This window comes from Thunnus maccoyii, chromosome 9 (genome assembly GCF_910596095.1).
Source record: "Thunnus maccoyii chromosome 9, fThuMac1.1, whole genome shotgun sequence".
Taxonomy (NCBI): Eukaryota; Metazoa; Chordata; class Actinopteri; order Scombriformes; family Scombridae; genus Thunnus; species Thunnus maccoyii.
Genome location: NC_056541.1, coordinates 34,016,227 through 34,304,584, shown reverse-complemented (window position 1 = coordinate 34,304,584; position 288,358 = coordinate 34,016,227). Strand labels below are relative to the sequence as shown.

Sequence of the window (288,358 nt, the reverse complement as noted above, 5' to 3'; positions counted from 1 at the left end):
CACTTCCAAGGTTTTCTGGCAATAGATAAGTTCCACCTGCTTTTCAAGTTAGCCTCTGCTCCAGTTGCCTGTGCTTTCACCGGTATTTAAAACATGATACTGGAGTCCAGAGATATGCAGGTGAGGTGAACTGGTGACTTTGGATATGCATGTAAATGGTTTTCTATCTGTAACAGACTGGTGACCTGTCCAGTTGTCTGTCCATATCCTATTACATTCATATAGTTCTGGACAGTAATATGTAAACACCACATTATTTGTTAGCATGTATTAACTGTAGCTTACCTATGGCTAAGCCTCAAACCCACCACCTGGTATGTTTTCCAACATAAACACATGAAAGTATCTGTGTACACACTTTGGACTGGTGAGAATCAGACTCCTGAAGGTCTAAATACACTGGAACGGAACTAGACATACTACGTTTGTCCGACCACATCTGAGGCTGCTTTCAGACTGAAAACAGGCCTGCATTAAAACATTGGTGGTACCCATGAGACAATGAAATACAATCAAGGAAATCCAGTTGGAGCTACGGTTTAATGCGTTTAAGGCTTATCAGACACTAAAATACTGCACAGCAGTTTGTAATACTCAAAGACAGGATTTTAGAACTCTGGAAAGTTATCATGGTGGCGACAATTAGGGTAAGGGCTCAGTAACCCTAACCCTAACCCACCATTCAAATGAATTAGAGGTTGAACGCTGCCTAAAGACAAAATGTTAATACCTGTTCTGAAAGGCCACACCTGAAGGTGGAGCACACTTTTGACACTCTGTCCTCAAATGTGTTCATAGTGTTTGATTTGGTTGTATAGTGAAAAAGTGATGGAATTAGTTACGTGAAGAGCTTGAGAGAGAAGTTGTGTGAAGTAGGCAGGATTGTTGGTTTGACAAGTACTTCATTTAAACCATACTGAAGCTGTAAGGCCCTCAATTGAGGCTCATTTTTAATTGTCCCTCTCTCAGAACAGAAACGCTTTAATTTGTTGTCGTCTGTCTGCAGCATTTCTGTACGTGCTGGTAATACAGCTCTAAAACATCTGAACATTTCTTTGTGTTTTCTGTAAACATGGTAGATTCTCAATACAAAGGCTTGTCATTCATAGACATTATGTATCTGCAGGACAGCGTCTGAGGGCAGTCGAGGGAAATAAAGCGAGGCAGGTAGAGAGAGAGATATAACTGAAACTACAAATGCACAGCCTGAATATAATGTGAATGAACAGTCGTGTAGGTCAGTCCTGTACTAGTTACATTCACATACATGCTGCAGTAAAGATTGGGTTCATACAGCAATAGATGATCAGATTATGTTTGCTATTGATACAGTTTCATTTGTTAAAAATATTAAAATTTACCTTTACGACTAATGTATCATCTTTTATCAACGTTCTGCATCAAATTTTCCCTCTTGTCCTTTGATTTTATGATGATGGAAATGAGAGGTTTTGAAGACCAAGCGATCGTCCAAATATGAGAGCGTCATTGATTTGAAATGAGACATTTTCTGGGAAATGTTGAAAATATTATCTGCCTCATTTACCCGTATCATTAGGAGCATTCCAGAGCACTTGTTTACTATCCCACAACGCAGTTTTCATTTAAATGGTAAAACCTTAAGAGACAGCACAGTTTGATCGTCAGCCACAGATGGCTTTTATATGTCTGCAGATCTTTTACCGTGGCAGGCGCCTCATGTTTTTTGCCTCAAGAGCACATCTCATCCCATAAATTGTTTCACTCTCCGCTACAGTAAATCCCTTCTTTTCCTCTTGTGTGCAGAATAAGACGGGAAGGTCATTTTCATGGTGTCATCCTAGGATGTGCTAGGCCATATCATACTGAAAACTACTTTGCTTAGGCTCTGGACAGAATCCAGTCTGCACTGTAGCGTAGACACTACCATCAGGCCGAGTAAGACATACCCCATTAATATTTTACCTATGAGGAATGTTGTGTTTGGCAGCATTATTGAGACCATAGATCCCTGTGGATGGATAAACCATTGCCCTCCTACTGAACAGACACATACAGGGATTAATCTTCTGGTTTGAAACTCCTGCTGAGCGCCTCGGCACATATACATGTCCTGATGAGGAATGTAAACCTGGAGCTTTTATAAGTAGCTGTTGAGAGAGAAGCGCGTTGGAGTTTCGCCATGGTCAGAAACAGGGTAAACCACCGCCAGCGAGCAGACGGAGCACACATACAGTCCATCCATCCTTCACAGTGTTTAAGCAGCTTCATCCTGCCAGTGCCTTCTCCTCTGCCTCCTCCAGGCTTAGATTGATACCTCAGTGTATCAGAACAACATCAGCCGTTTACTGATGTTTGCCTCCCTTGTGACGGAGTTTTCTCTTTTCTCACTTCAACATCTTCATGGGTGGCATATTGCAAATGCAATGAAACCTGTCTTTATAGCCACACTAGCTGTGAGCTCTAAGGATTGCAACGTTGCTCAGTCGGTCGGTCAAGACTGAAATATCCGTGGAATGCCCTGGAATATGTTATACACATTTATGTCCCCTTCATGATTAATTGAATGACTTTGGTGGTACCTTAAATCTTCTATAGCCTACCTGCAAAAATTCCCATCAGCCACAGCTGTACTTATATATATTAGCATGCTATAATGCTAATAGCTAATTAGCTCAAAGTGCCTATTTACAGCCTCATGGCATGGCTGTTGACTCGTGGTGTTTATTAGCATTATTAGCATTGATTTGGAGTTTCTGTCACTTGATAGATGTAAGTAAAATATTAACTCTCCTTTCAGACCAGAAAATAAAAACAATGAGCTAAAATAGAAAACTCCACAGAGCTGATGGGAACTGAAGAGATGGGTGATCATTTTATAAGTCTTATAAGTCTTTGATCCATTGTTAAAATAAAAAATATTGATTGGTGCACCTTTAAGTTTTTCATGGCATGAAGAATAAAAATGGACTAAATACTTCAATCTTAGAATTACAGATATTTTTCTTATCTTGAAAATGAAAAAACAAAAATATTGCTGCTCAGTATTGGCCCCCTGCAATACAAAAAAATTCTGTCTCATCATGGATCTCTTACCTCCTTCCACAGTATGGCTGAGGGCCTGGCTGGCTTAAAGCAGGATTTTTTGTTTGGCAGAGAGTCTCGTAGGTGCAGGGCTGCACAGTGTGATGGATCAGCCTGAAGTGGGATTACTCCAGACTGCACTGTATGAGAACCAGACTTGGCCCGCACCGCTCCTGACTGCTGAGCATTCATTCAGAGGCAGATGGCGCCAAGTCGGTGTCCTGGCATTTTGTCCAAAAAACATTCTGCTCCTGATAAGGTGTCGTTTGGCTCCACGTACAAACCCGCTGCCCGGCCACAGCACGCCAACAAACCTGTAAATTAGACTGCACTCATGAGAATATCTAGTGTCAGTGGGGAGAATGTATAATCCTTTCATTGTTTGAAATTAGTTTTTCCTCACCTGCCAAGAATATATTTTAATGGCAAAAACAATACACTTACTACCAGGTAGAGTACAAAATGATATACTGTGTAAACTGACTGACAGATGACAAAAGTTCCTGGTTAGCGTGCCAGTGAATGTTGATTGATGTGCTGTATCTGCCAAAGACAAACATTCCCTGTATTTGATGCGTGTTTCAACACAACACACATCAAATACAGTGTTTTTCAGGGTATTTGTGATTGAGATGGCGTAGTTTAAATAGTTGTTCTCTCCCTGTAGTGAGCCAGCAAACAATCCTCAATAACTATCACTGTCAGTTAATGGTCAATGCAAACACTAAGTACACCAAATAAAAAGGTTCCTAGAGATGAAGATGGAGATAAGGTAGTATATTACATTCATGTTATGGAGTGTCTACTCCTATTACTGCTTGTCCTTGTCTTGTCCTTCTCCTAGTTCCTGAATTTGGCAGCACATTCATACACATAAAGTTCTTTATTACAGCAAATGTTTCAACTTATAACTAGGAAAGACAAACACTTTCTGAAGAAAATATAGTTGTGCTTGCTTCCAAGGAAAAAGTGCACTGGAAATATTTGAAACTTAAAAAAAGTGTCAGTTCAGAAACCCTGTAAATCTTTGAAGTGTGAAGAGTTTTCTCCAAAAGAACAAGTTCATACAGCGCAATGAGCAATAATCAGTGCCTTCACATGCACTTAAGTAACCAGGTAACTTAGAGAAGCCAGGTTATGTGGGTAATCTAGAACACATTTACATGTTCTGCAGATCGGTTACCAGATTTCTCTCCCACCGCCAACCTTATCTTGAAAGTGTGGCTCACTGATTTTAACTGTATCTATGATAGAAGATGCTGCTTCCTGACTGTTCAGTGCTGGAAACTGCTTTCTCTAATCCCCTACCCCGATTACAGAAACCAGGTTTCTTGTTTACATGACAGTTAAGACATCAGGTTTCTAGAGAAAGTGGACAGGTAACAGCGAGAATAGACCGGGCACAGATGCAGCACGACACGTCCGTCGCAGCACGTCCGTTATAATCAACTGAAGCTGCTGCACTGACCACAGAAGCTGCACGTCATCATCTCTATGTTTGCGTTGCTCCACAGCCCCCCAACAAGTAAAAACTACATAGAACTGTGTAAAAAACAAGTACAAACTGTTTAAAAATGATTGAAATAAATACCTTATTGTGCTAGAGGCAATGTGATGCAGCAGTGCAACCTTGTGGGTTGTTTTTTTTTACATTGTACATTAAAATAAATCAATGTTTCTCCATGATGCTGTAGTTAAAACGATCTAGTTAATGAATTCAGTACCAGTTAATATAGCCTGCGCTTCCAGACCCTGCAGAACCAAGTGCATTACAACTGCAAAACTCAATATGCATGCAGAGACGGAGACGGAGTTGGTGTAGCAGGTAGAAAACCCCGCTCCGCCCTGCCTGGTGTATTTCAGACAGTCTCTCCTGGAAGACAATCATAATGTCACAGTTGGTCGTTCATATCAGAAGTGACAGAAAGAGCACACCTCCGTTTGCCTGTTGATCTGACTGTCTTGTCTGTTTTGGAAAGTTACAGAAATTGTTGGATGCAGTCCTGACAATTGTGGAGTTGAAAAGGTGTGGAGGGAGGGAGGGAGGGAGGGAGGGAGGGAGGGAGGAGGTGTCATACTGACACCTAAAGTACAGAAAGGGCTTTAAGTGTCAGTTGAAGTGCTTAACAGTTTGATGATTAATCAGCGCAACGAGCTGAAGCTTAAGCTAGCTGTCAGCTGAATTGTCATCACTAAAACCAGTCAAATGACAGAATAAACAGCTGTCAACTGAACAGCAGTTGATGCTTCAGTTGACATGTAAGCACTGAAAACACCTGAACTGTCAGATCATGTGTAAGTCTGTTTGTTTAATTTTGCAGTGCAAACATCAGACTTTCTGACATGTCATAGAAGTTACCAGTAATCATTATCCTCCGACAGTGATGAGTCAAAGGACTGTTTATCTCTGATGTAACTGATGTGTGTTTCTGTAGGAGTTGCTTTGCTGAGCGGAGCTTCAGGGTCTTCAGCAGCCCAGCACCAGTGCCCACCTCCCTGAGGACCACCCAGACCTGCACCCTTAATACTGCGTCTCTACAATCTATTGCTTCCCACTAGCGTACGCACGTCCCCTTCAGAGTAACTCTTACCACCGAGTTTCTTCCTCGACATTCAGATATGATTTTACTAGTGACACCCTTGTCCCTGCTCACCAGTTGGGGTGTTAAGTTTGTTTTAGTTTAGCGATGAATTTGAAAAGGTTTCGTTGGTCATGTAGAGAGCTGGAGTTGCAGTGCTCCTTCAGACAAGAAGAGAAAACTAACTCAGTCACACAAATTATTGTCACTCACAAATCTCTTCAGGCCACCAGTAAGTTGTTCTTTGTTTGTCTTGGACTAGAAAAGCTTTTTGATTAATAGTATTTGTGGAATTAAGAACTTTTGTATATTTCTTTCTCTCTCTCTTGGGACACTCCTTTTTGAATAATGAAGTCAAGACACAGGGTATCTTATTTTTATGAATGATTATGGAGCTCACCCACCCAAGTGATTGTCTTGGATGAACTGAGAATATAATTTCATCCAGAAACAAGAGAACTCTGATTATCAGTCTGATTAAGTGCATGTGTTGAACCACAGTTTCTTCTTATTGATGTTTTTTTTGTTGTTTTTTTTTGCAAGGGTGCTCTGTAGTTTATCACTTCCCCCGCATGTTTCCTTTGTAGGGTTTGACCTTCTAATGAAATGACGACACTGAACTTTGTCAGACTCCAAACATTCCAGTCAAACCGTCACAGATTCTAATCTTAATCTACATATTTCCTTTGTATGCATTGATTTAAGATTATATTCCTTCTGAAAACCCAGATCTTGTGCTTGCTCTGTATTGTGCATGTAATATTGTTAATGCTATTCCTCAAGTCATGGTTACTTTTCTTTGTAAACTGTGCTATGCATAGTGTTTGGTGACTACTGTTGATTTTTGACTCATGTCTAATAAGCATAATATACATATATTGTGAGAATGCCTTTGACCGAAGTATTAAAAGTGCTCTTGTTAGTTGACAGTGCCTGTAATGGCTTTGAATGTTGCCTTTCTGTGAGTCTAACAGTGAGATCACACAGATCTTATTGCTAACAAGCTTCTAAAACCCAAGATTATGATCCTGGACTGACTGTAAGTGTAGCAGCAGAACCTCAGTTTATGTTAATGACCCTTAACGAAGGTTGAAGATACTGTAGTATGTGTGGCTGATAATGTTCAAGCGTCTCAGACATCTTGTGAATGTGGTCTGACAGAAACTCATTTGAAGCATCTTTAATATGAATTAACACTAGAAATATGTACAAGTGTAATTTTTTGGAATGCCATAGCTAAAAGATCAACAACTGTCTTGATTTTTTTTAAAATTATGTAAATACATTTTCATGAATAATTTTGGATTGAACTCATCCTTTATTTATCAGGAGTTTGGTTAATTGAACTTTTGTATGTTCATTTTTTTTCAGTTGAAATCCAAATGTTTTACCAATCAAACAGTTGTATGCTAATAAATAAAATGTGTACATATTTTACACCCTGCTGGCTTCTGGTGTTTTGTTAATGTACATTTCAGATTTTACAAACATGCCTGCACAGCTGAGAAGACGCAAAGTTCCCGATGCTTTTTATGATTTACAGAGAAAAAGTGTAGAACCAAGAAGTGCTGGGCTTCTTTTCAACTTGGTTTGCTTTCAAGGGCAGTATTTCGTGTTGTTATATAGCAGGACACCTCGCCTGAGTCCACCAGAGCAGAACTATTTCCCACGGCGGAGGTGAACCCAGACCAGATGACGATGCAGTGAGAAGGTTGTTTGAACCTGAAACTGAGCTGCTGGCTCTGCAAACGTGAAGCCTGCAGAAGACATTTCATCTCCACCGCTCCTCAGTGGCTTCGCCTTCTGACCTCTGACCTCTGCAGAGGGAAAGTCAGATACAAAATAATTTAACATGGTTCAGTAAAGTTTCATGACATAATGTAGTTTATACATTATGTCCATATAGGGGTGGACTTATATGAGCGAAAGCCTCATGAACAAGTGAGATGCCAAATAATAATTTAATAATTTAATAGTAATGAAATGATTAAAGGGGACATTATGCACATTTCCAGGTCTATATTTTTAATCTGGTGCTATACTGGAAATATATTTGCATGGTTTACAGTTCAAAAAACACTTGACCTACACCTGTGACCTATACCTGTACTTCACCTTTATGCAGCCCCTCAGCCTGTCTGAAACAGCCCCCCCCCCCCCCCGATGAGCCCACTCTGTTCTGATTGGTCAGCTCTTAGAAGCTGGCCCTAGGGAGACTTCCACCAGCTCCGGTGACCACATAAATAAATCATGAAACAAACTATAGTAGCAGGATTTCACTACTTCTCAGATACACCTGTAGATGTTGGAGCCAAAACCTGATCTGAAATATGAGAGTGGACAACGAGAGCAACACATGAAAACACCTTAGCAACAACCTTAGCAACAAAGGCCACGGAGCAGATGGCCATTTATGGGCATGCTGACATCAGCTTATTGGCAATGTAGAAAAAAACGTTGCAAACAAAGTGTTCAGAGCAGGTCGATGTCCTGGCTTTTGACTTGCAAAGATATCCATCATCATAGCAGTACATAAATAACAGAAAACCTCAAAAAGCAGAATATTTCACCCTTTAAGTGCCATAACTTTGACACTGATTATAGTTATGTGAAATTAAAACAAGATTCCTTTGTATAATACTGTTATTATCTGTGACAGTTCTGTAGAACTACATTTTAATATCTGTTGCAAAATAGAGAAGAAAAAAAACAGGTTGGAGTATCATTCAATCTACCTTTCATTCCTCCCACAATGAGTCACTTTGCCTGAAACTGGTCGTTTATCATATCAACATCCTCTCTTCACTGAACTCTTGTGTTAAAGGTTACTGACGGCAGAAAAAAGGCTGAATTTCCAACCACAGCATTTTTTCTTGCTTTCTGTGCACGGTGAAGAAATACAGACACAAAACTGAAAAAAACATTACTTTTCCATTTTTGAAACCCACAAAATCCTGAAAAATTAAATACTTTTGTATTCCAGATAGAATGAAATGATTGAATGAAACATGCACCCTTCTCAAAATCCAGTCTTAATACCTGTAATAACATGACATGATGCATATCCTTTAAGAAACTGCAGTATAATTATTACAAACCAAGTGAAAAACAGCAAACCTGGTGTCGGTTAGTATTGTGGTTTAGTAATACCAGTTGTTGTGCAGGGTACATCCTCCTGCTTGCCCAATGCATGCTGGGATACGCTCCAGCCTTCACAGCCCTGTAGAGACCAGTAGATGCTACCAGTCTTTTTTTTACCAAGAACATGGGATTTATTTATCAAAATCTCACAGGCAGCTACTTCATAATTACTACATTCTTCTTGATCTTGGCATTAGTGCGTTCTCTTTCATGGGACTTTTATTGTCACATATTGATTTGTGAGTGTGTTTCACATCATTACTGCCTTTGCTTTTTATTTGACTTACCAACTCATAAAATCTCCTTCCAACCTAAACCTGGAACTGAGGATCACACTGTTTCTCTGCAGAAGTTACATTAGGCGTTAATGTCCCGCTGAAGGATAAAAAACAAGTATTCATGTATAAATGCAATAATAATACTCAATGCAACTAGTATAAAAATATATAGAAGAGAGAAAAAAGTGCCCTTATTGATTTTCAGGAATGTCATGGAATTCTGGGAATATGATAAATGATTCCCATTATATGGTTATACTGTATCTCAAAGTTATTGCCTCACATTCACTGCAATAAATTGTGGTTTTCAGCTGTTTATCTCCACATAAAGCTGCAGCCTGAAATGAGTGGTCCTTTGTTACTTCTCTAAGATGAAAAATCGAACCAGGAAGCAACAGGACTTTTAGGATATGGAAAAGCACACTATACTATACTATAAAAAGTCATAAAAAGCCAGAGAAGGTTTACATCAGGGCTGCGGTGGGACCCCCTGCCCTCTGTTTTCTGCCAACCACACACATATAAAACATGATCACAGCTCTCAGTGGCCTTACAGAACATATGACATTTCTCAAAACATGTCTGTCAACCCGACGTCTGTTATTGGAAGCAGCCGGCAGGTCTGAAGAGGAACACTTTGTAGTCCTCTGGTTCACTTTATAATCTCACTGTTATTCCATCACACAGAAAAAAAGACTGAAAACTAAAAGAGGCTCTATCAAAAAAAAACTAGTTTTACTAATTATCTGTTATGATAAAACTTTCTCTTTTTTTACATTTTATAATTATCATAAAAATCTATTTCATATTTTGCTCCAGACTGGTGACCAGTTCCTCCCATGACTCTCCTCACCAGACTACCAAAATGTTTTTCTGTGTTTGTCTTTGTTGAAACCAACAGATCCTGAAAAACCAACAAGGAAAAAATAGATCAAATCTGTTCATGTGCAGAATTCCAAAAACATAAGAAAGCAAGATGGATATTTACAAATGGAAGCTTTTACTAAATGTAGGCAACACACAAACATCAGCTTCACTGGTATTTGTTGGGCGGGCGTCTTGCTCCATCTTACAGCAGCTGAGTGTGTCCAGAAGGTCTGCGTATAATTAACTTTATTTATATAACCCTTTTCTTAATAAAGTGCTTCACGGAAAAAGAAGAAAAAATAAAATAAAAAGAGCAAATAAAACAAACACAGAAATCATAAAACACCATGGACAAAATTAAAGTGAATTAAAAATATAAAATGGAAAGAATGGGATAATAAAAACCCAGAAATATATTATATATTCATAAACACTTTCCTACAAAATAATGTTTTAAGAAGAGATTTGAAGCTAAATGTGTCTGATCCTCCACAGTCTGGAGGCTCTAAAAGCAAAGGCCGGTTCCCCTGAGACCTGGGAATAACACGCAGAGCCCCGTCCACCGATCGAAGGGAACGCCCAGCCACACAGGGAATCAATAAGTCCTTGATATAACTTAGCGAGGCCGGCTAATGCTTTAAAAGCGATCAGTAGAATCTTAAACTCAACACAGATCTTAACAGGCAGCCTGTGTAAGTCGGCCAGTAAAGAAGTGATGTGTTCATTCTCTTGGTGCCAGGCGAAATCTGGGCAGCAGCGATGTGCACCAGCTGGAGTCAGTGAACAGAGCTCTGACTGATACCAGGCAGGAAATATACATGTATGACTTTATGTAAATCAGTAGGAGACGAGAACGACCTGCAGTGGAGCTCAGTGATGAACAGATACTTTACCTCCTGATTGATAGCAGACACAGTCATGATGTGATAATTCTGTAGCTGCTGAGCCATTAACCTTATAAACAGTGCTTGTATAGACCTAGTTTTGTACTGAATGTAACAGACTGATCTTACTACTAAACTGAAGACAGCTGTGTTATGAGCAGTTCTGACTGATGTGCAAATTTAAATGCATGTGAGTGGTAATGTGATTGATTAGCTTTGAAAGTAAACACAGTAATGATTATACACTTTTTAAAGCGAGTAAGTTAACTGCTGTTAAGTTGCTCTTGAAGACCGTGTGCGTACGTAACGTTCTCACATAGAAAGCGGTTTGGAAACTGCTGGACGGCACAAAATGAGACAATCAGCCTCATGAAAATGTCTCGCAGCAGATGACGTCATATCGTTTCTGCATATGTTGCTTTAAGGTTTTAAAACACTTGTCTTTACAGGTCTGCTCTTCTTGCCAATATGCTGTAGCCAACATGGACACAAGGGAAGGTCTCAGCAGATGAACATGTAAGGTTTTGTCTGATGCCACCAGGCTATGTAATTACTTACTACATAATTATCATTCAAGCAGCCCTCTAGGTTTGTGCTGCATGCATGATTGGGCCTAAATACTGCACGCATTTAGTTTCTCCATATTTAAGAGCCATGAAGAAATTATGTATGACACACTGTTAGTTAAACATCAGATCTTCCCCTCCTGAGTCAATTCTGATATAGAAGGAGACACTGTGCATTTGTCTAAACCTGACAGGCTCCACAGCTCCCCCCTACTGTGTGATTCATCTCAGTTTACACTGCAGCACAACAGATTGCCCAAACAGAGAATGCCTGGCTCCGCTCCAACATCCACAGCTAGTGTTCTCCTACAGAGAAAGCAGCCATAATTTAAAGACCACATAAAGATTTGGGGCAGCTTACTGCCTCAACTCTAAATGACTGTACTTATGACAACTGTAATTCATCAGCTTCATGGTTTATTGGATGTACTCTGGCATAAAGAGTATAATTGGACTTTACTGTAAACATCCCTCCCTTCTGCCGATGGGCTTTGAAATGAGATCTGTCTGTGGCAGATGGGGAAACAGAAGATTGTTTGGTATGCAGATGTACCACAGCTATTGTTTTGGTGAAGCAGCTTTGACTCACAATATTTTCTCTCTGTGTTTGAGTGGGTTTACTCCTACAGTGCAGATACATGCAGGTTAGGTGAGTCAGAAACTCAGGAGGAGTGATTGTGAGTGTGGATTTTAGCCTTGATATTCTGGTGACCCGTACAAGGCCTTAACCACCTCTCAATCAATGCATGCACCCAACTACCCTGCACACAATGAGCACTCCAGAGAACGGATGGATTCCTGTTGAATCACTTCTGCAGCTTCTCCTACAGAGAAGAAAGTGTAATGTTTGTGTTTAGCCACAGGAGGTCAGTGTTGTACCAGTTTAGGCTCCTCGTAGTGCTGCTGCCACTGTATATTTGTGCCTGAGCCCCTCCATAGTCCGGCTGCCCTCCAGTCCCCTGTACACCGCCTGTATTTCTTGTTTTCTTTACTTTAACATGAAACAAAAAGGCATTTACAGCATGAGTTCACAGTTTTTACAGTTTGGTTCAGTTCATCAGTGCAGTAACTGATGAATCGTCTCCCTTTCTCAAAACAATTACATTCAACAGGCAGTTGACCAATCATCAGACAGCAATCAGCTTTAGTTCATCTCCTCCTGAAGCTGCCCCTCCATACTGAGCAGCTTTATATTACTATAAAAACATACTAATTTAGAAGAATGGTTCTTTTAATTGATAAACAGTATCAATACACTTGAGTATTGTGATATAATGTTTAGTGACACACTGTATTGATTTTTAATTAACCCTCAGAGGGCAGGGGCATCTTAAATGGTTTTGAAAGGTGAAAATACTGGTATCATGTGAAACTAGACAACCTAAAGCATCCACTGGTATCAACCATGTGATGCTAGCTTGTCGGGAGGGGGGGGGGGGTAAATAACACTCCAAAGTTAGGCTAAATTTTGGCAAGGGAAGAACTGGAATGGCCATTTTTAAAGGGGTCCCTTGGTCACCTCAAGATATCTGAATGGAAACCCATGGTTCTCCCCTTTACAGACATGTCCACTTTATGCTAATCCCATGCAGTTTCTGGCAAAAAACATGCAATTGTTTGCATGCAGTATAAATGTGTTATTTTCACGTCTTCTAAAAACGGTGCATTTGAATATTTCTGCATACTGGCGTCCCTAAACTGTCTTGGAATTGCATAAATTGGGTCTGACTGGAAAGCTGAGACTCTTGTGGATGATGTTAGTCCCCATAGTAGGCATTTCATTGTACTGAGACCATTTTTTGAAACTTGTCCATACCTGTATAAAATGACCTATTGTGACCTGCAGGATAATCACAGCCTCATGAAAACAACTACGATATACACTCGCTTACAGTATCACAATACCCCTGTATCATGATACGTATCATATCGCCAGACTGTTGCCAGTACACAGCCCTAAAACAGTCTGCAGTCTGTTAACAGTCACACCAGTGTTGTCCTTTAACTGATGACCAAGGATCTATGACATCATGGATAATGCCTCAGACCAAAATGCTTTGACAGCAGGACATATGATGAAATAGGTCTGGCGTAAGGTAAAACCTACATAAAATAAGTTGTATAAAGGGCAGAAAATGTTGTTTGTAACTGGAAAACTTTAAAGGGGATGTTGAAAGAGCAGGTTGTTAGGCAGGAGTATTTGTTAGGCAAAAAAGGTGGCATTTATTAACAAAAATATGAATAAAACAGGAAAAAATGAACCTTCAACAAAACTAACTAAACTAATCAAATCTGCAGTCTCACAGCGAGCTGTAACCGACCCTTGAACTCCTCTTACTACTGACTGCTGACTGGTATTTTACCCTCAGACTCACCTAACTGTGACGCACCATCAGCTCACCACAGGTTAGAAAGATACAGAATAACAGAATCAACATAAATATAACATGTTTTATCCTTCCTCCCTCAACTTAACAGTACTTAGTCACTCAGTGCTCAGAGTGCCAAATTATGCACACCTGTTTTCACTATCACTGACTAAGCAGATGATCTGCGTTGACATCACAAAACAAACACACACACACACACACACACACACAAAACCCCACAAATAAACCCACATCACAACTGGGAGCTGAGAAAGCAAACATGCTTTTTGTAATAAGCTCCAGGCCTGACGCCCTTCAAAACATGTTTTGTGTAACATGACTGATACATTAACAGAGTAACTGAAGAATCACACTGAAATTTATGATTTAATCCCATATAAATGCTGTTAATGTTGGGGAACAGGGCCTTTTAAATCATGCTACAGCAAACATTGAATAATTACACATGGTCTGTTTTTAAAGTATCGTACCTCTATACTTGCACCTTCGGTTTGGAATCATTTAAAAGATAATGAATACTTAAAAAGCTCTTTTTCATACTGTATTTATTGCTCTACATGTCGGTGTTGTCATGTAATTGTGTGTGTTTTCATGCAACTTATGTTTGAACTACTCTACGCTGCAGTTTTTTATGCTCTTGTGTCTCCAGAGACTAAACTCTTGTTAAGTTGGTGAAGTTGAGTTGGAGCTCTTCCATTTTCACTGTTTGGCAATGAAATCTAAAAAGTGCATTTTGGGTAGAATGTTTATTTACAACCAGTACTTTATAGTAAATATATAAAACTTGGCTTCACAGATCAGATCAGACTTGGAGGATGTGCAGAGAATCTGATATCTCCAAGAAATCAGACATAGAAAGGGTTAAAAAAAAAAAATTACATCTGCTGCAGTGTAAATGCTGCCAAAGATGACTGATTGTTCCTCCGACCCAGGGTAAACATATCTGAAAAAGAAGCAAAGACTCTTGGGAAATCCAGTGCGAGAAGAAAGAGAATATTTCAGCAGCCAGACAGTGTGGTGAGCTGAGTCACTGTGAACCTGAATGATTTATTCTCTACTGAACTGAAGATGTGTGTGTTTATCAGTGTCCTACGATTGTCTACATGCAGTTTTTGAAGCTTTTCTATACATTTGTCATAGAATAAATCTATTGTAAATGAATTATAGTTCTTGTGTTCTTATCTTAATAATAATGAAGAAAAAATAAATATAAATCACACAGAACAGCAAAGATGTTAGTTGCTCTGTAACTCAGACCTTTATTATAGTTTAACACACAAAGCACATAGTTTTGTACGCTCAGTTCAAGTATACTGTTAGTATACATAATGTAGCTGTTCAACATGTACTGTACCCTCAGAAAACAGAGAGCCAGTTTGATAGCACCATTATAAAAAGTACAATAAAATACGATTCACACACATTATTGTACAAAAGTAATTTTTTTAAACATGGAATAAAACTGAACTTGACTAAACTGACTGGTAGTTTAGTGACTGATAAAACCTTACTTTCAGTGACAGGAAGTTACTAATGTTTGGTTTTTTTTGTTGTTTTTTTTTTACATTTTGAGAGTATAAAAGAACACATTTGTAATTGACTGTCTAAACAGGAAGAGATGGTGTTTGTGCTGTGCAGGATCTGTCTCCTTGTAAAGGCAACGTATGAGGCAGTGAGAGGAAACCAAGTGCAGGTTACTGCAGCGTCTGCAGCCCTGTGATGCTAACAATGAGCCCAGAGAGCACTGCTGGCTCTGGGACACTAAAACAAACACTTCAGGCACATTTAGATTGTCCTCGCTGATATTCTACTGCAGCTTTGCCGTTTGGTCACAGTCTGTTTCCTGCACAACACATTTCAACATTAGTGTAGTTACTCATGAGATTATCAGGCACATGTTTCTCTCCAAAGAAAGCAAAAAAAAAGCTGTGCTTATTACTTACAAATTTAATCTTTTACAGTTACATGGATATGAACGTGTAATATATGCTGTTGCTGTCACTCGGGTACGATGCACGACACCGTGCGCGACACCGTGCACGGCACCCGAAACCTTAAGAATATGTTGTCTCCCGACTTTAATTGCAGTCTGGCAGTCGGACAATAATAAATCTTTGGAAACTGAGTGTGAAAGTTCATTTTTGTGTGAAAGTTCATTTTTGACCTTAGGAAAATCTTAACAAAAAGGTCCACTTGCTCACCTTTTCAGTGGCTTTCAACCACACCCCACTGCCTTCCATCTGTTGTTAACATGACTGAACCAACGGAGCTATCACCATAACAACTGAGCAAACTCACTGCAGAAAGCTCCTGATAAAAAGCTAGTAAGTGGACTTTTTTTGGTTCAAATTCATTCCAAGTGTCTAACAGTCAGTGTGTACTGATGGGTGTGAAAGGTTTGTGGACATTTTGTAAAGGCACTGAACAAGGAGAAAAGACAGTTGAGGTCCTAATAGAAGCTTCAAAAGCAAAATGTTGCTGCTTATCATTAACAGGAAGAAGTTCTGATCACATGAAGACAACAAGGCAACACGTTGGAGCTGAAACTGATCCTCAGTTGTTCAGGCACCATGTGACCAAAGAAAAAAAGAGAGTAACCAAATTTATGTCAGTATTTTCTGCTTTTCACTGACTGAATATACTAACCGACTGTTTATACACTCGCTGCATACTGACCGCGTGCAATGAGTGGAAGGCTTTCTGCATATTATGCATCATGTTAATTAAGGGTCAACCTGTCACATAATTTTATTTCTGGACAAACTGAGATTGCTCCCAACAACAACTTCCCATCATGTGATGTTCAGACTACAGTCTTGTCCACAGAATGCTCCGAATATACTAAAAAAATGATGTTGGGGCACTTTAGCTTGTAATGTTTTAGCTTTGCAGATTGGTCTGTTTGCACTTTTTTTAAACACTTAGTTGATTTGCATAAACTTGCGCCTTCAGCTTATGAAACGCTCAGTTAGCCTGTGTAGCATAACCTCAGTGTATGTGGACTTCAGTGTGTAAAAGGCACTTTATGAAACTCTCGAAGTAAATGCAAGCGGAAAGAATGAAGCATTTATTTCCAAACACAGACCGGAGCCGCTGTTATCGACGATTCCTCGCCATCCTCAGGTGACCCGGCACAGACATCCAAACTCTCCGGGGTGAGCTTTGAACAAAAAAGCACTGCAGCCGGGCTCTGTTAGAGTGCTGCACTTCAAAGAATGCACATCTTGGATGACATTCCCCGACGCTGCACCTGGTGTTAAATACCTGCCCCTTCCCAGCAGGTTGATTTCATCACTCATTCAAAAGTCACAGGGCAGGCGGAGAGCTCCACTGCCCTCAGGGAGGATGGAAGTGTTGGTAAGGCTGTAGCTGCCTCTGTTTGGACAGGAGGAGGGGATCAAATATTCTTTCAGCTGGGGAGAAAAAAAAAAGGAGGATGGAGGGTCAAAGAAAGCTGCTGCCTTATGGATGAGGGGAACATAAAAGGATGATTTGACCAGGGCAAGGCTGGCAGGGGGAATCCACCACAGATGTGTAGTGGTTGGTGGGCTTCAGACAGTCTCCCTGTAGGAGGGGGAACAGCCGGTCGACTCCTCTCCTCTGCTTCTTCTTTACCTGTGGGTCACCTGGTTGTTCAGGAGGCCTGGGAATGTCTGCTCTGTTTCAGTGCTTAATGAGCCACCTGGCAGAGACACAGAGACACAGTTACCACCTACAGGATGCACTTTGTCCTCGTTTGACGCCTTCTACCGACAGTCTGAATCATCTCTATTGTATGATAAATGTAGGGGATTTCTGCCCTGCTAAGTGCTCAGACTTGTCTTCAATTATCATAATAAGTAATAATGAGTCAACTTAACACTGTCTCTCTGTGCTGTTACCATTAACATTGTAATAAATATAATATTAGAGTGTGAAAGTTCACTCTTGACCTTGCAGTAGTTCAGAAGTTCAGACAAAGCAACAAAGCAATCATTAACTCAAATGGATTTTTCCAGAGCTTTCGACTCTCAGACTCCACACAGAGACGGGATATGATCTCCTGTAAGCAACTTAGGTAACAACATTCACTGATGAAAGCAGTGAGATGCGGCTGAAAGTTCCAGCAGAAACCAGTAAGTGGCAATCGAACTGAGAAAATGTTTTAATTATTAAATTATTTTTAATCAAACAAAAGTATTTCCACTGTATTAATGTGACTGGAAAACTACAAGACAGACCAGACTGACTGCTGAGAGATGTGAGGTTGAGGACTGTAATGCTAATCTCATGGGAGGGGTTAGCTTTTAACTAGCTAGCGCTAACCAGAAGGATGGAGTCAAAGCAAGTCTGACGTTTAGACTAATCTCTCAGTTGTTGCTGACAAAGAAAAATGGAAATAAACTGGACTTTGTTGCAACAAATGTACAAAAGTATTGAGTTTTGCCCTACAATAGATGTACATATTGAACTAGAATAACTGTAATTATTGCACTAGTACGACTGTAATTATGCACTAGAACATAATGTTATTACTGACAGGTATGCATCTCTTATCAAAACTACACAGTCAAATAACATGTTTTCCCTGACACGTATGTAGCACTTACACTGAGAAGTGACCTGAAGTGCAACAGTAGAATAAGTTTCACCACCATAACAAATACAGCAGATGTTACAGATTATTGAGGTCTCACCATTATGGCAGCTGTACATCCACACACGATGACCATCATATCGACATCTGCATTTCATGATGTTATTGCTGTAGTCTGACTCGGGCACTTCATAGTTTGGATTAATTATAATCTGTAAAAGGACAAACATGGAGGATTCGTCAACAACATAAAGAGAGAAATGTGTGAAAGGAAATGAGGATATCTGACTATGAGGAGAAACAACAACAGAAGATGGAAAACATCACCTGGAAAATGTAATCTCCAGGTTTGACGTCAGTGATGTCCACCCACTGGCAGTCGATGTCGTGCCTGTAGGTATCCCAGCAGCCCACAGTGATGCCCTGATCTCCAAAATTAGCGCATTCATAAACCTTCTCAATACCTGCAGTAAGAAAAATTAGATAGTAATCAAACCCTCTGAGAATGATTTTTATATTTTAAAGCTACATTATTAATTTTTTGGCCAATCGGGGGCAGCAAATCAAGCTGTAAACACACAGAGCAAAATCAGCATTTATTTCCAGTCAGGTTTTGTAAACCCAGTTAATAGAAGACTACTGGTGCAGCTTTAAAAGCCCATTAATGATTATATGAAAGAAGGTTGTTTTGCCACATTTTTGAAAAGTTGAAAAGTTTTTTTCATATCTTGAAATTGGTTCTCACCTTCATCACACTCTGAATCTTCCAGGCAAAAACTGGCTTTGTGTCCTTCTGCCACTTTGGTTCCGTTGAGGCTGAACAGGTCATAGACAGTAAACACCTCCATGCTGTGATAATGTCTACACACACAAACAGAAAAGCAGTTTTACAAACCTTGTCAGGCTGAAAGCGCAGCACAAAAATGCATCAGAAAGTTTGATGTGGGCCTTCGTACGATGTGTCAAGTTCTTCCAGTCAAAGGTGCCAAAGGTTTGACGTGTGGGAAGCTGCAAATCATGTGAAGCTGCCAAGAGTAGAGTTCCTCCAGCCAACTAAGGAACCACAAGATGTGGGACTTTCTGTAGCGCTATGTGCAGCAGTTTTAAGCTCACGGCACACACGCCTTGCACTCTACGACACTGACCTATGACAGTCGTGCCACACCCAGGAGTGACGGCTGGCTTTGGGCCGGAAGTCGGACTGGCCGTTGTTGTGGATCTGGGAGGAGAAGCGCAGCAGGCGGCGGTAGGAGTTGGCCGGTGTGGCGCTGGAGGTGGAGGACAGACAGTTCTCCTCGTACGCACACTGCAGCATGAACATGGGTCGGTCCTCCATGTAGGTGGTCTGTTCCACCACCTGAGGGTTCAGCACCAGGTCTGGAGCCGCTGGTGGGCAGGAGGATGAAGGAGAAACCACAGAGAAGCAGACACAGACAAAACATATTTAGAAATACTTAAAAAGCTCTGGCACATGTGATGTAAATGAGTCTCAGTTTGAAGCTGTAGAGCCCTCTTGTGATTCAGGAGGGATTTTGGAGTTTCAGTTATATAAACATTTCTCCAAGGCAGAAAAAAATGAGTTTGTTGAATTAAAAGTCAATGTGCAGAACAAAAGAGTGAAAGCTTTTCAGTGTGACTGTTACCTCACTGCCAAACGAAGGGCAAAGGATGTAGTCAAAGTTAAATTAAGTCAATTACTTAATTCTTTATTCATTCATTCAGTCATGACCATACATTTAGGATCTTTAACAGGCAACCCTAACCCCCTAACATTACACCATTTCTCTCAAAAGTATTCACCATCAATAACATATGAGTTTAGGCGTCTTACTCTCAGAGCAGGAGACGCCAGCGGCATTGCGTCCGCCTCCTTTCGAGCAGGTGAGGTGGGCTCCGTGGTGCAGGCAGTGGGACAGAGACATCTCAGTACCAGAGCAGCGAACGCCACTCATCACCACAGCATCTGCATTAACCTCCCCCGGCCAATACCATGTCTCCTGTTGAGAAAAAACAGCCACAACAGGATTACATCCACATATCATCCACCGGAAGATGTATCTTTATCAGTTAATTATGAAGAGGGTTGTGTTTTTGGCCCTGGGCCGATCCCCGGCCAATCAGCTCCCTGTCTGTTCTCCTGTTTCATCACCTCACCCCCCTCACCTGAGCTTCTCCGCCCAACTCCCCACCTGCACCTCATCACCTCGTTAGTTCAGTTGTTGGATCCTTTGTTCGGTTCAGTTCTGTTCAGTTCTGCCTGCACTCAGTTTTTATTAAAGCTTTATTCTTCAGGTTATTGTTGCCTGCAGTCTCCTGCTCCACTCTTCATGACAGGCAGGATGCTACCAGAGCTCCTTTATGTAATCTGTCAAGTTGACCATTATGGAATTGACCATTTCATTATTAATATGCTAAAAGAAGCACATAATTCAAATTCTGGAGACAAATTGTGCAATTTTCAAGTACACATATTTAGATCATTTACTCTACTTAAAATAGCAACATCACTATCACAAGTAAAAGTCCTGATTTCATCATTTTACTCTATAAAAATCCTCCAAGGTATTATCAGTAGAACGTGCCCAAGAAACAAAAGTAAATGTACTCATTATGTAAAATACACCAAATACACCTTTTGGTAGTCTTTCTAATGATGTATTACTGGATTATCAATACTAATGCATGATCATGTTGTAGCTGGTCAAGATGAGGATAACATCAAACATATTATTGATGAAAACTTGAATCTGAAAAGTAACTACAGCTGGCAAATACATGTAGTTACAACATTTGCCTCTAAAATGTGGAAGTATTAAGTAGCATAAAATAGAAATACTCAAACAAAGAGCCTAAAAATTGTATTTAAGTAAAGTCCTTGAGGGCATGTGCCTGAAAAACGCTAAGTGAATATAGAGATGAATGATGGATGCTGTTCTAAAAAATATTGGGGAATAATAATAATAAAACTAGCACATGAGTGCTTGACTTCAAGACACTGAACAGTTGCAGAATTATAAAATATTAAAGCTGGTTGATGTCTAATTGCTTTGCAGTAATACTATATAACTATTTTACCAGTACTGATGATACTCAGCAACTATTTGGTACCTTTTTGATGGAGATCAATATTAATTGTCCAATGAAGGGTTAGGCAGGGTAACGTTCCAGACTGACCACTAGAGGGCACACATGATCCTTGTAACAGCATCATGGACGTGACACTTCATTGAATTGATGATGAGGTTTTTCTGTATTGTAACATTTATATCTTACATTAGCTGGTATATTTTTCTATTCACAACAACTAGGAAGTGAAACCTCTAAACTACCAACATAACAATCCAAAAAATATGAGCCAACACAACTATTCCCATGTTTAAAAAATACTGTATTGGAACCGAGCCTCCATATACAGAAAGGAGAAATGCTACAACATAGTAATAGGAAAAAGTTCCTTCATTTCATAAGTCCTGATACAATGGACAGCACTCCTCATACCTGCCTCGAGGTAAACCTCATCCTATAATCATACAGAAACCATCATTTTCTAGTTTCCACTCATAAAACTGCTCTTCACTCCACGACTCTGCAAACACTTTGAAAGGCTGTTACTATGAATCCCCCCTCATTTCCTGTTACTGTTATCATGCTGTACTGTAATCTTCCTCCCCGTTAAACAAGAAGAGCTCTTTATCTTAACATCCTACAGGTGTCAGCAGTTAACAGAGGTATCAATTCTCCACACCAGAGAGCCATTTGTTGTTCTTAGCAACAACAGACACACAGAAACACAGCGATCCTCCGTAGGACTCTATGGAAGTATGCGGCTGCCGATATTAAAAATAAATCATTTCATCAAATTGAAATGTCATTTCTCCATTTGAGTGAATGTCAAATAAAAATAAAAGTTTAAAATGCAAAAAAAAGTTCCACTGACAAATCACTTTCAGCCTGCTCCCAAGCATTTAAGCACCGTTATTAAGAATAAATTGAACATTAAAAAGACTTTTCAATTCAGCAGACAATGTGAAACCTAAACTTGAATACATCTGAAATTAATGGTGTCCTGACTGTAGCTTATTTCTGATGAAAATGAAAATCATCATAATGGCAGGATTCTACCAGTCCCCCTTTTGTGAAATGAGCGAGGCCATTTCCATTCCATTTTCATTATTAATATGCTAAAATAGGAGCATAATTCATATTCAAATGTCCACTGAGCAATATCATTCTTCTAGTTTAGGTTGCACATTATTAAGCCAGAGTTCTGTGGGAGCAAACTGAAAATGACACACACATTCATTTTATCAGTAATTTTATGAAAATGAAAACTGAATCTAAACATTTTGTCACCTGTGCACACAGACGGAAATTCAAATTTTACTTGATTAAATTATTTCATTTTGATTTTGGCAGCTGTATACTCCCATAGTCACAACTTGTCCTGTGTTATCTCGGTGCCACTGAGACTGATTCATGTACATTAATGTCCATCAAATGAACTGTAAGGATGTATAGATATAAAGAGACAAACTAATTCTGTAAGATTCCTCCTCAAAATAAACTGAAACTTTACATTCAGCCTCATAAATATTATATACAGAGCAAAATCAATGTTTCATTCATTACTTTTGCAGATAGAAACTAAAAAGCAGTCGGCTACAGTTTTTTCACATTAAACACTATTTCAACCTTGAAGGAAATTTTTTAGGATCTCACATGGCTTCCTGACGAGAAAACCTGAACTGCACAGGAAATGATTGCAAGCACCTTACTGTGTTTGGTCATTTGGAAAAAATGAAAAAGGGACTCGGGAGTACGCCTGTGACTCAGGACAACAGTACGTGACACTGGTGGTGAGTCAATAAAACCAGACCATAATCTACAGCAATGATTCCAGCTCACTGGCTGCTGATTAAAGCAGTGCTACCAACTGATGAACTGATCTGAAGTGAAGGAAGGGATGATTTTTACACCACTTTCATTTCTGTACCATATACAGTGTATTTGGAGACTTGGAGGAGTTCTGGTTTTTCTTGGCTTCCCGTGGGGCATTTCAGAGGGGCTGGCAGACAGCGGTGACCCTGCAGCAGAGTCAGGATATAGCTTTACTGGCTCCACACCGCCAGATCCAGTCCAGCCAGAACAGAAGGATACACTTGATTGTTTCTCTCTCTGTGCTTTTCATCTTTTTATCCCCAGCAGTCTTTGGTCATAAAAGTGTTATAAAGTCAACTTTGTTCTGACATCCACAGTTTGGCTGCGTGTCATTTTCGGTAACACTGGGATTCAGATTTACTCCGTGCTGCTGTCAGGAAAATAAACTGCTTCATGGACTGAAAACTACACTGATTAAACTGAATACTTTACATGGTCAGGTAGATTACTGCTGAGTCTGCGCAGCTCAGTAGATGCAGCTAGGTGCTTGCTCACAGGATAACACCTTTTTTAATGGTTTTATGGTATTTGTGACTGTAAATTCATTGGAAGGTTCCTGGAAAGGGCTCTGTAACACAATCTATTAATTGCTATTATTTGCTAGTGTGACCTACAGTAGAGTCAGCTGAACATGCAAAATCTGTCAACAGGCAAGCAAACAATTCATCTGCTACAGAGAATAATGTTTCTGAGTGAATAATGAGAGAATATTTTCTTTGGTTTAAATCAACTCAACAAAACTAACTGAACTCAAATAATCTTCCCTCTGTAGTTAGAACCAAATTACACACTTCTTTCCAGGATATTTCCTTATTAAGAAATGATAAACCTGTAAATGTAACTGTCCAGACACATTGCAGTTGATTGGGACTTTGGAGACCTACTGTAGATCTAGCAGTCAGGGCCAGAAAAGGGTTTTTCTGCTGGGAACTGTGGTTACAGTTGACTGGAAGGATATCATGTACACATTATGTACCACTTGTTAGTTTTGTTTTACTTTAAAAGCTGTAACATTTTAAGTGAAAGAAATAAAATGTGGTTTTATACAGAGCAAACCCCACCACATAGCTGCTGTGACTCGTACCTGGAAAGCGTTGCTGGCGAAACCCAGGCCCAGCTGTCTGCAGACCACCATGGCCTCCATGGTTCCCCAGCCTTCACTGCACACCGTCCCCCACACCAGAGAGCCGTTTCTCTCCACCAGCACTTCCACACGTCCCTCATAGGGGTTACGACCACCACTCAGACGCAGCTGTGTGCACAAAAGTTACAGTAACATGATGTTCAGTTAATTATTTTGTGACCAAGAAGAAATAAAAGCAGTTAAGAATTTAGTTTCTCTGCATATTTTTATGGATTTTCTTTAACTTTGACAATAAAGTTAAATCTAGAGAAAATGACTATACATGCAAAAGTCATTTAAAATGTACATAACCAATATAAACATATCATTATATAATATATCATATGACACCTATATGTTCACATTACCAGAAGCCTGCAGAAGCACATACTGCATATAAGCACAAATGTGTCATGAAGAGACAAAGCTAGTTTGTGGTTGTAGTTGGTACAAACTATTCAAATCTATGTAAAATGATCCAACTCCTGTCTGGAGGAAGAAAACAATTTCAACATTATACAAGTACAAAAGAAACAACCTCCTTACATGCCGTCCTTCTGCAGTCTTGAGAAGCATGTTTCAAACTGCAAAACTGATTTTTGGCCACTTGGGGGCAGTAGAAACAACTTGTGAACACAACATTGACATATCATCTCTATTTAAGTTGATATGTTGACGTTGTTAGGAAACAGCTGCTTATTTCCACATCCAGCAGTTACAGAGCAACATTATCATTCATGTGGAGTCGTGTTTCTGTCCAATATTCACTCTCTTTTAGCTGTTTCTGCTCTCTACTAACTCCCTAGCTGCTAAATGCTCCACTATGTTCACCAGCTAGTCTACAGCTAACTGTGTCTGTTTGCTGTTTGGTGCTGAGCAGGTAGTGTACAGCGGCTTTTTAGAGCTTTCTCTCTGAAAACAGCTGTGTGCTGCAGCTGAAATGAGATTAGAGTGCTGAGAGTGAACCAAAACAGTAAAGGTGCAAGCAGACAGCTAAACAATGAAGCTCCATAAAGCCGAGGGGAGCTGCAGAGTTGCTGATAATTCTCTGTAGGTTCATCACTACAAGCAATGGCTCTGACACACTGTCATTCGATACATTATTATAAAAATATTGATAATAGCCACTTTAAGTAGGCCGAACTGGGGCCCGCTCCATCAAATTTGTACCATGCAAGCTGCAGTTTGCAGAATGAGATAATCCCTCTGGTGTTTTATCTTGCATGAACATGTGAAACTCTTGTAGAATTGTATCTGAAATTTGCAAGCAACAGTCATTAGTGTAACTTGACGCTGATAGATAATCTATCTGTGCTGAGGCTCACCCTCTCCTGGAAGCCCATCGCAGGGACGTTACATCTGACGGCTGCGTCCTCCTCATGGCTGCAACCCAGAGCCTCCTTGTTGAAGAAGCACTCAGTGATGGACTTCTCAAACCCAGAGCACTCCACCTCGTTCATATGGACCGGGCCCATACCTGGAGAGCACAGACAAAATAACAACTATCTGAAAAGGAGGCTTTTTCTTTGTACAACTATCCACATTAAATAGTACAGCTCACTAGCAGCTCACACTTGATGAATACACTCACCATGTTTTATTTATAGTAACATAACTTTACTTATATATCATGTAGAGTCAAGCTGAGAAAACAGATTGAAGGTTCTGATGTGACATAAAACAATCAAACTGTAAATGATAAATATTTGCAGTTTCAATGAAAAAGGCACAAAAAACTGTTGAGATAAAATCACTTTACATGTAAATACATGTTCCTGTTGTATTTGTATGAATAGTGAAACAATATTTTTATACTGTTGCTCTATAATATAATATTTGAAGAGATTATCACGTTCAAGATTTATACACATTTCATAGGTTTCTGTGTCATTTTTTAAAAGAATTTACATCCCTGGTAGCTTTATACTTTGTTAAATTGACAAAATTATGAGCTAGACTTATAGCTGAGTTTAAAAAAAAAAAAGGATAGTTTAAAATGTGCTAAACAAAGACAAACATGAACCAGAATGAACCAGAATGAACCAGAATGAACCAGAATGAACCAGAATGAACCTGGACTTCTGAGGACACACTGAGACATACCAAAATGAGTCTTTCCCCAGTTCCTTCAAAATCTACAAAAGACAAAGTGTCAGTCTGTCTCTTGTGAAGTAACAGTGAATATTCCTTGTGCACTACAAGTCATGTTTAAGGTCCATCACCATGAAGAATCTTTAAAAGCAATGACAGAGTCTTCAGTCACTGGAGATGATTTCAAACAGCTCTAATTCATTTCTGTGAGCTTTGTCTCTGCTAATAAGACACGCCTTCATCTCCAATGATCCTCAGAACTTGTTTTCCCTCTCTCTTATGTTTTACTATTACCATCTACGTTTTTCATTATTTCCATCTGAGTTTTGTTTTTCTCTATGAGCTTTCAGAGAGCCACTGATGAGAAATCATGACGGAAAAATGACTTTCAAAAAGCAGTTTTCCATGCCTAATGTCAGTGGAATGTGGAGCAATGTACAGCACGTCCCTGTTTGTGAAAAAGGAAATATTTCCTGTTCAGAAATACCACACAGCTCAGGAGTCTTTCTGCTGTTCTGTGGTATAGGACACAGTTTTCCACAGTTATCCTGATGACAGGTGAGCTCAGGCTTTAAAATATGGTCTAACAGAGGAAAAGCAGGTCAGTAGCGCGTTATAGTTGGGTGGAGTACCAACTTCCAAACGTGCTTTACCTGCTGTAAAACTCCACGTGCAACCAGTGATATAACCGAGCTGCAGACTGGGAAGAAACTGCTCAGTGGAGACCATAAAGAGGCAGCGCTCACAGTGAAAGCCTCCATTACAAAATAACTAGACAATAAAAGCAGGCCCTCTATAACCTGCAGGCAACTTCTCCTCCAGCATAGAAGTTATATCACTTTTATTACAGTCTATTACAACTTACTTGTATAATTTTGGTCATGATTTCTGTCAGTTATGATAACGTTGTGCTCTGAGATCCAGGTGCAGAAGGTCAAAGTAGGTAAAAATGTCTTCATTGTCTCTAACACATACGTTTGGCTAAACTCTGGATTTATGTACAACGTACTCGTGTGTCTCGCCCCATCGGACTTTTTTGTTTTTAACTAATGTTTTCAAGCAGATAATCTGGTGGGTATTATTGAGAATAATGATTCAGCTGTTATAAACCTCAGTTATCCTTTAAAGTCTGAGACAGTCAGACACATAAACACACAGACAACAAAAAGTATGAAAAAAAAAAATCACTTTCAACAAAAACAAACAGTAGACGATGATTCTGCTGAAGAAACGAGACAAAAAATGTACTAATAATTAATATGTTATTTTGAAGTGAAAAACGTCAATGTTACTGAAATGATTATTAATTTTCATGATCAGACCAACATGTGATAAAAAGCAGCTCTCTCATTCATTTGAATGGTGGCAGTTCGTCGAGGCAACACGGTCGTCCTGCAAGTTGAACCAGGTTCAACTTCATCCAGCAAAGCGCTGTGTCGGCCAATCACATGCATACAAGCACACGTTCCTCTTGGATTACTAAAGAGACTAAAACTGAATCATGAACTTTAATAATTGCTGTCAGGAATCATTTTCAAACAAAACTAGACGATACAGGAAGAGTAAAGATTGAGAAATGATTTGTATCATAAACATATACAGATCAATTCAATCCAAAATCTGAACTCTGGGAGGTGCTATAGTATTTTATTCTTTTATTCCAAGTGCAATAAGCATTTTCAACTCAAAATACTGAACCACAAACCTTGTTTCAGTGTTTTGTGCTTTGTTTTAGATGTTTAGATTTGTTTATTTGTGTACTGTTGTGTAATCCAGAGATATCCAAGAATTATCCTTCCTCGTTAAAACCTGGCACCTACATGGTTCACATATGTTCTACTAGTAGCAGCTTTAACTCTCTAACTCCACACCCCCAGATTTCTGTAGTCTTCAGCCCCAGTGACGCTGAGTCAGCGCTGAGTCAGCGTCACTGAGTCAAGTGACTCAGCAGTGTTCACCAACACCTGGAAACAACCGTTTGTTTGTTTTTTAATCTCAGTGTTCTCTTTTTACCACATTTGTTATGTATCTCATTTGATTGATTACATGTTCTATTCTATTCTGGCATCTGAGCTTCCAGAGTGTCTGCTAACATTTCTGCATGGAAAGTAACGTGTCAAAGATTTGTTTCAGTCCAAACACTATTCTCCACAGGCTCTGTCCACAGTCCAGCTGGTTTTTTCCTCCTCTTGTAGTGTAACTTCCAGACTGAATATACAGGAATCTATAAATCCTTGCAGAGCAATCTCTGAGTTCATACCAGCTGAGGAATGGATTCCCTTCCTCACTGACCTCCACAGTGTCACTAATCCTGTTCCACCGAGCTAAATCGCTTTCACCATCAGGTCTTTGAGTTCATGATACTCTGCTCAGTGGCACAGAGGGGTGAAGAGGAAAGCCTTAAGGATAGAATTACTGCTCCAAATGTTTGGAATATGTGGTTTTGCTACACAGTCATTACCCTCTATTCCATAAATGCACGCAATGTACATGTACAGTTCCAAAAATAAAGACTCTTTCAGGTCTACTGTGTAGTTAGTTCAGTTTTTTTCAGGTTTTTTGTACATGATTATGATGTTCACATTTCATCTTTACGCTTTCCCTATTCATTCAAAAACCTTTGAAAATTCTTAAAATGTTCTTTTCCTCCCACATGTGAACATACAGCGAGGAGCGTCTGGAGAAAGACTCAGTTGACTTTGTACAAAACGCTGAGAATATAAAAGCAGCATACCTTGTCCCAGGCGACCTCCAGACAGGGCCTCCTTGGCGGTACCGAAGCCCAGCTCTCGACACACCACGGTAGCAGACAGCAGGTTCCAGTTGTCGTCACATATGGTGCCCCACTCTCCGTTTTTCAACACCTCCACTCGGCCCTCGCCTACGATGGCCCCGCCGCGCAGACGGACCAGCGGTTGCTGTGGAGGCAGAAAACAGACACTGTGAAAGACATCACTGTCAAAGCTAAGAAATCCACATTTCAAACGAGAAAGCCACATATTTAGGTTACTCTGGTTCTTTCAGAAAGTAAAAGACTCAGCTGAAAGTTTGCAACCTCAACTTTCCCCTCTGTGAGATGAGAAAGCTGAGGCAGCAGACTGGGTGGTTTCATGTTTATAGAACATGGCAGTATAACTGGTCTCCCATTAACTGTTTAGACAAACTGGAAGTGTTTCATTTTACAAGTAAACACATTAGTAGCACAGTTTAACCTGATTTACTGCTATTTGTATTCATAAAGTCTTAATGTGTGGGCTTCGTGGACACTTCCTCAAAACATATAAATTCATCATCCTGGAGAACAACACACTAAAAAAAGTGTATCCAGTACACAAGTTATCAAATAGAGCATGATTTAAGGCTAACTATTCTACATAATATGTATAATAATTAATATAATTAGTTCAGGAATATACTGTATACTGTAGTTATTATCAAAGAAATGCTTGATTATATTAAACTCATAATAGAAATGACTGAAATTCTTAAGACAAAAAAGGTTCATTCAATGATTTAGATCTGTAACATTTTCCACAAAGACAAAATAAAGGATGTCACCCTGGCCTCTGTTTTCTAAGAATAATTATATATATGGTTATATATATATGGTTTCCAGGGAAACATGTTGAGTGTACTCTGCTGCTTTCCCATATTACCCTCCAGAATCCTTCCAATTACTTTTAAGGCCTTACACAACTCGACTGCACCGCATCTGTCATGTATATCAGTGAGTTGCTGATCCCATTGAGGTCCTCTGGGCCTCTTACGTCATCAGAGTAAGAGCTGCTGGTTGTGTTGTGTGCTGTATGTGGTGACTGAGCAGTGTCACGTCTCACAAAGCGTAGATACATTTGCAAGTCCTGCAAGGCATTAATGCATTGATGTTTGCTTTGATTGGTGAAATAATCAAAGAAGCAACAGGTAGATTAACAGGTAATGAAAATAATAATTAGTTGCAGCCCTACATGAATAAACTTAATAGTAAAACAGGGCAGTGCATATGAAATATGAGGAATATTCAGCTACAGTATATGCATTAGAGTATGCAACAAGTGACACGGAAGATTATTCGCACAAGCTGATAAACCAATATCTATAAGATCTGATGGGTATACATGTATAAGATGAAAGTCAAATATCAGTATTAGTTCTATATGTTTTTGTTCTAAATGGTAAATATGTGGTTTCAGGTTAAAACTCCTCGGAGACAGACTGGCTGAGAGTGTTGAGAGGATTTGGGTTGTCGGGCATGCCACTTCCAGCCCGCCGCTCAGCTGTGAAGCGTGACAGAGAGCAGGCGAGCCCGAATCTCATGTCATAACATGGATGGAGTCACACAGACATAAATTCATGTCAGCTTAGTGCTCCTGTCACTGAAAACAACGGCTGAGAGTTTGTCCTGGCCTGATTCTAAAGTTGGTGTGGTTGTTTACAGACTGACTGAGTTTCATGACCCCTGGAGTCTTAAGACCTATGAAATGCCTTTTTAATCTTCTGTGTCTGTCAGTGGGGAAAAAAATCACTTTTTTACCCACAGTGGAAGTCAAAAGTCAGAATCAGGAAGAGAATAACAACTGTGGACCTGATCGGGATTAAAGCAAGGACTGACTAAAGGTTTGTGCAAAGAAAAAGGCATTCCACTTCATTCCAGAGGTGTTGGACAGGGTTGAGGTCAGAGCACACCAAACTCAGAAAATCATTTCTTTATGGAGCTGGCTTTGTGCACGGGGGCATTGTCATGTTGAAACAGGAAGCTACCTACTCTTTCTTTCCAACATCCCCAGACCAGAAGAACATCAAAATATGTCCATAGTATCCACGTACGTAGTAAGACTTTACTGACACGACACAGAATCCTGAGATGACTGCAGCACATTTCAGATCATTTAAAATGTGATGTTAAGAATTGACATGAAGGGTTTGTTTGTATATTCAGCTGTCACTGCTGCACAACCAAGGCATCGTGTCAGAAAGAAGAGATTTTGAGCAGAGTGTGAACCGAGCCTAAGAAAAGCAGCGATCAGCCTCTCGGGATTGGTATTATAACTTAAGAACACAATCCGAGCCACTAGCTAGCTCTGTTGGAAGGCTTGTTTGCACCATATCCTACGTTTCCTGAATTTGTTAGTGGAAAAAAAAACAAAAAACAAACAGTGAGTGCACTTTCTCTCAAGCACGTGAGGTGTACGCTCGAGGACACACGAGAAGAGTAAAAGTGAGCTGACTTTCCTTCCACTGTCCCAAGAATTTTACTACTTTATTCATGTTAAAATCTCAAGATGACAATGATTCATTTTTTATGAGAAGCATCCAAAGCATCTACAGCTGCTGCTCTCAAAGTGACACTGAGTACCGAAAGTCAGATTTGGCTTCACCAAAACATTTCATCACATTCATATACTGGCTTTGCTCACCATCACCACAGATTCACTAACTAACACCAGTGTAAATGCCCTGTGAGATATTCATGTAAAGGTGTGCAGAGTGACTTTACCTCTTGTCTGAAGGCCTTCCTGAACCCAGACAAGGGGGTGGGGGAAAAGGCTCTGCCAGGAACGCAGCTCACCACCACAGGCAACCCTCCAGCACAGGTCTCGTTGGACTTCAGTGATGTCGCCTGACCCAGTTTACAGCTGGACAAATGGGCTTCGTTGCCGGTGCAGTTGACAGAGTAGTCCCAGTACGTTGGCTTTCTCCTGCGAGCAAACATCCTGGGCAGATGGTGGACAAGGAGAGGAGATGAATGAAGTCTTTGGGGGATGAACAGAGCAGCATAGCATACCCACCACGCTATCACAAAGGCTACAAGTTAAAGCTGCACTAATATATATTTCTATATTAACAACGTGTCAAATGTCGATGTTAAAATGATCGCCAACTGTGCAGTTTACCTCACCTCTGCAGAGCGCGTTAGCTTCTTTAAGATCATTGTTTTGGGTTTAATGTTGGGTTCACTGTCATTTGTTTCATCCTCGTTTGCAACAGTGAGCAGCTGTTTTTGGCAGAAAAGCTCAGCTAAACCCGATTCACGCTGCCTGCTCAGCACCAAACAGCAGACAAACAAAGTTAGCGACTTGTCAGTTCTGATTTGTCAGTTCACCAGATTCCAAAGACTTCAAATGAAAGCTCTGTGTCTACTAGAGGTGTAAACAGGCGAGTTGTGATGCTTGTTAGGGAGTTCTACATTTACAACAAAATGACTAAGCTGCATCAAGCACATAATTACATCTGTATTCATTTCTCAATTCATTTTAACACAATTTTTCATTTCAGGTTTGTAGCCTGAAATTTGTGAGCGGTGGAGAAAGTCGGACTTCAGTGACTTCATCGAGGGACTAAACCTGCTATTAAATTCATCAAGACATGATTAAACTGATCAGAATGCTTTACCATGACACCATAAACCTAGACAAGGACAACAACGTTAGCATATTGCATAATTAATTCCAGAAGTGAAAGGTTGGTCAACAGCTGGAGAGTTCACTGTCTTCCAGATGAACTTAAACAAACCGGGGTTAATGACACTCTTTCGGGCATGCTGGGATGTTAATCTCCTCCTCTCCATTTATTAGTGAACCCATGTTATGTATTTAATGAGCCTCATTTGCAGAACAGCATGTCCTATCCTTGTGTCTCCTATCTGAAGTGTACATGAAAAACTGGATTAAAATGGGACAGGCAGCATTTGTTTTTCATTTGGGAGCTGATGGGCTGCAGACTGGAAACCATCCAGGGCTAATGTTCTCCGCCGCAGCCAGAAGACTGGCTCTAGTGTCTCCTCAGCCGGGATGCGTATCAGACTGTTCACACGGAACAATGATTGAATTTCTGGTGGTCCTGAGGCTGTGAAAGTTGACTTGTCACCAAAATGTCTTAACCTAGCTGAAATGATGATTACACACTTGCACTGAAGTTGCATTTTTTAGCAGTTTTGTTAAAATTGAGTTCGTCTACAACACTTGAAATGAATGATAACGAGGGAGAACTCCACCAAATTCAAATGTCAGAGTCATTTTGAGTTGGCTACAAATTTTTAACAGAAAGCCTGTGATGCAAACTGAGGGTTTGGAGTTTGAAAGACAGGAATATTTATGAGACAGGAAGGTTTTAACAAAAGATGCTACTGAGTTACATCATAGGAAATGTAGGATCCAGCCTTTTTAGAGCCTGAACCCAGAGATTTATTTGTGTTGAAAGGGGGGAAAGGGAGTCCTGCAGTAGACACCTACATAGGAAGCTTTTGATTTGTAGTTCAGATTTTATCCATTGAAGGAACCCGTGCATGCAATCAGGACATATAAAGCTACTGTGCAATCACTGCTCTGACAGAGAAAAACGATCACAGTGAGCAGGTTTGCATGATATTTGGTTTCCAATAGCAAGTAATACCTGGGCCAGAATCACTAATATGGATTCTGATACTTTTTTAAATTAAAAGTGGATAATATACTACTATGTTTAATGCATTAAATGTCATCATAAATCACAATCTTTTTACCGTTCTCTGTTAATCACATTTTTCCAAGTCTACAACACTCACAAGTTCATACACATTGAAACAACTTTGGTCACTTCAGTTTCATCCCTCTGTCTGTAAAAAGATCCCTTCTTAAGGCAATTTCAGTGTAAAGGATCCTGAGTCCTCTTCTAAAGTCCAGTTGAAGTTAAATGAAGCGTCAGTAGTCTGAGTTCGTTAAACTTAGTCTTTTTAGTGCAAAATTCACTCTGTGTGCTTCAACGAACAGCGTTTGCTTGCTGAGCCGCAGCAGAGAGACAGTAGCACAGATGAGAGGGGGAACATATGAGGGACTTTTGTACAACAAAGACTAACTTTGGAAGATACCAACTTGATTAATCTAACTCAGCCTCATATTAGCTTTTGCAAACCTTTGGAAGAGCAAGGACTGAAGATTTTGCCCTTCATCACTTACATTGAGAATCCTTTTTGAGGGAATCTCTTGGCATGCGTTCATTAGAGTGTTCTTGTGCCCAGAACGTGATTTAACTCGACACAGATCCCTTTTTGTTCTGTATCGATCCTCCTGAAGCCAGTATCACTACTCAAGACAAGACTGAGTATCAGTATCGATTCTTTTGGTGTCATCAAAGTGCACTTTAGCTATGGCGTTGCTAGGGCTTAACTTCACTTTCATGAGAACATTTTAATTTAGATCTGGTGCTCCTGAAGTGATTGTGGACAAAGCTAAACTAGAGGCTGCACAGAAGCATCAGCATAGAGTCAAACTGAGGATTATGAAAAAGCAGGGGCCGCTCTTGGCTGTGTGTCATCGCCGTTTCAAACGACAGCCTGTAAAAACACACTGCATGTTTCAAGGGGCTAAAGTGAGAGGAGGCTGACACGTAGATGGAAAGTTGAGGAGCCACCATGCTCTACTGTGGTTATCTAAAGCAGGATAAACTTGCAGCCCAGCAGACAGTAAATTCAAGGTTAACTTGAGTGCTGGAAGTTTTATGGCACACCGTCATTAACCTGCGGCTGCTTGGCTGCAAGCTTCTTCCTGTAAGCAATATTTAGATCACTCAGCATTCGCTCACACATTACGACAGCTTTGTGGAATGCACTGATGTTTGACTTTCAATGTATAACAGCTTGTGATATCAAGCATGCAATCTACACATTGGAAGGTGCACAAGTCAGGGTTATTTCTGTGTATTTGAACCCTTTAACACCTCCAGTACTTTTGTAATAGTCTGTCTTAAAGTTTTCAAAGGGTTATTAAACTGTTGGGCTACTAGACTGCTCCAGAGCAGAATCTAAAACCTAAAATCATATTTTAGTTGTAAACTCTGCTATCTACTATAAACATATATTTATATATCTCCAAAATTGTTGTTTTTCAGATATACTAAATAATTAAATCTTCCTTTATGGGTTCAGCTAAATAAACCAATTAAAAACCTCTGGAATATCAAAAAATACATCGTTACTGTCTCATGAAAACTTTTTGAAGATACATGGTGTTAACAGGACAGAGATGAAATATTCATGTAACTTTATACAGTACATACCATAATAATAAGCACATTTAGGTCAGGGCCCTGATGAGCTGACTATGAAGTTTCATATTTTCAATGTCAGCTTGAGGTTGGAACAGTAACCCACCACACAGTCGCACAACTACACTGACATCACTCAGTGCAGCTGACATATCAAGTGAGTCAGTTTCAGTCAATTGACACGAGGTCACGAAGAGAAGAGACAGCTGACCAAGTCTGGATCACCGACCAAGCCGACCACGTAGGTGACTGCCCCACGGCCCCAGACGTTCAGAGCACCGAGGCTCCTACAAGCCTTTCTAGTCAATCTTTCTGTAAGAACAACAGATCAAATGACTGTGAGTGCTGTGAGAGGACTCACTCGCTGTGATCATCTCACTCTGTAGTTCCCATCAGCTCTATAGAGCTTTTCACTGTCAACAATTGAAAAATCAGTAGTAAACCCACCGTATACTGCCTGGCCAGCAGCTAACAGCAGATAGAGTTAGCGACTAGCTAGTGAACCAATAGACTTTTTTCTCAGAAGTTCATGAAAAGCAAAACAGAGCTAGAAGGAGAGGAAATATTGGAGTATTTTTTGTTTTATTCATTCAGAAATACAACTCCAAAAGAATGCTAATCTTGTTCAGTGTCAGCTGGTTGCAAATGTTTATTTAACTAACGAGCCAATATATCCAACTTGACACTAATGAATACAAAAGTTCCTGAAAACCAAACAAACATGGATGCCTCATATCAGTCAAAAACTGACATTTAATGTAATAAACCCAAACTTAATAATAATGGTGTTATACTGTTAATGCACAGTGTTACTCTGTAATCACATACTTGCAAGTCATTAACATGGGAATCTTTTCCATGTTTATCATCCATCTAATATGATATGAACGGCAGCCATGTTGCCGACCTGCACTGACTAAATAGCAGCACTGAAGCACAGATTTGAAGCCAACACATAATGTGTAAGTGGATGTGTTGGGGTTTGACCAAGAACAGTTACATCAGTGTCTACCATACATTTTTAGACTGTTCACCTCACTTTGACTCATATTGTTGTAGTAATTGATGGCCGGGCGCTCGTTAGCTCTTCAAGAAATGGAAACGTAACCAAATCCAGACAATCTGGGTCTTTCATGTGTTTGCATCCAAGTGAGGCACAGAGGGCGACTGGTTAATATGTAATTTGTGGGTTTGGTAAAGAAAAGGGAAAAAAACAGGTCAGAGTTGACCATCTGCCAACTCCCCAGAGGCAAGATTTGCCATTATCCAACAACAAACCCATTCACTTGAGTCACAGCATCCAGTTGGTGGCCTCACTGTTCCAAAATACCTTATGACACCATGAATTGTAGAAGAAGTGGCCACTAGTGAATCAAACCCTGAATCGTCTGCTGTTGGAACTGCACAGGACCACACATAATGCAGAGAAATACTCACTTGTAGACTCTGGCATTGTACTTCCTCTCCCCGGGGAAGCCAAACATGCCACAGATGACTCTGCTGTTAAACTGGTTCCAGTCTGCATTACAGATCTGCTTCCATTTACCGCCATCCTTGACCTCCACATAGCCCTCTGTCACCGGGATACGCTTACGGTAGGATGACAGGATGGCTCGAATGCGCACGTCCTCCACTTGGATATCAAGGCTCTGTGGAGAAGAAACATAGATCAGGAACCGTAGAGTACATGGCAAAGATAAAATGTATGCCTGTTTATCTTACTGACATGTAATTTGTCATAGAAACTGTGTATATGTGTTTTTGAGTAATTCATTTTGAAACATATATTCAAATAATGTTTTGGTCCATTTCTGTATAATTAACATATGTTCATTTTAAGTCTTTTTCTTTCATTTTCTGGCCAGATGGAACTGTTGAAACTGAAACTGATGTAAACATGTTATACATCATGTCTGTCTGACTGCGTTTCCTGTGTTACATAATGTGTAAATCAAACAACTTTACCCCCCCGCCACCCCCCCACCCCCCCACCCCCGTCCAGCCTGTAAGCACTGCTGCTCAGCTCTGCGTGTAATGCTTGTAAATCTTCTCCAGATTGCTCAAACATTTTTACAGTCAATCACCTTATTAATGCTAAACACCATGACGGCCTGGCTTTACAGCCAGGTATATAAGGTATCAAAGGGTTTCCACGCTAACCTAGGAAAAATGCACAAGCACAGCATTGTGAGTATATGTGCAGTAAGAGGTAATTAAGACACCAACAGTTCTTTCCAGACTGCTCAAACTTCTGAGAGAGAACAGCAGAAGTTTAGTGACGTGTCCTTATAGTTTTCACTTTAATAACACCAGAAACATTCGTTATGTTCCTTCTAGATTGTAAGCTTGCGTTCCATGTGGAAACATTTGTACACACTATGTTAAATGACAAATGCTGAGCTCCTTAGAGCCACGACTGGTAGAATTTTTATGTGATAATATTCCATTGCTGTCATCCACAGTGTCTTTGTGGACACTACCACTGGATGATGCCAAAAATATTCAAATTCTTCAAGTAAGAAGAACGGTCACTTAAGGTCAATTCATGCTTCCTGCATCTGCGTGGCTGCGAGGGTCCACGTGGATCCGCGTCACAGAAATTTTATCATCTGCCCAAGTCCGTTAGGTGAGGACTGTGCAATCACGCCAACTGCACATGAGCTAGAAAAGCAGACAGGAACGCTTGTCTCATACCTGCCAATATTTTCATATTTACAGTGGATCAAAATAATACTGTAATGTGAAAGGAGTTGCTCATAGTGATGAACCCGTGGAGAGTTATCACCCAGTTATACTGCATCTATTAGCTTCTTTAACTCATTTCAAACTTTACTGTTTTTGCTTCACTTTCATTACTGTCATCAACTACTTTCTTTTTGCTCTGTTAAACACACCGGATGCTACCTGTCCAGTACCAAAGAGCAGACAGACGAAGTTAGTGACCATACACAGTGGAGCATTCACCAGCTAAAGATCCAGGTATTTTAGACTTAGTGGAGCCCAAAACAGTGCTAAAAGGAGAGTTAATATCAGATGATTAGAAACACAATTCCAAATGAATGCTAATGTTGCTGTGTGCTGCTAGATGTGTGAACAGGCAACTCTTTTATAAGGTGATATTTCAGTGTTAACAACTTGTTTCACTGACCCCGAGTGGCTAAAAAATAAAATCAATTGATGCCACTTTAATTGTATTAAAACTCCACCTTCGCTACTTGCGAACAGCGTAGGAAGTCACCCCTGCAAACTGTAAACCTACATTAGTTACATTATATTCTGCATAATTACAAATCAACATTAGAAAGAGTCCAGAGTCGGCTACATGTGTATTACCGTTTCAGCTGCTACAAATTCTTATTCAGGGAAACAGTAGTGGCTTACAGTAAATTACAAGCATGTGCTGAAGTATTAGCATGGAGCCTTCTTTCACTCAACATAGTCAGTACTCCAGTAGGTCCCTGTCCAGTTCTGAGCATCCTCAGGGCATCCTCCTAAACCCAGCAGGGTGTCTTCTGTACATATGTATAAAATGTTAGCATCAGTATACTGGAGACACACGGATGATTTTGGTGTCTATTATCTGATTAGGTAGGCTGACTAATCCAACAATTCTGATAAACCAGTCAAGAATGTATGTATGGTTTATCAATGTAAGCATAAAGGAAAGTAGTCTGAGCATCTCAGCAAACTTCAGTCAGGAGGCTGTTAAATGCAGTTAGTGTGAGGCCGTCAAAATCAACTCAGAGCCTTTCCACTCTGACTTTTTTCAGGGATTAAATAAATATTTTCCTCTCCCATAGACCAAACCCACATTCTTGTGCTACGTGACAGCACGCACTGAGGAGAGGGAGCCCTGGATGGGAGAGAATATGTCGGCTTGCCAAACAGATGGGCTGGTAAAGATTCCTCTCATATACAGCCAAGGAGACCTAGACATCAAATAATGAGAAAGGAGGGTTTCCTTAATTGGCATTTGCCTCCAGGGCAGGTCAGATGCCACCAGAGTGAAAACTATAAATCACCAGTCTTTCTATCCTCTGCTATTTTCTCCCAGAGATAACCACATTAATCAGTCTGGTCCGATGCAACGAGCTCTGGACTGCAGAGGATGTAAGACTGTATAAGGGCTGAAATCATGGAACATGATAATGACTGGAAATGTGGCGATGGTGACCTTGTCTGGATTTACTGAATATACAGTACGTGACTCGGTGGCAGGCATGCAAAAAACAAGTTAGAGAGTCGGCAGTGCAAGGAAATCCAGACTGGCTAAAGTGGACACTACAATGATCACTTGGCCCCAAATCTTGGTGAGTTAAACAGCATCCCTGCCAGACCTCACTTTTCTCTACATATATGAGAGCTTATATAAGAATCTGAAAAAACTACGGCTATTTTTTTAGTTGGTTTTGAGGTCAGCACATGAGAGACTCAACTTGTTCTTGGCTCACGTGCCAGTTTCCCCTCATTCCTTTCCCATCCCATTTAATTTCTCTTAATTAATTTCCTGTTTAGAGTCCAGATCGTCCTCACGTGTCTGTTTGCAGACAAAAAAAAAGAGATTTCTAACATGTGTGTCTTGTTTCACCACACTCCGGGGAAGGGGGCCTTTCCTGAGTCTTCACTTGTCCAGGAAGAAAAGTGGCACAGATGGAAAAGCCATTAGTGGGATGAGTTGTACAGGAGAGGTGAAGGGGCCCCTGATATGTTGCAACTCAGCCCTTTTCACAGAGGTTAATCTGAGGTTGGTCTACACATATTCTACCTCAAAAGTTCCTTTATTGCTCCAAACTCCAGTTACTCTATTTCCTCTTGAGCTGCTACAGAATGTGTTCGACCTCCTTTACCAGCTAGTCACCAACTTTGCTGTTTGGTGCTGGGCAGGTAGAAACACAGTGTGTTATTAGAGCTTCTTCAGTGAGAACACCTGCCTGTTGCTTTTAGAAACAACAATACATTTGCTGGCTGTAAAACTAAAACAATCAGCTGAAAGATGCTAAAATGCTTCATAGAGCCAAGAGGAACTGCAAACTCCGTAGGTTTGTCTCTATAAGTGACCCATTTCATATAAAAACATTGATTAGTGCACCATTGCAGAAAAGACTGACATCAGTGAATACTAAATAACTACACAGAAGTGCTCGGAAGATGCTAGTGCCTGGAAGATGGAAGTGCTCGGAAGCCATTTATTATGAGAGCCAGATGAAGATACTTTGCATTGAATGTAATTCACTGGAATTACTCAGAAATGATCCTCAGCATCCAGACTTTGTTTAACCAAAACATGCTGCTATGATTTATGGCTGCAATAGGAAAGTACTGCCAGCTTGTTTAGGCACCATAGCACATAAATATACAGAAAACTTTCACTGGGGAACAAGCTATGAATCACATCACATTTTTTATGAAGAGTAAAAACAAATAAATGAATGACTCAAACAATGTTTTATTGACAAAGCTACACTATAATCAATCCCTTAGTCTGTTCCGGCAAATATAAACCATAATGCAAACCACCGTTTAGAGTTTTTTAATCGAAGCAGATCAATATTTGTTCAATATTACCATGATGGATGATGGAGGTGAATGTAGAAGAACTGTCCCATGGGCAGCTGGTGATTACAGACACGTCTCTGAATGAACACTACATGTTACATTATGGTGTGATTGGCCCAATGGTAAACGATTTGTAATGTAAGAACAGTAAGTTATTGGTGCCAGGGCTGCAATCTAAAGATGAGATATTAGTAGAATAAGTGTGTTAAAGTGAGTCTTGTAACTTCTTCTGAAACAACAACCTCCACCGTCTCCTGATGAGAGGAGCTGTGTGAGTTCACTTCCTGCTTTATTTTTGTAATAAAATCAATATGGTTATATACTAAAACACACTTGGAGAAGAGTCATACAGTCAGCAAACTGACAACTGATGAAGTAATATCTCTCAGGGGTTTGCTAACGTTGACTAACAGTAGCCGTATTAAGCTACCAAGTAAGACTGTAGCAGCAAAGGTCCTAACTGTACTGAATTCATTGATAGTGTGTTTTATTACTTATGACTTCAACTTTCCAAAGGTTACATAGTCTCACTTTAAAAAAGATAACTCTAAATAATCATAAATAATAGAATAATAATGTTTTAAAGGATAGGTTCAGATTTTTTAAGTCTGTCTTAATACAATACTTGAATACCCATATATACACTGAAAGACTTATTGGTCCCAGTAATCTTTTGTCTTGTTCATACTGGCAGTGAAGAATTACCTCAAGTCCACTATAAGAGATGGGGAACAAAATCCACAGTCCTCATTATGTGGAAAAATGCATTTTCCTATTGTATTCATAAATGTATTCTTAATTTCATACTAGCTAAAAGCCTCAAGTAACATGAGGCTTCCGGTTTTTGATTAAGACAAATTAAGTGGATATCTTTCAGAGTTACAGTCCTTTTAGTGTGAAATGAAGTAAAGAAATATCTTTTCCTGGTTTTTTGGAATGGAAAGATTCCTGTTGCCCTCAACTTCCTGTTAATCAGGAAAGTGGAACTGTTTAGTTGCAACAGTATCAAACAGAGCATTTAAGTTCTATTACTGCTTCCTCTCTAAGATGGAATGACAACATGCCATTACAAAGAGGCTAGTCTTAATATAGATTACTGCAGTCAATGAACTACCAAAGATAATCACGCTGTTCTCTGTTGGCGACACTGACCGAAAGGGTGATCTTTGAGAACTCTATGGCCTAATTTACACTTTTCATTTGAAGTGTTTCATATGCAGATAAAATACAGATGCTATTCAATACACTTTCACTCACACATTTTTTGTCTCTGTTGGCCAAATCACACATTTGAGCTGCATACATTTGAGAGTAAGCCCCCCCACCACTCCAGAAGGTGGTGGTAAAACACCAGCAGAAGAATAATGTGAACTTTAGGAGTTGAGTTGCAACAAAAACAGTTTAGCTAGCTAGCTAGTTGCTGACCTGCCATATTCAAACAGCCAGATCACTGAACGTATTGGTAGTTAATCAGGCATTGAGATCTCCTCAAACTGCTCGTCAAACGACAACCAGTCTGGCAGAAATTAAGCCAAATTCTAAAATAGTCAGGGGCCACCAATCTGGGTAAAATTACATGGCTGACCTGTATGGACGGACTATGAGTGAGACAAAAGTTTTATCATCTTCACAGGCTCTCATTCACACAGCTCTCTCATTACGTGGTTGCATTGATCAGGTGTCAGATAAACGGTACCACCATCTAGATGGATTATGTGTTGTAATCGTTGGAGACGATTTCTCCCTGTCTCTTAAATGACTAATCTCTTCAAGAGAGATATTTACAACTTTTCAACATGTAACTATAATGCATTATGCATTGATTACAATTTGTCTCTAATGCTTCTTAGATGAATTCACTCTTGGCTTTTTTAAAAGCTATCTGATCTGCCCAGAATGCATAAAATGGCTGAGTGTAAAAGGGGTCTTGTACTGTAAGATCACCTGTTTGTATACTGCTTATTTCACTTTGGATACAGCTGTATACAATATAAAATATAAAAACTCTCCTCAGTTATAAACTATTGTTTCTTGCCTGCAGTCATAATTGGCTACTAGAAAAAAGGCTGATCCACAATATGCTATATGATACAATACCATACGATAAGATAAGATATACTTCAATGTCCCTGTAATTTGTTCACAGAAGATAAAATACATACAGACTGCATAATAAAAGAAAAACATGTCAACATCTTAACAGCACATGGCTTCCATACACATACACAGTTTGCACATACACATATACACCTACTGACAATGGCGACATACTGCACAACCGTCATGGCCGACATCTACGTTACATACTAGTGTTGACATAGTCAGAAATAATGATTTAACGGTTCAGCCTGCTCTTATGAACCCTGAATCTTCCACCAGAAGGTAAGAGCTGGAACTCTGGGTGGAGAATGTGACTTGGATCAGACACTATTTTCTGTGCCTGTCTGATAATAGACTACTCATAAACTGTTTGGAGGGACGACTGTTTTTTAATGCCCATAATTTTCATAGCAGTCTGTACCAGATGAGAGATCTGTGATTTCAACTGTTCCGTCAAGTTACCATACCAGGCTGTAATACCATATCTCCTAATACTCTCTAATACTGCAGGGTAAAATAGTAACATGAACTCCTGCTCAACTCCATAGAGCCTAAGTCTCCATAAAAAATACATCCGCTGCAAGTCTACAGCAGAGACTTTCAACACGGACCCTCCAGCTGAGTCTATCATCCACATGAACCCCGAGCAGACCCGAGTGATGGATGACCAGCGGCCGAAGGTCACCCACTGCCTTTGGGTCAAACACAATCTCCTCAGTCTTCTTCACATTCAGCACAAGATGGTTGTCACACCACTGCACAAATCTTTCTGTTTCAGAGCGGTAAGCTGATGAACTTCTGTCTCTGTGCATTAGGATGGTTGTATCATCTGAGAATTTAATGACACAGTTCTCAGGGTGGATTCTTGTACACTGTATAGTTTTTCAGTAACTATGGTACATAACTCTTCCACAGTCCACAGTGGAGTAAAGACTCTATTTGCCAGCAAAAACAAAGTGCACAGAGCTTAGGAACATATGGTTCCAATAGAGGTCTTCAACAGCTCTCTCTGCCAGCAGAAATCATCTCACATTCAGAAGAAAATACCAAGACACTGAATGCTTTTCAGGTGCAAGCTTTCACAATGTTTTCTGAGAGGTTTCGTTTGCCTGTAGTCATGTCAAGGAAACATCTTTGTTGTAAACTGTTTTACAAGTCTCTATCTGGATCTTGGAAGATTTAAAAACATGTCTAATTAATTCCCAGTTTCATGGGAGCTGGTTATTCCTCCAGCTGCGACACAAATTGAGGATTTTGCGTTTTCAGACATGCGTTTACAGAATGCAGAGAATGTTGTGTCGCAGTGTGCAGTTCCTCCTTTAAAATCCATTAAAAGAGTCTTTGTCAACAAACTGGAAACAGATGTTTCACAAAGCCATGACAAACCCTGAACTGGGGTGTAAATTACAAAGACAACGATTGAATGGAAATTAACTGCTTCCACATGGCAGATGAAGCTGAAGTGACATTAAGACATGAAAAATAAAAACATACTTTGGAGTGATTTCAGGATGCGAGGACCTGGGTGGTGGTACTGCTTGTCTCATTCCAAAGTAAAACTCTTGAGCAATGTTGTCTGTTCATAACAGAGTAGCTGACGAGGTTCATATGACTCAACAGTAAAATACAAAACAGACTGTTGAGGTTTGATGTACAAATGTTCTAAAATGAATCATTGTGTTTTTCACAGTTTCTTCTCTATACTGTATCTGCAGCTGTGTCAGGTTAGATAGGTTAGATAAGCTGATCTATTATGCTCATTTCCAGCTCTATATTTTTATTCTGGGACTCCACTAGAGTAGCTTTGCATGATTCCCAGTTTAAAAAACTCTTTATTTATCTTACAGTGGCCCTTTATGCAGCCCCTCAGTTCAGCCTCTCTCTCTTAACAGGCAGTCTTGGCTCTTGTCTCTTTAAAGCCCTCCTCCTGGTGAGCCCGCTCTGTTCTGATTGGCCAGTTTTCCGGAAGCCTGCCAAGGGGCAGCCATATCAAAGTCATGTTAAGTTACCGCCGATGCAAACGCAACATTTCCTTTACTACTTCAAATTAAAAGCTCTTAAATGGCTAAATAACAGGAGACTTTTATTGTGAAGAATTTACAGGAAATTATATGTGTTCCTCACCAAATTAGACCTTCGTTAGCAGCACTAAAAACTGGGCAACACAACAACATCTGGGGATATCTGGAGCTGTTTGTTGAGCAGATCAGTTAGAAATAATGCAGGAAGTAATAGTACAAGCAGAAGAGCTGCAGAAGACCAGTACACCTCTAACAGGTAACCTACTTATTTTACTTTGGCCTGCTGTGTAATGGAAAAACACTCCAAAACAATGGAAAAATGCCATAATGTTAGCCTAGCTGAGCAGTGAAGCTGCACGCTGTGCATGGAGCAGACGACCGTATGAAGAAATCCATCATGAGCTGATGTCGGCTCAGGCTAAAAGTAGAAAAAAATCTTGGAAATCGAGTGTTCAGAACAGTGTGAACAGTGTGAACCACTGTTCACACTGTTCTGCACCAGAGCTTTTTGCTCAAAGGGATTACTTCTACAAATGTTTACCTCATTATTTGACACTTTGGACACATTTAATGTGAACATATAATTTGACTGAAAATAAGGAAAAGCATAATTGGTCCCCTTTAAAAGCTTTGTGTACACACAGGTACTAGACAACAAGGTACTATTTGCTAAAAAAAACCCTCACTGTACAACATAAAGAGCAGCTGTTTGTGTCACTGAGGTTTTATTCATCCTTTCACAAGAATGTGAGTAACACGCCATGTTTAGATAAGTAGATCTGATCACTTTTTAGGCATATCCACTTATTTTACTTTTTGAGATTGGGTTAAATAAGGTCTCAAATGTTCACAGACATTTGTAATATTTTTGACAAAGCAAGCTCTACTTATAATCTTTTTCGGGGGTCTCACAGCTTGATTCCACCGGGCACGCCAGAGCTGATCACGGCCACTCAAATCAGTTCTTGTGATCCCACCAGATGCACCGCAGCGCATTTCAGAAGCATCCCAGAGGTGGCTCTCCACTTCCACTTCACTCCGCTAAACATACGCATCTAGTCTATATTTGACGGAAGCCACGTCAAGCTGCACAGGGCAGGAATAGCATAGAGCATCCAGTCAATTTTCAAAAACACCCTGTGCAAACTCCTAATCACACATCACTACGTCATAACCGGTGGCACCAAGCCAGAAGTGGACTAGTCAGAGGATATTTGTCACCAGTGACAACGAGAGGTTCATATATGACACCACCGCTACCATGACTGCCCCGGTCCCTGACTTCCTCTCCAGGTAGAGCAAAATGCTCCGCTTCTGAAACCCTCCCGGTGTCGTATGATGCCGTGTGGAGGACAGAACAAAACCTTATTGCAGCCGAAACACGACGCAGCTGTGCCCAGTGGGATCGAGGCGTTGGGTCCCGATCATGCTCCATGCAAGTACACAAAAATGTGACACTGCCTGGCCCAGCTGGCACAAATGCAGGACCCGACTCAACATGCACTCATAGCCCTCAGTGGAGGTGATCAATCAGTCTTCAAGGAGATGATATAGGCTAGCAGTGGAGGAAGAAGTATTCAGATCTTTTAGTACCAATACAGCAAAGTAAAAGTACTCCATTACAAATAAAAGTCCTGCATGAAAAATCCTACTTATGTAGAAGTTTTAGCAGCAGAAAGTAAAAGTAGTGGTTTGGTCCCTCTGACTGATATATTATTATATATGACATCATTAGATTATTAATAGTGAAGCATCAGTGTTAGAGCAGCATGTTACTGTTGTAGCTGCTGGAGGTGGAGCTAGTTTACACTACTTTATATACAGTTAGCTAGTTTAGTCCAGTGGTTGCCAACCTAGGGGTCGGGCCCCTCCAAAGGGTCAGCAGATAAATCTGAGGGGTGGTGAGATGATTAATGGGAGAGGAAAGAAGTAAAAACAAAGTTCTGATACACAAATCTGTTTTCAGTTTTTTGGACTTTTTCTCTAATCTTTGATTTTTGCTGAAATATTGGATCATTTGAACATTTATTGAAATGAAAGCATGTGAGAAGTTTAGAGGGAAAAATCACTATTTGGTGGAGCTGTTTACAACTCATAGACATGTGAAATGTGACCCCGACTACACACTGCTTTTTGTAAGACGTCAAAAGCCAAAAAAAGGTTGGAAACCACTGGTTTCATCTTTAACAATGTGTTGTATTTTAAAAGCTTGTTATATTATCCATTGTGTCAAATCTTCAACTGAAAAGTAACTAAAGCTGTCAAATAAATGTAGTGGAGTAGAAAGTACAATATTTCCCTCTGAAATGTAGTGTTTGTAGTACAAGTACCTCAAAGTTGTACTTAAGTACAGTACTTGAGTAAATGTTATTAGTTACTTTGCATGAGGAGTGTTTCCATGAGGAACGTGTACCTATATGCTAACTGCACAGAGGAAAGAAAAAAGAAAACACAGAGGATGCGATGTGCAACCTTTGCTGCAACACTCAGACTACAGCTCACGCTTGCATTGCATTGATCATTTTTAGGTGACACATTCCAGAATGTAACAACACATGAAATCGATCTTGTGTTGCATTTGCATGCTTGTGCAGAGCATGTTGAGAATAGCGTGTGCTCCAGTTTGCTCTAGTCTTCATAAACTAGACTGATACAGGTGAAAGCTCTGGGAAAAGCTAGTAAGTGAACCTTGAGTTGGAATTGTTCTGTCAAACCACTATTTACAAGGTCAAGACTGAATTTTGATGCTTAACTTTTGAGCTAATATAAATGAGAAATCCTAAGAGTTTGCTACTTAGCTCACATATCAACATATCCGTCTCCATGACGACTGAGCAAACTCCATCCGTTGATGAAGACACAGTTGGGTGTGACACGGTTGACAGCTCTGGAAAAAGCTGGTGAATGGACCTAGAGTTGGGATTGTGTATGCTATTTCCGTGGCAAAGACTGAACTTTGATGCTTATTTTTAAATATGATTTAAACTGAACATCTGAACATGTAACAAAGTCTGACCTCGGCTCACATAACAAGAATACTTTATGCAACAGATGTTACACATTGTGACAAAGAAAAGAAAAACAGCTGGGGAGAAAACTAGCAGACAAATGAAGAGGTTGCATGCCTCTTCAACCACACAGTCTAATAATAAATGTGACAAATCTGTTCTGCACATGACCAAAAAAACCCCAAACAAACATAAAACTAATCAAAGGCCTGACTTACACTCGCTGTGTTTCCTTTAGATTTGCAAGAGAATTTTAAGCGAAAAAGAAATGCAAAAAGAAAATTAGGTGTGTTTCCATCGATTGGTTAGAAGCGGATAAACTACGCTATGCAATGCATGGTATCATCAGAAGATGTTGGTACAGGCTTCAATAATCCTCCAGTGAACAGAGGAAGAAGCAGAGAAACAAAACAAATAGTTATATCAGCTTAACGAGAGTGAAATGGAGAGAGGTCTTCAGGAATTAGTTTCATCTGAGCAAGTTGTCGTTGTTCTTTCATGTCAGCTAGTATTAGCTTCATGCTACCTGGAGATGGAGTTAAAGATTCATTACGTCATTATTTATTAAACCAATGCATTTCAATTATCCTTTATTTTATTCAACATTTCCAAAATCCACCTCAAGCAAGCGTAAAAACTTTTTTTTCAAAGTTTTTTCAAATTTTGGCATTTCCATTAAGCTTTTTTTAATGCAATACTTCAAAATAAAAACAGGTTAATGGACATTGATGCATGTTTGTCAGCCTTAAAGAGCAGTTTGGATTCTTTCTGTCTGAACACAGTAAAAACACGTAGAAATCCACTTTTCTTGCTGTAACATAAATTCATAGTTTCTGTGAAAGTAAACTCTCCGTATGAGACTCTTCACTCACACTGATGTTAGATGGAGCGCTTAATTTTAGAAAGTGAATCTCCAGAGGCTAAACATCCGCCTGCGTTGCACTGTGGGAATGTGATGCCTCGGGGGCGAGAACTTAGCTGCAGAAACATCTACCAGCTCTGTGAAAAACAATTCAAGAGTTAAAAATCAATTTAAGATTGCAACACAAGCGGCTGCTGCCATGTATTAAACCAAGTTCATAGTGTAAACGTGCTGAAGGGCTGACAAGGCGATTTATGGTGCCCTAGCACGGCGGTGGTTGGTGGTTTACAGGGAGGAAAGTGGAAGATTTGACCGTAAGGCCTCAGAGGGAAAAAATGACTAAAGAGAGGAAAATGGGAGTTGTAAACTCTGCTTGGGGTGACTTCATGGCTGCTTGTAATCTACTTATGAGAGCGAGACAGAAAGTGGCAGAGAAAGAAGAGAAAAGCTGCAGTAAAAGAAGGAAAGAAATAAAGATTCAAATGCAAATAGACTAAAAGACTATTAATCCCCACAGTCGGATTTCATCGCTACCTGTTCTAGCATGATGCCCACAGAGGATTTGTCAGAACAAGAGAGCAGTCGAACAGATGTTAACTGAGCAAACATCTGTTATCAGCAAGATCATCTTCCACGACCCAAAGTCTTCACCATGAGCTGTGATTACATGTTGTACTGATTGGCCTGAAGATTTATTTACCAATAAAATGACAAAATATGATAAAATTGGAGATGAAGATTACATATTTACATCTCTAACCATGAAATACACAAAGTAAAGCAAAATACAAAATGCGAGACTAAAATATAGTTTTAGTGTAGCGTAATAAAGTTGCACACTGTCAACTGTAAATCTAAATATTTTGAAAATTAAATCTACATTAATGGATTTTTTGGCCAGTTGGAGGCAGTGCAATACAACATTTGCATGTTATAACCATATAAAGTTGATCAAGCTAACCTGTTAGCAAACAATCGTTCTCTCTTTTTAGCTCTGTTTTTGTCTCCACCAGTTACGGAGGGAAATATCTGGTTCTTTAGCCTCTACATGCTCCACCATGTTCACCAGCTAGCGGCTAACTCAGTCTGCCTGGTGTTTAGTGTACAGTGGTTTTATGAGAGCTTTAAATCAAAACTATAAAGGTATGAACCAAAACTACAAGCTAAAAGGCATCAAAAAGCTCTCTAGAGGTGAGGTGAACTGCTGAGTTGGTGATAATTTTCTATGAGCGACAATTTTCAAATTAGAAAAATTGTTCATATAAAAATATTTATTGGTGCAGCTTTATTGTTTTTTATTTTAAAACATAGAGAGGAGGGTGTGTCAGAGGGCGGACCGCTGCTCACTAACCTTATAATATTAATTATAGTAGTATATAGTAACAGCTGAGGGTGACGTATATGAACATACAGTGCCAACATGTTTATCAACAACTCTAATAATTATTTTAATTATTGTGTAATTTGCTGATTATTTTCTTGATTCCAGGGTGATGTCATCAAATTGCCTGCTTTGTCCAATAAACACACCAGAACCTAAAGATATAAAGCAGACCACACTTGAGAGAACATTTTAAGAGTCCAACATTATGAGCCATTCTCCCATTTTCCCTCCCGTTTCAAAAGCTTTTGATTACTTATAATTGAAGACGCTTGCAGCAAAAAAGGCCACAATGATTACAATTCTCAGCCCTAATTACATCTCTGCAGACTTGCTACACCGCTGACAGACATCGCTATAATGCTGCTTTGTGTAGTCAGTCTCCACATAAGTTGACTTTTCCCCATAAAGAGAAGAAAGAAGAGTACAACAAATTGAGTCAAATGATTAAGAATATTCCTGTTGTTTCTGACCCGTCCAAAGTGAAGACTTGAATAAATCAGGTTGAAATCTGACTGCATCACTGTTCACATCATTTGGATAAATGAAGCAGCCTGTTGGGGCAGCATGGAAATAAGCACTGCCAAACATCACATTTCATAAACCCTGGAATTTCTTAATGTTGAAATTGGTTTGAAATGGAATGTAATGCATGCACGTGATCGCAGGTCAGACCTCGGAGATTTTCTGCAGCCATTTCTGCATTAACTGAAATGTTGAGGCCAGGCAGCAGACTTCCTCAAAGCTGGACAGAAATATAAATATACACTGGAGAGATGACACAGTAAACAACCCAGAACACTTGGTGTCAGTTTGTGTTGTTTACTATCCTGCTAAACTAAATATACAGCTGCTGGAATCCGTTCAATGATCTCTGACGACTACAGAAGGACAAACTCTAGAGCTCTCATGCAACGCTCAAGATGCAACACCTCTTCTTTTATTTCAACAATGTGAGAAGACCAAAGCGCTCACAGAGAGGAACCTGAGCACAGATGTTAAAGGTCGGCGACACTTGCATGCAAGGGTTCATGTTACGCCTCCCTCTTAGCTCACTCTCAGGGTATTTCCTCTGTGGTTGACCTGCTGGCCGTCGTGCTGAGGTTACCTCTACATGCAGGTTCCTTAGCACTCCAGGAGCCTTCTAATCACCCCGTACCACAAAACCCCCAGCGACATGTCGTCATGGCTGCCATTACACCCCAGAATATGCCTGGGTGAGTCACCAGATTACCACTTCCAGATGATAAGGCCAGGCCCATCTGTGTGGCAGCGGGGCCCGGCTGTGTTTTATATACTGGCAGCCCACGTGACCCCCCTTTTAGTGAATGGAAAAGCTGAGTGGGATTTTCAGCTACTATCCCGGCTTGACTCCAGACGTCTAGACCTCTCTGGAGAATCATAATCTTTACCTTTTGTCTCCGTAAACCTCTGCACAGGAAGTCAACTGGAGGCATCTGTTCCCACAATATGTAGATTCAAACTTTAACAAACTCTACAGTGAGAAGGAATTCATCCGACAAGCTCAGGGACTCAGTGGATAGTTTTTCAATTCGAGCCAACCATAACAACCCCCTAAAACCCTGCCAGTTGCTTTTGGAAAAGAAAAAGCTCTGCTGGGCTGTCCGCACATGTGTTTTGGGGGCATTTTTTGGAAAAAAATACTATATAAGTTTTTAAAACTCTCAGAGAAGCAGAGGAACGGGTTGCAGCGAGAGACAGAGGCAGAGAGTTAGCTCTGCTCTGCAGTTTGCTCATAACATTGGAATGTGGATTCATGAGGTCTGTGCAGCAAGCAGAAAGATAACATTCTGCTTTTGGTGGCAATTAGCTGCAAGCTTATTGGCCAGCCCAGAAAGCAATGCACAGCAGGGCCTTTAAACGTCCAGCCAGACGACTCTGACAGTTATAAGTGCAACACCTAACAATTACCAGTTTAACTTCACTTTCGCTGACACATTTGCACTGCAGGCTATTTAGAAAGGACTATTATTAAAAGAGAGAGTCGGGGTGGGTTATTGACTTTAAATGTCCAGAACTGTTTCCAGCCAGTAAAGATTTATCATTTAAAGGGAAACTCCACTGATTGTAAGTCTCAGTTTATTCATCAGGGGGAGTTTTACTCAGCCTGTGAAAACAGTTGTGCAGCGTAATGTTTTCTGTGGCTCTGGTGGAGCTTTGTCCAGTATTAGAAAATAACCCTGATTAGTCATCAGGGTTATTACAGCTTGACCTTGAAGACGTCACATTCCCAACGTTAACTCCTGTGTTACAGACTAGAGGCATGGAATTTGTAAAAAGGGACGGTCAAATGAAGAGATGCTATTAAACTGCATCAAGGGAAGTGGAAGATCTAAAGGCACTAAAAGTTATATCTTGTCCTCTGGTGCTTTGATTTTCTATCTATTCATGGAAGTGTAATGCTAAATTGAGTTTAAATCAACTATCAACTAATGACCTCACTACATTTTCTGATTAATGCATAACTTTTGCATGGGTCAAGATTTGAATAATGAATAATCATTAAATAATCATTTTAAAAAATGAATAACATGCTTATCTGTAACTGAGGAACTCAGTTGAATCAGACACTGTCATGTGATAAGAAACGTCTGCAGCAGCACAAGGTTCAATATGCACAGAGAGAGATTAAATGCACGACCACTGTTGTGTCATCTCTTATGCACAAAGAAGATAAAATCAGTTTAATAAACTATGAAACATTATGATGATGATTAAACAAACTGCATATTTAGTGGGTAGGCATGGTAGACCGGTGCATCGTGCTCATGGTTTACCTCCACATGGTTGGGCAGGGTGTTGATAAATTTAAATCCCGGGATCCTTTTGTCGCTGCACACCACGCCTACATCTTCACTGTGTTTGCAGTCTGAAACACCGATCCCATTGGAGGGACACAGCGCCAAGGTCTTCTCTTTGCCAGTGCAGTGGAGATTGTCAAACCAGATGGGTCCTGATGAAACAAAAGAGGTTCATCAGTGCTTCCGTGGAGATAAATTTTTCCATTTAGTGGTGGAAACAACAGAGGAAAAATAGATTTCTCTTCAAGGCTTAGATAGTTTCTCCAAAAAATGTTGGGACATTTATCATGAAGCAGTTTCCGATTGGTAACGGTACAAATAAGTAATGAAAGATCCAGAACCAGGGTTAAATCAAAATACACTGTGTGCCAGACACAGTCTTATCATCTATTTCTATTATGTGGAATGTGATGATGTTTGTCAGAGTACATATTTATTACACAAATTTATGAATGGAATGTTTAATATTTTCGCCATGACGAGGAAAAATATTGAGGAAACAGTGATTTACTTTACTCCAAAATCTGAGCAGCAGTCTCCATACTCCCTCAGTAGTGGACCCTCCATCATATCCACCTACCTTGTCCTTTCCCATACTTCGAGGACGGTGACCATGAGACGGCCTCCAGGTAGCCCAGCTCCCGGCACACCACCTTAGCAGCATGGATGGTGAAGTCGTCATCACAAACAGTCCCCCACTCGTTGTTGTAGAAAACCTCCACGCGGCCCTCATTGTGTTTCCTCTTGTCTCCCGCCAATCGGAGCTGAATCCTGGGTGTGTCCGGTGACAGCTGCGGGGCGGTGTAGTGTTCCTGCTCCGGCTCCGGGTAGCCTGGAGGGTAGCCCAGGTGCTCATACTGGGCAAGGACCAGCTCAAACAGCACTAATAGACTGAGCGTCCAGCAGGGCAGGTACTGCGTGGCCAGCATTTTGGTCACAACTGAAGAGGAGACAAAGAGAAGAGCGCTCATTAACATTCCTTGGCAACTGTCTCAGATGGTTTTTCACAATGATACTTGCTGTTTGTTCAGCAGAATCAGAGAAACAGCACAGCGTTTCACAGTTAAAGGAGCACTCCACTGGTTTTACCAACACATCCTCATAATTAAATGACAGTATAGGTCTAAAATTCAGCCGGCCTATAGTTACGTTTACACCATCTAGCGGCAGTAGTAACGCACTCCAGAACAACCTATAGGACGGTAATATGATGCTTTGCAAAACCATTATAAATCAATGTTAAAAAATAATAATGTTTTCTGGTGTGACAACGCTGTAGTTAAGGTCTTATTAGGTTGAGGGACAAAATTAAAATAATCACTTGAAACGTGATTTATATTTACTTAAAATTACAGAACTTTTGTCATCGTGGCAACAATAAACAATAAACACCACAACGTCACGGTTTTTATAAAAATAGTTGATTGCTAAAACATTCCCACAACTTAACAGCTTCTTTCACTGCCCCCAAGTGGCCAAAATCAATTAATGCAACTTTAAAGTAAGTTGTTCTTGATTTTTTTGTGATATATGTACTGTGTCTGTATATTTACTGTATATGTAGTACAATCAGTTTTTTTATACATTTTCAACACATTGCAGGTGGTATTTATTGGAGATGTATAAAGCATTAGTTCCTATGCAGCAGCCTCACAGGTCTTTAAAACAACAAATGAAAAAGATTTCATAACTGGTTATGGCTTTCATTTGCAATAGATGATTTGCACGTGTGTGAAGAGATGATCACAGAATACTTTTCACATAATGAGTCCATGAAATGCTGGACAGGAGAACACTGATATATGAGCAGGTCACTGCTCCTCTCTACCTCTAAAGGGAAAGAATAAATCACAACTCCGAGTCAAGCGCTGATATAACCAGCGAGAGTTCATGGCTAGACAAAACACATCTCAAAAATGTGCACAAGTGAAATCACCCACTAAGTCATCAACAGCTGTTTCCACAAACCAATCAAATGTTAAAAGATCTTCTGCTTTTGTGTCAAAAGATCTGGGAGAAGATGGATGATCTTCCATCTGCAGGGTTTCCACTTCTCCTCATTGTAACGTGGCAGTGGTTACACAAGCTAGAAACAACACGCGCATTACAGAATGAACAGATGGAATGAAGCCCACAGCCTCTGGGTCTGCTTAATGTGTGATGTTGTCCTTAGAAATACATGGTCAGCATGTACATAAAAACACAGGTTCAACTAAAGCATTACATACACAACTGAACTTTGTTTTACATAAAAAATGAATTTCATCATTTCTTGAGCGAAACAGTTAATATTAAGAAAGACCGACCAGTCACTGGGCAACATCTAATCAAACAGAGAAAAGTACCCAAGATGTTCTGGCTAAATGTCGAGAACTTCACTGAAGCAGAAACACTGAAATCCGAAACCTCTGATGCCGTTTGCCTCAGACACAATGACAGATGTTTCTGAACAAAAGAGACCACGCTCATTAGAAAAATTTAAAAATGAGAAGCACAACATGCAGCTGAACAGCTCTTTAAAAAACTCCATTATCTTAATGTCAGCGCCGTCGTGCTGTAAGAAAGGTCCTTTCTATACAAGTCTGACACGTGAGTCCCACCTGCTGCTGGAGGGGATCTATGCAGTGGTTGAAAAGGGCAAAATGTCAGTTTATAGAATGTCAACTGCTCTTCTCGTGCCCCTTTTCTAAAGCTCTTGAAGGAGAGCTTCACTGCCAGTAAGTATTGAGAAAAAGGCTCAGATTCCAATGCAGCAAAAAAAGGTTGATGCATCTTTTTTGTTACATTTTTGAATCATTAAAACCACTGCGAGGATCTCTCTTGAACTCTCTCTAGAATTTGAACGATTTGGAGATTTTTTCTTCCCCTGACTAATCCAATTTCATCAATAAAATGTCAGAAAATACTGAAAAAAGCCCACAAAGCCCAAGGTGACATATTCAGATTGAGCGTTTTGTCCAACTAACAGTTCAAAATCAAAAAATATTCCATTTATATATTGGGCTTAAAAGGAGAAAAACAGCAAATCCTCTGCAGATGATGGGCATTTCTGCTTGATAAATGACTAAAACAATGAATTGAATATCATAGTAGTTGACAATTAATCTTCTGAAAATCGGCTAAACCGTTCATTGAATAAGTGTTGGAACTATATATGTAGTGCTCTAATGTGATGCACAATGTTATACAGAACAGACATGTTGAACCTTCATCCTACTTGTCTGGTGTACCTGCAGACCGCAGAGCTTTACACAGGCGCTTTATTCTATTATTCCAATTTTTCATGACTTTGTCAATAAAGTTGTTCCTAATGACTTCATATCATTGTTTTCTGTTTCTGTTTTAATTAGCGCTTTTTAAAAAACAAAAACAATGTATTGGGGTCCTGGGGGACCCCAGTCAACAGCATGCAAATCCGCCTCTGCAGTTTTAACAGATGGAACATGGAGTTCATGTTTGAAAGTATCACTACCGGGGGGGTTAGGAGCGCTCTGTCAGTCATTTTGAAGGCTTTGTGGAAAGACTGTATTTATTTTTTGTTTTACACAATATGCAAATTAACTGTAACTTTCCAAACTAATGACATTAATTACATTAATTACATTACTAATACTGTTGAAGAAATAACTTCTTACAGCAGTTTATTCTTGGGGTCCCCGGGGACCCCAGTCAATAGTCCTTGTATGTTGAATATGTTGGTAGGACAAAAGGGTTAAATGCTGTAAAAACTGAAATAACAGGAGACTGTCTCAATAATACTGACTCACATTTCATCAATGTGCATATGTAATCAATTACAAGTCCTAAAAACTTCCCAATCCTTGAGAGGATCATAGAGGGATCAAGGCAAAGACTTTAAACCAGCCCCTAAAGGTCAAAACTTAAGACAATGAAAACTTGAAGAACATGATTGCTGACCACATACAGTAAGTCTCAATGAGAAAAGCTTCAGTTTTAATGTGAAATTCTTGAGATGCCTCTCGCATATTTGTCAGACTCTAGATGAACTTACTTTTCTTCTCGCCGCTGAGGACCGTTGTTCTCCTGCAGTATGCAGCTCAGTGCTTCCAGACCAAAGCCCAAAGTCAGCTGCTGCTTCTCCTTCTCTCCTCAACTTTCACTCCCTCATGCAAATCGCTGGCTTTGGACCGGAGCAGCAGTGGCCCCGCCCACTGACGCCCACCTTTAAGATGACCTCACCGGACATGGCCCGGGACACGTTTTTTTTTTCCACACCCGCATCCTGCGAAGACCCACCCCCACTCTGCCTCTGATTGGCTCCGACCCTGATATTCTTACCCTATAACTCAAAGCCGTTTTCTTTATACGGCTCTGCTAGGACCGAACCATCCCACTCCTCACGTCTAAACTTTACCAACCCAACCAACTAAGGCAACGAGTACCAGCCAATCAGAGGCCGACTAGGGATGGCCGTAGAAATAGCGGCTCCGACCTGAACGGAGCGCTCATCGTTACGTGAAGCGGCGGTGCTGCTTTCAATGACTGTTTGAGAAACTGTAAAAACGGCATGAAAAGTGGGGTAAATGGTAAACAACATATTTACCGAAAAAATCCCTGGTGTTGGAATGTGACTTCACAATATAGTATAAATAATAATATAAACGAGTTTAGTGGTGGAAGAAGTACTCAGATCTTTTACTGGAGCAAAAGTAGCAATACCACAATGAAAAATACTCATTTATTACAAATAAAAGTCCTGCATTCAAGTTTTTACTTAGGCCTAAATAAAAGTGCATAAGTATTGTCAGCAAAATGCACTTTTAAGTATCAAAAGTAAAAGTACTCATTATGCAATTTATATTCACCACAGTCAAACCTCTGGACACAGTTTCATTCAAGAAGACGTGTCCAAACTTTTGACTGGGACTCTATAGTATCTGAGGCTAAAACTGATTAATTGATGTGTTCATGTAAGCAGATAATTGTAACACCTCATACTGTTGAATAGTCTAATCTATAACAATGACTGATCATAGGTTTTATGTATAAGATTATATATATAAGACTGATTATAGAAATAAATGTAGTGGAGTAAAAAGTTTGATGTTTCCCTCTGAATTGTGGTGGAATAAAGTAGAACAAAATGGAAATACTAAAGTGACGTACAAGTACATTATGAGGAAATGTACTTAGTTACATTCCACCGGTTATCTGATTTTATATATGATTTTATATATGAATAAAAACTATATGAATATGATCTGACTGCAGTTTTGTTTGATTTCTCATTAACACTGAGTAAAGTACAAACTTTTTAAACAGCCAAATTAACTTCAAACAGCTATTAATATTTGTATATTACAATGGGCTGCCTGCTGTGCACTTTTTAGCACCTTTCAGCACATTGTTTTGGTTTTCCAGTCAACAGCTTTACTGTTTTAGTTTAGTCTCACTTAGTTTGTTCTGACAAACCCGCTGTACTACCTGACCAGCAAAAAGAGGCAGACTGACAGTTAGCAAATAGCTAACTAGCTAACTCACTATCTTTACAACTGGTGAATACAGTGAAAGCAACTAAACAGCCAGATGAAGTCAGAGAACGAGTCAGAGCTAAAAGGAGAGTAAATATTGGACTTACATTTGCCAGGCGGCTATTCCCCCAATAACTGTTAGCTACACACACGTAATATGTCAATATTCTGGTTCCAGCTTGCGTCCACTGCCCCCTGGTGGCCAAAATCAACTACTGCATGTTTAAATATTTACTCAGCTAATTTAGCTAGTTTACTGAGGTTAATTCCTTGCTAACTGTTTGTCTTTAATTAGAAAACATTGGCAATACAAGCAGATTTTGCTGAAATGTTAAGCGAACAAGCTAACAGCAGCTTATGTGTTTGTTTCCTGTCCTCTCATGGAAATATGATAATCTCTTAGTTTTTTAAAGATCGTATTTGTACTTTTATTCATTTTGACACGTAAATAAATAAAATATCAATAAAATCATATGGAAAAATATATGAGGGAAGATGACTGTGGGGCATTTTGCTGCAAACCACTAGGGGGCGTCAGATACAGCCTATTAGCCCAGATATGAATTTTTCACATTTTTTAAAATATCAGAAAAAAATCTAATTTACATTTTGTTCTAAGCAAGTAAATAATTCTGCACACTAATTTCATCTTTTTTTATATATACCTTTGTCAAAACACAGAGATCCTTAAAAACATGAAAATGGTCCTTTTTAACCTTGAAAAAATAACATATTTAATATTTTTTTCATTATCATTCTGTAATGGTGGATCCATGTACAGAAAACAAAGTTAGAATATGAATTTCTTTTTGCTCTCAACATTCTGCTGTGCTCCTTCTAAACTCATTATAAAGAAGACATTTTGAAAACGCTTTGTTGGATTTTCAAGTGTTTTTGCCTGCAAGATGATAATTAAGCTAATGCTTTCTTATTTTAGTTTCTGCTTCATTTCAGAAATAAGAGACACAGAACTGCACTGTATTTTAAAATGAAGAGGAGAAAATGTCAAGTAGTTATAAATGATATTTAAATTATTTTAGTATGAGAATTTATTGTCACTGGTTAATTATTATATGTGTGGCAATACATTAACAGATAGTCACAATTAAATAAAATAATCTCTACTATGAATTGTTGACAGTATCTCCTATTATGTCACATGTCTGCGGGTTATACAACACATTTTTTACCATAATTACCACACTTTCCAATCATCTATTTGCCCTCAACTACATTTCCGAATGTACATGTAAGGACCTTAGAACTGTCATAAATAGGAGGATTTTTGCCTGTCAACCCCTTCTTCACTGGGCGCTCTTTGGTGGCAAATTTGTACATGAAGTAGTATTATTCAACACTGATTACAAGAGAGCCACATAAGTAGCTTTAAGTGTTTCAACCCTTCACTGGACTGGACTCTGCTGCCACCTTGTGTAAGACAGGACAGGACATGCTTTCTTCCAGTAATCTGGTACACTTTGTGGCACACTTTGGCCAGGTGTCACACATTCAGCTTATGTTCCACTTCATCTATAAAGACATGTTCAGATGTGTTAGGTCACCATCTCCTACAGGATTTTCTCCTCACAGAGTAAAATAGATTAGTGACTTTGCTGCAGCTCGTGTGTGAAGTGCCTTGAAGCCATATCAAAGGTTTCAGAGAGAGATGAAAGACATGCAGGCTTATTACTATTTGTAGCTTTTGTTGAGGTGTTTGTGGGCATTTGATGGCGTCCTACCTCTTTCACTCTCAGCCATTGCAGCATCAGCGGAGACTGTTACTACACGGCAGCCAGACCTTTCATTGCTGAGAAAAAGATGTCGTATCAAGCAGTTACTGATCATGATCAGTGTCGCGTGAACTCTCTTCATCCTTCCCTTTTTCATTTTATGTTCAGCTGAGTTGTCACAGAGCCTGGGTTATAGCCTTGGCGGTCATAATTTTGATCAGGGTGCATGTGTCACGAGTCTTCATCACACCTTTGTCTTTAATGTTCACTGACCATTACATGACGATTATATTCAGAAGCTGTACTTGATTCCCTTCATGGGTCCTTTCTGTGTGTAGTGTGCTTATTATCAGTGTATTCCTGCATCTAAATGCATGGAAACCACCTGGGCTATAAACAGGACATCTACCGATTGTATCCTGTAATAGGCTCTTTGTCACCTTGAATAGTAGAGTAATTTGCCAGTTTGGGAAAACACTACTTTCTTACAGAGACTTAAATGAGAAGATTGATACCCCATCTATTTAAGTCTGTACATAAAATATGAAGTTATAGAGCCAGGAGACACTTAGCCTTTAGAGACTGGAAACAGAGGGAAACAGCTAGCCAAGATCTATCCAATGGTTAAAAAAAAGTATATCAGCACCTAATTAACATGTTACATCTCATTTGTATAAAACAGATGCAAAAACAAACGTCTAAAAAGAACAAGTTGTGGTTTTACGGAGGAGCCTCTGCTAGTTGCCTGACAAACCTCACCGTGATAAGACCAGTTGTTCCACCAGATATCTCAATAACTCATAAATAAATATCTCAACATCTGTTGGATGGATAGATGCTAAAGACATTCATGTCTGCCTCAGGATAAATTGTAATTACTTGGGTAATTCCTAATTTTTCATCTAGCACCATCATCAGGTCAAAATTTTAATTTGTCCAATACTTTGGTTTCTGACCAAATACCTATTGACATTTCCATCAGCCTCAGCTGTACTTTCTGTTGAGCACTAGTTAGCATTAGCATGCTAACATTCCAAACTAAGATGGTCAAAACGGAGAACATTACTTCAAGGGCAACATATTATGCTTTTTGTGGTTTTCTGTTATTTATATACTGTTTGATGTCTATGCTAAACATGGTCAAAGTTCCAGAACTTGAGGTTAGCGTATGTAGAAATGCTCCCTGCAAGTCAAAAGCCAGGGCTTCAGCCTGCCTTCAACACTTGGTTTGCAACGTTTTTTCCTGCAACAGAGTGGGTTCATCAGGATGGAGGCTTAAAGAGACAAGAGCTAAAACAGCCTGGTTCAGACTGAACTGAGGGGATGTGTAAAAATATATGTGTGTGTTAAATAAGGAGCATTTTGAACTGTAAATCATGCAAAGATATTCCAGTGGAACCCAAGATTAAAAATATAGAGCTGGAAATGTGCATTGTATGTTCCCTTTAACATCAGTATGCTGACAATTATCTCAAAGTACTGCTGTGGCTAAGAGCCTCACAGATTTTTTTACCTTTTGGTAGAACCGGGCTCGCTGTTGTTTCCAGTTTTCCTCGTTTACAGTGTTTATGCTAAGCTAAACTAATTGGCTGCCAGCTGTAGCTTCCTATTTACTGTACAGATATGAGAGTGGTATCAGTCTTCTAAGCTAACTCTCAGTGCAAAATAAGTACACTTCTTAAGGTGTCAAACTATTCTGAAATTTGCATATTTGCCCCATTATGACTCATCCTCAACTCCTGCCAGGTTACAAGCAACAACTAGACCTCCTCCGAGGGTTTCCAGGATGCTTTCCAATAGAAGGCGAGTTTTTCATCCTCGCCCAGTGGTGTCCTACTGTAACCTCTCACTGTCCGAGTCTGCCATGTAGCCTACTTCTCCTTGAGACATCTGATGTGTTTCAGTGGTTTAATTCACATTATTCTGTCGAGCCCTGTGGTGTACACATTCACTGCCTTCTTCCCACTGGGTTTTTCTCTACTTCTGTCTTCTGTGGCTTTGTCAAAGTACTTCAGCAATTATTTATTGTCAAGGCTGACAATAACAGTAAACTTTGGACAGTCTGTCTGTGGTGGACCAGGAAGTGTCATGGAAGACAATCAGCCTACTCCAAACTGTGGCTGCCTTTTGTGTTCATGTTCTGTCAAGTCATGTTTTGAGTATACAGCCAGAATGCATCTCATAGCTGAAGGAAACATTTCAAGAAGTCTGAAGAGGATAATTCAGCTGTGTTGTTTTGAGTCTCAATAGAAATCTGCATGGCAGAGTTGACTTAAAGTTCAGAGTTGAGAATCCTTCCATAGTGTGACGATGTAAAAAGCCTTTTCTGCTGAACTCACTCACAGCACTCTGTTAGAGAGACGGGAGCTGGCACAGAAACCCCGATTGTTTGCTTTCATTATAGTTTCCCTGAAAGTAATAAGGCTGGCTTCCAGCAGATTGCCCAAATCTGATGATTTATACAAAAAACTGCATTTATAACTTGATAGTTCTGGAAATCCACTGTCAAGAACATTTTCATAGCAAGAGCATATTTTTTTTGGCAGCTGTTCTCTCTACACAGGTTGATGTGTAGAATACAGATTCATGAGGGATAACACAATGTGGTTTCACATTATGGTGCATTTGCATACTCAAAAAGGCAAATAAGTCATTTACTACATTTTAATAGTGATTCATGATGCCACAAAAATAATCTAAAGGAGTGATTCCTCCACACTGTCTGCATTCATTTAATTGAAAAAGCAATGTTTCAGTCATATATCTTAGCCAGGCATTAAACCCATAATATGAAATGACAACATCTAGCTTGGAGATTTATTCTTTACCTTGGAAAGATTGAACTGTGCTAAAACATTCTACAATACAAGTTTCAAGCTGTATTTAGGTTTTTCTGGAGCTTTCAGTTGCCTTCTTCAGCAAATGGAACTTGCTCAGGTGTCACCATAAGACCTAAGCCGAAAACTTCACTAGCATGGGATAACATACAAGAGTTATCACATGACCAAAGAAGAAAGGCCATGGGACATGATTGAAAGCTCTGGGCACATCTAAGTAAAAGAATCCACATTAAACAGCACTTTTACCAGTCAAAAACTATTTGAACTTCACAAGTTGTATCATTCTGGAACTAATATTTAAATGAAGTGAAAGCAGAGTTTTGCCACATTAAAGTCTTATTCTCAGTTTTCAGAGAATAGAAATATTTTTCTGAGCAAACACTAAATGCAGTAGCAATGTCAAAATCTTTAATATAAAACCTTAATATTTGCCTCAGGTACAGTTTTAGTGCATTAAGTAAAAGCTCCAATGCATCATGGGAGAACTTCAGGTACACTGCTTTGATTAAACACATTTCTATTCTTATTCAGCAAAAGACCAATCTTAAATATAATCTCAAATAAATATTTACATTCCAAACGCACACAGATAGCTGCTTTTACATTCAGGGTAGAACATTTCAATCTTTAAGCCACTGGTGATCTGTGATGGTTGAACTGGTTTTTCATGGACGGGTTTGATGCAGTGAGCAGTTCTGAAATTTCCTTCATTCATTTTCTTCTTGAAACAAAGGCTGAGGAAGAGAGTAGATAAGGATTATTTTAGGGGGTTATTATGAAACACTTTAATTAAAATAAATCCTCTAATCTCTTTAATTACATATCAACTGCACTGATATTCTCACCGCGTAAGCCGTATCTTCAGGCCGAGAGTCCGGTCTCTGCCATTTATGGTTCGACAAAATCTTCAGGACAATCAAGCCAAAGGCTACAATCAAAACTCCTAATGAATTTGCTAACAAAGCCTCAGATGGAAGTTTAGCATACGGCTGAGTTCCACTGGCATTTCCTTTCCTATGGGAAAAACAAATCAGGATTTTATAGGGGGATTATGCATTTTTTAATTAAAGAATTCATAAAAGTAACACAGATGGTACTCACAGAACAAAGAAGAGCTTCTCGTTGATGCCAGAGATGCAGGCAGCGATGCTGAGTAACAGTATGCTGCCTCCCATCCACACATGGATGGGTTTCAGGAGTTTACGCAGTGATATAGGCGACCAAGGGAGGAGGAAGCCAGCCATTCCTACCACCCACTGGTTGGACAGTGAACACAAAGGCCCCAGAATAAATGCCATGAAGAAATGCATCGACAAATAAAATGATTGTGTTTCTGCATTTAAAGTTGTACCTGTATGGCGAAGAGAGCTGTAGTGGCGAGTCCGATCCAGCTGTGTAAGGAGTAGAGGTTGGGAGTGTTTTTGGCATTGTGGAAGTCAAACACAGCGCAAAGTCCCAGCACTGACAGTATGAAGGCGAGGAGCATCAGAGCAGCGTGCAGCAGCTTCCAGGGAAGTTTATTCTGACCCCAGGTCAGCGGGACGCGGTACAACACAGCTCCTGCAGGGAGACACACACAATACAAATTAATAAATGATGTATTGATATGGTGTGTATTTACAGATCACACATGCTGTCTATATCACTGCTGATGCATTAAAGCGTGACAATGTCATCTTTGTAAGTGGTATTATCAGGATAAAGCTACAATGTAATGTAACAGTAGCACAAGTAAAGAAGAGTCATGAAGTCACCGGTCCACTGAACAGTAGAGTTTAACCAGCCAGGAAACTTAATAACTCTACTCTGAAATCATCTTAGATGCATCTTGCGACCCCTTGTTGACCCCCAGGTGGGAAAGCACAATAAATACAAAGTCTAACTGAGTTCAACAAAACTCCAAAAGCTCTTATTATGATGTCATGGCATGTATGGAAAATGTTACGTGGGGTTTGTATTGGTTTCATGGTCTCATATATAAATACAATATGAGAATCCCAATGCTCTGACACCTGGAACTTAATGACATGTTGTTTGAGCGGTACGTGTTACACTGAGATACTTGATTATCACTGCAGCCTCAATCTCAACTTTTCACATATTTCTTAACTTTTTACACCATGTGTGTCACATTCACTGTGATACACTGCATTACACAAATAGGTCAAACATTAAGCTTGACCCATTTGTGTAAGCTTAAAATATTACTGGTGGAGTTTAGGGGAAGTGTTTAGTTCCTACAATCTATTGAATGACAGTGTTCGCATGAATGCATCCAATCACAGACAGACAGCAGACATTATTACAATATACTGTTGTAGGGACATTACACCTTCTTCATTTGATCACATTTTTTGTTTTAAATCCAAAAAACTGTGACTACAGTCATTGAGGTGTGGCACTTAAAGCAAAACAGTCACTCTGTACGTTACCTCACATTTATTCTACTGGAACGATGCATCAAATTATTCACTATGTCTCTACGAAATCTGTGATGTGTAATTACCTTAATATAGTCTGACTGTCAGACGGAAGAACAGAAATGAGAAACAGAAATGAAACTCTGTATGATCTAAATTTAAAGAGACGCTCACCGTAGCCGTACAGCACCACCAGACCTGTTACCATCAGGACGGGGTGCCAGTTGAACTGCTGGGCCGAGCCGTCCCAGGCGAAGCCGCCACGCCACTGGCTGTTCCACAAACATACACACACCACGCAGGCCAGGCCCAGGCCCAGGCACAGCACGTAGCATATGTAGAAGCTCACAATGGACCTCATCCTGGAGAGACCTGTAGACTGAGGGTTGACAGGGCATCATGCTGCTGGAAGGTCCCAGTAAGCACTGATCTGCTCATTTGCATGGTGTCTAATGTAAAGATTAACATACATATTGTTCCAGCTGTATTTCCATGGTCATTATTCAATGTGAGGCAGATCCTAACTAACAATGGCTAAATGTGAGCTTGATGTCTCAAAACGTTCACTTTTCAACCCAACTCAGCCCTGTTTTAACTTCCACATCAGTGTTTGCTGCTCTCTCTCTGTAAACTGTAATAAGAGCAGCAGCAAACAAATGAAACTAAACTAAATGAATACTAGAATCAAGCATATGAACATTAACTTACAAAAAATCCTAACTTGTTCAACAAAAAGATTTTAATCTTTCACTTCCACATTTACTTCCAGCATCACAACCAAGTCAACGTTTTGCTATAAACTGGATATTAGATTAGAAATGTGCTCCGGTGTGGCGTGCCTTACCTCTCCAACAGCTGCTGTTACACTGACAACACTTCCTATTCTACACAACTGAACTCCACATCATGCAGGTGTTTTATTGCCTGAACTCAGTCTACCCTGGTCAATCTTTGTCTGATGCTCATTGTGTTATTTTTCTCTCACTTCGTGTTTCTCTTGTTCTGCTGAAGTTTCACTTCCACATTCGGCCGTATTGAGGTGGCTGAGGAGGAAGCTGTCAGAGGTAGAGGAACAGCTGGAAGATGAAGGGCCAATAACCGGCTGCATCTGCTGCCTATAAATAAGATAGAAAGTAGGAGTGGAACACTTTAGTGCTTTCTGGTGTTGAGTAATTTGAGGCAACCAGCATCACTTTTTTGTCCTATGCAAACAACCATAAAAACATAATAATTTTGTACAGATTAAAGTGGAGGAAGAACTCACTTCTTGCTTTTCCAACATGTGATAAAATAAACCAGTTAATGCCACAGGAAGAATGTGGCAATGTCATTAATACATCAGTCAATAGGAAAGGTACACATTCAATTCGACACAACGTGAACGCAATAAACTATTTCAACTTAAACGACTACTTGGTAATTTACATTGAAATCATGTTAAATAGGCCGAATTAAAGAGTGTCAGTTATAGTTTCCTTAAATATCTTAATTTATCTTGCGGAAGGTGCGTCTCTTCTCTCCTAGCAAGTCAACTTTTCTTTTAATTTACATTTTTCGAACGAAGTCTTGTAAAAGTATCGAACATAAAAGCCTGAGTCTCAATATTTCACGCGTTTAACGAGGTCATTTACCTCATAACAAACACTCCGCATCTACTAATAGAGAGAAAATGATCAAACGTAGAGAACAAACGCTGCGTTTACAGGTAAAACACCTCTATTTCAGGAAGAGATATTTACCTAACCCATTTCCTTATTGACAGCGCGAGGCATTGTGGGAAATGTGGTTTTCTTTGTCGGCGTCTCCCGCAGCACCACATCGTGCATAATCAACACTATCTATGCATGATTCTATTATTCTACAATTTAATTGTATTATTCAATGTTATGAGCTATATAATTTGATGCTATAACTTACAGTTCTTCTGGAGCTCTGAACACTCCACGATAAAAACCAGATGATAAAACTTTATTGATCAACGTGGAGAAATACGCCGCACTCAAAAGACTGCACAGGGAAAATGAAAATAGAATCTAAGCAAGTGAAATATTAAAACAAACAATAAAACAAGAGAAATAATGAAATAATACAACAATAAAGCTATAAACTAGCTATTTAGCCAGTAAACAAGTCTGGGGTTGTATAAACATATGAATACTGATGGAGTGACTCAGAGAACTGCTTTGCCTCGCAGGCTGTATGATGACAGACTGTATATATGTAGGAAGGGAAGCGGCTGCAGCTGCAGGATAGCTGACCCGTACAGATCTGTTGTCTTTCAGCTCCACCTGGAGGCAGTATTAGTCACTATCTTATTTGCTCCACTGTATAGTAAGCAGTCTGTTCCATGCATCCGAGTGACCTCACATGCTGCTCTGTGACTTCTAAAAAGTTCAAGCCATAAACGCATATGTTGAAGAGTTTTTAGTCATAAACGGCAGCTTTTTAGAAAACACTCTAGGCTGTTACAAACATATTGTTTTTGGTGGATTTCTTTATTTCTTTTTTTTCTTTGGTCAAGTGAGAAAGAGTTGTACTGTAGCCTCAGAATGAAAAATAAAATACTAGTGTGTTTAGCAATGGATTAATACTATAATACTATCATTTACCGAACATTATTATATAATGCAAGTATTATAATGCAAAATAACTAACATCTAAAGAAAACATGAACATGCAAAGTCTTATCATTCAATAAGACTTTGCTCCCCTTTCCATTGTTTCTTGTCTGAAATAATTTACCAAATGCTGATTGGCTCAGATATGATATGAACTCAGCCAGGGCCAGATTAACCCTCTGAGGAGCACAACATGCTCAGGGCCCCTACTGACCCCCTGTTTCTCCTACTGTCTGTGCTTCGTGTCTGTTTTAGTCAGTAATACGTTTATGGCAATCTGATTAAGCTCAAATTTGTTTAGCAAAATGCTCCATGTAATAAATAATTAAGTTCTTAAAACTAGATTTTACTGTAACTCAGGGCCCCTCAACAAGAAGGGCCCTCAAGATTATGTAAAAATGCAACATGTAACATTAAGGCCCCCCATTATTTCAGTTAGTATTATGTTGTAGTAGTTGTGCATCATGTACTACCAAACAAATTTGCAATCAATCACAAATCTAATTGCCACCTGGAGCCTTCTGGCCCCCTGAAGGGCCAGTTGCCTGCTTCACACAGCTGGTCATCCAACTTTGAACTAAGGTCATGTCGATGTACAGAATTATTCACCATAATATTTTACAGAATATAACTGTTAATATTCACTTGGTGTATTTTAGAGGTTGATAATTACACTTTAGTGTGATTATTGGGAATATGAAAAACAGTATGGCACTTCTATTAAAACTTCTATTAAAACTTACCACTCCCAAATGGACCATTTATTCATTTTTAAAGGAATTATATTGTAAGTCGTGCATAAAAAATGTATTTGAAAAAATCTAATAACTAGGCTCATGGGCATCTTTCTGCTTGAGTAATATTAGAGATACACTTTAAAGTTTTTTAGTATCATTAGTTCTGCTCATGAAAAACATTCCAGCCAAAAGAAGTTTTCAGTCTTTGCATTTATCACCTCACAGAATATCATGGGACCACTTTGCATGCAGGGTAGATTCTGTTGTTTGCTGTTCAAGAGTGGACATTCACTAGTGTTCACACTACTTCACAGTCATACAAAATAATGCACACACACACCGTCGTCCCAGGTCTGTGCTGCACATATGCTTGTCTCAAATTGCTCTGTTGTCAGCTGTGTGTCATTTTACTCAGCAACTGCAGATGCAGCAGATGGTGTAAGCTTTCTTCAGCTTGCATTAGCTGAAGACAAAGTCCTGAGTAAGGGAAGTAAAGATGATGTATATTTTCCAAAAAAATAACCGGATTTCACTGCAAAGAAGTGTTTGAAACACAGATGCTTCACTGCTTTTATCAACCACAGTCTAGTTTCAACCACAAATACATAACCAGGTTGAATCATTCATTGTTTGTCGGGGATACTTACATTATTAAAAGCTTTCTCTGAATCATATGTCCTCTGCATTTGCTTGTGGCGAGGACTTCATCTGATGGAAGATACATCAGTAAATCTCCCCAACAGAGGGCATGAGCCCCTGTCCTCCAGCGCTGTTCTCTAAAACAGACAAGAATCAAGCTGTCAGTGGGTGCATGTCCCTGCCCTGTGTTATCAAAGTCTCTCAGATTCTCTGACAGACTCCTTAAAGTGATGTTTTCAGATGCTTCTCCCAGTCCGCCCTCAGTGTGAGCGGCCTCAGAGTGTTGAGGATGAGGATGCTTGGGTAGAGAGGGCAGAGTTGGCTGTGTGACACAGTGAGACAGCTCCAGGCTTTTGTTGAGGGACGTCTGAGTTTATGTGCTATATTTCCTTTGCTCCTTCTTGGACTTTGTGTCAAGAAGGACATGGTGGCTTCTCCCTTGGTGGTTTATGAAGCCAGAACTCGATTTGAGGTGATGTCAAGTCTTTGGACAGCTTTTCTAACAGCTCATAGAAGTTTTGAAAATCCAAAAAAACTAATAAAAAAAAAAGTGATGAAAATACTTTTAAACCTTACATATGTTTTGGATCAAATTAGACATATTCTGATATTTGAAATCAGGAAAAAGACCCTCAGTGACAGTCTTTCACCCTGGAATTTGATGACTTTTCCTAAAGTAACCCAAAATACGTAACAATTGAAACAATTTTAGATTTTCATACAGAAGCTGTTTTGGGTCAAATGACCTGCAGGCTATTTATTGAGAAGAATTTTAGGTTGTTATCAAGAATAATCTTTTTTTTCATGGAGACATGGGGGCAGAATTCAAGGAGGACCATGACACTGTCACTAGAACCCAGGCAGGCGGCTCTAGACCTTTGGGCTTTCAAGTAACAACAACAATGAAAGAGTAAAACTATGTATAGGCATCATCATAGAGAAAGATACAGAGATACTCAACAAAACCCAACAGCAAAACAAGCACAGTTAGCTGCAAGCTGGGAAATACATATGCATATGCATCTGTCATGTGTGCAAATAAAACTTATAGTGTGTGTGTATGTTATGTAGCATCTAGTGCTGCCAGCAGGTCCAAATTTTAGCTTTTGTTTTTGGAAAATATCTCAACAACCATTCATTAGCATGCGATGGTGTCCATGGTAAACATTAACAATGCAGCATGTTAGCATTGCCATTGTGAGCATGTTAGTACAGAGATGTTAGCATTTAGCTGAAAGCTGTTACAGCCTCTAGCATGCCGCTAGCATGGCTGTAGATTTCATAAACAAGTGGTGTAAAACCTGAAGGATACATTTTCCCTGCTCTCTAATTAAAGGATAGGTTCACAATTTTTCAAGTGTGTCTTAAAACAGCAGTCAGGTGTCCATATGAACAGTGAAAGAGGTTTTTCTCATTGTATCTCATTCCTCCTGTTCATACTGACTATTAAAAGATCCCCTTCAAATGTGTTTTCAATGGAAGTGATGGAGACCAAAATCCTCAGTGTGTCCACACAGTCATTTTATCTGAAGCTTCTATTCAGCTTCAGCAGTCTGAGTTAGTCATATCAAGTGGATATCTGACACATTTACAGTCTTTTTAGCATCAAATTCCCTCTTTGTGTTTCCTCAGACAGTGTTTCCCTGTTGAGCTGCAGGTGGAAGTATAGTAACAAAAAGAGGGACTTTGGCACTAAAAAGACTGTAACGTTGAAAGATATCTACTTGATTTGACTCATTTGGATGCTGAAGCTTCATATTAGCTTCAGATAAACATTTTAGCACAGAAGGAGGACTGTGGATTTTGTCCTCCATCACTTCCATTGTAAGGTCATTATGAAGGGATCTTCTAATGGTCAGTATGAACAGGAGGAATGATTACAGCAAGAAACACATGTTTCACTGTTTATTTGGTCTCCTGACTGTTGTTTAAGACTGACTTGAACAATTGTGAGCTCGTCCTTTAAGGGTTAATTAGCTATTTATTAATGACAAATAGGGTATTTATTTGCAGGTATGTAGACCACCTATGAGAGGATGCTTGGGCTTGGTCAAAAATGAGCCGCTCCATAGGCTATTGTGAAGAGACTGAAAGTGAACAGTATGTAAATGGAAACTGTCTTTAAGTTTTAATTCCTATATACATGAATGTTTAGTGCAGAGCTATTGCAAATAGGTGAATTCTGAAATTCTTCCATTTCCTGTTATGACTGAGCTTAGACGTGATGACTCATACTGAGATCTCTTTTTGTAATTTACATATGCAGTATGCACGCCAGCAGACCGATGGTAAGACTGTGCAGCGGGTCGGGTCGGGTCAGGTCACCGTCGTCACAGACTAAGTGCAGGAAACACGATCCCCACTGCGAATCCCACTGAAACTGACATTTGGGTTATTATGCAAAGGGATAAGTGGAATGAACGATTCTGTCCTGCAGCAAATGAAGAGTCAAGACTCAAATCTGTGATGTCATACTGATCTACAGCATGGAGCCTCTCTGTTGGCAGTGAATAGAAGGCTGACTTTGTGAATAAGAAATTACCCCCCGTATACTGAGAAAGTCATCCTGAATTCTGTCACAGTGACCTTTTCTACCTTTTACAATTTATTCTCCGCAGAGTTTTACATCAGTATCGCAAATTCAGATTAAGGGACAGGGCAAATCTCTAATTTCCAGCAAAGTAGGTGGTATATTTTATACTCTCCCCTGTAGCTTCATATTTCAGAGTTACATTTCACTTCTGCTGTCCTTTGAGTCCTATAGCTCTGCTAATGCTGCAGAGGGCCAAAAGAGTAAGATTGAATGCCTTTTTATTCCCTTCTCGACTCTGATTAACAGAGCTCTCGGTATGAAGATTGACAAACTGTTTTATCTTCTTCTTACTTGGCCTGAATGGAGTGATCATCATTGAAATCAGGCCCTATTCACTCGGAATTGCACATAAGAAGTACCCAGCATCCTTCGGAACAGTATTTACATGGATGTGAGGGGAATTGTGTAAGATAGGTTTTGGAGGAAATCTAATTTATTATTCTTGCATGAACATAGGTACAACGGTTAATTGAATGCTGCTGTATTATAGAAGCTGTGTTGTGGCAGTGGGAAACGAGGTCAAAGTGTTTCTTCAAAGGAAACCAATAGTAATATCACCACTGGATGTCAATGTGATCCCAGAGGCCTTTTGGTTCCCGATCACACCCACTAGAGGTTTTGGGTCTCTGCCTTCTGATCCATGAAGTCATTGGCAGCTGTAGAGAGCCAACGGAGCTGTTATCACAGAATGGGGATGAATTCTCTGGAGTGGCAGCTGGGCTTCTTGGGATCTTACCAATAATCACAGGAAACTGCAGTCAACTTGGTAAAATAGGGGGAAAAGATGCAAAAGAAGTGAAAAGGGTGCAGGCTGATACACAGAGTCAACGTCAGATTCATACTGAAATCAGATTTTAAAGCTGTTTCAGTTGATTTTTTCTTGGGCAGAGCATAACAACCTGTGAACATAACATATCATATTATCACCTTATATGTTGATATGGTGAAAGTTGCTTATTGCTAGTAACAAATCCAGCAGACACAGTGCAACGTTACCATTCATTTCAAGTTGTGTTTCTATCCACCTGATGAATTTTAAGTTCAATATTCACTCTGCTTTTAGTTCTGTTTCAGTCTCCTCCAACTCCTAAGAAAAATATCTTTTATGTGCTGACAGCACTAGAATGTTTGACATTAGACAAAAACAGCCTGTATGTAATATACTAACCTGTATGTGCTGTTTTTTTTCATACACCTCCAGGGACATGTTAAAAGGACAGCCTAAAATCTTATAGCCTATTGGGAACATCACTGATTGGTAGATACAGTTATACAATGTACAATGCATTATATTGAAAATTCCTCCTAATATTATGTCCACCCCATTAACTGGCCCCTTAATCACATTGGACTTATGGTTTAATTTCAAAGGACATTAAATCACTTTTAGAAGGCCAGTAAAACCTCCTTTGGGTCTTGTAGTGTATTCACTGGAACACACGGGTCCAAAAGGGAAGAAAATTAGTGAACCAGTGTCATCAAAACCTCTACTCACTGCTGCAATGTTACTGCAAAGCATGCAATTCAGCATTCCAGTGTTAAAAACTACAACTTTACACCAAATTATATTATAAATCTTTACCACATAAGCTGAAGCAAACAGTACAATTTGTATGAGTTAAAATGTGCAAAAATGTTGTCAGTTTTTATGAATGTGTCTCTTTGGGGTTGTATATAAAGAGCAACACGGATCATCTTGACTTCATGGTTGTTTTATTTCAAATATACAGTTCTGAAAGAACATATTACAAAATATATACTATAGATACTTAAAAGTTGGATACACAGCGGCGTCCAAAAGTCTGAGACCGTGTGTGAGAGTTAGTCAGGGATCCTTCTAAGAAATGGAATAAAACCAGCTAATACATCATGGCAGACAGGCTGGAAAGAAAGCTGCTAACGTTAGCTAGCCCGACTCACTCAAAACTCCACAGTTCTTAAAAACTTCATAAAAACTCAGATTTTAATCTTTGATTGTTAAGCTGTCACATGTCAGTCAAACTGTCAGCAATATTAAACCTCAACATTTTAGCAGGTCCTCTGGTCCACCCACCAGACTGATGTGCACCATTGACTGTGCTGATAAAATTAAAATGTGATTAAATAGGTTGCTCCATTTATTGGACTCTTTGTCTCTGGGCGTATATCACAGCAGAGGTCACTAGTAGAGGTCAGTGTTTGGTGTTAGAGCTGACTTTACCAATGAGGGAAGCTGATAGAGAGACACAGAAATGACATTTGTGTTATTCAGTTGCTTTTGCACATAATATTTTACACCACCATATTGCAGGCTCAGAAAGTAGTTATCCAGAGTGTAGAAGATTAAACTTTTGTTCTGTGTTGTTACAAGCAGTGATGACGACTTGATTATCAGGTTTTCAAATGGAGTGTTGTATAAAATGCAGTGATGAGGGTGTTTTTAGCCATGCTAGCGGCGTGGCATGCTAGCAGCGTGGCTTTGAGTCGTTCTGCCACCTCCAGAGTGAATATCTACAAATATTTGATTGCCACAATGAAACCTGGTGCAGACTTTCATGGTTCACAGATGTTGTAATCTAATAACTTTGCTGACTTTTCATTTCATGCCAACATTATGTTGACATTCTTGGTTTGGAGTGAAATGTCTGGACATGTCTTGCCATTAACTTTGGTGCAGATATTCATGTTCCCCACAGGAGGAATTTTAATCAGTTCACAACCAAATACCTGGAAAACTAATGATATTCCTGTAGGCATCAGAATTACTTTGTATTTAGTGCTTATTTGCGTTACAGCAAATATTAGCATGCAGACTAAAATGGTAACCTCTGAAACATTACCAAGATAAACTTGTCAGCATACCAGTGTTGGGTCTCACAGGCTGACCACGTTTCAACAAGAAACAAAGGGAGTCCTTAAGAAACTCAAGTTCCCAGAGTCCTTATTATGTTAATTATTAATCAGAGTTCCAAATTGATATCTTAGTGAATTTTATGAGACTGAATCAATAGATTGGCTATTTTTCCCCTGACTCCAGGGTGGTGCCCCCTTATTATTGATTCTCATTAATCATTTCAATTGATTTTAATAATTAATAATTATCTTTAATCCCCCATAGAACTGTGGCTATAGATGTTAAGTTTAGGCTTGCAGAGGAGCTTGTATGCTTGAGAATCTCAATGACTCTTTGTGCGGACCAACATGTCAAGCAAATTGTTTCAATTCCTGTTGGAAGGCTGGTCCCAAACGGAGACAAAAACAAATGCACAACATACAAGCACAAGAGAAACAGACACTGGAGCGTCTCCTAGCAACCTCTGTGCACATTCACCTGCAGCACATGCAGCCCGCAGAGGCATAATTCCAACTTAAGTGCAGGAATTTTGTTGAGCAACTTGGAATCATCATCATCCGCAGCTGCACTACATTCCAGTACCATGAGTCACACTGCAGTGGTTTTGAACCAATGTCAAGTAAAGGTATAAAGAATCTACTGTATGTTTTGAAATTGCATTTGGCTTTAATAGCATCTGTTTGAAATTTGAATGAAATGTTTGAAGAGTGCGATTTCTTAGATGTGGTTTGCTGGATGGTTTCCTTCTTGCTGTGTTTCAATTTTGATTTCGCAACCGCACAGTGTGAACAGAACTTGTAGAGTTGTGTGTTCTCCTTCACTGTGGTGATGGACTTTTTTTACTTTTCCCCTCCAGAAACGACAGAAAGACTGAATAATAATTTTGCGTCTGATGTGGTTTTTCCACAACCACAAAGTTCAACCACCTAGTTAAAAATTCTTAAAACTGCATCTCCTCCTTATCCCTTATTGTTCACTTCTCAGTGTTTGTGCTCTGTAGGCTTCAAGTGTCCACATCACACTTGTGTGAGTTGTGTGCTGGACCAACTGGCTTCCAGCTGTGATGTCGCAGGTAAACCATTGAAACTCAGATTTCAGGTGAGCACAGAGAAACTTTCCTCCTCCAGCAGCTGACTGTGAAAACAAACTCTGTACGTACATCATTCTGCACAGTGACGCTTAAACATCCAAGTAAAGGCAAAAGAAAAACACATTTTTGAGTGGAGGGGAACTTTAAGAAGTCATGCAGGGGAACTGTTTCAAACTTGCATTACCTACCATCCAATAACATTCATACTGGATGATGGTATGCACCGTATATCAATAGATTTTCTTTTGATACAGATTGACTTTCTACTTTATGTCACAGGCAGAGCTCTTACACAGCGCAGACTGATTTCAATTTTCAAAGTAAAACATGTTTGTATTTCAAGTGTACGGCCACTGAGCAGCCGAGCTGTCACATATTTAATAGATACGTTCCTTCAAATCACCTTTCCTGAGTGGTAATTTGGCTGGTACACTAGACGGCCGCGACAGAATGTTTAATATTGTTCTCAGCGAGCGTTCGTTTGATGCATGAGAGTCAGAAAGCTGATTTATTACAGCAGAGGTATCATTTAACCGAATGTTTTCTGTGACACCTCTATCAAATGCTCAGGCTCTGAGTCTACACACCGTAGGGCTAGTATCTGAACCGACAGACACGGTAATCCCATCAGCATTTCATAATCATGGTAATATAAGAAAAAGACACTTGTCATAAAAGTGAATGAACAGCCAGTGCAGCGTTCTGCTCAACCTGCTGAATGAGGAATGAAGGAAACTGCAGGAATGATTGGCACATGAGAGGAAATGACTCATTAATGTGTGTATATAAGAACCTATGTGTCAGTTCAACTACAACTACAGGAGCAATGAGAGATAAGAGACGTACGCTGTGTGAAACATTAAGATAAAATGACGTTAATGACCCCTCACAACACCTCTGGGATGAACTCAAACTCTCCAGAAAGAAGCATCCACCCATCAAGCTTAGTGAGCAACTAGAAGCGCTGATGTCTTTGAGCTCAGCAGGACGCTACATGTCCCCGGCTGAGTCACTGACACAACATGTAGCAGCTGCTGTCAGGGCCAAAGATGCACAGTACTTTTGTTCTGAGCACTGCCTGCGTTGCTCTGTAGTGATCTTATAGCCTACTGTACTACAGTCCTGCTGGTAAAGGGCACTGTGGTCACCGTGAGGCAAGTTGAGACTCACAGTGAAACTACAGCAATGAAAAACATGTCCTGTAAATGACATCATATCACATATAATTACCAGCAGATGATCATCTTCACAGGGTCGAGAGTGAACTCAACTTGTAAGTCTTTGTATTTGTACTCCTGTTTTGATTTATCACATTTGATTCCTGTTTGTCAGTTATATACCTGCTACCAAAAAGGTCACATTTTTTTGGTTTCATCATTACTCATCTTGCAAATTACCGTTATATTCTCAGTGGAAGTGAAGGCCGCTGATTTACAGGGTAACCACATGAGTAACCACATAAAATACATTGACAATAACTTTGATGTTATCCTGGTAGTGCAGCGCGTAGTGTAGTTCTTCTCCTACTTTGCACAGTTGCACTGAAGTGAGCACTACAAATGTTGTAGACCAACATCTGAAACAGCTGACAACATGGTGCAGCCCGTTATAAACACATTAAACACATTATAAAAGCTCCCGTCAGCGCCCAGCACCATCACTTCCCCACATTTCTGGATATTTCCTGACGTACCATGTGTGAGTAACTCAACAAAAAAAGGAAAGCAAAATAAGACAAAGGAGGAAATTTATTAATGTTCTTCTTTGACACATTCAAGTTCATTGAAATTTGCCATTTATCAGACAATCTTCACATTTCATGTTCCAGGACACTTTAGCTTTTAATCACACTTTGAAGATCATCTCCAGGTATGATTCAGGATATAAAAATATCTGCTTTGAATAATTTGTGTTTTTCAACTAAAAAGTCCAATTTAACTGACTGAAAACTCAAAATGACATCTTCCTATTCCCAAATATACAAATATTAAACAACTGGACACAAGATGAAAAGTCGGTTCTTCCTTCAGCAAATGAATGAAAACAGCCTTCTAGTGAAGCTCAAACATCTTAGTGAAGGAACAATAAGAAAACATATTTGTGAGTGGATTTAAAAATCCTTGAATAACTTATTAACGAATTAGTTCTGCTCTGCAGGTTCAAATAATTAAGAGGGAAAAAAAGAAAGACAGTGACAGATATACAACACAGAAAACTGTCAACAGAACATGAGAGCAGGTTCGACGTAACATGACAGTGAATCTATCTATGAGGCAGACAGACACTGACAGCCAAACACATCTGTATCTGACATAACCATCACGAGACGGAGGAGAGAGAGGACATGAATACACTCTTCCCCTCTGTCCAAGTTCAAATGGAATCTGATGAAATGTAACGCTGAAATGCATTAAACTGTATCTATTTTGTTTTTGTAAACCTCCAAAATGTTACTATGATCATGATTATGACAGAAGTGTAACAATGACCAGAAGCAAAACACAGACAGGAGACAAGAACAAATGATTCCATGTTGATCAGGTGCTTTGAGGTGCGAGCTCACCTGGAACATGCCCAAAACACTCTGAGAAGTTTACAATACAGTCAGGCAGAGAGCATGATGTATTTAAATACATTCACTTCCTGTACCTTTGAATTATCCCATTGACCTCTTGACATTTAGTTTCACATGTTGTGTTGCTCAGTCAGTGCAAGCATGAAGACATTCATTCCTGATGACAGAGTTTAAATAAATAAAACCAAGCACATCGTCTGATGAACATCACAGTTATTATGTGAAACAATCAGTCTGTCTCGAGCTCATTTAGGTGAATATAACATAGTCTCTGTCAACTACACAAGACAATGAATACTCTTTGTTTTTAATATTTCCCTCTCAACACTAAAAATAGAGCTGCAGGAAAATACATTTCTTTCAGTCAGATAACAGGATAAAAATTCAAGTTATCATTTTGCTGCGTGTCGTCTAGCTGCATGTAATGAAGCCAGATTTAACACAGCAGGATGCTGCATCTCCCCATCAGAGCTGCACAGTGCAGCAACATGCACTGATACAGCGGTGATACAGCGGTTTTTTTTTTTTTTTTCTGGGCTCGGTAGATTAACTACTCACGCCACAGCATCACTATGACTGGCAGGTTTGCTCAATGACACTCCAAGCAGTACTGGATGGCGTGTAAGCTTTCTGACACCATAAGTGATATTCATGAGACCAACATAGATCATGTGGCCTCTTTTACAAAAACTTGTTTTATTCCTCCAGCAGAACAGATTTACTATTATGCTAAAAGGCCACTATGAGCGGCAGCTTTGTCCGTTCTTACAGCAACTATTATTAGACGGTGCGTAAGCATTCTGAAACAAGTACCTGACAACATAAGTGGTATTCATGTGACTACACAATTCCTGAAAATGGTTCACAAAATTCATTCTCACATCTGTAATGACCATAATCAATAGCCTTCTGCTTGATATTCTCGGCTGTTCGCCTTTGATTGAAAACAAGCAAAGCTTTCAGCAGGTCATTCAAGCTGGCATCTCTGCCCATTTTTTCCACCCAAATATTCAGCACTTCATGCATCCTGTCTTCGAAGGAAAGGTGCTCTTTGCTTTTGATCACATTATCGACAATCCCGAGGTGACGGAAGAATCTCTTGTGGTAGTCGACGTCTAATTCTTCAAAATATTCAAAACATCTCCGCAGAGACTCTTCGCCTGCAAAACAAAGATAAAGACATTCATTCAAGCATCCTGACCTCACTCGAGAGTGTGTGTACCATCATGAAAAACTGAAGCTTTATCTACTGTTGTTTTTAACAAGAGGCTGTCACACTGATGCACGTGTGTCTACATGAGAGAAGGAATGAAAATGAAAATACTTTACCGTTCACAGGAACCAGCTCAGGAAACTGCTCATCATCCTAAATGACAAAAAGAGAGAAACAATCATTAATATCCAGAGGAGAAGTGTAACCCCTGGTGAGTACAACACACCTCTAATTCAATTACTTGGCATGTCCACAACCCACATGCTCCCCGCTGATCAGCCAGTCGCTCCAGGAAGATTTCTCAAAATGCAAAGATGTATTTCAGAAAAATGTGAGCAAAAGATAACAAGCAACATTCTCTATTGATGTTAATCTTTAACACCTGCAACAGTGAACATGTGACTCATTGACTTTGTTTCCCAACAACACAGTTACAGGAGCCTGCAAAACACAGATGTTTCACAATCTAGATTCTTTCATCTAATGTCCAGTGAGTAACACAACTCAGTGGGAGATTTCAGACTGTACAGACTGTGACGTCGCTGGTACAGTTCATCTTCAGTGAGTCACTGGCTTTGGTCAATAACTACAAACACTGATTTTGTGCAACAGGGCCGTGAAAAATTTTACTTTAGAAAGATGATATCACAACAGGTTTGAGTTAGACAGAAGCAGAGTTTAGTGTAGCGTGTGAATGATATCGCAGCTTTGTTGAACATAGATTCATTCACTTTGTCACATAAAGGTCCAAAGTGGGAAACTGGAGGAAGGTGACGGTCAGACCAGCGTAACCAGAGAGCAAAGGGTGTCTGCAGTTAACACAGCGAAGCATGCAGCAGAAGCATGCAGCAGAAGCCTGCAGCAGAAGCATGCAGCAGAAGCATGCAGCAGAAGCCTGCAGCAGAAGCATGCAGCAGAAGCCTGCAGCAGAAGCATGCAGCAGAAGCATGCAGCAGAAGCCTGCAGCAGAAGCATGCAGCAGAAGCCTGCAGCAGAAGCATGCAGCAGAAGCCTGCAGCAGAAGCATGCAGCAGAAGCATGCAGCAGAAGCATGCAGCAGAAGCATGCAGCAGAAGCCTGCAGCAGAAGCATGCAGCAGAAGCCTGCAGCAGAAGCATGCAGCAGAAGCATGCAGCAGAAGCATGCAGCAGAAGCAGAAGACAGAGAAGGAAAGAAGCATGGATGGAAGCGAGGAAGGAGGTGCGGGTGGAGATGAGCTGTTGCTCTCACCCTCTCGTTGGACTTCCAGGGGACCATGGGGCTGGCGCGGGGGGGTGATGCGGGGAAGGCAGAGGAGTGCTGGATGGTTATACTCTGCTGGGAGTTACTGGCAGAGCTGCTGAGGCTTTCAAACAACTCTTTACGCTCATCCTCAATAGAGGCTGAGGATTTGGATCTCACCGGTTGCCGGGGTGAGAGCAGATTGGGGAAGCTAAGCCTGCGGGTCTGTCCGTTCCTCCTCTCCTCAGAGTAATGCTGAAGACATTTTAAAAACACCTTTATTTTCACAATCTACATCAGGTATAGGCTGCTGTATTCATCCATAACATGTGAGGAAACTGGAATCAGCTTATTCTACTGCTCTGCACTTGTTTTAATTCATCTTACTGTAATACTAAAAATACTACAAGTAACGCGACTCACCTCTCCAGCTTTCAGCCCGTCAGGTCGGTTACTCTGAGAGTCTGAAGACAGGATATGAAGAGAGGATTACGCAACTTTAGAGAGTCCACAAGCAGCTATTTGACAGCACTCAAGTGTAACTTGAATTTACTTGAATGTGTAAATCCACACTGAATAACCAATAAAAGAGAAAACTGCTGCTGCACTGCTCTCTCTGGCCACAGAGTTCCAACAGCTGACCCACACGGTGCCAGTCTGTGCTGGATTGGGTGGAGTTTACCGACAGCACGGCTGAATCCAAACGGAAAGTTATTTTAACATGCTTTCCAAGGTTTGAACAGAATAATTATTACATACACGTGTACAGACATAGTTGAGTATGTAGGCCTGTAAGTGTTCACACATCATCTGCTGTGTGATCAACGTCACACCTGCCGTCTGCAGTCCAGTTCAGCAGGTTTCTCCAGCTGTACTGTGATATAAAAACATGCAGCATGTTGGCAAAGCTGTGTGGAGCGCAGCCTATTTATATCAAAGACAAAACTGTTCATCAGTTTTCATCCTGAACCATTAACATGTTTCCTATACACACCCTGTGACAGTCTTGCTGGTCTAATCACACATTCAGAAAGGGAAAGTCCCACCTGTCCATGGTTGTTTATTAGCTAAACCACGCTAGTCCTGTTAGCCAGTGTTTTGTAGCTGGTGTGTGTGCTTCTATCACTGAAGTGAAGCCTGTTGTAATGTTCCTCAACATGTGCATCGTTTTTAAAACTTAAGAGCTGAAACAACTAGTCGATTAATCAGCTGGTTGATTAAGTCTGTTTAAAATTGATTGTAATTTAAGTTAATTAATTAATTAATAAAAATGAATTTAAGAAAATATGCCAACTATTCCTTTGTTCCAGATTCTCAATAGTGACAATTTGCTGCTTTTCTTAGTTTAGTGTGATATGAATGTGATGGTTTGTAGGTGTTGGAGTGTCGTTGTACTGCTCGCTGTTCCCTCTAACTAACAGAGGTGAGTGACGTTTCCTGCCTGATGTAAATCCACTTTTATTTTACCTTCAGTTTCGTTTTACAGAGAACCAAACAAGATATTTATCATCTCTGACTAGCTTTAAAGTGACTACAACCAACTCTCATTTTAGAAGCAAGTGAAAGAAAGATGTTACTTATTTTTAATACTATTTTTCTTTTTTAAACAGCTGTTTGCAGGATACATAGTGATGAGTTCATATCTGTGGCTGTAAGATTAATAGTTGTAATATGACGATGGTGAGGCAAAGTATTTAAGTGATAAAGATGATATCACTATAGAGAACATAACATTTTATTTATCAGATTCATTCCTTTGTTCTTGCTACACCACCACTCACTCTCTTCATTCACTCTCTAGCTCACTCGACCACTGCTGCTCTCTCTCTGTTGCTCGCTCGTCTTTTTTAAAATGAGTAATAAGCCGACAGCAAGTCGAACTTTAATTTTAACGTTATGAAATGATTCTAGCAACGTCTTTGTTCTCCCTCATGCTACAAGGATACATGTAATGTGAACACAGACTCTTCTGGTCATTTAGAATAATTCTACAGAAACAGCCGATTTTCTCACTGATGATCTTGTTTGCTTATGTGGGTCATATAGAAGCAACATGAGACTGTTTCATTACCAGTTCATATTTACAGGAAGTGTTTGATTGTCTCCTGAGATTTACAGATGTACAGTTAGCCCAGTGTCTTTAGACTCTGCACTTGACAAGAATATCATTTGATTTAAAGGCCTCAAGATGACAGAAATACATTTCTTCATCTCCATGCTGCACCACGTTTTAGTTGTCAGAAATGAAAATGTGTGGTGTTTTATTGTGTGTTATAATTTCCTGACTGCACCTGTTGATGTTGGTTCAACAGTGTATCTGTTGATTGTGCCTGTGAGCAGAAGTTCAACTACAGCAACTGTTCTTAAAAGATACATGAATCTTAAAATGATGATTTTTAACCTAAAATGTTGAAAGGGAACAGCAGTTTCCCCTCATTCTTCAAGATGTGGATTTTAAATATATATATGTTTATGTGTGTGAAAAAAAACTTCACTCACCTGTTGGTCTGCGTCTCTTCCGATACCAAAATATTGCCACAATTAAGCAACAAAAAGCAACCAATAGGAACGTCCCGATCAATGCAGCATTTACTGATTGAAACAAAGAAACAATTGACAAGAATTAGCACCATATCACGGTAACTTCATATATCAGAATATGGTCATAATATGACCATTTGAACAAATATACAGTCTTACAGCTATGGAGCATGTTTACTATAAATTTCCTTTCTTTTGTTGCAGATTTGAATCATGTGGGTGTAAATGAGATGAATCAATTACACAACATCACTCTGAAGTTACAAATATCACAATATGTGACATAATAACTTTATATATACAGTTATAAAAATGCACAAAATGCTTTTCAGTAGCTAGCACAGAGCAGAACATATATGTTTAATTTGTTTATTGGTAATCATGTTTACAAAAACAATGATAAGAACAGATCCATATACTGTCATCATTAAGTTTTGTCTCTCTACTTTTCTTCCACTGATTGTGTACCGTACCTGAGGTAGAGGCAGACGGGGACTGGATCTTCTTGCACTCTGTGTTGGTGGTAGTGGTGCAGTTCCTCACTATCACTTCATCTTTTTTACATCTAGAGTGGAGGCAGATGAAAAGATGAATTGAAAGCATGAGGACTTAAAACGAGTGAAGTTTTCTTCTGAACAAACATCCAACTGAGAAACAGTTTTGATAAAAGCTTTATTCTCCCATCACTCACTTGAATGAAGCAAGCGTCAGGTGTGATCTCTGGTTTTCCTACACTCACCGTGAACACGTCTTGCACACCTCACACGCTTGGTCGGGGGCACAGAATCTCCCCGCTTTGCACTGACATTCAGTGTCCTGGGTGGAAGTACACGGCCTTACAACCTCCTGATCTGAGAAAGAAACATGAAAAAGACTCTGTTAAGTCAGAGTTTCTGCTCCGAGCACTTTGAAATGGTTGAATATCGACTTTTCTCCCAGTCCTTCCAGTTGATAGTGAAAAGCCATCAAGCAGAATTACCTGGGCGACACAGCGTGCACTTGAAACACCGCTCCAGTCCGCTGGAGTGCTCAATGTATGTCCCAAAGACGCATTCCTCACACTCCCCCATCTCCCCCGCTCTGGTGCACGGCGATTTCACATATTTACCTGAGAAAAAAAACCAAAATGTCTTTATGCACCGACTTAACTGAGCCTTCAACATTCACCTGAACCTGTAACGTCACCTATCAATAACCAATAATCACAGTGAAGCTCAATATGTTTCATATCTGTGTTGATGGATTTCTGATTCGCGCTGGTGACAGAACTTCAGTCTCTGAAGACTGACTCCAGTGTGGCTGCATGTGGCTCACCAGCTGGACAGTTTTTACAGCAGATGTTGTTGGACGGGTGCTCTACGTTGTCTCTGCAGGTTACATCTCGCCGTCTCCTGCTGCCTCCCAACTCGACACCAGACGGCGGAAACGCCCATGTGGGTGTGAAGAGCAAGAACGATACAACCAAAACCTTGGAAAAAAAAAAGAAATGACAGCAGTTGAGACGATAAAATCTAATTATTTAGTAATAGTTTGCTGACTTTTTTGTGGTAGAACCAGTTTTAATGATCATTTGTAGAGCTGAAATCATTAATTGATTAGTGGATTATCGGAAAATTCATTGAAAACTATTTTGATCAGAGCTGAAAGGAAAAATCGATTCATCCACAGAAAATTAATCAGGAACCATTTTAATAATCGGTGAAGAATTTTAGTAACTTTTTAAGCAAAAACGGCAAAAACGAACTGTTCCAACTGTAAAACTAGTAACTACTAACCCTAACCCTATCTGCTGATTGACTCAGACATTAATAAAATATTTGACATTTTACAGGCTAATCAAATGATAAATCGACTAAATGATAATAAAAATAATCATTAGCTGCAGCTTTTCTCTGTTACGTATATTTGGCTTCTGGATGTTGGACATTTTTCACCATTTTACAACATTTTATAGATTAAACAATCAATTAACTGAGAAAGTTATCAGAAGATTCATCAATAATGAAAATAATTATTAGTTGCAGCTCTAACAATTTATTTTTGTTTCCTTTTTGCTTTTTTTCAACATAAATAAATTATTTCCTCATAATTTGATTTAGTTAGTTGAGAAATGAGAAAGGCGACCAACACTATTTAAAATGATTATTTTTTACACATTATTATTCATGTAACAGGATGAATTTCCCTCCGACTGTCTTTCAATCATTTGATAGTTTAGCTCTTTGACGACAGTCAAAATTCCCCCTCACAGGAAATGACTTGTTTACATAGGAATACTTATCTAAAGGCTCCAATACTCCAAACATTCAAGAAAAATATGAGTCAACTTTTATGGGGAAATGATTAAGATGATGCAACACTTCATAAGACTGTGTCGACCAATAGAAGGCAGCTGAGATCAGGTGGATGAGACTGGAGAATGAGATCAGTACAGACATGCCTCAAACTTCCTCCACAGAGCAGCCTGATGGAGGAGACGTCCAGGACAACACTACCATGATGTGAGGAAGACTTTTTAAACATACAACAGACTTTAAATGGAAAGAAGAGCTACAGACTCATTCATATATACTGTATTTAAATACAGTCAGTACCTGGCCAGGTTGGATGACGGAATACCCAAATAAGGTTCGAGCAGATTTCATTTCCTGAGTTTATCCACCTCCTGCCCTACCTTCACAAGATCACATGCACAGGCATTTCCCTACAAGCGCGTGTGCATCATGCACACGCACGCACGCGCACGCACTCACACGAACACACAACTCACAAGCATTCCACTTCCTGTGCCTTCATCGTTACAATACAAAGTTATTAAACTGTTTAATAATAAATCTCGTGTGCTCAGTTTCTCACAAGTCACACATGAAAAACACTCAATGACGCATTAAAACAGAAGAAACTTCATCATACATAAAGACAGATTATAGTTCTTTAAGAGTCATGTTTCAAATCGGCAACAAAAATTAAAAAGATGAACTTCGATAAAATTCCAACTTTCCAAAGTGTTTGCGTCGCTTCCGCTGACCGATAATCAATGAACGGAAAAGTGATTGACAAGCTGTAAAAGCTGAAATATTCAGTCAATGAAGCAGTTTAGCAGAACATCTCTGAGCCGAATTCAAGAGAGATTAGTAATAGTTCATAAAGTATTTCCCTGGAGTTTAATGTACATGTGCTAACCTGTAAGAGCACCTTTAATTAACACATGTTTAATCGGAGGTTCCCGGTAACACAGCAGGAAGACACACGGTGTGAAGGCTGGATGACTACAAGGTTATTTTTCCTTTAATGTTCAACCACAGAAACAGTTTCACTGACTGTGACTTTTTGAAGCCCACGAGGAATTTCACACCTGAGCTGAGTGTGAGAGAAAGACTTTAACAAGTCAACGTGACATTCAGCGAGGAAACAAAGCAGTAAAGTCCAAACAGCCAATCATCCATATTCTGCTTTAAACTAGTTTAGAGAGGACACAGCGACTGACTGACAGATAACTATCTTCACAGCGACACATAACTATTTTAATAATGTAATTAGTTACCACCAACAGTGTGAGAGTGAAAGCAGCCGTTTAAAGAGAAATAAAAACAGACACTTACTTCATTAAAGATGATCATGTTTCAGTAAAGGTGTAAAGTTTCCACTCTTCATTCGGTTCATTCCAAAACTTATCCGGCTGAATGTTTTGACGAGCTTCTCCGTAGTCTAGTCCCAAAGTTAACCACAGGTGTGACGACGGCGCCTCGCGGGGATGACGTCGTATATCGGCTGGGCGGAGTCTAACTAGCAGCCAATCCGAGAGCCGCTTTATCACCAATCCCACAAGCACCGGATCACCCAATACTACACACTAATGATGGAAGGATTCAGCTCTGAGTGGAAGTTATAATAGAAGTATGTGGGATTACTACAGGACACTTTGAATATGAAAATCAACAAAATGTACTGAAACACACTTTGAATATGAAAATCAACAAAATGTACTGAAAGACGGCTACAGGAAGTACTTGTCATGCAGAAAAATGACCCTTGTAAGTCATATACTCAGCATTTCACACAGTTTTAAAGGACCACTTCACAAGTATTCAAGTGTGTCTTAAACCAACAGTCAGGAGCCCAAATGAACATTAAAGCTGTTTTTCTTGCTGTAATCATTCCTCCTGTTCATACTGACCATTAGAAGATCCCTTCATAATGACCTTACAAAATAAAATCCACAGTCCTCCTTCTGTGCTAAAATGTATTAAAAGTTTATCTGAAGCTAATATGAAGCTTCAGCGTCCAAATGAGTCAAATCAAGTAGATATCTTTCAACGTTACAGTCTTTTTAGTGCCAAAGTTCCTCTTTTTGTTACTATACTTCCACCTGCAGCTCAACAGGGAAACACTGTCCGAGGAAACACAAAGATGCTAAAAAGACTGTAAATGTGTCAGATATCCACTTGATTTTATCCTCCACCTGTTAAATAAATGAAACAATCTAAGATGTTTAGAGGGTATATAATATCTCTAGACACATTTCAAATGTGACAGTTGGCCTCATTCAGACACCGCTCTCGTTTCACAGGTCACAAGCCCAAAAGTTTGGGAACCACATGGTTTAATTTAAGCTCTTGAGTAAATGTACTTAGTTACTTTTCACCACAGCCTGACTACAAATGTAATAAAAATTAAGATACCCCAATAGTGGATATTTTTATGTTAACCTGAGTTCTTCTATATTTGGGGTGATTAATAAACTGTTGCATCACAGGGTTCATATTATGTAAATGTTGGCTAAACACTGTTGCTGCAGCACATTGAACTGAACAACCTCAAACCAGGTTAGAGGGGAAAAAACATACAGACCACAAGGGAGAAGATGTGATCCTGGAGAATGCATTAAACAATCAGTATGAGATAGTTAGAAAATATAAATTAGAAGGAGACAGTAAACCTTTAGTTTGACCTTCTCAAACATCCCAGTTTAGTCCCGGACAAACTGACCTCACATTCACATGGTGGAGAGATAAGGAGATTACAGCCGTTTGTGCACTCCTAGAGGGGAAACATTCACATCTTATGAAAAACTCTAAAGAGAATTTGATTTAGATAATGGTGACCTGTTTAGATACCGACAGCTGAGACATCTCTATGAGACAGAAATCAAAAGTTTCTGCTGAAGGAAACAAAGTGGTCAAATTATTTATTGATGCATATAAATGTACACCTGTAAAGATTGTCTCTAAGCTGTATAGAGGTCAGAGTGGTTCAGATACCGAGGGAGCCCCAGATATCATACCTGGGTCTGACCCCAGAAGGAATTATTCAAAACACTGACCTTGGCATGTAAAAAGGCCATAACAAGGAACTGGATGAAAAACCGTCCAAGCCCAGGAGAGTGGCTGAGTATTGTTGAGGAGATGTACTCAATGGAGAGACTGACTTATCTCCTAAGACTGACAGCAGGGACCAACAGTCGCACAAAAAAGAAGGTTAAATCCACAACAGATGTAAAGGACGGTGACAAAAGCTGCAACAGGAGCAGTGTGCTCCACTTCCACTTATTATTTTTATAGTTTTACTTTATTCTTCCTCTGTCTACCTCCCTCGCATTGTTGTGCAGCTGACCATGTGTATGTAAAGGGGGGGGGGGGCAAAATAAAGCACACGCGTGCCTGTACTAATAACGATAGATCATAATATTAGTCATATAGTGGACTGATTATAATCCTTTTGTTCAACATTCAGTTTGTACAACTTTCTCTTCATCATGTCTAATTGCTCTTTTACACCTGCAGCGATCGACTGACCCTGGCTGTCTTCATCTCTCAGCTGCTCTGCCCTGTATCACTGTATCATTTCTCCCATTTTCCCTTCAAGTCTTTGGGGAGTTTTTCTGCAGAGCTTGGGTTTGGTGTGGAACTGTTGCCTTCCGGGTCCAATAGTGCTGAGCGCCTACTACACTCTGCATACTGGATAAGTTGCCTCATTATTAAATAGGCCTACATAGACATTATTTCAATGTCACCTTTCTAAACTACACACATGCAGTTGTAGACCTCAGCACATCTATATCTTACATGTTACACTCGTGTGCTCTGTGATGCACCACTTGCACAGTAACTGTAGTCATGTGGTTTTGAAAAGTCACCGCTGTAATGTTATAACCTGAATAAACAATATATATGTTCATAGCTATTTTCATAGTGTCTGTAGCCCTGATGCTTTTCTAAGAGATAAGTTTGTGTACCAGCCAGAAATGGTCAAAATGCACTTTTTGGATGGTTTTATTGACCTTGTCAGAAATATGTTTATTATTGAGGAGGTAGTGGAAGGTGGTGGTGAACTGGAGTGCATTATATTGAAAAGTGTACGTAATATTTTTACAAGTTTTGTAAAAGTAGGATTTTTGGCAGAGCTGTTGTATTGGGTTGCATTAGGTTGCACATAGTGTTCAGTGAGTGTATTAAAACAATAAAGTAACATCATCTTTTAATATTATTATATGTAATATTACTGGAAAACTTTACATTTATATGCATGAATATAAAATTTTACACCAAAATCTCTTTTAAATTGAATCTCATCTCATTCCTGCACATCTTAAAATTTCATAGCAGTCAGTCAGATGAATCAAAAAGTTAATTTGCAGTTAATTTTCAAATGCAAAATATGTGAGTAAAAAGCTCCTCTGTGACTACGCACACACTGTCTGTCACCTTGTGCATATAAAAGTATAAGACATCATCACTATTGCTGCTGTAGTGCAAAGTGAATAACAGTAGTGAGTTCTTCCTCTTAACTTCCTGCCACTCAACAACTGTTCTGATGTCTTCCAGTCAGGATTTCAACCACCGCAGCACTGAGACTGCTCTTGTTAAGGTCTACAATGACATCCACTTTAAGACAGACAGTGGCAGAATTTCAGTCTTAGTATTACTGGATCTCAGTGCTGCAAAACATATTACTAGACTGACTGGAACACTGGGTGGGACTCTCTGGCACAGTACTAAACTGGTTTGAAACCTACTTAAAGGACAGGGACTACTTTGTGTCTATAGATAATTACACATCTGAGTGATCAAAAATGACCCGTGGAGTTCCCCAAGGCTCCATTCTGGGGCCTCTTCTGTTCAACATCTACATGGTAATGTTAAAAACCACAAACCAAGACAGGAATCTTGGTGTAGTCGTGGACTCAGACCTGAATTTCAACATCCACATTAAGACAATTACGCAGTCAGCCTACTGTCACTGTAAAAATATATCAAGGATTAAAGGAATTATGTCTCAGCAGGATTTGGAAAAACTTGTCCTGCATTTCTCTTCAGTAGACTCGATTACTGTAACGGTGTCTTCACAGGTCTCCCTAAAAAAACAATCAGGCAGCTGCAGCTGATTCAGACGCTGCTGCTCGAGTCACTAAGACCAAGACAGTGGATCATATCACTTCAGTTCTCAGATCTTTACACTTCATGTCTGTCAAAGAATTGATTTTAAAATACTGCTGTTGGTTTATGAAGCACTGGATGGTTTAGGACTAAAATCTATCTCTGATCTGCTGCTACGTTATGAACCATCCAGACCTCTCAGGTCTGCTTTCTGTCCCCAGAGTCAAACATAAACATGGAGAAGCAGCTTTCAGTTTTTATGCTCAACATATCTGAAGAAACTCCCAGAAAACTGCAGGTCTGCTGCAACTCTCACTTCTTTCAAATCAAGGCTGAAGACTTTTCTGTTTACGGCTGCCTTTGATTAAATCAAATAATTATTAATTTCTTACACTGCACCTTCATTTTTATTCTTGTATTTTATACCTGTCTCAATCTATTTTAGCTTGTTTTTGTTTTCTATTCTTTTGGCTTTTTTAATTGTATTTAAATGTCCTTTTATTGTGTTTTTTGCACTTTGTCTCGATGCTTTTAATGTTTTATGTAAAGCAACTTGAATTGCCTTGTTGCTGAGATGTGCTGTATAAATAAACTTGCCTTGCCGTGCGTCTCTGCTGTTCAGCCCTGCAGGATAATGGGGAGAACAGAGAGTTGTAAAAGCCTCTCATCATAAACTGCATGAAGTCAGCCATCATCACAGTTTTTAGTAAACCTCATTCTCCTGTGTGTGCCAGTTTACCATTATCTAATGAGCAGTTGTCTGCAGCTCACAGATATGCAGCCAAACAGGAAGAGGCGGTTCAACAGAACATCTATGGCGGGGATGTGGAATTACAGCTGAACAACACACAGTCGTATTGAAATAAATCTTGATCCTCAGTTTCAGGCTGTTGACTGTGATGCACAGCTAAACGCTGAGCTGTAGTTAAAACGGTCTCACCTAACTGATGGTGAATTAAGTGTGATGCATAAACATGATGGGCCTGTTTTTGACTCAAACATCGGACTGGTAGTTGACTGATGGTTTCACGGGCTGCTAGGCAGACTGAGAACTAGAGACAAGATGTCCTGCACCACTGCAGGGACCATGAGCCTACTGTGCACTGCAGCTCATCAGCATCCTATTCTACATTTTACAATACAACAGTGCATTTCTGTTTTCTCAATTTTATTTCCATAATCATTTAGAGTCTACGCTGTATGTGGAAGGATTTCTGCACGGTTTACCCATGCATGCAGTTGGAACTTGTGTTTTTGGTGATAAGGCAAGGGAGGAGGCTGAGACCTCTAAGACACTTTTTCCAAGATAAGACATGAATTTTGCATTCAGACGGACTGTACTGCTCTCTGCTCATCTGTTGCACTGAGGTCAAGATCAATTCGAATGATATGGAAAATATCTGTTTTTCCCTCCTCTTACAGGGTCCTCTGTGTGCACTGAATGGAGGAAGGTTATGTTGTGGAAGGTTAAGGGGATCTTTTTGACACACAGTTCAAGGGGCTATAGTAAAGGGTAAACACACATTAACACATCACTCGTTTTTATTGGAGGAAACGTACAGGGGAACCTGCACAGGAGTGAATGGGACATCAAGCATCGTGAAAGTACACCAACAAACACGCGTGAACAAATTGTATGTGTAAAGACAGACAGGAAATGAGAAAATGGGCTGAAAAGGAGTAAAGCTATGACAAATGCTGGTGATTCTGAGTCAGCAGAGTGCTTTGTCAGTTGTGGTTTTGTCAAGACAGATGTGGTATCAAACAATTGTACGAAAAGTCACACTGAATAGAGCTTCAGCACCTGTTTAAGGCGACATGAAACGTTTGTATTTGTTATAGTGAGCAGCATCAAAGTGATGGAGGCTTATAAACGGAAAAGAAATGAATGCTCTTCTAAAGACTATAAATCTACTGAAATACTAAAATATATGTTCAAATAAAACAACATTAAATAAATTAAAATATTTTGCATTATTGCTCGATTTTTACTCAGGAGCCTTTCACAGAATGAGCAGTTGAATGCAGTGATGACCTTGTTTTATTTCACCAGAGAAGCTTCTCTGCTGTCTCACACAGTTACATGCAGTCACACCTGGAAGCCGTCCATGTACAACCATGTACACTCTGATCCGTCAGACGCCGGAGCAGTTTGGAGTTAAAGGGCAAGGGGCATGGTGTGTACACGAGCACTAGAAACAGTTGTGTAATGAATAAAAATGAGTTTAAAGGTACCTCGTGGTGTTTCTGACCTCTAGTAGTGTTATGGAGCAGTTTCTCGTGATATACAGTCCAGCCAAATGGTTGAACACTATCGGACTGATCTACAGGCGTCTGTTATGCCCCAAGAAATCTATCCATGCACCAGCAAAGGCAGAGAAGAAGAAGACTGGAAGCTAGTAAACATGGATGTAAAAAATACAGGATTTAAAATAAATTGGCTTTGGAAATATTTTATAAGGAAGGAAATGCAATCTACAGATCGAGGAAACACACGGAGCTTTTCAGTGAGCAACATGCAACGTAAACATAACTTCTGTTTGTTTGCAAGAAAACTCCACAGGGTGCCTTTAATAGAAAGTTAAAAATTCAAACCCTGCTCAACACATCTGGCCAATCGCTGCATTAATGTCAGATTGTCAGTTTCAGACACTTAGAGAAACTATAAGACACAGAACTCTCAGTTCTGATGGCAGAAAGGTGAATTTGACACTCTGACAAGCACTACTATCGGAGCAAACCGGTGCCTTTATCTTGCCGCTTGGGGGGGATAGCCAGCCACCTACCTGTCACAAGCCCACCTTAAACTATGCTGATGTTTAGATGCCTTGCTCAAGGGCACTCGCTGTATGTGGTGTATGTAGTGCAGTGGTTATGTTGCTCCTAGCTCATCCCTCTTCACTGGATGTTTCAGTGCTTCTCACTACACTCTCCAAAGGTGTGCTTATTGGTTTGATTGGTTTAGCCGCTGCTCTTCCCTCTTCAGCCTCCTGTCCAGCTGTGTAGCAGATCTTCTTCTTCACAGTGAGGCCTGGAAATCAATGTTCTCATGATAGTTGTATTAAACTTGTCCTGACTGGACAAACTGTTTGATTCATTTAAATTGATTTTACTTTGTTATCAGGTTTGTGTTTGTAAAATATAGTCTTGTAGTAAATATAAAAAATAAAATACTGTGTAAGATTGTGTCATTCACTTCACACACACGTCTATGACTGCTGCTGTGTGTTTGATGGTGTTCCACTCACAGGCCACAAACCAACGCTTTACTTTCAGATCACTTGTCGTATCGTGTGGTATTTTGTCAGAAATGATGTAATGTTTCTCACAGTGAGAACTATCATTTCAATAATACAACATCACTCATAGATTACTCATACATTTGGTTGGATTAGTGAGTTTACTTTCTGAATGTAATTACAGAAAATATATCTGTTTCATTGTGTTGTGATTGGAAATTGTGAAACTTGAAACCACAGACTTCAAAGCAGACTCTTACCTTCAGAGAAGGAAGAACCAGCAACAGTCATTGCTGTAATGACCCACGCCGGATGGTTTTTTACAGTTTAGAGAGAAGAGTCATAGTGAAAAAGCAGAAGCTCTTGATTTAGCAAGTACTGAGCATGATATATCAAACGTGAACATAAACGTCCACACCCATAAAGCATGACGCTCATTTCTTTCAGATTAGCTAGATGGAGGTTTTGCAGCTGAACAGTTGTGAGAAAAACAAATGTTAACAGCTGCTTCCAGATGATAGATTACAATAATAATTATATATATTAAAACAGGGTACAATAAAACATTTTTTAAAAGAAATTAAAACATAGAGTAGTTGTAATATTACAGTTTAGCTGGTATCCTGTCACTGTTGAGATGTCAGTTAGTTAGTGTTGTGACAAATGTGACATCAACCTGATTCATCCCACCAGTGCTCTGTATCGGCTTAAATGACAATAACTTCACGGCCATCTTGCTAATGTTAGTGGTTCGAGCTACAACATACAGTCATTGTCGGGCCTCGTGTGCCTTTCAGCCCGGTGAAGTCAATCAATACTGTCATGATAGTTAATGGTTCTGTATGTCAGTCCGGTCTGATTTAAACGTTATTATTGACATATTTGATTCATTTAAATATTTGACTCAATAATCAGATTAGCTTTTGTAATGCTGTATATATCTTTGTAGATTTTACAAACATTGTCTTGTTGGACAGCTGATGAACTGTTTATGTTTGTGTCATTCCTAATATCATACAGCTTGAGATACAGTTTGAATCATTTGAGCAAATATTTCACATATAACATTTACATAACCTCTAATTGTTTTAGGTCCTGTAATAAGTGTGCTGGTGGTCGTTTTGGAAATTACTGCTCTGTTAATAAGATTTGAAGACTTATAGTAGCTTTGATGTCTGCCGTGTAGGCGTTGATTGACAGCTGTGATTGACAGTTGGCTCACGTGCTGCTCACCGCGGCTCCAGGACTCACGCTGAGTCGGACTATTGTCTCAATATTTCACTTCACAGTTTAATTTTACTTGATTATGACACTTGCCCTGTTAGCACAATTAAGCTAAAGTAAGGTTGGCTCAGGTGTGCAGCACTTGGTGTTCCCAGTAAGCTAGCGTTAGCTTGGGTCTGAGGTAGCGGGTGTGTTTCCAGAGCATGAAAGGCAACGCCCCGCACTCCTTATATGGAAGGTCCAGACTCCAGATGGACAAGATGGCGCCGACAATAAGCTGAAACTCTGGGCTTCAAACTGACTCCAAAGCAAACCGTCCCACCTCTCATCACCTCCCACATCCATCTTTATAGTATACAGACTATGTCTTTGATTAAGCTTAAGATTTAACTCGGGTTGTAGTCAACCAAAATAGTAATAGTAAACAAGTTAGCCTTCCGAGCTAATATGTGCTAACTACGCTAATGACATCGTCATTAACAGGTGATAGTATCTGCAACATTTTTTGCAAACACTAGATATCAAATGAAAGCCAGAGACTAAGGTTATATCATATTAAGTTGCTATAAGCTGTAAACTCATCACTTCATTATCTGGGAGTCTGACAAGCTCAGGCAGCTCCTGCCTCTGTCTCAGACTCACCCTGGTTGGCAGCTGGCTCCTCTTCTTTTTTTATTCCGTTTTAAGGTGGGTGGCGACCAGCGTTAAGGTGCATTACCACCACCCACCATGTTGACGTGTGAGCCAGAGTTTTCTACCCCCACAAACAAATGCAGCACTATCTTCTCACTAAACTTCCAGGGGTTGGAAGCCCTGGACGCAGCACCCGGGTCGGGTCCGGATGTAACAGCAATTGTCAGACGAGAGCATATCCACCAAACAATCAACTCAAACTTTATCAGATTGAGTGTGTTTACATGCACAGTAGTATCCTGGTTATGATCAGGTTTTTGGAGTGTCCTGGTTATGTTTCGCACATATAAACACCTCATCCTTCTTTCATAAACCTGGATATGCTACCAGGAGTACCCCAGTAGAAACCAGGATACTGTTAGAATCAGGTAAACAGGGATATAAATAACCAGAATATGCATCTAAAAGCACTTAGTGTTTCATGTCTTTGTAGTCCTTATTGGGCCACATTTCAACAGCAGGAACTTAGACCAAGAACCTTTTGAGGAACTCCTCTACCTGCATTTCAACCAGAGGGTCTAAATTAAGTTTCACCACCAGGAAGTGTGACATATTTATTTTGGAAGGTCGTGCCACTCCTATGAGAATGAAATAGATTTGAATAATCTGACTGATTCTTCTGTGTTCAGTGGCTTTGATCCACCCAAACTTTACCTTATAAGCCTTTAGTTGTACCGCGCAATATTTCTGCACCATTTATGCAATGTTTCTCACAGAGCCTCCACCACCTAGAAGTACACACCCTGCAGTCCGGAAATACAGCCTACGCTGCCCCACATTACTGCTGCATTACTCACACATTCAGGTGGATCAGTGAGTTTGCTTCCCAGAATTTAGAGAGCCGAACAGTAAGAGTCATTGTTGTATTGAGCAACCGTTGAAATATTTGTTTTTTTACACTTTACTTAAGGAGGAGTCACACTGTAAAAATAGCGTTTGGCTTTCCTTTTATACTGTAGTGCAAGTTCATTGTGGTGTTATTCATTTTTGAAGCCTACATTGAGTTTTATATTAAGATTCTCAACCCATGTCATTACTCAATCTGTCATTAAAAAAACTAAAGGTATAATATTCTTGCCTCATTTTGCTTTTGCTAGCTAAATATTACAATTATTTCTAGAGCAGTGCTAACAAAGAGACCATAAAAATAATACTGTTATTAAAACATGACCACACGGGTGTAAATTACACAAAAAATGACTCAATCATACAGACCCTGGCAGGTGTCACGAAGAGAATGAAAAGTGTGCAGAAATTAGTAATTTGATCTCTCAAATGCATTCATGCATTCTGTTAGTTCATACAGACATATCAAGTATGTTGGTCTCATTTTATTTCATTTGGCCTCACATTACACCAGCATTACACCAGGGCTGGATTATCAACAGGGAAACTACCCCGGGGCTCAACAGCTAACGTTACCCCCAGTGCTCCTGATCACTGGCCTGATCAGTGCTCTAACTGGCCTGATCAGTGCTCTAACTGGCCTGATCAGTGCTCTATTACACACGACATGGTCTTATATAAATATTTGCAAGCATAAACAATTAATGTGCAACATGAATTATTATTTTATTTTTTGACACCTGCTGGACTCTGTACAAATACAATTTGTAACTTTTTGAACTACGTGTAAAAAATGATGAATGTATTTATTTTTTACTGTTTTGAGATTTATACACATTTTAACTGCACAACACGAAACAACTAGCATTTACACAAGTTGAGATCTTTCAACTGTACATTTATTTCCAAAAGGCTGCATATACATTTGCAAATTCTACTGTACAGAAAACATCCAAAATGTCCATAATTATAGATACAATATACCACAAAGCTGCCCTGGCATTACCAAACATAGATGTTCAGCACTAGAAAAGCTCTGCAGCCTATTCAATATTATAATCTTAAATACTTTTTCAACTAATACCTTTAAATGTATGTCAGTATGATTAATTGTTCTTTTTTTCATCCCCATCTGTACTTTACAACATTCACCATTTACAGTAGTTAAACAAGGCACAAGAATAGTGATATGAAGCCGAAGGCCATGCGTGAAGCAAAAAAGAGCATGAGACCGACCAACTCAGGTGACAGAAAATCATGGACACGACATGTGAACGTTTTAGCTCCTGAAACAGGGTTAGTCTTACACCAAAGCATTATACATAGTGAGAATACATCTGTGTATGTGTGTGTGTGTGTGTGTGTGTGTGTGTGTCTGAGCTCACTCTTAAAAAACAGAATTTCACTTGTATGAGTTTTACAGTAGACACAGCTGCAACACATCCATGATGAGGGTGAACGTTGAGTGTGATGGGGGTGTACCGCACAGACAGGATGCTCTCAATGCAACATAAGCCACCGCTAAGCGTTACAAAAGCACACATTTCCATTTTTTGACACTCTTTGCTTGCAGGAATGAAAAGGAGAATCCAGTTAGTCACAATTAAAGAAACAATCATAATGGGGGGGAGAAAAAAAAGATTACCTTTCCCATTCTTGATAGGCCTGATATGAGGTCTATGTGACGGGTGTTAATGGCAGGAATTGGGTGATAAGACACGGTGACGCGCTCCCTTCAGTGCCAGGAAATGATGTTTTATGGCTTCCTCCCTCTCTATCAGTCGGTGGAGGAAACTGTAATGAACTGTAATGCCACAGTTCAAAATCTCACTCTGCCACATTACACACAGCGACCACGCTTTTCTTTCCTTCGCAACATGTGGGAGGCTCTTCTGACCGCACTGTCCTTCAAGCTCAGACGGGGGCTGATATCATACTTTTAATGATTTGTTTGTACAACAGCGGTTGTCTGTTAGAAGTCTTCCTGTAGCACTAGATGTTTTGGGATTTTTAAAAGAGATGAAAATGGTTAAATTTAAAGATACTTGGCTTTGAAAGTTCACAATCACAACATTTAAGCAATTAGCAGCTTCCATTTAAAAATATAATGTTGGACGCCAAAAAAAGTAGCTTCTAATTGAAGTGTCCTCATTCATCCGGTGACTCAGGGGTATGTGTGGAAAAAAAGAATCAGTTACAGGTGTCTCTGAAATGACACCACAGTAGTATCACCGTATTTGCATATAAGAGCGTCTATGCAAATATGTCCAGAGCTATGTGGACCACTGGGGACAGGAGAGGAGACGGCAGGGACAGTCCCGGGGGGGGGGGGGAAAGGAGCTCCACTCTCTTCTAACACAGATTCAGAAAATAACAGACACAAAAGTTCAGAAAATTCACCCCCCCACCCTCCACCCTCCACCCCTCCTCCCCCACTTATCATCTGAGCTGGAACATGAATACACGGGGGGGGGCAGTCTTAACTTCAAATAAAGAACAAATAAATTAAAAATAAAGTGAAAAGGCAGAAGAAGATTTACAGTCCATCCTCAGACAGATTCTATAAAGAGAGGGTGGTGGATCCACAGCAGGCGACAGCTCACCGCGAACCGTTGTGATTGGTCGGCGTGTCGACTGCTCGCTCAGTCTACTCACCGGCAGCCTCATGACCCTCCAGCGCACCGCCGCAGTGTGTTGTCTGTCACACAGATATGTCTTAGTTTGTCAGTGTGTTTCTCTCCTCTCAGCCTGTGTATTCAGGAGCAGCATCCTCTGTCTTATGACTCGTTAGTTTGCCCGTTCCGCAGAGACCTCCCGCTTCTATGTGATTGAAGTCAGACTCCGGCTCATCCTGCTCCTTGGGGGAGATTTTGGAATGGATCTTGCCAATCTCCTCCAGGGCACTGGCTAGAGAATCAAGGTCAGCAGTGTCCTGGTGGCGAGCCTCCCACAGGCTCAGAATGACTGCTGATGGACTCCGCTGCTTTGCAAAGTAACCCAGGTTTCTGTAGGAGGAGCACACACAGCTGGATTAATGAACAGGAGACACAAGACTTCACATATTCACTGTATCCTTGCATTTATTTATCTTCTGGCAGATATGAGTCAAACAATCAGTACTTCCATCTGATTGGATGAACAAGAACACCACATAAAACATCCTCTATGCCATGAAAACATCAGAACTGTTCCTCTCTTCTATTCTGTTCTAACTGAAATCACATTTAGGATTTACAAGATTTAGATTTACAAGTCAACATGTTTTTTTAAATATATTGGTAACAGTTTTGTATTATTAGAATGAAGAAAAAAGATCTTTGGGGAAATTTCAGAAATGCTCCGTTTAGTGTGAGCTGGAGGAGCGTTCCTGCAGCAGAGTGCTGGTGTTAGTGACAGTAAACACACTGCTGTAGCTACAGTACACGTCATGAACACAGTGTGTCGTCAGCAGTACCATCGAAGAGGAAGAACAGTTGATTTTTATGTTTTTACTGTTTTCAGCCTGATGAAGATCCTGCGAGGTTGAAACCAGTACAACAATATTCCTGATTAAATAAAGACTGTTAATACCTCGAGAGGTTGAAGAACATCTTTCTGATCATTTTCCCATCAACTGATCACATCTATCGATACATATATTGATAAAATTACATTTAGCATGTTAAAGGAATTTATCCATATGTGGTGCTTCATGTAGCAGTTTGGCAGCTTTTCATTCATCTTCTTACATAACAAATTACATTTAAATGCTATAATATGAATGTATTGTGCTGTATAATTACAGTACAGTTTCATTATGTTATTTCAGAGAAGCTTCAACATTTTGATAATTGTAGTTGTAAATAATCTTTACAGCACAGATAAATACAAACTGATTCCAGGGTTTCAGATCTCATGTTTCACATACTGGTTCCACTGGTCAAAAAACTGCAAAACATTTTACTATGATTATATCTATTCAGCACATGTCAGTACTGAATCAATAAATAATCAATATCCCCTTCTTCTGACTATTTAAAATCCACCTATTGTATTTATCTGTACCTGTAAGGTGTCTCGGTGCAGTGAGCACTATCATCTGCTTTAATGTGCAGGTAAAACAAAAAACCTTTCTATTAGAAATGTAATCAAGAATATATTTGTATCATAAATCATGAGTAATGACTGTAAACACTGCTGGTTGGATTTTATTCTCAGGTGTGACTGAAGGTAAAGAAGAAGGAGTTTGTTATCATGTCAGTACAGTGCAGCGGTGAGTCCAGTTGGGGGCAGTGTTTCACTGCTGCTCTTTGGGACTTTTCAACAGAAATAACAACAAGGAACATAAAAGGCTGCAGCCATTGGTCACATCAGGCTCTGTTCAAAGCCGCCCAACTTGGAGAGGAAAGCTTATCTGGATAATTTGGAATCCCAAAAGACTCTTAGATACCTCATCTCATGAATCACACACTTAACAGAGATTACAGTCGCCACAAGCAAACGCAGCCACTGGATTGAGTAAATATCACTATAGTCTTTCATCATAAATGCATATTTCTATTTGATAATGACATAGATGTTAGACTGACTGGTGTAAGACAGAAATGTTAGAGGTGGAAATTGTCTATTAAGGCAGAATCACAACACACATCATAAGCAACAGCATTCAACAGAGAGCAAAGTCACTTATGTGCTGTATAGTTAAATAATCAGTCCTGCCTCCTGCTGAGAGAATAAAAAAGCACCTGGCAACAAGCTGCATATAAAGCCACATTCATGAGCTTAACAACACTCACAGGACTGTTATCATTCTCATCAGCGCGTGTTCACGGCGAGGCCATTACGGAGGAAAAGGTGCACACACGCCATGTGATCTCAGACAGGGTGCATACATCATACGCTCACCGATCTAAGTGGAGTTTCTGGGCTAAGAGTTGCCAGTCCTTGCCCTTGGCGTTGGCAGTGTCGAAGGTGGCACAGATCCTCTGGCGGATGGACAGGGGGATTTTGAAGGCCTTGGGCCCCGTCTGGGACGTGATGGTGCAGTCTGTCTGCATAAAAAATGGAACCGAATCTTTTTCAGTCTGGAGGAGCAGAACAGAAACAGACTGTGATCAGACCAGGGTCAGATAGGATTTGCAAATACAGCTTGGTGCTTGTTTTAAACAGCTTGGAGAGCCAGATGGGTGGAGTTTCTTTCCTGGATGAGGAGGATTCAGACAAGTATGCTTAACATTTTAAAACATTGGTACACATTTAGTAAACAAAACAACAGAGAGGTGAAGACATCTGGTAGCCTCCAGCTCTAGCTAAAGTGATGACATCTCTCAGACCGACAGCAATACTCCAATGAAAATCTCTCTATTGATTATCAGAAATCCATATCAGTTACAATGATTGGTTTGCCTCTTCTTCTTCAATTGGTCAGATCTAAGCTCACTCATTGGCTAGCTTGGTGAACAAGCCTCCATTTTTACTGATTGGCTCCCAAACATGTGCAAACTAACTGCTGCGCTCCAGAGCTGAGAGGAAAGAAGAGGATTCACTATCAGACTCAAAGTCTTCTGTAAAGGAGCAGAGTCTGTCTCTGCTATGTGTAAAGTATTCAAGGTTTAAGTTGGGTGTATCACTTAAAGACCACATTTCCCATCTTTATGCTGGCAGTGATTTCCTGTCCAGCCTTTCAATATTACACTCTCTGCCACTTTGACCCTCTGTCTGTCTGTTACGGCCACAACATCCAGCTGCAGCACCAACAGCTTTAGTGCAAAGCACATGTGTTTTATAGATCGCTCAAATATGTCGTCTTCACATCTTCTAGTGTGTCATTTTATTTTGATTTTGTCAGCAGGAAATGACTATAAAGGTACAGTCACATGACACTCAGGTCCTGCAGATATTTGCTCGCCTTCTGTTTAACTTTAACACATAAAACTCACAAACTCAATCATATGAGTCTAGTTTCAGTGCAGTTTGTCAGGTGGAATCACACAGTTGGCCTTCATTTGCCATCAACCTGTTTAGTATAGTATCACACTAGCAGACTGAACTGCAGCGCGTTTACACTCTGCTCATATAAATCAATGACCCACTAGGATCATGACATCACTTCCTCTGTCAGGGCTGAGTGCTGGGCAGTGCTGTTCAACAGAAGGCTGATGTGCTCTTTACAACCTTCTGCACAGTTGGAAACCTGTAGCGTAGTTGTATGTTTCATGTGTACATACTAAATCTGAAGAATAAAGACTACATTATGTGTCCTCTACTGCACCATACTGTCCCTGCAGAGACTCTTCACAACTGAAACATGTCAACACAAATGAGGAACTGTCATTAGCTTCTTTGGGACAGAAAGGTAAGCTAACCATCAGGTTTAAATCTTTTTGTGTCCCTTTCCTACATCAAGGGTGGCTTTCAGGTTACGTAGCTTCTAGCCGTTATTTAGCTGCGTTCATTGAAAAGGTCGACGCCAGAGAGTAGAAACTGACTGAACTTTGAGCGCAGCTGCGAGACATAAAATCTGTGCAATGGAAACGCCCAAGGTAGCACTTTTATTCCAAGTTCAAACTGCTGTTTGAAACGTGTGAAAAACTTTAAAGGTCCTCTCCACCCTTGCACTGAATAATAATTTGTGTCAGATATAGTTTTTCCATAAAAAGTTTAATTACCTTGTTAAAAATTCTGAGAAGAACATCTAGTCTGTCAAATATGCAAAAATGTTTCATTTCAAAAGTTACTAAACTAAAGAACAAGTCCACTGCAAACTGGACCACAGTTAGCTTTAGCTTCAGAGATTCTTCCAGCTGGAATGTTAAAACAAACTGTGAACATAAATCTTTCAGCACAGTGAAGCTCAGACATGAAGAAGTGAAGATACAATGAACAAAACACATTTGGGATGGAGGGACTTTAATATCTAGACGATAATCATCAGTTTGAATTCAAAACTCTGAGTGTTTAAGTGCAACAGGCTGAGTCATGTTCTCCAGCGTTGTCCGTCTGATCCGCTGCATGCTCTGCTGCCCTCCACTAAACCAGCCTATTGTTGTTTTCTCTGCTAAAGCTAAATGGAGTTGAACAGATAATTATAACACCAAACCATCTGAGGAGTAATGTGAGGAAGCACTTTGGATTTGACACCATAGATGGAAGATGTGACAGTAACATTAGTTTGTCACTCAGGAGAGGAAGCAGAGACAACATTCACTCTACTACACAGTCTAGGACAGGAAGTCATAAATGATGTCGTTCAAAACGGTTCAGTCTTTTTTTTTTTTAAGTGAGCCCTAAACACCACGACTAATAGTGCAACGCAGCTCTAAAAATCCTGAGTTGATTATATTTATCCGACCAAATAACCTACAATGTGAAATCCAGTGTAGAAGCTTCCAGTCTGTTTACTGTAGAGCCAAAATAAACATAGTGATGATGTGAATTCTAACAAACCCCAACTAATCATCCAGGTACAACTGAATCAAACCATAAAAATCAGTGTCTGGCTGTAATACTATCAGTTTAAATAGTGCTGTTGGCCTTGAGGTAGGACAAGCACGTTTGTGACTGGTTGTGAAAAAGCAGTTGGGTAAAATCAATGAGTAACACTCCCTCCTGCCTTAACAACTACTGTCAAGGTGCTCTTGAGTGAGGATTTCTAACTCCTCGCTGCTCCAGTGGAGCCGCTCAGCAGCTGACAGAAGACTGCTGTTACGCCGGGCAGCTCCCAGGTGTTAGTGCATGTGAATGTGAAGCAGGCTATTTGCTGGGACACGTGTCTCCCTGGATGAATAAAGGTTAAAAAATATATACAGTAAACACGGTGAACAGCTGGATCTGTGTTGTTGTTTGTGTTAGCCACGTTTAGCATAAATCTGTGAAGAATTAAAATAAGTGTCCTCTTAATACACGGTGCGAGCTCAGGAGAGCTGGCCCTGCTGTCAGTGGACACACTCTGGGAAGGTTACATAAAGGTTGTGTGAAAAAGTGAAGCGTCCACCTCCACCCCCCTCCCGCAGCTGCAGAGCCTCACCTCGGCCACCGCGGTGTAGACCTGCAGAATCTGCTCGTGGCCTTTGACCTGACGCACGCTGATCTTGCAGGAGAGCTGGGCGGTGGCGGGGCTGTATCTCTCCAGAGAGAAGGCACAGTGCAGGGGCTGCTGGTTGCTGCACCACACTTGGGGGAAGGAGAATTCCTGAGGAGACGGAAGAAGAAGAAGAGCAACATACACTGTTAACATATGCTTTAAAATGAGATGATTCAGCTCCCTGTTCTACATCTGGCCACACTGTCACATGTAAAGCCACACACACACACACGAGGCGAGATAAAAGGTAAGAGTTGGCTTTGAAGTAAGTCTCAATGATTCCATGGCTTGATATATTTATGCACGGAAATAACTATTGTTAAAATGAGAAAGTCTTTCCAGCCTGAACCTCCGTACAATAACTCTGGTAGCAGAAGCAGCTTGCGGGCAGAGTACTGTAAGCAGTATACTGTATCTGGGAAGACGGGGAACAGGGAAAAGATTGCCTTTGATGTTTAATTAATTTCCAGAGAACAGGCACATCTGTAGGGAAACGTCCTTGACCTCTGCTAGACTCCGTCTCTGCCATATCTGCATATTAAAAGTGACCTGTAAACGATTCTGAGAGAAGACTAGGGCATTAAAAGCGCCGACCTGTGTGCCTACTGAAGACTTGACCCTTGTGGCTTTGATCTCGGCTGCTTGATGCAGCACACAGCAGCAGATAATGGAGTCGGGGAGAGGCAGCGGCGAGGGAGGAGGGGGAGGGGTGATGGACGTGGAAAGCTCGGATGCTCTTTAGCACTAAAAGCTGACTTGATGTATGGCACGACGCTCGGCTATTATTCTACACCTGCTCCACCAAAGCGGGTTTGCGGTGCCTGCCTGCCTCCCGAGGCCCTCATAAATAAGGCCGTGGAGAGGGGTGGGTGTCTTTGAAACACAGAGCTTTCACCATGCATTCAGATCTTTAAGCAACAACAGCGTACAGTGGGGACACAGCTCAGCTGCTCTGAACAACAGCAACAACAGGTACAAAACAGAATTCACTGACTGCAGCGCTGCGCTCCATTTAATAGCCTACTGTTTGCATCTTAATGCTCCTGAAGAGAAAAACAAATACAAAGCTATTAATCTCTAGTCACATCCATCTTTATGATCCTCAACAAAGAAACGTATGTGACAGCAGGATTTACACAGTTTTAAAGCACAACATGGTTCACACAAACACACATATAAAGCTGAAGAGGAATTATTCTCATCAAACCGGGTTTGAACTGAGGGAAGCATCGAGGCACAAAACCTTCAACGTTGTTGTAGTTCAACCATTTTCTGAGTGGACTATTAAAGGGGACGTATGATGCTTTCCCTTATTTTCAGTCATATAATGTTACAATGTCAGATGTTCATATTAAATGAGGCTCTGAACACTTGGTTTCCAACGTTTTTTTCTACTTTCAGCTCGAGTCGACGTCGGCTTGTGATGGATTTCTTTATACGGTCATCTGCTCCACACACAGCGTGAGCTCAGGTCCACTTTAGCTACGCAGCTGTGATCTATGATGATCTAAACAGCAGATACTAAGTTCACTTTCACACCTGTGGTTCAGTTCATTTGGTCCAAAACAAGAGAAAAAAAAGGAAACGCTGTTGCTTTTCAGCTCTGGTCCTGCTGGTGTTCACGCCGTCTATTGAAGTTAACATGAAGTTATACAGACTGAACAGGAACTCAGTGATTGGACAGTTTTGGTGATGCAGGGACTCACATGGGGAAATCTAATTCTGGTGCACGTTATGCATCACTTTAATGCTTCTTATGTGTATATCTGTTTTCTGATGTCACAACGAGTTTAGGAAGAAATAACTGATTATAAGTGTTATTAGTATTAACGGACTGCAAATCCAGTTGATGTTATGAACAATGGCAAGTAGAGACAGAATGAAGAGGAGGTGATTGTATGTCACATGTTTCTGTGTGCACTACACAGCTTTTGACCATCTGCTTGATCAGGCAAAATCCCAGCACTTCAGTGTTGATGCGCATATGTGTTACCATGGCGACCAAAAGTTCTGCATAAATAATATACATCACTTATACGGATCGCTTATCATAAGATGTTATTGTGAACAGTTCACAATCAGCAGATGGATTTAAATGATCACAAGTGGAGTCTACTTGAAAGCAGCACAGATTTCTAGTGTTCAGTGTTCATTTACATCTGAAAATGCTTCTTTAGGACTGGTGGGATCATTGTCATCAACCTACTGGTGAACAAAGTGTTAATATAATAGAAATGCATTTCAGGATATTAAGACATCTTTTATAAAGGGTTTATTAATGTTAACCAATCATTTACTAAAGCTTTATGGATCAGTTATAAGACATTAACAACTATAGCCAGACTAGGGGCGCTGTGTGGAAAAGTTGTGCTAACATTAGCATGCTAACATGCTTACAGTGACAATGTTAACATGCTGATGTTTAGCAAGTAATCTTAATTTAGCATGTTAGCATGCCAACATTTGCAAATGAGTCCTAAACAATAAGTACAGTTGAGGCTGATGAGAATGTCATTATTTTGCAGACAAATGATGACGGTGCTAGCTAGAGATCACCAAAGTTACTGCAGTTCCTCCTGAAGGGGATATCAATGGATCTACTGAATTTCATGGTGATCCAACCAGTAGTTGTTGACATATTTCAGTCCAGACCAGAGTGGTGAACTGGGTGACCAGCAGACTGACCAGCATGATGACAGCACAGCAAAAAAATACTTCCCCCCTAGCATGACGTTAGCATTTATAAATGTTAAAACGTTAGCAAGACTCTTGATTTTCAGACTTCCCAATAAATAAGCAATCAAGTTTAACTATAAATGGTAATAAGTCATTAATAAAGACTTTTAACAATAATAAATGAAGTACTGATCTGAAGAGCAAGTGATTAGCAGTATCATTGTTCTTATATATGTATGTGTGTGTATGTATGTGTATATGATTAATGTACATTTCTTATATGTTTGTATGTATGTACTGTCTGTGTACATGCTCATATTTGTAATGAGTGGCTTTTGTATGAAATGGTGAAATACAAATAAAATTTGAATTGAAATGAATTTTTTACAACTTGGCAACCTGAATGATGTTCTTATTAACATATTGATAATATTAACCAAACTGATCTGTACAGTATTAGTCAATCATTTATTGGCTATTAATAAGTTTTAATACTTTATAAATCCTTTATAAAGAGCCTATCAGATGATGCTACCTGATAAACATTATTCTAGTGCCGACTAGAGAATCATTGACTTGAACAAAAAAACACTTCACAGCTCTCCACACGCTGTTTGATTGATAAGTGCGGAAACACCACAGTAATTATTAGCAGCAAAAACAGACTCGTGCAAATTAGCACTTTGGTATCCAATCCATGTTTTGATACAATATCTTGTCAGTTAACTGCCGCTGTTACCTGACATGTGGTAAAGGGCTTGATGCTCCACAGGAACTGGGGAACATCCTGGATGGACACCTGGAGGCTGAAGGTGTTCGCTCGGAAAGGCAACATCTTTGGCTCCTCGAGGAGCTGACCCCCTCTGATCTTCTCTGCAGCCACCACTCCCTGGAGAGGAAAGGCAATCAAGAGTAATGGTGAGAGAGGAAGACAAGGGGTCTGGAGGAAAGAGGGGGTGAGAGAGAACGGTTATATACAAAGAAAGGAACAGAAGAGAGATGAATCCTTCCCTTCCCTCTGAAGGTACACTACCTTTGCATATCAGCATGAACACCTGTTGCTAATCTTTCCCTCTGTCACATCCACTAATTGACTCATCACAAATATTAACATAGAAACATGCTGCCAAGAAGGGACGTCAAGTCTCCACTGAACAAATCCTACAACTCTTGCTCTCCATTAGCATCACATTTCCAGCCTCAACATGACAGATTGAAGCTTGAATTTAATGCCGTGGAAACGGGTGCGTCAGGGGGCAAACACCCATCTCCTAAATTGAATTTGTGATGATGAAAGAGCACTTTGATTGTCGCTTGCAGGTATTCATCTGTCATCATTGTTCAGTGTCCCGGTGGGATGGTTCAGTGTCTGGCCCGTCTATCCTTCTAGCCATCTCAATCACAAAGGGAAAAGACAGGGAACAGAGATGTAACTAATGCCAGATCACGCTGATTGATTCTGACTAAGTGTCTGTGCGTGCAAAGAGCTTGTGTGGGCATGTGTGTGTGTGTGTAAGCACTTTTACCTATGTGTTTGCAGAGAAGCGTGCCTGGGGCGTATTGCATATTGTCATTGCTGAAGGTGTGAAAACAATCAACTGCTGGCAAAATGCAGATGAAAGGCACTCATAGGAAAAAACAAATGTGACAGCGGGGAACCTGAAATATGGCATTCCTCCTCTGCCATCTGCCTCTGTCTTTCAAACCTGTTAGACGCTGAGCAGCCGGACAACACTGGCTTTCTTTGTTTTTCCCCCTACAACATGTAGCTACCTTGGATCTGGTGACGACTTCGTTTAAACTCATTAGAAGCTGTCAAAATGTCATGATTGAAGTTTTGTGTAGACTGTTCCTGTTCCTGACCTGCTGTTTGACACATCACATACTCGACTGATGTGTTTGACGTCATGTTTTACAGCTGAGAGAACGCTGCAGCGAGAGGAATAGAGTTGTGAATTCTGCATAGACAACATTTGGGGTTGGACTGGTTGAACGAGTATAAAAGAATAAATACACAGTACTTTAATAAAGAGTCAAAGGTACAAACTTCAAACTATGACTCCCAAAGAAGAATGAAACTTCTGTTGCTAGCACTGCTAACGGTGGGCAGACGTTAGTTGATCCTGATAACAGATGAGCCTGGATGATTTATGCCTTGTGCTCTTCATCATTACTGCGGTGGCACAGTCCAACTGAACACATCTTCACAGACAGATGTTTGGGTTTATCACAGTCAGAAATTCCCCCTCAGCCTGCGTTAATGTGAAAGATATTCAGTCTAAAAACAGAAGTTTGAAACTCTGTGTACGTCTGTGTAACATCTGCCTCCTGCATGTTACATTAAATCTTTAAATGGTCACTATGTCTAACAGCAAAATCTTTGAATATAGAATATAATTTTACCTTTATTTAATAGTTGTAACGTGTACATATTTGTGTTATTTTCATTATTTTATGCTGTTATCTTATATTTAATATTTAATACTTGGCTACATAGTATCCATGGTAACGATGCAGCTATAAAGCCCGTTACCGGGGGAACCAGTCAGACCAGGTGAGTGTGTGACTGTTAAACCTGTAAATAATAATAATGTACAGCTGACCTGAGATAGACTTTATTACTAATTATAATTATGTTGACATTCAGAGTGATTATCTGTGTGAACTGATTCATCTCTATCAATAATCTGTAATATACTGAGTCTTTGATCCTGGTCGAGGTTCGACCGTCGGCCCTATTGTTTGTTATTTAACGGTTATTAAGCTTCGTCACAGAAATCATTTATTAGTTTTGTAAGTTTCCTTTGATTCAGATTTTATTTATGTTAAATAGTTTTACAGACCAAACTCGTTTCCCCCAAATCCCGAAGTGTTTGTAAGCAATAAACAGACGTCACTGAATCCACATCGGAGCGTCTTCGTTGGAGTCAACTGATGTTACTGTCAGCTGTTAGTCCACCATCATCATCATCATCATCATCATCACAACACAACGCAGAGACTGTAGGCCGTCACTATTAACGGGGGTGTTATAAACTTAATCTAGTCCCCTGTTCTGCAGTGTGAATGTGAAAGTGCTGTTGAGCATCTGAAAAAACATGAAACTGTTAAATTCCAGCTGAGGAACCTGCAGGTCTGCTCAGCAGCCGTCCGCCAAGGACACGGACTATACGGCTCGCCGCTGGTCCTGTGTAGGCGGCTGCTCAGTTTCATGGCTTTAGATTAGGAGCTTTATTTCAGTAGCATTTTGATGACTATTTAAATCCAGCTGCCTCACAAGGTGATAGATGGTGATACATGGTGATAGACAGATGTTGATCACCTGACAAGTATTTTTTAAAAGTAGCCGCCATTTTCCAAACAGTTTCCAAGGACGACTTCTTCGATGGTTCCATGTAACAAACCATCTGCTACGTCAGGTTAGTCACGTGTGACGGTTACTGATCTGCTGTATGAAAGTATAAAAGAATGAGAGATCCAAGAGGATTAAAATCTAAAATCACAAAACTATTCTGATCAAAATCCTTCATTTTTATTATTTGAAATAGATTTGTCATGGATGATGAGCTGTTTTCATCTTAATGATGACGAGATTGAGGATGTTGTAGAAATGATCCTTTGACTAACAGCTGAAGGTTGAGATGAACAATATTACCTGGTAGTATTTACACTGCCTACAGTGTACTACAGTAGTATGGGTGGTGTTTTCAGGTAGGAGGATTGTGTCCATTGTCTCTTCAGTACAACCTGAACGCTGTGACCTTGACTTGTTTCCTACGCAGCAAGACTTTGCCTGTCTTTACCGTCACAGCTGACACAAACTATACACATATTTATTTCTGATTTTCATGGGTTTTAAGATCTGAACTGAATGTTAAGCTGCTTACTTTTAGGAATGAGATGACTAATTCATTTTAAAAAGTGCAAGCATTGTGCAGTATCAGAGGAAATATCTGAAAACAGTCAATCATAACCGTCTCTTGGTCTCAGCTTCCTCACACACATGTTTGTGTTGCATCAGGCTTCCTGTTGATCCAGAATCCAGTCTGTGATTGACTTTGTGCTGGAAAGCTTGGAAAACACACAGCAGAGATGTGGCGCTAACAGACAGGAACCCAAGGGACGTGCAAAAGTCTGGCATCTGCTCAGCAGGCTGGGAATTCATAAACCAAATCCAGAATGCATTTTAAAGCCAGCTGCCGCTGACGGCTGCGACATGACAGAAAGGCGGTCGGGAGGCAGAGTCAGTCACGAGGCTCACGACGCTCCGTTCAGCTCGGCTCGTCTGTTAGTCTAGTCTCTCAGGGGAGGACGAGAAGCTTGATTTCCCTGATGTTCACTGATGAGATCTCAATGCTTAAAAACCCTATAGGTCGCCGAAGGATAATCAAGTCAAACAAGTTAAATAAAAAAAAGAACGGCAGTGATTACAGTACGGCAGCCTTTGTCTCAGTCTATTAAAACCTCTGGATGAGAATGTGTCAGGCTGTTACTGAGTCCCTACTGTCTACACTGCACTATTGTTTCACACGGCTGATGAATCTGCAATCACTCACATGCTTTAACTGGTGGAGGAGCACATGTTGGGGTCCCTGCTGCCTCAGTGAGCCCAGGCAAAAACCACACACACACACACACACACACACACGTTCAGGTTGAATCTAGGCCACATCCTAACAATATGCACTTCCTAATGGAGTAGAAATCACTAAGGTGAAACTGAATGACGTCAGAGATAGCAGTGGTGATGGACAAATGCAGAGAGACTGCTGAATTTATTGGTTTGAATTCTCTCCCTGCTCTCAAACAACAGTGACATTAAAGACACTTATTTCAAGTTAATTTAAAGACTCACAAAAACATTTCTCTCTTACTTCTAGTGGTATCTAGCCATGCAGATAGTCTTGGTTTAATTATAAAGTGGTACCAGACATTTCTAACCCCAACTCATTACCATGGAGGTGAGTGGAGTTTCATCTGCTCACAGGACACATTTGCACACATAATCTAATGAGCCACACACCTCACTGTTGAAACTATCTACTGTAGATTATCCAGAGTGGACACTATTGATGGGAATGTATATATTCAAGTGTATATTTCAGCTACAGATATCTCCAAACTACCACAGGTGAGTGAAAACACCTGCTTCTCATCATGTCTGTGTACTGACCCTTTAAACCTGCATGCATCAAACTGTAGACACAACACCGTCATATTAACACCTTCAAAAGTTGATATGGCAAACATGTTAGCCTGTTATGCTAGCATTCATTTGGAGATGTATGTACAGTAAGTCTGATATTAACTCCTCTGTAGCAGCTGGGATTTATTAAACAGCTGTCTGCTTCTTCTGGAAATAACACCCATGAGAGCGGTGAGACTGAACTAAAACAGTAAAGTTGTGAGCTAAAAGATGCTAATAGGCTCCGTAGATCTGAGGGGAGTGGCAGAGCTGTGTGATAAATCTTTCACATTACAGTCATTTAATCCATTGTTAATATAAAACTATTTAGCAGAGTCTGTCCTGTCAGTGCTTTGCCATTAGCTGCAGGTTTTAAATTAAACTTTTAGCTCCATCTATATTTTATGTAGCAGTGTGCACAGCGTTGCAAACAGCAGTACATTTTAAACACAAATTCTTTGGAGGCAAAATGTGTCTGCACACATAAAAACACAGCTAACAAAGTCACTACAAATGAAAAATTCATTTCCAGAGTAAACAAATGAACTCATGCAACGGCAAAATAAGTAGATGGTGTTCTCCACTTTGCATTCTTGATCACTTCAACCAGGGAACTATTACCAAGCTTTGGGAAATGTAGTCTTGTACACGTTCCAGCTCGCCACCTATTTTTAAATAACTCAGTCTAGCATTAAATTAGCTTTAGCCTGTGAATTAGCAGCTTATAAACTGGGCAAAGAATGTACATTTACCACTTAAGCCATTAATACTGCTCTTATAAAAAACTGAAACTGTGAACAAAGTGCTGCTGGAAATGAACATGACTCATTTTTTGTTGAATAAACCAAAGCAGGAAAAAAAAAAAAAACCCCCACAGGCCGAGCACCTGACAGCGTCCTTTCCCACCTGAAAGGCGTGCGGCGTGTCGTCCACACAGTACACCCGCAGGCTGTAGCTCATGGAGCTGGCCTCCATGCTCCCAAACACAGCCAGCTTCAGCCTCTTGACGGCAGCCTGTGTCAGGGGCTCGCCCACCAGGGCGTACGAGCCCGGCTGGTCCAGCAGCAGGTGGCAGCTCGCCGAGTCCATTAGGCAGTAACAGGAAGTGGATTCATCCTCCACTGACATTACGTCCTACAATAAAGAACACGGTGTTCATGACACCAGTTAGATGATATCACATGATCTATAATGTCATTTTGTAATATTCACTATTTATATACAGTACAAATTCACTTCACACTGTAAGTCCCCATATTTAGCATTTATAATCAGTATATAGACACGTTATAATGTTATAGTTATAAGCAGATATTGGGACATTTTAAGTGTTTATTAAGGTTCAGTATTTGTCAACAATTATCATTTTTCCTTTGAAGACATATTTTATATTATAACAGCTGTATTATCATTCATTATCTGTTTATACAGCAGCAATAACACGACGCTACGCAGCTACACTCTAGTGAGTTATAAAGCATTTATTAATGCTTTATATACTGCTTATAATGCTAAATAAAGTTACCAATGAGTTTAAAGCCTTTATAATCAATTATATTATCTGTAATATTATAAATGCTTTTTCACATTCAAAGAGATTCATTTAGCTTCACTGAAAGAAGAATATTGCCGCGTTTTAAGATACTAAATTAAGGAACAAAATATTGGCTTCAATGAAAGAAAGGCTGGTCCTTCCTTCAATTAAATCTGTTATCATTAATCTTAATATCTTAAAAAAAAAAAGATTATTTGCATTATACTTCAAACACAAAATGTATTCACATATCCCTTCATGAAGACTCTTTGAAACAGCTGCTGCTGCAAAGAAGAAGCATTATGATGGTGAACGTGACACACTGAGCACCGCATCTACATCAGAGGCATTAATACTGCATATTTACAGTAAATTAATGGTATACGTCCAAATAAAAAAGGTAATATATAAATCAAATATAATATAAAAATATATATAATATAATAAGTGCATGGCATTGAATCATCATCATGTAAATATATCTGTGTCCAGATATATTCTGTATTCATCACACTGAGGTATCTTATATATTAAAGGTTAATGATTCACTTTACTGTCACCTTGGAAAACACTTTCAAGAATATCAGTTTTCTTTTTTCATACTTTTCTAATATAAAGCTCCCAACCTCACCTCTCATCCAAGACTTTCATCAATTTGCTGTAGTTTATGGATATTTCATACTGAACTTCTGATTGGCCGGCTACAAACTGATCAGTGCGATTGACTCAAGCTCAGGCTGACATCTTCAAATGTCTTGTTTTGTCTAATTAACAGTCCAAAAGCTCCAAGTTATTGATTTACCTTCACACAAGACAAAGAAAAACAGCAAATCATCCAAACAGAGAAGCTGGAAGCAGCAGATATTTACTAAAGAAATGATAAAAGAGGAGAGAGTTGAAGCTGAATCTGAGGTAGAACATATGGATGTGTGGCATCCTGGTTAAATAAAGGTTGAATAAATAAAGAAACAGACTTGCTTGCATTAACACCTTCAGCAGTAAGTGTTGCTGTATAGTTAAAGTAGCACACACAGGTTCTGGCTGAAGTCTATAGTGGAACTAGATATTCATGCCCAGGGCTGCGTTGATATCATTGCTAGAAAAGCGTGTAAATGAAGTTGAACGTATTGTGGATCGAGTTCCGGTACGCTGCTGTCAAATAAAAGTGTACATTTGGTAACATAAGACAGACTGTAACTGGTCTCCTGAGAATGTGAGGAAGCGTTTCCTACATGAGAGATGGTGTTAGTACACAGGAGAACACAAAACAGTCATTATGAACACAGAGTGTTTTATTTATGAGACGACAACAGCAGCTGGGAAGCACTTCATTATTTCCAACTGGAATGAAGGAATCTTTTACATCCCTTTCCTTTCTATCATCAGAAATTGAACAGAAGACATTACAGCAAAGCCAGCAGGAAGTAGGAGTTCTCTTCTATCAGTGGGAAGTAATGACACGCCAAAGGAAATATACAAAAGTGCTAACTTCAGTCTGTGTTTTTGCAATGAATGTGTCAGCTGGTACAAACGCAGTTTGGAGAGCTCTCGGGGAGCTCATTTTTCTGACGGGAATCATAAACCGTGTGTCATCAGTTCCGTGAAATCTTCAAACTCTGCTTCAAAAGAAACAGGCTTGAACAAAAACTGCAAAGGAGATCAAATATACGAGTAGTAAAGATGTGTTTTAACCTCTTCTGGAGACAAATACTTTCCTCTGATCATCCAGACTGATCAGATCATCACTATACTGTCAAACAGTACGCTCTAACTCCCACTGTCCATGACAGACATGTGATTATACAATTTAATGAGTAAAAGCAGGCTAAAGCACAGGATGAGAAGCAGTATTTATTACAAACTCACAAAAATCACAAGTTAAGCAGCGTTATGGCATCAAGCAGGCAGTATAATCTGCTTTCATAATGACTTTAGAACCTTTGGCTTTACTGTATCTCATTATATTAACATTGGTATAACCATTGGTGGTTTCATCTAATGACAGAACAGATATACAATAACAATCATTTTAAAGGTGCAGTATGTAGAGTTTAGTGGCATCTAGCAGAACGGACTCGGCATAAATGGAATATAATATTCATACGTATGTTTTAATTAGTTTATAATCACCTGAAAATAAGAACTGCTGTGTTTTCGGTACTTTAGAATGAGCCTTTATATCTATACAGGGAGCAGGTCCTGTTCTGATGATGAAACAATCTCACCTCAAGAATAAACTATGAAGCTCAGTGTTTGAGCCATCATGGACAAAAAGCTACGATTCTATGACAACTGGGCAAACGTCATCTGCTGATGAAGATCATTTGATACAATCAAGAGCTCCAGAACGTCTACTAAATGGACTGCATGTTTTTCTCACTGTCAACAAAAGGAGCTGCTATAAATACTCACTAGATCAACAAATGCACCGTTTCCTCCTGTTTGAGTAAAGTGTGATAAAGAAATGCTAAAACTTACAACGACCAACTGTTTCAGGAGATTGTTGAACTATTTTTAAGAAGACTAACAGCAGCGACACACAGCCTGCAGAACCTCTTGCTTTTCATGCTAACAGTCTGTAGCAACCCTGCAGCCGGCATGGACCACGCGTCTCACGCACGGCTGCAGCAGCGCCTCGTCTACACATTCGGGATCTCACCTATTTTTTAAAAATAGACGGTGCAAATGAAGACATTCTATTATTGATGGCCGTTATCAAAGTCAAACTGGCTGTAGTCTGTGTGGACACCGCATGCATGTGAGCCGCCCGCAGCAGCTCAGCGGTGTAGCACGTGCGCTGCTCAGGTAGAGGCAGGCTGTGTGCGTCTACAGCGACGCTAGAGGCACGGTGGTGCTGTGAGCTAAATGCTAATGTCATCACACCACCACGTCTAGAATGCAGATGTTTAGTTTGGCCGGCCAGCAGGATAAACTTTGCTAATTAGAACTTAACACAAAGTAGCAGTAAGGCTGGTTCATCCTCTGTCAACCATGAATGTTATTAAATCACATTTAATAACAATCCATCCATTTGAATTTCAGTCCGCAAGATTTACATGTTCAGAAAACTCAGGAATTACAAATCAATTATTTAGTTCAACACATTATTGCTTTTGGTCTTGTGATGTGATTTGTTAACATTAAAGTCACAGTGAAATGGAAATGAGAGCATCTTCACCTTCAGTGATGTAAAACTCAACATGTGACAGACGTCATCAAAAGCATTTTTAGGTTTTGCAGGAAAACAAAAAGAGACTTTTTGATGTAAAAATACTAAAATATATATATATATATATATATATATATATATATATATATATATATATATATATCATGTAAAAAGAGATAAATGAACTTGGAAAATGTTTTTTTCATTTCACTTTGTAAGAAAACTAAAATATAGAGTAAAACCAGCCTTATCTGTTCACATAGTAACATGCTTACAGGGATGTAACAGCACTATATAAATACTTAGAGCAATGTTCCAGCTCACTGAATGATGAATTATCTCGGCCAGCTTGGCGTCGGACCAGAATTGTATCACAACTCATCAGAATAAAAAAAAACTTACAAAATAGTGTGACGCCAAATCCACTCGATACACTGGACCCAATTTATTTCCTGCTGGTAAATACAGTAGGAGCTCATACATTATAATCATGCACTGCACTGCTCAACCACATGCAACAAAAAGTGAGAAATGTTATGTTGGCCACGTTCATGTTAGCTTTAGATTCATTCTGTGAATACTTCATGTTTATGCATTTTGTATGTTTTTCTGCACAGCTTAACACACAATACAGCACTGAATAATATGAGACTGCAGCTGGGAGGTCTGAGGAGGCTTCTGTGGGTTGTGTGTATTTTAACGGCTACTGAAATGATTTTAATGGCAATGAGCATTTTCAGGTATTAGGCCTCTTAAAAACCCTCCTCTCTCTCTTTAGGTTAGCCCTGGACGGGAAGTCATTATTTCAACCAAAGAAGCTCTGAGGATCTCTGCGCCCTTTTAATATTAGAGTGAAATCTCTAAGTGACATGAATCTTGTATTCATTCATATTCCCTGCGGTCTCCTTCGCTTCCTTATTCACAACACTCACACATCTTCAGAAATTGCCCTCTAACACTGAATAGAATTTTTTTTTTTTTGGTCACACAATAGCAAACCCTGAATGCTTCTACAAGACAAGGTTAGATAAACACGAGGCTGAACTCAAAGCAGGAGGAGAAAAACACACAAACTGACAAAGTGGTGACACGTCTGTAAGCAAACAAGACGTCAGTAGAAGAGCTCTTCAAAACCACAGGAGTCTCTGGCTGGATGATCTGGAGAGGGTCGACACGGTTTCTAATCTGCAGCAGCAGCTCACACACAGATTATTAACGTGGACAAAGCACCGATGTGAGATTTCCCTACAATATCAAATATCAGTGATGAATTTTTCCTTAAATGGTAAATGGTGTTTGGCATTTTGTGAAATGAACTTTCTTTCTGAGAGTAAGAGGAGAAGATCAGCTGATACTAAATGTAACTTCTATTTTTTGATACAGCACACACTGGTGGTGTAAACAGCAGCCTCAGACTGAAGAAGGTGGATTCTGATAGTAATTGATCCAGTTGAAAGACTGGATCAAATGTGAATGGAATGAAGGAATTAAATGATTTGTTTTGTTCATTTGGAAATATAAAAAGTCCTTTCACTCTGAGTCACATTTTACCTCTCCAAAAGAAGATCACATGTGCCTCTAGGAGCTATTTCTTGACAAACAGCAGTTTTATCCTTCCGCCCTGTACTTCTGCACAGTGCAGGTTGTCAGATATAACTGGTGAGCAAGTTGTTGCGAGTGTTGAGAGTCTGATAAACCAGTAACCAACATGGGTTGTAGATGTTTTGACAAGAAATGGTAAAAAAGACTTAAAGATGTGGTCTAGTACAAGAACCCAGAGACTAACTGGTCCTACAGCATCGATCCTAACATGTCAAATACAAAAACCCCAGCGCCTCCTCTCAGAATTTTGTACGTGACGATTATTTTGAAAAAAAAAGAAGAATATTTTCAACCAGAGACTTTTCATCCAGGTTTTGATCTCGGTGCAGGTTTGATGGTTATCTGCCAGTGGTGCATGCAGAGACTGCTGCAGCTCTTGAATATTCTTTATAACAACCATCTCCGTCGTTTATAAAATCATTATTCAGGACAAAAGCAGATGATGTGGAGAGCAGGCGAATCCGGCTGCTCTTCCTCTAAATAACAAGCTCTTTTAAGTGCTGACAAGCACCACAACAGCCAGGGGCAAACCTGCGCTCTTCATTATTCTGACCCATGCTTGGCTTGCCAAAACTTTACGTCAGATTTACATTTACATTACCGCCTGACTGAATACTCTCTTCATTATCCCCCCCCCCTCCCTCACTTGTCTTGTTATCTTGCTGGTTACTGCTAAAAAAAAAAAAAACACAAGCAAATAAAGCAAAGTGACGACAGCGATTGGGCTTGTTATGCCTTTGGGCTCAGGATTAAGCTCTCGCGACTTTATTCAGACCAGTAAAAACAATCTCATTCAATGGAAACAAACCACAGCCTACACTGCTGGAATGAAAACACATAAACATAAAGAACTCCAAGAACACAATGTCTCTCGCTCCAAAGCATTGGAGCACGGCTAACAAGAAATGCAAAATATTGAGTGAAAGTTCCACTGTTTGCTTGTGTTAAGTGTCTGTCAATAGTGCGTTAGGTGTGTGTGTGTGTGTGTGTGTGTGTGTGTGTGTGTACATGGGGGGTGGGGGAGATGTTTGTGAAGGCAAATGGCGAGTCGTGGTCAGCAGAGAAACAATCTCCATGACTCTCCACCTGATTGCCTCACGTCTAAATTTACCTCGCCGTGTCTTTCCTGATCCACTAATCAATACTTCCCTTGTCTAACGGCCCCTTATACCCCCTTATTGCAACCCCCCCCCACAGACTGACAGCAGCCATGCCTCTTCCCGGCCATTACACGCTGTAATTGTTTCTTTATTTTCCTCCCACCGCAGCAGCGATGTTACCTTCATGTGGCCTTATGTCACCCTCTGGACCCACCGAGGACATACGGCCAGATCAATCATCTCACCCACAAAGCTCCAGCAGTCTTTTATGGCTCACACATAATTCACCAGTCATGTGTCACACTGACTAACTGGACCTTTTATCACATAAAGCACATATATAAAGGTCAGCCAACAGAGGGAGAAAACAGAGTCAACAACCCATAGAAACTTATGTCAAGGAGCATGACTCCAACATCCATTTACAAAACTCACTGTGCTGCACACTCACTGTATCTAATGGTGAATAAAGAATACATCACGTCATCTAACAGAAATACACATCTTTATTAACTGACTGCAAGATAATCTGATCAGACAAAACTTCCATGAAACTGGACACACTGAGTCAAGAGTTACATCCCAACAAATGATCTTTGCAGAGATAATTCTATAAATAAATAAATAAATAATAATATTTCAATACTTCAAAAGATAACTTTAGACATTCTTTGAGAAATGGCATTTGAATTAGTGAAGGAAGATGCAGAACTCATGGAGTTACTAATTAATAGAATCAATTAAAGCTGCGTCAATCAAGTTTATGACCACTTGGGGGCAGCGTGAAACACAACGTTCAAATATCACCAGCTGATAAAGTTGTCATAGTGAATATGTTAGCAGTCATGTACCCGGCTACCTGATGAATCTCATTCCACCAGCTCTCCAGTAAAATATCTGGCTTCTTAGCTGCTAAACGCTCCACTATGTTCACCAGCTAGTCACTAACTTTATCTGTGCCATCTGGTGCTGAGCAGGTAGCTGAAGTGCTTCAGTGAAAACATCTGTCTGTTGCTGCTGGATACGGAGTTAATGAGAGCAGAGTCGCAGGCTTGAAAACCAAAACAATTATCTAAAAGAGTTTAAAACGCTCCGTAGAGCTGAAGGCTGATACGTTACACATCTATTCTTAATATTAAAATATTCTTTAGTGCAAATAGACTCTGGTCTATATGATTAGTGATACTCAGTGATACCAGTGTTTCTATGCATCGCTCTGGTCAGAATGAGCCTGCAGCAGGTTGAGTTGAAACAGATAAAACTGAACTGATATTAATATGTGCGAGGTGTTAACACATCAGCAGCTGTTTCATTATCTACCATTTTAGGTTTTTTTTAATGTTCTTGGTTCACCAGGTTGTTCGATCCAGATGTTACCGAGATGTAGGTGAAGTGGCAGAGAGAAGCATGTTTGTAGGCATGTAAACAACTGAGCAGGGGTAGTATCCCTTCTATTATCATTTCATCTCTCTAGCTAAGGTGAGATAGCTAGTCAGTGGCTGGAAACTGGTCCTATTAAACAAGTGTTTATAGAACCAGAGCAGTGATTCTGGCCTTCAATATGACGACATAACAGCAAGACCTGTTTCTGCTGCAGAGGGATGACACTTTTCCTGGTGTTTCATTTGTATATGAAACTGATGCACCTGCACTGCAAACAGGGGAAACAGTGGAGTTTAGTGGGTTTGCTCTCCCTTCATTCCTTCTGGCATTTAACAAAAAGAATAGAGCCACTGAGGAAAAAGACAAAGAGGAAAGCCAAACGCTATGTCTGAGCCAAGCTGAGATCTTGATGGGCTCTACTGTACTTGACAGGTGTGGACCTGCAGCTCTCACCTCCCATTTGCTGTCCTGGGTTCTCCTCTTGAGCTGGATGTTCCAGTTCTCAGCATCCATCTCGGCACAGTGAGCGATGGTCATGGCCACCGGGCAGAAGAGGTCCAAGCCTGGAGGACCGTACGTCACCTCCGGACCCAAGAGGATTTCACAGCCTTCCAGTGTTTGGACACTAAACACACCGAGGCACGCACACACACACACACACACACACACACACACACACACACACACACACACACACACACACACACACACACACACACACACAGAGTGAATCAGAGACATTGCAAAATATACAAGAGAAGAAGTTGTAGTCCTGCAGAGGAAAGCTACAGTCTGCATTTACATGTAGTTGTGCATCAGCAGAATGACTGTAATTGTGTCTTTTGATGCTCACTTCTAATTAAAGTGCATCATAAATGCACTTTTTCTTGCAGGTATGTAAGGAATCGCACAGCACTTTGTTATCTGAGCAGCTGTCTTCTTACTTCAAACATTAATGAATATACTGCAAGATTGAAAAAGTACTTTGTGTGGGCAAATGCTTTAATGATTTCTGTACTTTTATTATTATTTTTATTTAACTAACATGATGAAACATCAGCCCCATGGTGCCTGCCAGCCTGCCATCCTGTTGTACATGGCAGCATTATTCTCCCTGTAAGCATTGTTAAAATTGTAGGCTGTGATCTCCACATAACTTTCCATATTTAACATTTTCTAGTTATTATCTTGGAGCCATTATGTGAGCTTCACATCTCTCTTTGAGCTGCTGCTGCTGCTTGAAAACCAACAAACTAATGAGAAGAGCTTATGAAAAGAGGTGGGCTGCAAACAAAACATGCCTGCAGGCTCGTAGTTCCAGGTTTGACTCGCTGCGAGTGTTGTGGACTCTTGCTCCTCGAGTTCAAGTTATTGCTACGCAGACGGGCTGCTGGAATTTGTTCCAGCACAGGTGAAAAAGTCACAGCGATTTGCCGGTGAGTTGGAGTGTGCTCATTAAAAGCGGCTTACAACAAACAGGTCTCTCCGGTGAATGGTGACAGCGGCGGCGGCGGCTGGTTTTAAGGAAAAAAGGGCAGTCGGGATCATGACAGAGAGCGACGCCTCGGCAAAGCTCTCTAAGCTCATATCAGTCATCACAGATTAGAGATCTGAGAGTGTTGATTTGTTAAGATTTCCTCCACTGAATGATGGGAGCAGTGGCTTTAAACTAACATGTAGAGAGGAATGCCTTTATGATGTGTTAGCGGATTAATCTGCCTCGAAGACAACATGCATACTAAAGGACAATTCCCTGGTCTTAACTTTGTATTTTGGGTGATTTCCTTCAGTTATGATGGGATTAATTTCTGAGATCTGTGGATGTAAGGCTGCGTTCTCACATCCTGTATTTGGATGTACTGGCTCACTCATGTCATTGAGACAGAGAGGCTTTGGCCGCAATGTGGTGACACACTGCAGTGGCCAATCAAAGTACATTACAGGTGGAAGGCTTTATATCTGTCTATCAGTTTACCTTTCTTTCATTTATATTTATCTGTATTTTAATTGTTATTCCTGTATTGTGTTTGTATTTTACATATTTTTGTCTTACATTGTAGAGCACTGATTGAGAAAGGCACTATATATATATAAAAATACATTTTTTAATTAAATCAGCCCTCTTGGATGATGTTCCATTCGCTCACAGCCAAGCTAGCAGTGAGGCTCAGGGGATGGTGATGTTGGTCTGTTGGTTGATCCACCACTTTGTTCTAGAAATCCTGAAGTAGCTCAATGACTATGAGATAGATTGCCATGAAATTCATTGTCCTCAGAGGATGAGCTCTACCAAGGTTTCTGACTTTTCCTTTGTCCAGTACTTTAGTTTATGACCAATTACTTGCAAATATTAGCTTGCTGATATTAGCATTTAGCTCAAAGCACTGCTGTACCTAAATAAAGCCTCTAAGAGCAGCTAGTTTATATGTTGTAGTTGTTGTGGTTTCCAGTCTAACCCCTCATATCAAAGAAAATCTGCACGCACATACAAGTACGACAAGTTAATGTCAAATAACTTATAATGTAAATGACTTGCCATATATCATTATATTTTATTATTATTTTGGGAAATTATTGTCAAAAATAAAACCAAGGTTGTAATAAACTGGATGTATTTTAACACCACACATTCCCACATCCAGCAGCTCATTCTCTCCATACATCCTCTGGAGTTGAGGGTTTGCTCATTACTCATTACTTTGCTGGCTGGATCCAGCATGACACTGACACCATAGTGGTTAGGGGTTTGTTCCCCACTGAGACCAGCCGGGCTACAAATACACGCTCCCACTGTGCTGCTTTTGGATAAAAGCATTGCTTTAAATGGCTTATGATTTACTGCAGAACACCCGACTGTTTACTCGCAGTGCAATGATTCACGCAGTCTTAATTGTCTTAACAGCCTCAGAAATGATACTCTAACTTTATTTATTTCTTTTGACACCCGCCCCCAACTCTTCAAACTTCTCTGTCTTTTTCATACAGAAACATTGTATGTGAGCACTGAGCTATTGAATTAAAAGCTGCTTCTGTCTTGAGGTGAAATCTGCTTCCCAGTTACTGTCACAACATCTAACCTGGGGGAGGGAGGGGGGGCTGATATACTCATTTTCATTGGCTATTAGGCCATGTAGGTATCATCTCCTCTTCCCCATGTCTCTTAGCTCACAGTCAGTTTTCCTGTTATGTCAACAGTGGCTCTTGACTGGTCTGGGGAGAGCTCTCAATCCCTCAGCCAATAGCGCTGAGCCTAATCACACATTTAATGCAAAGTGTAGGCAAGGAGCAGATTACCTGCTCCTCAAGCAGCCTGCAGTTTGGCTGCAGAGTCCGGCAGCAACCTTAAAGCAGTTCCCGAGGCTAGCGGACTCTTTTCTCAATGTCATCACGATGAAGGGCTCTATACGGCAGCTTCTTGAGCCCCTTAGATGAGGTGCATTATTTAAAGTGAGCAATGACTCACTCCTCAGGGACCAGGGAGCTGTGCAAAGTGGCAGATTGGGCCGGGAGAGAAGAGACGGCAGGCTTAATAAATGCACACATTAGCACGCTCCATTAGCCTCACCTTTATTTGCTTGTAGTCTCCCACCTGTTTGTCCCACTGTGCTTTTGTCCATTTTTAAGTTGATGCAGACGCCTTATGTGCTGCACGGACACATTAATCACGCAGGCATCTAGAGGTGAAGCTTTAGTTCTCTTGCTTTGATCATTCATAGCATCTCTGCTCTGCCACTGTCTCCTTTAAACTGCTGTACTTGACTGAAAGAACATTAACAACAAAATAAACTAATCACGTTTAACAGCACAAGGCACTGTACCTTGATTTATAATATCATCATAATGACTATTCAACTAACTTTCATAGTACTTCATCTCTAGTCCCAGACCTTGGTGTACTGCAACCCACTTGACTGGTAAAATGAGTGTAAGCAACAAGGCTAATCACTTGAAACAACTCACCATGCTATTTGATCACTTATCATTGAGAGTCCTACTCAGATACCTAAAAACTGTCTGAAATCACTGAACGAGTTGAATAGATGCCAGGAGCATCAATTGGCACACAGAGTCCAAACAGTATTATGTATTAGTCTTGCTTTTGTGCAGAAGATTCACAACTATGCAACAAGAGGCAGCTCAACAGATTTTATTCTTTTTACATTCAAGAGCTCAATGGGCAAAAATACCTTTTTATACACGGCTGCGATTGAACAGAATAAACTTGCAGCAGTGCAGAGAGAAATGTTAAGCAGTCAATGAAGAAATGGCTAGCAGGGACCTTGCACCAATGAACTCAGAGTTGTCCATTTCTGTTATTTCTGTTATGTGATTAGGTGGATAGAAGCTGTGGGCTTTATTGTGTAATTTAATCCTTGACAGTTTTTAAGTGTACGTGTTAACTGTCTTCAGGTGAAGCAGTATTATCTGTATTTTATGATTGTCAAATAAATCTATTCTTGAACCATATCCAGTACAATCATAAAATGAAATGTCAGACAGTTACTGTTAAAGCAAACTTCTGGACAACCAGTTGTGATTTCATATTTATTACTCATAACAATACACAAGTGTCTGAACACCAACAGTCAATGGTTCTCTCTGATGTCTGTTCTTGTTTTGATAAAGTCAATAAAGAGTGTGTGTGTGTGTGTATGTGTGCGTATGTGTGTATGTATGTGCGTGTGTGTGTATGTGTATGTCTGTATGTGTGTGTGTGTATGTCTGTGTGTGTATGTATGTGCGTGTGTGTGTGTCTGTATGTGTGTGTGTATGTATGTGCGTGTGTGTGAGTGTCTGTATATGTGTGTGTGAATGTGCGTGTCTGTATGTGTGTGTGTGTGTGTGTCTGTATGTGTGTGTGTGTGTATGTGCATCTGTGTATATGTGTGCGTGTGTGTTAGGCGAGTCATAGGTCTATTTCAGCCGAAAATGAAAAAGATGATGACCACACTGAAAATCAATGTCCAGTTTAATCCCTCACCCTTTAAAACAAACTTTAAAATTTCACAGCTGATATTGCTTTCAAAATAAAAGCATATGCTTTATGGCTGTAATAAGGGTTTTTTTTTTTTTTTTGAAGGCTGTGACCTCGACGTGTGATCATCTGCAAAACACTGCCTGGTTGTTTTGAGGGGATTGGGGGATAGTGATTTCAGTCAGTGTTGGCTGACCTTATTTAACACAAGAAATGTCAACAACCATCCAGTTTTCACTTAAATTTGATGTGAACGCTCATGGCCATTCATGACTTGGACAAAGTTTGGCCTTGTACACATCTAATACGTAGAAAAACCATGGAATATATTTATTTCATTCACCTGTGCCTCCCAGAGAAGCAGCCCTTTCATCTCAGACATTCCATGAGTGCTTCTCTCTCACTAACTGTAGGCCAAAATGTTGCTTCTGCATTACAAATAAACAATTATATTTAAATTTCATCCCAAGAGGAGGAAGCCAAATATTTCTGGTGACTCTCTGATCTTCCTTATAAGACCAAAACCTCTACTAGTACATGACAATACTGAAATCAGCTGATTATCATGACAAGCTTATAAAACCAGACGTTCATGTGACTGTATGTACAGAATCACTGCATTTAAGTGTCAAATAATAGTGAGTCATACTCAACACTCCAGACGATCTACTGTTTTCATTCACTATTTCCAAACTTCCTGCAGATGTTTCATATAAAAAGCCGAGCAGACGAGGCAGGATTCTGCAAAGTGGAAATAATTACTGAGTGGAAAAAGAGAAACTTGGTGAGTATGGCATAATTATGTTGTTGCATTGATGTAGTTAGTACTGTGGAAATGTACATTAATTGTTGATGAAATAAGAAAGTGTGCAAGCAGCAAACATACATTTATAGTTATAGGGCTGCAACAATTGGATGAATTAATAAGTAGATCAACAGAAAAATGATCAGCAACCATTTTAATAACTGATTAACCATTTATTACCGATACTTCCTGTTTCCAGTGTTTGGATCGTGACGGTTTGCTGCTTTTCTTTGTCTTATGTGACTAAACAAGTGACATCATTTGTTTACAATTGAACATTTTCATAGATAATAATAATAATTGTCAGCTGCAATAGTTACAACAGTCAAATTCTGATAATAATCATTTCTGTAGATATAATGAGAGGTTGGTATAGAGCAATGCTACATCACATCAGCTCTACAGCAGGCCACAGGGGATGTAGAGGAGTGAATACATTCTTCTAGCTTAGCAGCAGTCAGACCTTTTAGATCAAGATGGATCTCAGTTAGAAGTTTGACAGCTCTTATCTCTGATGTGTAATGTTACCTTGTAGGGGACACAGAGTTGTGCACTCTGGGCTGAAACCATGAGCAATGTGTCTATCTACAGACCAGTGCTGTGAGCTCTATGGACCATGAGAGCTGCCACGGCTCTCCATCCAGAAAAACAGATCAGCTGGGTCAGCCACTGTGGCCGGCCTGGACTCTGACTGGAGGATGACGCATCCGAGCAGGAAGTCATATCACACCTACGCACCGGTGCACCTCCACTGACAACCAGGTATTAGATTATCATTTTAGCCCTCAAACTCTATGGAACTCATTCAGCAAAGCACTTTTTCTTCTTTTGATTTATGAAATTAAAATAGAGCAGGAGGCAGCTAGACACCGATAAATAATCTACAGTATTATGTTTCTTTTATAAGCACACATATAGAAACTAGTTTCATCATTAAAAGCTATTTTCCTACCAGGACAAAGCTGTTTCTGCTTCAGTAGGTTGAAGGATTTATCTCACAATACAACACGTTCATAAAACCTTGGAGGCAAGTTGAATATGTCTGACCTAAGCAAAACTGTGCCTTCAAAAGATTTAGATGAGCCTTTGAAAAGTCTGAGAACACATCTGAAAAAAAAAAGAGCTTTAATGGGACTCTATCAGGGTGTGAAAGAAGTCGGTTGGACAGGGATTGGTGCCGGACGCAGCAGATGGAAAGGATGCAATTCTCTGCATGTCCTCTGGCCTGCCAGGATGTAGACAGTGATTGACAGCTGGCCAGATGACAAGCACAACAGACCACAGGGAGAAATGTGTGTCTACAGTAAACATCTTTCTGCTCACACAGAGTGGTGGAAAAAATAAGCACTTGAAAAGCACTGCTGTGGCCAAAACCAAATACTGTCAGCTTGGAGCCTGAAATATTTTGAAGTGTTTCAAAGGTGGATAAACCAGTGGGTGAGACCAGATGCTTTATGCTGGCAGGTAAGAATCTATAACAGGAGATGAAGGCAGCTCTAGACCTCGCTGTAAAGATTTACAAAGGTGTCATGGATTACACATGCACTATGTTTCAACAGCACCGCCTAAAGAGGATTTTCTGCAAAAGCGAGTGATTCATGGATGTAGTACACCGTATATATTCAAAGCTTGCATGTTGAGAACAAAGTAGAGCTGCTTTGCATTCTTTGAGGTCAGTAAAAACATGCACCATAATTCATTTAAAGGGAAAACTGAGTGACTGCTTTTAAAATTGAACTCAAATACGGAAACGACAGGCGTAACTCACTGTATCCGGAGCAGAATGCATCTCATTATTCCTGTGTGTCAAGGCGAACCACCATCCCTGTCATTTCCAACACTAATGTGTGCATTCTGGAGGTCTCTTTTTCTTTTGTGACTTTGTTCAAGCTGAGCGGTGTGAATAAACAGTGACACTTCAGAGGAAAACTGGAAGGCCTCATGGCTCACCGTGGGGAAGAGCGTGCAAAACGCCCCCTGGAGAGAAGCCCGGTCCATCCGAGGGTCATTACGTAGCTGTGATCAGAATACATAACGCGCCTACTGCCAAGAAGAAAGGCCTCAGGAGACGTCTGCGCCTTCTATTCCGCCGTGCATGTCCATCACTCTCTCCCAGAGCGTCACATTGTTGACACCGAGTAGAGTACATAACTACATATTGACTCTCTGCAGAGTAGCGGGGACGAGAGGGAGATTGGAGGATTGGAGGTTTGACTTTGCTTCCTACGAGTCAGTTGGCTAAATTAAGGACTCTATTGCGGAGCCCCCTGGGGTCCCGCAGCGTGAACTTGAGTTTCTCCACAGCAGCTGGGACATCAAAGCGCAGACTACCACCTGTGAGGGGCTTCTGGAAATGAACACCCATATCGTGACACCTAGAGGACTCCTATAGGGAGCGGGAGATATTGCTGCAGTGCTCGCTGGGCCCATCTGTCACACAGCCTGGTGGTAAACACACCGAGATGCAGGGATGGTCATGGAGAGGGTCAAACACATCTACCCTCCTCCGCATGTCTACCTGCACTACCAATACATTTATTATTGATTCATTTATCCTTTAAGCATGATACGATGCTGCCCACAGATACTGTTCTCCACCAGGTTTAATATTCTGATAATAATAATAATAATACTAATGATGATGATAATGTGATTCACAATTATCAATCTGTTCTACCTAAAACAGCCAAAAATGTAACCAACTAACAATTATTTTCATTACAAATTGATCTTTTTAATCAATTTTAACATTGATTTATGAATAGAGTCATTGTTAGCGGTTCTATTTTGTCATAATATGTGAAGAAGATATTCATTTAACAATATGAGAACCATATAATACCGTCATAATGTGAGATAAATATCATGAACTCACTATTATTCACTAGAACAGAATATATGTTACAAAAGGATTCACATTCAAACTAAAGTTGAATGAAATTACACAATAAAGGAAAAATGTGACTTACTCTATGAATATTTTCTAAAAATATTTAAAATATTATAATGATGTTAGAAATGACATAAAGAATGAAAAATATGTCAAATATTTACTGAAAAGTCACTTACATTTGTAATAATCATTAACAATTGTCATATTTAAGCTTGTTATTATTATGTACACAGCTTTTATAATTATGTAAGCTATGCAATACAGAGAGATATTTTCAGATAAGGGAGCAGCTGGAGGTGAATGTTTGTCTGCAGGATGATGGATCTCAGCGGTAAAGTTTACAGATGAAGTTCTGTTAAACTGTGATGAGACTGGTGGTATCGGATCAGATACGGCTGGTGGGGGATAAGCCCGGCTCTTGATTATTTTCAATTTAACACTTTTTCAATCTTGTTACTGCTGGCTTTGCACATATGTCTACCATCAGCAGTCTGCCACACCGCATTTAACTAGAGGCCGATGTAGTGAGAGAAAGCTTCAGAGACCTCCAGTTAAAAAACATACATTTCACTGAAAGCTAGAAATTATTTTGATGTCACATAAATGGTAAGTGGCTGCATTTATAAAACGCTTTTATCCAAAGCACTTTACAATGTTTCTGCTGCTCATTCACCCATTCACACACACACACACACACACTCACTCACACACATTCACACACAGAGACACACACACACACACACTCACACACAGAGACACACACACACACACACACTCACTCTCACACATCCACACACTCACTCTCACACACACACACACACACACACACTCACACACACGCACACACACACACACACACCAGTGGAAGCTACCGTGCAGGATGCTGGTGCAGGATGCTGGTGCAGGATGCTGGTGCAATCATCGGGCAGTTTGGGGTTCATTTCATTTGCCCGGGGACACTTCAGCATGTGGACCGGAGGAGTCGGGAATTGAGCCACCAACCTTCTGATTGGTGGACGATGGTGGGGATAGCTCAGTGGTGGAGCTCTCTACATTGTCCTCCAGCTCCCCAATTCATCTGTTAAGCATAGCTCTGGTATCTTTACTGGGACCAGTGATTGACTCAGTCATGTTTAGGAGTGTCGTTATTTTTCTTCTTACTGTTTCTGGTGATTCAGTTGGTTTTAGTCATTCCCGAGTGTTTTAAATCTGTGTTATCAAGGTCCCGCAATTAAATCTGTGTCCACTACGTACATTTAGAGCAAATCGTGAAATGTGAGGAGCCAATTTGGCATCTAGTATGCCATCTAGTTAACATTCATGTTCACAACTGTCCTCGGTATGGACTGTATTACTTTATATTGCAAATTCTTTACAACTCAATGTTGATACCTAACGTGTAGCTCATGATAGCTAGCTAGCTATCTAGCTGGCTAATAAGCATTGTCTTGATTTATATTGTGATTAAATAGATAACATTAGTCAAACATGGGGTTCTCAGCTAATATTACCTCTATATATGATAATTTGCCATGTCAGTAAGCATACTAGTTATACTGTAGATATACTGAACAACAAGCTATAAAATGATTGTTTGATATTTGGGCCTATTGCACTAATGTTAAATCATGACAATGTTTTTTACTTCTATGTCTGATTACTGACCGAGATGTTCATAAATATCTGATTTCTCTAATCGAGGACCTTTAAATGATGTTGACTGTAATATGCACTGTGCATTCTGTTTTCTCTTTTTCAGGACAGAAATGTCTTTTTCATTAGAGGAGCTTAGTGTGTTGGTCAGTTTAAGTATGATGGGGCGCATTAGGCAGAGTCAGCAGCAGTGAGATGAAGTCGGCCAGAGCAGAGGATGCAAACAACATGTGTTATTCTTTATTTTTCCAAGATGCACTTGAATTCTCCTGGTGATGCTTATATCACAGATGAATCTCCAAAAGAAGGTAGGTATTACTATAATTATTATTATTATTATGAACAATAACAATAGCTTTATTTGTATAGAACCTTTCATACTAAAATATGCAGCTCACAGATCATAATAGAGTAAGAAGTAATAATAAAACAGCACTAAATAACATTCACACACTTGTTCTTGTAGAAGAGTGAATGCTGCATGTTTGCTAGTTGGCTTGCTACTGTTTCAGCTGCACACACACACACTCTCACACACACACACATGAACATACCCACACAGACAGACACACAGGTATGTGCGTGAGGGGGTGCACACATGCACACACACACACACACACACATACAGAGAGAGAGAAGACCCACAAACTGACACGATGTGAGAACAACATCCATTTACAGAATATTTCTTATTTCTGTTTTTCTTGTAATGAGAATGAGAAGGAGTTGACGAGGACTCCTCAGGTGGTGAGGCTCGTCTGGGAGGGCAGAGGAAGAGGAGGAATCCAGAGACCTGGAAGGTGAACATCCAGAAGAGGAGGAGAATGAGGGACCGATCCTATCTCAGGACGAAGAATCAAGAGCCAGTGTTGAAGGAGGAAAGACAAATGGGGATGCCATGCCAGTCTGCAGCACGCCAAAAGTTCATTAAACTGCACTGCAGAGAAGTAGAAGAGTTGAAGAGAGAGGAGATATTTAAGTATTTATGGGGGAATTGGACTGGAAAGAGAAGAACATTTTGTGAAGTCTTTGGTGGAGGTGAGAGGTGTAAAGCGGCGGCGGACAGGAGCAGATGAATCCAGGTGGTCAGCATCCATTTTTGTCACTTTGTCATGGATGGTAGAAGACTCCCAGTGTGCCAACCCATGTTCCTGTCAAGCCAAGGCATAAAGCAGTGTGTAGGAAGAAGAGGGCTCCTGAGCAGATTGAGAGAATGAGGGTGAGGACTTTCTAAAAGTTCCATCTCACTACTGTACGTCTTCGTCAGAGATGCACCTGGAGCCTGTGTTCAAGTCCATCAGTCACCTCCACACGTTGTGTAAGCACTCCACCAAGCCTCTACCAAGGCAAATGTTCAACATTTTCGGTTGTTTAAATCTGTTTTTTTTTCACTCAAAGAAAGACCAGTGTGATACCTGCTGTGCTTTGAAGGCTGGGAACATTGAAGCTGCCACGTGGGAGGATCACTGCATTAAAAAAGACACAAGCTATGAAGCAAGAGGAGAAAGAAGAGGTTTGGTGGCATGCATGGATCTACAGGAGCTCCTGCTCTGCCCCAAGCTGCAAGCCTCCACCATGTATTATGACACCAAACTCAGTGTCCATAACTTCACCATCTTTGACATCTCATCACATGACGCGTCAAATTACGTGTAGCATGAGGGTGAAGCTGGTCTCTCTGCCAATGAGTTAGCTTCATGGCTTCATCGTGCACTTTCAGAGAAGAGTACATCCTGTGGAGTGATGGATGCAGACACCAGAACTGAAACCTGCTCCTGAATATGCTGCAGTGATCTGGGAGGCCATACCATGTGGACCAGTTTCTTCACAGATTTCAGCCGGGTGAACATCTGCAAGTCCATCTGACCAGGAATCAATGCCAAAGATCCAACAGTGCACGCAGTCAGGTACGTTATCATACACATACATTCTTGCACAAATCTTGCCTTCTGTTAATAGACAGACTCCTCTATCACTGTCCCTCTCTCTCTTTCAGCTTCTTCTATCCATCCATCTATCAACTAGGTACAATGTGGAGGATGGCATTATGGAATACAAGATTCCCTATCCATCCCCATCTCTGTCCCTGAGCAGAGTCACCACAGTGTCCCCACTGGACACATCCAGGCAGACCATTAACCCTTTCATGCATAGTGGTCACTACAGTGGACAGCTATTCAAAAGCCGTTTTCTTATATATGCATAGGTTTTGATGGTATAGTTGCACATCAGTCACCACAGTGGACTCTAGTGTGTCGTCCCATACGCTGCCATCCATTGGCCGGCCTTTGTAAGTGCAACACAAATGACTCAAAACCAAGATGGCCGCCGGCCGGCCGGAAACACTCAGCAGCTCAGGAATATGTAAATCAAGTAACAACTAAAGAGTAATACAATTGTTCAAATTTCCAAGTATTGATTGTATGTTGGAGAAAATGACGATGAATCATCTGTCGACTAAGTTGGACATCATGCATCACTGACTATATTTCAACTGCAATTATACTATTACTGCAACTTTGTTGTTCTTGAAAATACTTCATTATTTTGGCTGTAAACCAGTTGATTTATGTTATTAGAATGTAACTTGCAGTTGTGAGGGAGCTGAGGATGCTGAGGAGAATGTCTGGATTAGAAAAGAAGGATCTTCTGGATTTCAAGCTCATGTACTAATAAATGCAGTGAGACAGAGGGAAGAGGCTGAGGAGTCAGGAACAAGGTTCAATATTTTTGCATTGAACAGTATTAGAATATGTTAAAATATGTTAAAACATTAGTTTAACAGCTTTGAAAATATATATTATTTTATAGTTTTCAAATAATATATCATTTTATTCATTGGTTTGTTAAATACATATTCCTTCAATTGAAAACTCAAACGCATGCTGTCCACCTGAACTAACATGTGAAAAACTCCTTAAAAAAAAAAGGAAAAAAGTTCAAATATTTATTTTCATGCCTAAAGGAGAATAAAAACACTGACTGAGGTTTTCATAATTCATGCATGAAAGGGTTAAAGAACTGAAGAAGACTATGATGGACTCGACCGTCACCAGCTGGAATTAAACCAGCCCAACTCATCAGTTTTATTTGGTGTCGTTGTATTTTAACATGATTTTGTGACGCCTTTACTGATTTTAAATGACATTTTTTATAAGATCTTTAATGTTCCAAGTATTAAATCAATTGTTAAGTGTTATAATTGATAATTATTATAATTTTCCTGACCATGGAGAATGAGTTGTGACCACAATTATATTATAATAATATTTAAGATTTTTAAATTTTTGGCATGTCTTAACATTTTAATGTGTTTTTTTACATGAATATAATGAATTTCAGCCTATATTGATTATTACACGTGCATGTATCAGTCTGATTCGGTTACTTGGCTGTTCAATCTAAAATAGTGAGACAAAAGTGTGGAAACATGCAGGGTAACCTAGAAACAGGAGGCTCACATACGTCAACCTTCACTCACAACAATCCACGTAAGTCCATTTAAAATGTGAAACAGTTCACAGATAACAGAGTAAAGATAGATTTTCATTTGTGGTGCTAAATGTGTCTGATTACAGTGTTGTAGGTTTATTTTATAAGTTCTGGAGTAATGTGATTTTCAGCGGACAACAACAAAATGTGTCTTTCAAGCTTCAAAATCTTTTCATTGAATACATATTTCTTTGACATCAGCATGCTTGGATGTAATTCTGAGATAAAGGCACCAGTGATGGAGCGTATTGAACTTTAAGAAAGTGAAGGACTACATGCTGCTGCTATAATCAAAGTAACAGAGGATGGTAAATAATGAGAGAGGAACAGGACAGTGAGGACAAAGGATGGAGAGTCAGGGGGGGAGATGGATGATAAGATAGAGGGAGACTGACAGACAGATAGATGCTCGAAATGATATTTGGGTAAACTCTGGCCTCACCTTGCCTCTCCCTGATTGATCACCATGTACATCTCCCAGGACATATTTTCAGCCACGGCTCCATGTGGCACCAGCAGGCTGACCCCTGGAAAACACACAAATGTGTCAACAGCAACAACTCCAGCAGCCTGACAGCGGAGGGCGAAATAAGGGCTTACAGCATGTAGTACACGCAGGGTTATGAGAATATTTATGAGAGCTTCATTATTCTTGATATCAAAGAATAAAGTAAGCAGTTGTTGCAGAATGATTTCAGATGGTTTTTAGTACGTAGCACAAGCAAATACTGAGAATGTTGAGTAAATAACAGGCTGAAGGAGGATGTGACTGTCAGCTTGTTGTGGCAGGTAGAAGACAACTAAAATACTTAGAGTGTCACTGGATTCTTCTTCACTGGCTGGTAAGTGTGATGTTTGTTGCTGTGTCCTTTGCTCAACTTATTGTGACAAAATGTTTTCATCGTTTGGGTTCAATTGGTTGTAAAATCTGTTGCTACGAGTTTTGTTTCTACTATGAAGTGTGTCTAGCACACAGCGTAAGCACATTTAAATAAAATTCACATTCACAAGAGTGTCCGTGGTCCATGCTGAATTTTAACTGGACCCTGATCAGTCTGACCTTATAGATTCAGGCATGACTCAAAGCCAAATCTTTCTCTTTTTAGCGATTTATCTTCCGTTTCCATCAGCATCAGACTTCACACACAGGAAGTATAGGAACATTTCATTGAATCAGCCTAAAGAGGCAAAATAAGGAGGACGTACAACAAACACATTTTATCAAGGGAGTCTGGAAATGATCAAGAGTCTATGTCAACATGGCAAAAACAGGTTTTTCTGAAAACTGAAAGGAAGAATTTGGTGTTTTTTACTGAAAGTTTGGTACTTTTAGAAGAATAAAACCACTGAAGGTTCATGTGATGAGCCTGAACAGGATTATGGGTAAAGAAAATGATGGATGAATCAATACCTGGTTTAGATTTAGATGTAAACACTGTCGGTCGGCATCAGACAGGCTGAAGAATTTAAAGTCTGCCTATTCTGATCTACCATCTACTTCTGATAATGCAACATCTCTGAAGAAGCGAGCTGAGATTTATCAACAGAGCACTACTGTTGCCCGACACTATTCACCTGCTACTGTGTGAATAGAAAAGCATTCAGATTGAAGAGCAGAGAGCATATAAAAGCTCTGCTTTACAAATAAAAGGTTGAAAGGAGCAGAGTGAAAGATGACAGAGAAAGATGGCTTTTGGCAGCTCAATGGAAACTGGATATTTTGTAACATCTCAGTCATCTCTGAAATGTGCATTTTAACTAGTTAGCAACATTAAATAAACATCCTGTGTCACATGTTAGTGGAGGTTAAAAACAGCAAATTCAAAAGGCTCAAACACACAACTGGATCTCTTGTGTCGTGTTAAACGTCTCACAGAACTATGAAAAGGGTTAGTTAGCAATGCAATGACAGAAAACATACGCAAGATATAAATCTAGAAATAGAAAAAAACACAAATAAATCAACACATTTGCTGTATTTAGTTTTATAAATCTAAAAAAATGTAAATAAACAAGCTACACTGAGGAGAATGTTTCTCACCAAAACTGGGGCCTTAAAAATATATGAATTAATATATTATTAATTTCCCTGCATTGTTTTCATGCATGTTTGCTAGCTAACAGACTTCTTCCTCGCTGGTGCATTGCTACATTTCTTGACACATGACTGTCACCACCTGCCAATCACTGGAACAGCATAAAACTGTCCTGTCATCTGCATCCAGTTTTGTGTTTCATGCACATGTACAAGAACACATTTGCACAAGCACACAATGCAAACAAAACAGGGACCCACTCATCTAGACACAGCTCCATAGCACTACTAGTGGTCAAAAACTCCACAGGGTAGAAACACCTTCATCTATTTGACAACACACATGCAGTATACAGAAACACACTGCTAATACAGAAAACATTAGAAAATATAGAAATCCTGCAAGTTGTTGTTGTTTTCTGGTGGTCATCACTAAACATGGCTAACACATTAGCCATATTTAATGCTAGAATACTACAATAAGTAGCTCATCTTCCAACATCACTTTATTGTGTCGCCCAGAAATTTATTTTGAAAGGTTTGCAGCTTTCAGTGTTCCTGCAGCTGCTCTGGTTTTATTATTTGCTGTGTTGTTTGGAAAGTTACCGTCATGCTTTATTCGTTCACAGCTCTTTTTCACAATGTGACGTTTATGTTGTCAAAGATCTTTTCTTCATTTAATTGGTGTTTTGTCTGATTGCGTGTACTTTCTTCAGTTGCAGGGTACTGAGCTCTTTGCCCCCCCCCTACTCTTACTCTGGGACTATTTCTTCAGTACAAAGTAGTTCCCATTAAAATAGTTCGAAGTGAGGTCTGTGGATTATCCAGAGTAACTGGATTGCTATCTGTGGAAAAAGAGGATTTTTTTACATGTCAATGCAATGCTTTGATTCTGTTCACCTCCACTGCATCAGGATATAGGAGGCAGAAGTCTCAAAAGCCAAGGAAATAGACACCACTAGAGGTGAGAGAGATCTACTTTTTGTTGTTTGTGTGAATTGACCCTTTAAAATGTTAAAGACTGAGTTTAAAAGCTGTTTGAACTGTACAAAATGTAAAGATTGTTGCTATATTGGTTCTGTATCACTAAGGTGACCAGAAAGCTGTGGTAATCTGCAGTGGAGTGCTGTGTACAGTCGGCTATTCAGTCTAATGAATAGCGGTCCCTGTAGACAGGCTGTGTGAGTGCTGCACTTGACAGCAGTGACTCCTCCACTCAGACCCCTCAGCCTGAAAGACAGCCGCGGGAGGCTGATTTTGCATCACCTCTCCACGCCAGCTGAGGGCCACCGCCACATGCACAAGGACCACAGAAGAGGGCTGTAAGTGCAACGGTTTGCACGGACTGTTGACCTCCTGACAACTGTAACAGTCCATGCAAACTCCTCCATTTGTGTTGGCGGAACACGATGACAGCGTGACCCCTGTTTGCCTGAGAGAGCCTGTATAACAAACAGCTACCTGCCTTGGCAGCGTTATTATGGATCCAACTGCTTTTCTTGGCGAGACACGCCCTGTGTAGCATTCAGGCACTAGGATTGGCCACGTGTCCACGCTCACGCCGCTAGTCTGCCATTTCCTAACTATATGTGAGTAATAGGAAACATTAATTCTGAAGGGCTGTGAGCTAACAGTCAAGCAAAGAGGCTTTATTATGTGTAGCTTGGAAAATAGTGTTATAGGACACTGAATTTGATGAATTGACTGTTCATCAAACCACAAATGAGACAAGAATTAGCACAACACATTGACTCTCTCTCTGACTTGTTCTCGTCTTCACCGTCTCCTCCTGCTGGAGATAAATGAACAGAGAGCAGCTGTCAGTTGTTTTAGAGGCGAGGCGGCCGTCTGGCAGCTCAGGGATCCTTCACTTCTTTCTTTCTTGTCAGATCCCTTTTCCCACAACTGCTGCTGCACCGAGGAGCCGCACTGCCGCACGCCGGCCACAGCACACCGCAGGATGGATAGAAATGTTATCGAGGTACCGCCTTTTGACCTCTGAAACTGCACTTCAACAACATGCCCATCCCTCCTGCAGCGTGCTGTGGCCAGCATGCGGCGGTACGGCTCCTCGGTGTCCCGGGAAAAGAGACCTGACAAGGAAGAAAGAAAGATTCAGTGCCCTGTATCGCTATTTTCCAAGCTACACATAATAAAACCTCTATGCTTGACTCAAACTGTTAACTCATAGTCCTTCAGAATTAATCCTGGAGCTTGAATGCAACGCAGTGGGATCCATAATAATACACTGATGGATCTTAGCAACAGCTAGCATGAACTTAAACATAAGTCTACATTCTTTTCTTCATCACTTCACTCTTCAGACTATGATGATTGCCGTCAGTGGATCGAGTCGTGTGTTGTTGTCATGTGATGTGTGTGATGAGTACAGCAGCCATCATGTTATATAAGTTTTAGTGCAGAGGGCAGACTGAGGAGTGCTATAATAGTTTGTATGGGCTGCAAAATATTTGGGAGAGAGAAGATGAGTGATTCATACACCGTCAAGACAAGAAATAAAGCCTTGTGTCATCTTTTACTCCCTCAGTCTGAGCATCAGAACTACAGGGTGCATCTGGAGACAAACAATGCTTCCTATTCCAAGTAGAATCAGCATTTTAAACTAGAAAACAGTATTTTATAGTTCTAATGTTGTATGCTTTCTCTACTATATTTCCTACTCTGATAATGTCTGGTTAACATATGTGTTTTATATGTTATACATATATTGTTATTATCTTTTGTTTTCTGACTCATGCTTCTTTTAGAAAGCCGCTGTGTGTCTCCTTCTAAACGCAGAGAAAACTTTTTTGTGAGTTGACAAAAACACAACAAAGAAACACGGTGCTTTGTTGATGCACATGCTGCAGATCGTTTACAGCGAGCAGCATGGAAGTAGAGAAAAATTGGTGGAAAATGTCAGATGTTTGTTGTGTTGAGACTTTCTGGGGAGACTGCACCTCATGCTAAACAGCGCTCACTCATGATGGCTACTATAATGAGAAGTTACTGCAGCCTTTCATTATGAAAACCCAGAGCTCAGTGTGTGTGAGCTGCTTTTCATTATCAACACTAAATGGGATTGAGACAGTGCGTTTTCTGCTAACAAACTCCAGCCACTGCTTTTATCTAAACCCTGTGAAGCTCACCGGTGTTTGGCACCACCAGACGTCCTCCAGGGTGTCCGAACACACCGGTGGTCCTCAGCTGCTCTTTACTGGTGCTGAGGGGCCCGTTGAGGGTGAGCAGGCCCTTCTTGCGTCTGTCCACAGAGCCGCAGTAGTCCCGGCTCAGGTCCCGCGGGAAGGTCTCGGCGGGGGCTTTGGCGTGGAACTCCGCCCGCTCGGCCACACCTAGTGAAACCATAAAGGAGCTCTGAACTTTGACCTTGATGTCTGGCAGGGGGTCAAAGAGCTCTTTGTCTGCGCTGTCCTGGAAGCAGAGGGGGGTGCTGTAAGTCCGTCCCACTGTTAAGTCTGGCTGCATGGAGGAGTTGAGAAGCAGCGGGTTGCCTACAGAGATGGAGATACACACAGCCACACAGTCACCTCAAAGCCCTGCTCGCATGAGACTCGCATTATGTGTGGAACTCGTTTAATTAATGAATCAAAGCCCAACCTCTGTGTTTCCTGCACAGCACTCACATGGGATTTTGAAATTCACTGGTGCCCCAGATACAACACAATAAGGTTAAGATTGTATTAGTTTGTCTTTTTTTTTCTTGATTCTCTCTTGATTTAGCAAAGCAAAAGCTGAAATTTTAAAAAGGTGAAACATAAAAAATGTGTCAAGAATTCCTTCATTTTTCATGACAAGAAGGAAGATTTGAAAAAGCAGAAGCAGAGGAAGAGAGCGAATGTGTCAGTTTGCGTGGATTAAACATTATCAGGGGATTTCTGTCTGCAGCACAATACAGTACATTATGTTCAACAGAATTGTTGTGCACAAAGCAGACATAGCAGAGATTAAAACCATTTTTAATCTCCAGAATTAATACAAATTCCCGGATGTCCCAAGGTAACATTAATCCGGTTCAAATCAGGTTCAAGGCCCCAGTTTCTGGATTCCTTCTACTGAAACGTGATGCAGCTGACCAGTGAAGCTCCAGCACCAATTATAACAACATGTCCGGGCAGGTGACCAGTGCATCAGAGGTAAGAGAGCACAACCTGGACAGAAGGTGCAGGGCTCGGAGCCACGGTCAGAGCGTTAGATTTAATTACCAAGCACACACAGCTTGATCTCCATAATCCATCTGCTGGAGTCAGCTCCTCTGGACACCGAGTTGTCCTCCTGAAGGACGGGGGTGTGTGTGTGTGGAGGGAGGGGGGGGGAGGAGGGGCAGCAGGGGTCTAGGTGACTGCTCTGTAAATGAGGGGAGTCCTTCAGGTCTCAGTGTGGACCCAACAGCCTGTGGAGGAGGGTCTTCATCTGTGGCCATTAGATGTGAGGATGCTGCCAAACGGAGCGAGGAGTACGACGCATCGATCTGGCAGACTCCGACACGTGGTGCCCCTGGACAAGCCGTGCCAAGATAACGGCGAAGTCACTGAGTCCTTGCTGCCCAGCTGTTGCCTGGCAAGGGGTGCAAGGCGGGAGGCTAATGTTGTTTTATTTTTAGGGAAATCGTTAATTATGTGATTTGTGATGAGTGTTTTGGGCTGTGTTAGCTTTGACTTGTTCTTCAAAACTCAACTTTTCTCGTGTGTTTCATGTTCCCAACTGAATTCTTGTCATATTGAAATATGGAATCTAAGCAGAAATGTATTCCCAACGTAGACACTGAGCTGCAGCTCGTATACAAAGACAATTACAGTCAGCACTGCTGCAAAAAATGATTATTTTCATTATTGATTAATCCCTCAAATATTTTTTGATTAACCACAAAGTCTATTACAGTTTTCACAACAGATGTTCATTAAGCACAGAGCCAAACTGAAATGCTTCATTCTTACCTTTCAAAATAAAATGCAGAACATTAAATCACATGTCTGCCTTCAGAATACAGTCACCTGTTTGTCTGCTTGATTAATAAACATATGGATCCTTCAATCAATGCAACACATTTCTCCTTATTTTAGAAACATTGAGACAAGACTGATATCACTACTATGATACATATCAATGTATGACAGCAGTAAATTCAGAAAATGGGAAGATGAAATGCAATTTCATTCTTTCTTGGTTCATAATAATGCTGAATGCTCTCTAGCATCACAGTATTACTGTACTTTACCATATATTATATATTTAGACTAACCAGAGATTCAAATATCTTAAATAAATGAGAGTTACTGTTTGACAGAAGTGTGAAGTATTACAGTGATGTAATGTGATGAAGATGTTTTCATTTTGTATGCGATGTTATATTTTTAAGACATAATTAGGAGTATACAATTTTGTGTTGGGAGTGTTGCTGAAACTGAAACACTGTTGTGAAAATTGAGCAAAAAGCACCAAAAATGGTGACTTCTTTAAATTAACAGTGCAAAACCCAAATATATTCAGTTTACAATGATATAAAACTGAAAAATAGAGTAAATAAATAAAGTCTGATCCAGCAACTTTTCTTAGCAAATGACTTAAATAATGAATTTATTATGAAAATATGAATTTCTGTCCATTAATCTACTGATGCTTTCAGCTCTAACAGTGAGTGTGTTTCATTTCAGAGTGTTACTATTGTTACAGAGATAGAACTTGTGACATTTGTGTTATCGCACATGTACTCTATCTACTAGGTCACCATGCACCATGATTGCACCTGCATTATAAATGATACAAAGCATGAGCAGATATGATTCACAATAACATTTTCTAACGATTGCTTCTACAACACTGTTCCATAAAGAACTGATGCTCCATGAAAAATGAAAAGATGCATTTTTCATCTCTAAACAGTCTAATAGTGACAGCGAAGCTGCTGGCGACTCTGCAGATATCTCAGCCAGAGCTGCAGCCCAGTGGACATTACCCCTCTGCAGCTGACATTCGATCACTGCGAAATTTTCTCCCCTCCGGTCGAGTGGAGAATGATCTGATTATCGCTTGAGTGTGCATCTTTAAGAATGGCGCGGCGAAAATGGAATGGCAGTGGTGAGATGAGAGAAGTTAATGAAATGTACCTCAGGTTGAATACCTTGAGGGATAGGTTTGGAATTGGGCCTCTGATTAAAAATCACTCAGAGGGAGAAGTAATGCGGAGAGACAGGGTCGAGTCCAAAGACTCATTCAGCTCTGCCTTACAGCCGCTCTGGCAACAGAGAGCCATCCGAAAGCATTTAAGGACTTCTTTAAGTATTTAAGCTTTTTTCCCCTTCTTTTTCTAGTGATTATTAGGCATGAAAACACGATTTATTTGCACTTAAACACACACTTTTAGAAGTGTTCCTCCCCCTTAGAGGAAGTGTTTAATTTCCTGCCATGTTTATGTAAAAGGCAGTAAAACGTTAACAGTGCAATCACGGCAGAAGTGGGTTAATACAAAATGCCTCGACAACTTGTTCCAAAACAAACTGGAGCTTCCAGAGGATGAAAGAGGAAGTGTTCCACATTTCATGGGGAGCACTTGGCCTGGCTGATAGAGAGGAAAATGGAAAGGAGTGATTGTGGCCGGTGGAGGGCACAGCAGGCAGGCTGCGGGGAGAGCTGGCCTATTTAAATAGGATTGATGACCTGCTGAACGTGGACCTTGCTCATACCACCTCCCGCCTCCCACGTCACCCTTCCCGCTCTCCTCGCATCCTTCCAATTGGATGACTAGGGGCGGGGCTTAACCGTCTCCCCAGGACGTGAGGGAGCTGGGGGGCACAGTGCGGGCTTCTCGCAGCGCTGTCACCGCGGTGGCGAGGATGGATCACCCGTAGCCACGATGGCTATCACTTGCGCTAACCCAGAAGTGTCAGTGACAGTAATACGAATGCCTGTAGCGACGCTGGCCGGGACAGCCGCAGTCACATACCCAACAGAAGTTATTGCTGTGCACAACAAAAATGGAATTGATGTTCACTCTTCCATACCCCTCGCATTTATCCGTCAGTGGCTTAGGCCAGTGTAATCTGATGGAGGAGATTGGTTGCCTGACAGTCAAATGTGTGGTCTGCGGGGAGGGGGTGGAGCAGAGATTGATTATTGTGATGGAAATCTTGAGCTGGTTAATTTCAGAAGTATAAGGAGACGCTCAATGTCTTGAGAAAAAGAATATATTGACACTTCATCGATTAAGGAGACCCTGGGATACACAACTCCAATGCATGAAGTTAACAGTGTGAAGGAAGTGTTGTGAGCGATGTCTAATTAACTCCTTGCCATGTTCAGATAAGGACTGGTTTCAGAGGCAGCCTTGGCTCCACTCATAACATAACAGAGAACTTCCATAAGCAGCCTTACATAAGATTGTTTACTTTAGTGCCGGTTCTCATAACAACGGCGAAGAGGAGAGGTCGGCCTGACCTGGAGAAGGACAGACAGCTGGCTGCTCTCTCTATCTGCTGGGTTACATATGAATAGAAGAATGTGAGATATATATATATATATATATATATATATATATATATATATATATATATATATATGAAAATTCCTTCACAATGATCTCCTGCTAACAGAGGAGCAGGTCTGTCAAAACAGAAGGACAGGTCCTTTCACTGATTATGGAGGCTTGCACAGCACACTGCTCCATGCAAACAAACGCCATCAATCACTGGGGCGGCCCTGTCGCAGAGGTCTTTGATGAAACTGCCTTTTGGCCTCGTGGTTGTCGGCGCGTGTCAGCGCAGAGTCGATGGCACTCGCTCTCTTACCTTGTCTGGTGGTCTTGAAGTTGAAAGACTGGAAACCCCCGGTGAGCGCAGAGGAATCGATGACGTCCACGCCGTACTCGCTGTGGTTCTTCCTGTACAACATGACGGCCACCACGAGGATGGCCACCGCGATGATGCCGGCTCCCAGGCCCGAGTACAGAGCCACGTCGTTGGAGCTGTCCATACCTGAAGCACACAAGAGACACAAGAAGGACAGCTCTGTCAAATGTCTTCTTGGAAAACTTCTGCGGCAACAGGATCTTTTTTACTGTGATAAACACAGCTTTTGCCAAAAAGTGGCTTTTTAAAACAGTATTAATAAAGACCCAGAAACAGTGAGGAGGAGATGGAAGAGAAGCAATGGAGATAATACTGTTATTATATAGACATTCAAGGGCAAACAAAGGCAAGAGTTACAATGTGTTACACTGGCTACAGTATGGAAATGAAACAAGAAAGATGGAAAGTGGTAAGATGGAGCAGACCATCTGTCTTATCTCTCTATGCTACATTATGCACCACAGATAGGAATAAATGAACATGTCCAGCCGTTACTCTAAACTGTTACATATCGCACTCAAGCTGCTAACATGGAGGGTGATTAGCCTAACTGCCTTTAGACCCACTGGTCTATATCCAATAGCTATGATGGATATCTCACAGTGAAGGCAATCAGACACCATGTGTTGTAGCTGGTGGTCACCAGTTGTCGTAAGGACCAATCAGAGGCAAATTAATTTAGAGTATTCCTACCAGGGTGATCACTCGCCACATACCAGCTTAATGCACTCTCGGCTCAATCGTTCAAGCTTTCCTTAAAGCCTGCGAAGACGGCAGTAGGCATGACTTTTACACTAATGTGGCAGGCTAATGAAAGCACTCAAGCTAGCACCTGACAATCACTTAGCCTGGCTAACTCCGGCGAGTGATTGAAAGCCGCCACAGGAATGTGAGGACAGCGCCGTAAATTGGTCAAATTAGCTCGTTTGCAATGATTACCACCCATTAATCCTCCACAACATAGCACATGTTCACTTGTCACAACCAATACATCTCCTGGCTTAAAGTGGAAACACAGCTGTGATGTCACGGTTGTCATAAAAGTCAGGGCACTGAATAATGACATGAATGCGTAATGAGCACTTGCTGGGTTAAAAGAGGAGATGCTCAGATCAAGGTGAACCAAATGGTGGTAATTCATGATGTTTCCTGAGTATGAGCTGAGAGAATGCAGAGGACTGTCACTCCTTTTTTAACTGCTACCTTTAAACTTAGAATATGTCATTTCTTGCCCCCAGAATTCAGGGCATTACTATTAGTGGCGGGTGGCGAAGTTGAAGATGAAAGAAATCCACAGAGGAAGACTCACTTTGAGGTTTAACGTCATGTAGCAGCTTTCGATCTGCAAAGACAGAGAGATAGAACGAGACAAAGAGGAGAGAAAGTGGTGATTAAAGTTGGAGCCTCTGTGAAGTGACTCAAGTGTGGTCTAAGATCCAACAGCCTGAGTAGAGAGAAGCTCTGCTGCTGACTGTGCTATAGACGATATACCGTATCTGATAATGGCCAGACAGGCATCATTACTGTCCTCTCATCACCACAGATAAAGGTGGTGAGGTACCAACTGCTCAAAGGCTTGGAAATGCCTCTAAGTGGGTCCAAAAAACAGGTTTGATTTATTTAAGAGGGATGAAGTCACTCACTTTTCACCACCAGAAGAACCAAATGAACATTATAATATATATATATTATATATTCTAGTAGGTCTGAACACTTTGAGGAAAAGGCTCAATTGTGATTTTTCTAACAAATACTACAGTTTGAATTGTGATAATTTTCTATAAAAAAGTCCAACCCTGTATTGGTGGTGGTCTAACTAATTAATAACATTAGCAAGCATAATCATAAGCTCATTAAATCTGATAAAATGATGCATTTGCATGTTGTAGACGGGTTCTTTTTTCCCCAAGCAAATCAGTTTGAGAAAATCAACTTATAGTCCTTTTTCAAAAAGGTTTAAGGAGAGAAGGAGCCACAGGAACTAAACTGAAGGACAAAACTATTAAATAAAAGCTCCTTTTGTACGTTCTTTAAAGAAGCCTAATTCAGCTGCCTCCCTCCCTCCCAGCATATTTAACAAACCGCAGCAGAGGACTGCAGGGCAGCAAAGGTAGAAGGTGGGGGGGCGAGGGGACACCGACTGACCACTGCTCAGCGTAGCATGAATTACAACAGCGATGTAGAGCTTATAATCACAGCTAAACAGCCATGAGAAGCTGCTGTCAGACTCTCTGTGTCCACACTGGAAACACAGACAGTCTGCCAGAGCTTTGACTAGAAGGATTTTTACACTTGAGGCACATTTACGGCCCTTTGTAAATGTTTCTGTGTGGTACCTGCGGCTCTACTGCGAGAGGAACTCCAGTGTGTGTGTGTGTGTGTGTGTGTGTGTGGGAGTGTCAGTACTTAGCATTCTTAACATCCTTTTTTTTAATATAAATTTCATGACGTAGCTAACAGTAGACAGCATGTTGAGCCATTTTTATAAATTTGGTGTGAATGCCATTATTAACACTAGCATGATGTGTTCCATCACATAACGGGACAGAGTGCACAGTAAACTCGGCAGCCACACATTTCTCTGTTCTGTATTTCTCTGTTTAGCGTTATGCTAGGTTATGCTAACCCATTGTTGCTAACTTTGGAGCTAACCTCCTTCACTTTTCCAGCATTTGGGGAAACAACAGACGTGACTTTATAGCATTTATTAACTGACACACTGTAGTCTGTACTGTACTGACAACTCACTACTAACCTTTTCCTCTGCTCCGCTCGCATCCACCGTCATTTCTCTGTCCCTCGCTCTTTCCCGCTCGCTACGCAAACATACTCCTTTACGGAGCCGCGCGACCAGTGGTTTCCCAGGCAACGACGCAGAGGTTGACTCACGTACCGGAACAGCGCTGCTCAGAGACTCCCAAACGCTGTCGATTTCAAATATTATTTCGGATAATATCATATAATATTGTTTTGAATTTCGGATATCAAATATTATAAAATATTTTTTTGGTCTGGCGGGAGTTCTCGTTGTGTTAAGATGGTGAAACACAGATTCAGTAAACGTTGAGTACAGTCAGACCCAGCAGGCGCCATTAAGTTGGGCGAGTTCAAAGCTGTGAAAACAACGGGGGTGTTTTGAATACACCCCCGTTGTTTTCACAGGTAATTTGTTAGTCTGTCCCACCCGCCGCAGGAAATAATGGATTAATCCTGGAAAGCTGTTGATGTAGCACTTTTCTTCTTATGAAAATAAGGAACCAATGAGAATTTAGTTGGACGAGAGCATATCGACCAACTAATCGACCAGTCGACCAGCAGACTACAGCCCTACTGTTTTTCCACTTTCTATTTTTTCAAAACTATCTAAATGATACAGAGTGGTGTTTCCAGCTGTAAATAGTACACACATGAGCATGCAGAGAGCAGATGACAGCTAAGATTTTCATTTCATTTTTATGGCTAACATACGGAATTCGTGTTGATTAGCTGCAGCTGCATAATTTAGCAGCAAGTATTTGCTTGGAATAGTTGTTGAAATGAACGTCACCTGACTACATTTTCATTAAACAGCTTGTTTTGACATTGATAATTAAAGTTATATTTAAAGTTGATCTATTTAAAACTGCAGTTTTGACACAAAACAATGTTTCACCCCGTTAGTCATACATAGTGCTAACACTAGTGACTGACGCGTTCAGATTTTGAAGTCATTGCATGTGCACGACCCAAACAGTGCAATGACATTTCATTCCAAACGTCAAGCATCAATTCAAGAGTGAATGTTTGCACTTCTTACCCTGTGACAGATTCAGTGTGACATACAATATGTCAAGTGAGCAGCACACAGGAGAAAGAGCGCTGACATTATCATGCACTGTGCATCTGTTTCAATCCACAGCATGACTTTTTTTCCCCCAAAACACACCTCCTGTTCAAACATGCTTATGATGACTTGACATGTTATAGTGAGTGTATATATGATGATGAATGATAGGAAAATGATGTGAATGATGGTGATGATGACGCCCAGCAGGGAGAAAGGCCTTACTCTGGGTACACAGTCCATCTGTGCAGTTCTCAGTGGCCTCGCTGTTCCCCTCGCACGTCTTGCCTCGGTGTCTTGGTGCTGGGGAGTTGCATCCGCGACTCCGCTGCTTCTCGCACTGGCTGCTGCACACGGTCCATTCACTCCACTCGTCCCAGCCTCCATCGACTGCAACACGAGGACATGTACACGTGTGGACAGAGAGATTAACAGATACACTGCATGTGTCTGCAAACACAAAGAAAAGGCAAACAGAAAGACCGGGAAGAAATCCTTTCACAGATGGAGGTGCGCAGGAGGCAGCCAAGTTCAAAGGCAAGCCAGAGGAACACAACATTACAACAAGGCTATATCTTAAAGAAATCATTCAACAATTAGAGAAACATGCTATTTGCTTCTTTGTCAGTAAAAGACTGAAATCAACTTCAAAGCCTTTCTATGCAGGAAGGCTTATTATTTTCTTTATGTTGTGTGCTCTATGATATTAATATTGTAGCACTTTGAGTTTCACTATGAATGAAAAGTGCATTACAAATTAAATGTATGTTTAGTACAGAGCTGGAGTCTGGGTGTGATTAACCTAGCTTAGCATAAAGACAGGACGCATGGGAAAACAGCTAGCAGGCTTTGTCCTAGATCAACACCTCTAAAGCTGTCTTACCTTCACAGTCTATCTTCTTTATGCATGTGCATAAAAACACAAATATAAAAGGACAACTGGAGCTATTTGCTGACAAACAAGAAGTAGTTTCAACACTAACAGCAGTGTCTCTAGTGGCTATAATACGGGCTGCCGATATGGTCGGCGAGCACCATCATGAGTCATATGTGCTGTGAAAAATAAGGTCAAGAGGGCATCAAACCTTGGATCCCAACATGCCAAAAGAAGACAGAAAAAGGTGTCTAGTCAACATTTTTTACTATACAGCTTAAAAAATGTAGAAGTAAACCTGTAGTCCGACAGCCCGTTATCCCAAAAACAAAAGCCCACTGCTCCAAAGGCCCGTTGTTGAGTTTTTTGCCCTTAATATCTTATTGTATGTTGACATGCGATCATTTTAACCCAACCATGATCTTTTCCTAACCCTAACCAAGTGGTTTTTGTGCCTAAACCTAACCAAACCTTAACCACAGTGTTGTCACACCATAAAACAATCATTTTTTAACAAGCACACCAGAGGCAGCCTAATCAGAGCACCTAACCAATGGCAGTGCGTCCTTATTGGTTATCAGACACTGATGATGTTTATTAAATGACAAAACAGACTTTGTATATATTACTGAGGTCTTCTGCTAAATTTGGATTCATGTTTCACTCAGTAGAACTCTGATTTAATAAATCAGCAGTTATACAAATGTGTAAACTGCATTGTTAAGGCAGACAAGCATTATCTGGTTTATTCACTTTACATGGAGCTAAAATGAATACTGAATGATGCTAAATGTTTGCCGTATGAGTTAGTGTCTGTATATGAGTTGAAAGAAATAATAAATGATCAATTAGAAGGAGTAGATGTTTACCAGTAACCCAGATCTGTTCAATTCAGCAGTCACTGAACTCCAACAACTCCAGAGTGTGTATGTTGGGAACCTTTTGTTTTCAGGTTAACAGGCCGTCGGACTAATGGGCTTTTGGTCCAATGGGACATTTTTCCAACTATTGGGGTTTCGGAATAATGAGCCATCGGCTCAATGGGCAGTCCCCATCGAGCTGTTGTTCATAAAGAAATGGTTACAGCATGTGACTCCCCCTCAACCACTATATGCTTTTTTTTTTCTATATGAGATATACAAAATGTTCATTATCCAACTTCAGAAGTGTCGGTAGCCACATGCTTTAACCTTGTACAAAGCCAGGCTAGCTGTTTCCCGGTGACTTCAGGCTAAGCTAAGCTAACTTAAACACATCATAACTCCACACACTTATTGGATTCATCTGGACTTTCACTTTTGGAAAGAAAACAAATAAGCACATTTCTTTGAGATGATATTATAAAGTTATTTCCAAATTTCAAACATAAAACAGGTAGTATTATCTGTTACATGACTGCAGACGGTGCTGTGAATTGAACTTATTTTCCCTTAGTGGGCACACACACACACACACATATTCAGAAGAGAGACACACAGGGTGATGTGGTGGTACAGCTTGAGAGACATTTTATCCCCATTAACCCCCCAGCCTGTTTATATAATGGGATTTGATGCAAGGCTATGAAACCAAGACAGCCTGGTGCATGCTAATAGCAGGGATTCTTCCGTCATCTGATCAAGGAAGAGCTCATCATGCTTAGCTTAACAAATATTGGGAGACCATATGGCGTCTGAAGATTTTTTGGCAGCAGTTGCGATACCCATAATACAGTCTTGTGGGTGGTGGAGAAGGTAATTTTCCTTTGTGATGTTCCAAGGGCCCTACCTACACTCTGCATTTGTTTGCGGTTTCTTCTCAGAAATGCAAACGATGTGTTTTGTATGTTGTGGAGAGAATGCTGAGTGCCTCTGAGTTTGATGGCAGTTTCTGGTGAGTGTATGCGTATTGTTTCTGCTGACGGTTCCCCTATGACTTGTTGCTCTGAATCTGTTGAATGAGTTTATCTGTCTGACTGCAGCTTCTGCAAAACTCTGCATCACTTTTAACTAACTGTGGATGATTTAAGTCTTTAATGTCTTTATAGATATATATATATATGTAATGTATATATTTTTTGTCTTTATATATATATATTTACTTACTTTTTCTGTAATGGAGCCTCCCAGACAAAGTATTTCACATGGTTGTAGTTGTAGACAGACACTTTTTATGAACTGGCTACAGGTTTAATCCCTGCCATGTTACATAAAATGACAATAATTAGTAACCAAATGGACATTTACAGTATGTGCGAAATTGCAAAAAGCCTCGTTACTGTAGCTGTAATATCTAATGAGCAGGCTGCCACTGCAGAGACTTGAAGCCAAGATATAGTCAGTCTCATCAAAAGACACGTCTGTCTGCAGAGTCCACTGACTATTTTACTGAATCTTAAAGATCTAAAGAGCCAAACGGAGACAAAGAAAAGTGAACACACTTCATGGTTTTTACTCGGATCTATATCTGTGAAACTTTAGCACATAATAAATCCTTTATTGATCTGTATATAATTCCCTAAAACAGCTGGACATTGTATTTTTTTAGTAAATGTTGCTCAGATTAAATAGTTTGGAAGTGTTTTCAGTGGTGTATTAATACACGTTTATTGCTTCAGTGAGTATTTCTGGGAGTGAAAATAAACTACAGTGTGTATGTTCATGGTAACAAAGGAACATGTCACAGTGCAGCTCTATGACAAAGAGGAATATCTATCTATATATATCTATATATTTGGTTTTGGATACACACAAAATACTCATTAGTATCAATTCATTGCTGTTTTTGGTCTTTTCAAGAGATTTGTTGACATTAAGAAAAACCGTGTCCTTTGTGAGACTATGAAGCTGAACAGTGTTCCCACTACTGGCACGCACACGACTTTACAATGCATCACTTTGCCCTTTGATAGATGTGGACACTGCAGTCATGTGACACTGCATATGTCAACAATAGTGCAAACTGAACTTCCAACAGTCAAAATGCTCAGCTCAGAGAGGCGTCATCATGTTACCCAACTGACTCCGTAATTTCAGTTATACAGCAGTAATGTATCTATCTATCATTAGCTAACATTAGCCACCATAAGCTACTGGTCACGTGTTGAATAATGAAGGTCAGTTTTATTGCTGATGAATTCCATTTTTAGAGGAATAATTTGTTATTTCTACCTTTAAAAGCTACATAGTTTCATTTAAAACAGTTCATCCTCTTTGTATTATACTCTGCAGCTGATAACTAATGAGGTGTAGATGCCATTTCCACCAATACACTTTGGGACCATACAATAAACAATCTGTATTGACTTTGTTTAAATCACCTGTTTTCTCCCAGCACTTCATTTCTATTAGTATTCTCTCCTCTCATCGCCACTTCTTGTTAAGTGGCTATCTGCCTCGTCATGGTGCAGCCTCTGACCTCATCCATCCTCCCTGCTCTCCTTGCACTCAGACCATCATTAAGGCAGTACTCCGGGCTGGCTTGTCAGAACTGAGCGGGCTTGTCACTCAGCAGGTCAGACAGCTGGGTCCATCACAGCCTACGCTTCGCTCCTGTCTGCATCCCCTTCCTCAGACAAAGACACAGATCGACGCCGGTAACAGGGCGACACCTGCTTCCCTCTCTGCTGCGCACAACTTCAGTCGTTCTGCGAGGCCCACAGGCCACGGCGCTGCCACAAGTCGGCTTTTCTCTGCTTAAGAAGGGGATTCTTTTTCCTCTTCTTTTGCACTTAATTATTTTTTTCATGTGAACTCAGCACTGCAAACATATCCCACCCTCCCCCACTCGTACGCCCGTGTTAAAGGTCGACAGCTTTAATAGGCAGCGTGAGGCAACTAGTTGAAAACTTTGAGACCCAAACGTCATGTGAAGTCAGTCGGCATCTCGAGATTCCATTTTTTTGTTTCAGCCTACAAGCCTGAAAGTGAGTTTTGAAATCCAGACGTTACTGCACCTTGAAAAGCAAAAGCTAAGTCATTGCTATTGATCACCCTCCTCATCAGAGGTTTTCCTGCTCAGACATCCAGGCAGCTGACAGGGTCCTTTTCTCTGCCGCCTTCATAACAAAAATGCATGTTGCTGGCAATTTTAAGCATATGTGTGTGTGCATGAATACAAAGCTTGGATTTATTAGTTAGATATACACATAAGAAAATGTAAAGAAAATAATAAAATGACATCCACTCACCCTGAAGTTTAGCATAGTGATACCAACAGATACGTTTAAAGCTGAGTTTATTGCCTTTACCTGGAACTTTTACTGAGTTTTATACAACTCTACATACTAATGCAAAGTACTAAAACATGCTTGATTTTTGAGTGTGCTGTTGATGGACACTGTTGTTCTACAATGCAATGCATAAAGAAAAGAAGCTGCAAAAATTAAGATAAAATGCAAAAAATATATATATTTAATCTTAAAAAAGATATTTTGCTTTCTCTTTGTGAAGTTTAATTGATAGTGACATTCTAAAGTCGCAGTTTGACTGGCATTCAGTGTTGCACATATTGAATCATCATATAAAATGGTAAAGTAGCAGCAGTAGGACATACTGCATATAATTAGTATTTAGTATTCGGGGCTCAGCCAGTGAAATGTCTGCAGAAACACTTTGAAATGAGATGTTTATCAGTTTGGAAACTGAAAAGCAGAGATATATTGTGAAAAAGGAGTTTGAGTTTATTTTCTTCTGTTCTTATGACTGGAAACAATGCAACACTTTGTCCAGTCATAACAGCAGAAATAGATATTCTGAGCACAGATGATGCACTAAGACTGAGCTGACTTTTCACAAACAAAACATTGAAGTTTGCCAGTTTGCCAGGAGGAGACCTGGCAAACTGGATGCAGGATAAACCTTGAGCTTGTATTGTTTCTGTCTTCTGCTACTTGGTGTAGCCAAAACATGTCTTGATATATTTTTAATGTCTGATATACAGCAGTGACTTGTAATATCATGTGGGATTATAATAATTTAATGTTTGTCATGACACAGAAATAATAATGAAGTAAGTAACTAACTGTATGGCTGTCTTTTCATGACAATAAGAACATTTCTGCCCTTTAAAAGCCAATTGAATAGCAATTAACAATAATTAAAAAAACAAAACAGCCTAAATGTAACAGCAATATGAATAATGTGCTCTTGAATCAGACACAACAGTGCTGAGTTTCTCTAACTTTACAATATAATGTCGTAGCATAGATGAGGTGCTGCTACTACAACTTATCAGGCTGAATGTGGTGCTGTGGAATCAGACAAAACAGAGTGTGGAGGAGGAAGCAGAGAGGAAGGCGCCTGCAGCCGGACAGGTGGCTGCATCATTATCCGATGCCCGCTGACGTTCATCAGGGAGAATGAAGACAGACTGAAAACAAACTTTGCGGTGCTTTGGTAAACCTGACTTTGTTTTCTGACAAAATATGATATTGGATTTTGCTGAATACAGAACAGCACATCAGCAACTGTGTTAGCTCTACCCTGCGGCTGTATCTAGCAGCACTGTGCAGCATCGATCCACATAATGTAACTGACACACCGCTACGTTATATAAAATGTTTTGTAAATGAAAATAAGCCTCAGTAAAGAGATATAATGCTGCTGCTCACTAACTTTGTCTTTGCTCTGCTGGCTGTAAACACACCATCAGTAGAATCTCATTGGACAGGACGCACGCAATGCATTCTGGTTGTTGTAGGATTTAAGAGCAGTATGGGAAGTTTTCTCTAGTCACAGGGCACCAATTTTAAAAATAATTGCACATTTCTACTACATAGGTGACCCAGTTTTAAGCCTTTCCCCATCTGTGACTTGGCAGTCTGAAGCCTCAAACTGAACAAACTGGCATGAAGCAGCTGACTGGACGACTTCGCCAACGTCCAAACTCCAGACAATATGTAGAGAATTACAGAGTGGAGAGTCTACAGGGGCCCGGCCCCCCCGCACAGAGGACGATTATACAACAGTTCATTTCACTCATGTTGATGATGTATACAGACATTCAGAGTTGAGCATGTTCTAGCTCAGTCGCCAAAAGTGACCTATAGCTATATTTGCGTGACGGGAAGTGACACGTTTCAGATGACATCAGTAAAATCACTTTCTTTTATAAAGTGATTTTGGTTTATTAAAAGTTGCGAGAGCAGCAAGAGAGCACTGTTCAAGACCACTAACTGGTCACATTGGAACATTTTAACCCAAATGATGATCTCTCCATAACCCTAACCAAGTGGTTTTTGTACCTAAACTTAATAAACGGTATTAAATGACACACAAAAAGCCTAAAATGTTTAGACATCACATGTGAAATGTCCTTAAAATGCTGTTCTATTTATACACCATCCCATGCTGACACAATGTACAAGACAGCTGCTGATTGTACCGTTTACTACTCCAAACTCCAACTTTTCCTAAAACCTTATTTCCTCTGTCTTTTCTGATTTTCTCAAACATCTTCTGCTTCTGCAGATTTACCACCTACTGGTCTGGCACCTTGAGGGCCGACTTTTTGTTTGGGTTCTCACACTATGGGCTGATCAGGCTGGTGAAAACTCTACAACAGATAAACAACTTAGTTTTAAATGCACATACAGAAAAGATGCTCACACTAGATGTTCAGCACATTTAATTATATATACTGTGTATAATATGAGACTAGCTCAATCTGTTTCACCTCAAAGCCTCATTTTGCCACTGGGTTGAACCTAGGATGACCAGTCTATGTGTTAGTTGTGTCTGCCAGGCACGGCTCAGCAGGAAAACAAAAGTTTATAACATCTCGTTTTAATTATTCAGAAGCAAAACAGCCTCTTCCAGAAGCCTTGTGGTCATCTCCTTTCTTCCTCCTCTGTCTCACAACTGCAGCAGAAATACGCAGCAGAGATAACATCTGTGTAGAAAGGACCTGTTTATATGTCAGGTTGTAGATATCAAACATATCTGATTTAGATCTGTCACAGATTTAAGATTTAGGTTTACATACATATTACAGGAAGTTAAACATCGATGCACAGAGCTAAAGGGCATCAGTACATTCATATGCAACTAATAGACAATAGAAAATGTAACGTACTTACAGCCTGTTCAATGCAAAACGTTCATACTGCAAACTACTTTAGCAGGCTGATGTTAGCATTTAGCTCAAAGCACCGCTACGCCTAAAGCCACTTTCATGTCATACTGTATCAAAATTTCAAGTTTTATGACTAAAAATAAATAGCATCCAAGTTTTCACCAGAGGTGAAGCTCAGGCTATTGTGAAAGCTCCGATATATCTGACGAGGCTCTTAATAATAAAGAAGAGCCTGAAAACCAAGCAGACAGGGATGCTACATGTAATTCTGTTTTCTCTCTTGTATGTTGTACAATGCTCTCGTAAAGCAACAAAAATAAAACGTACTTAATTCAACCTAAATGTAACAGACATAGTGCGATGTTGTGAATGTTTAACCCTCACTCTACCAACTGTTTTCTTTAGGCTTTTGCTTATTATGATTTAATCAGACCAGTATGATTATATCTGCCTCCATAGCAGCCCTAGCTTTAAGAACTGGATGTAGTAATACAACTCTGAGACTGAATGTATACAGCACTCACACTACTACTTAGATAAACCTCAGCCCTCCAGTCAGAGGAAAACAGTCCCTCCCTGTTTGTTTCCTGTACGGTGGAAACTCATTTCTCTGAGAGGTACCTCAGCTCACCTCCTGAATCACACAGCACACTGACTCACGTCCCCTCTCTGACTGCTGCTTCCTCCACTCACTTTATTTTGCATCATAAATCCACACTTCTTCTTTTTATTCTTTTTATTTTCTTCCATGCAGCACGACCGCTCGCTCCAGTGTTGCAGGGATATTGTCGGGTCACCGTGGATCTGTCCCTTGCAATCCTTATTATTGCTAGTGTGTAATGCTAATGAGGCAGGAATTTAAGCTCAATTGAGTGATTTAAGTCATGCTGGATATCAGCAAGGGATAAACGTCTAATATGTTAATGTGTGTGACATGCTGTGATGCCTTAAATAAGACCTGGCAGTACAGTATGTCATCTGAAAACAAAAGGGAAAGAAGAAATCATGCTAGAAGTTTCAATAATTGATAGCTTGTCATCCATCAGTATCATTAGCAAATGAAATGTGAACATTGTTTTTACATTTTTGGCAGCCTGTCATAATCTTTGACATGTCAGCCGAGAATGAATAACTTCTGACATGTTGAGAAAAGTAACTTTTGTATCTGTGCATCAGTGTTGTGTGTTCATGCAGAAGTTTAAGTGGAACTGACTTGGACAGAGAGCGTTGCAGGTGATCTTCTGTACGGACATGCCCTCGCAGAAAGCCCCGCCGTTGAGAGGTGCCGGGTTAGTACAGGTTCGAGATCGCTTCTGGACACCTCGCCCACACGGCACATTGCAGGGCGACCACTCCGTCCACAGGGACCAGCCGCCGTTCACTGCAGAGTTCAACGGAGTACGAGAGGAAGGAGAGGTATTATTATTTTTCCAGAACTCTGGCATTGTTAAATACTCTAACAAGAGCCGGGGTTATTAATGATTATACAGGCTCCGAGGCACTGCGAGGCAACAATGCGTAACGGCTGAAACAGATTGAGCACATCGCATTCACTGTGGTGGATATACAGCCCCCTCTCTCCTAATTGCCAGTTCAATGTTCCTTGCTCTTGGATTAAGATAAAGGCGTGGAACTGTGTGAAAGCTGAGAAAACAGCCATTAAATGGAATTGCCATTTCTAAAGGCGACACTGACTCATACTGGTCGACAGGTTGGAGTCGACCACTTAGCGCTCTGACTGAAGCAGTTTACTCTATGATCTCTCTGTCTAACGTGTGTGGAAGCTGAATGTTTAGCAGCTCTCAGAGCGAGTGAACCCGCATCGCTGGAAGGCCTCTGGCAAATAAATACTTAATAACCAACACTCCTTTTAAATGAGATTAAGACACACAGTGGCTCATTTCCTTTCATAAAGTACACACTGATTTTAAATGAGAGGCAGTAAATTGAGTCTTTGAATAACACATTCATCAAAATAAAGAGGAAACATGGCTCTTCAGAGGAAACGTGGAGATGGGTCTTGTAATCACTTGTGTAGGGGTGCAGGAAACCCAAACTAATTGATGTGAAGTGCCACGTGTGTCGGTTCACTGTAATGTGTTGCAACAGGCAATAAGAGCAGCTGAGAGCACGCCGTACCAAACACGATCACAGTGGCTGTGGCGCTGCGTCTCTTCGCCACGATGTTGCTGGCCAGGCAGCTGTAGTTGCCCGAGTCGGAGAGACGCGCCTCGTTGATGATGAGGTTGTGGTCGGCCCGGGTGTCGATGTTGTCGTCGGTCAGGGAGCTCACCGGCTCTTCGTTTTTCAGCCATTCCACCTGTACAAGAGGAGCAACAAGCGCAGATATGAGTAACAAAACAGCACATATAAGTACAAGTATGTGCTTGATGTGCTCAATTCAAATTCTGGTGTCATATGTGGACACTTCTGTCTCTGTCCACAGGAAGTGTCACACCAAAACTCCATTTTTATCAATTTATTTAAAAGGAAAACACAGATATTACTACGTGTGTAAATGCTGTTAGCTGACAGAGACAATTTATTTTCAACTGCAGTCTTTTGGCAAGATGTTCTCAAAAAAATACAAGTTGAAAAGCAATACAGTCACAAATATCACAACATAAGACAGTAAGATGAGGCAGCAACAAGATCAGGAACAAACAAAGATCATTCTGCTTTATTACATCTTGGGACATATTTTCCTAGTTGTCACCATCGTTCTACTGAACTGAAAACTACAAGAGAGGCAGATAATCTGCTTTCATTAGGAGGTTAAACCAGTAAACCAGTCTGTATGCTGGGATGTAAAGAATAGTAACATGGTTTAATCTAGACTTTGCAAAAGACAGCGTCAGGTGTGTGTGGCCAAAATCATATTCACATAATCATAATCACATATAACCTCCTCTGGCTTTTTTGTCACTTTTTGCACATGAAAGAAATAATAATTTTGCATCGTGAGAGCCTCTTCTACTTTATATCAGTGAGGCCTTTTTGAGTTTGTGAATTGTGATGGACAAAACTCTGCAAACAAGGCGTTGGGTTGTAATAAACCAGATCTGTTCTTAAAATTACAAACACATGCTGCATGAGCAGATAGAAAATAAATGCCAATTAAAAAGCTGCAGCTTGAACACATAAGCTATAAAAGTCAATATCAGTGTCAGTGCTGCTAATTTGAAAAGCTGGAGATCTCATTTAGTTTGCACTCAGAGCCGCGGCTGAACCGTCCCTGTCTGCACGTCAGGCCGCATTGTGTACGGTAAAAGATGAGGGTCACACTTGACAGCCGGAGACACTTTGAAGACAAACGATGGCTCTGGCATGCATCATTGTCAGTGAACGTGACACTGACTTCTGAATGATGTGGGATGTTTGTGGATCACAGGTGAAGTCATTCACTGCAGCCAAATACAAACTGCATAAACAACAGTAGAAGTTGTATTGTATTCATTGGGACCATGCAGTGTTAAACATAAATGTACTGCACCAGAGTTAGCTTCAAGCTAATTTAAGTGGAGTCTGTTCTCATTTTCAATAGACATATGATCACTATGCTGCTAATGAAGTGCTTCTCAGATTTAGTTTCAGTCATCTGAATTGTTTTAGTTCAGTAAGTATCATAAGATTTTAGTGACTAAATCTACAGTAGATTCAGTCAGCTAAACTCTAACAGGTTGTGTAATGTATTATTTAGATGTTTCTCTATAATTTCCAGTTAATTCTCTGTATATACACAGATTGCTCCATACAGACTCCTGGAGGAAATATCTATTTACCTGTTATTATGGGATGGTGTTAAGGTTTGAACGTGCAATACAGACACAATTTGTGATGTGAAACACCTTTATTTATCTTATAAATAATACAAATAAAACCAAGTCTCATGTCAAAGAAACAAGAATAAGGCCTTGCTCCGACAATAACAGAATAAGAGTGATGAGCATGAGGCCTCCTCTCCCTGAATAATCAGATATACTCTGCTGTGGCCTCCTCATCGCTATGTTGTTCTTTAGAAGCACTCAGAAGATGCACCAGCTTTATTTACACTCAGTAGCCCGTTCTTGTCATCAAGGTCTTCTGTATCTGTGAGCTTGAATATGGGCTGATATTTCTCTGTCTCACCTCCTGACCCCCCCTCCCGTCTCTCTCTCATACATATGCACACACAGCTCCGAGCTGCCTCTACACTACATTTCTGCTCCTCTCTCCCGTCACATGTCTGACATTAAGTTAACATGAACACTACGTTTAACGTTAGTGGTGCGCTACTGAAAGATCAATTTGTTTAAATTTGAGGAGAGTGAAACTTTACAATCAATCTTTTCATTTATGATCTCTGGGTACAGGACAGCACTGGTTTCTTTTAGCTTGTATTGGATTCCAAGTTTAGCAAAAACACACCAGCTCGGGTTAGCTGAGAAAATAACGTTAGCTTGAAAAAAACCCCCCAAAAAACCAAACTCATCCATACGGTATCTCTCATCTCTTCCCAACTCGTTTTTTCCTCGTTGACCGAAATTATTTGTGGACAAGATGAACTCTGCTCATCAGATTGTATAACAGCGTCTGAACCTCCTTCTCTTCTCTCCACGCTGTTCCGATGTCCGTGCATCAAGCAGTGATTGTAAACTTTAGCCAGCGATTGGAGGAGACACAGAGCTCCTGGAGAGAGATTTTTCAGGAGGAGGCTGTTACAGCAGACTTTTCAACCTGTACTGAACCCTCCAGTTCTCATATTCGGATCCGCTCCTCTTAAAAGTGCACGGCGCCACTCATAACTGCTGGTCACCTGCACCCTGAAAGTCCCACCCTGCTGTAAAACCACCACCACTAAAGCCATTAGGCAGTCAAAAGCAGCACTATAACCAATTACCAGCAACAGAGAGGAAAACTAATTATGAATTACAAACTTAGTGACGCTTTACTGCCTCTACTCTGGTAAGAGAGCTGCATCGCTGCGTTTGCAAATTACATTCATAGTGTGGCAGAATGGGCCAGGCTGATGGATTTATAGGAAGCGTGCAGCACCCTTTATAATAAACAACACTCAGGCTGGATGCAAATAGGAAGTGCCTGTGGGCATGCAAACACTGGGTAAATAGAAATGACACACAGACCCCAGGGATGATGGATTGCAGGTATATATTGACATGAATAAAAATGATAATGAACATCATAACACAGTAATCATTTCTCACATTCTGGTATTTTTTCACACCTATTTCAGTCTATTGCTCCACTGTTGGCAGCAGTGGGAATTTTCCTTTTTCAGAGGAGAGGAGTACAGTATGATTACAGCGACTGAAGCCTGTGTTTTCCCCCGGCTGCTTGCCTTGAAGAAAACTTAGAAGCCGATCTTCAAAGGCTCCCAGATTCTTTTCCACAATTAAAAGATAGCCTTTAGCCGGGGTTTCATCAGAGGTAAAGTGCTTCGCCTCGTTGGTAGGTAAGAAAACACAGAGAGACAGAGGACTGGGGGACAGAGTCTAATTCCTCATGATTAAAGTAATCTGTCACTGAATGGGTGACACAAGTGTTGGCACCCCCCACCCTTCCACTCTTTATGTATTTATTTCAATTTTATCTTGGGAAATTTGTGACTTGAAAGAGGCAATTAACGTGTGGCACGAGCCGGCCCTCGCAGTGTTTGGGGCCACGCTGCACATTAGCTGTCTGTCTGCCGCTAACAGCCCTTGGGTAATGATGAAAAGATTCACCAGGCAGAAGGGAAGAGAGAGAGAGAGAGAGATACATAAAGACAGACAGGGAGAGAGAGGAGGAGGAGGAAGGTGGGGGGCATAGTGAGAAAAAAAAAAAAAAAGGGACAAATACAAATTAGCCCAGCAAGTGTGTGGCGGAGGATGTGAGAAATGAATTGCCTAATTGGCACATTTGTTTCAATTAGGATGCGGTCATCAGTGTCAGTCTTGACAGAGGGGTTTCCAGGCGGGGGCCCCACATCAGGGCTTCCTCCTTGTGATTTCATTACCCGGACCGCCCCTGAAGGTCACCTCCTCCAGCCCTGCACAGCAGCCAGGTCCTCTCATCTACTTAGGAGTGAGTACACACACACACACACACACACACACACACACAACCAGCTCATTCAGATGACATTTGCTGATGATTAGATGCTGAGAAATGTGTCGGCTGTGGGGCAATTAGAGGACAGAAGAGCAATGTAATGGGTGACTTCGCAGCCATCATCAAGACTTATGAGAAGAGCAGTGATCAAGACCTTGCCAGCTGACGCATTTTTCCCCGCGCTTGTGTGCCTCATCGCCCCAAACCGAGGTCTAATGGTCATTTGATGTCAAGGTGACGCAGTGCAAACGGTGCACTTCAGTGCTATGAGGTGAAAAATATGTCTGCTGAGTCATGCTCAGGTGTCACAATTTAGCATGATCTCCTCCCCTTTGGGGCAGCTCTCAGTCGCCTGCGGTGGAGCCGGTGTGGGCGGCAGAACTTTTTAATTGCTGAATATCTCATCAACGCAATTACATGGATTAAGCGTCTCCGTCAGGCGTACCCGGGGGACCAGGGGACGCCGATGGGACCTGCCGAGCAGCGTGTCAGAAACCACAGAACTAATCCACCCGGCGGATTCTCCCTGCAACCAATCAGCAGCACACATGAAGACACACACACACACACACACACACACACACGCAGATACCCGCAGATGCTTTGAACTCAGCATGGCGTGGTGTGTTCATACGAACGGCGAGCCTGACAGCAGCAGGTAGAGTCAGAGGGAGCTATCTGCGGCTCAGCTGTGCTCTCCCGCTCTGGAGGTTAATCAGAAAAGATACAGGGAGAACACAAGTGGGCCCACGTCGCCCATCCGCCTCCCCCGTTGCTTCCCAAATGCCATCTCTCCTCCCCTCCGAGCTATGTGGCGCTGCATTACTATTCCACCCCGATCTGTCTTATCTTAACGAAATAAATAGAGGGAGCTCCCGGCTTCGGCCTGGGATGAGGAAGGCTGTGTGTGTGTGTAATTGCTTGGCTTAATAATGAAGCTCATCATCTGCTCTCTAGGAGACTTTCTCTGACCTATGAGAAAATAACAGAGACGCCAGGCAGCGGGATCGGAAAGTAGAAACAAGTGCAGAGGAGGCAGGAGGTGGGACGGAGTTAAATGCTAACTTGTTTTGGAGTAGAATCGCAATGTCTTTGTGAAGCTCAACAGAGAACAGCTTGTATCAAAGTGCAGAAGCATTTAGTTGATTCCCTTTTGTGCCATAGCTCGGGCTGTCTACCTGAGCTACTGTAGATCAAGGGGATTCATCTTGGATTAAAGGCTTTCATTCAGGGAAGTTGAAACTGGCTTCCTGTTTGGCTGTTCATTTCACATTTTCTCTCAGAGTAACCTCTCAAAAGAAACTCATTATACAGGGTTCTCATGGACTCCTTTCTCCCAGAGTTAAAAGATCTGCTCTGCATTCACACCCCCTGTTATCTGTCAAGTAAAGTGGGGGATTGGTTTTGGATCAGTAGCACTGAAACGAAATTACAAATAAGCCGCTCCTACGTTCTATTAACCATTGGGAAATTACAGTTGCTGCTGTTTGGGTTCGATGTATGAAGGTATTTTTGTAGGAAAACACTTGAGAATTTGCATGTTGCAATTCACACCGACAGACAACGATCACACACACCTGTCTGCTAAATGTGGATTCACAGGAAACAACCACAAGTGTTTCTGTTGATTATCTGTTGAAGATGTCTGAGCGTTGAGGTTAAAACCTGATGTCTGAATATCTGTAATAACTGCTTCACTGTCATTTGCTTTCAATGTAATGTTTTTGATGGAAACTTTGTGGGTTCCTTCCTTCAGCTTTGCATGCTGGGACTTTTCATATTGATTCAACTCTGGAAAAGCAACAAAAAGTCAACAAAACATGTTATTGGTCAGACAGACGTTCACATGCATGATTGGTTGGTTTTCAACTGAACTTTATATTGAATTCATCTGAATGTACTTAAAGCTGCAGTAGTTCAGTTTTTTTGGCCACTTGGGGGAACGAGCTGAAAACATCTGACCCAATATAAAGTTGTTATGTTACACATCCAGCAGACACAGAGCATCAGAAGGATTTAATGACTCTTTAGCTGCTAAATGCTCCACTATGTTAACCAGCTAGCTGCTAACTAGCAGGTAGCCTGTGAGCTTATCAAAGCTTTTTGGTCAAACAGCTGTAAAACCAAAACAAGGAATAAAAGAGGCTAAAATGCTCCACACTCAAAAAAATATCAACTAAGGCATATGTTTGATCAGCAAACTAGAAATATGTTCGCATTAAATGAATGAATTGTGTTTATGTTCATTAAATACTTAATATTAAACAATATTCTTGTTTGTTGTACATGACTCAAAGAAAATTCTGATGAATTCAATTAAAACAGTGACTTGATCAGCTACTGCACATGCTCCATGAACATCTGTAGAAGCGGGAGTGGGACGTTTCATGCATGTGCAGGACTACTCTCACCTAATCGTATGGCATCCTTGATATTAAGGGTTGGTAATTCAGATACATCTACATGACTTCATTTAGTTCAGTTAATGCTAGCTCAACTTTGCTATGGCTAGCTTTTATTTATTTATGGCTATATTATTTCTCAAAATTGCTTTTTTGTGCTTCATGTAAAAACTCCCGAAAAATAAACCTGCAACCTGCAGTGTAACTAAATCAATTTAGCATTCATTTCAGTGAAGATAATATGTGTACCTGTGTTGTAGCCAAGCTAGCGGCTCTGCCTTGATAGAGATACACTGTGTGGGTGTTGAGTTTACTGCCCTGGAAATAAATGTTCATGTATGATGGTGTGTCTCTCTGCTTTGCAGCTAGGAGCTAGGCTAAATAACTGTCAGCTTAAAACCAGAGGATATGGGAAGGTAGCAAAAGGCTGTGTAAATCCTGTCTAAACCTTTCTGCCACACAGACTCAACTCATCCACATACAAAACACCACAGACGTATGAAAGCTGTGCTGCAGTATGTCTGTCTAATGTGCTTTGTATTTTACAGGGGAAATAATAAGAAGCAAGCTAAAATCAACGTGTCTAAAGTAATTACATGTAACATCACATCAGTAGGATCTGTTCTCTGGTCAGTCATGGAAATCATATTTGGCCCTTTTACAGTTCTTGAGTTCAGAATCTATTAAATTAGCTGGAATATTGCAGATTGTTTTTCTGCTCTCTGGTCCTCTACGTTAAGGTTGAGTAACATTTATCTATTTAATCATAGATATTGTAATACTTCTATATTACTTCTGTTCCTATTAATTTTTTTTACCAGAAATACGTTACAGAATAAAGCTGTATGCACCTCCTCAACAATAAGTTGATATATTTGTTTGTATTATTGTTTATCTGTTATCTAGCTGCCGTGCACATTATATGACAGGAAGTTTATCTCTTGTTTTGTTGTCTTTATTTGGCTATTTTGTATTTGAGGAAATACTGTATATTTATTTTAATTTGCTGATGCATTTTTTTTCTTTCAGTGACGTGTGTGTGTGCAAACATTGTGTCACAAGAGAGAGCAGTAGGTACAAATGATATTAACCCTCAGGAGTCACCGATCACGCCGGCGTGATCAAATGACGTGTTTGCTCCAGGACGTAGCATAAAAACGTGTTGCTGTCAATGTCTGTCTAAAGTTCCTGCTTGAAACTCTGCTAGTTTTTGTTCAGCGTTGTTAAACAAAGTAAAAACGGAGATACGTTGATATAAAAATCATGTTTACTGATGCGTCGCATTTATTTTATATCTTCGTCATTTACTACCTCTGCTTTTCGTTGTAAATAGTTTTCTATAGTTTGATTTTATCTCAGTGTTACCTTTACATATTATATTTGCACTATTTAGGAACCTCACTACACTCTGGGAATGCGAGGCCTGTAATATAGTTCTGTGTCTCATAGTTTATATCGACTATTTTGAGGAAAAAAAAAACACCTGTTGTTACATCTGCTTTTTGTTGTAAATAGATGTATATAGATTGATTTGATCTCAGTGTTACCATTATATGTTTATATTTACAACCTTTAAAATGCTTTGTTGAACATGTTTGTGTTTCAACAATTTTCCAAATCAGATTTTATTTATTTTGTGTGTATTTTGGTCCAATATGATGATATAGTATGTCAAAGTGAAAAAATAATTGTCTGGTCATATAGGTGATGTGCTGAAAAAAAAGATACCAAACATTGGCATGTTAAACATTTTTTAAAGTGATGTATAAAGGCAAATTCTAAAGTATGAAAAAACAAAACAGCCCAAAACTCCTCCGGGTTAAATAACATTATAAACTACATCATCATTATATTATCAGTGCATATATGTATATTGTCCATGCACGTTCAAGACTTGGAGCGTCTATAAAGCTCGTTCATCTCAGTTTACACAGACGGCTTCCAGTTCAGGAACTTTTATATGCAGTGAACTCTCCACAGAGATGTTTTAGTTAATATCAGAACACATCTGCAGAGTAACGAGACAGTCGGTTGTGTGTTTCTCGGTTTCCCTTTCAAGACAAATATTTACATTTTATACACAGAAAAAGAAGAAGCATCGTCCACACACATTGAGAGATTTATAAGGCAGTGTAGATGCATTTGTGGACCTGGTACAAGTGTCAGATACCTCTGATAACATGAGGGCCGGCTGTTCTGCTGATGTATCACATGATGAAGTAGAAACTGAGTCAGTGACAGAAAGTGATGATGGTGCTGTTGAAAATCTGCCAGAACTAATTGAGCAGGAAATAGCAGTAGTATTGTTGAAATTGGAACATATATTTCATATTCCAGCAAAAGGAGTAGATTAGTTTTGGAAGTTACATTTTTTTTACTGAGGTCAGCTGGTGCGCCTGTCACAAAGCGTACAGTTACAAACATTTTCTAAAGCTATAACCTCCATATTGGTGAGGCTGTTATTAAAGCCTTTCTAACCCTGTGGCTAAAATTTTGGGAAAGTGCAGCTCTTATTAAAGAAAACGACACTGAAAACTACATTTGAGGGTTGTAGAGCCTGTTGAGAGTTTTTTATCTGTAGACCAATGGAGGTCATTTCAGTAAATCCCTTTATTACAGTTATTGCGAGAGGTACTGGAAAGAGTGATTGAAGAACAACTAGCTCAAGAAAGTAGAGAGGAGTGCACAGTGATCAGCACATTTACAGGCAAACAAATCGTTTTCTAGCTGTTGAGAGTTGAGAATTCCCATAAAATGCTGTATTGATGATTTTGAGGTTTATAATCCTCTTGGGCCCTCATGCACTAAACATAAGCTTTGTGCTGTATATTGGCTCTCATTCTGCTCTTTCATCCATTTATTTGGCTGTTCTTTGTAAAAGTGAAGATTTGAGGACATTTGGGGTTGAAAAAGTGTGATCCAGTTTTGAAAGATCTGGTGATTTTGGAGCAACCTGGTGTTGCATCATCAGTCCCTTACTCGGTGCTTTTCACTGAGTGTTGGAGGGAATGAAGTCACTCACTGTTTTAGTCAGTAATTAAGTTAAAAATCACAATGCGCCAGTAGTAACTGGCATATTGCAACTGGCCTATACTGGCAGTATTGTGGAGATGTGTAGAGATAATGATGGTAAAGATCTGGTGTACTGTTAGCTCCACAGGAGGTCAGAGTGTCTCCATTTCTGTAATCTTCTCTTATATCCTACATGCATCAACAGTTCTACATCTACCTGTTATTTACTCAACTCATTTCATCTTCTCGGTTTCTTCGCTTTAAAGTTTGTGTCAACAATCCTTCAGAACAGCGTGGTTGCTGTTAGGACTGTTGGTGCTAATATGATGCTAAATACTAAAGGGGGGAAAGCTAAGATGAACAAGGTTAAAGCCATATAAATAAAATATAAAATGGTTTGGCTTGTTGTTCTTTATTATGTATGCTAGTGGACCTAAATGAATGATTACAGTAGCAATGACAACAACAATAACTGAAACAAGATTGACATTAGTGTAACAGACAAAACCTTTATCAGTTCATTCAACAAGGCTGAAATGTGTTGTAGTAAAGTGTTTGACCAACATAAACTAACCTTAAATTCATTTGACCAGATTAAGTACAAACATTTGAATTCAGTAAATCTATGTGGTGTCCAAACAACATAATGAAGATAAACTGATGTTACTTGATCTGTTTAGATGGAATATAAGTGCTAATGATTAAATTATGTTCACACAATGATTTATATTTTGAGTGCATACAGTGCTGAGAGGAAGCCTTCACATTACACATTATCATGTTATTTGATCTGTTGTCAGTAAAAAAAGGTCATTTTAGTGGTATATAGACATGTGAGAGACACTGGGCAGTGTGCTGTTAAGTGTATCATCAGTGTTTTTGAGTCCAGCTCTGTGAATCACAACCTCTGTCACTTCAGCCTCTCGTGCTTCACAGACGGAGATTTCACCTGCTCTCACGTTTGCTAGAATGGTTGCATCTGGTGCAGAAGTGACTTAAAGATATTGCAGGGAGACAGTTAAAGAGGTCCTGCAGCAGGTATGGACACTCACAAGAGCCTAGAGATCTAAAAACATACAATTCTCATAGTGCAAACCTGTCAGATGGATGGAGGACTTTACAGTGATTTCACAGTCCAACAAAGATCTTGTGCTGTTCTACCATGTGTGTATTATTTGCTGATAATTTAAAAAAAAACAGTATTTATAATAGAAGTATTTAATAAATGCTTTTTCACAAAGACACGAGAATGATTTTATTGGTTGATTACTGTGGTGTAATATACTGTACACAGCAATCTGACACTGTTAACAAAAAGTTTATGTGAATGACTTCTTTAAAGAGTAACTTCAGAGCTATGAGCTGTTGCACTTGAAACCACACCCACCAGTGATGTCACGCTGTACCTGGGGTACACCTCTACATCACTGCAGCAACATGAGAAGTTAAAGAGACGGTAACCAGCTGGATTTTTAGCTACTGGTTTTTGACTTTTCCTCTATACAATAAATACAACATAATTACAGTCAATGTTGAAATATAACTATCTAAGAGCAATGAAGAAAACAAAGATGATGCTTGTTGTGCAAACAATTTACTTACAACTTATAATAGAATTAATGAAATTAGTGTTGCTTCATTATTTCCCATATATACTATACAAATATCAATTTGTACTGTATGTTGGCATTTAACACAGCAGTCTCCGAGTATATTATAAATGTCTTTCTTTTTTACACTTACACAATAGAAAGTGCCTTTAAGACTCCAGCTAACTGCAGTGTAACTACTACAACCACAGAAAAATAAACGCTGATAATCTCATATTCAGTCAATACTGAATAATATATTATGTCAATATTGGGACTGAGTGAAATAAGCAACCTATAAAATGTTACAGTTGTAGTATGAAGGGATAATTGGAGAGGAATTACAGAAGAGTCTGAAATATATCTGGCACAGCACTTCCCTCATGCAAATAAAGATGCCCAGAGCGGAGGAGAGATTCCTGCTAGGTGTGAGACTGTTGTAACCACATGATACAAAATGATTTCACTCTGAGTGGCTGGCGACTCATTAGCTCATCCTGACATCCTTGCTGACGAAGGTGATTTCCAAACACACCCTTCAGAAGCACAGTGTTTACACTGCTCTCCAAACCGCAGACTCAATTTGTATCGGGCCTGCTCTGTGTTTGCTATAGTAGCATCCATCCTGCAGCAGCACTCTGAAACCTCACACCGCCACACTCAATGACGCCATCTCAATATTTCATGGACGAGGTGTGCTGAAATCGACTGGGCTGAAGATATCTGCCCTGTGCTCTCTACATTATTCACTCCCATCTCTTGTGGCTGGGCTCATTTGTGTTGACAAAGGACTAGATGGGAGATTGTGATTTGCTCCATACTGCTCAGATTCAACTATTTTTATCCCTGCTGTGAATTCTTTGGTGCTGGAATGACATCACTCCTCCATTTCCATGTTGAATCATTTATACAGCGCAGAGCTGGAGGTTGACCTCCACCTAAATTTGTTCCCTGCTCACATCAATTACACATCCATTGTTCATGCTGATTATCAACGGGCCAGATATGGAACGAGACCATCTGAACCAGAGTGAGAATGTTTTTAACGGAGACATTTAAATGTGAGAATTGTCCCACTAGTCGTTCTTGCAGGTTGTGAGAAACAGCTGTTCTCCGTCTCCCTGGGAGCCGCCACCGCCACAATGAACCGCTCTTTAGCAGATAAACAATGTTAAATACTCCATCTTGGTGCATGAGAACAATATTACATCCTCAGAAATTCCATACAGATCTTTATGGTACTGTACATGTGTTTACATGCACCAGGTCATTTTTTAGAGTATTTCTATTGTATGTTTCAGAGGTGTAATGCACTGTAGTAATATTTTACTGCCATTCATACTCCTTATACATATATCTTTACATATGTTTAGCTGCTAGCTGCCAGCAAAAAAAACCCCCAAAAAACATGTACCTGAATTAATCTAATAATAAAACATATTTGAACCCCCACTTCTTGTAAAGAAGTAAGTCTGAATAAAAGCTGTGTAACTGCTGTCAGTCCCAGTAGGAGGTTTGATTTGCACTGGACGACATGTCATGGTTTTCTTTAGAAACTGGAGGTTGTGTAAAATAATGATTCTGAAGTTGGTCTGAAGTGTCTATGAAGAGAAATTAGAAAGATATTGACAAAAAAATGGGCCATAATAGCATGAGGCCCTATTGCATTTTTAAGCGACTGTGCCTACAGCAGGTTGATAAAAATACATTTATCTTTTTTGAAATGTTTATTTGAAAATGAGAAAGCTGATGACAAAAATCTGAAAATCTCCTTTGTACCATTTGGATGCACTTCATGATGATCATAAGGTAAAAATAACACCTCTGGAATATCAGTCAGCTTTGCAAAACAATAGATTTGACTCATTATCTGTGAATATCCAAATAACATATTTGTACTGGGGTACGACCGCGTATGTTTGTAAACAATGTAAACAATGTAAACATCTTCTTCCCCTTTCATACAACAGATAGAGACTCATTCTTATGAAGCAGCTGTCACAGGTTAATCTCTGAGACTCCAGTCTGCAGTGCAGTTTCATACACTTCACTGATAAACCACAATTACACTGAATAATTACCAAATAAAATGTTAGCTTCACTTCCACGTCTCCCCCTCGATCCATATGCATATCTGTCTCATTAGCTCACATGTGCGTGCTTTCTATTTCCTCTCTCTCTCTCTTTCCTTCTGTCTGTCTCATTTCAAAGAGTCTGTAAAATTACATTTAAATGTCAGTATCACTGAATTAAATTATGCATTAAATTTATTATACTTTATTGCAAGAATGCACAACGCAGATTTATATTTGCTTATTTCTGATAGTATTTACACCAATCAGCCATGACATTAAAACCACCTGCCTGATATTGTGTAAGTCTCCATCGTACCACCGAGACAGCTCCGACCTGTCGATGCATGGACTCCATAAGACCTCTTAACCCTCCTCTGGTATCTAAGACATTAGCAGCAGATCCTTTAAGTCCTTAAACTGTTCTTGAACAATTATTGCAGGGTGCATTATGAAAGAGGCCACTGCAGTCAGGGAATACTGTTGCCATGAAGGGGTGTACTTGGTCTACAACAATGTTTAGGTAGGTGGTACATCATGAAAGCCTGGACCTGAAGTTTCCCAGCAGAACGTTGCTCAGAGCATCACAGCCTGCTTTCTACCCATAGTGCATCCTGGTGCCATCTCTTCCCCAGGTAAACAAATCAAACGCACCCAGCCGTCAACATGATGTAAAAGAAAACATGATTCATCAAACCAGGCCACCTTCCTCCATTGCTTCACATGCCCACTGCAGGCTGATGGTGGTGGACAGTGGTTAGCATGGGCACCAGTCTGCAGCTACGCAGTTCCAGCAAGCTGCCACGCACTGATGCACTGACACCCGTCTATCATAGCTCCTCTGAGGGACTGGACCGAGCAGGCTAGCCCTGCTTCCCACATATGTATGTAGTAAAAATATAATAATAATAATAATAATAATAATAAAATAAAATAACCACACAGGAATGTCTGTTTCTGGTGAATCCATTCATCCAATTAAACACATTACAGATCAAGTTACTTTATCACATTCATGCAAAAAGTAGACAGATTTATGATTAAATTTTTATTTTAAGTTAAATCCAGCAGAGCGGTAAATGCAGCAGAGTCCCTGCAGCCAGAAAGCAGATTCTATTCATCCTCAGCTGATGAGGTAACTCATCAAAGACAAACCTCCATCGCTGCCAACATCAGAAAGCTGGAGAATATTAGTGTCATGTATATTGAAACTGGGATACTAGAGTGCATGTAAATGAACTCAACAGTAAAGCAATAAGTGACTTCAGACTATATAAAAAAAAAAAAATCTGTCATCCTAGATGCGATGATGCAATCCACATTCATAGATCTGTGTGTGGAAGCTTTAACCAACAGATTCTCTTTCATGATTTTCATGTCTGATGGATCAAAACTACAGAATCCAGTGAGATAAAGAGCAACATCCCCCGTACCCTCTCCCTTAAATCAACCTTCAAAACTCTAATTGGACCGTTCACTTTGTTGCCTGACCCACTTTTCAGATGTTTCTAACATTGTGAACTCACAGGACTTGTGAGGCTAATGGTGATGTAAAGTGAGTTTGAGAATCTCTAAGTGTTTGATGTCTTCTTTTTTTTAACTGATCTAATATTTTACATGGTTTGTTGTAAGTGTTTTGATTCAAATGCATGCAATGAAACCTCTTTATCTCAGGTGGAACTTCTTCTCTAAATGTTTATGTGCACTTATCCCTGGAATCTAACACAACTATATCAATCTCTTAAAGGTCAGAGAAAGCAGAGCAGAAGCAAGAATCGACTGTGTGAGCGGCAGAGAGTTACTCCTGCAGAATAAGGATGCAGACCTTCTCTGCTCAGTGGGAGTATAAGCTTCTCGTCTTTCAGGAGAGGAGGAACGAGGAGCGCCGGTCTTACCTCCGCCACAGGCACTCCCTCTGGAGGGCGACAGTGCAGGACGATCATCCCGTTGATTGGCACCTCCTTCCCCTGGGGGTCCTGCTCAAAGTTTTTCCTCAGGTCTGTGTGGGGAGATAAGAGGCAGCTGTCAGGTGTCAAGTGTTACGGTCAGCCTGGCCTCAATCCTCCTGCCCATGCCTCCGCACGCCACGACCTTCAAAACCCACTATAGCCTGTGTAGGATAGAGAGGATCCCGTGGCCCTGTGCTGGGTAATCTGTTGACAAGGTGGTTTGGAGGATACTCTCGGTAGAGGAAGTGTGTGTTGCTATGATCAGTCTGGGCAGTGCATACAATAGTGACGCATCCTGCTCTGTCCATTTGATAGCTTAGTGTGCTGCAGCTATCCACTGAAAACCTTTCAAATGTCAGCGTTTCAGGTAAGCAGGAACGTGCCTTTGAATGGGTTTCATGTTCCAAAGCATCATGAGAGATTCCCTGCATATAAGGAATCTGAATACAGGAAGGAAACAGTTCAGCTGGCAGGTTGGTAAGTCATCATCTCAACATCATCATCTGCACACGTCATGTTTTTGCTTTCTGCAAAGAGTTTGTTAAAGATGCTTTAGTCAAAGACGGTTCACTGGTTTGTAAGTTTCTGTCATTTTGAAAAGTCTTCTTCTGGCCTTATTAGCTCATCCTCAGCTCGGACAAAACATTGAATAGAGAATTGATTATTTCACCACTGATGTTCAGTTTCCTGACCAAAGCAAAAATAAAGATAAAAAGGGTCCAGTTGCCTCTTAGTTTGTTAAGAGTTAAATCATACAGATGGACTCTGTAAATAATCTGTCAGACAGCTTTGTTGACTTGTCATTCTGCATCATCATAACACTAAACAGACAGTTTTCTGCATGTTGTACTTCATCTTTAATCTGCTCACAAGTTGGATGTGAGCAGTAATCAGGCCAATTCATTGAAGACTCATATGTTGCTGTCACTGAATCCTGCATCGTAATACTGTGAAGAACAACATGCCAGTTTGTGTGGAAGTGGAGCGAGACGTAAAGGAAGAATCAAACATTCTGAATGAACTGAAAGAAATGAAAATGTACCCTATCTATATTAATACACATAAGACTGAAATACAAGTTTCACCCACACATCATTGGTAGACACATACAGTATTATCAAAGAAGGCTACTAGTAGCTTTGAGGGGTCAAAACTCCAGAAATGCTTGAAGGATTAAGAGGTTTTTTTTGTTTTTATTACAAAAAAACATTTAAATAAGATATGAATAGTATGAAATGTTCTGTTCTCGGTCTCGTTATGAAGAGTTGTGACCCCTTCAGACTGTTTCCCTTCTCCATGCAGCCTGGAAGTATTTGCCTCTACTATCTGCGGAGGTGTTTCTGTACTCACAGGCTATGCGGACAGTAGCCTTGCGACTCTTGGAGGTGCCCAGGTGGCTCCAGGCCACACAGAGGCACCAGTAGTCCTCCGGGCCGTGGAAATCCTCCACCTGCTGACGGGACACGTTGATCATCACCTCGCGCACCTTCAGGCCTGGAATGACAGAAAAGATGAGACAGTTAGCTACTATATATACAGAGAATATGTTACATACCTTGCAGTCAGAGTTCTGCTGCCCAGTATGAACCCAGTAGGGTTTCCAGCAGGGTTTCCAGCAGGGTTTCCAGCAGGGTTCGGGCCATTTTGGGTCGAGTTCAGTTTCGATTATTCTCAAATGTAAGATAATAAGAAACGTGTCTCTGTCTTTGTCTTTCTAACTTCCAATTATCTGCATCCATGTGTGTCGTGTAATGCAAGCAGATACTCAGTCCCCACTGGAGAGCGGGAAGAGACGGAGCATGGCTAATGTGCTGCGTAGCCTGGCAATGAAATAAAACAAAAACTCACTAAAGGGCAGCTTATTAAATCATCAGTGTTTCAGGGAAAACATTACAACCTTGTAACAGTAGATAACAACCACACTGGTTATGTAGAGCTGGCGATACTTTACATACCTTATCTGGCTTTAAACGGGAAAGTTTACCAAACTCAATGATGATGCAAGATGAATGATTTTTTATTCCTGAGAAAGTCTTTCTGTTGGATTAAAGCAACACATCACATTGTTTAAGAAAGTAACAACAGAAAAATATAGCCCAGTTATGCAGAAGATCTCAGGAAGGGCTGACACACTTCCTGAATCCACCTCTCCGCTGAGCACTGGGAGCATCACTGAGGAAACTGGCAGAATCACAGTCCCTCAGGGCTTCTGTACTGTATGTTTTCAGTGCTCAAAGCCGCTAACAAGAAGGAAGCTAAATCAGCTGTAGCAGAATTAGCATTAATAATTTGGACTACACTTAACCGCTTCAAATAGCATATGTAGGCCAGCTGTGGAGGCGACACCAGAACAATATAGCACATTATTTAACACAAAAGGCCTGCGAACGCAACACGTTGCACAACGCTCTTATTATCTTGCATGCATTAGAAGAAGAGAAAAAAAAAAACACTCTCGATTTTTAAAAAATCCTCTTAGGCAACACACTGCAAGCCCCCGGTTGAACATGTTCGTCACCCTGTCATATAGCTTCAGATCGGTATACAGCACCCATTTTTAATCTGAGTCATCGGCTTAGGGCCTGTCACATGTGTTTTCTCACTGCTCCTCAGAGCCTCTGCAGCCTGCAGGCCTTATACCCACAGCTGGATTAAAGGCAAGAGATGTGCAATGTGCCGGGGACTGGAAAAGACCAATACCTACATACCCCCAACCCCATCCTAAACCCCTCCATCCCTGACTCTTCTGGCTCTTGTGCATCCACTCTGATAAATAACACTTTAATCTGACATGCTCTTACTGAAGTCAAACAGTCTCATACTGCGGCTGCACAGCTTGTGAAGTGCTGAGCAGACTTCTGAATGAATACCAATTAAACCCCGAGTGAATGGCAGCGCACAATGGATCCATGCTGGCATTCGCAGTAAAATTAAGAAATGGAGAACATTTAGTGGCGGGCGGTATCCACTGTGCTGGCTATAAAGGACAACAATAGAAAAGTGAGACTCTTCCTTTTTGTCACACCGAGTTGTGAAGTTGTGAAGAGACTGTCTGATTAAAGGAAGATTAAATAAAATAAATACTGATAGAAATGAGGTCGTTAGTCTCAATATGGTGCACTGCGCCGTACTTGGTGACCGGGGTAGTTTAAATTGTGACTGACAGGCCTGGAGAGGAAAAAAGGCCATGTTTAAGAAGAGGAATAAACAAAGCAGCAGCTCTATGGCTGCTGCTTCCTCGTGGCAGCCCCCGTAGAGAGTGAGACACAAACATAATTCATAATTTCTCGAGCAGCGGCAGAGAGCTGGCAAGTGACAGTGTGTGTGGGAAGAGAGACAGCAGAGAAAATAATGACTAATGACTTTCCATGATGCCCTAAAAAGTGTGAGCCTGTGTTTTAGAGGGGAAAAAAAAGAGAGAAAGAAGACAGACTGACTGTTGGCGAGAGAAGAAAAGGCGGCGGTAAGCTTTCACGACAGAGCAACACATTTCCTGGAGCCCAAAGTGGCGTGGACAGGTGGTTCGCCTGAGAGACGGAGATGAGTGCTGCCACTGTGTCATCTGTCAGCCCTATTTGTTTATCGGCAGAATACTGTTGACAGTGATCATTAGAGTAAACCACTTGATCTGTTCTCCTCCCCGATCCTCTCCTCGCTCCTCACAGTTTCCTGCGTCACTTCATCCAAAAAAGGCTGAATCACACAGAGGAAGACTGGCAAGATGGCTGAAATAAGAAGTAGAGAGCCAGAGAAGAAGAGAGTGTCACTGCTGCAGCTTTGCCATAGTCTAGCTTATTAACTTGGATGTGGATGTGCATGACAAGCACTTCATTAAAAAGCTGCATTAGGATAATTTCAGGGTAAAAGGTTTTAACTTCATGGGTTAGAATTCAGCAGACAACTCTTCCATCTCTCTCTCTCGCCACATATTTCATATATTTCCTCGGGTTCTCGACTGTTAACCATCCAATAAAAGTAAAATGGGAGCGGGCTGGTGTGTCATAGATCAATATTAGACTTTTCAGAAAATGGCAATATCTGCCCAACGTACTGGCAAACCCAACATACTGATCCAGCGGCTCTGAACCTCGGGGAAGCAGGAGGTGAGGATTAGACTTGAGAGGACATGCCCTCATTTTAAAGGTTGATGTTTGATTTAAATATCTGTTCAGATGTAATTATAGTAACTCACAAAATAAAGGTCTACATTAACCATGTGAACCCTTTTACTCACAGTCACTAGATATCTCAGCCTCCTGCCTCCTCGTGTTTGTTTTGACTTACTGGGTCAAAATTGTAATTACCAAAAAGAATAAATGTATATTACATCACATTAGTCTCCTCCAGTCAGAGTGAGTATTTAATACCAACTGATGATGTTGGTAAGACAGTTTCATTGGTGCAGTTGGTGTGTGGTAGGTGGGTTTTGTTTTGAGGTTTTTATATCATTCTGCAGCTTCCCAGCAGTATTCCATATATATTACAATCCTACATACATATGTATGTCTGATGTAGGTTCCTGCATGATAATGTTATTACATATAAACCGATATAAAGCCCCTAACCTGCCTAGCCAGTAGCCACAGAGCGCTAACTGTTGCTGCTGCTCTGCTAAACATGCTAACACACACACACACACACACACACGTGGACGTAGGAAGCATTGAAAGCGTAGGTGGGACATTCTAACAGATGTAATTTCCTTCATTCTGCTGCCTTTTAACAGGTAGTTTGATACTTTTACTGCTCTGCTCTGCTAGCAAGAGAAGAATTATGGCTACATTTTGTAATTTCATCCAGAGGAAGTGGATGAGGATATTTGAAGATTTTAAAAAGCTAAAAGTAAAGAAATTGATTCGATGACTAATCCTGAGCCATCTTTAATAATAACCACTCATTTATTTCAAATTGAGGATCTCTTTCTGTGTGCATGTGATTGCTATTTCTGTGAAATGAATTTCTTTAATGTTATCACATCGATGAGTAAAGTGGAGAAGACAACTGTAGTCAAAGCACCTCTATGCATTCTCTAATAAACTACATTCATCTACCAGTCATTTCTACATTTCTACCCAGAAACACGCCACAGAAACATTTCATGATAAAAGACATCGATATAACAACCATCTGCCAGCTTTCATAAAAAACAAATAGTCTTGAATTCATAAGTAGGTTTGAGGAGTGTGTGTGTGGGTAAATCCATCACGTTAGCTTGATAACATCATAATAGCTTTGTGGCCTCTGATCTATACTTTTTGGCTAAAAATACATATTTGCTAATATTTCAATTAGCAAATAACTTAAAATCCAAAATTCTCATGAAATATTGAAATGAATGTGACACAATTAATCACCAACAATGATTATTTATGTTTACATGCCCTTATTACAAAAAAAAGACAATATTCCTACTAAGCTGTTTACATGACTAATGAAAATGAATATTCCACTAATATTCCCGTTAACATGCGGAGGGTTTTCAGGGGTTCCCTCTGCTCCGTTGGGAATCACCAGATCTCTGCAGGCAGTGAAGTAAACCAGCGAGATGAAAAACATTAATGAGCTGCTGCCTGATATTTACAAGTGATATTGATATGACTGAGTTCCAGGCACATCCAGTGCGTATGTTGTCCCAGGCTGAGTGTTTTTGACCTTCATGGTCCATGGCATCATGTCAGGATAATAACCAATCCCCTCCGTCCCCGTCGTGGAGGAGGTGTGGTCTGTTTTTCCAGCTCTCCACTCTCCTCTCATCCCTCTCTTCTGTCTGCCTGCACGGGGGCACATTACACCCCGTCATGCATTTTGCTCTAGAGTTAAAGCACTAAAGTTACCATAATGCTTGGACGAGGAGTGGGTCAGTCAGCTGAAACCAATCTTTTATTGTTGTTTACATTTTGAGGAATTTGCAACATGAAAATTCATTTTTCCTGTTTGCACTGAAACCATGGAGACAACTCAGCCGGCCAGTTTATGACACAATTTGATGTGGTAAGATGTGAACTTATGAGGAGATGATTTATAAATGCACCTATTCTCAACAATTCCACTGACCAGCAGGATCTTTGACTGAGTTATGACTGAGTTATGACTGAGAAGCTCAAACAATATGAAAGATAAATAGTATATTCTTATTTAAAATACAAATTTCCTACAAAAGAAACAAACTACAGAAGAAGCCATTGTCAGGGTATGTGTCAGTGTTTTTGTCCAAATATGGATGCTAATGCTATTGGGATTCTGATAACAAATGTACTTAGAAAGGTAATAGGTTGATAGCTCATCATGGCGAAGCTTCCACCAGAACATTCTGTCAGACTGGGAGAGAAGCTCGGCTAAATGGATTTGTCTACATAACAAAAGGAAATAATCCTAACCATAAAAATGACAGCATTGGTAGTTTGAAGTGACCTATATTCAGGTTTAGAGTTTATTAAAAAAGCAAATAATAGCTGTCGTCAGTAGAAAAGGCAGCAGTAGCTAGTTACACTGCTGTAAAAAGTGGAGGTTTGGGTGGATGGTTAATCTTCTACCCACAGTCACCATGTTTGTTTGTCATAACCACGGAGTCGATGTGTCTCTAACCTTAATCATGAGAATGACCTTTTCTTAACTTAACTATGTAGTATCAGTTGTGTAAACTTAGCCAAACTTTAGCCATTGGCATAGATAACAGGGCAACGTTTATTATTCATATAAATATCATTTTGGATGGCGCTGTCAAATACCCAATTTTATCACTTAGGTAAGAGGACTTGCTGCACAAAGCACCGATGAAAGGGACGTGAATGCAAGGAAAAGAAGCATGAAAAGACCAAGATGTAAACAGAACTGAATCAAACTATCCGTACTAACTACAATGTGGTGGTGGATACAATCAGGATGATTAGAGTTGGGTTCTAATAGTCTATGTTTGACCCTGTTCCTGTTCCTCTCAAATCTTTTACTTCTGTTGTTCACATGTGCCAGTTAGAAATCAACAATTCATAACTCATACTGGTAACCTCCTTTTCAGGTTAATTAGACTACTACTAAAAATTCATCTTTCTGCCTCCTCAGCCAATAAAAGCTGATTACAGAAAATTTAACATTTGTGTTTTAAACGTAGCACACATGCATTTGTCACTAGTCAGCCAACGTGGTTGTGTTGGTCACTCTGGCACGAACAGCACACCCGAGCTGATCCCACAAGTGTTCACTGGGGTTGAGGTCAGGACTGCTGGCAGGCCGTTCCATCCTCTCCACTCCCACATTCTGGAGGTCGTCTCTGATAAACCCCACAAACCAACAGATACTGGTTGAAGAATGGGACGCCATCCCACAGCAGAGTGTGACCAGGCTGGTGACCAGCATGAGGAGGAGGTGCCAGGCTGTTGTGGCTGTGTATGGTTCTTCCACACGCTACAGAGGCTCCTGTTTGTTAAATGAATAAATTGTTAAATTGCCAATATGTCTTGTTTCTTCAAACTTCAATCATCCAATCCACCAAACACCAAACAAGAGTCAATGGCAGAATAAGCTGTTTGGCATTGGCAGAGAAGATTTGGCAAATTTTTCATGGGCGCAACCCACATACTCAGCTCTGCTGCTCATCCCACAAATGCATGTTCCTTACAAATGTGGCACCATTTAAAAGGGAAATAAAAAGACTTTCCAACGGTATAAGATTTACTGTTACAACAAAGAAATTATCAACCAAACACTAATTTCCTTACTTTGTGTGCTATGTTTAGTTATTCAGGAAATTAGTTACTTGATTAAGGTGGAAAGCTAAACAGATATTAGATATTTAGATTTATTTAGATTTCGATAAGGTCATCTAAAGGATTCTGATTCGATAAAGGGATTTGATCAAACCTAACCTAACCTCGAGTTGATAGACCACACTCTACACCAACTCATACAGCGATTTGCTTTACTGCAAAATACATCAATAAATAGTAAGTATCCCTGAGAGGATTTTCTAATTTTGTTGCAGCAGTAAGTCTGCTTTCATCGTTACGGCCTTAGCCTACTAATGCAGTGTATTACTGTATATCCTAGAAGCCTAGAACTGACATCACAATGGGTCCACTTGCTCTCCTGCTGCTTATCTACTGTATATTGTGTTTAGCAGTGTGCAGCAGCCGTGAAATACCAGCGGGCCCTCCAAGGCATAAATTAACTTGATATTCCTAACCATTGTCTTTTGATGATTTTATATTTGTGCACTGTGATTGTTGGTGAGGCTCATCATGCAGCGTCCAACAGAACTAAAACGAACTATTGAGTAGCTTATGTTTAGGTGCCTTTAGTTCTATTATCATGACTCGGGTTCCTTTTTATTAGCTGGCAAGGGATAGGCGGGGTTTAATGTGGAGGGCCGATGCCACCTTCAGCCGTTTCCTTGCATGCCTTCGAAGCAGGGTGTGAAACTGCTGACTAACATCCAGCCAACTGCAAATAAATTATGACAGTAGCTGGTGAGTTGGTGTGCCTGACGGGTACAAACCATTGATCAGAGGCTCCTTTCTACTCCATAAACCTTTCTGGCTGGTTTCAAAGAAAAGACAGAAGGAAGCAGATGTTATTTTTTTATTCACCTGTCACTGTGGACGGCGGTGGATACAGTGTTAGCTTCTTCTCCCGATATATCCTGTGGTTATGTCATCAAAGATATAAATATTCACTATTGAGAGGACTCCCCCCACTTTGGCATCCATATAAAATGGGCACAGATTTCTTATGATCCACAAACCACACAGGAACGTTACATGTTAAACCGGTTGTTACCACCATGTTTCTCTGATAAACACCAACTTTTACTTGTCTCGTTTTTGATGCCTTTCAGAGGCTGTGCAGATCCCCATTACTGATCCAAACAACACTCAATGGACAGGTGCTCTTATCTCCACTGGTTGTGGTGCTGTGCTGCATGCTAATAAAGCTTATCTAACTGAAATTGCAACAGTTTTATTTATCAAGACCTTGACACGTTGCTGCATGTGTTTCTAAAGATGTTTCTGGTTTATAAGACCTGGTGTACAGTATATTTCCTATATGCTCTTTTTTTGTGTCTATTCACTTAAAATGACATTATTTATAAAAATCTACATGTTGCAGTCCAACTGAAATCAAACCATTTATGATTTAATTGATTTTGAGCACATTCATGTTTGAAAGGTTATCATATTTTGAAAGCAGCGAGGCAGCTGACCTGCAGACCGAAACCATAGAAACAAACAACACCAGCATTTTACTTTAACTATGACCTACTGGACCTTGACTTATTTTTTAATGCAAACATAACTGCCTTCTCTGCCTATAGAAAGCAATGTATAGATAATCCATTTAATCTGTAATTGAAAAATGACATCTTCTTTAAAAACATGCTTAACTTCAAATAAAAAAGATGCTCTGTTTACAAGGTAGTCAAAGAATAAATAATAGAAGGAAAAGTAATTACAGACCAACTCCACACAGAGAGAGCCTCTGGTAAATATAAAGTCTGGTTATCCACTTATTAGTGGCACAATAGAAAAGTTAAAATACCTTTATAAGTCTTGATTTTTCACCTGGATTTCATAACAGACTTCTTTTCACCTAAATTGTAAATGTAAATAAAATACTGCTGCATGAAGTCAGAAAACTGCAGCCAGGACTCAAACATACACTGTAAATACACACACATATATATATATATATAAATCGCAGCAATATGCTATATATTTCACTATATCACAACTTTTGAGACAATCTTTAGCTGACTTTGTTTGTTGTTTGTTGTCCCTGTTTGCAACTCAAGCATGAATGTGAATGAATGAATGAACCACTTTGATACGACAGAAAACTTAAACATGTGAAGATCCTCAGGCATGTTCTGGGAAAAAAAACATCTTTCTTCCATGATTCTGAAGCAGATTTATGGATGTTTATTCGTGAAGGACACCGGAGACGATAATATCCTTGCAAAGTGTAAGTCACATTGAATCTAAAAATATGTTTATCATGTCTATGTGTTCAGATTTGACTGAATAATGAAGGAATATGAATTGTGATGCAAACTGCAGCAATCGGTTGAAGTGTAATTGCCTGAGTGAGCTGTGTGTCACTGCTGCAGCTCCAGCTCAGGACTGTGGTGATTAACAGCCAAACTATAATAACTAGCGAACACCAGCATACACCTGTCTCACCTCAGGCACTATCTCGGCCTCCTGTTTGTCCCTACAACCCCCCCAACTCCCCCCCCCCTCTCGACTCTCCTGCGTCCCCTCAGGGAGGTGCGCCTCACAGGTTGAAAACCTCTGCACTATATGAACCGCTCCTCTCAGGAGTGGAAATGTAAGGTTTTATGAAGTGTAGTAAAGCCTGCTGCAGTTTGATCCCTCCATATTATTCTTTAGAATGCTCTCTCTTTGCACAGCAACGTGTTTAAAGGATCACTGCAGTTCATCACAAACTAGGTCTTATCAGGTTGTTTCTGCCATCGTTCCTGTCAGTGGGAACATGGAAACAACTCAGTGATTCACTTTGAAGGAACAATGTTAATGTTACTGATCAGAAAGATGGCAAATAAAATATGTTGCAGGTAGGCTGAGTGAAAGTGTGTACATATCACTACTGAACTGGACTGCAAACAGAATCTTTACTATTAATTTCGTGCAAGTCCACGGGGTATCTTCATATCATATTGTAGAACAGGACAGCTGGTCTCAGTCTTCAGTCTGACACATATAGAGAGAAAATCATTTACATTTACATTAATTCATACCCACAGGCAATTCAGAGCAGCCAATTCACCTAACCTGCATGTGTCTGGACGTTGTGAGGAAACCAGAGCAGGAAGAGCACGCCAACTGCTGCGTTTGTGTCGTGAACAAAGGAGGCGGTTGCTACATGCACACACACAACAGTCCATGTACTTTACATACTCTACTAAACTGTTCTCACAATTACGTCGCGTTGTCAAATGTAATGACTGTCTGCATTCTGCTCACACACGACATTTCCTAAAATGAATGAAATTGGAGGGAAGTGGTTGGGTGGATGGTGGCGTACTGACGCTGGAGACTGAGGTTCACATGTTCTGTGTGTGATTAGAAGTTTAGGCAAGAAAAACACTTTGATTAAAGATCCACACAAGACATGTTTTAAGACATATATATATAAATACTCTACTTTGAATATTAATTTGTGTACAATTCCCTCATTAAAATCCTTTAAACGTTATCTATTCCTTCTGCCTCATTAAAAAATCCACTATCTTGTTAATTTCATTGGAAGATGTCTCTTACAACTGAAAGTCACTCATTCTAAAGTTCCTTCTCAGTGTGTGTGAACTAGAGGCTCCAAACTTCCACATCAGTTGTATGCTGGACCATGATTGGCTCCAAACTGTTTGTGATGTCATGTGACTGGTTTAAACATGTTGCGTCTTTTTTCTGTATTAAACCAAGATCATCATCTTAAGTACTTCAATAGAACCATAGAGAAGTTTGTGTGTACTATTGTACTGCAGGATTTTGCTGGAACACAAATGAAATAAAAATCCTTCAAAATATATTTGTTGTTACAATTTAGTATATAAATGTTATTTCTAGGACAGAGGGTTTGGCCTAGAACGTGATCTAACATGAGACAGATCCATCTTTTTGGTATTGATCTCTAATGCTAGCATTAATATTCAAAACAAGACTTATCACACAAATATCCTGCTGTTAAACTTATTAACCGTATCAATGGATAAATAAATACAAACACTGCATGCAAACTCTTTTGGTTGAGTGAGTGTCTGCTGTCAGTCGGCCTGGTGACGGCAGTCTGTCCTCTCAGCTCTGCAGGAGCTGCAGCTGACAGACGAGACGCGTGACGCAGGTCCAGTGAGATGTGGGGAGGCTGCAGAGAGGAGGACAGGGTGGATGGACTGTCGTGCTCACATGAGACAACATTTTTTTCTGCTCATAATAATGTGAGAGGAACAGAAGTGACTCTACAGCTGATGCTCTGGATTAGCCCAGTAGTTAGTGTTGTCACCTTCATGAATTTGGGAGTTGGAGCTTCTGAAGGAGCACTGAAGTGAGGCTGCTTAGTTCAAATGTCAACAATCTTTCTCCAGGATCACTGGCATCATTAGATATATACTTAATACCTGGAAGAGAGCATGTTTTCTCCCGTTCTCACACTAGTCCTGTTGCGAGTGTTTCTTGCAATCAAATTCGCTCCAGTAGGTTTTCATCCTGCAGCTCTGAGGTTCAACAGAAGCTCCTTATATGGAGCTCCTCTCCTATATGATTCTAAAGCACCTTTTTATCCAAGAAGATTTCACCTGTGAATAAAGTTTTCTGAGGAGAAACCATCCATGTGCAAGCCTCATCTCCACTTTTAGCCGACGTGCTTCATCAGTGGAAAATATCTTGATACTGACAGGCCTGTCTGACAAAGGCTAATAATAACCAATAATCATTCTGTTTCATCTGTCTAGCCCATGCGCTTGCTTGCACTTGTGAGCCACCCACATGCTGTAAGAGCCACAGCAGAATTCTTTACTGAAGACACTGCACTTTAGATCTCAGAACAGCATTAGTACATTAGCATCATCCTCCATGAGGGTCTCATTATGTCCACTCCGGCTCGCCAACCGAGGCCGGTTACTACACCAGGACTTAATGCTGACAGAAGAATCCTGCAGGTACTGTTCTGAAAACTCTCTCAAGCACTTAAGGTATTGAGGCTTTGTTTAAAATGAATCCCCAAATTAGCCACCATTTCACTCTGCCCACATTCATATTGCATGCCAGCAAAACTGGCTCGCACACAAGAACCCTCGCAAACACGTCCGCACATGTGCACAGAGCCATTAGAGTCTATTTCAACTATCTTTTGGGGGGAAGGATATTTGATAGCACACCATTTTTTATTCCTCCCAGAAAAGTGGAACTTTTATCTCCCAACTCCATTAGGCCCCGTGCCCACTTCTGAGCTCTGTAATCAGACAGTCCCAACCCACAGCCGTGTCTCCTTCAAATGATACCCAATTTCAAGCCTGCAAAACGTGAAATGAAGCCTGACCAACCCAAAACATACTGCTAACAAGTGACACATCTTGCAATGTTATGAGCCTCTGAAAACAACAGTGACCCTGTATCGCCATGGTGGGAAACATCAGCAATTACAACTACAGTGGCTCATAAAAGAAGAAGAAGTTGGGGGGGGGGGGGGGGGGGGGGTTTATTTTATGTTTCCACATTCATTACTTTACTGTTCTGCTTCAGGTTGCATCTAAAATGTGTTTTACTTCACCATATTGAGCACATTAATTCTAATCATTAGAACTACACTCCTTTGTGTTTTAGAGCAAAGTTTGTCTAAATTACTGTATTACTTTCAGTTTCCTCACAACTGCAAGTCATTCTGTTACAGTGACGCAGCACTGCTAAATGAGGAGGGAGGAAAACAATGTACCTACGGGGGTACTGGGGGATGACTCGGCTCCAACAAGGCTGTGCTTGACTGTCTGGAACGGGATCCTCAGGATTGCACCTCTGCTTTATGCGAATGACGTGGTCCTGCTGGCTACATCAGACCGTGACCTCCGGTCCACACCGGAGCAGCTTCCAACCGAGTGTGAAGCAGCAGGGATCAGGGTTAGCACCTCCAAGACTGTGTCCACACTAAACAGGTTCAATTTGTAAAAAAACACCTTTTTCTCTCCATCGTCCAGACTGAAACGGTGTTTTGCTGTCTTCTCCCAAAACGGTCTCCAGACTGTAAAACATTACGTGTGTGCAGGAAGCAAATATTTAATATTACTAAACATAGAAACATGGGACTCTACCAGGTAACGTACCAGTCCTGTAGCTTGATGTTATCAACATCAGTTTGAATTATTTCACTTTTGGCTAAAATAACAATAGATAAATAATAAAATAAAAATACCCATGAGCCTCAGCCACCATTGCTGTGTAGAAGAAGACCATCATTAGTAATGAATTCAAAAGGCTTCTCAACACCACAATCAAACTTCCACCCATTGTTAGTGACGCACATGATACAACTTAAAGCTGCGAGATTGGATATTTCTTGCTGAAATGCATCTTGGGAGTTGTAGTTCACTTCTACCCCAAAGATCTTATATCCAGTCTTGTACCTTTGACTCTTAATCAAAGAACCAGATATTTTCTGACACAGTTGTTCATCTTTTGGTCCAAACTGTGAGTCAGGTAATATTGTCTATGAGGTAAATGAAAGGGATTTTTACTTCTATTAGCAGGGGTGCCTGGAATAGCTACTCCCACTTTCCCCTTTTCTCCTGAGAGCATAGTGAGTACGGGTGAGTAAGAACAATGAAAGCTAATGTTGATATTTTATCATAATGTAGAGGTATAATGCTACAGATGAAACAGCAAATAACAAGCATGGTTAGAAATACACTGAAGTGTAAATGGGACAAATGGTGTCACAGACACCCTGGTAGCCTGGTGATCAGGTTCAGGCGTTGGTTGGATTCCAGCTGAGGACCTGTGTTGTATGTCATACGCCCGCGCCTCTCTGCACTCTTAACTATCCAATAAAGGCAAAAATGCACAAAAAAATGAACCTTCCGAGCCTCAATTTTCCTGCAGAAATCATGAAGTGCTGAGCGGCTCCTGAAGTCATTCTGCATCCTCACTTTCACTGGTACAGTAAGTGTCGCTGAGCAGCTTCCCAAGAGTCAAAATTGGATATAAAAACACTAGCGCATGCATCGATACTCCTGTGACGGCTCAGGTATTAAACCTGAATCCGCTGACTCATCAGCAGTGACAAAGGGCTCCTTTCTCTATCGTAAAAAAAAAAAAAAAGAAAAAATGAAAAAACCTTTATAGCCTAGTCCTCAGCCCTGGCAGCAAGCATGCGGTGAGGCTAAATAAAATCATCTCTAGGAAAAAGAGAAGTTATAACCCGTCCTTTCCCCCCAGGAGTCTATAGTGCTGGTAAAGGTGGGGGTGTGTAAGGTGTATTGTCCGGGCCACATTCGGTTAACAACCCCATTAACTGGCTCACAAAGCAACCCCGGGGCAACGATAACATCAATCCTGGCTTTAGAGGCCATTACGCCTCAGCCCGAGATATACGCGCTGTGCTGGAAAAGTGAGGTGAGACGGCAGCGGCGGCGCAGTAGCTAGAAGGGTGGTAAGGTGTCACCGCCCGTTTGTCAAGCCCAACCCTCTGTCCGGCCAGCAACCCCAGCCTGACCACACACACACACACACACACACACACACACACACACACACACACACACACACACACACAGCGACAACACTTCAACAAGCCCCCCTGGGCTGCTTGGCAGGTGAAGACTGAGGCCGTTTATCTGCTTTAGTCAGGCCTTCATACTCCACACACACACACACACACACACACACACCAACAAATACATTAACTCCATATTTATATCTTCTAAACTATGCAAAGACACACACTGTAAACACCATAGAAACAGAGATATATGCACTAACACACATGCATAAATACGTGCAAACACACAACCCGTCACAAACACATTCAAACATCACGTGCACACACACACTATACACACCCATCATACACACAAACATCGCCTCATTGTGTACACATGCGAACATGCAATACCAATACAAACAGTACAAATAACAAATTATACACATACCCAGATGGCCGATCTACACACATAACGCACACTGACTCATGCAAACACGTACCCCTCATGACAATATATACACACAGATGAATACGTACCACCTACGACCACACACACACACACACACACACACACACACACACACACACACGATATGTATAAAAGCGAGAGCTTTGTCTGCTTGCTGCTCACCGATGATAACATTCACACTCTACAGATGCAGGAATGAAAGGTCAATGATTTTTTTTTCTCTTTCCTTCTGCTCCATGGGTAACTATTGAACAACGTGGTTCTATACAGAAACATGTTTGTGCGCAACTCAAAGTGCTTAATAGCCAGATTCCTCCAAGGGAGGCTTAACTGCCTCAATTAAAATCACATAAAGGAGAACGTGTGAGTCCTAATAGCATAAACACGTCTCCTCTTATAGAACAAACAAGGATAAAGAGTTCCCCCCTGATAGAGCCAGGTGGATGCTGATTTCCTCTCACACTCCCAGGTTGGAGGCAGTAATCACTATTAGGAAAGTGCCAAAAGAGGCGGCACCGATGAGTGACGGCTCCCCCCGCCGTCCTGGACATATGGGTGGGAGGAGACTGGTTTACACCCAGCACCCAGGGGATCAGTCAGCTCTCCCAGCGGGCGCCTGGCTGAGCGTCTCCCAGATTTGGTGAGACAGGGAGGCTTTCATGGCAACAGCGCGAGGAAGCGCTGAGGGCTTCTCCACAATAGGAAATAGGACAGAGTTTACTTCAGGGGATGGAGCTGAGAAAAACCCACCTACACTCAGTTGTACTAATCTTCTGGGGCTGACATGAATCTTAATCATGTGAAATTCTTGCTTTGCATTACAGTGAAAAGCATCAAAAAGAGTTTTGTGAGATATTAAGGATTCATTCACTTTTACCTTGCATGTGTTGATCAGAAACTGAAGCGTTTTATGTAACACACAATCAGTGTCCTTGTTCTGATTAAGCTGTTTCCATGTATAACAGAAGAAAGTTGTATTAAAGTTGTACTAATATTTCCTCAGTCTAATGATTACATTCACTGTTGAACCAATGAAGACACCCAAAACTGCAGCTCTATGAAGCCTTCTAGTGTCTTTAAGAGCATTGTTTCTGTTTTCCAGCTCAGTCACAGTACTCACATCAACACTGTATGCTACCTGCTAGCCACTAGCTGGTGAACACAGCTATGTACTTTCTCTTAGAAGGTGGTGAAGACCAAAGCAAAGCTCGGGAGGGAAGGAAGAAGTAGACAGCAGATAGCGGGAGACATACACAAACAGTTAGCGAGCTACAGCTCAAAGTCACACCAATAACTGTGGAGAATCACTAGAGATGAAAAATAGTGCAACAGCACCTCTGCTGCTGTTAGCTTATTAAGGTGGGAAGTGTCAATGTTTGCAAAAATGAGAAGTATTTCTCTTTAGCAAGCATTGTATTAAATAGCAATCCTACCATTTGACCCAACTATGTATGCAACTACCACATATTAGCTTGTAACTGTAAGCATGGAGGCCAGAATCACAGAGTCTGTGATAAGGATCTTTTCCTCCATATATAAAGAAAAAACATGGCCTAGCAATAGATCTTTGTTTAGCAGTATTTTGTAACCTGCTGAGGTTCATGCACGTTCTGGCCAACGGTGCAGCCGAGGCCTGTACCCGTGAGATCTGCACTACTTTTATTAGAAAGGACGTGAAGTTTGTTTTCATTTACATAAAATTAAAATGTGTCAACTCTACCTCTCACCTTTCTCATATTGCAGGTCTATCCCATGTTACCTGGTATCCAACAATGTCTTGAGAAGCGAATCACAACTACCACAGCTTGAGGCTGAAGCCAATGCAAGTATCACTGCGACGCACCAACAGCCGCTAAACGCTGGCTTCAAAGAGTCCCTGACGAGTCATTATGGTCTCAATCACTAAATTCAGACCCTCTAATAAGCGCTGGTGATCATTTTGGAAATGATTGCTCCGTTAATAAAATCTGAAGGCTTTGATGTCTGCCATGTGGGTGTTGATTGACAGTTGGCTCACCTGCTGCTCTCCTCTGCTCCAGGACTCACAATGAGTCGCACTATTGTTGCACTATTTCAGTAAGTTTAATTGTACTTGATTATGATACCTGCCCTGTTAGCATGATTGAGCTACAGTAGCTAATGTTAGCCCAGATGTGCAGCGCTTGGTGTTAGCTTGGGTCCAAGGTAGCGGGTGTGTTTCCAGAGCACTCTTTATTCAGAAGGTCCTGGCTCCAAATGGAAAAGATGGCACCGACTATAAGCTGCAACTCTGGGCTTCAAACTGGATCCAAAGCAAACCAGCATGTGACGTCACACCTCGCTACATCCAGCTTTATAAACAGGATATGGTTTACTGTAATATTCAACCAGTATGACCGGGTTTTGCCAGCGGATACCAGTAACTGTGGAGTGACCCTGAAGAATTCTGTACATTTTTTTTTTAGCAGATTTCATTCTTGTGATCACCATGGGGACACTTGAACTCCCAGATGAATGCCAGACTAATGAAATTCTTTAGCTGCAGCTCCTTATGGCAGGGTGAGGCAGATTCCATTACAGGCTTTACAGACTGACACCCCAAACACTGTTGAGTCAAATCCTAATCCCATATTGGTCTAAGCCTTGGTAATATTCTTTTCATACTGTATAGCTCCCTTCATATTTCTCTCACCCTCATGTCTCAGATATATATCAGAGGAGTTATTAGTAAAGTAGAAGGCATGACGGGCTAAAAATCAGACAACTGTACCAACTTATCCAAGCTTCAATAGAGGGATTCACTTGCCTAATAACGTGTCCAAACAGCCCTCTGATGAAGTGTCTTGTATCATACGCATCATAAATACTCTAAATGTGACTTCAATGAAAGCAGTCGTCACAGTTTTTATCCCCAAACATCAGAAAAGAAACAAGCAGGAAATCGTTTGAAATCTGCTGTTCTTCAGAAAGAGCTCCTGTTTGCCTTATTATGCAGACTTATTATTATGCAGACTTAAAACATAAAAGATGTGAACTTAATAATATTCAAATGCAGCAGCACCAGTTAATGACTAAATACATATAGCGGAGACCGTATTAATGTGTTACGGGATCCCTTTCAACCCCCATTATACACGGCAGATTTATGATTTCCTTTGACACTTAGAAACCAACCTGTACTCAAACAGTATGCTGTAACCAAAGGTACCATATAAGATCAAATATAGGCTTATAACTAGATTTTAGGCCATCTATAAGACCATGATATTAGGTATTACTGAAGGACTGTACTGTACTTTAGTGGTACAAATTTCCACAACAAATCTTCAATTAATCAAATTATGTACAACCAATTGACCAATTAACTAGCAGGACGGATATACCGGCTGACTTTAGCTTATCTCATGTCAGCTGATAAGTACCTTAAGTAAAGGAATTGCAGTACAGACTGTTTTTCTCTAAAATATCAATATCAGTATGGGCTTTATAATTCCAGTATCAGTCAGGCTGTAGTTGACCCCTGGGGGCCTGGGGCATCTAGATGGCTTGTAATTCAGCCTTTCTGGGAGCACTGGTGGACATCTGACAGATATTTCATTATGTTAGACGTCAGCTGAGTTTTTGTCATTATTTAGTGGACAATGCATTTCCATCACAATTTAAATAACATCTTCTTAGATATGAAACTTTCAGCTTCAAGCCTGCATAAAACCTTTTTCTGGAAATTGTATCTAATTTCCCCATTGCCGGTCAGCTTTTATACTTCAATACTTAGTTAGCATGAAAATAGGTGGATGGAATCTTTTTAATGAGAAGAAGAAATTTACTTGTGACGCCATCAGAATATTCTCATAATTGCATTGAGCTGCATTGGGTATTGCCAGCCAAGCAGCCCCTGAGAATAAAGGAAGTTATCTTGATTATTATTTCTGTTTCTGCATCTGAGTCTTCTCACTACTTTTTAAAGCTGAGGTAATGTGTCTAAGTGACCTGGTGAGAACTCTATCACTAAGAAAGAGTACGATTAAATCGTATTCCCTGGTGTCTGCAGGAAAGTGTTGAAATTCAGGTTAATGTGCCATGATTGGCCAGAACAGACCAGTCACATCTTAAAGGAAAAATCCACCCTGCTGTTATATATCATCAGTCTGTGGTACTGTTGAGTGCATTCCAGAGATATTTTGTGCTAAAATGTCTTTGATGCCCCCATTGACCCTTAAACTTACCTTATCTACTTCTACTTCACTTCTCCATCTCCCAGAATGCCTTTCAACAACGAGTGTGAGCTTTTGCCTTCGGTCTCAGAAGGGTTTGTGAGCAAATAAATGTATTGTAGCTCACACTCACGACCACTTTGTGAACACTTGGGTGTGTCTGCAGACAGGCAGGCCCTTGCTCAAAATGCCAATTGCCTCGTGGCTGTATTGTATTCTGGTCCAGTGAGGCCACTGTGGGTGGAGGGAAAGGTATCTCTTTTTCTCTATGATGGATTTCTGCCTGTATGATTGTTGATCTTTGGTCCAAAATATCGAGAAAGGAGACATTGGGAGAATCACGAGCAAAATTTACAAGTTGGATGTGTCCTTTTAATCTCTAATGACATTCAGCCAAATGTCACATTCAAATGAACTTGCTGAAATTTCATCTGCAAACAACTGCTGACAATGTTTTATAGTCTTTTGATTTGAAGATGGGACTGGAATAATCTATAAAAACATCCAATCAATATCCATGCACGCTCATTGCTGGATTGCCTGTGTTCAGATGTCGTACAGTACACGGTGCAGATATACAGAGTCCTCCCCAAGCGTCTGCTGCCAGGGAACTCAAGGGCATTGTCAGCTTTATCAGCGCCTAGTGATTCATCAGGCTAGTTGGTAAATAAGAGATGCTATCAGGTGCTCCTGGTGGCATTGAGGGCCCGTGTCCTAATCAATAACATTCCAATTCTTCACTGATCTCCTCCTCTGATTAGCCGGACTAATCCAATACACAATGTTGCTGTCTATTACTGAGTCAGGACAAAGCCTTCCCGCTAAGACCGCCCTTATCTGTGGTTTTGCATTTACCAGTGAGGCGGGCCTATGCCAGGGGCTGCAGCGAGGACATCCTCACGCTCCTCTAATTGCTAATGCACTCGGGCCAGTTGATAGCGAGGAGATTTCACCTGGCCTGGCAGTGCCACAGGCAGTTAAGTGCGGTGATTGTAGCGAGAGGTAACCGCTCGGTGCACAGAGACGGTAAGTTGAGGTAAAATAGCTTGTAATTTTTCAACTCCCCTCAATGGGACTGAGATATAGTGGAGTGTCACGGATAATGAAGCAAGTTAAGAAAAGGAGGGGTGGGGGGTGCTGTCAGTCAGTAACGAGCAGCGATGGCAACAGGCACTTACTGACGTGGGAATGCTGATGAACAAGCCAGGGCTAATTTAAGTTAATGAATATGAAATATGCATCAAATTTCCCTTTCAAAATGATCTGCAATGTGCATAACTGATGGAAGAGGAAATGAATCTGCATTAGCTAGTCAGCGTTAAATATCTAGAGGCTGATTAGACGATGGATGTGGTTCTTAAATGATCACGTTACACATATTAGTCCATAGAACCCGAATTATACAGTCCACAGTCTAGGTAGGGAAGATAACTATTAGTGCTTTTAAGGACCACCTCATTTAGATCATCTCTGTGAATTAAACTGGAATCAGATTAAAGCCTCTACATGAACTTTCACTAATGTGTGATTTGGTGTCCCTAGTGGTCACATTAAAAAAGACACTCAAAGACAGCAGCACACACCATTAACTCGTTAACCCGTTAACCCATAAACCCATTAACCCATTAACCCATTAACCCGATCCAAGAACAAGACATTAAAACAACATAGACAGCACCACTTCTCACCAGGACTGCAAACAAAACTTTGTGACATCAGAATAACTTGAAAGATGCAATAATCACATTGAAAAAAAAAAAGCTCCACAAAGGGCTTTAAATTATTCAAAATCATAATCCCACTCTGATTTTTATGCCTCCACAGTCGTATATAGTTACCCCCCCCCCCCCCCCCCCCCCCCCCCCCCCTCCAACCTCAAGGACCTTTTGGAATCCTACTTTATAGACCCTCTAAACTAGAGCCATTATTGTGAACCAGTGTTTTCAAGCATCATATATAATAATATGGACAATGGGGGCGGCTGTGGCTCAGGAGGTGGAGTGGGTTGTCCACTAATTGGAAAATTGGTGGTTCAATTCCCAGCTCCTCCACTCCACATGTCAAAGTGTCCTTGGGCAAGATACTGAACACCAAACTGCTCCTGATGGCTGCGCCATTGATCTAAAAAATCTAAAATACAAAAACAAACTACACACAGGAGCTTTAAGCCCCCCTGCACTCAAAAATGTTTTTCTTCTTGTTCCTACAGTTGAATGTTTAAGCTTCACTGTGCAGAATGATGTATGTGCAGAGTTTCATCTGCTGAAGATGGAAAGTTTCTCTGTGCTCACTGAAAATTGATTTGCGCCTACGAGAATGATTTGTGATCACAACTGGTTTTGAGGTCAATCGTGGTCCAATATTCAACTAGTGTGATGTGGAAACTTGAAACCTCCAGTGCACAAACACTGAGAATGGACTTTGAAGTGAAGTAGGAGACATCTTGTGTCCAACTTCTGAGATGAAATATATTTACATATTTATTCCTTCTGGAATTTTTAATGTGGAAGGAGGAATAGATGCCATTTTAAGGATTTTAGTGTCGTAACTTTACTTTATACATTACTGTTATAAGCAGAGTATTTGTATATGTCTTCAAACATGTGTAGAGATGATCTTTAAATTATTCATTAGGTTTTTTTTTGTCCTCTGAAGCCATCTCATGGACCTCCCTGAATCCTACTTTATGTCATAACTAATTGTACCATCAATTTACATGTATCCGTTACATCAGCAGAACAGCTGTTCATTAGAAAAAACACTGAAGGTGATTTTGCTATGTTGTTCTCACATGCATCGAGTCAACAGGTGTCCCTGAAACTATTTCACTGTGTGTAACAGACCTTAACAATCTGATTTTCTGTGGCTCGAGGCTGCTTATATATCGTAATTGAAAACAAAATGCTGAATTTATTGTTTGCTCAGGATGCAAAGCACTGTAAGCGCTCAGTAATTTCAGTATTAGTCATGCGCCCTTAGGTTGCACACTTTCACCAACAACATATAAATATCTACCCATTATGTGGTTTTAAAGCTACAAAATACATCTTCATAGTGTTGGTCCCTCCTCCCTCCCCTCCGCTGCTCAGGTTTACGCCCCAGCTCCTGTCACTCATCTTAAAACAGCATCCAGCCCGAGGTGAAGGTATGCCTGTGGTCATTTAAAAAGAAAAGTCTCACCCTTGGGCGAGCTTCTGTTTCACCATGTAGTTTTCTAAAGAGGCATGGTATCGGGCTTTTCTATTCTGCTCATACTCTAACCTCAGTGAATATCTGTTACTATAGTATTCTGTGTTTAATCATGTGATAACATCTATCGGCATGACGATGATTATTTGGAGCATTTGACACTCAGTTTTTGTCCCATTCTACTGGCTGTATTTACTAATAATAATGTCATTAAAGCACCTTCATCATCTAACAACAGACCTTTTTTCATGGCCGGGAAAAGCTCAGGTGTAATAATATTAACAACGGCTCTGTTCCATTAGGTGTTACAGTAGCAGTATGCAAAATACATGGCCTTGGGGAACTGGTATACCTACCTAAATGGAATGCAGCAATTATTAATGTTATGAATTAGACAAGACACAGTAAAACGTCTACTGTGACTGTAGACTGTTGCATTTGTAATTATTCTGAAACTTTTGAAGCTACATGCTTCCTTCCTGAGTTTCATGTGGTGCTATAGAGTCAATGTATGGACTGTCCACTGGGAAACATGTTTACTGTACTATGTTGAGAGAGAAGTTTAATTACAGCACTTAAACAAAGAGCCACAAGGGCATCACAGCAGGATCTAAAAAACAAAGGATCAGGTTTGAGGTTGAATACTGGAGAGGAACTGTGACACATCGCAGCTGTCAAATAAACTGTTGGCCGATGCAACTTATTAATACTCAGAACGAGCAGTTTATTAACTTTACAACACTATAGCATGAGCTTCCTCACTCACTGTGCATCACAGCGTAGCTCTCAGATTGGTTACACGGTGTGTCCGTCTACTTCTATTAACCAATAGCTTGACATCTCCCCCTCAGATGATCCTCCCTCTGGATCACAGGGTTACAAACAAACTAGAACTCTTTACTCTAGACTTGTGACATACTGATCATTAATGTGTTAAAGCATCATACATATCATAAACATCACATTTTCTAACTTAAACTGACAGTTTTCCCTGGATAAACAATAACATTTCTAATTCCTCCTAACTTTTCATTATATTTAGAACAATGCATATTAGAGTTTCCACTTGACCTCTTTAGCAGGATATTACATTACGCTTACATATCCAGTCTTACCACAAGTTTACACACTCTACCAAACCTCATCACTTCTCTAACCTTCTCATGTGTTTCTATTAAGTCCATTACTCTCACTCTGTCTCTGATGCTGTGTTACCATTCCTATTGGCTCTGTGCTCACTTTTATAGTCTCTGTGTTCACTGTTGCTGCTGCTGGTGGCAGATGTTGTAGATGTCGCCTCTTCCTTCTCAGCTCTCCTCCCCTCAGTGAGTCTGCTTGGTGTTAGCGCTGAGTTCAGCTCTCCTGGATGACAGATGCTGGTCCTTTCCATGTCTCGTCCTCGTCCAACTTAACGGAGCTCGATCTCCCAGTTGTAACAGTGACAAGTCCTTTACTCCATGTCTCCTGTTGAAGTAAAATGCCTGTTGTAGCTTCACCTCTGCATCTCTGCATCTGATTAGGGCTTTAGCAGGCCACTGAGGGACCAGACTCCTTCTGAATGAAGGGAGAGCTGGGTAAGTCAGAATCTGACTCTAGTAGAGGTCACTGGTGTTGCTCTGTAGCACATTAATGCTAATAGTGGGTCTTGGTGTCTAAGGATGCATTTGATCAGCACACTCCGCATGTCTGTTAACCTGAGGGTTGAGGACTGAATGTGACATGGACAATGTCACACTGTCTGCAAAAGTCTTTCCAGGTCTCATTTATGTATTGTGGACCGTTATCACGGGCTATCTGGTCAGGAATGCCAAATATACAAATGTGGATTGCAGTAATTTAACAACCTGGTCTGTTGTGGTAGTAATAGTCTGATATCACACATGTAGTGCTTGTCTTTATACTGACATATGTCCGGGGCTGTCTTCTGCCACGGTTGTTCAGGCAGAGGTGTGGGTTGTAGTGGCTCTCTGTGCTGTGTATGCTTGTTTTTCTGGCAGATACTGTGTTTAATATCAGTGGATATTTTAGGCCACCGCACAGTTTCCTTTGCACATTCTCTACATTTTGACAGGCTTTGATGTCCATTGTGTATGCGCTCCAGTATTTTCTTGTCTCATTGACTGTGGAATTATAATGCGACAGCCTCGTGTGATAAGGCCCTCACATGTTGACAATGAATCTTTCACTGTGAAGTAGTCTTTTGCACTGTTTGTGATGCTACTCACTTGTTCAGGCTATCAATCATTGATCAGATTCTGTACACTCTGTAGCTGTGTAGCAGACCTTATCATGTCCAGTTTGTGCTGTGATATTGGCCAAGTGTGGGTGACCGCATTAATGTGACAGGCAGTGATCGTCTCTGTCCGTTACAGGGCTATGTGACATCGCACTGGTACACTATCCAAATCCTGAAGCTAATCATCTGTGATTTTATCTCCTTTTATCTTCTTACCTCTTTTAATCACTGTATTTTTTATTATTTTTACTGTATTTCTTTTTTCTCCTTTCTTTTAATATTTTCAAATATCTTTTTTTTGTTTGTACCTCTTTCTGTAAAGCACTTTGAGCTGCATTTTATGTTATGAAAGCTACTATATGAATAAAGTTTATTGTACTATTATATTATATATAAGTCAGAGTCTGTCCATGCCTACCAGTTACTCACAGGCCCATACTCCTACTAAACATTCCTTCTCAATGAGCACGTACCTGGTTTAAGCATAGTTGGCAGTTGATATCTTTCTCTCTTTTGATTTTCTCATTTAGATTTTGAAGTCCTACACAGATTCTCACTGGGCATGTTGGCTTCATGACCAGCACCACAGGTGCACACCAGTCTGCAGGTTGTGTGACTCTCTCTATCATGCCCTGCAACTCAGTGTGGACTTTAGGAAGAAGTGGTGGAAGTCTTCTAGCTGTATGTGCAGCCTACGGTACAGCTCCCTCTCTTAAGTGGATCTTGACAAGGTCTGTTTTAAGTGTCCCCTGATGTCCTGCTGCTGCTGCACTAACCTGCCTCCTCTCTACTACTGTCTCTCTCCCTGATAGGTTGCTGACTGTAGGCCCTCTTGCTATGTGCATGTTAAAGAAGTGCTTCCTCTGTTTATGAAGTGTACTAGCACTGAACTGTCCCACAATGTTTAGTGTCCTTCCCAGGCTGTCTAAGGGTCCACTAAGTGCTCTGAATGTCTTCAGGTTCATTATGGTAACATCAGCTCCAGTATTCTAAACCTAATAGGAGTGTGTCCTACGTTTATTTGTTCTGTCAAATGCTCAACACTGCCCTGATATACTTTACTTACTGCTCCAAGATGTCTTTACTATAACTGACTTCTCTTTCTGACTTTCTAATGCTGGGCACCTGGCCGGGCTTGGGCTCGCTCCAGTCCGTCTCTTCTCTCTTTAGCAGGGTATCTTCCACCTCTCTGCGATGGTTGCCGATGTGTCACCTTCTGCACGTTGCTCCTACTGGCTTATCTGCTGTGCTACATCCTCAGCACTGCAGTTTCCAAGGTGAAGTCGGACATGATCCGTAGTTGCCTAGAGAGCTCTTTGTCGCAGAAGCCGACAACCAGTCTGTCTCTGATGTGAACTCACACTTCTCACTCAGTTCATGGAGTGCTCTGATAAATGACTCAGTTATTTCCCCTGGCTTTGGCTCTCGTTGGTGAAAGCATGCTCTATTGTGTATAGTGTTTTTCTTTGGTATGAAGTGTTAAATTTAGCTAGCACCGTCTTGTAGTCGTCCTCTTTCTCGCCTCCTCCGAAGGTGAACGCCTTGAAAATATTTTCGAGCTCATAGCCCGCAGCCTAGATAAGTGTGCTAAGCTGGACCTCAACGTCTTCATTCCCCAACTTAGCAGCTGATCTCTACCATGTGAATCAAGTGGTTTATTAACTTCACCCAATACCCAATACCTTTAGAGCAGCTATTAATCACACTATCTTATGTAGCATGGAAACAGGAATACAGGAAATAGAACCATCTTCATGTAAACAACTCAGATTAATGCCTTAGTGGACCTGTTATCATTGGACATCATCAGATTATTAAGTGCATTTGCTTTGTGATTTTGTGTCTGTTTTTGCTACAAACCAGAGAGACTGACTTGTGTGTAACGTCGGTGATGTTTCAGTTGTTACAGCCGTTGTGCGTGTCCGAAACCTGCTAAAATATCATATAAAAAACGTTGATACAGTGAGTCTTTAAAGCTGCACAAATCTATCATTTTATATTGACGATGGCTTAATTGACTATGTGTAATGTGGAAGGCGTTGCTCATAGTGAGGAACCCACAGACTCTGCTATTACAATCAGCTCTACAAAGCTTGGTACGGCTCCACTTGACTCTATTGCCTTTTTAGGTTTTCCATTGGGCAAAAGTTGCGGATAGTACCTGGTACTGTTTTTGGTCTTACCTCCGTTGAGGTTCTAACACGGGTGAACACAGTGGAACATTTATGGCAGATATTCCCTCGAGGAGACCAAAACAAGCTTAAATATAGTGTAACAGTTGCACAAGAGAAGAGTCACAAAGTCAGCAAACTGACTCCTTGAGTTACACAGTTACACAGTAATGTCTATCTAAAGTTTGCTAACATTAGCTAGCATAAACTACTGGTCATACCAGGCTAAGTATGACAGTTCAGCAACATCCCTGAATGTATTTAATCCAGAGAGGATGTGTTTTATTGTTCATGATTTCAACATTTGCAAGAGGAAGATTGTGTTACTTGTTTTAAAAAGTTACATAGTTTTGACATAGTGTAAAGTTTACTCGTTTTACTTTATCTGTGTTTTAACGCAGCCGTTGTAGTGTTTAGGAAGAGCAGGTTCTTGATACAGTTTGTCACTCTTATAGCTTTCCTCCTGCTGGATGCTGGATGTCGAAGTGGCATGTGAAGTGAGTTGGCGAATACCATCAAGTGAACTTTCTCTTGTACTTTTCCTCTGCACACAGAACAGCAAACAATTTAAGTTCCAAACTTAATTTTGCCATTATCAAGCTCACAACAATGTCACAGCACAGCAATCACACTATAATGAACTTCCAGAAGCAATTAAAGCCTCTTTCCTGTGGAGGGACCTTCATGAATACAAGAAAGACGGCTTTCTCACAGCCTCTAATCACAGAGCATTCAAGCCGAGGTGTCACATTGGCTTTGTTGTTTGCCAGAAATCCCTTCAGGAGGCCTCAGTCAGGTCCTCTAATCAACACACTTCCACCTGACAAAAACTAATGGTGCTTAATTGGTATGGCACGCCACTGCTTCCTTCACACTTCAAATCATAACTTCCACCAGAAATTCATTCAGTTTTAAGTATTAGCTGAACATGTACTGGATGTTGGAACAGTATTCACACAGTATTAAAGGCTTCCAACTGGTCTAGCCTGAGGGTCCATATATCTCCTGAGCGATTGAGCCACGGTCCAAACATACAATTACGTAATGTTGACTTTGATTTCTGAACATGAAAACAAAAATCAACAGAGTGCAACTGGGGCCTAAACCCACCGAAAAAGAAATAGCAAAAGGAAGTGCAACTACGGCTCATAAATCATCATTAAAAGCATCGCAACAGTGTTTAGAACTGAATTGGGTTTACTGAGGCTTCTAAAAACCCTTTAATTTGCACAGCATAACATTTAATATGCCTAATAAGAGGAACAACAGGTCAATAAAGCTGGTGCTTTTCTCAGACAAACAGAGGGAAAGTCATGTTCAAGCAATGCTGGCTTGTTATGGAAGGTCTCTACTAATACAGTAAAAAAAAGTTTAAAGGGGTACTCAAGTGATTTAGTACTGCACTTACAAAAAAATTGTCAAAATTAAAGCAGCAGAGGCAGAGAGATGTCTGGACTTTAAGTTCCAAAAACACTAGATCCTACATTTACCATGATGCTACTGGAAAGTGTCTTTTATTAGACTTTCCTTCCTCCTAAATGCCCACATGTCTAGTTTTTAATAGGGGTGTAATGGTACACAGAATTCACGGTTTGGTATGTACCTCAGTTCTGGGGTACAATTTTGGTACAGCAGAAAAAAGAAAGGTAGAAAATGATGTTTTAGTCCTTTATTTTGGCTCAGTGGCCAAAACTATTACTGAAAGTTTAGTTGTGCTGCAGTGGAAACTATTGCTGAAACAGTGAAGTTGGGAAAACAACCTTTCAGTTTCTTGCACGGAGTCAGGACACCTGCTGACAGATGGTTTATGCTGATTTCTGGTCTAACTGTATATAAAATAGTTGAAACTAGCTCCACCTCCAGCAGCTACAACATTAACATGCTGCTCTAACACTGATGTATTAATAAGGTGTTGATTTTATCACAGCAGAGATCGCTTCATTCATAATTATGTTAATGATGATGATTATTTTCTGATGATCAAACTCATTTTTTACAGCTTTTCTAAAAGTTTCTGATGACCATAAAAAGGAATGTCTTTGTTGTTTTATAGCTGAGGGTTATTTATAGCCTGCTGATGCACAATTAATAATGAGACGAGGTTCGTAAACGTTTCATTTGAATATGTGATATTCCCATAACATTAGCTATTATAAAGGAGCCTCCCTATCAAAATAAAAGGAAGAGAGAAGGAATGAAGAACCTCAATATTTTCAAGGGACATTTCACTTGCAAATTGTTTTAACTCGACTCGCCATGAGCCCTGTACAGTATACTTATACCTACAATCATCTTTGGATACTATCTGGAGACCATCAGCAAATAAACAAATCAGTCAGTATTCTGTGAAGTGTGTTCTTTCATTTGGTAGAGGCGTTTCTTCAACAAAGGGTTAGATATGTTGGCTTTTAGTGTGCTTCTCCATGCATCTTGACATAGACGTATAGTTTCCTTGATGGGGAGACACTACGGAGACACCGGCACATATTTTAATAACAGTGTTGCACTCGGTCAGTGTTATGGGTCTGACAGTAGTGACACTACAGAGTAAACAGGGTAACCAGGCTACCTTGGCTAAGCCGGCTAGCATACATCCATTAACATGCTAAAGCTAAGTGGTGAGCTGCCAAAACGTTCTGGGTGGAGTAAGTGGATTATTAAACTATTCTGACAGTGATTGTTTGGGTCACGGAGAGTATTCTTCACACAACCGCATGTTTGTACCATGACGGTTCAGAAGTTCGTAATGGAGGCTTCCTGTTAAAAATTAAAGCCCAAACCAAGAAAACCTTGATCACAAGGGTAATTTTTTAAACTTGGACATTATACAACTGCTTTCACATGCTGAGTAGGACTCCTCGTGATGAGTAAACTGAACTTCATGTGGAAAATTTTATAAAGAATTTTGTTTTCCTAAAGAAACCGGAAAAACTTAATCGGCTTCTTACCATGAAGGACGACAGTTGTGGGGTTCAAACCACACCCAAACAGTTCTGCAGAGTGTATTCAGTTTTTAAACAGTTAAACTAACTTTATTATTGCCTTTTTAGGGATGAGTATTAATGTACTGACATGAGATCAGAAACAATGTTTTCAGGGGCTTTAAACCAGAGGGATGCACTTTGACAAAAAACCATTGATACCATGACTTTAGAGTCTGACCAAAATGTACTTTTGACTTGCAAACCAGTACCAATTAAATGCATCAGTGTCATTAAGTTTTTACATTTTAATTCCAAATCAAAGGTATTCAGTTTCCCCTCCCAGAATTTAATGAAACTCTCCATTTTCCACCCACACTAAGCTCTTTAAGGCAAGGTGACCCCTTTAACATTACTCACTGGTAATGAACTCTAAGGTTTCTGCCCTTGAATTAATTTAAAAATGTTATTTAACAACTGAATAATCAAATGTGCCATAAATGTGCATTTTTACTACCAATATTCTATTTAGCTTTGGAACGATTGGTGTCTTTGAATATTCGTTCTATACATTTGTGTGAGTGACGACTCATGTGAAACTAACTGAAATTGTGCTGATGTGGCACAGTACACCCCTTCATCTAGCACTGCAAGCAGCTTAGAATAAGCGCATACTGCACATATTACTTGACCCAGCTATGATTACTGAAGCTGCTCTGCCTTTGTTGGCTTTTAGGCTTAAACCATCTGAGGCCACACTGATATTCTTATTGAAGGTCAGTCTAAGTAGCCATGGTCAGGACCTGAAACCATCTACATGCAGTGAAGTGCTACATTAAAAGGATCTTCTCTGAATCTTCACTGTGAGAACAAAAACTTTGGAAAGTGTTTAAAGGCCTCAGGCTTTAATTCTGTATTTGATTCAAAAATACCAGTTGCTAAATGACACATCTTATTGCATTTTGCTGCTAAATCAAAATCTAATTTCTCACCTTGTTAATGAAAGTCTGTGTTAACAGTGAAAACAATGTCTGCACTCTAATTAAAACTTCTCACCAGAGGAAACTGTTTCCTCAGTGTCTTCAAGTGAGAAATTTACATAAGATATAGACATCCCTGCAACTTAACTACTATATTTTCCATCAGTAGCATTTTTTTTTAAATTCAACAATTATTGATGAATTGTACAACACGTAGTTCCGACCAAGCAATCTGATTGGTCAACTAGACCAATCACCTTGCCGTGCTCAAATGAAAAAAGCCTCATCACTAAAAATATTAGAACCACAGACCATGACGTCGCGCTAACAACAACAGTCATTTCTGGTGGACGACTGGTGGTTGATTGAATTGCGGAGATATGTGAACTTGGCAAACTTGTTTTTTTCTGTAACGTTTGAAGATATGTAGTTAAACATGGTGGTCCGACTTATCTGACATTTCTCCTGGCTCCTGGGGGGGTGGAGGGGTCTGCAGGGTCTTTCTTTTATGTTTGTGAAACTGGATTGAACTGAACTGATTAGGGGTTGTGGGGAAAACAAAACAGATTGAACTCTGAGACCGTGAGACGAGTTACATACGCACACAGTCACACACATACAAAACTCGTACCCTTCCTCACTCTTCATCGTTACCTGGCACCCCCATACACAGCAAAACTTAGTCATTTTCCCTTCAGATGAGAGTATATCTCAACTTCCACTCCAGCATCCTCCATGAGCCGCAAACTTGGTCCGCAGCTTTGATCAGCTGGTCCGCAAACTTTACATTTTTAAGCTAGTTAGCTTATTTTTAAGCTAGTTAGCTGGAGTAGTAAGCTAGTTAGCTTAAAAATGTCTGTAAAGTTTGCGGACAAAGTAGCTAAATCTGTCCATGGAAAAATTATTTTTTTCAGCGGATATCTTAGTTACAACGAGATTGAGCTAGCAAAGCAGTTTTGTGTTTATAAGAGAGGTATTTATTCAGTTCAGGAAATGCTGCTATCTCCAGAAAGCGTTAGCTAAAGTTAGCTAGCTGAGTCAGCAGGGACTAGAAATCGTCTCTGTTGCTAGGTCATTACTAAGGGTCGGTCTACTTGCTGGAGTAGTAAACTAGGTTTCATTACATAGGATTCTACTGACGTGAGTGATTGTTTCCCAGGCATTAGTCATACCCCATGTATTTCCATGGAAACGGAGATAACACAAGCAAAAAGTTTTTTATTTTTAGAGCAAACTGCCTCACAATATGACTAAATTTTGTTTATATCTTTTATTTTGTTGGTTAATGTTGTATAATCACAATATTACACTTGAGGGTGTGCTTTACCTTATTGTTGGCACTTCAGTGATGCTTACAGAACTCGGCGCGAGCGCAAAATTAATGACAAATGTCCATCGCAAGTTCTGAAACCCAGCTGACATCTTCAAATTTGTCTGACCAGCTGTCAAAAAAAACTAAATGTATTGTATTTCATTTCTTTTTTTTTTTTTTAAGGGACAATTTTTAAACTTAAAATGGTGTATAGCAATATATTTTAGCATATGAAAACATGACTGTACTGTATGCATCATAAAGCTGACAAAATTGTCATAGTAATAAATAAATCTTATCAGTGTGTTCCTAAACAGTGTACATGAGCATACTCCAAGACAAAGCTCCATCACACTGTACAAGCTGTATGAGAGTGAATATTGTGAATATTCATCTGGTTTTGACTCTGGAGTGTTTTGCAGTCTGCTGTGTTCCTCTGGCACTGCTGACGTTTGCTGTGACTGTGCGTGTGACAGACTGATTTCCAAATTTACCATAGTTACCCTTTCCTTTTCACTTCTGTATATCTACACTCTAAGTCAAAGAATAATCACACATTTTCAAACTGAGTAATCAAGCCTTCACCTCAACTCACGCTGTCTAGTATGAATCATCACTTGTTTTAATCTTTTCAATAATGCCACTTCTTAAAGGGATAAGTTCATATTTTTTGAAGTGGGGTTGTATGAGCTACTTATCCATAGTCGGTTTATTACCAGCAGTAGATTTGGGTCGGCAGGTTCCCAGTTTGGAGAAGCAATGTAGTGCTGCGGACGGGGCCAGCAGCAAAATGTATGTTAGCCACCTAAATAAAGGCCTACATAAAAAATCAATATCAGTTTAAGTGTATCCAATATTTACAATATTTTTACCGCTTTAGTTTGCTGTCAGACGGCCTTTTCCTTTGGCACTACATTTGTTCAACTGAAGAACTTTCATATTCCTACTTACTGTCAGAAAGTGCTACTGTAGCATCATACGTTGCATGGCATGCGTAGGAATATGGAAATTCTACAGAACTGTTGCTTATTTAGTTATGATTACTTATTCTTATAGAAAAACATGTTCGATCAGAAATCAAGTTTTCAGGGCTTTTAAACCGGACAGGTGCACGATTCTTTTCCTGAACTTTGACTTTTGAGCATTTAGTAATGAACATATGATAAATCCTTCAGATTTGAATCCTCATTTTCAGGGACTTTCAGAGAGGCTGCAGAGAGAAGCTGACTGTATCATTTCCTTCCTGCTGGCTCCATAACCTTAAAAGAAATGTTTGTTTTAGAGGCTCTGTTGGTCACTTCAGTTTCTGGCAAATAAAATACCCAACTGAATGTACTCCGTTTTATAAATGTTATGCTATCTTCAGGTTGTGTTTCCATTTTCCAAAGGACAGGTTTATGTTACATGTAACCCAAAGGTTATTCCAGCCAGTGAAATAACTGGCTGCAATAAGGTCATAAAGCTTTATCTCACCGGTATTGAGGTCCTTATACTCCTGGGAGATGTGCTCATTCTGGTGCACCCACTCCCCGTTGCATTTGAAGAAGATCTGTAAGGCAGGCGCAGCTCGACAACGCAGTTTAATGGGGTTGCTCTTGACAATGTAGGCGTCCTCTGGCTCCTGGATGAAGTGTGGCAGGGTGCCCTGCACCGAGGGTAGCGCGTCAGGCTGAGCATCCCCTGTGGCACCTGCAAAACAACATCATCACTCTAAATGTCTCTTTTAGGGAAATCAATATTGTAACGACACATCAGAACAATAGCTAGTTTGACAGAAACAATAGAAAGCCAAATCCTTTTGAGTTGGATACACAATTTAGCAAGGAGAAAGACTCAAGTGCATTTTGTTCTACTAACAACAGTGTAACAGCGACTGCTTGCAAATTTAACATGATTGCTCAGTGGACAATGTTTTGAATTCCCCATCCATCAAAAGCTAACTTATTGTAGAAAGGCAAAGTATACACAGACAACAATTCTTCCTCCATTCTAGCAAAACTGTTCTCTGAGCAATTTGCAGATGAATGAAATCAGAGTGGACCAAGTGGGGAGGAATTAGGAGGGAACTGATTACCCATGTGGCTGTGGAGTCTGAATGCATCTTATCTCAGCTGCAAGGCCCGGATTTCAGTCCACACAAAAACAGCCTGCCGCCAATGTGCCACCATCTTTAACGACAACTCACAGCAGGTTAGCCCCCCCCTCCGTTCAGTCTGGCGAGCACCCGGCCCAGTTCACGACTAACGTTTGTCGTGGCAGCTCATCGATCTAAGCACAGTTTTGGAAACACCGATATGAGAGATTGTGAGAGCGTGACTTTGTATGAGGCGTTTTCTTTTAGTTTGAAGGTAGGTCTTGGTCTCACATGGCATCCTGTGCTATTTGCTCTGGGTAAAGCACAGAGAGCTCGGCGGGCCGCCACAATAAGGTACAGGATGTTTGTGCTCTTGCCATCCCCGGGATCCTTCTCAGAATTATACCTCAGTCCCATCAAGGCAGCTCCAGCTAAGCTATTCAGTGTCGTAAAAGCCCATGAAAGCTATTATGCCTGACCATCAAATCCAATTCTGTCCCCTGAAATCGAATCGGCCCTCTCACCACCTCTCTCAATCAATGTTGTCCTTGTTAAATGGGTAAATGAATGGATGCAGGTGTAAAGAGAGGCCACACATAAAACAAAGCGGCAGGGAGGACGCTGAATGAACAGGAATAATATGCTGACATTACCTACTGCAGGACGGCTAGATGTCTTTATCATATTGCTACTGCACACACTTCCTTTAGCTATTCAAATCACTGCCTTTATGCTCAACACTTCCTGGAATAATGAACAAAAGCAGTGCTGCAACAAAAGTTTTCAGATAAAATCCTCCATTATGTGCTCATTTACATGACATTTTAATGCATAAACATTTGTTATGTGCTGTTTGTGTTTTTTGTTGACATAATTGACCATAAAGATTCCACAAAAATAACACCACTTCTCTCTTCAGAGTCATGACTCATTACAGTCTGATATCCATCAAGGATACATTTATTTAGAAATCATAACAAAAACACCGCTCATAATCAGCATTTAGATGTTTTCTTTTATATTAAAACAATCCAATGACTGTTGTCTATACCAGCGGTTCTCAAAGTGGGGTCTGGGGACCTCCAGGGGTCCTTGAGAGGGTTCCCGGGGGGCCCAGCAAAAAGGGGAATAATTCATTTCCACCTACAAGTAACACAATGACAGTGATGTATGAGTGTTTGGTCAACGGTTTCATACACTTTCTGTAATAAAACATCTAAAAGATTATCAGATGAGGGAAATGGCCCAATGAGGTATCATGGATTATGGGAACTTGTATGGATTATGGGAACTTGTATGGATTATGGGTATTTGTATGGAGCTAAAATATCTTGAAAGCTGAAGATCAGCAGTTTACTGTCATATATGACAAAGCTGGAATCTGTGAAGTTTTGATATCACTGCTAGAAAAACTGCAAAAAGATTCATTTTCTATCAAACAAAAAAAAAAAGAAAAAAAAGATGAATTTACCATTCTGGTTCTGTTTGGTTAAAACAGACTCATTAGTGTGTTTCATTAGTGTTAATGAACTATTTACTGTCTGGTTACAGACTAGAGTCTTAGTGTCATGCATACCTGTCATTTTATTTATGTGTTGAGAGAATTGTACTGTATACAGAATACTGTTAAGACCACATGTAAAGTTTTTTTTAATTGTATTTCGGATATTTAACATTTATTCATCATGAGAAGTATTACTCAGTCATCTGAGCTCTTTAAAGTCAAAGAAAATGTGAGAAATGGGTCAGAGTTTGTCAGAAAGAGCTTAAAAGACATTTATCAGGGAGGGAGGGTCTGACAAAAGATGCTACCCAGTTGCATCATGGGTAATGTAAGATCCAGTATTTTGGGGGCTTGACCCCTAAAATGTTGGTTATTAATTATTCAATACTACTCAAAGTATTCCGATGAGATCCTCCATTAGGTGATATTAAGTTACATATTATATTAAAGTATGAACATTCATGATTTGGAGGTAAATGACGTGGAAACGTGGAAACGTGTCTGACAGGTGGAGCAAATCACACACAGACTAAACATACAGGCGTGACTTTGTAATGAGAAACATGAAAGAACGTTCAACACCGGCAGTTTCTCCGTAATCACTGAATGACAGGCAGAAAATAGTCCTACAGACAGATGGAGATTAGATGACTTCTTGCTGCTTTAAAACGGTGGATGAAAGGGATGAAAGTGGATGATGGGTTTGGGCCAATGTATGGGGTGAAGGGGGGGGGGGGGGGGGGGTGGGGGAAGGGGGGTGTTGGTGGGCTGTGTATGAAATCAATTCATTACTCCTATCTGTGCAGATGTGCTTGGGTCAGTGCACACATCTGTTGTAAAACTGACTCCTGTCAGACTTTTAATTTCAACGCTGCTTCTACCAACCTGATGTTTAATACATTTACAGCCAATCACGTATTCATGTCATACATGACATTTAAAAAAACAGACAGCAGTGACAAAAGAAAATGCTGTGAAGAAATTAATGTGGCGATGATTTCCTAATGTTTGAAAATCCCAGGCAGCGCTGCAATTTGAGCCGGGGTTTTGCTCTCTGAGGGAAGGCGGTCTTTCTTTGTCCTTAAACACCACATGTGGTGGCGAGCCATTACACGGACTACCACAAGCTGTGGACACAGACACTGATGTTGTCTTCATCTCTGCTCTGTGCTGTATAAATTATACATCATCTGCATCAAATAAAGTCTGTTTCTTCTTAACTTTACTTTGGTTTTTTTTTCACAAGGAGCAGTTTATTGCGACACCATGCAGGTAATTATTATTCTTATCTGCAGGCCAACTGTTGGGTTTTCAAAGAATATGACTTAGTCTAACTTGGTACGACCTGGTAGGACCTGGGCCTCGTCAACACATACAGTATCTGTGGGAGAGCTACTTTCAAAAGAACAACGCTGGTCCCCGTTTACACATTGCGCCATGTCTCCTGCAAACTTTGGAGGCGTTCTCCAAAAGAGCAAAGATTTTCTTGCTGAGTGCACAAAACCAGCTCTTACATGAGGCCGTTATCATACATAATCTACTAACAGCGGATATATTACGATTAACATATAAATATATAAGTAAAATGCTTATTAGTGGTGTGGGTAAATAATGGCTACTATTACTATAATGCAATTTCTACAGAACAATGAGCATTAAATCTACTTTTAAACAAGCCTGTGAACTGGAAGGAGGATAATTTGGGGGTTGATTACAACAGCAGCCAAGAAAATAACACTCACAGTAGCGTCTGTCTGTCTTTGTTATATCTTCAACTGAAGAGTTGAAAACTCCTTAAGAGCTTTATAACCCTTTGACATAGACAAGTAACTTTATTCATCTATTTTCAGGTCATGTCGTCTGTAATCTGCTTTAAGGTCTACATTCAATACATTTAATGCTTTCCTGCAGTATTTTGTATACTGTGTGTGCTAGGGATTCATATTTTTCCTTGAAATGAGACATTTTCTAGAAGCACACTATCCCGGGAATCTTGTTTTTAAGGTGTAACTTCAGCTACAGTCAGAACACATTGGTCATTGTTATGGAATTTTCCATCTTTAGGGGTCACAGATTGGGTCACACTGGGTCAAGCCTGGGCCTTGAGGTCACACTGTAATTCTTAAACAGGAAGGGGACATATTCTCCTCTCCTTGAGACTCCAGCTGTCTGTGATGAAACCTCTCTGATGGAGGGTAAACCAGCATGTTCACCGACGTCGGAGGAGGCTTTGCTAGACAACACAGATGGGTGGATGAGTAGATTCTATTGACACAGTCAGACATTCAAACCAAAACTGCTGAAGTTCGATGCAACGTGACCTAAACTGACACATGTAAAATGTAGTGAACCAATTAGACTCATTTCTCATATTGTAGGCTGATAAAGACTCAGACCTTCAGAGGACAGAAGGGAAAGACACGAAGCATCCCAGTTGCAGATGACTTCGATGTTCACTATTTCACTTCTCCTTGATCAAGTGCTTTCAGCTTTATGACATCAAAGGCTCGTGTCCATTTTTCTCCACTGAGGTGCCGACCATCGCTCAAAATATCCACAACAGTCATATTTCAAGCAACATGAAATGCAACAAGGAGAAATATGCATAAACCTATATGCTCACACCAAATACTGATTTCATTTAGGTCTCTTCTGTTTATTCCACTTTGTATGAAGTTAACTGATAAATAAAAACTATTCACGGCATTATTTTTGAAAAACTCCTCACTTTACTTTTAGTGCCTAAAACTTTGGCACAAAAAACCCCCCAAAAAACAAAACATATATATATATATATATATATGTTTGTGTGTGTTGATGGGTGAATGAGAGGCACACTGTAAAGCATTATAACTGCTGTCTATTCACCATTTCCTAACTACACTGTTTCCAGTTCATCGAGATAAATCTCCGGGTGGTTTAAAGGTTGGGAATTTCTCTGCTTCGGCCTTCACAGTAAGACGACCTCAACCCAGTTCATCTCAATCAATTTCCTAATCTGAAATGGAAATCAGAAAATGAAAAACAGGACTTTTTTTTTAAAAATGGTTTTGTCACTCAATTTGAAAAAAATGTATATCAAAGCATTTTCTGACATTAAATAGAATTTATAGAAAAAGATTGATTTTCCTTGATAAGGAGCCTCCTATCTAGGATTAATATTAACCCTGAGCCTTCAGTATTATTAACAACAGCTACAAGATTGACAGTTCAGCTATACGTAGGCTGTGTCCAGTCTATAAATAAACACCGTCTGCCTACAATATGTGGGCTAACTTTCTTTCTTTCTGTCTTTCTAATGGCCAGCAGTGAGCGACTCTACTGGTTGCAAATAGAAGTCTATGAGAAAATGACCCTCATTTCTTCTTGTTGACAACGTAACCATGACAAAACCCCAGATAGACCACAGTGTGTTTCAGTTCATGAAACTTAACTGTAACATTTTGGTCGCCTAAAAAAAGTCTTATTCAGTGTTTGGTTGTACTAAAAGACCCTCCAATGAATCATTTAGTTTTAATGGTCTTAGGCCTATTCTTTGCTAGCAGAAATTAGCATTAGCATTATCACAGTTAACCATAGACTGTAAATGCACCGTGCTAACCAAACTAGCAGCTAGCGCTACGGCCAGCTCCACCCTCTTGGTCACTTCTGGCTCCAAAAATCAAAGATAGCCATGGTCAAATCCAAGATGGCGACGGTCATATTGCTGAACTCGAGGCTTAAAAACGGCAGTCCACAAAACAATGGGTGACCTATGACCTTTATGTCATTACCTTGTTTCAATTTGAACAAACAGTAACTCATTTTCAACAGGAAAATACTTTCCCATTCAGCCGAATAGCATTTTGACTCAACTTTTTATGAACTATGTTATGCTAAACTAGTATCCAATTTACAGCCATGTTGTCAATACACCAGCTAGTCTACAGGCTAATGGAGCAGAGAAGACTGCCTGCATGTTGCCTGTCAGGCGCTTCCAGAGTGAACGCTGAAACGCCAAAACCACTGAGCGCCATCAGTCACCGGCGTTTCTGTTGTGGTCTACAGTCGCCTTTAGTCATCTTGACAGTGGAAAATAAATGTTCATACATAGCAGCGAAGGCATCGAAGGGCAAATTTCATTGCGAGGAAATTAGGCATAACCTTCAGTGCCTTTTGATGTGCTGTAAGAACGTTAAAGATTGTCTGCTTTTGCTTCGTGGCCTCTCCATCCATTAACTACTGGAGGAGAGCGAATTCATTTTCTGATATGCATATATACTGTTACATATCAAGATAAATAGCCTACAACTGCATGGATGCAGTCAGAGTCATTGTTGCATAACCTGTCTTAACTATACTCTTATTATTTGGGTTGTAGTTTCTAACCAGTGATGTAAATAATTACACTTCAATAAGAAACTTGATACTGGTTCACTGTGTGTGTGCGTGGGGCAAGCATTAAGCTGGGGCGTGCAATGCACCCATCATAGCTAAAATAAACGACAATGAATGCTTCCATTTCACCTTTTCATAACAAAGATCATTTAAAATCGCCCTAATTTTGCATTTTGTAATAATGGAAACTGGATTTTAACTCACTATATAAAAATCCTTAATAAGGAAATAACACAAATTTCTATTTTCAAGACAAAATTAAATGTAAAATGGCTCTATTTCCTTTTTTAAAACGTTACAAACATTGATCATTAAAAAAAAGCCTCTTTTTTCACTTCCTGATTTTCGTGTCAGGATAGGAGATCGATTGGGATGAAGGTAAACAGATTCCAGCTACGAGGGATTTTGGAGCTTTACACCACAATCATCAAAACTCCCAATGAGGGAATATCTTTTGGGAGACATCATGGTCGTCCCTCCAGGTTTTCTTTTAATTTGTCATCCGTGCATATCTGTAAAAACATGAAGCCTAAAAAATGTTGACTCTACTGTGTAGTGTGTTGATTGGCCTGTGTATCACACTGTATAACAAAATCAGCTATTTTTAATTAATTTAAAAACCTTGAGTCTTGTGAATCTCTGCTATGACAAGCTTTCAAAAAAAAGTTAGATTCATATGTTAATTTATACTATTATCCTTAAGACCTTCAAACCTCAGAGGATTACTGTATATTCAGCAATCATTCTGATGGGGAATTTTCTTTTGCAAAAAATCTTTATTTTTTTGCCTTTAGTCTGTTAATTGCCGTTAATGAATGTCATGAATGCCGGTTCTGACAACGGCTCAAGAAAACAGCTTTTATTGCTTTCACAGATTCATATGGAAGCCTGCTAATAAAACTGAAATTGTTCAACCAAAGAGACAAACTGCTTCAACACAATTTAAAGCACTAACACATTTAATGGTTAGGGCATGTGATCCTCCTCCATCCAGCACCTTCCTCACCAGTGAGCATCCGTACTCTAATCAGCTAATTGCTCCTATGATGAATAAAAATAGTGCGACATTAGTGAGCCCAGACAAGCCACTTTCTGTTTTTTTTCCCTACATTGCACAGTAACTAATGATGTGCCATGTCCTTTTCTCTTAATGTTTCAACATTCAGCACACTCAAAGGTAGGAGATAATTGGAACAAGGTGACAATCTACGCTCCATAAACCTGGAGCCGTAGCGTTGGCTGCTCCACTCATGATGGATGCTCATAAATATCAGCCTTAATGAAGGAAATGACTGCAGCGCCAATAAGTCACTTATTTCCTCATTACGCTGGTTAATTTTAACACTGCCTCTAAAATGCTCCCTCACCCTATCTGCTGCCAGTCACAGGTTTCCACCTGACTTAACATGAGGCTGAGTGCAGCGGACCTGCAGCTGATAAATGCCCTTGGTATCACTCTGCATACAGGGACACAAGTGACACGGCGGTGGTGCTGTCGGCTGAGGCTGGCTGACAATGCCTCGGAGCCAGGGGACCATGTAGAACAAAAACAGATTCAAATCAACAGTCCTTTACAATCATGCCAGGGCAAGAAGGGTTGAGCTAGTACAGGCTTTAGTGATGGAGTGTGCAGCTTTCAAAGAGCAGCTTTGGACTTCTGGAATATTGACTGCTAAACCTTTTCTTTAACAAACAAGCTCTGCTAGTGGTCCCTCAAAGCTGCAATGTCCATTACATCCCACCATGCAAAGGTGTGGGACTAAAAACTACACGGCAAAGTATGTCCTCGGAGTAGTGCTGGAGCAAAGGTCACAGTGTTCTTGGTAGCAAACTCCCAGCAAACAGCCTTTTAAAGCCTACTGGAAATTACAAGACATTTAAAATCTGAGCTGCTGTACTGTTGTCATGTCAGTGTGGGGGTGCACAACCTACACAACTGATCTTCAACAAGATGTACTGACAACAAGATCATTCTACTTGGAAAGGTTGGTGGCAGGTGCAAATGCCTGCGATAGTTTCTTGTAGCTCTGATTGGACACTGTTCATCGATCAGACGTATATTCAAGGTGCTTCAGCTACAACGTCATCTTGTTTTTTAGCTACAATGAAATAAAACATTTTGGGACAGCTCAAACTAGACAACCTACACACTCTTGGATTTGGGGTGAATGTTTTTGTCTTAGATCTTTAAAATTCATAAAATTTTGTCAGGTCCATGATGGAGAGAGCTCATCCTCTTATGATTTTGAATGTTCTGAGATTTTGGTGCTAACGGGAAAAGTTAGGAGTTCACCAAAAACATTAGGTTATATGTTATATAAAGTATATATAAAGTTATTAATAATCATAATAAAGGGACTATGAAAATAGAGGCAATGCTAAAATGCTTAACTAAGTTTGCTGCCATGATAACTATTACCTGCTTAACATTAGCATGTTAACATATAATGTTAGCATTTAGGTCAGAGCACTGCTGTGCTTCAGATGCTCATGGTGAATTATTGACCTGACGATGGCACCAGGTCATTGAAATCACGAAGGATCCTCTGGGGACTGACTGTGCTCTGGACCAAAACACTGGCTGACACACAAACTGATTATCAATATAACATCACCTTTTTTGTTCTTTGAAATCAAGTAATGCATTTTTGCATGTTTTATAACTGCTGAACCAGGACAGTTGGGATTAGAAGGGTTACAAAAAGGAGACTAACTACACAGAAAGCTACGTCCAATTTCTAAAAATGACCGCACTGGTGGGTAAAAGGAGACCGGGCAAGAGGTCAAGTGAATTTTGAAACCATTCCTTTTTAAATGGTGTCAAACAAGGTCATTGATATATTAACTGGCACTGGTGTGTCTCAAAAATACAATCCTTTCTTGCCATTAGTTTGACAGCTTGCCTCAAGCATCAGCCCTCTGTAAAACCCAAAATAGACACTGGAAGAGAAGAGTTCTTGAAGCTGATAGCACTATAAACTCCTCGCCGAGCTTCCTGACTGACTTGGACATTACTATTTCACACAGCCGCTCCACAGCCAAAGTCCTTTAAAACCACACATTCTTCCCCTCACATCCACAAGATCACTGGGGACTTCTCATGGATTTTTTACAGGAGCTGAGATAGGCGGAGGGCAAGGATGAGGAGCGTCAGCAGTGTGAGTATTGGCTTTACATGGTGAGCACCCTCTCAGTTTTTCAGCAGGAGTGCTCATCATTTGAAAGGCAGAGTCAGGAGATGTCAGACTAATCCTTGACACTAAAGGAGAAAGAGTGGCTGAAGAAAAATGCAGAAACGGCTCTGCATACGGCAGCACTGGGAGACCGCTGGGTGAACCCCAGAAGATAGGTGCTGGAGACACTGAAAGGACAGAAGCTCTGGTGAATACACACACCAAAACACGCACAACCCCATTTGTGATTACTGGTGGGTAAATTCTCTGACATTCACTCTCATGCTAACCTCAACATGAACTCTCAGTTAAATCAGATTCGAACCTCGAAGGACCGGCAGGTTTGCTGTGTGTACTTTTCATCACTGCCGACTACTTTCCGAAGCATTACATATATTTTTAGATACATTTCCTGCAGGTTTCATTTTATTCCAGTAGGAACGTCTTGCTTGACACAGGCACAGTCATTCCTCACAGAGAATTTGGTTACATTTACATATCATTGCATAATCATTCAGTTGTGAGCAGGAAAAAGACTAAACTGCTGCATTCAAGTACTTGTGGGAAATGGCAACATTGGAGACTTGAGTTGGCTGACAAGCAGCAAACATTTCAAGAAGACTGAATTCACACCACATCCTTTCATAACGCTTGTTTTTGACTTATTGAGTGCATTTACATTTGCACAAGGTTCCTGTTTTTTATCAGGTTTCTGGAGTATCTGCATCATATGCAGCATGTGAACATCAGAAACCTGAATAAGCCCATATCTTAGTTTTAACAAACCTTGATATTCTACCTGGAGCACACATGATAGAAACCTGGATTACTGTTATAATAATAATAATAATCAACGTGCAGTATTTTGACTATTATCATTTCATTATTATTTTGTCAAAAGCAAACACAAACCCAAACACACATACAAGCATACAGCATGTGTGGACATATTTATGTACAGTTGCACAAGGACAGCAGAGCAAAGCAGCTGCTTCTGCGGATTAATTGAGAAGAAAATAACTCTTAGAGCAGCGAGAGATGTTCAGTTTTATTCCATTTGCTGGGTGGTCTGTCAAACACGGGCCCGGGGAGGGATCAGACCCTTTGTGGATGATGACTCAATGCGTGCAGCCTCACTTCATGAAAGAGGAGCCGACTACATTGTTTACAGATACACATTTTGTAACATGACATTGTAAAGCAATACTTCTGCTCCGACCCCCCCCACCCCTCTCCCCTCCTACGCTCCTCAGTAAAGCCTCTTACATGGTCTGTAATCAATTTTAAAAGGTTGAATGGTATGAAAAGCAATTACACGGCACATGTGTCCACTGTCAGGCAGCTAGTGGGGCTGCAGTTTGAGAGGTGGGCTCCCCAGTGATTACAGAGCATAGATCTGGAGTTGTGTCAGTTATAGGTTGTTTCTGTTAGATCCTCCTGTTACACCAGAGGCCCGAGCAGCCTTACAGGCCTGATTGACTGAGACAGCCTCTGACAGTTATTGACAGGCTGCTGCACTTCCCAGAAAGGGCAACAGAGAGAGAGAGAGGGAGAGGGAGAAGGGGAAGCAAATCCCCATGTTAGGGCTGCTCAAATATCCTGCTTCTGCTCAGCCTCCAAGTGGGACGCTTTCCTTTATATTATCTGAAGGTGTTCCTTATGGACTGATGGGTCCATATTGGCTATTTATTAAATATCAAATACTGAATCTGCCACTCATATTAGCCTCTATAAAAAGTATTAAATGCTTATTTTGCTGCTGCGTGTAATCAACTGCTGACTGACACCAACTGATGCAGATATTTGTCTACTTTTCTTTGTCTTATATGAGAGTAAATTGAATATCTTTGGGTTTTAAAGATCTAAAGATGTCACCTTGGGCACTAGGATATTGTGCCTATGTCTATATTTTTCACTATTTTTGCATATTTTATAGACCACTCCATCACTAGTTTCAGTCTCAACATGTTTAAGTTGCAGATTCATATTAGATCAAAATAAAACTGATAAACTGATAAATAAAAGACGTATAATTTAAGTTGATTGTAGACTACATATTATTTCTTTATGAATTGAGTCCATCTTACTGTATTAACTGATAAGAACTGTATATGTAATAGTGATGTTGATTCTCACGTTTCTCACGATTCTAGATTGAAGAAATCTGGTCTGAATATCAGACAACACTGATTATGAGACGTAAAAGTAAATCAGTGTGTTTCCATATAGTTGTACAGGCAGCCAGACCAACAACCTCTTTTTTTAATGCCAAAAAAAAAGCCAATTATCGATAATTCGGAAATCAATATCGCAGCTCTGTTCCAAAACTGAGTCAAGCTCTGTGTCGTTGCCAGGGAAACCCTCGGTAGCGTAGCTCCTTTAGAGCAGCGTGTAACGTGTGTGCGTAGCGACTGTGTGGTTGAGCGAGTAGCAGAAAAACGTTAGCAGTTACTTGTCTGTCTGGCGGTAAATGTTCAGAATACGCTCCAGTGTGTCAGATAATAAATGCTGCAGGGGTCTGTTGTTTCCCCGACTGCTGCAAAAGTAAAGGGGGTTAGCCCTAAACTAGCCTAACCTGACCACGCTCACTTAAGGTGGATTGACCTTTAAGGTGGACCAGCTATTCTCATTTTAGCCGCTCCTAAACAAAGAACTGAGAGATGAGTGGCTGAGTCTCTCCTGAGTTTTGCTCAGTGACCCCCACCACCACCACCACCACCACTCCAAAGCAGTCAACCTAAGAGAAACACTGTAAATCATAAAATATTTCCAGTAAAGTTGAATGTGTAGCTTTTCTATAAGTCAAACTCTCTCCCGTCAGGTTTTCGGGAAGCGGTCGAAATGATTTTCTCTGACATTTTGCATTTTCCAGATCCTCATCATCTGCTACCACCAATGTTTGGCTGCTTGACAAATGATTTGGTTCCTGGTTTGTTTCTGTTGTAAAGATGTCTGGAGAGGCTTTTGACTCATTTTCACTTGTTAGGAATTAATTTCATCTGGCAGAAAAACACATTACCCAAGCCAACTCCAGTAGGATGAACTGAACTGACTGTAAAAGATGCACTTTGGACTTTAAGAAACTAGCTAGCCTAGCAACAGTAAGGCTACAAACAATCCATAATGTATCTGTAGGATACACCATTTCCATTTACAAGCAATATATTATGTTCCAGAAATATATATATAATTGTCTAGTCCTCAAATACAATATGGCCCCGCTTTTTCAAACAACATTTCCAGAAAAAAATCTAAAGCTTCCATATTTGGGCCAATAAGGTATCTTTCAACACAAACTACAAAAAACTACAATACAGGTATAAAATTCAGGCCGGCTGAAATGACCTGTAGTTACGTTTATGCCATCTAGCAGCCGTAGTAATGCACTGTTACAAATCACTATTAAAAAATAACGATGTTTTAAGGTCTGGTTAGGTTTAGGCAGAAAAATCACTTGGTTAAAGTCAGAGAAAGATCTTGATTTGGGTAAAAATGATCACTTGAAATGTGGTTTAAACTTCTTTAAAGTTATGCTACTTTCATCATCATGGCAACAGTAAACTGTCCCAACCCGCTGTGGGAAATAGGAAGTGAACAGTGGTCTCCTGCAGCAAAGTCCACTATTTATGAAGTCCACTATCTAGCTAGCCATCTAGCCACCTCCTCCTTACAAGGCAAAAATCATCTGTGAACTGCGTCACTTATCTGGCTCATAATAACGTATCTAGAGGTTGTTTTTGCCGGCCTGAATTTTAGACCTACTAGTGCAGTGCTTGTTTGGAACAGGCTGGTTGCTCGGCCTCCGGCTGCTACTTCCATGCATAGAAAAATGAATACAGTTGATTTGAGGTGTGAATGAGTATATACCAAAAACATGTAACATATAAATAATAGGCTAAGTAGCCTACTCGAATAGTAAATACTTGTTCTTTTCTCATATCAGATAAAATAAGGGCTGCATTTAAAGTGGATCGTATTTTCTGTGCCTTCAGTTCAGATTTGAGTGGATATGTTTGCTCTGTAGTGGCGCTTCACACTCATCACGGTCTGGGAACATATGAGACAAACTGGTTTTGAACTGCGAGTCGAAGTATTTGCTCCGTTTTATGACCGTAACTACAGTCATTGTGTTCTGGGTTCTGAGCACCTCCAAAACGTGGGTGACCTACACACAACAATGTACCTGAACGCCTCCTGTGTTGTCGCTCGCTGCTGGTCTGCTTAACGTGCCGCTAACGCTACGCTTTCTGTCTAGACACGGGATAAAAGAGTCCATTCCTGATTAAAAGCTCTGTTTTTACTGTCTACTTTTCTCGGACTTGTGTCACGCCTCGTCTCTGCTGTCGGACATGTTGGAGTCAGTCAGCAGAGCCCTGAAGCTCCACCCTGCCCCTGCACAGAGCAGAGCAGCTCGTTGAGCACTGATTTATTCATACATCAGTATTAATGTTAAATGTATTGCATGTCCAAATTGCACTAAATTCGACACTGCACTCCCTTTATTCCCCAGCAATGCACCTGCCGAGTCTGGAGTCAATCAAATGAACAGTTCAAGAGACACGCAAAGGACATACAGACATACAGATAAACAGATATACAGACATACAGACATACAGACATACAGATATACAGACATACAGACATACAGATAAACAGATATACAGACATACAGACATACAGATAAACAGATATACAGACATACAGACATACAGACATACAGATATACAGACATACAGACATACAGACATACAGATATACAGACATACAGACATACAGATAAACAGATATACAGACATACAGACATACAGACATACAGATATACAGACATACAGACATACAGATAAACAGATATACAGACATACAGACATACAGACATACAGATAAACAGATATACAGACATACAGACATACAGACATACAGATAAACAGATATACAGACATACAGACATACAGACATACAGATATACAGACATACAGACATACAGACATACAGATAAACAGATATACAGACATACAGACATACAGATATACAGACATACAGACATACAGACATACAGATATACAGATATACAGACATACAGACATACAGACATACAGATATACAGACATACAGACATACAGATATACAGACATACAGACAGAGATTCCTTTCTTTAGTAGATAAATACTGTTGTTTTTCTTGTGAGAACGGGCTGGAAAACCATTTTGGCCATACAGGAGCACATTTGTTTCCATACCTGTGTGCATGCTCACAGTCCAGGATCACTCATATCCATCCCAGTATATAGTATTTATTTTATTTATGTTTATTTATGTTTGGTCATATTTGTGTTTATATGAAGCTGTATTTACTTAAAGATTACCTCAAGACATATATTAAGACATATACAAATATGTGTCTGATATGGTTTTTCCACAAAAAAAAGTATAATTACCACATTAAAATCCTTAAAACAGCATCTGCTCCTTCTCCTTCATTAAAAATTCCAGGATGTATGAATATGCAAATATTGTTCATTTCAAAAGTTTAACAGCAGGACACAAAGTGTCTCCTACTTCACTGAAAAGTTCATTCTCAGTGTTTCTGAGCCACGATTGGCTCCGAATCAGTTGTGATGTCACAAATCAAGCTCATAGGGCGCCCCTTAAAATGAGATTTTCAGTGAAACTTTCCACTTTCAGCAGATGAATGTCTGTCAAACTGCTCATATGTCATTCTGTTCAGTGAAGCTCAAACATCCAAGTGAAGTAAAAAGAAGAAAAATCATTTTTTGAGTGGAAGGAGACTTTAAATTCCATTGTTGGTCAATCTTCCAGTTGGAAATGAATGAAGCAAGAAGAGAACACATGACTGAAGTCACTACTGATGCTGATTGTGCAACATTTTTACACTGGTAAGTGAACATTTCCCTGAAAGCTAGAGTGGTATACCATTAACTATCACAAAGCCACGCCATTAACAACCATCAATATTTGAAAGAAGAAAATCATAATAGTAAGGTAGGAGAAGGGCTTGAACCAGTTTGAGCCACATTCAAACCTAGAATCTCCACATCTTCCACCCGTCAACACCCGCTGTCAGCTTTTATTTGAGCTCAGCATATTTTCCATGTCAACACATTCGTAGGCGAAAACCTGTGAAAGTCTGGAAGATCAGCGACTGTTGCATGTTCTCTGTGTTCGCATGAGACAAGGAGAGAAATTTCCCCGTCAAAGTGCATCCAGGTGTTGTCTTCGGTCTACGAGGCGTTTCAATCAGCCTTGGTGAACAGTCTCCGTTGCTCTGTGCAGCTGGTGGAGATACTGTTGGCATCAACAGCTCAGTTAGGTGTTGATTAGCACATTAGAAAAAAACATTTCTGTGACTGAAAGACAGAATTAGTGCCAACCCTGCAAGGCTAAAGAAAAAAAAAAAAGTACTTATTTTGCCAACGAATTGCTGCAGCATGTAACTAACATCCGAAGAAAAACAATTGCATTCTCAGAAGATGATTACTGCTGTATATATAATGCAGTTTGGCATGTTACTTTATTTCCCCAGGTGCTTGCCCCCCAAAAAAGATAAAAAAGTTTCTCTATTAGCATTACAGTTCACTGAGAAATGGCTTGTTAGCATTGTTAACAGTCATAATGGATGCCGATGGTTTTAGCAGTGAGCCGCGGGCTCATCAGCATTACATTTGGGTCTCATGTATAAACATGAGGTGTCTTCTGTCCTAATCCTCTCAATACTGCTGAATCAATCCAGCCTTTATTAGACTTCAAGCCACTGTAGCAATGTTGTTGCCGGAAATACTGATGACACTGATTTACATATTACTAATAAATCTATCACCACCATGGATTGTCTTGTAGCTGAGCTAACCTTGCTTTCATGTAGGCTATCACAGGCTCATCAGATTAAAAATTAATCCCAAGCTATAAGAGAATCAGAGATAGATAGACGGGCATAGATAGAGGAGTCGTCAGGTTGTTTGATTCATAGACACTGTAAGCTTTAAAAGAACATGTTTGTTGTGTAATCGTATAAAACAAATGGAATTCATTTTACGCTCTAACGTCCTCTGTTTGATGAGCCGAGACGTTTGAAGAGCATTTTGTTGTGAAATTAATTTGCCTCTAGTAATTTCTCTTGGTGAGATGATAATCAAAGACTTCAAATGTGTTTCAGAGAAGAAGGTAGATTTTATGCTTTATCTGCAAAGGCTAGAAAAACAGAGCAGTCAGAAAGTATTTAGGCAGTGATACATGCACAAATGAAACAATGACTGCTTTAATTTGAGCACTGCTACGTCCACATCAGTTGAACATTTTCCCCCCAAATTCAGGAAACAGTCAGTAAGTTTTTCTTTGCAGTGACTGTCTGAAGTCTACGTCCCACATACATGATGCTCTGCCAGCTCTGTGCTGCAGCCACTTTCACTTCTTGCTTGTTTCTGACACTTTCTGACTTTTCAGTCCGGTCTCAGCAGACTGAACCGTGTCCGTCGTCTCAAGTATCAAACATAAAACATGCTTCTTCAGATTTGTACTCGTCTTTATCTTTTCTTCACTGTTGCCGATTTTAGACAAAATCCTCATAAACAACATTTGAAGAAATAGTTTGACGTTTTACAAAATAAGTTTATTTGTTGTCTTGTTGAGTGTTAGAGAAGATTAATACCGCTGTCATGTTTGTGTATTAAAGATGGAACCAGAGCCAGGAGACGATTAGCTTAGCTTAGCTTAGCTTAGCATAAAGTTTGGAAACCAAGAAAACCAGCGAGTCTTGCTCTCTAAAGTTCAAAAATACGTAAACCAACACCAAAAAAGGTCAACAAACCTACAGACCTTAAACTTTAAAAAAAGCTAGCCTGCTACCAGACATCAGCTGTTCTGTCTGGTTTTGTGCTCATTTCCAAGTTGGAAAATCAACCAAACCAGAGAGCTTTACAGACAGGATTAATAATGGCGACGTCTTTCTGTTCCAGAGCAAGAAAGACATCAGACATGACACAGACCTGACACAGGTTGTCTGAGATTTAGTTAAATGAAAACACTTGTGCAAGTAAACTTACAGAAATAATTCCTAAATTAGAACATTTCTTTGAGTGACTTGAAAAAAGTTAAGCTAACTGCAGCTTCTGTGTGAAAATGACGTTGGCCAGTAAAATAACACAGAAAATGTCTAATGTGTTCCAATTATTAGGCTAAAAAAAAGCAATAAGTGCTTCACTGTTCACCCAAAACGCAAACATCCTCAAACACCACTAAATCCAAAAGTCAGCACTTAAATTCAACATACTGGAGAACGTACTGTATGCTAAGAAAATACACACGGTAATTAACAGTCCGTGTTGTGTCCGGATAGAGTGTCTTTTTAAGCCCGTGTGTGAACTGGCTGTTTGGAGTGTGTGACATTTGAATAAAAACAGACATAAATAAAATATCACAGAGACAGTATCTCCCTAGACGGAGACAGTTGTACCTCGCTTGAAAATGCGAAAAGGTCCGCAACCTCTTCGGAGTGGAACGTGTCTGGCCGACTGAATGGCTTTGATCACTCTTTCAGTGCTGGTAAATGCCTTAAGCGTTACCTGTGCGTCTCCTGGCACATTTGAATTGAAAGGCCAGAAACTAATTACCAACTGTGACTGCCTGACAAAGCTCCAATTCCAACTCATTTTCCCTGTCAAACACAGAGAGAGAGAGAGAGGGAGAGGGAGAGGGAGAGGGGGTGGATGCTGGAACTTGTCAAACTCAAGACTCACTCTGCATAAACCTGCCCCCCCCCCCCCCCCCCCCCCCCCCCCCCCCCAAGCTCTTCAAACTCTAAATGTCCAGCTTGCTGCTGTCTCCTGATGTGAGAAAAGTGAACAGCGGCTCAGCGGTCGTGAGGTAAATTGAATCTCAAAAGACGACGGCCATACGGTTGGGGCTGATTTATTTACAAGCTGGCTGATGGGGGCCACAGAGGGCCCACGGTGGGATTCAGGGGAAATGGCCTCTAAACCCAGGCTGAGGCGGCTCTGATAAATCTTATTAAACACTCTGCTTTATACTGCGGAGGAAAACTCAAGGTGCTTCCACCGCGGTTGTACTCACACAATCACAGATACAGACAGAGCACAGATAGTTTCTATGCATTAATGCAACCCTCTGGCTCTGCTGAATTTTTATTTTTCCACTGTGGCACAAAATACCAACAGTAATTTCAGCGTGCTGTTTTGTAGTCTACACAAGATTCAGTTTTTCAGGGTCATTGGACTTCAGTCTATTGTTCGCATTCACAGGGTGGAAACCTGCCAATCCTGACAGGTCTATCATACTGTAGATGTCTCCAATGTGCATTTCATGTGGTTTAAGACTTTCATGTCTTTGGATTGTAGAAAAACACCCACAAAGTCTCATGTGCACATAGAAGGAAATCAAACCCAGAACCTTTTTGGCTCTAAGATAACAGAACTAACCACGAAATAACATTAAAGCAACCCTACGTAACTGTTGCTGAACTGCAGCCACTTTAGCCACAAGTTGCAATTACAGGATAACAGTAGATGCTAACATGTCATTTGGTTCACTTGTACTTGTAGTCAGTTTTGTATTCACACTTACTTATCAGAGTCACAGGAAGGGACAGTTTGGGTCATCTGACGTTGACTCATGGGAGAACTTCAAAACAAACCTAACTGTGTCTTATACTCCATCATCTTCTCTGACCTTCACAAAGAGCTCATGAAGAAACTGGTGGTTATGAGCTGTATTCATGGAGACAAAGTGCCTGCTCACGGGGTAATGTTGGGTCTCAGTAAAATAAAGAGTACAGTACAGACCTGCGAGATGTGAAAAGTGCCCTGAGATAACCTCTGTTGTGATTTGGCGCCATATAAATAAAATTGATATGAATTGAACTGAATTAACAGCAGGACTGAATGCTGCAGACAGAGATTACAGATAAAGCTGAAGATATGGACGAAACCAAGTTACGATGATGTGAGTAACTGCGCTGGTGAATTTTTACTTTTATTACAACAGCAAGAGCAACGCGCTGTGGTTTTGTTGTAACATGTGTGGTGGTCAATGGAGGCAGCTAGCCGTCTCAACCCCCGAAAAAACAAAGGTACCGTAGCCAGAAACGGTGATAGCTGGCACGGTTAGGCGGCTAGCAACCAGCCACCCTGGTGAGTAACAGAGCTGGAGATCTAATATCTGCAGGGTGTTTCTTTGTTGTTGTGGGTGCTGGTCATTAGCAGCAGCCTTCACATAGAAATCAGTCCAGCGGCTGATAAAGGCGACCAAGAAAGTTGAGGAACGTCTCATTTTTTAAGTTATGTTACAACCCGTTTACTTATTGGTGATAAAAAACAATGAATACATGTCAATTGCTTCACAGTTGTTACATATAGCCCCTTTAGGTATTAGTTGCCTTTTGAATTTATACTAAAGTCACACATCTACTTACACTGGCACTAAAAATAAATTGCACCAGATTTCTCTTGGAAGAACATGAAGACCTTTTCAAGCGGTCTCAGTTCAGTTGATTGTTTTATACTAAAGTTCCAAAATTAACCCTACAAGTAGTAATAAGTGGAGAAGACTGACTCAGCAATGTATTCTGTACAGTATTATCCATCTACAGATTGCTAACATGATCTAACATTAGTCACCGTACACTACTGCTCATACCAGACCAAGCAAACCCACTGAGTGGACTGAACTGAGGAAATGTCATTTTTAAGAAGAACACTGTGTTATTTCTTTTTCCAAAGCTTAAATAGTCTCACTTCAATTCAGAAGATTCTCCAGCAGCACATAAAGCATCAATGTTTCGTTCAAGTCGAGAGCAGCAACAGAAACGTTCTGTTGGACCCATCGCAATGTCACATCTGGAAGTAAAACTATGCCATGTACACAGCTGGCAAAAATGAAAAGAAATCTTAATTTGCTCCAAAAAGCAAATATGCCAATCTCACTGCAATGAAGCATTTCGTCTTTCAGCTGTCAGCTCCATCCCATTGATTTATGAATATATCATTTACTAATTGATTGGGTGGTTTGCTGGAGGCCCCCTTGTTAATATTTCACTTGACCTCTCACCAAATTGGAGTTTATCATCTCTGACAGATGATTTCAGTGTGTGAAGGAATGCGAGATGTGAAATGAAAGCTGTTGCTCGCTTCTCCGTTTCATTAAAAATGCAACACAGAACCTGTCGAGGTGAGGCGTAATGAGCGGAAGCCGGCACCTGGGTCCTCAATAGGTCCTATTCATATAGGCTACTACACCGCTTTGTCTGGGAAACCTCATATTTTCCAGGCTTCATCACCGGAGGTTAGCACAAATCTCTCCTGTAGAATATAATCAAGATCCAAACGGAAGACGGCTGTGAATACAGATTAATCACATTTCATTGGCCTTTATATGAACAAAGAATATATATGGTATGTAATGTACTGTGTATGTAGTCTTTAATATGTATGTGCATTATGTAACAAGTGTGAATATATAATATATAGTGCATTCACGTACATGTAAATGATATGTTATCATGCAATATGTAGGAGGAATTACCATGTAATATATAGGCCATGTGCTTCCATATCCATTAAAACGTGGATAATTCAATCTTCATTAGCATCCATTATGAGCGGAATCATATTATAATTTAGTAAAATGAGATGGTATCAGGAGAAGGCAGGAGAAGGAAGGAGGACTGATAGGCCCGTGGTGAAGTGTTACCCCCAGCAGAGACGGGATGGTTACAAGCGGCTAGATATTATCTCCTCTGACACCCATTGTGTAGCCGACTCCCTCTGCAGAGGCGCAGGCCTGGAAGCATTGTTGGAATTGATTTAGTGAACGGGGCCCAATCTTTGGACACTTTGCTTCTATTGACTGCAGCTTCAAATCAGAAATTCGAACAGAACTCAGTCGGGGATTTAATTAAAACTCAAAAGAGGGAATGACTGACATTGCGGACAGGGTAGTTGCAAGAAATCAATTGTGCAATGCAAATGAGTTTCAAATCCCCCCTTTGCCTTCTGCTCCCATTATTTATTTATCTTTTTTTTTTTTCCTCCACAGCTCTGTGCTGCATTCTTAACTGGGGGCACAGCTCTATCTTTATTCAGCAGTTAAGAAGATAAGCAAATGTTTTTAAGCTCATTACTAAAATGTGTGCCATTACGATTGGACTGCCACCCCATTTTCATGTCATTCAAAAAAAGCCTGTCACAGATCCAATTACTGCCAATATGAAAGAGATCTTTAAAGGAAAACTCCACCCTAAAACACTCCTGCTTATATGTAGTATGTGTACGCTGCGTTTCTGGGTCCTTTTTATTGTTTGCTGGTGTATTTGTATTTTATTTTTGTGAATAAACAGACAAATGTAAATGAGATGTCAAAATATTTGCAGCACAGCTACAGCTCAGTTTGACAGCAGAACATAATTCAGCTATCTCAAACATCAACAGGAGACGTCAACGTTGGATCTCAGTCCCTCAGAGTGAAAGCAGTGGGCTCTATCTAGAGTTTGCATCAATATTAAAAAAAATCATACAGGGAGAAATTCATACTAGAAAGATATGTGTGGAGGGGAGGGGAGTTATTCCTATTTCTTACTATTCCAATTACTTTCACATTGGAAACCACTAACTGAAGACGAAGTAGACGGGGCAGGCTGAGGGAAAGTGAGCACACCAAAAAGGCAGAATTACTGTCGCCTGGCAACGCCGGGCCACAATTTTTGCTTTGCTTATTATGGTCAAGGCTGAATAGGCATATTGCTCGGGAGAGACGTAATTTCAGCTGGGCTTTACAGGGACAGAATAGATGATTGACAGTCCTCTTCTTCACTCACTGGAGGGCTACGCATTTCTACACGACCTCACAGTTTCTGCTTTTGACTGTGAAACTCAAATAACACGGCGGCTTGTCTGAAAACATTGGTGAGTTTAATCTAAATGAATGAAATAAGTTTTAAATTGGAGGCAATAATCTGCAATGCTTTGTCAGAATAATGCTTCATTCTGTAAACTACTTCACTGCTTCATTCTACTTTAAATTTGACGGGGTTAGGAAGTTACTGTTGTCTTCCTGTTCTGGCAGCGACAGTAATTACAAACACGCTGTTGACGCACGCCGCCGTCGCTGCTCCATCGCTAGACAACCTCTGCAAAACGACTCACTTCATCAGAATTGGATCCATATAGTCTGATAACATTTGGAAAGTCAAGCAGAGTTCAAGTTAGCAGAAAACTAAATGTAAGTTAGCCGCTCGGCTGGTGGAAGCCTCCTGCATGCACGCTGTATTACTGTACAGACAACGGATCAGATGATTGTGTGTAACAGAGAATTATCAGCTGACTCCACAGTTGGCCTTCGTGTCTTTTAGCTCTCTGTTTTGGTTGAATATTTTTCTCGATAGTTAGTGGAGACCAAAGCAAAGAAACACAACTCCTGATAAACGCTACTGTTGTTGATTCTGCTGCCCCCAAGTGGCCAAAAAATGACATGAATGCAGCTTTAATATTATAAATATAAGTGATACTGTAGTGTGTAGACTTTTTCAGTGTTACAATTACTGTAATTACAATTAAATGAATAAAAAGATAAAAGAATCTCTGATTGGGTCCCACCACAGCTGGCCAATCAGAGCTCTCCTTGCTGCCATGTGGGTTGGATCTCAGCTCACTTCTTCTACATCCTTAAAGCAGATTTCAAATTAAAAGTCAATGGAATACTAAAAAGGAACATTTTTCATTGATTGTGTGATGATTTTTTTTTAAAATGCAGTCATGAATTCATCATTTAAAGAATGAATAAAGAACACTGCTGAGTCAAGATGATTGTTTTATATGTTCTGTATATTAATATTTGAATTGCAGCGATGGGCTGATGCTTTCCTCTCTGATGCATCAAACTAACTGAATGAATGAAAACATCACAAACAAGAGAGAATAAGAAAATAAACTAACGTAATGATTTTAATGTCCCTTAATGTGTCATTTAAATGTAAATATCATTAATCAATTTATAATTGCTTTTTTTAAATGTATCATTCAAATGACTGAGATTATCATTTTTATGATATATACATATATATATATATATATATATATATATATATATATATATATATATGTGTGTGTGTCAGGCTCAATTCATTTCCTCATGTTAAATAAATTCATAATCTCTGTCACTGTAAAAGCTGTAAAATCACTGTGTCATATAAAAAAACTGGAATATGTCTTTGAACATGAGTGTAACGTGGCTCCATCTCACAGATCATCATCATCTGTGTTTTTCATGTTGCTGTGGAGCCAAATATGACTGCGACTGGATGAGGTTACTGCTGGTGGCACATTTCTAGCTAAATGGTCATTATCATAAATATGTGGGGAAAGTTCTTTTCATTGCTATTACCATGCAGATTTCTAGTGAATAATGTCCAGTGAAAAGGGCCAGCCTTGACCTCTGTCACCTTCCCAGCAGCTAATAGTGCGTAATCATTGATAATTGGCAGCCAGCAGCATTTACAAAAGGGCCAGTGATTAATGCTAATTAAGAATGGAGAATGTGTGTGTAGCGTGCATGTGTGTGCGAGTGAATACTTGTGTATCTGACCGTGCTTGTTTTCTAAGGCTGGTCCCAGAAGCTGAGTTCAGCCTGCTGCAATCAAATATGCTGTTTCACACTGGGTTCCTGCATCACACGTGAAATAAAGAAGAAAAGCTGACAGAGAGAGAGAGAGAGAGAGAGAGAGAGAGAGGACCAGCCTCTGAACGCCCTGATCTCTCCCGTGGATCTGTTGATGCCTCCACTCTCTGAGGGGGGAGTGCCGAGTCAGCACAGAGTTGAATGACAGACACAGAGACAGAGTGAAATCTGGTAAAGAGTGTCTGGGAGTGCATCTCAAAGAGGAGAAAACAGGCAACTGTCAAAGAAAGGAGATGTGCAGCGCACATTTATTTGCAGTTTGCTTTTTTGCTCCTGATACTGACCCCACAGTTAGGATGTATGATATAATACAGCCATAAAATACATGAAAAGATGCATCCTAACTGTCCCTGCTATGTGGAGCATGTTGGACCTCATCCTGGCTTTCAACATACAGAGTTCATCATATTTGTTATAAACATAATTATATTTTCATTTCTACTAGTCGCTGTCATTTCAACACCACTAAGATAAGAAGTTGGAACTATGATGATAGATAACATGAGACAATGATATCATGGTAGCTATCTGTTTAATATCTAGGATTGTATTAGACGTTTGTGCATGAAACCAACGAGCAGGACGGCTTTATTGCAATAATGGATTTTTGCATCAATGTGATGTGTGTCAACTATTTAAGATATTTGATAAAAGTTGAGGATGAAACTCTGTCTGCTGGATGTGGCGTCTCCATCTCGTCACCAGTAAAAAAAGAAAAAACCCAGAAACTCTGAACATGCTCACTTCAACCAGAATGATTCTCTTGATCAGTGTAGTGTTTGTGTTTGCGGCTGAATGTGTCAGACCTGTGCAGATGGCAGACAGTGATGAGGAATCTGGATTAGAATAACTCATTATTTATGGTTTTCTCAAAGCCAGAAGAAGAGCTTATTCTTATCTGTGTTTCTGTAACTAAGATACATTTAGATGAACAGGATCATATCATCCTGAAGATCATCTGGATATTACAGTAAGTCTACATTTTACAAGCTTGTGTCCTAAAATATGTGTTGCTATGGAACTAATTTCCAACAGCAAATGTGTTTTGAGGAGGAAAAGTTCATACGAGAGCTGCAACTAACAACTAACTGTTTATCGTCAATGAATCTGCCGTCCGACACGACATCAAATATCTTGTTTTATCGAACCAATTACAAACAGATTCAGTCTACAATTATATACAATAGAGAAAAGCAAAAGCAGACAGTATGTGGAGCTTTTGCTTCAAAAGTTTGCTTAAAAATAGTTGCAAGTTAAGTTTTATGATCGACTAATTGTTGCAACTGCAAAATAAACACCATCAACTACTGCAGTCTTCTCCTCTACATTATCTGTTTCATGATTCATTTATTTATGGTCAAACTATCAATACCACAAATGTTACATCTTTTCAATATTTAGTGAAATGTCAGTAATAAAGGTTTATCTGTGTTGTATTACAGCAGAGTATCACACTTACAGGACTGGAACATAAATCAAATATGTTTTTTTTGTTTATTATTATTTAGTGTTCGTCCATCCTTTGATTTAAGGATTGCAAGTGATGTTTCTGCACTACATTTCCCAGAGTTCACTTGCTGTGGATTTAATCACCACTGTTGCATCTGAACAGACACAAAGAAGAGAAGTTGAAACTCTTAAAGCTGTTTTTGTGCAGCTACCTTCTTTATTTAACATGCACAGGAAGTCATTAATCTGAGAACTCATTCGCTTCAGTAAATTTCAAACAGCTGCGGCTGTTAATTTGCAAATATAATATTGCGGTGAACAGATTTCCGCATCATGCCACTGCAGTCCACATTCAACCAAATTACCACTATCACTGTTGCTTTGGAAAATGCAACACAAGTCTTAAATATTCCTGATCTTTTGTTTTTCGTGCTTCAGAGCTTCTCTACCTGAACCTGCTCTACAAAATCTCCATCTTTCTTTTCTCCATTTGTCATCTTTGACCTTCACGCCAGGTCAGCTTACTACTTAGTGTCATAAAGAGTGGCAGCCGTGCGGTGATGAACAATCGACGTCGAAAAACTGTCTTAAAGCAGTTTAAGAGGAGAATAAGTTTTCTCTACCATGACAGACAAAGATGTTCTCAAGACAGGACTTTAAAAGGCCTTAATAAAAATATGCTTGCCTCATGTTGCTGTGGATAGCTTTGCCAAAGGTTTTATTCCATTTCACTGACACTTAACAAGAGCTAGGAGAGGATCCCACTTATTCAACATAACCTCTCCACTGGGAGCCTCATTATCTTCCATAGAGAAGCTGCTGAAAGGCTATGGAGACAGATAAAGTATGAAGGAAAGACAGAGTTAAAGCTGTCAAATCAGAAATTCTGGATTAAAAAAAATACACCCCACCTATACAGACTAAACACATAGAAAGGTTTGATGTAGCTGCACTCAGAGCCGCAGTGTCCCCTCACACAGTTAATTCAAGGTTTCTACATCTCACCCAGACAAAGCTTGGGCCAGAATCAACAACTTAGCGATTCTGCAAGTGTCCAAAAACAAGCCTTTGGTGGACGGAGCTGCAGAAACAAGAAAGCCTACACCAACGTTTGGCACAGTGAGTCTTGTCTCAGCCCTGTGGAGCTTGTTTGAAGTAGCTACTGATGTGCTGTTATTTATGCAGAGCAAGACCACAGAGACCACAAGCGGAGCGCTGTGTGACCCACATTCGTCAGACTTGAAAGTGCTGCTCATTGCCAAGTTTAACAGAGGGCAAAAGTACACAGAGGGCACGGCTGTTTCATCTGGGCTGCTTGGCCTACGCAGCCTCGCTGATAAAACACAGAGCAACCAAAGGTTTCACAAAGAACAGGGATGAACAATGATCTTTCTAAATATGACATATCTACTCTACAGGGTCATCTGTAGATTTGGTGACATCTTCGGGTGGTTGTGTCTATACATCCTGATATGACAGACATGAACTAGAATCAGTGTTGGCTGAGATTTATCTTCTTAGCCTTTATTCTGCCTGTTTGAATTTGGAATTTTTTATTAATCATCTTGGGAAAACTGATTAATTTGATGTCTTTATTAGTCTGTCAGACAGCACTGTGGAGTTTTTGCACCGTTTATCCTGGAGATTAACTGTCAATCAGAGAGTGGATCCAGCGCTGTAACATCTCTTTCCTTGGATCTTCTGTAGTCTTCTTTATTATCTGCTCAGTTATGGCAGCGATCGCTGCTCCTCCTAACTACCCGCTTCATCTTTTTATTGCCAGCAAGCCTCAGTTGCTGCTGCCAGAATGTAAAATGCATTTCCTGTGGAGACCGTCCTCATCAGAAAGACCACAGCGCTGGGAATTGAAACACTTACATTTTCTGGAAAAGTGACCTGTTGTTGTCATGGAAATAATTGTCTCTCAGTAGCAAAGGCAGAGGTTGCTGTCTGCATACTGCATCCCATCAACAGACAGTTTACAGACAACATATGTGGTCATTCAGGATTTGTTCTGATGCGATGTTGATGTGTGAAGTTGTCTGGATAAGTGGAAACATATAATCATTTATTTATACTGACAGCGTCACTCTGATTACATCCGTAGTGTTCATGACATGAGAATGTTTAGCTCTACTATTTAACTGTGTATGTATATTCAAGACTCAGTGCTGGATGTCTCAGGCATGTTCAGAAACATATAAAAATACCTCATAAACAACATTGGTTCTGCTTCTTCTTCTGCACATCGATTCAACGAGCAGAAACACAGACAGCACCACTCTGCCATTGCAACCCACGCTGTGGTCAGAGGAGGGATTACATCCGTACTGATGAGAACGACCACAGAATATGAACTGAATTAAACTCTATTCCTGTTCCTCACAAGCAGGAACTTTGTTTGTATGTTCAAGACATTGCAGGATAGTCTGCAGGTCATCTGATCAACTTCAGCTCAACTCAAAATCGTAGTCTCCAGATATTCTGTGTGTGAGATGTTTAGCATCATCGGTAAATTGTACCATCTACCGATAGCCTGCATGTGAGGCGTTGAGGGAACATGGGTAAATTATAGCGTCTACCAGTGGCCTGCATCTCAGGCATTTAGGGAGAATTTTATAAATTGTAGCGTCTAACAGTAGTCTGCATGAGAGGCATTTAGAGGAGGGGCACAACTCTGTCTAGGTATTTAAAAATTGTCCTGTTCTGAACAGGCAGGTTTTAAACAGGCAGTGCTCTAGCAAGTGCAGCTAAATGCTAACATTAGCACGCTAACATGCTGATGTTAAAGAGGTACTACAGCTGTGAACTAAATGATATGACTGTACTGTGATTAAACACATCAGTACTGGTGTTAATATTGACATTGACACCAAATTTATAAAAATCGACATTTCATGGGTTGAGAATGGCTCAACCTGTCATCTGCTATTTAAAATCAGCTCTGAAGAAGCAGAGTTAACCGTTTGGGATGTCTCTACCTCATGAAATTGATATAAATGGTAGAACGATAATGCCCACCTCCCCCAGCCTCGCGCTCATTTTCAAATATATGCTGATTGAGACAGTTTTAGCTACAGGAGCTAACGACAGCTAACAGCAATGCTAGCCTGCTACACACAGGGAGTCTCTCCGTCACCCCCTCACATCTTTCCCTACATCTCTTCAGCTCTCTGGCTGTCTGTTCCTGCAGTGATCTGCTAAAATCTTATTTTAAAATGTTAAATCGTGGTGGAATTGGAGATCTGCTGAACATGTCCCGCGCTGGCTGTTTGAATGCACATCCAGAAATGTCTGGTTAGCCCTCTGCTAACTTCAATGGGGATAAAATAATTGAATTGTGTGGCTCCTCTAGACTTTCCAAATGTTATTGGACCAAATGTTGTGGGGGTTGTGTGATGCTTGTGGCATTGATCCGTTGTTTTACAGCTGCAACAACAGCAACGGTGTAGTCTGTGATGTAAGCACGTGTCGACAGTGTTTTCGTAGTTACTCTCACTGCCAGAAGGGGGAGACAAAACTCCTGCACTCCGGCTTTAAGCAGGTTTAATGTTTGTTTTAGCATGCTAGCAAGCTAACATTTTCTAACACGCAAATTAGATTAAAACACAAAGTGCAGCTGAAGCTTTTCAGCTTATTTGGTCGTTAACAAAGTTGTGGACATTCAAATAAAACATGAAAATTTGAGGCCTCAACAAAGACATTACAATGAATCATCTGGGACCTTCAGTGTCTGCACCAAATTTCATGGCAATCCATCCAAACACTGCAAACCAAAAACGTCTTTGGTGGCTGATCACAGCCGGAGATCAGGCTTATCAGAGTTGTTAACTCTGCCATGATGGAGGACAAAGACGTCACTAGGACGAGGGGAGGACATTTCTCTTTGTTCGAAAATGTTACAAGTAAAGAAGACTTTGCTGTCGGCTTCGCGACTCACTTTTAAAAAAGACCAGAGAAAAAGAGAGAGAGAGCAGCTGTGGTTGAGCGAGCTAGAGAGTGAATGAAGAGAGAGAGCGCTGGTAGCAAGAAAGCCAGTGAATCAGATCAATAAAATGTTATTAATTAAGTAATTAATTAATGTACTGAACGTTTACTGAACGTTTACTGAACGTACTGAACGTTTACTGACTCAGTGTTTATCCTATAATTATAACAACGAGGCCAAAAATAATTATAATTAATAATTTTTTAATGCTTCCCCGCCGCCCACCCGCGACTAATCGATTAATTGAAGATTATGTACGATTTCAGTCAACCAAGATGTTCTTTGGTTGACTACAGCCCTACTTATTACAGCCCCACCGCTAATGTGGCTAAAAACAGACCCAAGAAGTTAAAGATCCCCTCCAGACTCCAGACATTTGTGTCTGAGATGGTTTAAACACCAAAAAAAGTTCAGTTACCTCATTAAAAATTCTTACATCTACTCCTTCTCCCACACTGAAAATTTCAGAATATATGAATATAAAAAAAAGTTTTCATTTCAAAAGTTGAACAGCTGGATCCGAGTTGTCTCCACGATTACTTCAAAACTAGTTGTGATATCACAACTTTCCCAGAAGATGAATGTGAAAACAGCCTTCTGGTGTCAGACTGTGCACAGAGAAGCTCAAACATCCAACTGAAGGAACAATAAGAAAGACACATTCACTCCATCCATAATGTTCTATGTTGTGCAGCGCGGAGTGGAGCTGGTTAAAACAGCGTGGAAAATGAACAGGTGTGCATCATATTTTATTAAAGCTCACAGCTCTTTCATGAGAAGTTTCTTCTCTCTGAAACAACCTGGGACGATCTTTCTCTGTGAGTATTGACTCGGTATCCTTGGATGTGATATTTGTAACATGTGAGTGAAGTAAGATCTCAGATATTAAACATCAAAGATTTGTTACACAATCTAGCTACACTGTTGCATAATCTGTCTTTTTAAACTTTAATTGCAATTTTCTTGTTTTTTTTTTGATGTATGAAACAGGTATAGTGACATTTGATGATGTGAATATGAGAAACTGATTATCAATATAAAAACTGAACTGTGTATATGTGAACTCACAGTGGCTCAGCAGCGAAGAGAAGCAGAACTTATTTCCTCCTATAAAAATAAATCTTTTAGCTGTGAAGTCTGGAAAATGCACTTCATTGGGTCTTTTTCCAAAAGGGTTCAGGGAGTCACCTAAACAACTGTTGTGCTGTGTTGACAGCGCAGACCAGACTCCATTTTCCTCCGTGTACGTCAGGAGCCAACGCTGGCTGGCAGTCAGAAGGGAATTAATTACATACTCACAGATTCACAGTTCTGACTGCAAACACAATGAGTTCAACACAAACAAACACTGGTCAGCATTCATTCTCGCAGATGAATAAAACAACACCAGTCATTATCTACGCCTCTCATCTCTGCTTTGTCTCACTTGCTCTACTTTGCCCAGAATTTACTGACAGCCTTTATTGTGCAGTTCAATATGCATCCCATTTCTTTCTCTTGACAATCCAACTACTGCAAGACACTCAGCTATCATTTAACACTCTCCCTCTATAATGAATAAATACCTTATACATCACTGTAATGTCAGGTGTTTTCTCTGTCAGCTTGTTGATGATCACACTGTGTGATTGCAAACCATCGTTGCACAATCCAAAAATGAGAATGATCATAGTCTTGCATTCATTTGGTTCTCTTGTTGGCCGAAACACATGAAGCTGCGTTATGGAAGGGCTAAATGAATATCATTGAATATCATTAGATCCTAATTTCACAGTTAACAATACGCTACAAGTTACAAGTCATTTCATAATGACCTGCCTTCATATTTAGTGAGTTCACACGGTGTGCATCATCTCAATATTACCACCTGTCATACAGACCATCAGCTATCTTAATTACTGTGTAAAATACAACCACAAATGTATCTTTAGTGAAATAAAGAAATACACAAAAATCTAGAGTTGTTTCCGACGCATGATTCAGATACCAGAAATCAGGTGGATTTAAAGCTACACTAATCAATATGTTTACATTTACAATGGACCAAATAAATAAGTGTAATGTGAAAGGTCTCACTCGTAGACTCCGTCGTTCTTCTAAACTTTATGACGCCTTTTAGCATATTTTTTTGTATTGTTTTGGTTTTATGGCCCAAAACTTTTACTCTCCAATCAACCTCAGTTCCAGATGCAGCAGCATCTGTTTTCAGCTGTGAAACATGCTGCATGCTTCCTGCAGAGTTAGCAACTAGCTGGTGAACATAGAGGAGTATTTATCAATTAAAGAGCCACATATCTTTAAGACTTACATTTGTCATGTCCCCAAAAACATGAGTTCAGCTGAATGCTAACGTTCAGTATTTCAGTGTCTGCTAACATTCAGAATGTTAATACGTCATTGTTGTGGTTACAGTTTGTTTCCGCTGCCTCCAGGTTGTGAAAAAACAGAAAGTACTGTGGCGGTTTTAACAGTTGATGTGTAGAAGCGTTAGTTTGTGGTTTTGGATAACTAGCAGGATGTGAACCAGCACAGTACAGCCGAGCTGACATCACACTAGTAGTGCTACCAGTCAGCAGACGAGCTAACCACTAAATGTCAGTTGAACATGATATGCAGCAGGACATTAAAACTGCTGTAGATTTCACAAACATGCTACCGAGCACCGAGTCTGTGAGCTAACTGGTGAGCTGATGATGCTCAGACAGCGGTGGCAGGCTAACAAAGAGGCCCGACATTTGTAGCATTTACTGTTAAAAACAAAGAGTTTGGGCTCCTGATGTCAACCGTGCAGATAGTTTGCTCTGCTGTGAGCTTGTTTTTACCCACAATCCTTTTGCTTGAGGTCATTTTCTCCAGCAGATTGGACCACCTCAGTGCTGTTAGCCGTTAGCCTCCTTCTAGCAAAACGCGCTCTGTCACAGAGCTGAACTGATACCAACGATCTCTCTATAAAGGCAGATGGTGGAGACATTTTAATCGTTCATGATCTAATATCATCATATCACACACCCCTCACATGAACATGGATATTCACAAACACACACACACACACACACACACACACACACACACACACACACACACACACACACATACAGTCAAACACCTGTTTTGTAAATCCATCCCCAGTGCTCATACAGTGGGTGATGGTGAGTGATCTGGGTGACAGTGAATCAGTGTCTGGTCAGACTCAGCAGACAGTCAGAAGTTTCAGCTCATGCAGCTGCAGAGCAGCCTCACACTGCCTCCAGACATACGGATACAAAGACGCAGCTTGTTTCTGGCTTCTGGCACCAAATGATCAGTTACTGATGTTGTCACTACAAGAAGAGCAAGTAGGAGTCTCATTGTGTTTGTTGTTCATTTCCAACATTTATTTATGTTTTGCAGTATATTCACTTGTAATCTATTGATGTATAATACAGCAAAGATGCTCAAGCTGGCAGGATCTACTGCAGGGCAGACCTTTATCTCCACTGGAAGTCCCGGTTTCCTTCAGTGCATTTATTTTGCAGGCTCATAAAGGACGAGGAAAATATCGGTGCTGGTTTAGGTTACTAGTTCTTCCCCCTTCTCAACTCCTCCATGAGGCACGACAGGGTGCATTCCTGCCTCTCTGAATCCCTTCAGCAGACTCCTGGAATCCTGCCTCTGTCTGTCTGTATGCCTCAACGCATCATCACTCTGTTTAGGCTTCAGGTAGGGGGGGGCACCCATCATGCCCCCTGACATTCTTTGCAAAATGCAAACCCAGAAGTCTTTGCAATTCTGCTCTTTCAGTTTCAGGATAGATAAAGTACTTACAAGCAGCACTACATAAACTATTCATACCTTCAAGGATTAAACAATGCAGGAAGCTACACATATGTTTCATGCAAGTAACACTATTAACACACGATCCACTCTGCATGCCCTGCCAGGAAAGTGTGGAAGGGGCAGAATCGGAGACGGTTGTGTTTTTTTCCAGCAGAGCGGGGCCTGTGATCCTTGAGCTGAAGGAGTTTTGCTCTCCCCAGACACGCTTCCTGCACACGCAGCAATACCGGGGAACTCAAGCCTGATTGAAGAGGACAGCCCGGTCCACTATGCCAGCAGAGTGTTCAGAGTTCGGCATATGCAACGGCGTCCTGGCAGGGACATGGGTCCGCCGGGCTCTGATTGGCAGCAGGAGCCAGCATGGCTCACTAGCAGCACACCTGATGACAGCAAGGTTCAGCCAGATAAGGCTGTCTTGATGCTGCCCACATGACAGCCAGCCATAATCATACATTCTTCTGAAAATGCTGCCTGTACCCTGGGTATATCTACATGAGGCTGGAGGAAATCACTCTTCAGCTGAACATGGCTCTCTCCAGCTCAGTGGAGTGATGGACAGCCAAGCGGACGAGACAGCCTGGTGGACAAATAGCTTGCGCCTGCATGCTCCTCCACCGCAGAGGACTTGTGTCAAAAGCAATGCTTGACACTCGGGCTTTGAAGCCTAATGGCATTAGGTTTGTGAGCAGACAGCTGGTTAGAGAGCGGTGCATGGAGCCTAGAGTGCATTATTAAGTGTAATGAATGTCAGCGTACCGAGCTCATCCGACACATCAGGTGCCAATTATAGAGGTGGGCCCTGATTTGGTTCTAAACTCAATGCACCGAGGAGGAGCTCCTTTGGCCTAACTGACATCTGCCTCATTAACTCTGAGAAACAGGAGGAGAAGACGAGGCCCCTGGCCTCCAGGCCTCCACGGGCCCTCACAGGGGCACAGGGACACATATTCCTCCCGCTGCGTCTCCACTGAGCTCACTCCTTACCTATTATTGATGAGGTGGAGGCTGAATGGAATATGAATGGGAGACAGCCAGAGTGACATTTGGAAGCGATTAGATACTCTTGTGTGCCATAGCTGGAGTGTTTGGCAAGGCAGTTCATTCATTAGTCAACACTGAATAGTGCTTCAAATCTTCACGCATAAAGAGGTAAATAAAGCATTCATGGATATCATTGCCTCAGGCAGCCGGAGCAAACACTATTGATTTTTCTGGAGTGTTCTAAAATAATGGTCACAGATGTGTCAAGACATTCATCAAACCGTCTCTATGAGCCAAATCCCCAATGCAGCAAAAGGCCAATATGCTGTTCTGTTCTCTCAGAGTAATCAGAAATCTGTGCCAGTGTTAGTGGTGACAGTTTAGCTACTTGGTACAGTCGACTCTCAACCAATCACACACACACACACACACACAGCAACCCCACAAAGCAGCAGCATTTCCTCCTTTCACTGAAGAAGAACGTAGTATTCACAGGTAGAGGTTAAATCCTGAACAGAGCGGACACACAGTAGATTTAAGATCAGGTGTTAATCTACTATTGTCAACAGAGCTGAAGAATATTACACCAGCAGATTTATAAGTCCTCCCGAGTCCATCGCAAAGCAACAAGCCTCAAGGTGCATGTTTCAATAGTATGTAATGTAGTCACCACTATAAAGAGAATTCTCCCAAGACACCACCAACTGTCTCACAATATATTCTTGGTTTGTTTGGTGGCACTGATTATTAGACCAATACATCAGGACGAACAACAACAACAGAGCAGCAGCAGGAGGAGGAGGAGGAGAGGGGGGAGAGGGGGGAGAGGGGGACCATGGGGAGGTTTTAGAGCTGTCCACACTGAGCTTTATTGGAGGAAGTATAAGAGGTCAGCTGGGAGGTGATAGTCTGACCTCAGCACGAGGAAACAGGCACAGGAAAGAGACAGTGACTGCCATGATGGAGGAATCCATGCATTGCTTCTGATGTACACTCACACATCAACAAGGGGGGGGGGAGAACATTATGCTGAAGAGCCACATTTGGTTTTGGAGTCATTTCTACTCAGCTGTTGAGGTCTCCACTGTGGAATATCGCCCACAGCCTGCCTTTGGCAATCAAAGCAACATGATGTTGTATGTCTTTGACAGAATGAAGATGAGGTAAACCTGTTGTTTGGTCTAAAATGTAATTCTTACAGTTTCAATGAGATTATTCTGTTGTTTGGAGTTCTGAGCTACCATGATGAAGCAAAATCTCAAATATCTGAGAGTTTTCTTTCGACGTCTCCTGAGATGATTAGATTTAATACATCTTTTTTTATGAGGACTTTCATCTTAAACATAAAGCATTATGGTGAAATGTAGCATTAACAGCAGTATCTGGGAGGGTTTACTCACCTAATTGACGAACCAGTGGGTGATGACACAGAGCCCAGCACATAGCAAAGAAAAGAGAAAAAACATGTTAGTAACATTAGAAACACATCATAGCCTCAAGACTGACAAATGACTCCCAATTTAAAAATCTACTCCCAAAAAAAAAAAAGTGTTGAGCCTCAGGCAGTAAACAGGACTAGGAGGTAGTACTCTCATGCGACCCTTTGAAAGACCTTGTTGCTCCATCCTGCCTGGTCCACTGTAACATTTGTACCATCAGCACTCAGCTGTGGTGTGACAAGGCCTCTGGAGGTCTATACCAACGCTGCCTCTCTGCTGCTGTCCCAATTAGAAGGCTTCACCTGCCCAGCAGGGACTGGAGTCAGAAGTCCTCCATCTGTCAGACTTGCGCACTGCTACTGTCATATCACTCTTCAGAAACGGCCGCCGCTGTTTCAATGGCTATCACGGCTTGCTTGAAATGTTTGCCACGCTTTGACAAGCTGCTGCTCTCGCTCCTTCAAGGAAGACACATACAACGTAAATACTGCATGTCAGACAACTCTCGAGTACTCTCCACTGCCAGCAAACTGAGGGACGGAGGGTAGAGGGTGGAAATCTCAACAGGGATGATGGATAATACTCTACACAGGTTTGTGGGGCAAGGTTGTGGAAATACTTTTGAGAAGGCTTAATATATCTAAACTACGTCAGCCTCCTGGGGCGCCTTGTTTTTTCATTTACTTTTCAAATTCTGCCTATAAAATAACCATGCGGCTAAGCTAGCAGCTAACACTTGGCCCACCCTCGAATTCATAGACATAAGAAGTTTATTTTGTAAGTGGCATTGAGGCCAGTCCAGTCTGGGTGGGTCTCCGGTCACGACACAGCGGTGGGAGTTTGCTCCCAAGGGCCCGTTGGACAGTCCTGGCCTGTGACACATTGATGTATGAGCTCCAGTTTTTGCTCCCTCTCCCCCTCAGCACAAAGAAGCAGGTGTGCTGATCAGTGCTACTTGATCTGTCAGTCGGATGGATAAAAATAGCCTTGGAGATTGAGCTGGGAGCAGGACTCGCCTAACTCTTCAGTGGAAACTCAATTGACTTTGAAAGGCTCCTAGAATGTTCTTGACCACGGTAAATGAGCCAAAGGCTTCTCAAGGTCGAACGTCTTAAATGCAGCTTTCCAGTTATCTGTTGAGGAGAACTGAGAGGGCTTGTCTTACCATTAGCTATCTGTTAGCTTGAAGGAAAAGCTCACTGCCAGTAATACAACATCACCATATAAAGAAAAAATGTACTTCTTATTTCCTGAGAGGAAGTTGTAGTACTCTGGAATTATTAATCTTTCGGCTGTCTCATAAACAGCATTACAGCTAGTGTTGTTAATGTGATAAAAGAAATGGGGAAAAACTAGCATTTAAGCCAAGCTACCATCCAGATGAATTCAAGCTTCCTGGCTTCATTTACTGTCAGATTGACTTGGCATATCCTGGGCTATCCTCTCCTGTTGGAGGCTCTGAAAAAAATGCATAAGTTTGCAAGTTTTCTGTGAAGTTCCTGATCAAGAGAGAGATTGAGGGCAGACACTATAAGATGGGGGCAAAGCTGCAGTGTCAGCAGCTTTCATTGTGGGGAGGCTGAAGAGGCTCTGCTAGTTGTTTGAACAGCAGGCGGCTATTACACCACATGGATGCTCAGGGTAATTAAATGTGCTCTGTTCCCCTTCATGTTCCTTTCTCTCTTCTCTCCACGCATTCAATCTGCACAGATAGGTTTAAAGAAGTGTTAATGTCAGTGTTGTTTGCTGAAAAAGTGTTTTATCCACTTGTCTAGCCTCACGGTGCGCTGATAAAAGGCTCCCACGTGAACATGCATGTTGGTAAGGCTGCATGATTAAGTCCTCCATTAAGTCCTCAAGTGAATTAGTTATGTTGTAGTTACGTTCCCTTTGACTGGGTTCACTTTTAATGAGCAATTCTCTATTTCATTTCCACTTGACACGCTCCTATCTAACTTTGTCAAAGGTACAAAATGAGGTGCGAGGAAGAAGCTTGTCTAATTAGCTAGCCACTTGTGGTGGTCCCAACGGCATCCGTCATTTCAAATATTGAAGCTATTATTATGATCACTCTCACCATTAACATAAAAGCAAGGCAATGGGCCATTTAATGTGGCTTCCTAAGTAAACACCTTTCAAAGCATGTTCAAATCACAGGGAGACTGGCTCAGCAGGTGGCGAGGTTACATGTTAGACTGATATTTGTAAAGCTCATAAATGAGATATCTGGCTGTCTTATGCATATGTTAATCTGAGAAATGAGAGCAGTGGTCATCACAGTCACTATACCACTGAGACTTCTCAGTAAATCAGGCATTAAGTGTCTGAAACTTAAAGTGCTGACTCACTACGTCCCCCCGAGTAATTCATTCATAACTTGAAAGGCCACACTGATCCCAGATCAGCTCTTCAATTCAGAGAAAAAGACAAATATGCTCATATCCCATCTAAGAGGAAGATTAACAGCATTAGCAATAGACCCTAAAATAGTGCTGAGGATATAGTTGTCTGTTTCCTGTTTGAGGAGAATATGCAAAAGAAAAGGCTGTCACGGGTGTCAAGAGCGAAATGTCTGGGTTTGTGAGGATTAAAAAAAACACACACGTCACCTCGGGCGAGAGGTCCCAGCATCGGGAAAGAAGGATTAATTATGTGCATATGTAAAAGAGTCAGGACATAATTTAAAGAAAGGAAATCTAGCCAAGAGGAGCCACATGAATTGGCTGACGGAAGCGTGTTCCACCCCCACCAGTCCTTGAGTATTTATATCTAGTGCAACGTCTTCATCGCTGTAGTGTGCTCTCACAGGGAAAGATGTCTTTGCATTGAATAAACTTTTTGTTTCATCACACTCCTTTGTTCATGCCCTGGGAATACTCAGGAAGAATATACAGACAAATGCTGGCATGGAAACATTTTTCACAGAAGTAGGAATTAACCGTGAGTAAATAATTCCACAAAGCGAGCCAAAAGCTATACTACATTGAGGGCACGAGAGCCCTCCCTCCGTTCAACAATACATGACAAGTGGGAATGAAGATGGCACCAAAATTGAGAGCACTTAATCTCCAAAGTGTTCTGAATGAAGTCGGGGCTTTTGTCATTGGCTTTTTGGCAAGACGTTACGTAAATCATGTCCAATAGCTCCTGTGTCTTGGAAAATACCCTTCTGCTGCTTGCTCAGACTATGCAAAACAAGTCGACATGTAGTCCCTGCATGACTGGTCCTGTTTTAAAGATGGTCGGGGAAAAGGGGTCGAGGGGGATATTTTACACGCATCATCTGAATTACTGTCAGGGGAGTCGGCACGGAGGACAGGGAAATCTGAAGGACGCCTGCTGTAATCTCTGCAGAAAATAAATAAACCAAGCATGGCCGTTTAATTGCCGCCTCCGACTTGGCCTCCCCGCGGTCTTTGGGGAGCAGAGCTGCCACAGAGCTGGACGGCCATCAGAGTAAAAAAGAAAAAGACAAAGGAAAAGAGAGGGAGGATGTGGTCATGGTGACTCAACGGCTTAGATTTGAACCTGGCTGGTGCACCACCCAAATTCCAGTTCATACTGAAGTGATTCATAGCTGTGATTTTGCCTTTTTTTGTCACCAAGGGCATCTTTGTCTGCTCAGGATTCAGCAGATAGAGATCTCTGGAGCCCCGATGCTTTGATGAAAGACTGATGTTGCAACAGAGGCCGACCCTCTGTGGAGAGGGCGTTGAATGAAACGATAACAGATGAGATATTGATTCAGCGCTGATTACAGCCACACAGATGAATGTCAAAATATTGTCACCATCTCATTCTTCATTATATTATCACTGCAGGGACAAAAAGGACGGCCAGTAGCAGATTAATTCCACTGGGAGAAATCCCAAGCAACGGTTTTCATGTCAAGGTTAGATAAAGTGACTTTACTGTACATGATGATAGACTCGGTATCAGATTCAATTAACTGGAATATATTCGCACAACAGTGTAGTGAAATGGATGGAGACATTTCCAGGGTTATAGGTTCACTTTCCTCTGGGAACACAACACTAAAAATGTAGATGCTCTCATCATGTCCAGTTAGGAGCTTTGGCTAAATAGTAGATGTCATATACCACAGCATCCTTCTATTCACATCTCACTGTGCAACAAATATCTGCAGATACTGTATATCTGTTGCTGTCATGGCGATGTACAACACATATTATTTCCTTTGCTAGCTGCTATTGTACTGCTGCTGTGCTACATTCTGTTTACAGACCAAAGGCCTGAGACTGAGAACCATGAGTACGGATCCCTAAAGAGAGATATGCAACAGAGCTGATGGAAGTGCATAAAAACAGGTCATTTATTGGGAGACAATAGGAGCATTTCTGACCAATTATCAAGAAGAAGCCTCAAAATATGAGACAAAATACAGTCGGGGCTGCAAAACCACAAACGTATGTTTTTAGATGTGAGGGAAATGTGAGCATGGTGAAAGCACATCAGTGAATAAAAATACATTTGGATGGATTTAGACGGTAGGAGTTTGGTGAGTATTTAGGGTTAGGGGCAACAAGACCTCACATATGCAAAACAAGAACATAGGTATTGGATGATTGTGCAAAGGCCCAGGTTATGTTCAATGACAAAAATCTATAAGTTGTATGTATTAAGTATGTATAAGTTGTCGTTCGATTGGGCTGAACGGTCAATATCCACAAACAGAAGAGCAACCAGCTAGAAATATATCGTATATATTGTCACAGTCTTGGAACTTCAATAAAATAATCACAAAAACTCATTTTCTCCCTTGTAACATTAAGGATGAGGTGATTCCTGGCCTCATTAGTTATTCATTGCCTGTAATGTCCCAACATCTGGTCAGTGACCACCAATGAGCCTTGCATAACTGCCACTGCCCAGATCACCCCGACCACCGAAAAATCCATTCAGGCTGAAGTCCAGCAGCCTGCTGGGACTCTCCTCCGGCAGCTCTGCATCTTTCCGTTGATCATCAGCTATTCAAGGTAGCCAGACCTCCTGCCTCCAGCTGAAGTACTGGAAACCAGAGGAATCACACACCGGAAATCACTTCAATCTGTATGATAATTTGAGACTCTCATCTGGGATTTGGTGTATCGGTCTAGTTCAGCGGCAGGAAAGTGTCAGATCGGTTGCTGATTTAATCTACATGATACAGTCAAAGTAATGTGCGCATGGTGCAGCAACCTTCTGTGAAAAGCACTCTATAGAATAAATGATACTTTTAAAGAAATCTGGTTTCTTTTTTCAATGCACAGAGGAGTCATACCTCAGGACTCTATGTTAGAAGCCAGGCAGTTTTAGATAGCTTTTAAGTTCTCCAGTATAATACATGGATCATATCTGAGGTGAATAGTGATATCATTTCAAAGAATCCAAAAGTACAGACACAAAGCCAATTGTGTGGCGAGAAAAAAACGCCCAAAAGATCCAGATTCCGAAATGCCTTGAAGCAAAGAAGTCACGAAGACGGAGCAAAGATGCAAGTGCTGTACGTCCTGGTGCATCTGCACAAATCTCCTCAAAGCCGAAGCACCTGAGAGCAGGAGGATTTTAAGAAACAAGAAAAGCCCATTTGGACTATCACAGCACAGCGCTTTCCTCAAAGAGCTTTTCAGAGTCTGCTCATAAGCAGGTTGCATGTTGGCTGTGAATGAAACTTTAATTATCTTGATGCCTTCACATTCCTCGGTCTGACCAGCGACTGGGGGCCCCCCCCCCCCCCTCCATCGGGAGCCACAGGAAGGCAGGTTAATGGGGGTGCATGTTTGACTGCCAAGTAAATTGGGTGTGTTTCTGTGGGGAAGAAATCAAAATCCCTGTCCTAAAAAAAAAATACTTTTTCATGAGAAACATGGTGGAACGGATACTTTAAGAGAAGCAGAAATACATTAAAACTATATTTGACGTGAGTCCTGAGGTAGTCACTTACAAATATTATATTATATTTAAAGGAAAAGAAATGAATAGCTAATAATAACAGGTGACTTAAAGGGTAATTCTGATTGAGCACCATTCGGGTCTTATTTATGTGGTTTTAGCCATAATATCACACTCATTCATGTCATTTCTGAGATCTGGGAACATGAGAACATCACTGGAACAAAGTTGCCCATCGGGGCAAGAAACACGAGCAGTCAGATTACCTAAACCTCTTCATTTGGAGGGAAAACTGAAAGCAAGTCTGTGATGCCAATAAGGGAAGTTACGGGACAGAGTTTCTCTGTTTAGGCTAACCCATTGTTGCTAACTATGGAGCTAACCCTCTTCACTTTTCCAGCAACAGACGTGACCTTTCTGCAGCAGTTATGAACTACCACAGTGTTGTCTGTACTGTACATTTACTTTCTCCTCTACTTCGCTCACATTCACTGTCACTTTTCTGCTGCTCGCTCTCTCACTCAAACACTCACTCACCTACTACGCACAAACATTACACACTATTACGCCCTATTCCTTAACGGAGATACACTACCAGGAGTTTCTCAGGCAACGACACAGAGGTTAACTCACGTTTAGGCTGCCAAACGCTATTGATTTCCAGATGAATGGATATTTGGCGTTATTTAGCCTGGCAGGGGTTCTCTTTGTTATAATTACACTGAACACTGATTCAGTAAATGCTCAGTAAACGTTGAGTCGGGGAGAACATTTGATGATTTTACTGCAAAATGAAAGTGTATTTGTTTCAAATAATAGTTACTATATAAACCTCAGGTTGTTGTGAACCCATAGAAATTAAAACAATTTATCTAATTATTGTGGTTTTAGGACGATGACCCATCAAAAAAAGTTAGTCCTCTGGCACAACTTACCCCGAGGCAGGGGTACAATGAGCATGGAGATGGGGTAAATAGTGCTACCATTAAATACTGATATAAAAATTACACAAAACAAATTTGAGATCATTTTGAACTTTATTAATGCCATCAATTTAACAAAGGCAAAAACTCAAACTTTTAAGTAAAATGATATGTTTGTGTGCTGTTGTTCAACATGTTACCTCAACATTTTCACTATAGATTAAAGTGTGATCTTTGTGTGTTAGATACAGAAAGAATGAGTGTGTAAATGTGCTTTTGTGTTTACAGACAGATGACAAATTAAAGGAAAAACTGGTCTGAATGCTGGACCCCTACAGTGAGGGCAGCGACAGCGTTCTCCACCACCGTCATCAAAACACCAGATAGGGGAATATCATGTGGAAGAATGATGTTCATCCCTCCAGAAGAGTTCAGACTGTAGAATCAAAGCCGAGGTTTACTGATGCTGTTCTGGTTGTTCAACACCTCACTAAGACGCTTTATGTTGGCTTTTCCTTTAATTTGTCACCTGTCTGTATGTACAGCATGTCTGTGTGTGGCTTCAACTTAACATTAGTCAACAATCAGGTATTTATTCATCAACATTGTATCAAACATGAACAGTGTCTGTAGTCTCTAGAATATCAGATGTTGCCTCGACATCACTGGCACGTTTTACCCCACAACCTCCATTATGACAAAACTGTTTCACATAGTGGCTCAGAGTTTATGAGCTTGTTTTGTAGCTTACGCTGACTTCAATTAACATGTAATAATGTCTAAAATGTATCTATTTTAATTAGACTAATAACTAAAGTAACATTCACTTGGCATGACAAATATCATTTTATTTGCTCTGTTTTGCTGACCGACCCTCTCCATGTGCGTGGATTGAGTAATGTGAACTGTACTTCCTTAATTTGTGGTCACATGATTACTTTTGTATGTGGTTACCTGGATAAAGGGGGTGGCTCTATTTACCCCGCTCTCCCCTACAGTTAGACCCAGCAGCCTCCATTAGTTTGAGCGAATTCAAAGTTGTGAAAACAGCAGGGGTGTTCTGCATTTGTTAGTCCGTCCCTCCCACCGCAGGAAATAATGGATTAATCCTGGAGGGCTTTTTTTTCTCCTTATGAAAGTAATACAGCAATCATTGGACCAACTACATGACCGGTCCACCAGCCCTAAAAATTAGCTGTTCAAATTATTCACAACATAAGGTATGTGGAGATCACACACAATGTGTCTTTTGTATTTCCAGTATAGCGCCCCCCCCACAGTGCGTGTATGGATTTTATTCATGACTTTCATTATGCGCAGCTCTGGCAACCACTTTTACTCCATGTGCAGCACTTGCTGTTATGAATGGCTGTGTTGCACTTTCTGTCACTGTTGCCTTGAGCTTGGGTTCCCAAATACCCTCCTCTACATTCCCTGCTTTATCATGTCCAGCTCGGCTGCACAAAGCATATCCAATGGTAATTAAGGTAGACAATTAGATTCAGCCAGCCGCAGTCCCAGTCCTGGTGACTTAATAAGTATAGACAATTATCTGAAATTAATATGATAGATGCCATTGTCTTCTGCTGCTCTGCTCAGTCAGATCTTGGCAGGGCTTCAGGTTATTATTACCGAGTATGCATCCACTGTATTAGTTTGAATAATGACACTCTCCATGCGGCTGTTGCCATTTCATCACAGAGAATGTGATTATTAGTTGGAGGTGCTATGTTCCCAGTTAAACACTCTCAGCGCTCACCAGAGGAGCCGAAGTCGACGGCATCGCTGCAAAACCTGAAGCAGTGGACGATATGTGCTCAGTAAAGAAAATGAATAAACTGTTTCATGCGAGCTACCTCTGTGACTTAGATGACACAGATGAAATGAAAGAAGTCAAAGAATTGTGAAAAATAAGACAATTTTTTTCTACCATGCAGTTTCCTCTTTGGAGATAGATACTCGAGGATTTTGCAGAACACTGTGTTGCTTCTTCAAGTAGCTTAAATCTCAGAGGAAATCACCTCCACAAGTGTGATTATACATTCAGGTTCAGCTTTTGTAGAGCAATTTGCACTACAGAGTTCACTGTTTTCTAGCGGCTTTAGCTTTTGACACCTGTTGTCACACTGTGGTTTTACCATCTGGCACCCAATAACATTTGAAGAGCTATTCCTTGAGGACAGCAACAAAGGTACTGAGGGACATATTGCTGCAGCTGCCTCAGTCTTATAATGAGTGCTGTCAGGGATTTGCAGCAGTGAACTTTTGCGCCCTGATCTGTAGCAGGTCACCGCCGAGTTCATATCAATAATTCATCTCGCAGCTCAACTCCCTTCCCTGTTATGAAACAAATCTTGTTAGGAAGTCCTGCCAACACTGTCTCCATCTCACTACCTGACTTTATTTGTAACTCTCCCTGCTCAAACTCAGAGGGGAGGTGGTGAGGGAGGTTTGGGGAAGATTAGCTGAGTTCATCTACATGAAGCATTTGTTTGGCAGCAAGGAAAGGAAGGAAGCTTGAATCTGCTTTGTGATCTGAAGAATGGATCCTCCTGACAAAAGCTTACTTCCCCTCCAAGGGCTGCAATAGATGAGTTCATGAAAAGCAGATAGAGTGCGGCCCTTGCTCTTTATCCTCGCAGTAGGCTCCTATGCAGCCTTCCTCTGGTTTATTGTGAAACAACCTGGAGCTGTCAGAGGCTCAGTAGAGACCCGGGGAGGAGAGGGCAGGGAAGTGGAACGCCGTACTGGATGGGCTGCTCTGATAAGATCCAGGGAGACTCCTCTCCCTCCCCCTCCACATTCTCCTTCGCTGGCAACGGGCGACAGTAACCTTTCCTGTCAATGACAGTTGCTAAAAGCAGCAGGGGGATTTGGAGGCATTATGTTTGACTTCTTTCAAATTAGCACCATTTTTTTGGGTGTTGTTGTCTTCTGCTGGCTCTGCTTATCAAGGTGGCCGCAATCAATCAATTCAGCGTGAATAATTACACACCTGGGGATACTGAGCACATGATGAACATTCTGTAAACACTTTGCATAACGCTCAGGTATTCATAAAACCTCAAAAACAAGTTAAGACGTGAACAAATCAACTGCACCACTTGACACCCATTACATGAGACTTCAAACGTCTGAGGCCTTGATCACACTGCTCGAGTTTAAACGAGATCCATCCACCAGAGTAAACCAGGTCTAACAGTTCCCCTTATATTAGCGTACTAATGAGGTCCCAGTGTGATACTTTTTAATGAAACCATCCAGGAGGCCAATTGTCCATAACTAATTATCATATGCTAATTGGCACGCCAAAGTACAGAAAGAGGAGTGATTTTGTTTGTCTGCTCCTCTCATTTCTTCTCTCTCTCTGTGCATGCATTGTATCAAAAGTGCTTAATGATTGTAATTATGGCTAAAAGATGGTGCAACTCAAATATTCCTTTAATATGATTACCACTGCACTGCCTATAAACAACACTGATCTAGCTGCATGTGGGTGTGTAATCTGGAAATGTACAAAATGTTAACATCCAGCTAATAATAACCTTGGGGGTGTACTGGGGGAAAACAATAACTTTGACTGTTCTCCAGTCAAACTGAGATGTGATTATTATTTTGATCACAACATCTAACTCTGTCTGTGGTGCTCTTGATAAGCCAGGTGTAAAAATCTCTTCTTGCAGTATTGCACATTATCCTCATTTGCCACCCTCGGCGCTCCCAAGTATGAAATAAGGTGAAGAAGAAACCTCCGATAAATCCTGCTGATCCGAGAGGGAATGAACCCTGATGAATAGCACTATATCGAATTACACCCAAGTAAAAGAAAACATTGGGTGGCACCTGGCAGTGGACCATATTGGTTCAGTTCTGGTTCAGTGTGCCAGAAAATGGGACAGGGACCACAAACAAATACAAATAACTGCTATTGCTTTAGAGATTGTGGCTGACCAGCTCTGCAAACTGAATATAGCAACAGGTTCTGGTTCAATGCGTAACACAAAGGGGATGGTTCTGCTGGAAACGTGGGGAAAGCTGCTATCTGGTGAGAAATACAATATCAAGATCGGCCTTGTCGTGGCACTGGGGTGGAGATAATCAAACCGGGAGACACATTGTGTCAAAGGGATGCTTGACAGGCTAACCAAACAGCACAGACCAGTTGGTCGTATCGCCTGGCACCCGTTTGTCTATCACCCATGTCCTCTTGTGTGAAAATCCATACCGACCCCACTACTCTGTCTGAGCATATACACATGTCCAGATTCTATTTTGCTCATTTAGGTGGTCATTAAGCTTATGACAATTAGCTATGGATGATGAAGCTGGGAGGTAGGACAGAGGTATCATGCTGGATCCCCATTAGCTCATTTGTGTAGGGTCATTAGACAGAGTGCGGTGAGAGCCGTACCAGTCGTTCGCTGCACGGCAATGCACATCGCAGGAGAAGCGGGTTCGACTCCGGTGGCTGATAGGTTTTCCACACTCAGCGATTGGGGATATTTCAATGTTAATGATTATGGTGCGCAGCAATTCTTGCGAAAAGCCATTAGAAGAGTCAGGCAGTGCTCGCTGAATTCTTAGTAATCTCCAGTGAACAATTTCCTGCAGTTACTCCGGACAATGATTTTTGAAAGGTTTTTTTCCTAGGTTGTTGAACAATGTGAAGTCATCGGATAATGTCAGAGTCTGAACTAATGGCCATGCCTGATTTGAAGCTTTTCCATCGAGAAGCAAGAAGGCTTCTCTGTGTATCTGTAAGGAGTGTGACAGCTCATTAAATCACAGGAGTCAACATGCAGTACATCACTGCTCAATTACATTACCGGAGATGTATGTGAATTACCTTATACTGCAGTAAAATGCATTAAGCTAAAAATAGAACGGGACTTGCTAAAGTGTCATGGATATTTGGGGAAACTAATGACCCGTGCTGCCTCCAATGAGCATGCTGAGAAATATTGTCAGTGTGTTTGTTCCCTACAGCAATACAGGCTTGTACAGGTTTGATGAATGGCAGCTTTTCATTGGCAATCTATCATGTCATGTCAATACATTGCAGGGAAGAAAATATGTTTATGTTAAGAGTGCTATGTGTAATGGAGTTGTTCAATGAAGGGACAGTCTGGTGTCTGTTGAGGAACGCAGTGGTAATGAGTTCTCCATCTCCTGAACCTCAGGAAACCTACATCTACGGTTTCCATTTCTCTTCCTCCAGTAGTGCAGCAGTCGCGCCTCCACCTAGACCCACTGATGTGGAGCTTCAGCTTCTGAGAACATATTGACTGGCCAATCTGTGAGAAAGGCAGAATTTCAAACAGGTTCCTGAAAACCGGAGGCTAAAATCATCCATCACCCTGGGCTGCTTCAAATGCAGACATCAAAAAAGCTACCTTATGGATTGATCTTGGTGATCATATAATGGATTTTGCCAGTGCCAGACTGACGGCTGTAATGGGTTTCTATGCCGGCTGCCTATCGGAAGTCTGTCAGTTGCACTGGCTCTCCATGGAGTGCTCCATACATTTGCCCGAGGCTCCTTATACGAGCTCTTGGGGGACCATATACTAAATTGACTTCAGAAGCACTCAAGGAAACCAGAGAAAGAAAAATCAGCAACTCCTGAAGGCAGGAAAATACTACATCTTGACATCTTTTTTGTAATTTATGTCCACCTTGTACAGACGCCGTTATGTAGATGCTTTGCTCAATGCTTGCAGCACATACTCTATGAAAATGACCATATTTAATTATTTATTTCCAATTTGATACTGAATGTTCACCGAGTCAACAGCAGATAACTGCAGGCTGTTTTTGCATTATAATGAATTAGTTACATGTGAATCAAATTAAGCAAATGGAGCACATGACAGAATTATGTGAACGTCGTTCTTGAGATGGAACAATTTCCTTTGCAACTCTGATGACTGATTTTCCAGTTAAGTGAACGGCTGGTGCGTTTGTCCTGTTCACTGACAGTAACCAGTCATTTACAGCACTTAATCTAGCTGAAGACAGAGCACAGCTTTCAATTAACTCGTCAAATAAGCCAAGTGACATCATGCGCTTGGCTCTGGCACACAGTTGTTTTTTTCTCTCTTCTTAAAAACTCAAACCGCAAATTATATTTCAAACCACAACGGTGGAATACACTATGCATTTATCTCAGGGAAGAATCCACTACCTATCTATTCAATCTATCCATACAAGGGAAGGATATCATGATCACGTTCTGTGTACCAAATGTTTTCATTTGCAACTGTGCAGCATGGAGTTAGATGGGGGTTTTTCAGGTCATAAAATCACAGCTAAATTCAAGAAACTGATCCCCGGTGCAGTTTCACATCACAGTGTGAATTATACGAGATATTTTTCGTCTGTGACTAATTGCATCAATCATGTACCTGGAGGAGACGGCACCTTGGATTCCCAGAGCAGCTGATTACTGCACACAGAGCCCCAGCAGACAGCTCTGCAATGTCCAGCTGGACCACGAAGCTCGCTGGCAGGCTAGAACAAGGAGAATCGCCTCCTTCCATAACAGCTCACATCCTCCTCTGTCAACCAATCAGGTTGACCTTGACTTGGCAGCAGAGAGGTTCATCTCTCACCTTGAGATGGATAGCAGCCCCTGAAATCTGCAGATGGCTATGTCCTCAGCACACAGACGAGACCTGCCTTATCAACAGCCCTGGCGTCAATGTGTCAAGGCCATATTGTAGCACGGCTGCCAGCCACCAGTCGCATTTGGCTGGTGGGGGGGAGGAAAAAGGTGAGCAATAAGGTCTTGGCCTGAGGAATATAATAAGAGATGAACTAAATAAATAAATGGAGGTGCTGGGATATTAATATTGCCAGGAGTCAGCGGTATCTGCTGGCTTACTGACATACAGCACAGCAGAGCCACAATTAGATCCACTCATCTGCTTTGCCTCTGCTCTGTATGGGCACAGAGCAATCAGCAGCACCTGCTGAGATGAACTGGGAGGCTAACAAAGTTTCACCTAATGCCTGAGACTTTATTTGAAAAAGTTCTTGTGTCAACTATCTGCTGCAGGATGAATCCAAGTTGTCTTACATTAATATAAGACGGCTATTGCTGCAAGCCAGCCTTCTACACACTTACAGCAAATAAACCTCCATCTAGATTTTATTGCTCTCTTGCTTTAATCAGGGGACGCTTTTAAAACCTTACCACAAAATGACTGGAGCCTTAAATATTGATAGTAATATGACAGGATTCTTTTTCCATCAAGAAATAAAAGGTGTTCTTTTTTTCGGAGTAAGCTTTTTTGGCAGGCTGCCTGGCCCTAACATCTGGGACTTTAACTAAATTAGAATATGTAACTCCACGGTCCCACGTGAATGAGCTCAAATCAGAGCCAAAAGTTATGTTAAGTCAACACATCTATGGATGAATGACTAAACAGGACAGATGAAAACAACACGCACTCATGTCAGTTATTATCAGAATCAACACAGACAGGCTCGAGTGATTTGAGGAGGAGATTTCTAAAAGTTGAAATCCCACAACCGCCCACCACCAGTATCTCCTTCTGAGTACTTTAATCCATGTGCCATCGACTACTGTCAGGGGTTTAGATTCAGGCTTTAGCTGTGCTGTCAAGTGTCAAACAGAAGTAACAGAAACTTGCTTTTCGCAAAGGTGCGAGTATTTAGAAGGGTTAAACATTTCATGAGGTGGCTGATGGAGTTTCTGATTATCCGGTTTTGTGTGGCTTTTCAATCCAACTGCCTTCACGCCAAAATTTATTAATTTAGTAAAAACATCACGGGCCATTGAAATTCTCAGTTTGAAACCAAGGACGATAATAAATGGCTAGATAAAAATATCAATACTAGTGCAATCTTATTAATTTTTTTTCCACACCAATGTCTATTCTCAAAATCTTCATATTGATCCTTGAAAAGTGTGGATTTCTATTTTTCTTTCACCATTGGTGATGTATTGTTTCAGCATCGACATCATGACATGTGCAATAGTCAGATTGCAGGACATGCAACGTCAAGTAAGGCAAATTAACTCTTTTAATGTGCTCTGGTGAAGATGTGCACTTCATCAATTTATAAAACAACCAAAGCAGGCCCACTAGCGACCTATCACGACCTGAAGAAGAGCGCTGCATGTGTTGGTTGTTTGATAAACGGAAGGTGTGCACTACAAGGTGAGATCAGTGGCTTAGTGAGGTATGTTGAGCCTACAGCCAGGCTAACACTAACCCTGGTTAGATAACTTATGATGAAAATTTAACCTGGTCCCAAGCAGTTTATGTTCCAAGATTCAGCTTTCATAACCACCTGATTTGTCCATTGAACAGCTGCTACTGCAGCTATTAGAACACTGATTAGTCTTTTATCACACTAACCATTGTTTTGATGTCATATTGTACATTTGTAATGGTGCAATAGGTTTGGGTTACTAGTGAGATTGGATTTTGTTCAAATATATCACTGTATTTCAAATTGTAAAAAAAATAATAAATATTGATTAGTCAATTGGTATTTATCTTCAGATAATATTCAATCTATAAAATTAATTTCACTTTGATTTCCACTGATCCTTCATTACTGGACAAAGTCAGACCTGAATGCACTTTTTTTTTTGCACAGTTTAAAGTTTCAGACGTCTGAATGTGGAGGCATTGAGAAGTAAAATAAATATATTAACTTATGAATTTACACCATCAGCAATTTTTTGCCAGCATTCCTCTCTCACCTTATTTGCAGCAACAGTGTTTGTTTTTGCTGTGATAAGGTCTTTATATTCTTCATAGCTCCTCCTGACTGAAGTAAGCAGAATGCAGTCCGTCTGTTCTGTGCAGAAGAGCCAAATGACGAAGTCTTGAAATATTTGGTAAACTGTGGTCCACATGTAGTCCCAATAATGTTGAACTTGCTTCATAGTACACCCCTCAGATCAAGTGCACTCCTTTACCAGAGCACATAGCAAACTGATCACTGTGTGTATCTCCTGCCTGTTAACATGCCTGCAACGCGGCTACTGTCACAGATAATGTCGCCTGTTAGCTGGAGGCAGGCGTTCAATTACATGAGGTGGCTTTTGAGTCCGTTTTCAGCTACACCTCGTCCTGGGCTGGTCTGTGCCCTAATGTTAGCAGTATAGCTGTGAACACAGTGCAACATATGTACAGTTTAAGCTATTTGTTGGTGAATAAATGCTACAGCTCCTCAAAACCCAAGTCCAGTTCCTGTGTCTTACTTGCTGACTAAAGGGAACGTGGTTAGTCCTGAAGTTAGCCTTCTGTGATGTAGCATGAATGAGCTACACTGGTGCCCAGTAGAACCTGACCAGGTGGACCAGCTATCCCCCCAACCCCCTCGAATGCATAGTGTGACAAAATAATCTGAACTCAAGGTCCACTTACTATTTTTGTCTAGAGCTTTTCACTGCATTAACCCGCATTCTCCATGAAAGCTGCTCAAAAACAGCAAATGAAGACTGTGTGAAGTTGTTGAAGGAATAGTCCAACATTTTGTAAATACTCTGGTTTGCTTCCTGTTCAAAGGATGAGAAGAGCTGAAGGACGAGTGAGTAGATTTAGTGGACTTGGCAGAAACAGAATATAATATTCATAAGTATGTTTTAATCAGTGAAAATAGGAATTGTTGTGTTACCTTAGAATGAGCGCTTTATATCTACATAGGGAGCGGGTCCTCTTCTACGGAGTCCGCCATATTGCACCGCCATGTTTCTACAGTAGCCCAGAATGGACAAACCAAACACTGACTCTAGAGAGGACCTTTCATATCACCATACGTTCTCATACATGCTTGAAAGGGAGGCAACCTCACTGCTAGATGCCAGTAAATCCTACACACTGGTCCTTGAAGTCAGAATGTGATTAGCCTAGTTTAGCATAAAGACTGGAAGAAAGGAGAAACTACTAGTCTGGTTTTCTTCAAAATTCAAAAATCCACATACCAACACCTCTACAGCACAGAGCCCCAGGTTTACAGCGTGGCATTTGGTTTGTGGTAATTTCATTACTTATAATATTGTTTAGGAATGTGGGGATTTGCACTTCAACATCACATCAACAACTGACATGATAAGGGCCATAAGGTGGGTCCTTCTTCATCACCTAATCTTGAGGCTCTGTCTTAAAAAGAGGCATCAGTATTCTAGTTTTAGGGGGGGTTGGGTTCATACAGGCCCAGTAGCTCATTTTTGCCCTGGAGCCTCCATGTAGGTCAGTCAACCATGCCCATAATCATGCACATTTGCATGTAATTTGACCACTTTGGGAAAAGGGCTTCCCATAGACAGCCACTGTATTATTGATGAATGCATTTAACTGCATCATATCCATCATATCAGAGCTGGATGACCCTGACGTGTCAGTAAACACATCATCCCAGCCCTGATAGGCAGTACAAGACTCAGAGTAAGACAAACAGCACATCATCTACATACATCCAGTGTCAGTATGAATCCAGCTGTTAGCAGTGTAATTCGATGAAGCGGTGACACCAGACCCCACTGCTCTCTCAAAATTCAATAGATCCCTGAAGGAGCGCAGGCTGCCTGCTGTCCTCACAACAGAAAACAACGAGGTCAGTAACACCAACTCTCTTTGGTCCGAAGAATGACTGAAGGATGAATCTTCACTGGGCAGCACAAGCTGTTGAAGCAATGCCATTAGAGTAATAATCTCCCAATGCAGGACCTTCTGGAGCTTTTGACACCTCCTCTTCCTCATTATCCCCTCACTGATTTTCTCTGGTGGTGGTCCGCGGGGTCCGCATCCTTCTCACTAAATTGGGAGACTTGGGATATCTTCAAGCCAATTCAGCTTTGATGTTTCATTTAAAAAAGAGCCAAAGAGGAAGTGACATCCCAGCGGAGAATATTATGCTAATCTAGAAAATGTTAATTAGGCCCAAAGGGTTAATTTCTTCTGCTTTATCAACTCTATACTTTAATCTGTCTCACAGTTAAAGTCCTTACTGGAGAATGCTTAGAAATAATCAGTGTTACAAATTTTGAAACATTACTTTTCCTTCCTTTTAGCGAAAAGTTTCCTTAATCCTCCTTCTTTGAAATGTAATTGGTACAATCCCACCAGCCAAGGAGCTCTCTCATCAAGCCAAAAAATAACATAATCTTCTTTAACTTATCACATAAACTCAACAACATCTTGCAGCAAGACTTCCTGTATATTGCACAGTGGATTATTTTGCTTTACAAATCACTAGATTAAGAAAAGAGGAGGTCATGTATTATCTCTAGAAACAAAAAGATATATATATATATATATATATATATATATATATATATATATATATATATATATATAAAATTTGATATCTGTGACGGAAACAGAAATAGATTCAGACACCAACAACTTAATTATGTTCATTCATTGAATTCTCCACTGAGATGCAGCAAACAATACCAAAATGGATGATAATTACTTTAATACCAAGGGTGCTATTCTTATCTGTACACGGAGAAATAATGAATGAAACTCTTCTCAGCACAATGTCAGCACCAAACAAGCATGTACCTGCAAAGTCAATGGGGGCCATGTCGCACGTGAAGCACTTGATTTGATATACATCGCCGCGCGCACTCGAGGGCGACTTTGCCTCGCAGCTCGTTTGAGGAAAACCAATGAGAGTCTCAGACAAAACGTATCGTCCCCCACAGGCTTGTTCATTCACCTGCACATTGGCCACAAAGCCAGTGTCTCCCTTCCTGCCATTTCATTAGCATTAATTCCCCCCAGCCTCGGGGATACGGGGGGCAACACCAGCGCACAGAGACGCAGGAAAGAATGAACGGCTCTCACTACTCACACTGAGTGATGAACAATGTCCTGACATGGCAGGTAACGGTTATGTATCACCCTTCTTCCAATATGTGACACATTGAAATGATAGGCGTTACGGTGGGGAGTGATGGATTCTGCAGTGCAGCAGGAGGCTTATGTGCAAAGGTTGAATTGTAGAGTAGAAATTCATCTCAAGGTTGGTCTAAAAGTAAAATTAAATGGGTGTGGAGCTTGACTGCTTCAAGGTGATGCTCACATTAATTCATTTCCCAAGGTCTTGTTTTAAGCTGTGTTACATGGCAACGTCTACAAAGGCAGAATTAAAGGGCAAAATAATTATTTGGAATAACAACTTCTTTGAATTGAAGAGGTGAATTTACAGTATGTTCATCTTCACTTCAAATCAAAGAACCGTCTTCCTATTATCAGTCTAGATCTACCATATTACACACCGACATACAGCACATATGACCACGGCTGCAGCCAATAACACTGATTTTGCGGATGTCTTTTCATATTCGAAGCACTCGGGGCTATATAAAGCAGTACATGGGAATTCAATGACAGGATTTGTGCAGCAATAAAAGAGAAGGTCAACTGCGTTATAATACCAAATTATTTCACACAGCCGATGAAAACCAAATTCCCAGTTTTATTGGATCGAAATGATTCACACGGGCACGACGGCATGTGCAGAAACGGTTATCCATTACAGTCTATTAGAGGAGCTGATATGGAAAGAAACAAACAACAAAAAAAAAAAGATGAAGGCAGAGAATATACAGAGTGGGAGGGTCGAAGCTGCCTTACCAATCATCACTGAACCTACCTGAGCTATGAGCGGACCCAGCTCATCGAACACACCTCTCCCACGTCTAAATCCAGACACGGAGTGCGCTTTCATCTGGATGAAAGGGAAAATGACTGAGGGAACCAAACAGCCCTTTTTTCACCACTGCTGCCTAACACTATAATATGGTTAAGTGGACATAATTTGCACCTGTCTCTTCCTGTCAATTTCTAAAGAGGGATGGAGATGCACTCAGGCAGAGAAAGAAGCATCGTTGCACGGCTTATAGTTAGGACCCCCCACCATCACCACCACCACCACCACCACTCTGTCTGCAGCACTCAGCGGTAGCTCACACTGTAATTCTTGAGGGGGAATGTGGAAGTTGAAGAATTTATTCACATCCAATAGCAACGGCGGGGAAAACCAGCCCTCGCTAATGTTATTCATTTAATGTCACTTACCACTTTGCAGCCTAATTGCTCGACTTGGCCGGTTTTTTTGCTTAGATCCAAGAAGAAGGTGTATTTAGTCATCATCACTGAGGAAATAATGCTCATCTCCAGAGCTGCAGGCGGTGAAATCTGACCCAACTGTCAACAAAGATGCTGTATTATTACTGCTAACCCCCGCTGTAGGGATTGGACCCTAGCCTTTGTGCTTTTTTAGATACAGAGATCCTTATCCCTCTAATTGATTTTCCCTGATTCTTTAGATGCAGAGCCAGGAACAGTGTAGCACAGAAAGGCGGCTGATAGTTAATTAGGAGTAACTGTTCCTGGATTAGTGATAAAAGCTAAGGAACCATTTAGGCAAAATGCATAAGCCAATATGCAGAGTACAATCCATTAACTAAGTAATGCATCATAGAGGAGTATTTGCTCTTGTACTGTTTATCTTGACAATTAAACTCCTTGTCATCACTTGTTAATTATATGTTTATCAATTTCCACAGTGAAAAAGGGGGATTTTTTTTGTATGCCCACCAACACTTTGTCCCCATCAATGTAATTAAAGTTAGAATGAATAGAACAGAAACACAACGCTTCCATTTTTTTGTTCACACAGCACTTCATCGCAGGTTGGAGTTTTAAATATCCAAATATTTCTCAGAGGCAGAAATAATCTCTTTGTTTTAGTTCAACCTCAACGGGCGCAGTCAAAGAGGCAATTAGGGGGAGCAAAATGATGGTTTTGCTACCTCACTTACCCCACGTCTTTTTAAAAATACATTTTTCATGATACAGTCCCTGCAATCAGGTGATTATACTGTATTTAAGCAGATCTATATCAGTGACCATCCTTTGAGTTGGTTCGACGCTTTTGTCACACCTGACCAACGTACAAGCCTTTTAGTATCTGTATGAGACTTTCAGCTAACTCAAATGTAAACCCGTCCGCTGTCCATTCACTCCAACATGAACCCGACCGCAGTGAGAATCAGGCCGGCGGGCCGACGAGAGGACCTGCTGCCTGGAAGCATTTTCCTCACTGTCAATTCTCATTTTAATGTTTGTTTTTAATGATATCTTTAACATTTCTCAACTCAATGACTCAACAACATGATATGATACACTGTTATGCAATGTTATGGCCAGTTTCTTCGGTTATGAGACATAAAGTTTTTTTTACCCATGATCCTCAGCCACAGTTGCTATGGAGATGAAGACTGTCTGCTTTATTACACATTACAAAAGCGTCATTTATTTCAAACTGATTAAGATTTTGTGTGTGTTCATGGAGGTTAGGTGGTGTAGACATGCAGAAAACATAATGAAGCTGGAAGGTCTTCAGGTTACATGCAGTAACCAGGACGGCTTCACATTAGAGGGATTATTTCAGTTTTACAATGAACTATATAAAGTCCTGATGTCACATCCTGGCTAACTCCCTAATCTGTCAGTGAGGATTTCTTTCATGAGACAAGTTCCTGGACTGAACTATCCATATGAGAGATAAGTGAGTATCTACTGGCACCTACATGTTTTTAACAAGTTTAAAAGTTTCTTATGTTACCATCACAAAACTACAGCTCCCATGAAGTCATAGCAACGAGGCAGTGAGCATATATGTTTGTCTCCTTTCCATGAAGTCCATTCATGTTGTCTTTCCAACCTTGTAGTAATCTCTGCTGTTTAAAACCATCAATGCCATTTGTCTTCCCTGGCAATTCCCAACGCCCACCAATAAAGGCCAATAAAAACAAAAATATTAAATGAAGTAAAATCTTACATAGATTTTCAAAGTTGACCGTCCAGGCCCAGACAGACTGTTGAGCAAGGTTATGTTGTAGATGTTGTAGGATATTTAGTTATTTACATTATCACAAATGTATTTTGAATGAGCTTTTCAAAGCTTTTCCAGAACCGTGAACTTTGTTGTGACTTTGGCTCCCTTTAGGGATCTGGGATCCAGCCCAGTCTCCTTAGTTTTACATTCATAATGGATGACTCAGCAGTAAACAATTTATATCCAATGCCAACATTTACTGCCAATTCAGGAAGTAACATAAGTTCATATAGCGTCGGTAAAAATAAGGTAATGCATTTCCCATAAACTCATTCTGGAGACCCGGGTTCATGTCCCTTCTCAGACCAGCAGTTAGCATTAGCACCTTATTAATATTTAACCATGGCCAAGATCTCTCCCTAACCTAGATAACTCTAATGGCCAAACTGCATTTTTCCTCTTAGCAACAACAGCACTAGGCTTAATAATAGCTATATTCCCTCTAATCTCTTGAGTTTTCCATTGGGCTTTGCCATACTTAGTCGCAAAAACTACATTTTTAAACTTCCTTTGATGCCCGTTGAGGTTCATATCCAAACAGCTCTGTCAAACCCGCTCAGTGTTCGCACTCAAATGGCCAAACGATGTCACCAACACTGACAGATGTGAACCCAGGGGTTTCACTCCCCTTGGGACACATATACACTGGCAGTCTATGGTGAACAGAGTTAAAGTCTCTACTAAATGGCATATGCAAACTAATGACAATAATGGTGAACTAAATTTGCACTGCTGGAGCAAGATTCAGAGTCATTTTTCTTTGCTGTCAGGGTGCAGTCTGCAGAGAGCAGTGGGAGCTGAGAGCAACCACAGCCCATTTTACAAACCACAAATACCATTAGAGAAACATTGCTCTCATCATTCAGATCCCAACCCATGGCTCGAGTGATGACAGGCTTTACACCAGAGTGACTAGTGCACAATCAGGCGGATTACAGTCTGCTGGACAGCGACTGCACTGCTTTCTTCATCTTTAAAAAATCATATTAGAATAATACTCAACAACACTGGGTTAGACCAAACTTCTGAAATAGCTGTTTGAAAACGTTTCATCAAGTTCTCCTTGGCTCACGGACAACAAATGGCAGAGATACAGAGAGCAGAGTAATAAATCCATGTCATTTATCACAGCACCGAGGGACGATTCCAAATCATTTAAATCTAAGGTCAAGAGGTTCTGCTACATCTCCCCATCACTGCCTCTATCTGTCTCTCCGGTAAGAGAAACGGGAGCATAATAAAGCGACCAATGCACAGGAGGAATATTAGACTAATGAAAAGCTCTTTCCTGCCTTGGCTGCCGGCCCATCTTGTGTACTGCCTTGCATCTACCATTTCACAGCATGGAGCTGTGAAATGGAATTCCACCCCCCCCCCCCCCAACCCCTCCCCCCCCACGAGCGTGTATCATGCACTTTAGCCCCACAAAAAAGCAGTGGTAAACACTGACGGCTCAAAGGGAAGTGCAAAAGTTAATACTGAATGTGCATATACAGTAGAGTCACTCAGTTGTAAGTAGTACATTATTATGCTTGCCTGACAAAGGAGTGCAGTCTTTATGTGCTTGCATGGTTTTCCTGCAGCATCTTGGCTTTTTACAATGACATAAAGGGCAGCAGGTCCAGGAACATCATGACATTGTGGATGATGGGAAAGGAGGAAAGTAGTAGGATTGCCTATTTGGGGGAGGGGGGGCTGTTTTGCGGACAAGATCTAGGGCAAAGAAAGTTCATTTCATTCTTGGTTCCTGTGGAGGAGTGGCAGATAAAGTTCCTTACTAAAAAGCTTCCTGGTTACTGGAAACGTTTCTGTGGCAACAAAAATAATGTGATGATAAACTTACCATTACGATGATGTGACTAGAGTTGAAATGGTTGGTAGATTACTGAAACATGGAGAAGCAACAATCTTAATAATCAACCAGTTGTTGTCGACTGACTCCAGACTCGAGAACGTAGAGATCTGCTGCTTGTCTTGTTTTCAATGACAGTATATTTCACAATGTCAACATGCACTCTGACAAATTTTAATATCTGTTTTATTATATTCTAATATTTTATTGAACAAACAATGAATCAATGAATTGATTATTCAGGTGTTACAAGATTAATGGTTACAAGAAATGGCATCTGGCTGCAGTTCACAATGAACACTGTGCTGGACATTTAAGAAAAACTTCCTCTAGAGCCACAAAACCTCAAGAAAAGCAAAACTATGGCAGAAAGTAGCCCTTACATGCTCTCTACATTTGAAGTATCTGAGTAACTGCAGCTGCTGTGAGATAAGTGACTGCACCCTATAATCTGACCATCTATGAAAAGTCATGTCACACTGATGTACAATGCAGCTGTCCAATATTCCAGCTGAGATGTGCAACCTCAGTGGTAAAAACCACCAGGCTTGCAGTCCTTACGTTAATAATAGTTCCTTGTCAGGGGAGAGCATTGGCATGGTAATGCATCATGTCTTACGCTATGTATGCCATTCCAGATCTCGGTGGTGCAGCCTTGGCACTTCTGCTGTTTTATTAGGAATTATCTGCAGTCGATTAATAAATGTCGTACTGGCTGAGTCCCACAGGACGAGGGCCAGAGAAGCACGCCCTGATAATGGAGGGGTATCCATCATGTCTGCCAGTCAGGACACTGCAACTGCCATTGCCGCTGCCACCCAGGCTCATGATGTGCATGAGCACGGCAACAGTGGCTAATAAGGATGGCAGTGTGAACACCTGGAGATGATCTGATGATAAATGCGACAGGCGCTTTGATTGCTTTGCCCATTAGGATGCACAAACATTAAACCAATCCTTGTTTGTGCCTAAAATCTGAGAATGTATCTCAGTCCTAACTCTAACCCGACTATAGTATTACAGAAATTATAGAATTCAAACACTTTAAGAACTCTGAGTGAGTTTTCAGACATGCACATCCATTCTGCACGGAGTCTATTTCAGGAAGTGAATTGCACGAGCTAATAGATGACGAGTATCTATCCCACTGGAAGATTTCCTAACAAGAAAAAAGGGGCAATTTGCGGTAATAGCTAAACATCCGTCCTCTACGAGCATACATTTGGATATTTAAAACCAGAATTGAAATTTATAAGCATAAAAAATGCTTTTCCCCACAAATGAATTCAGTCCAAATCATCCCAGAAGTCTCAAAGGACGACGGTAAAGCGAGCTGTTTTTCTGACATGTCATGAATAAAAAAGGCCTGTGGGCTCTTAACGGCCTGTGGCCTACTGCAAAAACAGAAAGCTCAGCGCTCGTTTTCCCCCAGTGCTCCAGTAATAGGCCAGTGGAAATAAATGTAATCACTGCACTTTGTTCTCCCCAGTGATATCATTTCTTCTTATTACTTTTCACCCCTCCGCCTCTCAGGCCACCATCAGAATCTCATTTGATCGTATTTACATTCGCTCTGGCTTCAAACCCCGGTGATGCTAAAAAGCAATTACTACTTCAAGTTGCCGTCTGCCAAAGAGAGCCAGACAAGATGTCCTTGCCAAACTGCAGAGGATTCCTACCCGGTCTGCGGCTGACATTTAAGCTCTTGTCTCCTCCTGTAAGCATGGTTCACTACATTTAAAAGCAAAGAACTGATTATGACAAACATGGCCTTTAAAGGAGGCCTCTGACCAGGGACAATCCCAACAAAGTAACACAGTTTAATACCAGAGCCGCTCAAAGCCAAACAACACAGAGATACGCCATTTATCAAATTATAACATTATCTGAAATCTCACTGAAAGTCAAACCTGTAAATTCTAATGAAAGGACGAACCTGTAACAGCCTCACAAATTATACACATCATGTTCACTTTACTCCCCATTGAGAGGACTCTTCAGCCTGGATGATGTCATTGTGATGTCATCAGGTTGATCTCAGATTGCATTTAGCTGCACCAAGGAGGGAAGGTGTAACGAGACACTACTGAGTCGCATTATTGGAAGTGTTTTTGGAGGTTGAGCCATACGAGGGAATAAAGGTCAGTGTATCTAAAGCTTCTGCTGCTTTTTAATAATTCACTCATGTAGGGCTGCATGATTAATAAAAATGATTATAATCTTGATTCAAGCTCTGCAATCTCAGGATGACGGGTTGCAGGATATATCTACATAAAGAGAAAAAGCTTTTTAGAAGTGAAAAAAAACAAATGTCAGAGTTGTGGAAACGCAGCGATGGTTAAGAAGAACAAATACATTTATCCACCTCCAGTTGTGATGAAAGCACTGGTCTAACACGCACAGCTGCAGCCTGCAGGCCAGAACTTATGAAGTAATACCTTATTAACTAAGTAATAACTGTTAAATGTTGATCAACAGTTGAGACATGAATGCGTAAATCTGAACTATGGAATCAAACATCAGTATTATCTTGCAGCAGGATCTCACCTGCTGGAGTTTACAGATGCACAACAATAGATTCAACATTGTGAAAGCAGTTTCCCTCCATAACTGGACAAGTGAGCTGTTAATACACAGCACAGCAGTTGGAGTTTTTTTAATCATTTTTAAAAAAAAATACAAACAGGAAATCATTTTTCAAAAAAGTCTTCTAAGAGCAGCAACACACTGAGCTGATTATTCCTGGTGCTGTGTGTCACTAGGAGCTAATGATTGTGCTTGTGCTGCACATAAAGACATTAATGGACTGAAATAAAACTATCTAAAAATTGTGGGAAAAGTTGTGAATGGAAAAAAAAAATTAAAATAAATAGTCGGAGTGCCCCTTTAAATCCCCACACCGTAGCGGTTCCTATGTATTCATCTACAGGTATCAGAGTGACCAGTGACATTGTGTTGTTCTCTCCAGTAACTGACTCATTTCATCATTTCTTCAAGTTACATTTCAATTAATACAACCATGCAGCAAACCATAAAAACATGATGATGTAACCCTTTGTAACTGCTAGTGGCTGATGCAACTCGTGCTGCTACAAAGGACGCAACCAAAAATTGGAAAAAAAACCTTAATTCTATTTCCCTTAATGCAATGTGTGGTTGTCCATACCATTAAATGTAAACTCTTAAGCAACCCTGCTCTCCATTGATTGTGTTGCTTTGCAAATGGAGATTCAATTACGCTGTTCTTCCAAGTGAGCGCAGAGCAAACGACATAGAAATATCAATAGTAGGCTGCTCGAGGGACAGATGCAGTGGAGGATAAGCGAGAAAGCCGGACCTCCCTCGCTGTGCACTCGTTGTTAAATTACCCAAGGTTAGTGCGGCGTACTAAAGACGGCTAAAGCAATTAGTTTTCCACCAGTTGGTCAATGGTCAGAGTCTGCAGGCGGGGGAACCGTTGTGTATACAGCGCTGCTTTAAACCAGATGGCAGCAAACAAGACTCACGTCTGAGCATGAGCAGTCATGCTCAATACTACTACTAGCATTAATGTGTTGTGTGAAATAACAGTTTTCTCATCTATGCTTTGAGATTTGGTGAATACTCACATCTAAAGCCTTCTTCAGAGCTATATGTACTTGTTACAGTGCAGGTTTGGATAAAAGAGCAAAACTCCATCTTTATCATCACCAGAAGAGTAATAAAAGAGGCTCCTCCAATCAATGCTGCTTTTACAATAAGTGCAGCAGTGTATTTTGTAGCACTTTATGTTCCTTAAGCAGAAGCAGCTCATGGGGATTAGAAGAAATGACACGGGTTTAAGGTTTTATACTTTAGATTTTATGTAATCCATTATGCCTCTTAATTCTTGTCAGGATATTTGTCTTATTTTTTACTTGTGCTTTTTTACTTTTCTTGAATGAGACAAGTGTTTTCTCTCTATTCCTGTCCTCCCCTGTGGCGGGTAGAGGCAGAACAAAATGTGGAACATTCCAGATGCCACTGAAGTGCAACAAAAATGTCTAAAAATGATTTTCGAAAACCTTTTTGTCTGCAATTACCATTCTGCTTTCCATAGAGCCCTGAGGGCTACTCATTACTCAAGGACTTAAGGTAGTGATGGGCTACATTAATTTATTCCACACAGTCTGCGTATGCCGTGTGCATCTATTCACCGTGGATGCTGCGACTCTTCTACAGAGAATCACTGGTGACATTTAGTGACTGTGGTTTTACTTCCTGGTGTTTCTCAACCACATGTTCGGGTTCTGTTTACCGACTGAATAACCACCTGGTGCACAAATATCTCTGTGTTTATTCCAACTAGATTTGACAACTCCAATTATTGATTTTGCATTAATTAGGCATTATTCCAAATTCATATTGCTGCAAAAAACCTTGATAGAGTTTGTAAATAAGTGCCATTGCCTATTAATCATGTTAAAATGTTCATTACATAAAAAAAACACTCCATTTCCACTCACACTGGTGCCGGAGCGAATGCTTGACTTGCTAGCGGGTGACGTTAAAAGCTTTCTAGTGTTGGGAGGTGATTTCTCTAACTTTGCAGGGGATCTTTGACTTGCAGAGCGGATATGGATTTCACATGCCCTGAGCACGGAGAGGCTGACGAAAAAGAGATGACTCTTATCTCAGTGTGTGTCCCTCTGCTGAGAATCTGACATTAAACTGCCATTCTCAAAGACCGAGGGAAGCTCTTCTTACTTATAGCAGCCATGCAATTAGTCTCTGGAGACAAACTTCTAACTATGCTTTTTATGAAAGGTTATTGGTGAATAAATGTGTTATAAATGATGTGGTGATTTCATCAATTAGCCAGTCAACAGTAAAAATATCCAGCAGTAGTTTTCAGCATTGTTTCATATCATTGTTATCCATTTGAATCCTTATTACTAAAGGCTTATTGTAAATAACTATTATTTTTATTATCAATTAATCTGCCAAATATTTTTTTCAATTAAATGTCAGATAATAGTGAAAGATGACCTTTATACTTTCTGAAGTTGATCTTCAAATGTCTCAATTTTTCCAATTCTGTCTCAAGACAAAGACGACAAATCCCCCACATTTAAGACACTGGAACCAGTAAATGTTACTACAACAATCATCTAATGATCAAAATAGTCAGTCAACTCTACCTTACTGCACCTCTTAGTTAATTGGCACGTCAGTCACACTACACACCACATTTTACTTCAAAAATATTTTTGCAATTTTAAATAATTTGAGTTAATAAAATAATAAAAAAAGTAATAAAAAAAGCTTAAAAATGTTTTAATAATTATATAATGTATTGATTTGCTTTTTCGTGTGAGGTGAATATATTCTTCCATTTTCTGACCGCGTTTCCCATGATGCTTTGCAAACAAAAGGTATAATTGCCGCCACAAAGACGACGAGCCGTCTCCATGGCGAGACAGCTGTAGGCGTTAAGTGAATCTGCGTGTGTACAGTCACGGATGTTTGCACTATAGCAACCGATGAGCGGACACCGATGACCTCAATCACTTTTCAATCTGATGAAATCACGTAAACTTAATAATTATCATTTTTATAATTGAGCTTTATTATAACAAAGTACTGGAAAAGAACACAAGTTAAAAGGTATGTCTTCTCCGTAATGGACTTAATTAAAAGTAAAAAGATCAGCCGTTTGCTTTGTTCAGTCTTTTGAATACAAAGACTCATGGTTCATGGTTGTACAACATATACTCATTCAGATTATAATTAAATAAAAGGAACATTTATTAGATCTGTACTCCTTTGCCTCCGATGTGCAGGTAGAGGTCTGTACTTGTTTTCTGCCAGTGTAACACACAGCATGTGTCAAATGTGATGGCCAGAGGAAATCTCTTTATAACACACTTCAAAGTACTTATAGAAAGACGAGGAAGCATGACTGCCATCATGACTGCACACTGGTTACCGCTAAGCATCCAATTAACAAGAGAATCTCTTCAGACAGCATTCATCTGGACGGCATTTCATGTCATAAACTATAAGAAGAGACACCAGCGGCTGACGTGAGACGTTCCCAAACACGCAGCAGCTTCGGGCCGTTGCACGCCATATTCTTTCATAACTACTATTAATTCAATCTAACACTAGTGCAGCTTAAGAAGACAAACAAAACAGCAACAAAAGCAACATTTTCCCGGGATGCTGTGTGGGCACAAGCTACAGCAAATCAGCAAAGATCCAACATGGCCCACAAGGTTGAGATGAGTACATGTTGGTTTACATGAGAGGGTTGAGTAAGCCGCAGCGGTGCTGACCCCGGAGAACTCTGAGATTGTATCAAAAGCCAAAATGAGTTTCAAAAGAGAAAATTTCAAGCATAAAAAGAAGGCAGTAGGAGGATGCCTGAGGCACAAGAGGAACTGACGTGTTATATAGCAACTACCCGCCAAGACAAAGCAATGCAGAGCACGATGGAATATTCATATTCTAAATGCTTTAGCAGGTCACAAGCCAGGCTGTCAGGACCTATAAGTCAACAGACAACCAGTTAAATAGCCAAACTCTGTACTCATTAAAACACAGTAACTAATGCATTAGTCAGTGATGTACAAAGCCAAAAAAAAGTTGTTGTGAACAACCAGCGGAAGGTTGGAGGGGGAACACATACCAGGTGTTTCATCATCTTCCAGCTAAGAAACTCGGAGGAAATAGCAGCAGCTGTCTGCTATCATCAAAACATGGCTACCTCATTTTCCTGTCCAGAAGTCTATCTTGAAATATGCCGAAGCCCATCACTGCACGCTGTAAACTAATGCCTGATGTCTCTGCCGCGCCGGTGACAGGCTTTAAATGTATTTTCATATTACCCTCCGTTTCACAGTGGCCACGACTGTCGAGAGGCTGGTTCTGATCATTTGTCAATCCAGGTTGATGCTTACAGTGAGTAATGTTATATGAGAAACATGGCTCATGTGACTAGTGAGCGAACAGACTGTCAAAAACAGATAGACCATAAAACAGGGAGGCGGTCAAGAAGGTGCCTTTGAGGAGTAAAGGAAAGCTGGGAGCTTTCTAAAATATTAAAAATGCATGTGTAGCATTTTAAAGCATCCATGTACCATTGTCTAATTTATTGCTGTGCTTTGTGTGGGACCATAATAAAACCATGGTGGAAACGACTGGTAGCCTCCATCTCACACTGCCAGTGATCTTTCTGAAACTACAATCCTCATCAATAGTGTTGCTTGTGTCCCTGTCCCCCCCCCCCCTATACCTCATTTCTGTTCATAATAAAGCTGATTCATGGTCAACGGACCCACTCAACCTCTCTCTGGCCACATGAACCAACAGCTTTTTCACAAGACTTTTTAGTTTTGCTAATTTGTGTTTGTAATTTATTGGGAAGCATTATTGATATACATTCAAAACATATGATAAGAAAGATCTATGCTCCTCACCATGGACACCAAACTTGGAGAGTTACATAACTGGCAGGTTTCCATTACTCTCTTGATCTGATGTACTTCCTGTTGAAACAGGATGTCTGAATAGTGATAGTGCTATTGGTTGAACCTTTTATGGATGCCTATGTGTGCAGTATGAGGTTAAGTTTAAAGATATTTTTTTCTTCTTCTTTAGAGAGTAGACGTATAACAGGAAGTTCCCAGGGGGGAACTTTAAAACACCGCCAACACTGAAACAGTAGCTAATAGTGTAAACCGTGGTTTAGAGGTCAGGAAGATCTTAATTGTTCTTGGTACATATACATATACTGTATATGTCTCAGAGGTATTGTGATAATGATGTTTTGCTTTTATAATGCAACAGTCCATAAAGCACCTTTATAAAATACTATATCAACACTATCATACTTTACACATGGATGTCCAGTTAGCTGATGATCATCACTACGTCTCTTCTGTCTCATCAAGTAAATGAAAAATTTCATCCAATTTAAAATATGATTGCGCTCAACCACCATCACCAATTAATTGATTAAAAGAGGAGTCTGGAATATATTACCGCCTTTAAATTTAAAAATTATATCCCAAAATATTTTAAGCAATCAAGGCCTCCTGTATTATTTGAAATGTGAATTATTGAGTGTAGCATTTAAAAGTCCAATCACCTCAGGCCCATACACTGTCATTGATGTTTGTACGTATGCACTGTCAGAACATTTAGCTCTGATTTACAACAGTCCCATGCCATTGCCGTAGCAACAACTGTAAAAAGTCACATCTGGAAAGCAGTCCACAGTGTGATTTGTTGGGCCAGTCGGTTTCGTTATCTTTCAGATTTCCTCATTCTAAGCTGACTTGTTTGACTGGTTTCATCTGACTCTGTCTCTGGGAGGAAATTATGTGAAACTACCCTCATGAAAACTGAAAAGTTTGAACTGAAAAAGAAACTTTTCTAAGGAGGAAATGTACTTTTCCCAATGTACAAGATTTTGATCAGGAGCCAAATTTAGGTCAGTCAGTCTACCAGTAAAATGGCAGTGTGGCGCTCACTCCGAGGCTTTCACTCTGTGGGCTAATCCATGTGTGACAAATACTGTTCTGTGAGCAATATTTTAGCTACGATTAGACTGAGTTAGTCCAGGAATTATTTGCAGATCAGATTGGAGTTTTCAAAGCAGCTTGATGCTAAGACATTGTGCTCATTCATGTTTAAATTGTGTGGTGTTTGCACATGTCTAATGTGTGTTTAAGCTGCAGTTGATAATCTGTGAGTGACAAAATATATTTGCAGGTGAATAATTTAGTAAATCTCGAGGCATATTAGAGGCTTTTTTCACACTCTGCACTTGTTGAGCAAAGCAGTTTCTCCAAGTAATTTATACATGATTGTGTTATCTATGGTGTGCTATCAGGCACACAGGAATCCATTTTTCAGTCTATGTAACAGTTGAAGAAACACACGTAGTAATATTCAAATGTAGTATTTTTTAACCAGTATTGTGTACGTTCCAAACAAATCTGGTAATATATGTTTACTTGCTAAATGAATCATGAACAAAATGTGTTGAAAATGTAAAATCACCCACACACTGTGTCATCTGTAAAGATGTAAAGGCAAGAAGAGAAGAGAAGAATATTCCCACCTCACATAACAGCTTTCTGCCTGTGATGCTTCTTTCTGATTGTTCTTGGCATCTCTCTGGGCATCAACCTGCTGTTAAAAGGTTTGTGAGCCTACAGCGCTGGAAAAATGCAAGTACAGCAAGGCGAAACATCACGCAGGCAAGGTGACACGGAGCTGGCCTGTTTTCTGTTGAACAGTGACGTTCTGATTGGTAAAGCTGCTGCCGTGCTCTGGTTACTGCCTTCAGATGGACGCTGGATTCATGTCTTGTTGTTGGGAAGATAAAAGCAGCACGATGCTCCCCAGTAGGCCTGTATTACAACCAGTAACAAATCATTCATAACTCATTTACGACTGTAAATACATCATTCAGGGCTGTAACTGACCGTTCGGTTTATTATGGATTCATCTGCCGGTTCTTTCAATTAATCAATTTATTGTTTTGTCTATAAAACGTGCCTATTATAATTTCCCAGAGCTGAAGGAGACATATCCAAATTGCTTATTTTATCTGACCAACAGTCCAGAACCCAGAGATTATGAAGAGTAAAGCAGAGAACAGTCACCTTGAGAAGCTGGTACCAGTGACTCTCCTGATCGATCATCAGAATAATTGATTAATGGTGTAAGATATCGAGGACAACAATGTTCACTCACCCAATAACATGATTATCATGAACAAATCACTATATGTCTGATATTACTATCGAACCCCCTCCCTCGTCCTCTCTGCAGCACCTCTGTATGTCAACCAACGGTCACAAACGGTGTGGTCCAATGACTAACATGCGGCCACCAGCGAGGCCCAGAGGTCCTCCAGGCAGGCAGGACGGGACACAGTGAGCTGAGACTGTTACCCGGCAGTCCATTCATCACAACTTGTCCTTCAGCAGTGTTCTGTCCCAGTAGGTCTGCTGCTGCACTATGGATCAACAGAGGACATGTTTGAACAGCTAACCCAAGGCCATGAGAGTGGGTACAGCAGCAGCAGCACAGAACCATCAGGGTTGGCATATCAGCAGCCATACATCAGGTGTCCAAAGAAAAATACCTGTGATCTATGTATCGAGCAGGGTTTTCTACAACTACTGGCTGTTGAATGGAGCCAGCTCACGTTGCTGGGTTACCATCCTGACTGTGTTCTTAGTTAAATGAAATCCTGACCTTCACACTTTGTATCTACGCTTTCTGATTTACTACACTCCATATTGGCCTTAATGTAACAAGCCAAGAATAACAGACACCTGCAAATGCTCACATCAACCAGGTTAGAGCTTATTTGGTGAAGAAAAGATTGTACAATGAAAACAGAAGGTGTTGAAAGGTGCAGCGTGACACTCATTTACATCGGTGAGATATTCACTAGGAGACTCCAGTCATTCAAAAGGCCATTTACTGGAGATCGGCTGACATAGATTCCAGCCATGACCCATACATCAAGAGGACATGTTTTTCGATAACAATATTGAATTCTCTCCGAGTTGATAAGCGATGAGGTCTCGCCTTTCACTTGACTCTGATTCTATAGAGCTTCACACCCAGATGCTATCAAAATGCCCAGCAATGTGATATAAATAAAAGTCTGTGTGTGGGATTCCTGATTACTACGTGTGTGTGCACGCCGGCACAGTCGCGCACACACAGTAGGCCTTATGGCTGCTTGGAGGATTGCTAAATAGGATGCTATCATAAAGCAGCCTTGTAAAAAGCTCATCTGGTGCTCACCATCTGTAAAAACACAGATATGAAGAAGTTCATGGAGCCTGCACAACCTGACACCTCTAAATGTGGAGTATATTGCGCTGCTGATGTGTCGCCAGCGTTTGCTCTGCAGCAGCAAAGGCCGAATGAATGTGAGGAACACACGTTAGCGCCGCCGTGTTCTGCTCCTACTGATGCTTGAGAGTAATTGCACCACAGTACAAGTGTAATTAATTACAATTTGCAGCAATAAAAATGTGTTTATTTAGAGCACATGTATGAATCTTCAAAGATTACATCAATGAAGATGATGTTCAATAAACAGCTGTGAATATTTAAGCACAGTTTTACTGTTGTGTGTCTGTAAAGAAACAAGTTATCACCCACAGACAGATGGAAAAATCTACATGCTTTTTCTTTCTATTCACACTACTCCTCTATTATTTATGATGTAGGAATATTCCACCGATATTTACATTTCAATATATTTTGCTTGTGCTGTCTGGCTTTTGTTTTGACCCGTGCAGCACATAATATCACTATTATGATAGTGTCACTGCTGCACTTAAACAATATGGACTAAATGCCTAAAATGAATAAATATTGAATGAAATATGAACACAGATGTCTATTAATCTCATCAGTGAGACAATACACCTCAGTCCTCTCTGCTATCATTATACAGTAGAGTGAATCCTCTGCCCACCATCTTTAAATCCCAAGTGTTTCTCACCCTCAGGGAGTTCTTTCACAAGTACTGAAAAACAAAAAAACACAAGAAAATCCTGGAAAGAAGAAAGCTGTGTCCACATGCAAAGAGTTGCAGTCTAGACAGGACTGTGGAATGAAGACGTGTGGCTCTAAGAGACTGATTGAATCTCCCGACGGAGATGGATGAATGCTATCTGCAGCTTTGTTACATGATTTAGCAGTGTGACTGAGAGGGCCTTCTCACCCTCTTCTGATTGCCGTCCCCTCAGATTAAAGTAGGATGGAAGCTGCAGCGTTCATCCAGGACAGATTAGACCATCATGACTCAAGCATTTTCTGAGGAGTTTTAATTAACAACCTGCATCAAACACACCGACTCTCAGGAAACGGCAAAGTTGAGGGTGAAGGAGCAAAAAGGAGCAGATCAGTGAAATGTCTGCTGCTGTTTGTGATTATTATAAATCATTACTAGTGAGGTGGCTGAACTGAAATATAGCTGCAGCTCTCCTTCTCATTATCAATGAATCTGCAGATTTTCTTCTTTCTTGATTGATTGATTTATCATTTATTCTATAAATATGCAGAAAATGGTGAGAAATGTCCATCAACATCTCTGGAGGCCAAAGTGACGTCTTTAAATATTATTTAATGTGTTACTTTGACTGAAACCTCCAGCTGTTCTTCTTTCTTTTCTTTTTGTATTTAATTTGCAGTGATAGAAGCAGCGAATGTTCACATTTATTGTTCTTGCTTAATACGTGACTTTATAATGAATCTATTACTATTAATATCTCCCAATTAAAGTCTGTCAATTAACTAATTAATGAATCAACTTCTCACAAAACCACGAGCAACATGTTTCACATTACACATATTCATTTGCTACTAACTAAAACTATTAATGTTTGTATATGATATAATATCATAATATGTCATATGTATTATAATGTAAGCGTTGTTATTTCTGACCTGATATCAGACACCCTGAATATGTCAGATCTAAATGAGATGCAGCAGCTGGAGGAAGTTGAATGTAAGCACCATGCAGCCACATAGCGGACGGGAGGAGCCAATGAGCTGCAGGCCTGATTGCCGACTACATTAAGCCTCTTAGGCAGCAGGTTGATGAATCCACTCGTTGAAATGTGAAGGTAATAGTCTTGACATAGCAAAGACATAACTCACAGATTGTACCTGCACAGTCCCCCAGTGACAGCAATCCCAAGTAGGAGCTGGTCCAATATGAAAAAGGACTTTGCTTTTATTACCATCATCATTACTGTATATCATTTCTGAATGTACAGCCATTTGGTTTCATTTAAATGTAAATCTGGGCACTGAACTGCGCGCGTTGTCACCCACGGCAGCCTGACTATGATGATTCATTCTGGGATCGGCAGGGAAAATATAAGAGCCCCTTTACTTTCTCTGAGGGAAAATAACAGATTTGACCTTTGTCTGTTTTCATGAAAGCCCTGTATACAGCAAAAATAAAAAACCTTCAGGTTTTTTATTTTTTCTCTTGAAAACAAAAGTAGCTTCAATTTTGTGCATCCTTTGTACTCTACTGTTTTTTTTTTGTTGTTGCCTAACCTGAAGAAAAGAACAGAAGGCTACAATCTGCAGCAGAGGGTCAAGGTTGAACTACAGCCGGGAGAGAAGTGCGGGTCCACATGTCGAGTGAGGTCGTAGCGACAGGCAGGGCATCGCACGCCATGTGGTGAAGGCATCTACAGGAAGATGTTTGCTGCTCCTCCATGGATGTATGTATGCACACAAAATGGAGAATCTCTCCGTTCACTAATCCCACAACATATTCCTGTAATCATATATAGCATCAGGAAAACCTGCGCATGTTGAATTACTGGCAAATGAAGTAGGTGACTTCAACAATCCTCAATCAAATATCAGATAATCCCCTTCCTCATTATTTCTCTTTCTCTATACACAGCCGCTCCCTCGCTAAATCACACATCACATAAATTAATCAAGTCCCAAATAAATCAACAAGAGCCTAATCAAAAGCCAGGTTTTAAGGGATATTACATATCAGTGCATCCATATGTATGTAGGCCTTCATTAGGAGATTCATACATGGAAACAGTTGATACTTCATCTATATAGAAGTCATTCATACTCAGGAAGCTGTAACCTGAAATATCTCTGATGTGTGGCTGTGTTTTATGACCAACACGATTTAAAAGCCTTTTAACGTTTCCCCCCGGGCCACGCCGTGCTCGCTCGCCGCCGTGTTACACAGGAGGAGCCCTCGTTCGTGACCCCTCGCGTGAGTCTCATTCCCAGCCGACGGGCCCCGCGAACATCACCATTGATCCTTAAGAGCTTAAATCTCGCTGAGTGCGAGCTAGCGCTGTCAAGTCCCGCCGTGCCGGGCTGCTGTGTTTCTCTGCTGTTTGGTTCATAGAGTCAACCTTGTGGGGAAATGTCCTTGTGACACCTGTCGTTACATTTGTGGCCTCTGAGACTGATGTGACACGCAGAGAAATGGCAACACGGAAGGCGTTGTGCTGTATGTGAGGAGCTGGAGACAGTTTGATTCCTGCAGATGGAAGGGAAACATTAAAGGTGCAATAAGAGACTTTTAAGTGCATCAGTGCGAGTACAGTCCCAGCCTCTTTAAATAAAGCTAATTCCACACAGGAAGTGACAAAATTCAAACTGTCTCCAAACAGCAGTGAACAACACAGACTGTTGGATCTTTTGCCTTTTTCAACTCTTTGATTATGATTTAATGTGTAAAAAGCATCACTGAAGAGTTCTGGCTGCACTTTACTGATGTCACCTTCAAGGATTCCCCCCAATTTAAAACTCTGACATTCAGGAGTATTTCATCATTCATATCGTGCATACCTGCTTTTATCTACTGCTTACATCACTTGTTGTCAACCTGGGGGTCAGGCCTCCCAAATGGGTCACAAGAAAAATCAGAGATGTGGCAAGAAGATTGACTGGACAGGAAAGAAGAGAAACACGCTACATCTGTGTGTGTAAAATTTACCTTTTCAGCCCCGTAAAACGTCTTCTAATGAAACAACCTGGGTAGGAGAATCAATCTCTGGTTAAACTTCTTACACCTCATGAATACATGCACATGGTGGTGAATAGTAGGATTTCTTTTACCAGCCAACAGGGTTGAAGAGCCAAAATACAAAGCTGCATCGCAGAATTTACTGTTTTCATTTGCTGTGTGTGAAACATAAAAACAGAGCGACTACTATGATGAGCTCACAATTTAGCCATGAAACAGAAACTAGATTTCACCAGTGCTTCTCACCAGATTCACCAGCACACTAACAGACCCGTGTCCAGTGACTGTGGTGAGCAATGGAGTTGTGATGCTGTGACCTCAATCGATTACAGCTCTCAGATCAGCAGCGTGGACCCCCATCCAGTGAGTCCAAATCACAATCAAATACCATCAACTATAACCTACATTAATACCAGGCTGGTGTGTAGGCTGCTGTATCCTACTGGTGACACAAGCAGATGACTGAGAGGCAAACAGATCACTGTGGAGCCGTGTGCTTGTGTTGTAAAATAGATGGAAATGGGCGAGTTTCAGAGCAGTGTAGAGTCCCTACAATGAACATCTACATCCTTTCTATTTGTTCTTTGTTATAAGATAAGAAATACAACATCAAACTGGGCCACAGAGCGACCCCCACCCAGCACGGCCACTCCACAGTAAGACATGTCTAAAACATGTTCTTCATCTTCCTGTCAAACACAGACACAGATGGCTTTAAATCACTTATCAAATGTTCCTGAAAAGCCCGGAACCCCACTGAAATTCAGCCCTCCCGCCCTTTCAAAAACCATTTTTAGGAGGGTCAGTGGTGTTTCTCGTATTTTGTGCTTGAATTCAACATGAACGCCTGTCCCTGCGCCCTGGTGGAGCCTGGACCCCCCCCCCCCCCCCCCGACCGACACTATATCCACTACATGACATGAGGGAGAGGATCGCTTTAAAATGAAGACAGACGTTCACAGGTTGAGTACAGTAACTCACAGAGAGAGAAATGCGTTGACATGCCTGTTGCTCAGGCTTTGCCTGCTGGATGCAGCGCGGTCATTAAAACACACTGCAACAACTGAAACTGTGAAAAACCGGACAATTAACATCGATTTGAGCGGGATTCAACACCGGGATGTGAAAAAGAGAAACAGTGCGGGAACTTGACAGTGTAGCTGTGGCTTGATGAATCAATATCAAAGGCTGTGCTGCGCATTGAGACACACGAAGCTCAAACTGTGGCAATAAGTCCGAGGATGAAGCAAAAACACACCTTACAAATTTAAATATGCACACTGTTATATTTGCAAAGCATCAAAAATATCAAACAGCTTCAAAAAACATGAAAGAAACGTGACAAGCGGTGCGTAACCACGAGGATGGCACAAAAAGAGGAAAAAGCCTTTAAAACCAGTGACACCCAAAGTAGCCGTGCATGCTCTTACCTTTGCAGATGACGGATACTGTGCAATAAACAAGGAGCAGGAGGCCCATCACGGAGAGGTAACGTCCTTTTGTCAGCGCACCCATACCGCCGCGGAGCTGTCCACGGGTCCGCTATAGGGCTGACGCTGCTCCGGATCCCCGCTGCTGCCTCCTCTCGCCTCCTCCTCCGAGCTGGACAAGTTCCTCCTGTAAACCCTGGCAGGGAACAGTTTGGCGGTGTGGTAGAAGAAGAGAGAGGAGTGGATGGCTTACGGGCTGGACTGTTAATCGAAAGGGAAGAAGCATCTTCACTTCACTTTTGCTGTGCGTGTGTACGCAGCGGGTGAGACGTGCGCTCCGAGTTTACCCCCCTTCCCAGGCTTCATCATCCCGAAGCTGCTGCGTGCTAACCAATGGCAGAGAGAGAGAGAGGCGGAGAGGAGGAGACCAAGGGGTAGGCTACATGTAGGCCTAATCACTAAAACATCACTTCCATCTGTAATGCAGCAGTCACAAGTCCAACACTGCATCACTGTCACGGTCACACTGGAGAACACTGACCAGAGGAGGAGAGAAGATACAGGAAACTTAGTCAAATATCTAAACCTGCTGATAATTATCAGGAGACAGTGGAGTCAGAGTGAGACACAGAACATAGTGGCTCAGGAAGCTCCTGACTGCCAAACACATTTCTAAGAAACGTTGGCATCCTTCTTCTGTTACACAGTAATAATTAAAGACTACAAAACCCCATCTGGGGCCAAGAATAAGCCTGGAATTTGTTACTGTCACAAAAATCTTTTTAAAAAATCATAAGCACTTGGATAATTATTTAAAAAAAAAAAAAAAAAAATCACATTCTTGGAAGTTGTCCTGCTGCAGTGCTGAATGAGCAACAGGGCAAGCAGGCAAAGCCAGACCCTCAGGGGCCTGAAGGCTGCGAGTTCACTGTGTGGCAATTAGTTTCTGGATTTTTGTTGAATTGCTAATTTGTTTGGTAATACTGTGCACACCACTAAAGCACCATATAAAGTGAGATGATATGAGACACCAGCATTTTTAAATGATCTAGAGGACTCTTCTTGCCGGGGGGGGGTGTTGAGTTAAAATCCAGTTTGAAGGACTTTACTGTTTCAGTTTATCTTTACATGATCAGTGTGTGCTTAATCAACTTACCACAAACTAATGACTAATTACTAGTCAATAGGGGCCCAGAGCTCATTTTTGGTTATTATTTTTGGTGCAGAGATTTTGCCAAATAACCTCAACATTTACAGTACTGTCCTCCCTACATGTTTAGATTCTTATCCAGTATGCGATACCATCAGGGAGGCGTCTGATCACTCCCAGATGTATTCATGACATGACGATGACCCCGAGCATACAGCTAGAGTCATAAAGCAACAAGAGGAATGACGAGTCCTGCAGCAGATGGTCTCTGATCTCAACATCATGGAGTCAATCTGGGATTAACATGAAGAAGCACCTGAGATGTTCTAAATATGTTCTCTCCTCTTCGTTGGATCTGAGGTTTCAGTGTCAAACTGCTGGACTCTTCAGGTGGAGGACAGAAGACTTAATGGTTTCTGTTGCACACTGAAGTCTTTGTTTTCACGTCTGTCATCTACAGTTTCATTTGTCTACATTAATGACACATGTGAAAGTTGAATAATTACAACAGAGAGCAGCTTATGGCACATTTCTCATGTGGCAAACATGCAATTATAACACATATGTGCAGTTACAAATAATTCCCCTGCAACATGCATCTGTGTGCATCAGATGTAATGTCTTTGTTTCATATTCATGGCTAAATGTAGCCGCCTGTAAGGAAAGAAATACATATGAATGAATACATGTTGTGTCCAGCATTCTTCCAGTTCCATGACAATAACTGCAAATAAACACTTTCAAAAAGCCGCCACTTTATTTCTTGTTTATCTTTTTTATTCTGTAATCAGAATGGCTTCAAATATCAATTTATAGATATAAATACACAAACTGAACACTGAGGCAGGTAACCTTCAGCACATCAGAACGCTCAGATTATAATATGTAGGTGCTTCCATGATAATAAATATATCTTAATTCATTTATCAAAGATAACTTACATTAACAGCAGCCATCCTGAGATGACTGGTGGTTGGCAGGAGGCCAACACTTAAATGTTGAGAATTAAGAGTAAAAACTTCAAGGTTTTCCTGCAAATTAAGTGTCTCTTTTTTTTAATTTTTTTTTAATACAAATCACACATCTTTATAACATCAATGTAATTTTACATTCATATTGGATACTAGTTACATCCTTGAATGGACAATCAGCCAAAAGAAAGAAATCAGATATTCAGAATGAAGTCTTTGAGCATGAAGGCCTGCATGTAGCCTTGATTCATCTGTGGACTGAATATTTCTGTATCAGAGGTATCAGAGGTGTCCCGATCATTATTGTTCTTCATCAAAAGCTGCAACTGCAGCGCAGAATCTCTCCAACTTTGTGCTTTGCTCTGAGTACTCACAGCTATGCAGAGAGGTTTGCTAAAGCTATGCAGATGTTTGCTGAAGCTATGCACGGGGCTCTGAATGAGTCGAATCAAGTAGATATCTTTCAACGTTACAGTCTTTTTAGTGCCACAGTCCCTCTTTTTGTTACTATACTTCCACCGCAGATCAACAGGGAAACACAAAGAGGGAAGCTCTTTTAGCATTAGAGCATGTAGCAGCATATTATTGCGTACATATAAGAGCCTTTTACAGGGTTCTTCTTTTTAAAACAAATCATCTGGAAACATGAAGGAAGTCAGGTGGAGACTGAGTTTTATTGTAATGTTAGATAAAATCTGCTAAAGACAGTAAGTAATACATATTTTAATAAAAAAATGTTTTTGTTATTGTTGGCTGTGTGTGTGTGTGTGTGTGTGTGTGTACACATTTCAGTTGTTACTTATAAATCATACATAATTACAGAAATGTGCACTGACTAATGAAAAAGTGCTGCCTGCAGTCTTCTCTCCACCCTGAGGAGGTATGTGTGTGTATATGTATGTACGTCCTGGTGGCCCCTGATTGGTTGTGAGATTGAGCAATTTTCCATTAGGTACCATTTACCCCCTGAAGGCAGGCAAAACGTACGCGTACTGTGGTGATGACTGTAAAGTGAAAGCAGCTGCTAAGTGGCCACCACTTTTACAAACCAGTAACCTCACCACTTGTCACCAGCAGCTGGCTCTCTGCTACCACTGGTCACTTCTGTGGGAAATCTAAGACTCATTGTTTCAAAAATGAATAAGAACTAGTGCAGCGCCTGTTTGGAACAGGCCCATTGCTTATTATTTCTCGAGAATCACATATTGATATTAAACATGTTGTGTGTCCAAATGACACCACATTCAACAATGCACTTCCCTCAGTCCACAGCAACGGACCTGCCAAGTGTGAAATAGACTGGATGAATGGTTCTCCAGACATACGAAGGGCATACATACAGACATACATACAGACAGAGAGATTTCAAGTGGTGCATCACTGTAAACTGCATATGTGCTGATCGAGAAAGCTTAACAGCTGTTGCAACAGTAACTAAGGCGACTGCGGCTCAGAGTCGGTTCTGGAAGCTTCTGAACACTGGGACAGGTGTGACAGATGTTTTCTAAAAATTCAACATATGATTTTAGACAACACATTAAGACAAATTTGATTTTATTACATGCCATAAAGGGAAAATGAAGGAATTATGATAGCATATTAGAGTCATTATAGATAAAAAAAAATAAAAAAAATCATGGAGCCGGGGAATGGGGGTAATATTCCAAGAAAAAACTCAGAATTTCCAAGATTAAAGGCGCAAATTTATGAGAAAAAAACTCAGATATTATCTGAAATTGAAGTGGTAAATTTAAGAGTAAAAACTCACAAATTTACAAGAAAAAAACTTGAATATTCTCTGAGATTGTAAAGTCAAAAATTTGCAAGAAAAAATTGGGAAAAATAGGTGAAAATGGTGGAAGTTCTTGTCAAGGAACCTCATTGCTTCACATTGCAAGGTTGGATCAACCTCATCACACCACAGACACTGATCGGTGTGTATCACTCCTGCGGTGAATGATATTCACTGGTGATATACTGGTGATTTTAGCCCAGAATCACCACATTATCATAAGCATCCAGACTCTGAAGAGACATTGACGTAAATTGGGCCGATTCAGAAGAAAACA

At 40.5% G+C, this 288,358-nt stretch overlaps 5 protein-coding genes across 14 annotated transcripts in view; 1 reads left to right on the top strand and 4 right to left on the bottom strand.

The window, feature by feature from the left end:
* Positions 1 to 7,079, top strand: part of LOC121904438 (golgin subfamily A member 7-like) — a 19,817-nt gene extending 12,738 nt beyond the window's left edge. Inside the window, exon 6 of the mRNA XM_042422191.1 lies at positions 5,499 to 7,079. The gene's annotated coding sequence lies outside the window, so the exon portion shown is untranslated. The remainder of the gene's footprint in view (positions 1 to 5,498) is intronic.
* A 9,733-nt stretch (positions 7,080 to 16,812) lies between these two features.
* On the bottom strand, positions 16,813 to 60,529 carry loxl2b (lysyl oxidase-like 2b). 2 transcript variants are annotated; one of them, XM_042421328.1, is made up of 15 exons: positions 60,496 to 60,529; positions 53,845 to 54,204; positions 53,241 to 53,416; positions 36,952 to 37,163; positions 31,991 to 32,207; positions 29,231 to 29,414; positions 25,731 to 25,882; positions 24,367 to 24,534; positions 20,176 to 20,341; positions 19,490 to 19,730; positions 19,090 to 19,205; positions 18,672 to 18,808; positions 18,445 to 18,556; positions 17,384 to 17,450; positions 16,813 to 17,181 (listed from the first exon to the last, which is right to left on the bottom strand). In XM_042421328.1, exons 1-15 carry the CDS (start codon positions 60,512 to 60,514, stop codon positions 17,178 to 17,180), a joined length of 2,331 nt encoding a protein of 776 aa, XP_042277262.1. In that variant the 5' UTR covers positions 60,515 to 60,529; the 3' UTR covers positions 16,813 to 17,177. The 2 variants fall into 2 exon arrangements, with proteins under 2 accessions (XP_042277262.1, XP_042277263.1); XM_042421329.1 differs by lacking the exon at positions 60,496 to 60,529 and adding an exon at positions 57,277 to 57,470 and having other exon boundaries at positions 16,813 to 17,450.
* A 2,673-nt stretch (positions 60,530 to 63,202) lies between these two features.
* Positions 63,203 to 67,580, bottom strand: LOC121903936 (lysosomal membrane ascorbate-dependent ferrireductase CYB561A3). Of its 6 annotated transcripts, none has more exons than XM_042421368.1 (8): positions 67,486 to 67,502; positions 67,011 to 67,016; positions 66,732 to 66,861; positions 65,921 to 66,125; positions 64,678 to 64,886; positions 64,428 to 64,582; positions 64,172 to 64,340; positions 63,203 to 64,060 (listed from the first exon to the last, which is right to left on the bottom strand). In XM_042421368.1, the coding sequence occupies exons 3-8, from the start codon at positions 66,852 to 66,854 to the stop codon at positions 64,034 to 64,036; spliced, it is 888 nt and encodes a 295-aa protein (XP_042277302.1). In that variant the 5' UTR covers positions 66,855 to 66,861; positions 67,011 to 67,016; positions 67,486 to 67,502; the 3' UTR covers positions 63,203 to 64,033. The 6 variants fall into 6 exon arrangements, with proteins under 6 accessions (XP_042277302.1, XP_042277299.1, XP_042277300.1 ...); XM_042421365.1 differs by lacking the exon at positions 67,486 to 67,502 and adding an exon at positions 67,378 to 67,479 and having other exon boundaries at positions 67,011 to 67,012; XM_042421366.1 differs by lacking the exon at positions 67,486 to 67,502 and adding an exon at positions 67,378 to 67,460.
* A 10,406-nt stretch (positions 67,581 to 77,986) lies between these two features.
* hdr (hematopoietic death receptor) lies at positions 77,987 to 87,592 on the bottom strand. The gene is made up of 10 exons (XM_042422383.1): positions 87,409 to 87,592; positions 85,121 to 85,274; positions 84,786 to 84,914; positions 84,546 to 84,657; positions 84,280 to 84,371; positions 83,765 to 83,857; positions 81,689 to 81,729; positions 81,275 to 81,520; positions 80,161 to 80,197; positions 77,987 to 79,991 (listed from the first exon to the last, which is right to left on the bottom strand). The coding sequence occupies exons 1-10, from the start codon at positions 87,424 to 87,426 to the stop codon at positions 79,672 to 79,674; spliced, it is 1,242 nt and encodes a 413-aa protein (XP_042278317.1). The 5' UTR covers positions 87,427 to 87,592; the 3' UTR covers positions 77,987 to 79,671.
* A 10,397-nt stretch (positions 87,593 to 97,989) lies between these two features.
* unc5db (unc-5 netrin receptor Db) lies at positions 97,990 to 284,499 on the bottom strand. Of its 4 annotated transcripts, none has more exons than XM_042422354.1 (17): positions 284,169 to 284,499; positions 208,620 to 208,835; positions 175,825 to 175,968; positions 174,421 to 174,524; positions 159,500 to 159,680; positions 158,574 to 158,741; positions 149,659 to 149,823; positions 146,920 to 146,952; positions 145,551 to 145,736; positions 140,898 to 141,101; positions 136,156 to 136,240; positions 122,349 to 122,520; positions 114,014 to 114,241; positions 108,662 to 108,811; positions 105,190 to 105,354; positions 102,069 to 102,247; positions 97,990 to 100,189 (listed from the first exon to the last, which is right to left on the bottom strand). In XM_042422354.1, the coding sequence occupies exons 1-17, from the start codon at positions 284,251 to 284,253 to the stop codon at positions 99,928 to 99,930; spliced, it is 2,727 nt and encodes a 908-aa protein (XP_042278288.1). In that variant the 5' UTR covers positions 284,254 to 284,499; the 3' UTR covers positions 97,990 to 99,927. The 4 variants fall into 4 exon arrangements, with proteins under 4 accessions (XP_042278288.1, XP_042278285.1, XP_042278287.1 ...); XM_042422351.1 differs by having other exon boundaries at positions 98,052 to 100,189; positions 140,898 to 141,260; XM_042422353.1 differs by lacking the exon at positions 284,169 to 284,499 and adding an exon at positions 209,221 to 209,239 and having other exon boundaries at positions 98,052 to 100,189; positions 140,898 to 141,260.
* Between the last annotated feature and the right edge of the window lie 3,859 nt (positions 284,500 to 288,358).

Excerpts from the sequence above, each read along its gene's own strand:
- loxl2b (XM_042421328.1), bottom strand. Across the intron at positions 29,415-31,990 it reads GGAAGGCCTTCAGACAAGAG|CAACCGCTGGTCCGTCTGCG; the intron begins GTAAAGTCACTC and ends CTGCCTCCACAG. Across the intron at positions 19,206-19,489 it reads GTGTGGCACGACTGTCATAG|ACATTATCACAGCATGGAGG; the intron begins GTCAGTGTCGTA and ends TTGTGTGTGTAG.
- LOC121903936 (XM_042421364.1), bottom strand. The coding sequence starts at position 67,565 with ATGTGGTGCTGCGGGAGACGCCGACAAAGAAAACCACATTTCCCACAA. Across the intron at positions 64,341-64,427 it reads GAGAAGCTCTTCTTTGTTCT|GAAAGGAAATGCCAGTGGAA; the intron begins GTGAGTACCATC and ends TTTTTCCCATAG. Across the intron at positions 64,061-64,171 it reads CTGAAGATACGGCTTACGCG|CCTTTGTTTCAAGAAGAAAA; the intron begins GTGAGAATATCA and ends TCTCTTCCTCAG.
- hdr (XM_042422383.1), bottom strand. Across the intron at positions 83,858-84,279 it reads CCCGTCTGCCTCTACCTCAG|TAAATGCTGCATTGATCGGG; the intron begins GTACGGTACACA and ends TGTTTCAATCAG. Across the intron at positions 81,730-83,764 it reads GAAGAGACGCAGACCAACAG|ACTCTCAGAGTAACCGACCT; the intron begins GTGAGTGAAGTT and ends TCCTGTCTTCAG.
- unc5db (XM_042422351.1), bottom strand. The coding sequence starts at position 284,253 with ATGGGTGCGCTGACAAAAGGACGTTACCTCTCCGTGATGGGCCTCCTG. Across the intron at positions 208,836-284,168 it reads AGTATCCGTCATCTGCAAAG|GTGCCACAGGGGATGCTCAG; the intron begins GTAAGAGCATGC and ends GTTGTTTTGCAG. Across the intron at positions 158,742-159,499 it reads AGCCACTGTGATCGTGTTTG|TGAACGGCGGCTGGTCCCTG; the intron begins GTACGGCGTGCT and ends TGAACTCTGCAG.